Raw genomic sequence first — 236,655 nt, 5'->3', positions numbered from 1 at the left:
GTAAATACAGTTTGGAGACTCATTCAATTCAACTATACATTCAGTTACTAATAAAACATTTTTTCCCAACTTATGAGCAACTAGGTTGTCCTCTCTGTGTATATGTCTAAAGTAACATAAATTGAATTGAAACATCAACAATTTCATGTCTGAGATAATCATTCCAAAATAATTGTTTTGTTGATGCCTTTATTGAATTGCCTTGACCACCAACTATGAGTCACCTTCTATTACAACATTCGACATACCCAGTTTAAGGTAAAAAATGACTTAAAGAACAACTATTGCTTCTGCTATTAGAGGGTCTGGGATGGAAGTATGCTTCTTCGTCATTGTTGCCAAAAAGTTCCATTGGTCATCTCTACCAGCCACCCCTATTCCTATTTTATACAATTTTAAGTCATCAGCCACATCCCAATTAATCTTGCAAAATCTTTATGGAGGACATTCCCAATTAAGTTTTCTTATAGTAGCAGATGTGTTGATGTTGAGGTCTCTAGAATTTGCAGCAGCTAAGTCAGTCTTAATTTAATTAACTCTGTTTATCATTTTTTTTAATTCGAATTTTAAATTTTAAAATTTTCACATGCTTGTATGGTTGGTTATATACAATAAAATTGTAAGTATAGATACCATTTTCCTTTAATAAATATCGAAATGTGAAAAAAAAAATATTTTTTTTTTAAATGAAAAGATTCTCTCTTTATCACTAAACAGCACAATAATCTCCTCCAAGCTCCATGGTCACTTTAGTTAGCTTCTTACCACATTCAATCCCGAGGAAATTATGTAGGATCTTCGCCCCCATTCATTTCGTCTCTCTTCGTTTCCGGTTCCTATCCGGTCTCCAGATACACTGCAGTCTCTCGGCGCTTCGTTTTTCAATCCAAATACACTGATGGCGTCTTCTCGCTGGAATAGAGGATAAGAAACTTCGTGGAGTTTTGGACCGTCCGCTTGTATTGTGTCTCGAAGAAGCTCTTGCTGTCCATGGTATATCCACGTTTGCTGCAGCCTTCAGGCTTTTTACTTTCTTGGTAAATAAATAAATTATGTTACTTAACCAGAAAATAAAAGAAGATGAAGAAAGCCGAATCATCGAATGAACTGGAACCATAATACATGTAACATCGAAAAATTATAATCATGGAGCGTGGTAGCTTTACAATTTACGTTCAATGTCTTACAGTTACAAAGTTACTGCAGGTAATCAGACCAGCTCCCACCATTTCCCTCTACTTCCAACCAAGGGACAGTAAAATTCTCCTTATTAAACAGGCAACTGACCCCGGGCATCTCATTGCGTGAGCAGCCTTGAATCACACGCCACAATTTTCACCTGGCCAACATTCTCCTGGCATTCCTCACTCTTAAACGTGGCACCCTGTAAGATGAAGGTCCAAACGTTGTCACAAAATCTGTAAGTGTGCAGATGCCCCTGTAGCAGACGCGCGGAAACAGAGATCAGAATTCAGAAACGTCCATATATCATATCAAAATGCTGATATAGTTCATTGAAATGTATTAAGTAGAAAAAAATGAAAGGAAAAATTGCTATAATGCGTTTGACCTGTCAGCTGAAGAACCAATGAAATTTTAACACAGTGCACAGATTAAGAAGTCTAATTACCTCGACTTGTTTTTCATAAAACAAGAAACTTGCCAGGGTTAGTATAGAATGAATTATTCCGTCTCAAATCTCAACTGAGTGCCAATACTGCTTTGTGTGTGTGTGTGTGTGTGTGTGTGTGTGTGCGCGCGCGCGTGGGCATATGGTTGTGAATATATGCAAATTCAAAATGAAACTTCTAATCCCCAGAAATATTCATTACTCATTATACCCTTCTATGGGGTACACTCAGTGCTACCATTTTAAGCATGAAATATGATAGCATCCATTGCTCCTATATCATATGAACATAAATAGTAGAAATATTATTTTTTTTATAGGTGAAATAGTAGAAATATTAGTAAAAAAAGAAGCAATGCCCATTTACAAGAGAACCATTGAAAGAAGACTGCACTGTTCTCTCATCATACATTCTTCCTATAAAGATGAGTATTGGAGGTAGTCACCATGATATTCTTACAGCAAAGAACTTCAACAGGATTTCATCCATTTAATTAATTTCTTATTCTTAGCCTAGCTTGCAGACCGCCTCTTCCCTCAATTCTACTTCACTTTGACCACTTAAAAGCCTTTTCTTTGTTTAATTAGTGATCAGGATTTGTAGTTTTGAGGTTTGAGGAAATAAACTTGAAATTTTCCATTTCATTTGTGGAAGAGCAAGTATTCTTTGAACCTGTCTGGCAACAGCTCCAAAATTGAATTGATGATGCATTTAAAGGTTATCTGGAGATGAATATTCCAAGCACTTCCATTTTCTTAAACTAAAATAAATCATCAAAAGATGATATATTCCCTGAGGTAGTTTCAAGACAGCATTATTGCCTGGGTCGAATGGCTTTCAAATTACGTTCCAAATTAGCTGACAAATAGAGTGGTGATGCATGAAATAGAAACCGACACACAATAGTAAACTCCTGGCAAAAGAAAACGAAGTTATAAAGGTCATATATAGAAGAACTTACAATGCATGCCAACTATCACTTCCTACTCAGGGACATGTGACGTGCATCTATGGTAATCTAACAAATTAATCAATCGAAATTATGAGGATGTCAAGAAGAAAGCCAGCCACTACATTTAGCTTTGATCACCATAAGTACAGTTTGCCCCACTGACAAGCGAAGCCCAAGGTTCCTTCTTCTTCCATGATATTAACATTACAGCAATAGACCAAGTCTTTTTAAATAATAAGGATCAGTCCAGTAAGAAAGCAGTGATACGTTTCTTCTACAAAATTGTGTCCATAATTTTGGGCAAATTCAGGGTACAACATAAATCATATTTTATTTATTTTACAAGTAGCATAGAAACATTTTTGATAACGTGGAACCTCACTAAGGCAAGGTCTTTTAGACCCACCCTTGAGGATTCAGGACTAAACTCAGATACACAACCTTACCCGTCAGAACCTCGTATTAGGTTATCCAAGGGAACTCCTAGTGTAGAATTAAAAAAATTCAGGATGTCTGAGTTTACAGCTCATCCCAAACCCGTCCTCTGACCACTAGGTTGCGCTGGATGGGTTAGTGACATAAAACTTAGAAGACTTAACGGAAAACAATGGTAATTATGCAGATACCATATAAGACCGCAATGAACTTTCATACTTCTACTCCTTTACCACTCAATATCTGCAATAAATATGGTTTCTTAATCTCAAAGCGTCAACGATGTGATTTCTCATCATTTAGCATGAAAAACGTCAAATTTCCACTAAAAAGAGCACGTAACTCTGAAAATCAATAACTAGAAAATTGCAAACTATTTAACTCACTCCTCTTAACCTTAATAAAAAACAAGAAAGCAATAAAACAAGCTTTGATTCAGATAAAAGGGGTAAAAGAACATTAAAAAGAAAGAAAACTAAAATAAAAAACTTACCTTAATGTTGACCTTACTTTTCACTTGAGCTTCCAAAGCTTCAGTCATAGACTAGACATGATAATGCATTAAAAAATCATCAATTAAGAGCAAACGCCTCCCCCCAATACTGAAATCTAAAAGTCAGAAACAGTAACAAAAGACAAACCGGGCCTAACCGTACCTTGTCGAACTGGACAAGAACCTGAATTGCCAGTTCAGGACTGAGAGTGCCGTTCTGAACCATCTCGTCCAAAGTCTCGGTCAGGCACATCCCGATCGTCGACCTCCGGTAAAGTTCGAACGTGGCCATTATCCGTCACCACACGAGATCTGAACATTTACACACGTGAATTGAGAATTTAGACACCTAAAGAAATCGAAGCATATGCAATCGAAAACGAAAACGAAAACATATAGTATGGATCGTGGACAAAACCTAGCAGGATGTAGAGACTAGAGAGAGATTAACAATAAAAGAAACCATGAAACGAAAGAAATTATAGAAATGGCGGAGAAATCGAAGGTTACGAGAGGATCGGTTGGCTAGAATGTAGAGGAGCTTTTGGTCTGAGCCTTGTCTTGTTTAACGTTTGCTCTCGAAGAATTTATGGCGGAGTGATTTGGGGCTTTTTATACCCTAGCTTTTGTAGCTGAGGGGTATATATAGCCGCGACTGATCTGGAAAGCTGAAATGTCGAGTTTACCCACAAGCTTTTTTTCTTTTTAGTTCTTCACTTCTCACGTTAATGGTAGGAGGACTCTTAACCCTCGTTTGGTTTTGCAAGTTTAGATAAAAATTAAAAATTAAATAAAATAATATTATAATTTATTTTTATTTTAAAATTTGAAAAAATTAAATTTTTTATTTTATTTTGTATGAGAATTTGAGAAAGTTGTAATAATTATATGAGATGAGATGAAAAGTTTTGTGAAAGTAAATAAGGCCTGAACCAGTCTGTTCAATAGCCCGTTCGATACTCGCCCGATTAAATTCGAGTCGAACTCGACTCATGAAAAAAAAAAAAGAAAAACTCACTCATAAAAGTAGATACCCGCTTGATTAGTAAATGACACATACCTAACAAAATTCGACTCGACTAAGGTTTGTTAAGGCCCACTCGTTTATGTTCTAGTTGACTCGTTAGTTCGACTTGATTAAAGTTCATTCATATATTGATAAATATATAGATACACCTATATATATGTATTAGCTAATAATATAAACATAACACTTTTATAATTAAATATATAATATATAAGCTAATTACTTTTGTCTATATATTGAATATACTTCATAGATATATTTTATAATTTATACAATAATTAGTCGATAAGATTTAATAATTTCATATACTAGTATGTGTGAACCATATATAAAATCAATATATGTTATCATATTATGTGTATGTATTAATAATTTATGCAAACATATAATATATTTTTATTATGGATAAATATCAACTAGGTAGAAGTAGATCTTAATTATTTATAAATTTTTAAAATCTTACAATTGAATAGAGGTTCTATTTGTTAGTTATAAAAATTAAATATTAGAAATTTTATTTTCGAGCTCGAGTAAAAAATTTAGCTTAGCGAGTCGAATTTGAATAAATAATAAATAAAAACTTCGAGTTTGGGCTCAAGCTCGAGCTCGATTAAAACCCTAATCGTAGGCAGTTATCAATTATTCGTTGCACATGATAACTGATAACGGTAAGGATGCAAATTACAATTTTCTTAAAAAAATATATATAGACGTACAATATTTTACATAATTATATTTTAAAATAAGAGATATTTTTGTAAAATACTTTATAAAAATAATATCACTTAATAAAAATACTCTCATTTCAAAACACAATGTTATGAGGATATTATTAATCCTTTCTTAATACTACATTGTTTACTAACTCTTTGATGTTAACATTCTTGATACTACGTGATTACCATCTTTTAACAATCTTATTCTGTTTGGTCAAATTGCTTCCGCCCATCATAAAAGCCCTAGTATTTTGTTTCAGAACATGAAAATTGCTCGTAGACCTTGTGTAATTGTGAAAAAAGAGGTGGATTGGGTCGTATCATTTTACGGATCTCTGGGCTGATCTGATAGATTTTTTTTTTTTAGTCAGGCCCATTTTAATTATATTTTGATGAGCAAATGTAAGAAAGAGAAGAGGAACAAGACAAAAAAGTTCAAGCCTCGATAGGTTTAAGGATAAAATCTGGGCACAACAACTTTAGGGAGATGGAGAGGATTGACATTACCATATATCATTTTTAAAATTTGATGTAAAACACATTTTTTTCATAAATTCAAAATTTTGCTAGTTATAACTAATAAGGGTTATTTCTATATAATTTTTATTAGTCTTTTATTTATAAAAAATGTTATTTTCCTTTCAATACTATTGATTTTATTTTATTTTATTTTTATATATTTTTATTTATTTATTTTATTTGAAAGAATGAAAAGATTTAGTACAAAATGAGAGCATTTTGGTACAAAAAAAGAGACTACGAATTCAGACTGATGAGAGGCAACGAGATCTGAAGAGAGTCGATGATATTTGGGCAATGAGCCTTGTCCTGTGGGCATAAAGAGATTTATCTTGCCTAAAGGCCAGAAAACTTACCTCTCGGTGAGTGAGAAGACTCGCAACTAGAAGGCGCGACCAGAAGGCGAGAATACATGGCGACAAGGCTCTAGGCGGTTGATTGAGTGACTAGTCTAAACGACCAACTTAAAAGACCAACCTAAACAACATCGTGAGCAATAACTAGAAAAGACGATATGAGTCTTTCATCTCGGTCGTGAGTCTTTCCACTCGGTAGGAGGAGAGACGCATTCTTTTGTGACCTTCACACCCGCCAGTTATATTCAGTGCATACGGCATCTACTCGCCTCTACCCTTCATAGTTCTACATTGGATTAGTCATTAGATTTATCAAAATAAGAATATAATATCATTTTTTTAATAATATTTTTTTCATATTTTGTAATCACACTAACCATATGTACATTAATAATTTAATTTGATAATTAAATTATTATTTCCCAACTGTTTTTTTCTCAACCTAATTATCCACATCATACTTTTGTGGCCTCATAATCTATTACTCATTCCATCACTATATGCCAAGTACTTGCTTACTTGTATTGGTACATGCACACGAAAAATAAAAAAGACGGTTGTGGGATTAAACCGGAATAAAAAACACATTTGGTTGTGAACAGTAATACTTCAAATATAAAGAAAAATAATGTTTTACTGTAGTTCAAAATTTTCAATTTATCTTTTAACTAATCCAATTCAGTTCTGTTTGGAAGAAATAAGTTATATTTTACATTTGGTTAAGTTTTTGATAAAGCCAATGACTAAGCATTGGCATAATCTTTAAAATTTGATGAAGTTATGTTTAAAATCACTGCATTATATTCACCAAATACTAAAATCTAAAACTTTGAACTACATTGTATTCCAATTTATCTTTAAATTTGATGACTCATTATTCACACTCTATAACCATTATTGTATTTACTTAAATTATTATTTTCCAATTTTGAACCACAATATATTTAAGTTGGGAACAATAATTTAAGTATCAAATTAAATTATTAATTAATATATAGTTAGTGTAGTTGTAAGATATAAAAAAATAAATTAAAAATATTATTATTAAAATAATAATATTATGTTATTATTTTGACTAATCTAATGGTTAATCTAATGTGGAGTTATGGCTAAAGGAGTTTTGGATTTATGAAAAATATGTATTTATCATCAAATTTTAGAAATAAATTTAATGAAACTAATGTCAATACTCTTAATAAGAATGCTTCTAGAGACTTCGTTTGAGACGGTCTATTTGGCATATAAATATAGATAGTTGCGCAAACATGTAATCTCAGTTGTTTTTAGTAAAATACTATAGCCACAAAAAGATTACATAAAATAATATTACAAATTGATATAATTTGATGTGTTTTGTCAGATTATAAAATTAATTTTATTATAAAATAAATCTAATAAATCAAATAAAGTTATATCAGTCTATAAAATTACTTTTATATAATCCATTAATAATTCTAACACCCCTATTCACTTTATTGAGATGTACATTTAAAAGTCACCAAAGACTAATTTTGTATAAATTTAAATAAAAATAAAATTTATAAAGTGAATTGATATGACAAGTTAAAATATATTTTGTAATAAAAATAATTTTATAATTTCACATATTACACGAAATGACTATACTTTAAAGAGCCGTTTTTATAATTATATTTTTACACTTTAAACCTCGCTAAACAAAATATCTACAAATAAAGTTGGATGGCATACAAATGTTACTAATTCATAAGTGATTTCTTTAAAACTTGGTCTCTTCAGTTTCGCAGCCAAAATGAATAGAAAGCAGTAATACCATCTGCTATGTATGCATATTGGTGAAGTTAGATTATTTTCTCGGGACCTTCTAAACGAATGTAGTCATACATGACTCCCTGGAAAGGGGTAGTGCCTTGAGTTTGTGTAAGAAAAATAGTATTATCTCCTTCAAGTAGCTGAGTGCCTGGTACATCGACATTGTACAGCCGATAAAGTCCATGAATCCCATGCCTCGCAATGGTATTGTCCTTCCCAATAACTCCACTGGAAAATAGAGGAGGATCTGCCTTCGGATCATTAATCCTAACCTTTTTAAGATTACCAACACAAAAAAAAAAAAAAAAAAACTCAATTAGTTAAATAATTAGGCTAATTAATCTATTTGAAAAATGTGGTTATCGAATAGAGTTATTCTATTATCAAGTCAGTGTTTAGAACACACTATCCACGTCACTTAAATGATAAGATTTGATTTATAAGATTTAAATTTTAGAATGTATTTTTCAAATTAAATTATATCATATAAATATTTTAATTATTATGTTTGGGAGAATAGAATAATGAAATTACATACTTGCAACTCGGAAGCATGTGCAGTTGCAAGAGCTAATCGTAATTTACAGGTTCCACTCTCATCGGCCACGTCGAGTTTGAACCTAATTTGCCAAGTAGTTCCTTCATATGTGTTATTAACTGTCTTCCTGCATTGCGAAAATAAAATTATTTTTTGTTCATGCAAACCAAAATAGTTATTAATTTAATCTCTTGATATTGGGGGAAAAAAGGGAACCTGGTCACTTGAGCAAAGAACCAATCTTTTCCATAGTCGCATGTCCCAATTGTGTATACCAAGTCTCCATCAGGATACAGTTCTGAATATCTTTCCCATAATCCATATTGCCTAAATCTGTCAATTAATAGATAAAAGATTAAAAAAATAAAATGATTAACCCATTATTTCGTAATTAAATTTATGGGCCTTAAAAGTTCTTGAGCAGGATATATGGCAGTTGGCACTGATACATTATAGAAATAAAATTTTAACAATTTAATTAACAAAATACAAAAATATATATAATTGCAATTCATACATCTAACACAACACTGATGTGAAAATCTTCTATATCAACTAGCATAAAAAATATTTATATTTATATTTTTCTTAAATATTAGAGAAATGATATTTGTATTTGTGGAATACGCAAGCGCCGTGCAATCATTTTGAAAAAGTAAGTAAATATAGTTTTTAATAGTGGACCCACTATTTTTTTCAAAAGAATTGCGCGACAATTGCATACTCTACGACTGCATGTAACATTACTTTAAATATTATGCGTTTTACAATGAGTGGCATAAACGTGTTTATATATTCACGTGTAAATAACAAGACTTAAACATAACATACCCTGCATTAAAGATCCAATTTTTTTTGTAACGATTGCAAAAATAGCATCTAAGCAAAGCATTTTTACCTATCAGGATGGTTGACATAAAGTTTATTGATCAACTTTGGATCAGGATCGGGGACATAGAATTCAGCTGCGGAGCGATCTGGGATGCCTATTTCCCACAATGTTGGCCCGTCTCTTGGAGGCTCATATACAACATCGCTCACATCAATCTCACAACCTGCTTCATGTGCTATTGAAATACACTACAAGATAATAAAACATGAGGAATAGGGAAAGGTTTGGACATAAGACCTGAGTTTATGGTAATGACAACATTGTATTGGTAATCGCCAATGACGCCGGGAACCCATGCATAAAGATTGTAGTCCCCAGTGCGTATATTGTTAATAGAGAAATACCCATCCTCATCAGCTCTGGTCCAAAATTGGTAACCCTGATTAGAAATAACATGTCTATAAGGTTGCAACCTTTGTAGTTACCCAATTGTTTATGGCAAAAATGAGATGTTCGTTCTCAATTTGCTATTCGGAATCATACCCGTTAATGTAATATAGAATAAGCGGCTTATAGGCATCGTTTGAATACAGAAACACTCTTAACCTATCTCATATCATCATTATAATTTTTTCAAATTTTCATACAAAATATAATAAACAATTTAATTTTTTCAAATCTTTAAATAATAATAATATTAAAAAATAATATTATAATAATATTTTATTCAACTCATCTAAAACTATCTCATCTCATTATCCAAAGCAGCCTAATGTAAATTGCTTAAATGACAAACCAATCAAAATATTTCATGTAAACTTATATGACTATATATATATATGCACTCATGACATCTTATGTAGCTCCAATGATTTGAAATTACCTTGCATTCTCTTTGCCAGGACCCAACATTCCCGGGGAGTGCCAATCCAACAAAAGCACCATTTCCTGGCACGTTCTCTTCACTAATATACCTAGACAACAAAAGTTCAAATTTCTAAAACCTTAACTAAATTCAGATGAGAAACAGTAAAGAAAGATGAAAAAAGGGGCCAGATATATAATATCTGGAAAATTTTTAGACATAAGTCACACTCATACACATTACTTAAAAATATATGATTTTACTCATTTAACCTCTTATAATACCTGTCTTGGATTAGGAGTCTGCCGCAAACACTACCCCGTTGATCTGCTGATTGAAAATCCTCTGAAGCTGGAAAACTATAGGGCCATGTTTGAACTTCATAGATCATCTGAAAAAAAAGGGACTGTTCTAATTAAATAATTGTTTAAGATTAAGATTGTAGAATTATTACATTTTTTACTGACAAGAATTGCAGTTCAATTGGGATGTAAAAAGACCTGTTGCTTGGCATCCTCCCAGAGCAAAAGCGGGTCATCTCCATCAGTCAGAGAATTAAGATAAATAAAAACGGGGCCAAAAACCTTCTTCCACGGCTCGTTAGGTCCAAATTTCAGTACCAGATCCTCTCCTGAATAGTGTACGCTGTGAAATATCTGAGATTGTGCCGTTTTAATTAAAGTTAACGCTGTTAAAAGACCTTAATCACATCCTTTCCTCTCTCTGTGTAAACCAAGTTTTTCTCTGGTAGTATTTAATATTTATATTACTTACAGCAAGGGTGGTGGGACCGACGTGGGAGGTAAGGCATTGTTTGAGGGGTCCACCGGATCGGAACTCATCGCTGGCCGTGATTTGCCAGAATCCCATGCTTGGATTGTTGGATATCCACCCGTGAACCCTGTTGTCTTTGTTCTCACAAGAGTATTGGTACTTGTCGTCCACCTTTACATGAGTAGTAACCCATCAAATCAAAACGCAATACAACTTGTTAGGCAAGGAAAAAAAAAAAAAAATAGGGTGGTAAAGATTGTCATTCATTATTTCAGAGCAAATGAAAGGGTTTTAAGAATTTATTTATTTATTTTTATCGACAACAGGATTAGTAGATGGCAACACCTCTCCTTTGAAATCTGGCTCCACGGGATTAACAAGTAGGACTGCCTCTGGGTAGGCCAGGGCCTGGCCTCTGTCAGCTAGGCGGTCTTCAGGCAAGGGCATGAATCTTTGCCTGTTGTCTGCTATAGCCATGTAACGAAACCTATATGAATTCAAAACACATCCTGTTTATCCACTTTCAAGCCTTGTTTATCCTGAAATACTGCAAGCAATCTGAAATTCAATAAAGAAGACAGGGTCAAGATTTATTTACATGTCTTCCCTAAGCTTGAATGCTATTCTGGTATTATCAATGTTGAAAGCAGGCCATTCCTCTAAGTGCTCATAAATGGCATAGGAGTAGAAGCCCGAGGAACCACGAAGCATTATGTACCTACCAAAGAAAAGAACAAAACAAAAACAAAACCGAAAGAGACCGACTCCAATGAAATGTCAATAAAACAACATCAATTTGAACAAGCATGTACCTTTTGTCTATATTCAAGGGAATGAGCTTCCCCTGATCTATGGAGGGATCCCACATTCTGGTAAATGAGAGCTCTACTTGTTCTTCGTTTTCCACTATTACCTTCAAACTGGTCCCTTCCATCCTGCAAAGAAATCGGCCGGTTCATCCACAGGTTTCATACTACCTTAAAATTTATTCCCAAACAACATGTAAATCTTACAAAGAAAGTCAGAATTAATTGCAATTATAATAGTGGACAAGAACATGTTCCTAAGTAGGAAGTTGTAGGTAACATACCTGTCAAATATGCCCTTCGTTCCCGTACTTCCGGCAACATTCCACACAAGGTCCCAGTATCTACATAGTTAATTAATAAAGAAGAAAAATCAGCTTCTGCTATTTAGTTAGGAATTGCATCTCTAGGTGGCAGCCATGTTTTATTGGTCCCCATACAACTTGATTGTTACACATTAAAGTTATCAGGGGTGGGGTGGGGTGTGAGGATGAATAGTGGCTGATGTATAGCAAATATCATATATAAAATCCTCTAAAAAAACATATAGATTTCTTTAAAGCACATTTAACATCTGGTTTATTCTCTTTTATCTTTACAAAATATATACACACACACACACACGAGGAAGTAAAATCTGGGGCATATCAGAGCAGAGCTCTCCTACAAATAGGAGATATTTCTGTGGAAAAGAAAACAGAGAGAAATTGAAGAGCTTAGACGACATTGTACCCTCTGTTAGATTCCTCGTTAAGAATTTCGAGCAAATTGTCAATGCCATTATACTCAATTCCCGTGACCATTCCTTCTGGATTTGAGATGGTGACCTGCAGTATGCCGTTGTCCATCACCACCTGCACAAATTATTTTCTCATCAACATCCCAATGGCGTGCTGCACTTAAAAGTACTTACCTCTATATGCATTTTCCATGTACTAGCTCATGCCCAAAAAAAAAAAAAAAAAAAAGAAAAAGAAAAAAGAAAAGAAAAGGAAAAACCAAACTGCTTTACATGTTGATCTTTGATATGTAATTGCACCCCTGGGAATGACATGCTCATGAGGTTTGCCTTAATATCTCCGGGAACTTCTACAGGAGGATGAAAATTTGAATTTGGTACTTGTGTTTGTGTTGAGAGTTTCAGTAGAACACAAAGCATAATATTGCTGAAAGCCAAATGCCAAATCCATGAGGATTCTGAGAAGTAAAGACTGCACATCCTTTAACTTTTTGACACTCCAATCTGAGGCTGTAGACATGTGAAGGCTGATAAGGATCTTTCAGGCCGATCGAGTTTCCTTGAACTAGAGACAAAGCATTCGTTTTGTTTGTTTCGTATAATCATTTATCTTTTCTTTGTCGCCACCGGTTTTTGGTGCATGGGACGGTGCTATGCACGGGATGATCGTGCGTCTCGATAAAATACGAGAAAAAATAAATAAAGAGAAGATCATAAGGAGGAATAAGAAGAGGAAGGATCAGATGATTCGATTTTAGCTAGAAGTCCACAGCTATAATCTACAAAGGTCAAAGGATTAAAATAGTAAAAGAATGAGTTGAGAAATATATCAAGAATAAGGAAAAACTCCGTTCAGGGGCAAATTTTTCCTAGAACTTGGCTTGAGTGATCGAGGTTTGCAAGGAGCTTGCGTGCTATATTTTCTCATTTATTCATGGAAAAGAGTGTGAGAAAGGATACTGGTGTCGAGTTATGCATTTCTAATTGCCGTCTCCGATGAGATTAATGCTCATTTGACATATATATTTGAAAAAAAAAATGTTTGGAGATGATCATAGAGGGAAAGATATCGTCAGATTCTTGCCAACTTGAGGGGATCTTGATGTATGTAACTGATCCCAAACAGAAATAAATGAGAGCTCAATCTTTATAAATGTAACAGTAAATGTTGGTGCATTTTAATATTAAAAAGAATAAAGATTGGAGGAATAAATGTTAAATCATAAATATTTAGTAAGAGAAATAATAGTTACAGTCGTGAGTGCGCAAGCGCTGTGCAATCACTTTGAAAAAAATAAGTAAATATGAGACCCATATGAAAAAATAATAATTTTTTAATAGTGAACTTCACTCTTTTTCAAAGCGGCTGCTGCACGACGCTTACGCATTCCATGACTATATGTAACATTAAAAAAATTTCTTTTTTAATAATGGACTCTATTTTTTTTAAAAAGAAGTACTCAAAACTTGCAAATCTTGAGACTGAAACTAGCAACGCCCTTTCTTAAGCCAAGGCTTTAGCGATGGAATTGTAAGGCCCTTAATTAAAAGGCTTTGATTTTTACAGATTGTAATTGTGTTTGAGCTGTACATTAATACAAAAATAGAAAACAAACGGTAGGAGTAATGGAGAGGCTACAATCATGGTCAAGAATTGATTTTATTTGCTGTTAAGCTGTAATCAGGCAAATATTTAGTCCCTTTTCAAAAAGGCTCGAATCTGTTTACAGAAAACAAGATTTTGAACATTTCAATCGGTGCCAACGCCCATGTGACAGCATGATCATCCATGTCACATGCATAATAGACAGTGGATTTATAAAGACTTTCTCTGACGTGGTCTTCAAAAAGTGATTCTCCATGAATAAGAAGTTGGTATTCAACTTGATCTCTGTCTCGATTATATTGATCATAAGTCAAAAGTAGGTCTTAATATGTGTCAGTTGGGTGCAATATTTGTGCTAAAAATATAATAAGTTCCATTAGATTAAGCTCTTGAAATAAGTGGTGACTTAAACAAAACGAGGTTAATTTCAAACTCAGCTACAAACCCAGTTGCTCAAAAACTGCCTCGTTATACTTAATGCTATGAATGTCTTCTTTTCAACAACAAATTTAACTCAGAAACTGCGGGTGTAGCATCGATCGCATGCACCAAATCTATGCAAAATATTGAACAGTCTTGCTAATTTGTAAACTGTGCAAGGAACTCATTACTTGTTTCTGGGAAGTAGAAGATGGGGGGCCCTCTAAACGGATATAATCATACATAATCCCTTGGAAAGGGCTGGAGCTTCTTGGTTGTGTCAAAAAAATGGTATTATCCCCTTGGACAAGCCGACCACCTGGTACGTCCACATTGTAAAGCCAATACAGCCCGTGTATTCCATGTCTAGCAATTGAGTTGTCCCTTCCTATCAATCCACTTGAAAACAGAGGAGGATTTGCCTTTGGATCGTTCACCCGAACCTTCGAATACAAATTCATGTAGAATAATGAAAATCTATATGCACCTAAGTTCACAAAAAGGTGTTTTAACAAATAGTAGTAAATGTTTTATATATACCTGCAGTTCAGAGAGAGTGGAAGAAGCCAGTGCCAGCCGCAGCTTATAGTTACCATTGGGATCCAAATTGTCAAGAGTAAATTTAATTTGCCACGTAGTTCCTTGATATGTATTACTGTCTTTCTTCTTCCTGAGATGCAATGAATATAGCACAAAGTGCTTAATTATCTTACTTTGAGACTTTTAAGTGGAGAAATGATATTTGCAGTCTTAGGGTGTGTACTGTACAAGTCTTTCTTTTGAAAAAAATAGATAAATTTGAGATTCACATAAAAAAAATTAACTTTTTAATAGTAGATCTCACTTCTTTTTAAAGGCAGTGTGCGAGACTTGTACATCCTCGTACTGTATCTAGCATTATTTTTTTTCAGTATCACAAAGTGTTTTTCTCCCCCAACAGCAGGAAAAAAAAAGACGGTTTCTCTTTGTTTGCTGAAAACTAAAAAGGAAAATAATCCAAAGTAAACTCAGGAAGTTCATGGGTAAATAAAAAATTCAGTGAAAGCCTGATCAAGCACTTGAAGAACGAAAGACAAAAGTACTGCACCTGGTAACCTGAGCATAGAACCAATCTTTAGTGTAGTCGTTGACACCAATAGTGAAAACCAAGTCATTATCAGGATACAATTCTGCATATCTTTCCCACAAGCCATACTGCCTAAACCTGCCAATTAAATATGATCATATGGCTTCAAATTACCTGATTAACCACTGGTCCTAGATTGAAATCATGTTAATCAAAGCAATATACAGGAGAAAGAAAAATGGATCAACCTGTCAGGATGATTGACATAGAGTTTATTGATGTACTTGGGATTAGGATCGGGAACATAGAACTCTGCGGCAGAACGATCAGGTATGCCTATTTCCCACAGTGTAGGGCCATCTCTGGGAGGCTTATAAACAAGATCGCCCATCTCAATTTCACAACCTGCATTTTATATTGCATATCACTTAAAGTACCATTACCGTTCGTTTTTTCTATTGGATGACCAGAATGAAGAAATGGTCAATACAGTCGAAACTGAGGAAGAAATTGTACCTGCGGTTATGCTAACAACAACATCGTATTTGTAGTCCCCGATATACCCCGGGATCCATGCATAAAGATTATAGTCCCCAATGCGTATATCGTTGATGAAAAAATAGCCTTCCTCGTCTGCGTTGGTCCAAAATTGATAGTCCTGTATAATGTGGAGTTAACAATTAATTAGATCGAGCAAATTAGGCATTGGTTTATGGGTAGTTTACAAGCCCCAAACCTCGTACTCATGATTTAGAAAAATAAGTGTCGGTTTGGATTCAGAGACAGATGAGATGGTTTTAGATAAAAGATGAAAGTTAAAAAAAATATTGTTAGAATATTATTTTTTAATATTATTATTATTTTGTGATTTGAAAAAATTGAATTGTTTATTATATTTTATGTAAAAATTTAAAAAATTATAATGATGAGATGAGATGAGATGAAACACTCATAAACCATGTAATCACCTTGCACTCTCTTTGCCAAGATCCAGCGTCTCCAGGAGGCGCCAAGCCCACATAAGCGCCAGTTGCAGATATATAGTCACTGCTTAGGTAACTACGTACACAATATTATTAATGTAGTTACATTAACGATCGATATTCAATATTGAAGTTGAAAGCCAAGTAAAGCAGCAAGCTGGCCTCCTACCTGTCTCGGACAAGAAGCCGACCGCTAACGTTACCCCGTTGGTCGGACTTGGGAAAATCCTCGGAAACAGGGAAGGTATATGGCCAACTTTGAACTTCAATCATCATCTATAACGTCGATTTGTATTCGCGTTTGATCGTTCAGATCATCAAAAGGTTGTTAAAATATTTATTTTAAATAGAAATTAATGCCGTGGTAATTGAATTAAACCTGCGTTTTGGCATCCTCCCATAGCTGAAGTGGGTCGTCTCCAACGTATGCAGAGTTAACGTACATAAAAACCGGACCGAAAACCTTTTTCCATCGTTCGCCGGCTCCAAATTTTGGCACCAGATCCTCTCCGGAGTAATGTGCACTTAGAAACATCTAGCAACAATATTTTAAATTAAGAATAATAATATAGTCAAAAACCTTACGAATAATACTACTCCGGTTAGAACTTTCAAAATGACACATGTATATAGTAATATGTTTTATATGTTGAGTAGACAAGTCTTTTAATAAATTTTTAAATGAATTTTGGAAGAAGTCACGAGAGAATGAAGAGTAAACATATATGAATGCTTGCACTCGACGAACTATGCAGACATTTATGCGCTTAGGTGTAAGACCAGACACCATACGCTACCAAACATATGTGATTGAAATGACAAAATTTAAAATAACAATAGCAATATTTCTTATTATAATATCTAAGAACAACATGGTCATAAATATTTGTATTTATATGCTAAAGAGTTAAAATTTATGTTATAAATTAAATTATATCATATAAATATTTTAATGGATGTGTTCTAGAATCTAAATACCAATTTGAGAATATAATTTTTTTTATAGGCGGTATTAAGGTGCAGTTTGGATAGTGAGATGTGAGATTTTTTTAGATAGAAGTTGAAATTTAAATAAAATATTATTATTATTTTAAGATTTGAAGAAATTAAATTATTTATTATATTTTGTATAAAAATTTAAAAAAATTGTAATGATAAGATAAGATGACTTTCACTATCTAAACGAGGTCTAAGAGCTGGTTTGGATCACTCATTTTACTACTATTCATAAATTTTAGTTCATAAATTTCACTATTATTTATAAACTATCTTATCTCATTTCTAAATTTAAACGGGACGAATCTATTATACCATCGAGGCATCACTGCCTTAAGTTAAAGAAGAAAGAGAGCTTACAGCGAGCGTGGTGGGGCCCACATGTGAGGTCAGGTTCTGCTTGAGTGGACCACCAGATCGGAACTCGTTGCTGGGTGTAATTTGCCAGAATCCCATAGGCGGGTCAGTATTGGTGGAGATCCACCCATGAACCCGAATGTTTTCGTTATTACTCGAGTATTGGTACTTGTCATCCACCTATCAACCAAACCAAACACCCAATTAAACTCTCTTTTTGATGTGATAGTCGTGTGCCATTCTACTGAATGGTGTAAGGTGTTGTGTAAACAAATGATGAATGTAGAGGGTTGTTGAGAGTGAACAAACAACAAACAATACCACCCAAAAAGAAAAAGAAAAAGTACCTCTCCCTTGAGTTCGGGCTCCACTGGGTTAACAAGTAGGACTGCCTCTGGGTAGGCCAGGGTCTGACCTCTCTTGGGCAATCGGTCATCTGGGAGGGGCATGAATCTTTGCCTGTTGTTGGCCATTGCCATATAATGGAACCTATCAAATTTAAAACCTTGCATTAGTTTAATGAAGAATGATAAACACACGTAACTTTTTACGACACATTACATAATCATGTTTTAAAATAAATAGTAATTTAATAAAATATTTTATAAAAATAATATCACTTTATAAAAATACCCTCATTTTAAAACATGTATTAGAAAATATATTATAAAATATGTTTTGTAGACATCATTGCTATAGTTTAATTGGTTATTCTTTTCCCTTAATAGATAATAGTCATTTTTATTTGTAAAAAATAAGTTATAGGGATTGGGGATGTATTTTTTTTAAAGATAATCTCGAGAATTATTATTTTTAGTCAATAAGTATATTTGAAATATATATTTAGTGCCAAATAGGAGGAGTACTAGGCTAGCTATCAGATTCCCAATCCTTTTTTAAGGCTCCATTTAGATAGTGAAACACTCTCAACTTATCTCATCTCATCATTATAATTTTTTTAAATTTCCATACAATATATAATAAACAATTTAATTCTTTTAAATTTTAAAAAAATAATAATATTTTATTCAACTCATCTTATCTTATTATACAAATCAGCCCAAATGTAAAATTATTAGAATAAATTATTAATAAGGCATTATGAATATGACAACAACTAGAGAGAGGAAAAGGAGTTTGTGATCTACTTGTCCTTTCTGAGCTTGAAAGCAATCCTGGTTTCGTCGAGGTTGAAAGCAGGCCATTCCTCTAAGTGCTCGTAAATGGCATAAGAGTAAAATCCCGATGAACCACGAAGCATTATAAACCTAGTTGATGAATTGGCCGGCACGACAAATATTTAAATATCAGTTTCACCTTCAATAGTATAATTAAATGAATATTTGTTTTTTTTTTTTTCGCCTAAAAAAAAGATGAATATGATTGAAACTTGAAACAGACAGGTTATAACATTTGTTTATTTGAAACAAAGATGCATGGACCTTTTGTCTATATTTAATGGGACGAGTTTGCCCTCCATGGAAGGATCCCACGTCCTTGTGAAAGAGATCTCAACCTGTTCCTCATTTTCGACGATAACCTCGAACCTCGTTCCTTCGATTCTGCATATGTGGTAGCTGTAACTAGTAAATAATATAAATATATGCACCATGAATAAAGAAAAATGGCTTATAAATGATATAATTTTGAGTAATTTTATGCACAGTCAGAGTACTTAGGTATTGTGAAATCGTTTTGAAAAAAATTATAATTTATTATTAAAAAGTTGATTTTTTTTTTTAATGTGGATTTCATATTTATTTATTTTTTTTAAAAAAAATTGTGTGATATTTACGTATTTTACGACTGTAAATATCATTTTTCTATAATTTTGTAGCTGAAGGGAATGAGAGAGAGATAACAAGACAAAGGGATGAATTAGAACATACAAATCAAATATACCAGTTGTTCCAGTACTTCCTGCTGGTGAGCTCCAAACAAGGTCCCAGTACCTGAACATTCAACATTCCATTTCCAAAATAGGGTAAGTTTCTAGACCAAGTTTCAGCTAATACTTCAAAGTTCATAATCCAACATCAGAGGAAGAAACAAATTTTCTTGAGTCATTATTTTGTAAGTGATCTCCTATATATCAACGTTGTAGTACGTAATACCCTCTATTAGATTCCTCGTTAAGGACTTCAAGCAAGTTGTCGATGTCATTGTATCGAATCCTAGTTACAAATCCCTGCGGATTGGACAATGTAACTTGGAGTATGCCATTATCCAGTACTACCTGCACATGAGCAAGAAGTTGAAAGGAGCCTAAAAACATAACGTGATGGTGTTTATATCTGTAGAGAGTAATGATACATACACAACTATTTTTATAGTTTTTTTTTTCAATTATGTTTTAGATAGAAGACATTTATATAAAATTTGAAATTCAAATAAAATACAAAGCTCAAAAAGGATAATATTTTTATTTTTTTATTTTTTATTTTTTTATATAAAGTAGCGCGCACCACGGTCCACACCATCATGTTTGTTGATTCTAAATGAGTAATAAAATAGTAAATATTTAAAATAGACGAGAGGCTTGTTTGGGAAAAAAGAAATTAACAAGCAATATGCTACTATGAAGAGAAATCAAAAGGGAAGAAATAGGAGTTACATGATGATCTCCATAATGTAATTGCACTCCTAGAGGCGACTGCATTTTGGTGACCCCTTATAACCTCTTGCTAGCCTTTGGAACTTCTTAAGCACAAGGAAGATGTCAATATTCCAGTGTGAGAGCTAGGAGCCAATGATTTCTGAGAAATATAAGGAATGGCATTAACAAAAAGAGTATTTTGCTCGCAAGTACCCACTATGATTTTGTGAAGAAAAATTCTGTTTAAATCTTACCTTTCGGCTATGATGTGCAGAAAAAAAAAGTTGAAGTTAAAGGGGCTTATAAGAACATGTTGGGATAACTTTCCTTGAACTAAAGATAAAGCATTCATCTCCAGCCTTTTCTTTACATAATCTCTTTACTTAGTCGACACCACTGTCTGGTGCATTAGATAAATTAGACGTACAAGAGTCGCTACGTACAAGTAGCCAAAGTGTCAAACCACAATCGCGCGATATGAAAAAACATGTAGATTAATAATGAGTGATATATATGGGCATGTTTCTTTCATAAACTTCCTTTAAATTTAGAAAGCTGAATTATGACCTGGCCTAGATCAAACTCCCTCCGATCGTTGTTTGCCACGTCATGGAGTCGTTAGTGGAAGAGGCTTTAAAACTTGAAAGCAACGGAAGACGTTGGATGGGCCGCCATTTCAATCAGGAGGTTACGCGTAAGATTGTCATTTAAGACTGCTTCAAAATTTATAATAAAGCATGCAATATTACTGATTTGCTCGTTGTTTCCTAGAAAACGAATATCTATATTAGGGAGGTGTATGATGCATGGGCTGATCATTGTCCACTTGAGAAATGTTTTAATGAAATTTTTTTTTGCTAAAGTAAACTTACAAATTGACTTAGATTGATTCATACGCCAAATTATCAAGTTACAATTTGTAAAAGTAGATATGAGTTTCTAACTTATCACATGAACTCACGTCAGTTTGTGAGTATACTTTTATGAAATATTTTTGAAACTGTATCATTACATACATTGGTACAATAGATCAACATTCAAGTTACAATGCTTCACCCTCACATCACCTTGTCTATGCACGAGAAATCAAATAACATGACCTAAACAGAAATTGGTTATTTCCTTTTTCAGACCAAGTTGTAACTCAGAGTCAGACAGATGATTGTCTGCGGCTAGGGCATTTCGTTTCTTGATGAATGAATCTTGAAATTCGAAACAATAACCAATCCTAATGTTTGCTCTGAAGTTTGTCATCAGTTAATTGCCTTCTCTTTCGTCTATTCTTTCATAAATGTTGAAGAAACCACTTGTAAATTCCCACATATAGATACGAGCTAGGCCAAACTATCATCTTTAGAAAGGTGGCTGGCCGCTCTTAATTGTTAGTGATGCTTCTGCCGATAAAACATGTTCGCGTTTGCATGATTGGGGAGCATATAAGAGTGAACGTTAGGATGAAGTATGACGGACTATTTTCTAAAGAGGAAATAATATATCATCCGTAGTGTCATTCTCTGTCAAGTTCTTCGATTAGACAGATTGATATAGGGGAAAGAAATGGTATTTACACTAACGATTTAATTCATACCAATCAAACATTTCAAAACGTGGTAATTACAACGACATCTTCCACTACAAATCTACAATGAGGTAGCTCAAAGTTCATCTTTGACATCACATGATGGTGGACCTTCAAGACGAATGTAATCATACATAATTCCCTGGAAAGGGCTGGTGTTTCTTGGCTGTGTGAAAAAGATGGTATTGTTGCCTTCAACAAGCTGAGCACCAGGTACATTCACATTGAATAGCCAGTAGAGCCCGTGAATTCCATGTCTAGCGATTGAGTTGTCCCTCCCTATTAATCCACTTGTAAATAGAGGGCGCCTTGCATTTGGATCGTTAACGCGCACCTTCAGGAAAAACTCATTCGAGTTAAGTTTGTTGTCAGCAAATTTAGTCTATCTAGTCTACATATAATACCTGCAATTCAGCCAGAGTTGCAGATGCAATAGCCACTCGCAGTTTGTAGGTGCTTCTCTGATCCACATTATCAAGTACGAACTTGATTTGCCAAGTTGTTCCCTGATGTGTATTATCGTCCTTCTTCCTGCAATGCAAGGAAGCTTGACTTGCTACGTTTGGGTACCAAGAGTACCTTAAGTACTCTCACTACTATTCCTTACTTTATTATTACTTTTCACCTACTTTTTTACTATTCATTACTTTTTACCTACTATTCATTATTCTATTATTACTTTTTCACTACTTTTTCACTACTATTCACAAACATTCTCAACACTTCTCAGGTATTCTCACTACCCAAACGTAGCCTTAAATATGAAGGATTCATCTCTCATATTGCCTAATAGGTTAATGGAAACAACCAATAACCAACCAAAAAAGCGAAATAAAACTAATGATAAAAGAATCACACCTGGGAACCTGAGCAAAGAACCAATCTTTACAATAATCACTAACACCAACTGTGTAAACCAAGTCTGTATCAGGATAGAGTTCTGTATACCTATCCCACAATCCATAATGCCTGAACCTGGAATACAAAAGGATACGACCACGATTGCACATATAAATGAAAAGGCACCCATTTTTAAATGTAAGCTTATTTGTATAATAATCAACACAGACTTAGTTAGCAACTTCCCTCTTCAGGGGCGTATTGTATGGAGATTCTAGGATAGCAGACAATTAACTTCTGGGTGCAATAAAGTGAGCTAACCTGTCAGGATGATCGATAAAAAGTTTATTGATGTACTTCGGATCCGGATCAGGAACATAGAACTCTGCAGCAGAACGATCAGGGATGCCTATTTCCCATAATGTGGGTCCATCTCTAGGAGGTTCATAGACAAGATCACCCATTTCAATATAAGAACCTGCATATCAAGGTTATTCAAACAGTGTATTCTCTACAGTACAATGGAAGATCCAAGTGTTCATAGAATTTAAGTAATACCTGAGGTTATGGTAATGGCAGCATCATACCGGTAATCTCCTATAAAGCCTGGGACCCAGGCATAGAGGTTATAGTCACCAGTACGTATATTATTGATGGAAAAATAACCTTCCTCATCCGCTCTAGTCCAAAATTGGTAGTCCTAAAAGAAACCAAAAACATTTGTCATGTCTTCAATGAAACTAACTTCCTCGAGAACATTATGTTAGTGCTGAGCAATTTCACTCTAAAGAACATACATATGTATCCCAAGGGCATCCTAAACAGTATTAGACCTCTCAGAAATGTTGCTGAGAATCAACTTGATAAATTTTGAAAATTCGAGAGATCTCTTAATAGTCTCTCCATTCATATTAAGGAATTCTTGATTCAACACAAATGTGAGACAAAGCTCTGGAGCTGTATCATTATATCCTTAGACGAGTATTATCTTACTAATGCCTAAAAACTCTTGACTTTCACCTGTTCTTGCCATGCACAATTTGGCAGCCAAAAGAAGTGGCCTGGAGAAAGATTAAAAAACTTACATCTACCATATTTTTTGTTATTTCTAATATGACTGCCAGACAGAAAATGAAATTCCATGTTACCTAAATCTTAATTATAGGCCAATTCTAAATTAAAAATAGATAACAAATACACCTTTAATGCTAAGTTAAAGCCCAGAGCTTACACCTCAGCAACACCTTAGCAACCGTGTCATAGTCATTGGTGTTCACCATTCTCATGGAAATCAATCAGAAATAACGAACTTCAACAGAAAATTCAAATCTTTTGGACCGGTAAAAATAATGCTCTTAAACATACTTTGTTCCTAACATCAACAGAAGTACCAATTTGATGTCAAACCTTGTTTTGATTCTGTAAAAGAATATAAATTTAAATAGCTGGTTACAGTAAATTTCACTTCATATATAGTTGTCAACTCTAACATGGTCATTTTCACAAACATTTGAAGGCATCCTATATTCAAATAACAAGAAGATAAACCAGAGTCTAAAAACTGAAGAAGGAATGAGGAAGAATAACATTTTTGGGGTCATAGGACAAATATTATCAGTCATCTTGTCATGTAGCCCAAAATGATACCAGAAAAGAAAGGTCAGGATAATCACCTTGCATTCTCTTTGCCATGATCCAGCATCTCCAGGTGGAGCCATGCCCACATAAGCACCATTTGCTGGTATATAATCTTTGCTACTATACCTAGACATTATAATTGCAAAATGTATGATATGCACCTATGCTCAGGAGGAAAAAAAAAATAGCCGGAAAGGTTATGGAGAAACTTCTATTTCAATCTTCAGAATTGACTTGCATTATTTCATGATCAACGGTTTTTTTTTGTTACATTCTTTCATAAAAACAATATCATCAAGAACTGACTATTTTACACTTGAACCTTGCAAAATGCTACAAATATAAAACGATGAAACCAGGTTACAAAATTAAACCGTAGGCGTGAATGTTTGTAGATCAACCATGACAGTAACAATAAAATGGTTCTAATGATCACTGGTACAATGGAAAACATAAACAAGTTGTGTTACAACACACTGATTGGTGTTGCACGCCTACCTATCTAAGACGAGTAGTCTACCACCAACATTACCACGCTGATCTGACTTCTGGAACTCCTCGGAAGCTGGAAAACTATAAGGCCAGCTTTGGACTTCAGTCATCATCTGAAAATTAAACTGTATCAGTCTTTCTCTACCAAAAGCTCGCAGTCCAATAAGACTATTAATTTACAACAAGAGGATGCTGGTTTTCTAAGTCAAACCTGTATTTTAGCATCCTCCCATAGCCAAAGCGGATCATCTCCGGGAGATGCAGAATTAAGATAGATAAATACTGGGCCAAAAACCTTCTTCCATGGCTCGCCATTTCTGAATTGAGGCACCAGGTATTGTCCCGCATAATGACCGCTAATAAACATCTGGACATGCCAATTTGATTATCTAGAGATTATAACGAAAGCCAATGATACAAATGTAGGTCAACATTCACAAAACACAAGCATGAATACTGCAAAAATGTTCACAATGACCATTAATTATTACCGCAAGGGTGGTGGGCCCCACATGTGAGGTCAGGCTTTGCTTGAGGGGTCCACCAGATCGAAACTCATCACTAGGTGTGATTTGCCAGAATCCAACAGGTGGGTTACTAGATATCCACCCATGAACCTTAATATCTTTGTTATCACGGGAGTACTGGTATTTGTCATCGACCTGCACATCAACAGATCATCTCAAAACACAATATATGGTTGCATGTACACCTAAGTACCTAACTAGGAAACATCTCTAACTCTGTCTCCAGCAATCTAGATGCTGAGTTTGTTTCAGGAGCCGCAAGGCACTCCAACACTGCGAAGTAAACTTGAGAAGGCTGAAGCCAGTGAATGCCAGATCTCAATAAATAAAATATGAATTGCTTATTTCCAGCAACAGAGAAAATAATATACCTTTACAAAATAAAAAATTAAGGAAAAAAAAAAAAGAAATGAGTCTGGAAGAATTACCTCTCCCTTATGCTCTGGGTTGCTGGGATTGACAAGCAGAACAGCTTCAGGGTAGGCCAGGATTTGGGCTCTTCCAGAGGACCGGTCTTCAGGCAGAGGCATGTATCTTTGCCTATCATCTGCTACAGCCATGTAGTGAAACCTAAATACCCCATTGTCAAAAAGTTATTTATTTTGCTAATGATAAAAAAATTGCCTATTGCCTTCTACGGATCTCTACATGCTTTGGTGCATCCCTGTTGGGAAAAAACTAGCAATAGATGATTAACTAATGTATCAAATGTATACCTGTCTTTTCTGAGCTTGAAAGTGATCCTTGTTTCACCAAGGTCAAAGTCAGGCCAATCCTTCAAGTGCTCATAAATGGCATACGAGTAAAAGCCCGAGGAACTACGAAGCATTATAAACCTGGAGAAAATAAGCATGAACATTTTTATATAGAAATCCATTCTAGAAACAAAATTCTTTCATAATTTGGGCAATGACCTTTTGTCTATATTCAGGGGAACAAACTTGCCCTCAAGGGAGGGATCCCACATTCTTGTAAATGAGAGCTCAACCTGGTTCTCATTGTGCACTATGACCCTAAAACTTGTTCCACTGATCCTGCATGTCAACAAGTTCGTGTTCAACATATTGGCCTGGGAATAGCAATGAAGCTCATTGATCCTAAAAACTTGGGGAGACTAATAGTGGACACAGTTTGATCACTGGATACAAGAAAGAGGTCTCTTTAGTTATAAAGTCCTTTCGATGATACTATTTTGGAAGGTATATGCTGTTCACTGAAGACAAGTGAGAAGAGAGGCATACACATCGAATATTCCCTTGCTTCCTGGTGCACTCCATACAAGGTCCCAATACCTACATATCCGATTGAAAATTTTAGGTATATCGCAAGTCTTAAGCCAAAGAAAGTACCATTACTTGTCCACCTAAATCATTTTAAAGAGAAGAAATATAGAGAACAATACTTGAGTTAGTACTCATAAAGGCTTTTCCATACAAGACGTATTAAAATTGACACTTCTAAACCAGATTTACCCTCAATCTCCATGTTCTTATTTACTATCTGGAAAAAAAGGGGAAAAACACCCCAAATAATAGTTTTAGAGATACCCATCAGGCAAGATCAAGAACATGTAAAGTTTCTTTTTGGGCTACGTTAAACTCCAACAAATAAAGCCTTTTTCTTTTTTACAAAAATAAAGAAAAAAGGTAAAGCAGTTGTAACACCATGTACCCTCTATTTGATTCCTTGTTAAGAACTTCAAGCAAATTGTCGACGCCATTATATCTTATTCCGGTAACAATTCCATCTGGGTTGGATAACGTGACTTGGACTATGCCATTATCCATCACCACCTGCACGTAGCGTGAAGTAAATAAAAACTGGAACAAGAAACATATGGCTTAGCCCAAAATTCGTAAAAACTCAAAGATCTATCGCAGCATATGAAACATTGAAAACGCCACAATATAGAAGAATTTTGAAACCTGACTTACGTATCGATCTCGAATATGCAATTGCACCCCCCGAGTAGACATGGTGAAGCCCCTTGTCGTCTTCTGAAACTCGCTGCGCACAATAAAAATCTAAATGCATGAAAAGGTCCTGAATAATTTAAGAGTTGCTCGCTAGAAGAGCCAAAGCACACGTAATGAAAACATGAAAAGAAAAGACGGTAAGAAATAAATGATAAGATCTTTGAATAATTATGACAAATTACCACACAAGTGTCTACAAGAAGATTAAAGAATAAAATTAATTAGCCACTAAGAAAACCCAAGCGATGTTGCAGATTAATCAGGAGAAATGCTGATATTTTTGCTAGCTAACTGTTCGTGTCAGATGTGACAGTGACACTACTGAGGAGAGACCCACCACCAATTTGTATGTGGGACTAGTGTATCGCAATAATCATTAAACATAAGACAGCGTATGAATTCATTTTAGTTGATCAGACAGTAATTAAAATCTGAATTATGATGCATGGGCTCGATGCCCTCCATAAACAAAATGATATTTATTATGAATAGCATGTATAAGGGTCTCGTTCATGGATTGAAACAACGAACAAATTATAGTTGATCTATATTTAGACTTTTCCATAAAAGAAACTAACCTCGAAATTGTTTTTGCAGATAGGAGAGTAGCCAAGGTCAGGCGTAAGAAATTACGTCGACGTTCCTCTTAATCGCTGCTTCCTCTTCCTTCAGTGATCGTCGCCGTCGGCGTCCTTCTCGAGCACTCTCCTAGAAATATAAGGGTATAGGGGTGGGGGGGGGGATAAGGAGAAGGTGGCAGATGGGTCCATCAACAAGCAGTGGGTATTTTGTCGTTGATATGGTCGCGAGCGGTTGCAAGTTTTGCCACTTTCCCCACCCCTTAAAATGCAAGTTTGCAACTGCTCGTTGCCGTGTTAGGTTGCGTTTAACTAGTCAGATATTTTGTAAATAATAATAAAAAATAATAATAATAAAATAATAGTAAATACTCCATTAATCAAATTAACACTTAAGACTATAGCAAGAGAAGAGAGGGGCTCTTCGATTTTGCAACTCAGAATATTTTTATTTTTATTTTTGGAATTAAACATCCCATTCGGTTCGGCACCGCTCAACAGCAGGATTATTTTATTTGTTTCTAAAGAGAATTTACATTAATTAAGGCTCGAATCCAGTCCGTCCCAGTGGAATGTAGCTGATAATATTATTGGGCCCAGAGACCAAAGGTTGAAGAGGGCGTGAACAGCAGCGGTTCATGCTACGTTGGACATTTTCCTAGACTACATTAAAAATAAAACCTGAATAATTTAGGTTTCTGCTTTCTGCCCTGATGGTTTTGATACAGATAAAGCTGGATAAATAGAAAAACTAATTTATGAAAAATAAATAGAGAGCAACAATTGCCAACTTTAGTACTAAGAAACATAACATATATACTCACCACCAAAAAAAACAATCGGATGAAGATTATAATCAGATCAGTTGACTCACCTCGATTCTTGAGTCTGTGTTAAATACCACCGTCAACTTCTCTTTATAAGAATTATTTTATTCTCAATCCGGTATATAAAACACACCATTCACATCACTTAAATGGTAAGAATTGATTTATCAAATTCAAATTTTAAAATTTATCTTACAAATCATGTCGTGTTAAGAACTTTATTATGTATACTTTACACATTAGCTTAAGAATAGAATTTTTCTCTTTACAATTCATGCAATCGCAAATTGTGAAGGTAACCTTCAAATAGAATAGAGGAATTAACAGTAGAATCTGACAAAATACAGCCTCTCAGTTTCATGTATATATATATATATATATATATGTAGCCTATGTTTATTACGACCAAATTGTGAAGCAGAACTAAAAAGCAAGTAGCAGTCCAGTAAGTATATTATCACAATCCCAATGAGCTTAATAAGGTAATAACAGTACGTTCTCAGATGGTTTCAGGTACAGATAAAATAATATAGCTCTCGAGCACATTTACATTACTCAATGCGTATCCCTCTCTGCCGCTAATGCACTTGGTTGGTGTCCGTCTTTCTCTGGAAAAAAAGAGATCCTAATAGAACAGCAATGCCTGTTATTGCTATCGTGAATAGAAGACGCTTCCGTGAGAAGTCCTGCGGCTGTCTTCCTTGAGGAGGACCTTGCTCTCTTTCAGCTGGCCTCACATCCCTTCAGATAAATACCATAAGATTTTATTTTATTTTTGATATGTAATAAATACCATAAGAAATTACTCATAGAAATTGGAAAAAATAAAGATGCTAAGAATTTCCAGTAAAATTATAAAGAGCAAGGCAGAATACGTAATGCAAAAGCCCAAGTAGTGAACCAGGACACCCTAGACAGGTGCACTTAAAACAGCTTTTTCTAAAGCAGACAATCGAGAAAGGTTCACAGAGAAGTGCCCCCTTCTCAATGTTCATTATCAAACAGTTGTAAGCGCATTGCTTTGAAAACCACCCATTAAAGTTAATGGCGTAATTGTTTTCCATCACCGGAAGAAGTTATTGATATTTATGCAAGCAGTATTTTATCAAAGACTTAAAAGTTACTACTCTACAAAAATGAATGCACAAGGTTAACTTTTTTTATAGTCGAAATAAAGTTATTTATAATTTTATCTGTTCGATCACTTCTTTCTTGATTTACTTTATTATTGCAGAAGATTTATCAATATTTTTTGTTAATTTGTTCATTGATTCCAAAGTAAAAAAGTGGTTAGAATAAATGCCAAAGCCATATTCCAAGATTGGGATCAAAATAATAAATGAAAAAGGAAAACTAAACACGCTTAACGTTCACATTTCTAGCAAAATGGTATAAAGCAGCTGGCCTCACAGGCTATCCATAAGCACTCACTCAATTTGCAAATATATTCACATTTACCAAGCCATAAGCCTCAGATATATAGAAATCCACCACAAGTTCACTTTCAACCAAGGATGCTAATTGATTTAGTGCTACAGGTGCGTAGCTAAAAGCAAGTGCATGTAGAACAACAATGTTCAACCAATGCATGCCCTCACTAATTTATCACGTGCAACACGCTACAGCTACAATGGTTATCTTACGGAATGAAGGAAAGCTAATCCTTAGCACATAAGAACTTTTATACAGAACTCACAAGTCACATCTAGTCAAGGCGACAATGAGAAAATTTTCTAAAAGGTCGGTCATTCTAATGACACTAAAAATAAGATAAAATACGTGACCACAACATTCCTGACTCACTAGTTACTATAAGTAGGACAAACGCCTTAAAAGAGAAATGAAAGGCATTTTTCCACTTATCCAAGGAATCTCTTTCTTGGCATCTGTATTTGGGAGAGAGAGCTATGCTTAGGTCAATTCCTTCAGTAAACTTATTTGGCAAGTCAGAAGTGAACTTTAGGTAAGTACGTAGTGTAACGCTCCAATGGAAGGCCCAAACTACATGACCTATACTCTAAAAGGACTAGTCAATGATACAATTGGAGCCCCATTGGAACCTTATAAAGAGCAAGAACTTCTCATTCCCAAGCAATGTGAGATCCTATACACCACCTACCCTTATCCATATCTTATGGGAGTATCACACGTAGTCTTGTATGAAATTCATAAAACATTCATATCTGGACTTGAGGAGGTCAATCTTAAGTGTTGGAAGCTACTGCTACGGTACTCCCCCTTATCTATAAAAGATAAGCAACTGAGAGAGAATAGGACGATAGCCTGGTTTTTTATTGAATATCTTTTCCTTCGTTTGTCTTGTATTGAGGTATACCGAAGATACGAGTCAAAGTAGGTAACAGATGGGACGTATGCAGTGGCTACTAAACGAGCTTCTCTCCTACATTTGATCGGAACCAGATACGTCTGGTCATTTTATTAATAGTAAAGGGCAGAGGGGTACCATTTCTTTTCTTTGTCCCGCTATACAGGGCTTGATGTACAGTTTCCTCTTTTTCTTGCATTTATGTTGATTTGTCTATTGTCACTTTCAGGTGCTGTGACTTCTGTAAGCCCTTCTCCAGATGAAGCAGCTAAAGCGTGAGTCTTTACTGCTCCGAAAACTAAGGATTCAGAGAGGCCGACAGGAAATGGGGTCTCACAGAGTCCTCTAGTTCCAGCCCAACTTCCTACTTAGTTCCTATGGACGTTAGAAGCATGGTGACGTACATAATACAACATGTAGTTATATGTATACAATTTAATATGAGATTGATGTAGCGTATAATTCTCTTAAAAAAATGTGGGTCACTCTAATGACATTAAAAATAAGATAAAATTCGTGACCATAATGTACACCTTGGTGCCAAGAAAACAAACTCCATTTTTCTTGGCACCAAGGTGTACACCTTGGTCACCTGACCATAATGTGGCTTAAAGTGGAGGGTTTCGTTGATAAGGTAAGACACTGGTGGTTTTCTCATCATTTTGAGGGGACCCCTAGTTTTGTTTTGGCAAGTAAACTTAAGAGTTTTGAAAGCTAATTTGAAGAAATGGAATAAAGAAGTTTTGGGGAATGTAGAGCAGCAGAAAAAATCCCTTTGGGATGAGCTTCAATCCTTGGAGGCTAAAGGGGAAAGTGAGGTGACTTAAACTAGGAAAAAATAAGTGAGGGCAGAAATTGAGAGGGTGCTTTTGAGGGAAGAAATATCATGGAGGCAAAAATCGAGAGTTCTATGGCTTAAAGAGGAGGACAAGTGTACTAGTTTTTTCCATAAAATGGCTAATTCTCACAGGCATAACAATGCCATTGAATTGTTAAAAACTGAGAACGAGTAGCTATCCACACCTGACGAGATTCAAGAGCATGTTGTGCAGTTTTATAGTTCTCTCCTAAGTGAGACGGAAGCTTGGAGACCCAAAATTGATGGCTTGAACTTCAAAGCTGTGGATGCCTTTTCAGCAAACTGGCTAAAGAGGCCTTTCGAAGAGCTTGAGGTGTATGGGGTGGTTTGTGGGATGAGGAGAGACAAAGCTCCGGTCCGGATGGGTTTTCTATGGCATTTTTCCAAGATTGTTGGGAGATTGTGCGGGAGGAGGTGATGAAGGTACTTCATGAATTTTATGAGTTTCAAAAGTTTGAGAAGTCGTTGAATGCCACTTTTATTGCCTTAATCCCAAAGAGAGTGAGTGTTTCGGAGTTGAAGGATTTCTGTTTTATTAGTTTGATGAATAGTGTTTATAAGATTATCTTGGAGGTGTTAGCAAATCGAATGAACAAAGTGATGAAGAAGATCATTTCTAAACCTCAAAATGCTTTTGTTAGAGGTCGACAAATTTTAGATTTTGTGCTGATTGCAAATGAGTGTTTAGATAGTCGTATGCGGGAAAGTGTTCCGGGGATTCTTTGTAAGCTTGACATGAAAAAGGCATACAATCATATAAACTGGGATTTTCTTTTATACATGCTTAGAAGATGTGGTTTTGGTGATAAGTCGTGTGGCCGGATAAGACATTGTATCTCAACTGTTCGGTTTTCTGTTTTAGTTAATGCGCAGCCTTGTGGTTATTTACAGAGTTCAAGAGGCTGGAGGTAGGGGGATCCATTATCTCCCTTTTTATTTGTTCTTGTTATGGAGGTTTTGAGCCGTATGGTGGAAGCAATGGTAGGAGGAGGTTTTATTTCAAGTTTTTCGGTGGGATCTAATTCTAATGGCTTCATTTCTATATCACACTTGTTTTTTGCTGATGATACTCTTATTTTCTGTGATGCTGGTGGGAAACAGATTCAAGCGTTGAGGGTTGTCCTGTTATGTTTTCAAGCCATCTCCGGACTAAGAGTAAACTTAAGTACGTCGGAGATGGTCCCGGTGGAAGTTGTGCATAATATTCATAACTTGGCAGAATTACTGGGGTGTAAAGTTGCTAATCTGCCCATGAAATATTTGGGACAACCATTGGGGGCGTGATTCAAGGCTAAGCATATTTGGGATGGGGTGGTTGAGAAGATAGAGAAGAGGTTGGCAGCGTGGAAAATAGCTTATTTATCTAAAAGGGGTAGAATCACCATTATAAAGAGCACTCTTTCTAATATCCCAACTTACTTCCTCTCTCTATTCCCTTTACCAGCCGGAAAGGCTAACCATATTAAAAAGTTGTATAGAGCTTTTTTGTGGGGTGGTTTGGGAGAGGAGTCTAAGACTCCCTTAGTGAGCTGGAAAAAAGTTTGTTGCCTGATTGTTGATGGAGGATTGGGGGTTCACAACTTGTGTAGTTTTAATAAGGCGTTGTTGGGGAAGTGGTTATGGATATATCATGGGGAAGAGGAAGCATTATGGAGGGGGGTGATCACTCGGAAATATGGAAGTGATTGGGGGGTTGGTGCACCAAGGAGTGTAGGGGTTCTTATGGAGTGAGCTTATGGAAGTGTATAAGGAAAGGATGAGGTTTTTTCTTGAAACAAGTCAGCTTTGTGGTTGGTGATGGTTCAAAAGTTAGATTCTGGTTTGATGTTTGGTGTAGAGAAATTGAACTGTTTAGAGCCTACCCGGTTGCTTTCAGATTGGCTGTTAATCAACAGGCTTCAATTTCAGAGATGATGCGCTATTCTAATGGAGCTTTGGGATGTTAGCTTTTCCAGACCTGTTCAGGATTGGGAAATTGAGGAGGTTACTGATTTTTTCAGATTGTTTACACAATGGATACTAGGAGACATGGCAGGGATCAATTTTGCTGGAGACATACAACTTCAAACAAGTTTACAGTTAGCTCATATGTTATTGATCAATCAGCAACACAATTGTTTCCCTTGGAAGAGTATATGGAAGGTTCATGTTTCGTCAAAGGTGGCTTTCTTTGCATGGATAGCTGCAATAGGGAATATTTAGACAATAGATAACTTGAGAAAGCGTGGAATGATTGTTTTGGATTGGTGCTTTATGTGTAGAAAACACACGGAATCAGTTAAGGCTCGTTTGTTTTCGGAGATGAGATGAGATGAGATGAGTTAAGATTAAAGTTAAAGAGTTGAATAAAATATTATTAGAATATATTTTTTAATAGCATTTTTGTTGTGAGATTTGAAAAAGTTGAATTGTTTATTTTATTTTGTATTGGAAGTTGGGAAAATTGTAATGATTATATGAGTGAGATGAGATGTTTTCCGAAAGCAAACGGGGCCTTAATCATTTACTTCTATACTGTGATGTGGCTAAAGTGTTGTGGGATGGTGTGTTTAGAAGAGCTGGACTGATCTGGGTAATGCCAAAAGCAGTGGTCGACTTACTAGCAAGCTGGACCAGTCTTCATACTTGCTCCAAGTGGCAGCTGCATGGAAGATGATTCATTTGTGTATTATGTGGTGTATTTGGTTGGAAATGAATGAGAGGTGTTTTAATAACAGGGAACGCAATGCAGATGAACTCTGGAAATTCTTTACAAGTTTGTTACTTGGTTGGTTTTCTGCTATTATACTCAATGGAGGGGATGTCAATGAGTTTTTGTGATCGCTTTTTTAGTTTTAGAATGTAACTAGGTGTTTCTTTTGTATACTTCCTGTGTAATGGGCTTCACCTATTACTTTTATGATGAATAAAATTTTTACTTATAAAAAAAAATATCTAACGACCCCTTTTAAATACAGATCAATGGTATAAAGTCAATTAATCCTTACTAATCCAAATGCATAAAAGCTCAGTTTATGGAACATGTTATTGAAATTTGAAAAGCACATAATCGTTAGGCATACCTTAACTTTAAATCACACACAATGTTTAAGGTTTATGCATTCATAAACGTAATGGGATCAAAGAGTGAATGATACTATATTTACCTGGAAGATCCCACAGTATTATCGGAGATGCCATTGCACCAACTTTCATGATTATATCTTTCTCGCAGTCTAATATATTTGTTGCACAGAAGACAAAGCTCTGTTCGATTTCCACATACTTCCTAGAAGTATGAAGCAACAAATATGTTATATTAAAATTGTTGCTAAAGTATAACACCAGATGTCAGATTTGATAATTAACAGATGTCAGATTTTATAATTAACAACAAGTACCTGATGCTCAGCTAGATCAATAGCAGGCAATGGAAACTCGCAGAACTCACAGGTGACAATCCGCTGTGGGCAATTTTCACCTTTGTGGATTGGTAAAATTTCACGTTCCATTGTCTCACTGCACAGTGAACAGGATACCTGCTCTGACACGGATATGTCAATAAAACTGCAATAATATACAAATACATCATCATATACACTCAAAACTCAAGAAAATCCTAGCCAAATAAATCAGGCTGGATTCAACAGCTTAAGAGATAAAATAGGGAATCTCCTTTTCTTAAAAAAAATTGAACAACCTATATTGAAAACTGTTATCGCAAAAGAAGCTTCTTGAATATATTCACATACCGGAGCATGGGTATTTAAGAAGTGTTCCTCTGAAAATTTCCTTGGAATCATGTCACCACAAACTTTACATCTTTCTAGTTTACGGGAGCAATGGGCATAATGCAAATCAATATTCGAAGAAGGGATAGCTCTGTCACTAGAAACATAAAATGAAATTAGTCAACAGCATAGGAGCATAATAGACATCAGAACATGTCTTGAGAAGAAAACAGCACGCTCTGAGCATTATAAGTATTTTATGTTAAACATTGAGGAACATCTAAACTAGTGTAGTAAATGTGCACAAACAGAAGGTTCACATTCAAATGAGAATTCATTACTCAAGCACATGCACGTCACTTGTGGGCGTAACCTAAGAATATGGTTCAAATTATGGTATAAAAAAGAAGTGACAGAATCAAGATATACTGATAACCAGCATCACAGATTGAAACATAATTCAGCTAATCTCTTTAGGGAATGCTTGGGGAATGAGATGAGAATTTTGTGAATAGTAGTAAGATAGTTTTTGAATAGTAGTGAGATAATTTGAGTTAAGTATTTTTTAGATTTTGGGAAAGGAGAAAGAAAAAGTTGAATAAAACATATTACAAAAAATATTGTTAGAATATTATTATTTTTGTTTTGGGATATGAAAAAGTTGATTTTTTTTTTAAGTTTGAGAAAATTGTAATGATTAGTTTGAAAGTGTTTGTGTTTGAGTGATGTTTGGGAAAGAAATGAGATGGGATGAAATGACATATGATGAGAATTATTACCAAACATCTCCTAGTCTACCTAAGAGAAAGTTTCAACTACAGATATAATTAAAGGAAAAATTTTACCAACTAAAAAAAAAAGTTTTGATTGGTAAATATAACTTCATAGATCATCAGATTTATCTTGGTGGATAGATAAATGGATAAATCTGAAGAAAAGTACATATGTGACGCCACCACACCCAAGTCCCCATCTTTTAGCTCAGGTGCCCATCGGATTGATAATTATGTTGGAATTGAATCTAATCCTATGAACCTTTTTTTTTTTTTTTATAAGTAAACGGTAGTATTAATAAAGATAGGCATAGTCTAAGTACACAAGATGGTATAAAAGACCTATCTAGGTCGCTATAGAAGAAAATCCTATGAACTTAAATGCCTTGGAATGCAGTACACCGGAATTCCTCAAGGAGGAAAAAAATAGAACAAATTTAAAGCTTGTGTGGCCCAATAAAAGGTAAATGGGAGAAGAAGAAACAATTAAAAAATGATAGACAACCCCCGTATATAAAACTTTCAGATATAATCTTCATAGGAAACAAGAGCTGGTTATAGACCTAACAACCACACCCTTGCATTGCCAAACCAGAGGAACAAGGCGCGGGCTAAAACGAACATAAATCGGCAAATCACCCATATAAGAACGAAATAAATCACAAAACGTATCGCATTAAAGCGGTGACGCACAGACAAAACCCTTCAAAAGCAGCAACATATTAAGCAACAAAGTGGACGTTAATAATCTATGAAAATAAATATTATAGACTTTCCAGAGTCTATGCAACTTCTACACCAAACCTCACAAAAGCAATCTCAAACAGATCCAATTACACCTAAATCAAAGATTAAAAAAGCTAAAAAATTGATACAGGCCATCTCTAAAAATTGGGGGGGGGGGGGGGGGGGGGGGGGTGGTTGAAGAGGGGATGAAAAGGATCATATACAAATCATAAATTTCCAAGAGAGTAACAAATAATCAACCAGTGACTGCATATTCTGGTGGATTCATCGGACGCAATTGCCATGGCGATGCAGAGAAACAAAGCACGCGACGTCGTTGTGAGATTAAAAAATAAATCTGCGAAAAGCGGAACGAATCGTAAAAATCTCCTAAAGATCAGTGATGAATAAACGAAAAGGATAACGAAACCCGAAAATGAAAAACGCAACCTCGGATTGTGGTTTTTCTTTGGATGCTCTTTGATTTTTCGGAGCGAAGAGTAGAGATCTATCGATTACTATGGTTGAACGACTTTATTAGGTGAAAGACTCCACTCTCAGAACTCCGGAGTCCACGTTTATCATATTTGGCACCGAGGTTGTAAGCCACGCGCGCCATTCAAGCGATGGAGAGACACGCTCCTCGCTAAGACTTGGGCAACAAGAAGTGGGCCTTTATTTCTTTTCTCTGGGCCGAATCATAAAGGTGACATGTGGTTTGAATGACTCACTTTCACGTTCATCATAAAATAGAAAAACAGAGTGTCGCATCCAATCACGCAGACATTTTAAAAAGGAAGTGTTGAGTGCTCGGAGGGTGGAAGGAATGTTTTATTAGAAATTAGAATAATAATTAGTTGATTATACTTTGCTATCAATTTCTATCATACTAGCTAGACTGACCGCAAGAGAAAAATTAAATGACTAAACATGCATGCATCTTGCAGTATCAAAAACTCTATATACAGTCAATTTTTACGTTTTTTTGCACACTCTACTAATTGATTGCATCACATTTTTTTAATATAAAATAATTATTTTAACCAATCACATCAGTAGAATACGCAAGGAGTACGTAAGCAAAAATGACTGTATAGAGCAGAACTCTTTTGGTATAGTTTCAACTTTTTAATTAGTCATCCCATCCCAATTCCAAATTAATGAAACATTGCATTCATCATCCATACATCACACATATACTTTTATTTATTTTTTCTTAACAAGTATGTGATATAAGGATGATGAGTAGAAGAACTTATTGCAAATCACTATCCAGTACTATATATGATCAAGATGGTGCATGCATGGTTCAAGTAGTAGTACTGCAGCTAGCTTGTAAACATGATACTTAATTTTTATTTCTAGTTTTTTTCCTGGGCAGTTTGAGGGGCCAGTAAGGGGATCCGCGCGAACTCCCTCTAAGAGCCCCTTGGTCGACCATATATAGGGACGTCCATTACATATATGGAGCAGCTAGCTAGGTATAAGGGGATCGGAGTGGCCGGGGAGATGCGAATCGGCCAGCTTGAAAATGGTTGACGCAGAATCATCCTTCTTTAATTAATTATATATGTCATTTCTAGAAATTTGGATGATAATTTATTAAGATGCATGGATTAAGAATGGTTGCTAGCTCTAGCTAGTTGAATATGATGGCACACGCAACGTGCATGGTCCGATGTTTTTTCGGTGCACAATCAAAGAATGTTATGTAAACATATTATATATATTTCTTAATTTATCCCATAAAAGTAACAGCTTGGTTCATAAATTAAAAGGCTGGTGTAGTTGGACCTAGCCACCAAAAAGGCCATATCTTTCCTCTTTGCGCGCAGTACGTACCCACCTCCACCAGATCAACAAATAAATTTTCTAAAGCGAATTAAAAAGAAAACGACGTCACTTACGCGCGGCCTCTAGCTAGCCAGATTATTATTTAATTTATACCACAAAGGCAGGCATGTTTAACACAATAACCCAAGATCAAGTGAACTTTTAAATTGATGTACAATGACTCAATTGAATAGACAGTTCCACTATTTGGATTCTAAATATATAATGCAAGTTATAAACATGGAAAACCAACTTTTTTTTATTTTATCCATTTCTTGGACTATGTAATCATATCATTTGGCTGATGATTGACACTTGTCCATACTTTTCAAGTTGGAGACACAACGGCATATTATATTACTATGTGCCCTTCTTTTTCGGCTTGTTAAACTCAAAAAGCTTTAACATTGGTTGATTCTCTAATAAGATCGAATCTTATTGGTCCACTCAATTCATATCACGTGGGTTCAGCCAATGAAAAGCCGAGCTCCGGAACAGGCCCCAAACCCTAGATAATGTGTTTTATTGTGTTGACCCAGCTAGCTGGCCTTCAAGCACTAGATTAATGATTCTTAACTTAGTACAAGAACTAATTTACAAGCAGATAGATAGCAATGGTAACGATCGAGATGTTAAGGTAAAGTTGTGAGTGCCGATCGAATATAAATAATTACTTTCCTAAAAGCATGCATATATAAAAATATTATAAGATTATTAATTTTTAATTATATTGAGATCGAGGTTCACTACTGGTCCATCATCTATATATATATATATATGGTGCTAAATTTAAAGTAGGCGTGCGATCGAAGGGCTAGTCTCGATTGGCTAACTTTGACGACGTTGCTCACGTGTATAATGTCAGTGCATCAGCTATATATATTGACATTTATCAATGTTGTGCTCCCATGCGTTCGAAGGCTCGGTTTAAATCTTAGTCGCAACAAGTTATAACATATATACATATATATATATATATATCGTGTGTGTGTGTGTGTATATGTATGTATGCAAGTCATATATGCACGTCTAGCTTTTGAAAGTTGAACATCAATTAATCAAGTACCTCGGGCAATTACATTACATGCATGGAGTGCTAACTTACATATATATAGAAAGATTTATGTAAAGGGATTAATCCTTATTGCAAGGATATTCATTCAAGATCAGTTGTGTCCTGGAAGTTACTTCTCTCTCTCTCTCTCTCTCTCTCTCTCTATCTCTCTCTATATTTATATATATAAACGTGTACATGATGATTTTAATTAAAAGCTTGCACGAGCCATGGGAGTGGGTACTTTACGTAGTACTGCTTATGAATTAGTGTGACGTTAAATGCTTATAAATTAAAGAACAATATGATCAAGCGTTTTAATTAACATGAATCTTTTCAATTGTTTGTACATATATTTTTGTAAGAAATTAAAGATTGGGAAACGAATTAGAAGGTGAGAAATATCAAGAATTAAGAACATTTATTGAGTGAATTTTTGTACATGATCGGATCCTATCAATTAATGATATATATGCATGAGCAAGGAACGAACCTTGTCGTCATGATCTCATTGCTAATATTAAAAGTTGATCGATGATATTGTCAATGTCTCACATGCATAGCAAGATATATACCGTTTCGGTCTGTTCATGCTCATTAGTTGGTGAGATCTTTCCTTACTATACACGCTATATTAATTTGCTTAAATGAGGTGTGGTTCCCTCTTCAAGAATATGGTGCATTTAATCATATAAATTTACCTTGCATATGATCATGAATAGTCTAGCTCATTGCCACTTAATTGCATGTATAAGTTTTATATACCTGCATGCTAGGAAAAGGATCCATGTTGGTGATGATAGTCATTAGTCGTCTTCATTAATGTTGAGAAGTTTATTTCAAAAGACATAATTGATGTACAAAACTAATTTATATATGTAGTTTTGATTCACAATTAAACCTATTATTATATTTATTTCTTAAAAAAAAATTGAACTTAAACTTGCTGCGCGCATATATAAGGTCATATATATATATGTGAGTTATGCTATATACATTCACTTTTACATATTTCTTACGCACTTCACTGATGTAGTTGGCCAAATGAGTTATTTTATATTAAAAAAAATGATGTAGCTAATTATATCAATGAAGTGCGCAAAAAATATGTAAAAATAACTACACATAGAGTTTTTAATATATATATATATATAATATATTGTACATATATAGCTCCTAGAAGTACTGTACTGGCCGGACTAATTAGTAGTTGAAATATGGCGTTAAATTTAGAGTGATGATATATATATAACCATTTTTATAATTGTTTTTTTCACAACTTTATTTTAAATAAAAAGAATTTATATAATATATAAAAATCAAATCAATTGAAAAACAATAAAAGGTTGATTAATGTTTTTTACGATGTATTACCATATATCACATTGATGGTTGTGAAATGGGTCGCAAAATTGGGTAACTATATCATTATTCTTAATTTAACCTCCTCTTCTGTTCAAGTTAAGTTAATTAATTTCATGATCTCCTGTCGATTATTTTTAGTTTAACTAAAAAATTCATAAAAATTAACACAGGTTGTTGTTCTTTGGGATTAAATATTTGTGAGAACAATTAATTAATAATTAGTTCGTTATATATCCACATATTTTAATTTGTTGATAAAATTAATTAGAATATATATTGTATTAACTTATTATGATCATGAGGATATATGATAATAATGCTGTTGGCCATTTCGCCACTTTAATGCACCAAAATGACGCCCATCTAACTCCCTCATCATGACGTGTATTAATTAACTTAAACTTCAATAATTTCATTCCCAAATTTTTTAATATATCAATCATGTGATCCACGAACCCCTTCGGCTTTCATAGTATAGATCGCACGCACCCTGTTCACGTTTACTTACTCTTGGAAGGACCTTCCTTTCCATCTTAAGCATATATATATATATGATCATCATCATCCAAAATATTATCTCTTTTTATTTTAATTTCCCATTTAATGCAAAAATTGGTAGAATAACTGATCAATATTTGATCAGATTGAAAATTTATGTTATCAAGTTGGTGTGTAAAGCACATTTAGTAAAATATTACATGACATAATTTAATTTAAAAATAAAATTATAAAATTTGATTTATAAATAATTATTGATCTATTCTCAAGCCGGTGTGTAGATCAAACACACAATTCATATTAGTTAATTTACCAAATCTATATATATATATATATATACTACTTATATTAATTACAACAATCAGTGAACCTTTTCATCTAGTACTTCATGTGAGTACTGTTCTCACCAATAAGGTTTCATTTTCATTTAATAATCTTAGATAACTGAGCAGAAGATATCATATGATTTATACTTTTTCGCTAAATAGTACAGGACCAATATCTGCAAGATTAATGCCTCTGCAGATTTATTTTCATATCAAAAGAATAGATAAAGTAGTCCATGGGATTGTACTCCTGAAAGAATTAAGTATTGTGAGTCGGTTCTACTATAATCATTTAATTCCGTCCTTAATTGATTTAATTTCAAGTCGATATTCGAGCCCTCGTTTTTCAACATTCGCAGTACTGGCCCTCCTTCCAATATATTCATTATTTCAATGAATTATAAAATCCATGCAGCATTAACGTATGGTTTAGTTAATATCATAAGTTAAAAGTCAATTACCGCGCACTACAAAAGAAGGAGCTTTTCATGAACAAGTTGTTCAATGGCTTGTGAGGTGTAACTTGCCATCACGTGCAGGTTACGTACGTGCAACTCAAGTTGCAGTTAAAATACTCATCATGAAGATATATGGTAATGGTAAAATGTAACGACATAAGGAAGCTTGTCTAAGGTACTTCTGAGTCTATAGACGTCATTGTTAGGCCGCTCGTTATAGGTGATATAATTCAAGTCTCACATTTTTAATTAGAATATTAAACTTTAATACTATTTGTAATATTATAAGTACTGAAGTTCAAGCCACATCTTAGATGTACTATACTCTAAAAAATATAGTTAATAATATATAGTCAAGCACGTAGGATCAGACATATCGTATACCCTTATTACTCAGTATGGAATATCACATAAAGCTTTGTAAATCTAAAAAAATATTTGAACGAATAAGGATCATAAAATATTTATTAATCAAACATTAAGTACCCTTTAGGAATCAATCCCCTTAATTGAATGGTCGGTGGTTAAAATTGATTGTCAATAATTACTGGGGAGTGGGGAGGACCAAAATGATAATGTTATCTATTGGAACCTCTGTGGATAATATTGTCATTTTGCACTATCACATTTACTAATAATTAAAACTTGATTATTAATATTAGTACGAAATTAAATATTTTTTAGAGTGCATTGCATAATTGATCTTAGGGTAAAAATATACCAAATCATCTATTGTCTAAAAACTTTCATACATTAAAAACGATAAATTTAGGGATTATTTCCTGTTTTATTTTTTCCACTCAATAAATATATTTTCGAAACAACCGAGGGCATAATATATAGAAACATTAACACCTCTACCTACATTTAAATACATTTTTTTAAAAGTGGGTTTGAAACATAAAAATCATGTCAACCATTTCCCAAGTTTGAGGATGGTACTACCTTAACGCACTCGAACTATACCATTCGACAGTGCTAACTTCACCTGTCTTGTCAGAAGAGGGACAGAAGTGACAGAGAATCAGGTACTTCATAGTTATTGCCAAACACAAAATAAAAACATTAAACGAAGATCAACACCTTGTGGTTGAGGATATTTTGCAGGCACGATCGCCAATTTCCTAATTTGGTAACCTTAAGCAAACGAAAACCCCAGCCTTTTATTTCCCCCAGCTGTCATTTTCCGTTCTCTACGTCTGGACTGACACGTGGTCCACCGAGCTTAGCAGGATCGGATCGGATCGGATCGGATCGGCAGCACAGAACCATGGTACCTTATTATCATCATCGTCAAAATGACCAGATTATCCTCCTCAAAACGTTATTTTATTTTAATCATATAAGTCGGATGTGACATCATCCGCATCCTGCTTGGTGAAAGTCCGTGACATATTCTACCAATGGCATTCTACGATATTTCACAATAATATGATGTGATTTGGCTAAACGAGATGAGGACAAAATTGTGAATCCACTTGTATTTATTTATTTCCTTATCTATTTCATATAGAATGTTTTTTTCCCTCGATCTAGTCTTTATCATTGAAACTTTATTTCCTTTATTAGGTAGGAAACATGAACGTTTTATATATTTAATTTGGGTGCAAGTTGTAACACTTTTGTTTTTTTCTTAAACTATTCTAGAGACCTGTTAATAAGACGTTGCATTATAAAATTCTCGTAAATGATTACTGAAATAAGTCAGAGTATAGAAGTATTAATATATATTGCAAAATTATTAATATATCCATGCATATATAGATTTTTCACTATTTAATAATGTACCATTTTTGTCCGCTTTTCCCTCACTATTGTTAAGATTATACTTTAGTTCTGGCAGAAGATCATTCATACATTATATATATAAGTTTTATATATTATGTACAATTATAAAATTTTATGTGAAATTTTTATATATAATATATAATTATATATATTCATATGTGAAATAATTTCTTATTATAATTTATAAATTATTACATAAAATGTTAATACTAAATCACTAAAAGTTTATAACTAATACTAATAGTCTAATATACACTAATGACTATAATTATACTTATAATTAATACTACATATTTTTACTAAATGTTTATAACTAATACTAATATTAAATATATAGTTTATAACTAATACTAATATATAACTTATAACTATACCAATAGTCTAATATTAATACACTATTATATAGTCTAATATATTAATAAAAGTATAAAACATATTTTTTAAAATCAATTTTTTTTTTATAAACAAATTTTTAATGAAAAATTATTACATTTTAAAAAAATTGAAAAACTGGACCGGACCGGAAACCGGTAAAACCAGAAGTACCGGTTTAGGTGGGTAACCGGTGTGTAATCGGTTTTAGAAAATACAAACTGATACATATCGGTTCGGTCCTAGATTTTGTTCAAAACCGGACCGAACTGAACCAGTTACACTTCTATTTATACTTAGCTAAAGAAATGCAAGAGATATATATGGTATAATAAAATTATCAATATTCAAGATGTTGGATGCATGGTTTCACTCTTTTGTAATTTAATGGAATGAGGAACATAAATTATTTTAAAGTTTGCAGTGGGCACATGTACGTGATTAATGCCGGAGCAAAAACGGTGAAAGGTTATAAAGAAAGAGTAATGCTAGATATAAGTCTTAAATACACAAGCTTTGTACAATTTTTTGTAAAAAAATTAGGTATTACTAAGAAAAAGTGAGTTTCTCACACATTTTCATAATAGATTTATACACTTTTTTTTTAAAAAAAAAATTTACTTATCATCCTCATACCACACACTACACACCACACATAATTTTTTTCTCTTATCAAATATGTGATTTATAGATGATGAGTAGATAAAATCAATTAGTTTATGAAGAATACAAAAAAAAAAAAATTAAAAAATAAAAATAAGTGTGATGTGTAGTGTATGAGGATAATAAGTAGCAAAACTCTTCTGTAAATGGTATGTGCGAAGTTTGTGTATTTGGAATTTGTATATATAATTAGTCTAAAGAAAAAGAGAGAAATAGAAACTAATTAAAAACTATGCATAGATGAATAGTTTCAATCTACATGTAGAGTGACAACCTTCTATATTTAATTTATCATAATCGGATGAAGAGTAATTTTCAAAGATTATCAAAGTAGTTTAGATTAGGTATATTTTACACAATTCGTAGATAAATGCTCTAACGGTTAATGACCCATAAACGGAACGCAAATCCATCATGACCAGAATTTCTTTTCGAAAAGTTACTCAAATCGGGAATTGATTTGGTCGTCTTTTGTGACAATGACAATCTCCTGTCACGTTAGCCCCACTTCCCACTAAACCGGTTCGAGGACTCATTGGCCATTCGACAGAAACAAAAGGGTATTCTCGTCTCCCCAAATCTTTTGGATAAAAGCGAAATTCCCAAAAATAGGAACTACGGTCTACGTATGCGAAGACCCCACGCGTCGGTGATCTATAAGGTGGACGGCCCAGTTGCCAAAAATCATAAAACAATTCTAGTGTCCAAGCATCTATTGGTCCACGTGTCAAAACAGTGAAACCAGAGCGGTTTTCTAAGCCCAAAACAACTGGTTTTTCAGTCCCCAGCATTTACTTTCCTTATATAGTAGCTTTCTGCTGATGTTCATCAGTACGACCAAAGCCAAAACGATTTGGAAACCTCGGTTTGTCTTCACTACTTCAAACCACCACCATGTAAGACCGCTTTTTTTCTTTTTCTCTTTCTGTTCTCGTAACTTTTTATTTTTTTTCTCGAAAAATATCTTGTTTTTCTTTCTTTCCAGATTCATATATTCATCCTTTGTCGGAAAAGTTGTGTTTGTTTCTACTTTTTCTATATTTTCCGATCAATGATTTCCCTACCAGCCGATCTGGAACGGCGACCCCCTTTGTTAGTCGCACACTATAATTTATCTTGCAAATATACATATCTTTACTGATTTGTCATTTTTTTCTTTAGAAAATAAGAAAAATCTAGGAAGGCCGGCCGGGATGGGGAGGGGGAAGATTGTGATAAGGAGGATCGACAATTCGACGAGCAGGCAAGTGACTTTCTCGAAGCGGAGGAACGGCTTGCTGAAGAAGGCGAAGGAGCTGGCGATACTTTGCGACGCCGAGGTCGGAGTAGTGATCTTCTCCAGCACTGGCAAGCTTTATGATTTCGCCAGCACGAGGTCCTAACTTTCTCTCTCTAACATCTTCTCCCTCTTGATCTTCCCCTCCTGAATCTCCGTTTAATTACTTTATCGTCATATGTATATATGTATATTGTTCCTTATTGATATCTTGATGCTATTACTGTTGAGAATGGCATTATGCAGTCGATCTGTAGCTTGAGATTCGCGTACTCTAATTTTTCCTCTAGTGTGATACTTCTTGTTGATGACTGACAATTATAATAATTTTATGTTAAAAGACGGGAAATCTGATCGGTATTAAGGTATGGTAAATGTTAATGTGCTGTAATGAGCTAACAGTACTTGTCTAACTTATTATAGAAGAAATTAGTTTTGGAGGATAAACTTAGGGTTGGAGAACTGGCGCCGCATGATCATATATGCATGTACCACAAATGCTTGAAATTATTTTAGGACTAAGGTAGCAATGTTATGTAGTCTTTTGTTTATGAGATATGTATAGTTTCGTTTGTTTTATCTGTTCACGTAAAAATGTGCTTGATTTAATATTATTATTTAGCGTAAATGTAACACGGTTGTTCACCTTTTTCTGGTTGATTAATGCGATGGGAGGCATGGCATGGGATTCTATGTATATATCTATCAATCGATTTATAAGGAGCCTAGGAGTTATATATGCTATAGATGATCAATAGCTTTATAAGCTAAACTAGGGAAATGTTTTGGGCTATAGTAATGTATAGGAGAATACTGTTGCAGTGTCAAAATGTACTACTTTTTAGTTGGCCATGAGCTAGATCGAGTTGGTTAGAACAACAGGCAGCATCAGGCTTTGGTAATATAAGCTTGGAATGCAACAGTATTTTGGGATTTACAATTGGAAAAGGAGCTAATTCATTGGAAGTGTTATATCCGGTGTTGGCACATTTAATTATCAGTAAAAGTACTGGAAAAAAAGTTATGGCTGAGGTCGATCTGACAGTAATTTCCAGTATAAGCTTCATTGCAGTTCATGAATCGAAGTTGCTCTTAAGTTTCAAGTATAAGCTCAAGCTTGACTGTAGAGGATTAATGCGGCTTCTCTCTTCAGAAGATATATATCAGAATATATATATATATTTGCAATTTGCTTTGCAAGTCCTACATTAATTTTAATTCTATATAATATATTGGTATTGTTGCTTTCACCTAATTCTTGTACTTGAATCTGCCATGATGTTCGAATTTTCTCAAGACAATATTGGAAAAGATCCACACATAGCCTAAAAAGATTGAGTTTTTGGTTTCTAACGTTTTTAATGATTTCTAAAGCATCATGAATAATGACTAGCTAGCCACATGCAGATTCCAATTGCGGCTTAACTTTTTAAGAGATTTTGTAGCATATTAGGTGCCGATCATTTTGTAAGTGGTAAGAAAAGGATGGTCATGTTGATGATAGAGTTACACTTGCAAAGATAGAAGAACGTTTGAGAAATGGTGGAGGTAGTGGCATTGATATGTCAGTAAGGGTAGTAATATGTGGCATGACCCGTTAACCCAACATGAATACGATACGATAAAAGCTAGCTATGATTTAACCTTAATGAGTTCAGGTCAAAACGAGTTGACCCGTTAAGACATAAGTGCTTAACGGGTTGATAACATGTCAACATATTATAACCCGTTAAGAAAGCTAAGTTACAATTATACCCTTATACCTAAAAATAAAATTGTTAGGATTTTAATTTCGATATTTTTATTGTTTGGATTGTAATTTTAGACTAGTAGTTAGTTTTATATATATATATATATTATAGATATTGTGATTTTAACATTTATATAAAATTATGCTAAACTTAATTAGATCAAACGAGTTAATTTCAGATTTGTTCAACCTATTTACATAAACGGGTTAAAAAGATTGACATGACACGACCCGTTATATTAATGAGTCATGTTAGAGTTTGAGATTTTGACATAATAAACTTAACAGGTCGGGTTAGGATTGACCTATATAGTATAATATACATGTCTTTACACGATACGAACATTACCAGTTAACATGATTTGACACTCCTAGATATATGGATATATTATTTTGGTCAATTAAACGCGGGCAATGGTGTACGTTACCTACATATAAATAAATATATAAATAAATATATATATAAATAAATATATATATATATATATATATATATATATATATAATATAGGACGTTTCTCGAAGAACGATCGTTGGCGGATAACGATAAAGGCAGCTAGCAGTAGTGGAAGAATATTACACTCCTGTACAAATTCTTATGATTGAAGTTAGCAGCTTTGAATACATGCATGATATGATAATTAGTCCCTTGCATGCACATGCTCTTTTTTCCTTAATTTGTAATTAGGTAATGAGGTTGAAAAATTGGGAAAAAAATGAGAGCAAATTAGCTAGGTTGGCAACTTGGCATTCATGACTTCCGGCGGCCTGAAATCGGCAGTACTGATCACGATGATTATTGTTTTGGTGGTAATGATCCACTAGTACTTGATCTATATATGCATGATCATTGGAGTTGTCAGAAGTTGGCCGAGATGATTCCTTGAACAAATCACAATTTTTGGCCATTTGAACCAATCTGACACGTACTCATGATATTCGTTCGGTTAGTTAAACTTTATCTTTCCACATTTCTCGATAGCGCGTATATATTAGCGTTACTATATATAAACCATAGCTTTAAAGAAGACTAGAACCCTCATTGAAAATTATCAGACCAAGAACTACATATCCCACATATAACGACGTAACTGAACATTATTAACCGTAGCATATATATAATATATATATATATATTTTTGATAAGTATATTATTAAAGAATGGGCAAAGCCATGTTCAGTACAACCGTAGCATATATTTAAACGCGCGTACGTGTAGTAATGAAGGAATTGAGGAAGATGAGACATGATTGAAATACTACTAGGTAGTAACTATCGAACATGTCGAACTTGCATGTTAGACTTCAGGAAATCCATGCATCGGCCATGTGGATATATGGAGATCGAAGATCATCACAAAGAGGGACAGGCCTGCTGTCTCTCTCTTTGCCTCTCCCTTTCTCTATGTCGCACTCTGATCTCTTTACTATATATGTATATATATGAGATTGGAAGAAAGAGATCAGTGACGAGGAATGAGAAGATAGAGCGTGCAAAAGGCTAAAAGGATGCAGAGTTATTGACTTCAGAAACTCTAAGTTAAGGATCATTAGGGGTTTGTGTACATCCTACATGGTTGGTTGTGTTGGGGGCTGTTGATTTTCCAACATCTTATTATCCCAACAATTCACTCAACTCTCATTCGAAAGTAGATTTCATTACAAAGTTTGCCTAATCAACTTTAACTGCTTCGATATATTAAGATCTACTTCTATATTATACTTGGTCTTGTGTATTATTATACTTGGTAATAATGTAGCTTTTAGATCGTTGCCTCTAGCTTTTATATTATGTAGCTGTGTTTTAGGGATATATGGTTCTTTGATTAAATTCTAGCTGGTTAATTAGGGCATGAGTTTGTAAAAAACATGAATTATATGTTATGTTAAATGGGTTTGCAGAAATTAATACATCGTAATTTGGGACGCTGAGCCTGGTAAGTACTTCTTCCAGTTCTCCCGAAAAAAACCCAAATTAAAAAAAATAATTTCTTTTTGATTAACCGTTAAAAAGTTAATTAGGTGGTATTCTTTTCTTTTCTTTTTTTTTTTTTTTCCTAAAGAGTTTAGGTGGTGTTCTGTCTTACTTTAATTCTTTTTTACCAACGAACATGATCACCATCGCTTGCTAAATTTAGAATCATTCCTTCACTGCCATTAACGGCAAAAGCCATTAGAATCATCTATTTGCAAGTGTCCGAAAAATAAAAGGGCGAAGTTCAGAGTTGCAAACAGACACCAACAAACCAACTACACACAAGACAATGATTTAATCACAACAAATCATACAAAACAAAACAAAACACGATAATTACTTGGAATATCTTTCTACTAGAAGGAAAAAATAACAAGACCATGATTCCTCAATAGCCTCAAGGTCTTCCTTATGGTTCTTTTATTACTAGAAAGGAGGATCACCACCCAACAAATTAAATGCACACCTGTCTAGGGCCCTCTTGACCAAGACATTCTTTTAATAAAAAATAAAAAAATTTGAAGAGTAATTTTAGAGTATAGATGATGCAGAGCTCTCATCCTATATATATTAATTACAAAGTATCATGCAATTAGAATTGCTGTGTACGTAAGCACTAATTTTCAACGATATAACATCCTATAATAGGATAGCTAGGTATATTTTAACTCAGGGCTCATAACCATTAGTCAAGTTAGTGGACCATAAAATAGGAGACTGTTTAGTATGATTTAGGACCTGTTTGGAGTTGCGGTAGGAGCCTTAAAAAATACTTAAAATAGTCTTAAAAACTATTTAATAAAAAAATTAGATTGTTTGAGTGTTACATGATATATGTAATCTCGAATAAACTAAAAAGTACGTTTGAAGAAAAACATCATCAAACTTGCTTTTCAGAATAATGTGAAACATAACTTGAATTTTAAAAAGTTTGTCAATAGACGAAAATACTCATACAACTTTAAGATACTTACAACTTTCAAACTCTTAAATATATGATTATATACTTTTTAAAAATTCAAATAATTGTCATTTTTACCTCTCAGGTCACTTTTTTAATTTGTTTTCAAACAATTAACATAACATGTAATTAGAAAGTGTTTTAAACATATAGTTACCAAAGAGTACATAAATTTTTAACAATATAACTTACTACTTTAGTTATAAACAATAGAGCGGTGCTATAGTCACCTAAAACATGTCCCGAATAGTTCATTTTGTTTTTTCATTTTTCTTTTCTCTTTTTTTCATGTATTTTTTTAATCATCATAAACATTTTTAAAAAAAATAAAAAATTCACAACATCATTAAAAAAACATTTCCTTAATCATTAAGTTAAAAAAAAAAATAAAAAAAAAAGGTTTTGGGAGAAATGTTCAGGACCCATTTTCGAGATCCCAATCATTTTTCTAAACAATAAGCCTTAGTTATATTTCCCACTGCAATCCCAAATATTCACTCAATGGACAATTGAATCAACCGTAAGCGCCCGACCATGTGTAGATTTCTATCTAATTTTGGGCCGATTCCTCCTTTGTAGTTCCCACCAGTACCAAAACCTGTGATTTTCACCAAATTCAAGTTTGTTGATTCAACCGTTACCAAACTAATACTTACTATGTTTAGTGCTTCTATTCCGTATGATATAAATCTTGTAGTGGATCAAATCGAACAAGCCTTTCAAACTAGTACTTTAGTAATCGACTTTATAGATTCTTCAATAATCGTTGGTTATTTGATCAAACTTTAAATGAATTTCGAACTAGGTGAGTCTTGAATTTTGAATTTGAGTCTCATGATTCAAAGCGAATAAGTCAACATCAAAATGGATTTGTTGTGAAGAATGGCAAAAACTCCTTGATTTGGTATTTTGTTGGCCAAAAATTGTATCTTTCTATGGCAAACTCAATTGCTTATAGAATTTGGAGCAAACAGGGAGCAGATGAAGTCCTTTCCTCTAAAACTAACTATATTTTCTTCAATTGGATTGCATGAAAGCTTAAATTAAATTTTGGAGAGACTCATGCAAATGGCCAATAGGCCACAGTCCTTAAAAAATGGCATGCTAGTTTGCCTTTCCTCAAAGAGGATTTATGGTATGTCCCTCTTTGGGTTCAACTTCATAGAGAGCCTCTCGATTATTGGATTGTGGTAGGCTTAAGTAACCACAAACAAGCTTACAACTCCCAAAAAGGAAAAGAAAAGAAAAAAGAAACAGCCTTGCTCACATTGTGTAGTAGTTAAGGTCTCCAAGGAATTGCCTAAATACTATTGTAATCAATGTGAAAATGGTGACTGATCAATATTCTTTTGGAGTAAAACTAAAAGCCTCTAGCGTACTCTCTCTACAAAGTCCTCGGACATACCAATGTCTAATGTATGCTTAAATCAAGCTCAAGCAGAAGATTTTATAATATGTTCCTTAGCATGTAAGGTATTTTCCTATTTAATATAATTGTATAGATTAGAAATTAGACTCCAAAGAAAACTTATATTTATAAGTTGGTGTGGAGAAAACATGCTCCACAACCGACATGGCATAACTAATTTGCAAAAGTTTAAATTTCTACCATGTCAATATTGTGGAGTGTTCTCCACAACATCTTGCAAGTAGAAGTACTCAACTCGAAATCATTGACAATTATAATGAGGAAGTAAATTACCATTACCATATGAGTTGTATCAATGATGTTATTTGCAAAATTTCAATTCATGCCCCCATCCAAAAGGGCTTGCTAGAGCTATAGACAATAATCTCTACGTTGGATTGAAATAAGTCTTCACTATTGAACCTACTCAACCAATCCTTACTTTACGTTTTTGTTACGCCAAGTGCTTTGCCTGGTTTTACCTAGCCTTAGCCTACAATGTTTGAAAAGAGCTAGACAACATTTTCTGCGTATAAAATTTAACACCACTTCTACTTCCAATTAATAAGGGAACTGTGCCAATAAATAAATAAATAAATAATGTCCTTGTAATGCGGAGGTCTAAGTCATATCAAGATTATATTCCACAAGGCCTAGTCAATTGTACAGTTGAAAATGATTTAAATCATTATAAAGAACAAAAACTTCTATGTTCACTATAAATGTGAAAACCAACTGTAGCTGATCAATATGGATGTTTTTGAGAGGAAGACCAACCGAACTGGCTGATGGGTAGGAGGAATACCGGTTGTATCAATTTTGGCAGTTTCTCAATTCGTTCTCGGTCGGCGGCAAAGCGTGAATGTGGTTTTGAGAGAGGGGAGAGAGAGTGCCTCTGGAGAAGAAGGGGGGGGGGGGGGGGAGGTTGAAGACGACTGGCTAAAGCGAAACGACACCGCTTGGTCGTCGTTTCACTTATATATTTTTTTTTGTACACGTTCAGGCCAGTTCCTGACTCTGACGACCGGTTCCCATCAGTTCTTGTACACCCCTAACTCACTCAATAATATGAGGTAATATAATCCCATTGGAGTTCTACACTAAAATTTAGTCAACGTCTACGAGGTGTCAAATTCGTTTTGTAGAGGAAGGGTGTTTTCACAAGGAAAATGTGATAGGACTCAAATTGCTTAGAAACTTCTATGTTCACTCTAGGGGTGAAAACTGACTGTAACGGTTCAATTTTGTCAAAAACTGAAACCGATCAATATAGATTTTTTTGAGAGGAAGACCGACCGAACTGGCTGATGGATAGGAGGAATACCGGTTGTATCAATTCTAGAAGTTTCTTAGTTCGTTCTTGGTCGACGGTAGAGCATGAATGTGGATTTGAGAGAGGAGAGAGAGTGCCTTTGGAGAAGAAAGGGGGGAGGTTGAAGACGACAGGGTAAAGCGAAACGACACCGCTTGGTTCGTCGTTTCACTTACATATTTTTTTTGTATACGTTCCGACCAGTTCCTGACTCCGGCGACTGGTTCCCATCGATTCTTGTACACCCCTAACTCACTCAATATGAGGTAATATAATCCCATTGGAGTTCTGCACTAAAATTTAGTCAACGTCTACAAGGTGTCAACTTCGTTTTGTAGAGGAAGGGTGTTTTTACAAGGAAAAGGTGATAGGACTCGAATTGCTTGGAAACCTTTTGGGCGCCTATCACTTGCTTGTTTGAGTTAATAGGAAAAAGTGTTTTGAGTTAATAGAAACCTTTTGGGCGTCTTCACATGGTTCAATGTTTTACTAACACCAACAACATAGACTACATCCAATACGCCTAAACTTCTCCCCACCAAACTAGGAGTGAACTTCAAGTGGAGGGCTCACCAACTTTGTCTTGCTTAGGTTTTATCATTTCTAATACCTTCTCAATGGCCAGTTTTGGAAATAACCAAAGCTCTAGATTTTGCACATCACGAGACATCTTCAAAAAACTTTGGTGGTCCCAATTCTTTCATGGAAATACCTAAACAATTATCAAACTTCTTGTACAAATACATAATGATCCGAGCTGTTTTCTTGTACTTGTGATGCTATTGCTTGTTTCAACCCATATAATATTTTGTTTGTAATCAAGATGCAGCTAACTGATATCTTCCTGGTTGCTCCGTATGAATCTTTTCATTATCTTCACCACCTAAGAAGTGATTCTTGATTCACTGTGTTCGACTCCCGAACTCACATGCTAGGAGTCAGAAAAAACCTTAGTTGAATGAGAATGGCTACCATTCTTTTCGGTCTTCAATCTTCACACCAATGTGCTCTTCAATACTCACATGCTCTTGGATAATCCTACTGAGTTATAAGTATGGTTCTCAATTGAAAACCCGCTCCTCTTGCATAGCTTCCAAACATTCTCTCTGGTGTGTACATCAGTGAGTATATTATGTACTCATTGGGTGGATATCTAGTGGAAGGCTAAGATCTCTAGCATTGATGGATCTAGAGAGACCTGTTCAACTTGCTCTTCGTTCCACATTATTACTAATGGGAGCGGCATCATCAACATCTTTGTATAATCTGCACGCATCTTACAAGGAACTGAGCCCAAGCTTTCAGAATAAATGGATCAGGGTACTTTGGTTTCTCTGCCCTCCTAAACTCTTCAATGTTTTGACCTTCAAGAATTTGCTTCTTCTTCTTGTTCAGAACAGTTCTGTACATAAAAATCAGTGTAGTCAAGGAAGATACACAGCTGTGCCTTGCCGATATGAAGAATTGTTCGATACTCAGAACCCTTCAGAATGCCGACACAAAAAATCTTTTCCGGTCAAAACACCCATCCATCAAGAGGAACCAAAAGAAAGGGAGATATCAGATTAACTGCATTCCTCATTACCACACCCTGAAGAAGATAGGCAATTTAGTATGAGAGAGCATGTAATGTGATTTTTCAGAAAATGAGTCAATTCATTCATGCACTCTAACCATCCATCAACCTAACTGCACTCACAGCTTACTCAGTATTTTTTCTTCTTCGAGGAAATGAATAAATCCATGTTTCCCTGTTAGTTTCCTCAGTATTGAACTACATTTTTAGACCCCTACATTTTGCATTAAACAGCATTTACATCCAATTCATTGATCAATACAAATGATTCTTTTAAAGCATTTAATTCAGAATGCGTATATAAAGTAATGGGGCGGCCAAATTTAAGATACCCGGGGGGGTAGAAACAATGAATTTTAAGCGAAAATACTTGCAAGTAAAAACTAACATCATGCATATCAAGATTGTTTCAAGATTCAATTGAGTCTCAAAAATAAAATAAAAAAAGTAAAGAAGTATAACATGGAACGTGAAAACATATCTCCAGGTTTGTCTTTAGTGATATGTCCAATTGCAGCCGGATTTGCTCATACTGTTGTCCTGCCACTTGACCTAAGCTAACACACTTAAGAGCAAGTACAGTTTAATTTTGTCTACGAGATTGGGTGGCCTAGATGGAAAATTTCTTCACAAGTTTCTAGACTAAAGATATATGCTTATAGTACATGTTCACCGCATAGTGATTCTTGAAAACATGTGATAACCATTTTTTGTAAAATATGTGATAAACAGCAAAGAGTGCATCTCTGATACAATTTGAATGCTTTTACCAGCATGAAATCAGTAATTGAACGGTACCATAAATCAAAAGAGGAACATCACCAACTTGGGAACCCAACCTCAGAAGTCAAGGTATTCCTCAGTACGCAGAACTCAATACTTTTTTTCTGTGAATTTATATTCAAGGCATGAGATCCCTTAATGGTGAAGTCAAGGTATTCTTCAGTCCCAGACCTCATATTTTTTTCAAATTCACTACTCTTCGAAGTGTTGCTGATTCTAAAAGCATAGACATATATATCATTCTATATTCATGCCTACCCATAGAGCAACAAGACATCATGCTTTTTGGTCGTGCCTAGCATGTACTCTATATGCCAATCAACTTAGAACTAGAAACAGCATCAGCATTTTACATAAATGAATACTGTCAACATCTAATGACAGCATAAAAATTTTGAAACAAAAACATGCTAAAACAGTTGATGGACGACCACCGTATTTTGTCTCCTCACATTTTTCTCCAAAAAACATAAGCTAATCGTACTTAATGTCAACATCCCAAGGAAGGAAAATAAGAACAAGCAAGCTTAAAAATTGAAGACAAACCGATCAAAATAATTGAAGACAATAACTTAGCTTGGTAAGCTCTAATATACCCATGTTATTCGCACCAATAAGCTAAGCCACTTCTAGGACCAAGCCTTTCTTGGTAAAAAGAATGTCCTGTCAAACATAACAAACTGTAGATAAAGATGTTGGAAAACAGGAGTGAAATAACCAGGCATGATGTAATCAGCAAAATGCTGTCACTTGCCTTAGGATAACACCTTGGTCTCTGGCACTTGGAATTAACAGAAATATTCTAAAATAAATTTCATCCTTTCCAAACTGAGGTTAATAAAAATAAAAGAACTGGAAGATACAGATATTAAAATAATCAGAAATATGCACTCCAGAAACGCAAGCTTTATTCTCACTGGAAATAAATAAAATACCATAACATAAATGTGCAGCACATCAACTCATGCCATTTAGTTATGAGTCTTCTGACATAGATTTGATTTCAAACATAGTCACATATATTCCAAGAGAAAGAACATGGAGAAGGATTCATTGCTGACCTTAGAATCAGGAACCCAAGAGTGAGTGAGAGAAAAAGAAATCCCCAGTCGAGAATAAACATACTGCATGAATAATAGCAAAGAGAAACCAGATATTAGCTTCTGAAGTGTTAGGCAGAAAGCTCGACTCTTATGAATGATGCTAATTTCAGGAACCTACTGTCAAAATTTTCTTAATGATATGTAGCATCAAATTCAATCTAGCCGCATCTAAAAGTCTATAGAACAAAAGCTTCACAAATACACCACTGAGCTGTACAAACACATAAAGGCAAAGCACTACGATACCACTTTGGCTACCCACACATCTTGTCAGCACAATGAAAGAAGCTGTTTTAATATAAAACTCAACAGAGCCTTATCCGGCATTGTGGTCAGCGTGATAAGGTATGATAAGATACTTTGGTTGACATTCTACCTACCATAATCCTCCTTTATCTGGGCTTGGGAGTGGCATTGCAAGGATATAGACTGCCTCAAGCCTTTGGCATTGAAGATTGAAAAAGACTGCAGATAAGTTATCTCTGCATCTGGTAAGGAAAACCACATCCAGTATGCAGTATGCAGGAAAGATGTGCAACGTATATTCAACCCAACCATACAAAATTCACACAATACTAATGAGAACACGTTGTCACAAAGGATGAGTAGTGCAAGGATGCGGTATGCAGGAAAGATGTGCAACGTATATTCAACCCAACCATACAAAATTCACACAATACTAATGAGAACACGTTGTCACAAAGGATGAGTAGTGCAATAGACAATATAAGAAACAAAAGAGAAAATAGGATTTACGGAAGCAGACTCTTGCACAAGTTTAAGGAACAGGTTCCTAACAGGAGATTACCGTCATTACCTTCTCACAATAGAATTCAACAAGCAGAGTTGCATAAATATTGAACTGTCAGTGATTTCAGCCACTTCTACAATGAGTGATAGCTTCTTTTGACCTACCAATTTCTGACTGTACGCATTAAATGCCCCATCCTCAAAAAAGAAGTCAATAAACTAGATTGTTAAAAAAGCAAAAATAAAGAAAAAACATACTGCTCATGACGTCACTTTTGATGTTCTAATACGAGCAATTTTGATGCATTCCACTTAATTAGTTCAGTCACTGTCATACCAGTTCTCCATTAAGGCACATCACAGTGTACCTTGATACCTTACCCTGAAATTAAATGAACGTGCATCCTTGGCCAAAATATGATGAAAAACACAGAAGTGCAGGGTAAACATGAAAGATTGATGGAATAAAATTCTATAAAAATGGGCAGTGCTACACAAAACATATAATGTAAATCTATCAAAGGTTGCACAATGAGGGCGAGCTTCAATACTGAACAGTAAAAATAAAATACATTCATACAAACTCCATTTTTGTAACATAAGGTCAGACTATAATCTGATCCGCTGTAGTCAAGACCATGGTGCTTAGTTCACAATTGCAGAAGGTAAAGCAGCCAAAAAAACCACTTCGTGTGCCTTGAAGAAGCTCCTGATAGCTGCCCAATTATTTCAAAATAAATCCATTAAAAGATAGTTCGTTTGCCTTGACAGATCAGTAGGGAAAGAATATCAGCATAAATTCAAAAAATGAATTATTGAAGTGCAGTGGGAAGATATATGGATTTCCTCCCAAGTTCAAAACAAAGGGAGTAGAATATACTTCTGAAATAAGCAATCAAATATTTCAGTTTCCCATATGCATAGAAGCCAATTCCAAAATGTTGAAAGCTGCTTCCTGTTGCAATTGCTTCTGAAACCGAGTTCCTCTTGATGAAGAAAAGGAGAAAAAGAGGTGTTTCAATTGAAGCACGGACCTATGAACAGGGCTTAACCGTAGTCACTGGTAAGACTCATCCTAGAAGTAATACTGAAACTTTCCTGGAAGGATCATCATAATGTTTTCTAAAATTATATTCCTCCGGTTTTAAGCAGTGCATATAGAGAAGCTTAGAATTCCAGAAGAACGTGAGACTAGGGACTGGCAAGAACATGAATTTCCACACTTCGGTCATTGCCTACCAATGTTCCAGTTGCATGTGTGCTAGAATGCTTCATTAGTTCTTTTCTCTATTACATGGGGGAGCCGATCATTTGTCCTGACACCCATAACTGGATATTCATCATTGGCAATATGCCTCAAGTTTAAGTATATACCTTGAACTGACACAACATATCATGATGTCACTATAGTTTTTCAGCAATTTGCATCTAGTAACAACTAACGAGCAACATTAAAGAAGTCCATGTAGGCATAAAATGATTCCAAAAAAAAATCAGTATAATCATAAAGAGAGGGTTGAAGATTGTGAGAGCACCTTGCTCGAGTTAAGTACCTTATTGCTCAAATCTTTGTATCATTGTATGATTAGACAACAGTCCATAACAACACCAGTTTCTCATCCTTTGTAGATGATATGAATTCTTGTTCTCCTTCCTCATCTTAGTAAGTGTTTTCCTTTGTATACTTCCTATGTATTTGGGCTTCTCCCCTAGCACTCTTTTTTTCTCCCTAAATGAAATTTTGGTATCTTTGCTCATAAGAAAAGAAAAAGAGTTGAAAATTATGTAGACTATGGGTTTAGAGGTACAATCCACATAAATATATTGTCAAGAGTCAATATTTGTTCTCGCAACCAAGAAACTATTGCCTTTCAATGCCCCCCTCCTGGCCCTCCAAATTAAAACATTATATACTTCCATTATTTCCAATTAGAAACTTGAAAAGCCAAAAAACGTAGGCCATACTCAGAGACATAGGCACACCCACACACAAGTGATCAGCTAAATCCACTTAACAACACTAACATATCCATTATTAGACATTACAGGCCAATTAATCACATCACAACAATATAAGTCTAATCCAGCACACGTATCCACTTCACCCCTATCTCTCCAAACCTCTACCTAACGAGGTCAACAATATCACATAATTATTAATGCCTAAACAGTTGCATATTTGACATCACAACCAAAGGGTACACACTGCAAAAAAAATAGTAAATATAGTTCTGGAAATCTAGAACGAGCCCAAGCAAAACATTTCCAATCCGAGTGAAGTTAGTCACCCAGAAACTATCAAAGGATAGGTGATCATTCCTTTGATATCTGCATATCCAAAACACCATGAGCACCGAAAGAACTCTCTTGAAACTAACAAAAGAGCTTTTACCACAAATCATTCCTGAACATAACCACAAAAGCGTATCCTACCTAGAGAATAAAACATGACCAACTCCTTTTTTTGATTGGCACCGGATGTCCAAGAACAGCGTCCTGTCTAATCCCGGGGGGTGCACAGGATAAAACATGACCAACTCACAAGTGCAAAATTCCAACTCAACTCCTCAAAGCAAGAATGTCACAACAAATTGACAATATAAATCCATTCTGCTACCGATAATTGACTACTTTAATCCATTCTATTATTCAAAATCTATTTAATCTATTTAACGCCATAGATTTTGTAAGTTCCTAATCATGATCTTTCTTTGGTGGCCCACAACTACATTATTTTCAGGCTTATTTTGTGCTTTCAATCTGTTTTAACAGCCTAAATTCTCCAAAAAAGGCATTTTAGCTACATCATTTTGTTTTCCTTCCCAACCCGTGACATATTTTAGCCTCTCTTTTGTTAAAAATGTTGTTAAGCTTTTTTAAGAGGAGGAGATTTTTGGGGGTGGGGGGCATCAAGCTTTTGTCCTACTCTTCCAACAAGTGGTCCCAAGCCCCGAGAAAAGAGGGCTACCACTACAGTATGCAAAAATAGATCCTTTACAAATATGAGTCAGGACGTCTACTATGCGTAAGGATCCAGTTATTATTATTATTTTTTTCTGTAAGAACCCAATTAATACAAAAAGAATTCAGTTGGTTTAGGACTTAGTTGAGTAGAGAAAAACATAGGGCAAGAGACATGCACCAATAATGATACTAAATAGATTTCATCAAATCCTATCAACTAGAACCTATGACAAATGATTGAAAAAATAAAACTTATATCATCTGTTCTTACAGTCAGTTTCAATATCACGCTGTTAAATGTTTTGTAGAATAAACCTTATTGTCGAAAGAAATGGGTTGTTTAAGGAATATACCAGAAGAGTTCATCTGCTCACAAAGAAAAAGGGAAAAGACAATCCGCAGAAAAAGGACAACAAAAATATTTTTCATGTTGATTAAAAATTAGAGAAGAGTGGTTCTTTTACACTTATCTTTGAAGAAAGGATAGCTGTAACTACTACAAGCATTTTCCTTCTTGTTACTAATTCAATGACATAACAACCACTCGAAAGGCTATGTCTAAGTATTTACAAAGTGACAAACAAATCAAAGACCTAAAAGTCTATGTACGATCTAGCAGCAACACCTCCTTCCAACACCATGTTGAGGGTTTTTTTAAAACATAACACTCTATTAAGAAAGTCAAGTAACCATTTCCAAGACCCCAAAAGTTTATCAACCAAGGATCCTTTAACCTCTAGATACATGCATTAAAAATCAGAATTTATGCTATTATGCTAGTAGTAGAAGCATGCACATACATAAAAAAAAAAAAATATATATATATATATATATATATATATATATAAGCACATAGTCCATACAAACAAATATAGCTGCATACATATAGACAAGCATAATTCACAAACACAAATACACAGACAGACATATATGTATCACATACTTCTAACTGGAGTTGCTACAATTGTGTGCCGGTTGGTTCTTAGCATGTTAATTAAAATATTTTCCTTATATAGATTTGCTCCTTCTATGTATTGCCTATGCAACTATATATAGAAGGGGAATCTCTCCAAGGCAAGGCCCTTCGGACCCACCCCTGCAAAGTAAACCCCGGTTCCGTACACCACACCCTTGAAAAGTTCTCTCACGGAACTGGTTAAATCGTTGGCTTTTTATCAGGAGGTGTGGCCCCAAATGATTGTTTGCATCCATGAAGTGTTGAACCTTGGACCTTGAAAGGAGTGATACCCCAAGACCAAGGCCTTCACCACTTGGGTCAACCCCTTGGGGTTTGCAACAATATGCTTCTTGGGTTATTAAAAAGATTTGATCATTTATTAATTTCAAATATGTTCATGCTAGTATTTGAACAGATAACTATTTGCTTTAGTATACTTGTGTTGATCAATTATGCTTTTTTTACTTGCTAGTTTTGGCAAAGGGAGGCAGCAATGTTAAGGCAACAATTGCAAAACTTGCAAGAAAATCATCGGTACAGTCCTTTTCCTGTAAGATGGAATCTATCATAATACATACTAATCAAGAAAAAATGGCATAATAGAAATTAAGAAGTCCACTATAGGTAGGAAATTAATGGATCAGACACTAGTAAACATGAAGTCCACGTGTTCGACACCATTTAGACACAAAAAAGTCCTCCGTTTTCAGTTGAATATGTGAAGAACATTTGTATTCGCATATTGTTTGTGCAACATATCACAAAGCTCTTTCCTTGTCCCTCTTATAACTCATATCTCTTTGATGCCCAAGGACAGAAGTCATAATCTACAAATTTCAGCTAAAGTATTTTAACTTGAAAATATGCCGTCTCTATTTTTCTCCTTATGTACACACATATATAAGTATTACATGGGCAAAGGTTTGTTACCTTTCAATTTATATTTTTGTCATTAATCTGGCCTTGAGATATGTAGATTCTCCTTTATATAGCTAAATGACATTTTTTGTTTAAGTTCAAAATGGAAAAGCCACCTATAAACTCAAAAGGCAGAGACATGTTATATATTCAACGTCTTGCAGTTTTTATGACCCAACTTTTGTCACATTTTATAAACAAGGAGAAAAGGAAAAGGATATAATATCATTTCTACCTAGCATTATTTGTAGAAAGACAACCTTCAGAACAATAAGTTTAAACATTTGTAGCATCCAAGCTTTGCTAGAAATGACACCAACATTTTCTCTTGCCTTGAGACTAGCTCAAAACAAAAGCCCAAAATACTTTTCCCAGACCATGAGTATACGTTTGACACCTTGGTAATTGCCTCTAGTAATTTTAGAGACATATTACTCTTCAGTAGATAAACCATGCAAGAAACTCAAGTTAAAACATGGAGCTCAAGTTTAGCAAGCAATACCAAGAAGTACAACAGAAAATTCTCAAAATAGATATTAGATCACATCATGATATAAAGTCAAGAAAGAGTGCAGAAACTTCTTGATCTTTTTACTTTCATCTACTTGGATAGTGCATTTTTAATCATTAATAAAATTTACCTTATCAAAAAAACAGTGCATCAACTTTTTGTACATCCTAGCTAAAGAATTTCAATTGCAGAGACAAGGAATTGGGCAGTTAGAAGCTCATAGTAGGAAACAGAGTATTATCTCAAGCATAAACGTAGGATCATTCTCAAAGCATAGCATTCAGCGAAGGCAGCATTAAAAATGTTAAGGGTGCCAATAATGATATAGTATGAAGATATGGTCTCCTACATTTTCCATGTGTATCTCACAAAGGAATATAATATGTTCATGATGCAAATTTAAATGCTTTTAAACAATATCTATAAACATAACAGGCAAATGATGGGTGAAGAACTTTCTGGTTTGAATGTCAAAGAATTGCAGAATTTGGAGAACCAATTGGAAATGAGTCTACGGGGTGTTCGTATAAAAAAGGTTTGAAAGCCTCTTCCCATAACAAACACTCTTTCTATAGAATTGCAAATGCTTCAATATAAAAGGAAATGCATCTTACCATAACATTTGACTTTTGTAGGACCAAATTTTAATGGACGAAATAGAAGAATTAACCAGAAAGGTTAACCCTGGAAACAGTGGCTGCTTATGCTCATCTTCATTTATGTTACTAAATGCGAAGCTAAATTTGATTATCCTCGTTGCAGGGAAACCAAATTCACCAGGAAAATGTTGAACTGTATAAGAAGGTAAACCTAATTCATCAAGAAAACATGGAATTATATAAGAAGGTATTAATTGAAGAAACTAATACAAAGTTCAGTTACTTTTCTAAGGGTATTCTATTCAATCTTGAACTTATGCAAACTTGAGATGTTTATAGTCACCCTCAACAGAAAGTTTCGGATACCAGGTTTATGGACCAAGGGCTGTGAATGGAGCAAACCGAACTTCCCTTCTCTTAGATGGTCTTGGCATTGGAGAGGACTCACATGCACCTGTCCATCTCCAGCTTAGCCAGCCACAGCAACAAAACTATGAGACACCAACAAGAGCCACAAAATTGGGGTATATTATTCTCTGGAACTAAATATTTCAATCATGAATGCCAATTTACTTTCCTAAAGCATGATCCAAAACTGGTTTCCTTGATGTCTGCAGCAGACTACAACTGCATTAGCAAAGAAGATACAACTGGGGATGGATAATACTTCGTCTCTATCAATAAAATGGCCTATGGTTATAGATTTATGCTTTTATCAGTGAGGTATGCTTTAAGAGCAATAGACAATTCAGCAAAAAGATACTTGTTTGAAATGATCAATGAAACCAAAATCAGCATGAGTGATGGCAATGAGCAATGAGCGATGAAACCAGATACTTATGTAGCTTTATAAGATTAACTGTACTAAGACTAATTGAAATGGATTGCATGTGAACTGTCTTTTAGCAGACTTTAAGTCTTATCCTCGAAAGAAGCAAACTGACTAAAAGGTTGATAATAGTAATCTTTTTGGTAAATAGGACAGGTGAAAAAATATAACTAAAAACCAACACCAACATGTACTTCCAAGTAAGATTAGAACTTATAGACAAGCATAACAACATAAGCATCTCAAACAAAATACTCTGGGAACAAAACTGCACATTTCAGTTCAATGAAGAACATCAAAAAACAAAGTAATGCTGTACCTTCCTTCTTGTTCTAATCTGCACCATGTTATGCACGCAACTTCAAGAAGTGATTTAATGATCTCTGTTGCAATAATAAAGCTCACAGTAGACCAACCAGGGGCATTAAAACATAGAAACAGTCTTCCTACATAAAGAGACAAAAGAAACACGGCATCGCGGACTATAATAAAAAAATGGTGAAAAAGAAACAAAGCATGTCATTTTCACAAAGGTACAATCAGCACACAACTAGGCTCCGCAATCAAGGCTAACTTGAAATGATGAATTATAAAACGGAAAGAGACTCAGACAATATGCACCACTGCTCTGTCTAACAATACAAATGCAGCTGTAGAACATGACTAAACTAATAAACTCAATCGAGATTTATTAAGCTATCTGGAAGCAAACATTTGTTAAATTTAAAATTAGCAATATTCAATATTAACGACTATCAAAATCAATTTGCAAGGACCAGTTGTCATAGTTTAAGAATACGATGTTTCAATTATCAGGCAGAACTTCAAGGGCACTGCGACCTAGAAATTGGAGAGAAGATCCAGAGCCTTTTTGGTTCAACAAGGGTCACTGCTGGTCTACTTCAAATAACAGAGCTAAATTGATCATTCTGGGCCACTATTTTGATATGTATGTATCCAGATTATAGCTTTGCATCAAGGTGCAAGACAAGATCCATAATTAAGATGAACACACCCACCCAACAAGGATAAGGACCAAGGCATCCAGCCCAGTGTCACGAGTATCTTGCACAGAAAAACAGTTTCCCTTTCAACAAATGCAAGGTCATGTAACATCACGTATGGGATTTGGAAATGATTTGGGAACAGAGAGAATACGGTATAAACATAAACCAATAACAACTAAAAAAAGATAAACCAATTACCAGACTTTAACTACCGGGCCTTCCACAGAGACAGCTTGCAAAAAGAGTCCCAAAAGCTCTGTACCAAAAATACATCCATAAAGAAATATTAAAATGCTTCAAAACCATTTCAAATTGAACTCCTTAAAAAAGAAGTGTATTTGCATAAATTGCATAAATTGTTCAGATGATAAAAAAACCCTCCACTTCAGTTTGATCATTAATAATCTCCATATTTAAGATCAAAGCGCCCACTTGTCAAGGACAAAGAATAAGGCATGCAGTCCAGTGTCATTCGTATCTTGCAACAGAAAAATGGTTTCCATTTCAACAAATGCAAGGTCATGTTTTTTTCTATTGGCACCGGGTGTTCGGAAACAGCGTCCCGACTAATCACGAGAGTGCATAGGCCCTCGGAAATGAGTTTTCCGCAAGTGCACCTCAGGTAATTCAAGGGAAAAATCTCTCAATCCGATGGCCCCTTGAGATTATTTACACCCAAGGAGATTTGAACCTTAGACCTAAAGGGAGCATACCCCCAAGCCCAAGGCCTTTACCACTTGAGCCAATCCTTAGGGCTTATAAATGCAAGGTCATGTAACATCATATTTGGGACCCTGGACTTATTTGGGATCAGTGAGAACACAATTTGGTCATTATAACCTCCAACAAGAAAACTTATCATGGGTTGGGTCAAATACCTGTACGCCTATGTAACAAATCTAGTTGCAGTGCTCAGGATGATTAAAAAAATGTTGGAGTTTTATGCTCGAACAATAATGCATCACACCAAGAGATAAAGCCAACGCTAGTGGCAAAGAAAATCTCCAGAAGGACACTAATAGCTCACATATTCCTAAATTATATGTATTTGCGGAATTGGTATGGAAAAACTAGATATATGCAAGGGGAATCTATTATTATTAGAAACAATCGTCTGAAATTTATATCAAAATGCATAACTTAACAAAAATTAAGTTATTTTTCGTAACGGACTTAATGTCCATGACTTTCTACTGTTGTAAACTATATTTAGGTACTTCTCATGTATACTCCCTGTGTACTTGGGCTTTGCCTATTATTATGAATAAAACTTCTTGATTACCAATAAAAAAAAAAATATTAGAAACATTCCTCTGGAATTTATATCAAAATGCATGACTAACAAAAATTAAATACGACGAAGATTCAATTTTCCCATTGAAAATAAAACTTCAAAAAAAACTTATAAAGTAGTTTTTGGTGAAGAGATACACCATCATGCATCATGGTAGTTACTTTGAAACAATTTAAAACATGGCAATAACTTCAAAACTTATAATGGAGTGTATTAATGAGCCACAAGATCACCATCCATTTACCACTTTCTATTTAAGGCTACAACGATCCATTTTACGCTGTAAATAGATCTAAGCATTTGAGAGACTCATCTATCCAATGAAATTAGGCATTGCTAATGTATGCAGAATGATGGTAAATAATTCCAAATCATCGAATGTTTTCTGGTTTATCTAGCCTCTTGCAATGAAGATACTAATGTCAACAAACTTATCAAAGAAAATGGATGTTTCATTTATTATGCAACCTTGAAAGTGAACCGAACATAGTTAGCTATGGAAAGACTTCAACCAACTAAGACATACTGAATTTCACCTATTCAAATTAGGAGACCCATTAAGGATTTGCCCTATTGTACTAAGGAGGTAGTGGAAACAAGCTACCCTCATCCAGAAATTTATGAAAAAAGAAATGTGCATGTGCCTAGGGCCTCATTTGTTTTCGCAGATGAAATGAGTTGAGATTAAAATTAAAAGTTGAATAAAATATCAATAGAAAATATTTTTTTAATATTATTTTTTTTTAAATTTGAAAAAGTTGAATTATTTATTTTATTTTGTGTGAAAATTTTGGAAAATTGTAATGATGAGATGAGTTGAGAGGAGTTGTGAAAACAAACGAGGCCTAAAACAATCCTTGTCCAAAATATAATCGTATAAGGACAAGAACCATATAAAGACTCATAATTACTAGAAAGTATTCTCTACACAAATTTCAAGTTCTTCCAAGTTTGAGATCTCATGATTCACAAGAATTTTTACTCATTAGATGGCTCTTTGAGTTCCACCTGAGTCACAATCACAACTCAACCACTGGCATGCACCTGCACCGTGCATCCACACCAATTCAAGGTATGTGGCATGAGAGAGGCATATCATGGGCTAAATGGATACATTAAGTTGGGGTTCAAGGGCAATTAGCAAGAAGTTTAACCTTGGTGTGGATCAATCGTGGCTTCACACTCACGGGCTTCTAGAGTGAAGCCTTAGTAGGCTGTGAGCTTGCTTGTGTAGCATGGTGTGGTTGGAAGCTCACAGCCTACTAAGGCTGATAGTATAAGTAGTGATGATGCATCTAGGTTGACAAGCTAAGGAGATGGCGTGGGCAAGGGTTGTATAGTTGAGTATAGGAGGGTGGTGAATGTGATTCCACGTTGTAATGATTCTAAGAGTCATCAATTTTAATATCAACTAGTCTTTTTGGATTATAGCGCATGCGACTAACACTTCCTTGGATAGTTACAAAAGGTATAAGAGGCAATCTAACCAAAATTTTGTGTCTAGACCCATGTTAACTATATGGAATGGTCTAATGAGGACATGAGAGAATTAACAAAGGAGATTATAATACCCTATATTCAATATTAAAGGATGTTAGATAAGATTCCACATTCGGACCCCTACCATTGCCACAGACAAGACCGACGGGCTCCGACAACTCCTCTGAGGGCACTCCGGCATCGGTCCTCCCTCTGGCAACCGGGATTTTCTTTGGAAGCCTTTCTTTTGGTTTACGGTGCAAATCTAGTGTAAGCCTTAAAAACAACAACTCTGCAATTTATTCCCATATAACAATGCGAGCTGCAAAATCATCTCAGATGGAAGGTGAAAGGTGGTTGAAGGTGGAATAAAAAACTTTCGTTTTTACAAAAGATAGAGGAAATAGCTTTCGCATATCTGAAAGTAGTAAAAGGATGGCTAAGTTCATGTATCTATGTGGGCCATCGACTACATGGGTTGCTAAGGGGATAGAGGATTGCTTAGAACTCCTTTGTCATGATGGATTCTTCAGGGAGCTAAGGAAGGGCAATGGAGTTCTCATCATTCAACACCATATTAACGCAAGCAGCAGGTTTTTGCAAGTCTCAGAATTCCCGAATGGAAGGAGGAATGGTTTGTTGAAGATCCCTGGAGGTGCAAATGGCATCGAATGGAAAGGTTTTGTGCATTCCATTCGAAGTGTCACTGAGTCCAAAGTCCCTGATGCAAATAGAGGGGTGTTCGTTGATAGGAAGATAGTGGGAAGGCCTTTCTCGATCAAAAGTGTCTCGTACACCTCGGTGTTAAGATCACCAGCATATATTCCAATCGAGAGTAGCCCCGCGGCGGAAGGAAATGGTAAGGCACTTGTAGGAGACAAAGACTATCAGGTGACATTGGGAGAAGTGGAGGGTAAGCATGCTCCTCATGTGTTGCATGGTGAATAGATGCCTCTACTGGATGTTTGAGGGTGGGAGAAGTGGAGAGGGTCTTGTGGGCTGTCAAAGCTCAATTGACGGAAGTTATGGAGTATGTGAGATTTGATGAATAAAGTGGATACGAGACTAGAGCTAGTCATGGGTTTGGGTGGTGGGCCAAAAACGGACGAGGGGGGTTTGAAGGCTTCAAGTTTGCCAGCACAGGGCACCTCGACACCGTCACAAATAAGGTCATCGGAACATTTCTGTCTGACTGCCCTTAGACACCAGATGCAAATGGGGTTGGTACTTTTTTCCAGGGTTCACATTCAGTTGAAGATGGGGGGTCCTTCTAGGATTTTGAGTACTTTGAAAGAAGCGGACAAGTCTCTCTCAAAAGATGAAAATGGTTACATAAGGTAGTGCTTCACCACTAACGGGAGGCGGGGATGAGCCTAGCCCTATCTGTTCTATGCTTCTTGAGGTTGCAATAGGGTCTAACAAAGTGACAAAGATAAGAGTCGTCGGGGGGTGGCGCACCTACAAGCAATGTTCTCGTCAATGGAACGACGGCATAGAAGGTGAAGGAACTTTCAATGGTGACAACAACAATGGACATCAACAATATAGTTGTTGAGGAGATTCGGGATTTGAATGCAAGAGATGGTGGAGAGGAAATTATGGGTTTTTCGTTGGTGCCTTGTGAGGAGAAATGTTTAGGGTCGGGAGTGCAGTTGGGAGTTGTCTGGGGAAAATATTGTTCCCCTGGTATCTCTTCCTCCGATAAACAATATAGCAGGTTCATCATCGGATTGGGTTCTGCATAAGGTTAACGAGATTCAGTAATGTGAGGGGCTTTCATATGAGGGATGCGATGACCAATTTCAGCACTACTCACTGCAATTGAGGCGGGCCACTTGTTTTAAACCAAATCAAGATTTAAGAAAAGCAAGGAGTTAAAGAGTCTTTCTTGGGCAATCAACTACGACGCTAAGGGAGGTAGTTCGCGTTGAGGGAAGACTAAAGGGAGGGCATTATGAAGCTATCCTCGTAGAGGGAGTTTCAGGTTGGGATTGGGGAGGTGTGTCTTGTTCCCATTCGGGTTTAGTGTATTTTGGATAGATTTCTAATTTTCAAGGGCTTATTGGTCATTAGGGACTCTCTAGTATGGGCTAGGTGTTTCTTGTATACACCTAATGTACTTGTTTACTCCTATTAATATTAATATATATAATATTTTTACTTATAAAAACAAAATGATTCCAAGGAGCCTCTATTGTAATATTTTTCTTTTCGCGCTATCCTTGGGTTTCACAGTTGATATCGGGGCAAAGGTTTTAGATTCTGTAGACACTACGAAAAAATTCTCAAGTAAATAGGATTTAGTCAAGATTGGGTAGGACCAAGAAGATTAGGATGTTTAATTAATGGTTATTTGTCTAACTTTTGTTGGCCTAGTATCTTGGTGGTGAACCTTAACCTTAACCTTGGTCATTTCAAGATGGTCTCTCATTGTAATTCCATTAATTTAGATGTGTTAGGTGTTAGAGGACATGGTTGTAATTAGTGTAACTTGTGAGGGTATAATTGTCAATTGTATGTAATATATATTGTTGAACATCAATGAATAATACTAAGTATTCTCTCTATGTTTGACTACATGGTATCAGAGAGTTGAGTAGTCGGTTGGTGGTAGTTGTGCGACGGCGTTAGTGGTGGTTAGTGGTGCAGAGGTGGTTAGTGATGGTTAGTACAATGCTTCGACTGCCAGATCAGAGTTCACCATCATTGTCTGTGCACTCCAGCGGATTTTCTCTGTTGTCAACGGCTGGTAGGATATTCAAGGTGTCTTCGGTGCTTTTCCGATGTAATCTCCGGTACTAGGCACTAGAGAGTCGGGCTCGCCGTCATTCTCTATGCAACTCGGTGAGTTTCCCATCATCATCGGCTGCTAGAAGGCTTGTTTGTTTCTGGCAACAACGAAGTCTTGGGAGTGTTTGGTTGCATGACTAAACTATCCAATCCTTGAGTGCGAATGCCCCCAACCTGGAGGCTGGAGTAAGAGCTTATTCCTATCCGGAATAACACCTGTTTGGTAGCGAGTACACGGTAAATCCAGTTTCACTTATCCACGTTTAGGATAACCTACTCCATGTTTAAGGTTAGTTTGAAGTTGGTACCACTAATACCCAATTCAGACTCGATATAGGCCAGCCAATACGTGCCTGTTTCAACCGATACAAGCTGAATCCGACCAATACAGGGCCGAAATTTGGTACTTAAGCTGGGTTTCTATTTTTCCAGATTATGTTTCTCGGTTTTTCATCCATATTTCATATTCTGTGTGAATTTTCTGGCTCCAAGTTGAATTGTGATATTTTCTGCATCCATGGCAACTAAATTTGAGTCACAGTCTCTTGCACCAAACTTTAATATGCCTATGACTTCGGTGAAGTTAAATGGAAAGAACTATATGCTGTGATCAAAATCTGTTGAAATGTTTTCGAAAGGTAAGGGTCTTCATACTCGCTTGGTTGGTCCAATGCCTGACTCAACTAGTTCTACATTTGCACAATGGGAACAAGAAAATGCTCAAATCTTGTCATTGAAGTTGACCAGTATTGAGTCTAATATTTGCACTAGTTTGATACATTTTGACACCGCTCAAGAGGTGTAGAGGCATCTCAAACAAATGTATAAGGGTGTTGGGAAAATAACCTGTATTTATGAGTTGTGTAAGCAATTTTTGAGTTGGAATAGGGTACTTTGGGCCTGGAAAAGTATCATTCTCAAGTGATGAACAAACGTGAAGAACTAAAAATGTATCAACCTATCATTTTTTATGTTTCACGTATGCAACAGCTTCCCTCACTTCTTGATGTGTTCTCCCGACTTCAACGTGCCATGTTATCTAGACAAGGATCTCAGTTGCCTTCTAATCAGATTAATGAGAGATCTACTTTGGTTGCCTCCTATGTTGCTCTTGGTAGCCATAGAGGCCGAGGTGGTAGAGATGCACATGGGAGCGTGATGCCAAAGGTAATCACACTCAAGATCATGAATCTCATAAGTGCACCCATTGTGGTCGCACTAACCACTTGGTAGACTATTGTTGAGATCTACATGGTAAACCATCCGGGTCTTGCCTCAACGAGCTCCAACTTGACTCAAGATATGATTAGCATATCGAAGGATGAGTATGATCAGCTCTTGCCCATTTAGGTACAACGTCCGCATGTCTTGTCTCATCTACTCAAGATCTATGGATCATCGATTCAAGAGTTAATGAACATCTAATCGGTTTGTCATATTCCTTATCTAAATTAGATACTATGACATCTCCAAAGAGTTTCTCTTGCTAAAGTTACAAGCATTGGATCCACTAAGCTCAATAATTCTATATCCTTGTCATATGTTCTATATGCTCCCTCCTAATTTTCCCTTTAGTTTGTTGTCCATTAGTAAAATTACTCAAAATCTTCAAGATCTCAAGACATGGAAGAAGATTGGTACGAGGCATGAAGCTGGTGGTCTATATTATTTTGATGTCAAACAGTCACCCACCCAAGCCCTCACATCCTCATCATCATCTGCTTTTGAATGGCATTGCTACCTTGGACACCCCATTCTTTCTCTTTTGAAACGTCAAGTTAGGAATCTTGAAAATATGTCTTTCTTTCCTTGTGAAGCATGTCAACTTAGCAAATACCATCATGTCTTTTGTACCATTGAGCATCCAGTCCTTTTGAATTAGTTCACTCTGATATATTGGGGGATCAATCAACATTGTATCAAACAAGTTTCAGTATTTTGTTACATTTGTTGATGACTACTCATGTATGACACGGTTGTTTCTGATGAAGGCACAATCTGAATTTTTTTCTATATTCAAAGTCTTTCGAGAAGAAATTAAAACTCAATTTAGGCCCAATTTGGATACAGAAACACTATCAACTCATCTCATCATTACAATTTTCCCAAATTTTCATTCAAAATATAATAAACAATTCAATTTTTTCAAATCCTAAAATAATAATAATATTAAAAAATAATATTCTAACAATATTTTATTCAACTCATCTAAAATCATCTCACTATTCAAACAAGCCCTTAGACAAAAAGTTCAAGTTTTGTGTTCTAACAATGCTAAAGAATATCAATCTAGTGTCTTTGCTACTTAAGTAATAAAGGAATTGTTATTCAAAGTTCATGTCATTATACACCCAACATAATGGGGGGCTGAATCAATGTTTTGAATACCGTACCGGTCAAGACACTGGAACGAAATATTTCGGTACCGGTACCGTTTCGTGTACCATTTCGGGATAGTCGATATATGAATAAATTATATATATATAAATTAAATTCTAAAATAATAGTCTATATATGAATAAATTATATATAAATACATATATATATATATAAATTATAAATAGGCTAGTCTGAATTGAAGGTCAAAAAATAAGCTTGTAGTTTGAAAAAATGAAAAAAAAAAAGTTGTAGGTCGAAATATCGGCCGGTATGGGCCGAAATTTAGACCGAAACGACCGGTTCTGGCCGGTACGAAACATATAGGATACCTGTACCGGCCTAGCGGCCAGTACCGAAAATTTCGGCCATACCGGCCAGTACGGTACAAAATTCAAAACACTGGGCTGAATGCAAAAATCACTATTTATTAGATATAACCCGAGCAATTTTACTGCACATACATGTTCCTAAACGTTTTTGGAGTGATGGTGTTCTTACTACGTGTCATCTCATTAACCGTATACCTTCGTCAGTTCTTGATGGTTCCTCTCCCTTCTCCATCTTGTGCCCTTCCTCTTCCTTCTCCATCGTGTTCCTTTCATCTCCCTTCTCTATCTTGTTCCCTTCCTCTCCCTTTAAAAATCTTTAGATGTGTTTGCTATGTTCATAACCTCAGTCCAGGCTTTGATAAATTTGATCCACATGCTATCAAATGTTTCTTTGTTAATTATTCCTGGACTCAAAAAGGAGATCCCTGCTATAGTCATATTTTCATACGCTTTACGAGTGCTGATGTCACATTCTTTAAGTACATACCCTATTTCTCGGACACATTTTTTATTGTTGAATGACTTCCCTTGTTCCTTTACAGGTGTACTCGTGTTGCTTCTGGCCCCCGACTCCTATGCCTCCACCAACCTTGTCTCCATCTTCAGATCTTGAGTTACCTAGTGTTTCAAACTCTCCACCTATTACTCTCCAAAAAGGTACTCATTCTGGGGTTACTCAACAACTGATTAACCAGTATGTCTCTTGTCATGCCTTATCTCCATCATTCTCATGTTTTATTTCTCAACTTTCAAAATTTTTTGTTCCTAAGACAATTCAGGATGCTTTATCTGATTCAGGATGGATGACAACTATAAAAAGTGAAATGGATGCTCTTCACCATAATGGGACATGGGATCTTGTTCCCCTACCACCTAGTAACCAACTTTTTGGTTGTAGATGGGTATCTACAATCAAATTCCATCATGGTGGTTCTGTGGAACGTCTAAAAGCCCCCTTGGTTGCTAAGGGTTACATTCAAACTTATGGCATTGATTACGACGATATATTCTCCCCGGTTGCCAAAATTTCTTCTGTTCGAGTATTGATCTCTCTTGCTGCTAATTTGGCTTGGCCCTTATTTAAGTTGGATGTTAAAAATACTTTCCTACATGGAAACTTAAATGAGGAAGTTTATATGGAGCAACCGCCTGGGTTTATTGCTCGAGGGGAGTGTCGTGGTACTGTCTGCAAGTTAAAAAATGCATTATATGATTTGAAACAATCTCCTCAAACATGGTTTGGGAGGTTCTCTAATGTTGTATTGGCATTTGGTCTTCATAGATGCCAAATAGACCATTCGATATTTCACCTACATAGTGATACAGGTCATATCTTGTTGGTTGCATATGTGGATGACATTGTAATTACTAGAAGTGACTCAACTGGAATTGCTAGGCTGAAAACTTTTTTACATGATCAGTTTCAGACAAAAGACTTGGGCAAGCTTAGATACTTTCTTGGAATTGAAGTCAGTATTAACCTATCTCAAAGAAAATATGAATTTGACCTTCTAGAAGAAACTGGCATGTTGGGTACAACCTATTGACACTCTTATGGACCCAAATCATAAACTCTTGAAAGAGGAAGGAGAGTTGTTTGGAGATCCAGGTAGATATCAAAAACTTGTTGGGAAATTGAGTTATCTTACTATCACTAGACCTGATATCTTTTACGCAATGAATGTAGTGAGTCTATTTCTACAAATGCTCAAGGTCTCACATTGGGATGTTGTAATCCATATTCTTCGTTATCTTAAGCGAACTCTTAGTTTTGGATTGTTGTATAGACCAAATGGACATATTAGAGTTGAAGCTTTTTCAGATGCTGGTAGGGGCAAGATCTCCTTTAGATAGAAGATCTACTACTGGATATTATACCTTTGTGGGAGGTAACTTGGTTACTTGGAAGAGTAAGAAGCAAACCGTAGTAGCTTGGTCTGAGTGAGCTAACATGGTTGCAACACTTTCTTCAAAAGATTGGGTTTTCAGCTCCTGTCCCTCTTCAATTATTTTGTGATAAGCAAGCTACAGTGCATATTGCTTCTAATCATGTGTTCCATGAGAGAACTAAATACATTGAGATTGATTGTCACTTCATTCGAGATAAAATACTAAGTTGTGACATTTCTACACCCTTTGTGAAGGCTGCTGATCAACTTGCAGATATGTTTACTAAATCATTGTGTTATAGTCGGTTAAAGATTTATTTGTACCAAGCTGGGTGTAAGTCCTAGCTTGAGGAGTGTTAGAGGACATGGTTGTAATTAGTGTAACTTGTGAGGGTATAACTATCAATTGTATGTAATATATATATATATATATAAATATTGTTGAACATCAATGAATAATAGCAAGTATTCTCTCTGTGTTTGACTACAAAATGAAACATACAATGGTGAGACCCCTGTTGGACCAGGTTCCAATGGTTTCGAGGTGTTATGTGAGGTGGCACAAGAAGTTATGGAAGAAAAAGGTCATAACACTACAGCTCGAAACGAACAAAGTTGTATAAGGTTGTATTATTGAGCATTTTAACCACATACGTCCGCCAAATTTGCTGAAGAAGCTTACTCCACCAATTAGGAGGACTAAATACAATATATTGAGGGGATACTCAGAGTCCTTCGTCACACTTCTCTAACCTCCTCAACTAATGTGGCAATATGGTGTTACATCCGACTACTATAAAGCAACGTACGAAACTTTCTAAAGTAAAAGTAGCATGATGAGGACACCATGATAAAGTGTGAACAACATATTTTATACAATGTTCATATCTGAATTATCACGAATCGAGTATAAGAATTATATGGTAAATAAGATCCCACATTGCTTAGGAGGGAGAAGTTATTGCACTTTAAAATAATTCCAAGGGCCTCTAGTTGTAAACTTGACTAGCCCTTTTGGAGTATAAGCTGAGGGGTGGCTTTGGCTTTCCTTAGGTTGCTACAAAATTTGTAATGTAAGAATGAATCCCTAGGAGAAGAGATGTGATCATCTTAGTACTTCTACGAGCTTATAAAAAAGTACATTGATATCATTTGAAGACATTACCAACTCAAATCTAAACTCTAAAAAGTAAAAACACATTTTTTAAAATTAGACCAAATGAAAATTGTACACATAATATTTCAAGTAAAACTAAAGGCAAGAAAGACCTCAACACTCTTGCCTGAATCAAACGAGCAAGCACAACCCTCAATAAAGGATTAGTATTTAATCACATGACACAATAAACGTATAGCTAGGGGAAAATACCAAGCATTACATTAGTAATACAAGGATTTAGCACTATTCCTCAGAAAAAAAAAAACAAAAAAATAATAATAAGCTCACACTACACACCCAGAAGTAATCGTGTTTAATTTGTATCTTGAGGTCTCTAGATGATTGGAAAGCAAATACTTTGATACTTTTGTTTTAACTTCTTAACCTTGTGAATATTTTATGTTAGATTTGCCTTCGAGAGTTTATCTTGTATTCAACCCATTTACTAGGGTTTCCTTGGCTGCAGCTTATTGATGAAATTTATTTACTTTTAACAAAAAAATATATCATTCTTGAAGAGCAATGAACATCACAAGTTCACAGAATGTGTACATGTTAACGAAAGCAATTATGTGTTGTTCATCAAAACTTGTTAAAATAGAACATAAACATCAATAACTATAATCTCAGCAACCAATCTTATAGAATGAAATGGATTTGATTTAGATTAAAAACCAAAAAATATAGATTTCATATACTGTTACAGATCCCAAAGAATTCAATTTGATCTTCAATGGAGATACCTTCTTTTAAAAAAAAAAAAAAAAATTAAAACAATATTTCGATATTTTTTGTTCATAATTGGAAAACATAAGAACAGCAACATATGTTCAATGGTTTTACCTGGCGCTGTTTTAATTTCTTTGTTTTTACATTCAACATGTATGCTAGGATCATGTGGGATGACTTTTGTGCAAGAGTGGGAATATCATGGGTCATGCCTAGAAAGCTGGTGCACTTTCTAACAAGTTGGAGAGGCCTCCAAGGAAACCCACAAGTGACAACAATCTGGAAGATGGCTCCAATACATGTGTTGCTGCATTTGGAGAGAGAGAAATGATAGAAGTTTTGAAGACCGCAAGAGGACAATAGATGAGCTGAAAGCTTTCTTTCTAAAACCTTGTTCCTTAGGGCAAGGACGACATATTTTAACTGGCAAAATGTCCATGAATTTCATATTTCAGTTGAAAATCCTACTTGCGTATTCCTCATGCATACGTCGTCTTGGGCTATGTCTATTATCTTATGAATAAAATTTCTTGATTACCCATAAAAAATATTCAATATGTACAAAAACAGCCCACACATTAAAATTCCTCGTCCAGTGGCTTTCTTGACGTTATTTATATTTTTAAAAAAATATATGTATCGTTCCAGAACAACCCCAATCAGCAACCCAATACATACCATATCCTAGGTAAGCTTCCCATACAATATATATGCTCACTTGCCCCTCCACCTACCAAAAAAGTCTTCAAAGAAATAACTACTTACCCCTAGTTCATCAACTAATAAACAAACACAGAAAAAAAATGGAGATATATAGTACTACTATCATGATTATTTACTGCCGTGGGCGTTTTGGGTAGAAACTGTGGAATTTTGTTGGCGTTCGCACAAATAAGATTATAGAGACTATGGTACCACAATCATCATGACAAGTATAATCATCATGACAAGTATTGCCATGGGCACTTTGTGTGGCAAGTGTGCAAGTTATTTCCATCTAATCGTGTACGTAGATGTAGGATAAAAAAAGACTACCAAATGATGCAACCAATCAAATCGAGTAATCAAGTATCTTTCGTTTTCAATCAAACGTAAGGGGGCCAAAAAAGTTTGGTTCACAATATTTTATGTGGTTTTCCCTCATAAACTTATCTGAAAGACCCATAATTATTCATACTGAACTTCTAACCTGCAAGTATGATGTTCTCCGGGAATAAAATCCATAAATCATAGCAATGGTACAAATCCTTTTTCCTCTAAGTAATAGCAATGATAGAATCGTGTAGAATACAGTCTAATAAAACTTGTTAACTGGCAGCAAGCCGTATAGCCCGTGAAATAGGATTCTACATATCGGTGAAAGAAAATTTCAATTTTCAAAATAAGTTAAAGCTATAAAGGGAATGACCCAGCAAGTTAAAAAGCTAACTACACCATCCACCATACATACACCGGAAAAAGAAGATACAAAAACTACCTCAACCGAACAAGAGAGAGCAAGAATCGTAATTCGCACCTGATGGCTGGAGACCGTCTGTGCTTTGAATCAAAATCCGCTTTCTTTTAACTATTATCTGAAAAGATTCCAAATCGTAAATAATTAAACACGGTTGTTTAAAGATATCTGCTGCCCAGTCTATCTAGACAATAACATTTTTTAGTGAAAGTTTTGCAGCTATAAAAGTCAAAAACAGAAAGTAGAATGGGAAATTTATTAAACAGCTAAGTTAGCTAGGGCTAGCAACGTGTCTGTGATAAGATTCTCAGGTTTTAATTGCCGTTATCATCCCGCGATTTCTCGGCAGCAAAGCGCGTCCTAAATAGAAACTATCTCAACTCTCATAGCCATCTTGTTCCCGCGAAAATACACTGCAACATAGAAAAAAGAATAAAACCAAAATCGAGACTTTGTAAAACCTTCTAGGAGCAAATTACGACTAGAGAACCCTCGTCCCTCGTTAAGCGAGAACATTCGCTGCAAAGAGAAGCCGTGCAAACCCAATGACAAAAAAAGTCGCAATCTCAGGCCGAAAAATAGGATAGCAATCGGTGGAAGAAACGGAGAGAAAAATAAACGAAACACGGAGGGGAATACGGAATCCGGTCAGAGACGAAACAGAAGGAAATTCTACCCGAGAGAGTGAAAAATATCCCAGCATGGGAGGGATTCCAACAAGTAAAGCGATTTAAAAAGCTGGGGATGCCCCCACTAGATCTAACACGTAATCATCACTCCGGGCAGCTTTTTCGGTTTTTAAACTCTTTGGTTTGCTTTCCCTTGCTTTGATTATTATTTAATTATAATAATAAATATATAATTAAAAAAAAAAAACCAAGCTCTACAGCACCGCTGGAGCTCCGTCGATTCCGTTAATTTTTTTAAATATTTTTTAATATTTACAATATTATTAAAAAAATATTTATTTAATCATTAAACAAAATATAAAATAAAAATAAATTAAAAACCAATGATAGCCGAGAGCTACCAACCGGAAAAGTAACATTTTTCTTTTTTAATGCTCGTATTTCATTAGATTGTATTTTTTTAGTTTAGGGAGTTGTTATAGCCACTGCTTCATCGAAGCAAACAGGCCATTTACTAATGAATAAAACTACTCTATCCTCCACTTTTGACCGTTCCCCTTTACCGCTGATCAAAAAAGTGTTTTTTTTTTTTTTTTTCACTTAGTGGTTAAGAAAATAATTTTAAATATATTGATATATTTTTTTATTTTTTAAAAATATTTAAATATATTAAAATAAAATAGCCGTAGGCGGCAGAGTAGCCCCCTCTTTACTAATATCACCAAGAGAGAAATGGCCAAAGTAACATTCGTTCAGTCAAATTGGCTTCAAGTCAGCTTCACGTGCCTTGAGTTGTAAATAGTCTGAGAGATTCAAGCATTGAAATGCTGACAATTGTCTTTCTTTTCTTTTTTTCGTGTTCCATTGCATAGAACTCAACTCACTGTACAGAAAGATGTACAACGTCCTACTATTTTTATTTTTTTGTGATGAATATGTAACTTTAAAAATATCTTGAAAACTGTAGATCTGTGTAATTTTATTTTTTTTATTGATAAGGGTGTTCGGGAACAAAATCTTACTAATTTTAAGGGCTTGTTTGAAAATAGATCTCATTCTAAAAATTTTATCTTATCTCATCTCATCTCAAATATAATTTAAATACAAAATTCTCAATCTAATTATTACAACTTTTTCAAACTAATCATTACAATTTTCCTAAACTTTTAAATAAAAAATAATTCAACTTTTTTAAATTTTCAAACAAAAATAATATTATAAAACTATATTTTTAACAATATTTTAACTTTAAGATATTTTTTATTCAACTTTTTTTCTCTTTTTCCAAAACTCAAAAAATACTCGACGCAAATTATCTCACTACTATTCACAAACTATCTTACTACTATTTACAAAATTCTTATCTATTATACTCCCCAAACGAGCCCTAAGAGTGTACAAGCTCCCCACAAAGAATTTTTCACAAGTCCACCCAAAGTAATTCAAGAGAAAAATCCATCATCCCTAATGGCTCCTAAAAATTATTTACATCCAATAGGATTTAAATCTTAATCCTGGAGGGAATATACCGCCAAGCTCAAAGTCTTTCCCACTTGAGCGGTTGAGCCAACCCCTAAGGATTGTGACGGAAAACGCCACTCCACGGCAGAGTCCTTAAGACTCACCTATACAACCTAAACCCGAGTTTTACAACATACAAACTGATTTCTAGTTCCTCTTTTTTTTTTTTTCATTTAGATATCAGATTTTCTTTCCTTTCACTTTTTAATTCCAAGTTTTTTCTAAGGCCTCATTTGTTTTCACAACTCTTCTCATCTGAACTCATCTCATATAATCATTACAAATTTTTCAAATTTCTATGCAAAATAAAATAAACAACTCAACTTTTTTAAATCTCAAAATAAAAATAATATTAAAAAATATATCATAACAATATTTTATTCAACTTTTAGTTTTAATCTCATATGTAAAAACAAACGAGGTCTTAATAACGCATTAAAGACTTCATAAACTCACTGTAAGAAATTAGTTTGTTCATGGTCAGATATTTACAACAAAAAAAATAATTTAATACGAGAATATAGATAATTTATTCGTCTTAAATATCTTACTACAAATAAACATTTTTTATAGTATAAAATATATTATTTCTCATTAATAAAATGCATAATAACAAAATCATCACAAATTTGACTAATCAATTTCATGATTTAATAAAATAAAATTAAGAAAAAAAAAGGATTAACGAGAGAGAAGACTACCTTATTTTATGGCTGATACCAGCCCAATTCTGGCAAATTTTCTATCCCTCGCCCTTTTCCCAGCTTGCAGTGGGCGGACGTTGTGTGGCCTTGCCCATCCATATTCAAAGGAGGGCACCATATTTCCTTGGAAGTTTTCGATCCTAATCCTCATCTGACTCAATCGTTGAGCTGTTAGATAAATAAGAGAGGGAAAATATTACATATGAAATTGCATTCAACAAAATTTATAATCTTATACAAACAAGCAAATCAATTCCAATATGGATTGAAATCTATATATATATATATATATATATATATATATATATATAGACACACACACGGAGTCCCATAAATCACATGAAAAATGAAAAAAAAAAAAATCAGAAGAATACACCTAACCATGGCCTTAATCGAAGGAATCTCGAAAATTTGTTTCACTGGGAGCAATGGAGCTCTAATTGGCAATAATGATATCCATTGTTCAGAAGAAAGACGCGCAAGTGGTAGTTGAAAAAAAGGAGAGAACAGAACATCGAGTGATATACAGAAATCTTATAAAAAAATAAAGAAAAGTGAGATACGGAGATACAGAGATAGTACGGTTGGTGGGTGTAGAGTAGAAGCACAACGAGAATAAGAAAATGAAAGTTTACTTTTTTTCCAAATCTTAAAACATTTTGATCTTATTTAACCTGGAATTTCCAGTCTCAAACCCAAAAAAACCAATGTTTCACCGTACTTCGATATAACAGATAATATTTGTGTATATACAGACAAATCGGTGTTTAACCAGCGGGTTTATATCCAGTCCGTTGCCTGCATGTTAGCGATAACGAGGAGAAAATTTCATCCACCATTATGTAGACAGAAACCGTCATGAGAACTCCAGAGCGCTTACTCGAAATTTTTTAACAAGATATCGCATACCAGCATGCCCCATCTTGTGCAACAAAAAAGCGTGGACAAAAACGACATAGGACCGCTATGCCAAATGGGCAAAAAGCCCTTGCCGCGCTACGGCTCCCTGAGCGGCTGAGCCGATATGAAAGGCGTGGTTGGAGAACCAACCGCACCACGCGAGGACTACATTGGCAAAAACGATGTAATACGTGTCGATCCAGAGAGTGACCACGTAGAATAACCTAAATCCACCCAATAATAAGATTTAATAATGTGGCTCAATGAACGAGAACAGACCTGAAAAACGTGGTCAATTCTTATCCTAGGGTTTTTGTTTTAGGTTCTTTTTTTCTATTCTCATCCGGAGGCATCTCGGAAACAAAGTCCGATTTACAATCACAATAAACTATAAAGAAACAAAACATTAGGAATTTAGGAAGTACAAAAGTAAAAGGTGTTCAAGGACCGGTGATTACCTCGTGTCGAAACTTGGAGTTGGGACTACGTACTGTTGAGTATTTGAAATCTGGTTCACGCCGCTCGAGCGAATACAAGTCAGAGAGCTTCACTCGAAGAGAGCTCGACAGACCGCTCGAGCAAAAGCAAGTCAGAGAAGTTTGCTCGATGACCGCTCGACTCATAGCTCGAGCGGAGGAAAGTCAGAGAGTTTCGCTTAAGGAGCCGCTCGACTCACGGCTCGAGCGATTGGGGGAAACAGGTTCGCTCGACGCGGGCTCGACACGCCGCTCGAATGAACATCATTAATTCTACTGAATTTAGGGTTTCCGCCGTACAACATATATATTGATTTGTTTTTTGACTTGTACTGCATTAGAGTAAACAGTAGCCGTCCTACACTATTGTATTGTGATTCCTCAAGAAATAAAATCATCTGCAGCTCCTGTGGACGTATGCAATTTGCCGAACCACGTAAATACTGTATCGTGTGTGATTGCTTATTTTTCTGTGTCAATATTCACTTTATTGTCATCGTTTTTCATAACAATTGGTATCAAGAGCCAAGATTAGGGTCTGAGAAATACGATGGCTGGAGAAGAAGTGAAGGTATCGGGGATCGAGAAGTTTGATGGCACGGATTATGGGTATTGGAGGATGCAGATAGAGGACTACCTCTATGGGAAGAAACTTCATCTTCTATTGTTGGGGAAAAAGCCGAACAGCATGTCAGTTGTTGATTGGACTCTGTTGGATCGACAGGTCCTGGGGTTATTCGTCTAACCCTGTCGAGATCCGTTGCACACAACGTCATCAAGGAGAAGACGACTGCGGATCTCATAGCGGCTTTATCAAGTATGTATGAAAAGCCGTCAGCAAATAATAAGGTACATCTGATGAAAAAGTTATTTAACTTAAAGATGTCGGATAGTACGTCTGTTGTACAACATCTGAATGATTTCAATACTATCACAAATCAATTGTCTGTTGAAATTAAATTTGATGATGAGATACGTGCACTGATACTATTGGCATCACTGCCAAATAGTTGGGAAGCCATGAGGATGGCTGTTAGCAATTCTGCTGGTAAGTTAAAGTTGAAATATGATGACATCCGTGATTTGATTTTGAGTGAGGAGGTGCGCAGGAGAGATTCAGGCGAGACCTCAGGTTCAAGTTCAGCTCTGAATGTCGACTCTCGGGGGAGAGCACAAGACAGGAACTCAAACAGAGGCAGATCAAAATCAAAGAATAGGGGCAAGAGCAATTCAAGACCTGGTCAGCAGGCAATTTGTTGGAATTGTGGCAAAGCTGGCCACATAAAGAAGAATTGCAGAAATCCCAAGAAGACAGAGAATGATGGTGCTAATGTGGTAACTGAAGAATTACAGGATGCACTATTGCTTGCAGTTCATAGTCCAGTTGATGACTGGATACTTGATTCAGGGGCATCATTCCATACATCTTCCCATCGGGAGATAATGCAAAACTTTGTTGCAGGTAACTTTGGAAATGTGTATTTGGCTGATGGAGAAGCTTTGAATGTAATTGGAATGGGAGACATCGACATTGTACTCCTTAACAAGAACAAATGGACCTTGCAAAAGGTCAGACACATTCCTGAGTTAAAGAAGAACCTCATCTCTGTTGGGCAACTTGATGATTGTGGTCACTCAGTGGTGTTCTCAGATAGCACCTGGAAGGTCACCAAAAGGGCATAGGTACTGGCTTGGGGTAAGAAAACTGGTATACTCTATATGACTACTGGTTTAAATAACACTATTGCCACTACCGTTGCAGAGAGCACAGCAGACTTGCAGCATTGCAGGCTTGGCCATATGAGTCAGAGGGTATGAAAGAACTTCTGTCTAGAGGCAAGCTACCAGAACTGAAGTCAGTTGATCTCAGTATGTGTGAGAGCTGTATTATGGGGAAACAGAAGGTCAGTTTCTTGAAGAGTGGTAGAACACTGAAGTCAGAGAGACTAGATCTTGTGCACACTGATGCGTGGAGACCTTCCCCAGTGGCATCCCTTGGAGGTTCTCGCTACAATGTTACATTTATTGATGATCACAGCAAGAAGGTATGGGTCTATTTTTTGAAACATAAATCTGATGTATTTAGTGTGTTCAAAAATTGGAAAACCATGGTTGAGACTGAAACAGATTTTAAGTTGAATTGCTTGAGGTTTGATAATGGTGGTGAGTATATTGGTGGTGGGTTCAAGGAGTACTGTGCAACTCAGGGTATCAGAATGGAGAAGATTATTCCTGGGACACCACAGCAAAATGGAGTTGTTGAACGTATGAACAGAACCATAAATGAGCGTGCTAGAAGCATGAGGCTGCACGCTGGGCTACCACTTACTTTCTGGGCAGATGCAGTTAGCACTGCAGTATACTTGATAAACAGAGGGTCATCAGTTCCTTTGGATTGTGGATTGCCTGAGGAGACTTGGAGCGGGAAAGAGGTCAAATTTTATCATCTTAAAATATTTGGCTGTCTTTCTTATGTTCTTATTGATTCTGATGCTCGTAATAAGCTTGAGGCTAAGTCAAGGAAATGTTATTCCATTGGCTATGAAGACGAGGCATTTGGCTATCGTTTCTGGGATGATCAGGGTCGGAAGATTATAAGAAGCAGAAATGTGATCTTCAATGAGAAAATTGTGTACAAAGACAAGTCTAGTACAGTTGCTGAAGCAGCTCTTCAGGAGTTTGAGTTTGTGAGTTTGGATGATCTACCAGAGGTCACAGTGCAGTGCAGAGATGTGAGTGACGGGGAGAGTGGGTCCAGCACACCCATTCCCATTATTCCGCAGTCAGATCCAGAGCCGTCCACTCCAATAGCTGCAGTTCGCAAGTCAGTTAGGACTATTCGTCCTCCACAGCATTTTTCACCTTCTTTGAATTACATTTTGTTGACAGATGGTGGAGAACCACAGAGTTACCAAGAAACCTTACAAGATGAAAATTCTAGCAAGTGGAAGTTGGCCATGAAGGATGAGATGGATTCCTTGTTAGGGAATCAGATATGGGAGTTGACAAAACTTCCATCAGGGAAGAAGGCATTACACAAGTGGGTATACCGGGTGAAAACTGAGCATGATGGCAGTAAGAGGTACAAGGCCAGACTTGTTGTAAAAGGCTTTCAACAGAAACAGGGCATTGACTATTCTGAGATCTTTTCTCCTGTGGTAAAGATCACAATCATCAGGCTAGTTTTGGCTATAGTTGCTACTGAAGATCTATTTCTTGAGCAGTTAGATGTGAAGACAACTTTTCTTCATAAAGATCTTGAAGAAGACATCTACATGCACAACCTGAGGGGTTCGTGGTACAGGGAAAGGAAGGTTCAGTTTGCAGACTAAAGAAGAGCTTGTATGGCCTGAAACAAGCTCCCAGACAGTGGTACAAGAAATTTGATAGTTTCATGTGTAGGGGTACAGCAGATGTCAGGCAGATCCTTGTTGCTATGTCAGACAGTTTGACAATTCTTACATTATTTTGCTGCTATATGTGGATGACATGCTCATTGCAGGGGCTAGTATTGATGAGATCAACAGTCTGAAGAAGCAGATGTCAGAGCATTTTGCAATGAAGGATTTGGGAGCTGCAAAGCAAATCCTTGGCATGAGAATTGTTAGAGTCAGAGTCAGAGGCACTTTGAGACTCTCACAGGCTGAGTATGTGAAAAAGGTACTCAACCGGTTCAGTATGGACAAGGCCAAGTCAGTTGGCACACTCTTAGGAAGTCACTTCAGACTCCGCAAGGATCAGGCACCAAAGTCAGAAGAGGAACAAGACTATATGAGTAAGGTTCCTTATGCCTCAACTATTGGGTCACTTATGTACGCTATGGTCTGCACTAGACTAGATATTGCCCATGCAGTGGGAGTTGTGAGTAGATATATGAGTAATCCTGAAAAACAACATTGGGAAGCAGTGAAGTGGATTTTGAGGTACTTAAAAGGCTCCTCAGAAACGTGCTTGTGTTTCTCAGGAGTGGGCTTAGAGGTGCAAGGCTATGTTGATGCTGATTTAGCTGGAGACATTGATAGCAGAAAAAGTACCACAGGGTTTGTTTACACTCTGGGTGGTACTGCAGTTTCATGGGGTTCTAATCTACAGAAGACAGTTTCTTTGTCTACTACAGAAGCTGAATATATTGCAGTTTCAGAAGCTGCAAAAGAGATGGTTTAGATACAGGGCTTCTTGGAGGAATTGGGTAAAAAGAATCAGAATAGCACTCTCTACAGTGACAGTCAGAGTGCCATATTCCTTGCCAAGAACCCAACATTTCATTCCAGGACTAAACACATTCAGATCAGGTATCACTTTATACGATCATTGTTCGATGATGGACAGTTGCTACTTGAGAAAATTTGTGGAAGTAAGAACCCTGCTGATATGTTGACAAAGGGTGTTACACTTGAGAAACTGAAGTTGTGCGCAACTTCAGTTTGTCTTCTAGCATGAAGACAGGAGCTGTGACTTGCAGAGGTGGAGGATATCATGTTTGCGGCAGGGGCGACAATGTGGGTGTACCAGTCTCCAAGTAGGAGAATTGTTGAGTATTTGGAGTCTGGTTCACGCCGCTCGAGCGATTGCGGGAAACAGGTTCGCTCGACGCGGGCTCGACACGCCGCTCGAGAGAACATCATTAATTCTACTGAATTTAGGGTTTCCGCCGTACAACATATATATTGATTTGTTTTTTGACTTGTACTGCATTAGAGTGAACAGTAGCCGTCCTACACTATTGTATTGTGATTCCTCAAGAAATAAAATTCTCTGCAGCTCCCGTGGACGTAGGCAATTTGCCGAACTATGTAAATACTGTGTCGTGTGTGATTGCTTGTTTTTCTGTATCAATATTCACTTTATTGTCATCGTTTTTCACAACACGTACGGTACTGGTAATGTACAGCTTTAATACTTTATATATCTCACGACTCACTAAAATTTAAAATAATCTCCCGGCATGACAGTTGCAACCAAGATGTTTTCTGAATTACTTCACATGAAAAATTTATCAAGTTAGTGAGGTCAGATCGACCATAGTAGACGAACACTGATTTAAAGGAAAAAATTGTTACAAGCATCTTTTAATTAAGTAGAGTTTTTACAAGCATGTATTTGATAATCTGTACACATATTATATATTCTGGAATCCACTGAAATCATATGTATAGGAAGATAAAGATACAATTATAAATAATAATAAAAACACGGATCTAATGAATTCAAATTACAACTCCTAAAATAATAAAGTAAAAACCATTATACCCTCAGATCCAAATTAAGCAAGGGTTTTTGGACTTAAATATTTCTCCTCACCACACTTGATATATTCTCGTCTACCAACAAAGCATCTAAAGTGTGCCCAATTTCACTAATGGAGTGAAATAATACCAGCTGTGTGTATAACTCTGAACGTCTATAGACTATAATGTATATATTTTCCACGGTTAAGAGTCATGTAACCATGATGTTAAAAATTAAGCTGCATTTAGATATTGAGGTGATCTCAAATGATTTGAGTTGATATCATGTAAATAGTAATATTTTATGAGTTCTATTGAGATGTATTTCAATGTAAATAAATTAAGATATATATTTGAATGTATAACGGTACAGGTGTGTTGATGCCATATTCTGGAACTATAAGTAAATTTAATTCAATTCGTGCCCATTGCCTCAACTAAATTAGCTAGATGTTGGACATTTCAACAAGATCTAGATTTTTCAAACAGTTTAAGTCAGGCCTTGAACACTAGTTACTTATCTTTTCTTGTCCTAATGCTATTTAGGAAGATTTATCCATAGATTTTATTTTAGGTCTTCCTCGTACATAAGGGTAGTAGACTATGTTTTTGGTTATCGTTGACAGGTTTTTCAAGATGACACAATATTTATTATGTAAAGACCTCATGATATATATATATATATATATATACCTGTTATATATACGTATATATAACTATGAATATATGCCAACAAATTTATATAACCATGATTTATATGTTTGTCTATAATATGTATGGTGTGTGTGTGTGTGTACTATATACATATCTATTTATATTATATTGTGATTATTCTTTCTTGAGATCAGGCTGCGTGGAGTCTATGTTGATGGCAATTCTAATTTCTAAATCTGCATAGTTGATTCTAGAAAACTTTATTCGTAGCATATGTGGAGATAAGCCAAAACAATGTGATCATGCATTAACTCAAGCCTAGTTCGCATATGACAATGTTGTTCATAGTGGTACTTGGAGGTCACATTTCGCGGTATAGTGGTAGTCATGTACATGAAAATACCAAGATTCGCACTGAAGCGGATGTCACATTTCGCGGTATAGCGGATGTACCTAGCTAGGATATCTGACTTGAGTACTGCAACACAAATATGGCAGAGCAAGTACAAACGATACGAGTAGAAGCAAAGGTTGGATGATATAAATGCAAAGTAGAACGCAAAAGTATAAATTGGCAACCATATTCAACCACACGAACTCCAAGAATGTGACATGGTGATGTTGTGACTTTTTTTCCTTCCAAAGTGACGACGTGTGTTGTTTGTTTTTATAGATGAGATGAGATGAGTTGAAATTAAAATTAGAAATTGAATAAAATATTATTAAAATATATTTTTTTAATATAAATTTTATTTTGAAATTTGAAAAAGTTAAATTATTTATTTTATTTTGTGTGAAAATTTGAAAAAGTTGTAATGATTAGATGAGATGAATTAAGAGGGATTGTGAAAACAAACGATAAGATGAGATAAAATGAATTGAGAGGAGTTGTTAAAATTAGAGAATTACTGTCTAAACAGGAATCCTATAAACATGGTTTTACATTGTCAATGGACAGCTTTGCTGTCCATATTTGTTTCCATACTTGTTTCTATATTTGTTTGCTTGATTTACTCTTCAAAATAATTAGCTTAATATTTGACAGATTGTATAGGGATAGAATTAGCATATCCATCATTCTTTCCATGTATAGAATCCTTTGTACAATTTATATATTAGAGAGAAACCACAAGGCCGAAAATTGAGCTATTTTCACACAATATTTCGACTTATCTTGACATGGTATCAAGAGCCGTCTCCTAGTTTCTTGCCGCCTTCAATTTTTTTTTTTGACACTTTCGGCAATCTCGTTTCGGGTTTGGTGGTTTCGGCACTTTCTGTCGTTGGGTGGCTGTCGATGCAGCCTTCTCTACGTCTTTCAAAAATTTCTGTGGTTGGGTGACTGTCGGAGCAGCCCTCTGGTGGTGCTTCCGGCGTCTCTGTCTTCATAGTTGACGTCACAGCTCTCTGGTGACTTTCGGCTCTGGTTTTCTCGTAGTTGTGACTTTCAGCACGTCTGGTTTTCCCGTGGGCTTCTCGACTTGGTTTGGGTGCAACAACCCTCATGTGGGATTTTTTTTTTCTCACGGCTTGGTCAGTATTTTTTTTTGTGGCTTTCGGCTTCTTTGTTGATTTTTTGGTGACTTCCGAAACTTCCAGTTTATTTTTTGGTTTCAATTGATTTCCATTGCTATTTCTGTTTTTTGCTTTGTCTTGGATTCATTTATTTGTGATGGACTCTGCACCTGTATGTGTCAAGTTTACGGGCACAAACTACTCTACTTGGGCATTTCAGTTTGAACTTTTCCTCAAGGGAAAAGATCTTTGGGGTCATATTGATGGCATGGATGTCGCCCAAACATCCAATCCTGACAAATCCAAAGATCTCACGGCTTCTCCTTCATGGGTTGTACTTGATGCTCGGATTATGTCTTGGCTTCTTGGTTCGGTGGAACCACATATTGTTACCAACTTACGGGCTCATTGCTCCGCTCAATCCATGTGGAATTACTTGAAAAAAGTTTATCATCAAGCTAATGATGCTCGTCGCTTTTAGTTAGAACATGCGATTGCCAAGTTTCAACATGGTAGTCTTTCCATCCAAGACTACTACTCGGCATTTCTAACTCTTTGGCATGAATATACTGACTTGGTTACAGCAGATGTTCCTGTTGCCGCTCTTTCGACTATTCAGACTTTTCACGAGACTAGCCGGCGTGATCAGTTTCTTATGAAACTACGGCCGAAATATGAATATGTTCGCTCCTCTCTACTGAACAGATCACCTGTTCCTTCTCTTGATATTTGTTTTGATGAGTTACTTCACGAAGAACGTCTTAGTACTCAAGCTATTCTGGAGCAATCTCATAGCAGTTCTGGGATGGCAACTGTGGCTTATGCTGCCCAAGGACGAGGATCACCTATGACTTCCAAAAATTTGCAGTATTTCTGTTGCAAGGAATATGGGCATATTGCTGCCAATTGTCCTAAGAAATATTTTTCTTATTGCAAGAAAAAGGATCATATTATCAAAGAATATCGCATCCGCCCACAGAATCGTCAGGCTCAAGCATTCCAGACTTCTGTTACTGTTCCTCCCATAGCGACTTCTATAGCACATGGCTCTTCCTCTGATCTTGCACCTCTTGCAGCAAATTACTGCACACCAGAAATGGTGCAACAAATGCTAATTTCGGCATTATCTGCAATGGGATTTCAAGGTAAAAATTCTACTAGACTCTGGTACATAGACTCGGGTGCTTCTAATCACATGACGAATACTCCCACAACTCTATGTCATGTTCGACCCTATGCTGGTCAATCTACCATTCAGACTACCAACGGCAGTTCTATGCCAATAGTTGCTGTCGGAGATGTCTCTTCTACATTTACTGATGTGTTTCTTGCTCCTCAACTTTCCACGAATCTTATTTCTGTTGATCAATTAGTTGATAACAATTGTGCTGTTAATTTTTCTGGTGATGGTTGTGTTGTGCAGGACCAGGTCATGGGGGAGCCGATCGCGAAGGGACCTAAAGTGGAGCGCTTGTTTCCACTATTTTTACCTATTCCAGCACTTTCTCCAGTTTCTTCTATTAAGTCTTTTACTTGTAATAATGTTCCTGATCTGAGTATGGTGTGGCATCGTCTTTTAGGCCATCCCAATACTCAGATCTTATCTCATGTACTACACTCTGGCTTTATTGGTAATAAAGAACGTTCTTCTTCTTTATCTCTTGAGTGTGATTCTTGTAAACTTGGTAAAAGCAAAACTCTTCCATTTCCTTTGCATGCTAGTAGAGCTTTTCACTGCTTTGATCTTATTCATAGTGATGTTTGGGGACCTTCCCTGGTTAGTTCACATGAAAAATTTAAATACTATGTGACTTTCATTGATGATCATAGCAGATTCACTTGGGTTTATTTTCTTCGCTCTAAATCTGAGGTTTTTCGTACTTTCACCAAGTTTTTAGCGTATGTCGACAATCAATTTTCTGCGACTATTAAGACATTACGCACAGATTCTGGTGGTGAATATTTGTCTATTGAGTTTCAAGTATTCTTGGAGTAGCTGAATGCAAAAATCGCCATCTTCTTGATGTGGTAAGTACTCTCTTGTTAGAATCATCTGTTCCATCCATGTTCTGGGTCGAGGCTCTGAAAACTGCTACTCACTTGATTAATCGTTTACCTTCCCAAGTCTTACACATGGAGTCTCCCTATTTCCGCTTGTTTGCTAAGCAACCTAGTTACGATAATCTCCGTATCTTTGGTTGTGTATGTTTTGTTCATTTACCTCCTCATGAGCGACATAAATTATCTGCTCAATCTGTTAGATGTGCATTCTTGGGATATAATGTGTGTCAAAAGGGATTTGTTTGCTATGATCTTACATTACATCGCACACGCATTTCTAGGAATGTTATTTTTTTTTTAAATCAACATTTCTTTCCTGTGTCTTTTGTGCCCTCTTCTTCTACTGTGGTCCTTCCCTCCTTTGAGCAGCAGTTCTCAGATCTTCATCAAGTCAGTTCTCGCTTTAAACCAGGTATGGTGTATACGAGATGCTCCCGCCCATAGTCTCTTCCGATGGCTCACCCGTTATCTGATCCTAACATGCACCGGAATCAGTCAGTTGCAGCGCCTCCAGAGCCTTTGGTACGTCGCTCTCCTCGAGTGTCTGTACCCCCGGATAGGTATGGGTTCTCTTCTGGCAATTCTATTTCAGCTCTTACTGCTGCATTGTCCAATTTTGATATTCTCACATGCTACTCACATGCTGTCAAGCATGACTGTTGACGACAAGCTATGCAAGAAGAGATTACCGCTCTAGAGGCCAATCACACCTGGGACATTGAGCCTTGTCCTTCCATTATAGTTCCGCTGGGTTGCAAATGGGTTTACTCAATCAAGGTTCGCTCTGATGGCAGTTTGGATCGTTATAAAGCTCGACTTGTTGCCCTTGGGAATAATCAGGAATATGGTGTCAATTATGAGGAGACCTTTGCTCCTGTAGCTAAGATGACCATTGTTCGTACGATCCTAGATCTTGCTACTTCCAATGATTGGTCACTACATTAGATGGATGTCAAGAATGCTTTTCTTCAAGGGGACCTTAAAGAGTGTATTTATATGAAGCCACCCCCGGGATTGTTTCCCTCTCCGACCTCCAATGTGTGTAAACTTCGTCACTCTCTTTATGGTCTCAAACAAGTTCCGAGGGCCTGGTTTGATAAATTTCAAACCACTTTATTACAATTTTCCTTCAAGCAGAACAAGTATGACACTTCATTATTTCTTCGAAAATCAGACATGGGTATTGTTGTTCTTTTGGTTTATGTTTGATGATATTGTGATCACTGGTTCCGATTCTGCTTTACTTGTCCAGCTCAATACTCATCTCTCAAAATCATTTCATATGAAAGATCTAGGGTGTGTCTCACGTATTTTCTTGGTCTTGAGGTGCATCCTAGTCCCTCTGGTATTTCACTCAATCAACATAAATATGCTAGTGATTTGGTGGCTACAGCTGGACTATAGGAAGCTACCTCTGTCGATACTCCCATGGAATTAAATGTCAAGCTTCGCAAAGAGGAGGGTGACTTACTTGCTGATCCCAGTTTATATCGAAAGTTGGTGGGTAGCCTTGTGTATCTCACTATCACTAGACCAGATATTTCTTTTGCTATACAGCAAGTCCGCCAGTTTCTTCAGACTCCTCGTCATCTTCATTTAACTACTGTCCGTAGGATCATACGCTATGTTCAAGGCACTTCTGCCCGTGGCTTATTCTTTCCTGCAGGCAATTCTCCTCGTCTTGCTGCTTATAGCGATGCTGATTGGACTGGTTGTGCTGATACACGTCACTCCATCTCTGGTTGGTGTGTTCTTAGGTGATGTGTTGATCTCCTGGAAGAGTAAGAAGCAAGACAGAGTTTCTAAGCCATCTACCGAATCTAAATACCGAGCGATGTCTCTTGCTTGTTCCGAAATTATTTGGCTTCGAGGTTTGCTTGCTGAGTTAGACTTCTCTGAGACCAATCCTACACCTTTACACACCGATAATACAAGTGCTATGCAGATCACGGCCAATCCTGTCTATCATGAGCGCACAAAGTATATTGAAGTAGATTGTCACTCTATCCGTGAAGCCTTTGAAGCTCGTGTTATCACTCTTCTGCACATTTCTACTGAACTACAAATTGCTGATATCTTTACCAAGGCTCTCACTCGTCATCGACATTGCTTCCTAAGTAGCAAATTGATGCTGGTTGATCAACCCGCATCAATTTGAGGGGGCTGTCAATGGACAGCTTTGCTGTCCGTATTTGTTTCCATACTTGTTTCCATATTTGTTTCCTTGATTTACTCTTCAGAATAATTAGCTTAATATTTGACAGATTGTATAAGGATAGAATTAGCATATCCATCATTCTATCCATGTAGAGAATCGTTTGTACAGTTTATATATTAGAGAGAAACCACAAGGCCGACAATTGGGCTATTTTCACACAATATTTCGACTTATCTTGACATACATGCCAACCTGTCAGTAAATTTTATTTTAGTTAATTTTTTTGTTGTATCAAGACTTGTCAACGTATAACTTACTTTTTGTAAAAACTTTGTATAGACACACTACAAGAATATTGGCTTTTTCCGGCGACTATAATTGCCGAAAATTCAAATAATAGGTAAAGTCGCCAGAAATAAGTAGTTTTTTGAATCTTATAGCAAGCTCAAACTAAATAAGTATGGGTCATTTAGTAGTGCATGAACATGATTGATTCACTAGAGAACATGAAAAACCTTTTTATATGGCTGACTTATTCAGGTTTGGCAAGTGGGATGAGACACAAAATTCTTATTTTATCTCATCTCATCATTACAACTTTTTCAAATTCCAAAGTAACAATAATATTAAAAAATAATATTTTAAACTTTCATCTAAAATAATTTTTATGAATGGGACTAACATGAAAACAAGCCCCAAAGACCACATGGAGTGACTCAAATAAAACGATACCTAGAAAGGACAAGGTAATTAGATAGATAAATGCTCGATAAGCTTCCAGATCATAGAGTTAATCCATAAAGTTCCAAGCTCAAACGAAATGATTCATTGAAGTGCAGTTAAACCACATTAGAGTATAAGTCACATAGAAAGTCTTGTTTGAAGTGCATTAAAACCATCATCTACTACCAAATATTATATAATTAAAGGACTCGTAAAAGTTGAAGTTAATTGAAGTTGATGGTCATGATTATTTTGACACACTATATAAAAAGTTCTTAATATTTTTCTACTTAAAGTTTGTGAGATTCTCAAAATTAACATGGAAAAGAGTAAGGAGGTAGAAATTAAGCCCGAACTTAATTTTTGTTATGAATTACTAAGTGCGTTAGTACTCTAATTTTAAGGCTGCGTTTAGATGTTTAGCTGAATTGTGTGCTTTATGAATAATAGTAAATTGAGATTATAAAGTGAGTTTTGTGGAGTCCATCTAAAATGAATTTAAATGTATTTGAATATTAAAATGAGTTTAGATATATTTATGGAAAGTTGAAAAAGGTTGTAGGTCCCACGTGTAAAGAAGTGTTGAATTGAAAAATGTTGTAAGTCCTACATGTAAAGAGGTTTTGAGTTGAGATGAGTCTAGTAATTTGAGAGTTGAGTGTTTGGATGTTAGACTTAACTTAAAATTAGACTGAACTGAGTTGAACTCAGATGAGTTTAACAACCAAATGAGGCCTAAAAAGTCCGATCCCTTGAATAATGGCTCAATAAATGCTAACTTATGGCTAGTTTGTAAGCGTAATCTCAAGTATGCTCAGATATTTCTTTCCCAAACATTGATCACTCAAATACAAAACATTTCTTAATTTCAAATTTTTAACTTTTTCATCTAATCATTTATCTAATCATTATCCAAATAAAAACCCAATACAAATTTTTCAAACTTCCAATCAAAATACAAGAAAATACAAAATTTTCACATTTCAAAACAAAAAGTTATATTCAAACAAATTTTTAATTTTATAACATTTTTATTCAACTTTCTTCTCTTCCTTCACAAAATCTAATAAAACATCTTAACTCAAACTATTTTACTACTATTCATAGATATTCTAAGTGTCCAAATGAGCCTTTAGTTATTGTGAAATTACCGTTTGTACAAAAATTTAAACTAGTATAAATAAATATATTTTTGTACAACTTAATTAACAAGGTAAAATGTTGTAGAGTCAAAACTCGAACTCAGAAGCTTTACTCTATTACCATATTAAATTACCACATGTTTCAAAAGTTAAAACAGAAGAAGTAGATTTTTATTATTTATGTCCATAACAGTTACATATAATATTTTTTTTCATTTAGAAAATTTAAATATTCCTAAAAATCACATCTCCAATTAGTTTCAATAACATGTTAAGACTTTTGGTTTCGTTTCCCTAGAAAATCATTTGTCTTCCCTAAGGTGGTTCACTTCATTTATCAATCATAAGTAATTGCCCTTAATAAATAAAGTGGTTAACCCTTGCTATTTTTTTATGAATGATATAATGAGCGTAACCCAAAAGTTGTAAGAATAATAAGTAAGGGTCTATAGTCTTGCCTATATAAAGGGCTTGTATTTTTCATTAGACTCACCTAAAAAGTTTTTAAGGCAAAAGACTAGAAGTCCCTTCCCTACGGAAAATCTCTACTCTCTTTTGTAAGTTTTTCAATTCTCAAACCCAAATAGATGGAGGTAAAAGATCTTATAGATCTCTTTATTCTTTTAAGAAGTTTTACAGTTGACATTAGAGCCATACCTTTCAGCTTTGTGTTTGAATTATTAGCCTTTAAATTTTTTTCATATAGTGAGCTTTTGCAATCCAGTTTTGTTCCTTGTTTTATTCTCTTGTTGTTTTATTCTCTTGGCATGATTAATGAATTTTGTCATAATCTATGTCGTAAGAGAGTAGCCGGGTCATGATTTAGAGTACTGCATTTTTCAAAAAAATAAATTTTTGATAACAAAAGTCTTGTCTCGTGTACTGGAACAATGTTATCCATTTAGTCCATGATTTGTGATCCTTTGTTCAAACATTTGTGGACTTGATGAATGAGTCTTTAATAATTTGGAGATGAGCTTGACTTTTGGCTTTTAAGTTTTTGTCTTTGAATTCATATCCGGATGGTTATGTACTCATAAATATATTTAATAGATTTTAAAGGCATGTTTTGACTTTGGACTTAATTTCAAGCTTTATACATATTGATGAGCCTTTGGGCTAGTTTACAGTTAATAGATTTTTACTTATTTTAGTAGATGCCCAATTGTATTTCTTTTGAATAATGAAAGTAATGCTACAACATCCTTATTATTTAAAAGAATACATAAATAAATTTGGAATCTCAATGTAACTAAAACATAAGTTTTAAGGATTTATCCCTACAGGAAAATCTTTAATTTTTGTGATTTAATTAGTATAAGAAAATGATTTTTGGTATTGACGGTAAAATTAATCTTCTGCCTACAGGTGTGCATAGTTTTGTTTGTTAATATTTAAAATATTTTGTCTCGTAAATAAAGATAAGTAAATTTATGTTGTTATGCAGCCTTTTCCCGTTAAAATTTACTTGAATTCATAGCATTAAAATTTTTCTTGGATTTGCAGCTGTTGTTCCACAATCTTAGCTGATGGTGTCTATTTTATTCCAATGCTTGACGGCATTAGTTATTCTGACTGGAAAGATTTGGTTCATTTTACCTTAGGATATATGGACCTTGACTATGCACTCTGTGTGGAGCAACCAACTGCTGCCACGGATAAGGATACACAGGAAGTCATCGCAAATCACCAATGGTGGGAGCGATCTAATCACCTAAGTCTAATGCTCATGAAATCTCGTATGAATAAGAGCATTAGAGGTTCTATTGGTGACTGCGCTACAATTAAGGAATTAATGCAGGCAATTGAGGAACAATTTGTTCGCTCTGACAAGACTTTAGCTAGCACTCTTATCAGACAATTCACTACTAGAGCCTTTGACAGTTCTAAGGGTATGCGTGCATACATTATGAAAATTAAAGACATTATTTCTCAACTTACGGGCTTAAAGATAGACATATCTGAATCGTTCTTGGTCTATTTCATCATTGACTCACTGCCATATGAGTATGGGCCTTTCAAGATCTCTTATAACACATAAGGAAAATTGGTCAGTTACGGATCTTTTGATCATGTGTGTGCAAGAAGAGGAAAGAATGAATCATGATGACCTGAAAATGCAAATATGATCGTGAATGATAAAATTAAGACCGAGAAAGGCCAAGGTGGACCTCAAAAGAAAATGATGCATAATGTGCCATCAAAATCCAATGGATCTAATGGCAAAAAGGTGACCTACTTCCTTTGCAAGAAAGAGGACCATGTAAAGAAGAGCTACATCAAGAATAAACAGTGGCTTAAAAAGAAAGGTAGCACTATCTCTCTTATGTGTCATGAAACTTTTTTCATTGATACTCATAAAAATTCATGGTGGATTGACTCCGGTTCCTCAATTCATATTGTGAATACATTGCAGGGTCTACTATGGCATAAGAGATTGGGACGGGGACGCATCTCTATAGAGAGAATTGAACGGTTAGTAAAATAAGGGATCCTATTTTACTGACTTCAAGAATTGTGTAGACTGTATAAAAGACAAGCAAACCAACAAAAATTCTAAAGGTTCAAGAAGGAGCTCAAGTGATCCACAGATATCTATGGATCATTTCCTACCCCTTGCCTGAATGGTCAAAGATATTTTTATCTTATTTATTGATGACTATTCTAGGTATATGTATATCTATCTTCTGAATGAGAAGGCTCAAGCATTAGATGCTTTCAAAGCCTATAATACAGAAGCAAAGAATCAAAATGAAAAGAAAACAAGATCATAAGATCTGATAGAGGAGGAAAATATTATGGTGAGTACACAGAACAGGGACAAATGAAGGGTCAATTTGCAAATTTCCTTTAGGAGGAAGGCATTGTTACCTAATATTTAATGTCTGGCACACCACAACAAAATGGTGTTGCAAAAAGAATGAATCGTACGCTAATGGATATGATAAGGAGCATGATTAATAAATCTAACATGAAACTTTCCTTGTGAAGTGAAACTCTTAAAACCGCAGTGTATATATTGAATAGGGTTCCATCTAAGTCTGTCTCTAAGACACGTTTCGACTTGTGAAAAGGGTGGAAACCTAACTTAAATCATATATACATATGGGGTTGTCCTGCTGAAGTTTGGATTTATAATCCTAACATAACGAAGTTAGACCCAAGGACAACTAGCAGTTTCTTTATTGGGTATCCAAGTAACTCCAAATGATATATATTTTATTGTCTCAGTCATAGTCCTAAAATTGTCGAATCTAAAAATGCAAGATTTCTTGAGGATGTTGAACCTAGTAGGAGTGTCAATCCTCAAGAGGTCACTTTTGAGAAAACACCTGAACATGCTACTTTGCCTTCTTTTGGAGGAAGAATGGTTGTCTTAAGGCAAAATAAATCACAAGATCATGCGGTGACACCAATTCAAGAACAACATGTCCCTCTAAATGAGGTTCAACCTGAAGTTATTCCTCATTTACAATCTGAGCCAATTGAGTCATCCCCAAATGATGAAGTAGTGGCTCTAAGAAGATCCTCAAGAATATTTAGGCCTGCTATTCCAGATGATTACAGTGTATACCTAACTGAGTCCGATTTTGACGTTGGACTTCCAGAGGACCCAATTACGTTTTCACAAGCCATGAGTGGAGATAAATCTACATTTTAGTTTAATGCCATGAGGAATAAGTTAGAATCCATTTGTAGGAACCAAGTTTGGGATCTCGTCGAATTACTAGAAGGGGCAGCAACAGTTGGTTGCAAATGGGTTTGTAAAACCAAACGAGATTATTCTGATAATGTCAAACGATATAGGGCTAGACTTGTCGCTAAAAGATTCACTCAGAAGAAAGGCATAGATTATCATGAAACCTTCTATCCGGTCTCTAAGAAGAATTCATTAAGGATAATCATGGCCTTAGTAGCTCATTTTGATTTAGAACTCCATCAAATGGATGTGAAAACGGCTTTTCTTAATGGGGAACTTGATGAAGTGGTATACATGAAACAACCTGAGGGTTTTAGTGATGATAGTCAGAAAGTATGCAAGTTGAAGAAGTCTCTTTATAAATTAAAACAAGATTCCCGTCAATGATATTTAAAGTTTCACAAGATTGTTATCTCATACAGTTTTATCGAGAATCTTGTTGATCAATGTATATACCTTAAGGTCAGTGGGAGCAAATACATTTTCCTAGTCCTATATTAGACGATATTCTTCTTGCAAGTAGTGATTTGGGCTTACTTCATGAGACTAAACAATTTATCTCCCAAAACTTTAAAATGAAAGATATGGGTGAAGCCTCTTATGTCATTGACATAGAGATTTACAGAGACAGGAAACAAAGAGTCTTAGGATTGTCTTGAAAGGCCTACATTGAAAAGGTTTTACAGAGATTCGGTATGAAAGATTATAAAGCCTCTGTAGCTCCCATAATCAAAGGTGATAAATTTCATAGAAGTCAATAACCTGAAAATGCATTGGAACAAGAGCAGATGAAAAGTGTGCCTTATGCATCTGCAATGGGTTGCTTGATGTATGCTCAAGTTTGAACCCGTCCAAACATGTCTAGCAGTTGGATTATTGGGATGCTATTAAAGTAACCCAGGCCTCAATATTGGATAGCTGCAAAGAAGGTGATACGATATTTGCAAGGAACCAACGACTACATGCTAACCTGGAGGCATACAGAAAATTTGCAAGTGGTTGGCTATTCAGATTCAGATTTTGCCGGTTGTGTAGACACTAGAAATTCTATTTATGAGTATATCTTTCTTCTTGCTAAAAGAGCTATATCTTGGAAAAGTACGAAACAATCTATAGTTGTGACGCCTACCATGAAGGCTGAATTCATTGTGTGCTATGAAGCAACGACACAAGCCATGTGGTTAAAAAATTTTATTTCTAGTCTTAAAGTTGTCGATTTCATTTAGAGACCAATAAAGATTCTTTGTGATAACACCGCAGCAGTGTTCTTCTCAAAGAACAATAAGAGCGGAAGCGAAGCAGAAGCAAGCATATCGACATAAGTATTTAAATGTGAGAGAGAGCATAAAAAATAATGTGGTGTATATTGAGCACACTAGTACAGATTTGATGGTAGCTGATCCAATAACCAAAGGTTTAGCAGTAAAACAGTTTCAGGGTCATGTGGATCGTATGAGCCTATTTAAAGTGTAATTTCTCTCATATTGCTATATATTCCACAAAAAATAAAGTTCCAAACAAGCATATCGACATAGGTTTTTCAGTTCTCAAACACAAATGGCTAGAGATAAAAAATTCTATAGATCTCTTTATTCTTTATTTTTTATTCTTTTAAGAAGTTTAACATTATAGTGATACAAAAAATTATGTTCCAACTGATGTTCAATGGACTTTTGAATGCACGAGGAATTTTAAAATGATGGCCATAATAATTTTTTAGTAAACCTTCTGACCGGTTGGCCTGCTAAGCCCCTAAAACAGCCACCAATTAGAAGCGGACGCGTACGCATTTCATCTTTATTTTCATGGGACCGCACCTCACCCGATTCTTTATTTTCCCTTCATCTTTGTTCTCTCTTTCATCCAGGAGAACTCCCGCGAATCAGAACCCCCCCTCGCCCCCCCTCGCGACGGTGCTGTGAATACCACCCCTCTCGCGACCGTGGCAAGGAGACGAACAACCCCAGCCCCCTGCAATCGTGGCTTTAGAGACGGACAGCCCCAGTCCCCTCTCGCGACAGATCCAGAAACTCTAGAATGGTTCGATTTTTCTCTCCCTCAAGACTCTTCTTCTTCGATTCTCTCTTCACATCATTCACTACTTTGGGCTAGAACATTCTCCAGATGAAATTGCTACTTACAATTTCAGTAATTATTCTCTAGTTCATTTTACAATTTCAAATATGTTTTACATGAGCAGGGTCTCGGCAGAGATTCCAACGGAAGAGGTGGCTGGGGGTCCGGCGAGATGAGTTGCAGCAGTGGTGCAAACGGACAGAAAAGTCTCGGTGAGATGAATTTCGAAAGGGGCAGTGCAGTGAAAGTGTGAGGTACACGGCAGGGACGAAGAGGAAGAAATTACAATTGTGGCAGGGCTAATCGTGTGTGGCTGCAACTATTTTGCTTTTTGTGTAAATTGTGATGTGGCTGCTTTTGATTTGAGGGAACAGCCAGACCGCTTAGAAGCGGTTCTGATAATTTTTATATAGTTTTAATGTGCTTCTTTCCTTATTTTTAAGTGACTTAGAACTTACGATTCAGACTATATACTAATACAAATGGCCAAAGAGAGTACTACTGATCCTTAACATGCTTCAAGTAACAGAACTTTTTTCCAATTGGTTTTCTGCCCGTGACTTAATAATTTCAAAAGAAGATGTGTTCTCTTTTGTACAACGTATTTTCGTACTAATTTAAAAAAAAAAACGTATATTCGACGTACTACATTCTTCTAAGTAACCTTGCAACATTCAATCTGATCTCTTCCTAGCTCCCTTCCCAACCCCTCCAAAAACCCATAGATCACCTAAAGAGACAAAATGATTATGGTAGGGACTATAGGGCACTACGATCATGATTACGCGCTAGGGGCCAGGAAAAGCATAGCAAGTAGGATTATATATTGTCAATTACTTACGTGGACAAATTATGTCTGGTACTACCACATCTTATGCGCTAGTAAGTTAGTAACACATCATCACGCGAGGAAAAAAAAAAGAAGCGAGGTACTCGCATTAATATTTTATGCTGTTTCCTTTATAAACTTGCGTGAAAGAACCATGAATATTCGTACGGAACTCGTTAGTTGAAATTATGATGACTCTCCGGCTAAAAAAATTGTAAATTATAGTAAAGGACCGATTCTTACAGAGTACCAGTGCATAAAAACTTATATCCCGTCATATAAAATTCGTACATTACCGATCCAAAAAATCCATACATCAATGAAACAAGAAAGGCGAATGCATCGATTAAGATAGAGTTTAAATTCAAGTTAAAGCCATAAAAGAAATGATCTAGCAAGTTAAAAAGCCAACCGTACGTACTAACCACCATACATAAACCGGCAAAAAAATCTCAAAAGATTCGAAGAGAAAGTGCTTTAAAACAGAAAGATTGAGAGAAAGAGTCGAATTACTAACCTGATGGCTGAAGACAACTCTTGCTTTGAAACAAACCCGGTTTTCCTGGATTGTTATCTGAAATATTCAAAAACGAAATAAACAAGACGTAGCACTCTGTAGGACCCGTACACACACAGTACGGAGCTTTTTCAGTGCTCTATTTGCCCGCTAGAAATGTCAGAAATAGAGAGTAGAGTGAGAAACCTTATGAGCAGCCGAGCTAGCTATGGCTAGCAACGTGTCTGGGATAAGATTCTCGGCAGCCAAGCGGATCCAAAATGAAATCGACTCAAGTTCATTCATGTGCTCCAAAGAAAAGGTTCTGCAACGGAGAAAAGATAAGAACAATAGCAATATCGAGATCTTGTAAAACATTCGACAAAGGAATTAATTGCGACGAGCGAAACCTTGCAGTGCGAAAATATACGCTTGGAAAAAACAGGGATGCAAACCCAAGGTCAAGAAAATACAATCTCAGGCGGACAATATAATAGTAATCGGTGGCTGAAGAAACAGAGAAAGAGAAGAACCGAAACGCGAAGGAAAAGAGAGGATCTGCTTCATGAGAAAAAGACAACGAAATTGGACTGAGAGAAAGCTGGCGAAAGAGAGAGCTAAGAGCCTAGAGCCATGAAAAATATCTGGAGATATGAAAGAAGGTTCAGAACTACAGACAAGTAAAGGTATTTAAATAGCTGGGGATGCCCCCACTAGATCTAACACGTAGACAATGAATCGGGTCCTTTTTCGGCTTTTTCTCCTTCGCTTTCTCTTTGATTATTATTTTTTTTCTCTTTTCACTTTTCAATATTACAGGTGGTAATTTGTTTCTCCCATATCGAGTTTGTAATGTTCGGGAAGCGGGACAGTTGCTACTTCATCATACCAAACAGATACTTTATTATTCATCATACAAGATATGAAAGATTTTTTGTTAAGAGAATGATATATATATAATATATTGTATAACATATTGTATAATAATATTATAAAATAAAAATATTTTTATAAAATAATATTATTTTTATAAGATATTGTATAAAAATATTATTCATTTAAAATATAGATATGTAAAGTGTTGTGAATAATGTTGTGTGTAAATTATTTTTTTTTTAAATATTGAGGTTTTAATTAGAAAAATAATTTAAACAAATTTTAAAAATTAATGAATTAAATGTAGAGTAAAAAAATATCAGAATTTATAGTGTAAATAATTCGAGATTGAAACAATTTTTTGTTATACCAACTATCGCATGACCGCAAATTAATTATTGTTAATATCTTTAATCTTATAATCAGATAACTCCAGTAAAAAATAATCGCAGAGCTCCTAGTAGTAGCATGGGCATGTCCAAACTCCAAACCATCATCATTGGGATTTTCAAATAAGATACAAATGAACACTGAAGTCTAAACAATACCTATTTTACTCGTTAAAACCGCGGCTATCCCTGCGCCGATCAGAACTTCCGTGGCCTGACGCGGTTAGCGAACCAACTAAAGCAGTGAAGATTCAAGAAGTAGGTTTTATAACGTGGCTCAATGGCCGAACGCAAACTCGACGCGTGGTCTATGTACCTAACTAGCCTTTTTCAAGAAGTAGGTTTTAGGCCCTTTTTCAAATTTTCTATTCGCATCCAGAGCCAAGAGGCATCGCGGAAAGAAAGTTCCAAAATGAAAAACAAAAATAAAGAAACAAAAAGAAATAAAAAGAACAAAAGTAAAAGTACCCTAACGACAGGTGATAGAAGCTTGTAGAACATTATAGAGATCGAAGATAATTTTTTTATCCAAAACGTACCGCATTCTGTACGTTGTTAATTATCCCATTAAAATAACTTAAAAGTGGGGGATATTTTGTTCTCTGTAGTGACACTTGTAGCCTATATATTTTCTACTTGAAGTTGAACGATCCAAAGTAGTAAACCCTTTATCTCGACTCAAGGTCTACCTAAAATTTGGTGTATTTTTTATAAACTAATTGATTTTATCTACTCATCAATCATAGATCACATATTTAATAAAAATAAAAAATAAAAAATAAAATATTTATATGTGATGTGTAGTATAAAAATGATAATCTTACTTTATTTTTAAATTATACTTACCGTCACGTGAAAAAAAAAAATAGTGATGTCAAAAAAGATGGTTTTGTCTAATGGGCCAATGGCATCAAGCTAGATAAGATAATATAGCAATATATATTGTTGGTGGATTTACAGGAACTAAACCCCTAAGCCCAATAGATAATAAGATAGAAAGATTGGAATAAATAAGGGCCTAAAATCACATGCCTACCATCCTCAAATCAGGTAACTGTCCAAAACTCTCTAACATACGTTTTATGATCTGCATGAAATGTTGCTAATTGATTACAAAGAAACTTATAAAGGGAGAAGAGAAATGCCCTTGTTAATCTTTTGTTTTTGTTTTTTTAACGATTATATAAACTATGCAGTATATTTTAAGTGATTGATATATGAAATTAGTATAAATAAGGATTATGAACTCTAATATAAATACTGGCATTCCGCAAAGGAGCAAATCCCATTAATAAAATGACTTTTAGCAAATTCACTCAGTCCCTCTACTGATAAAAGTTGTTTGTAAGAACTAACTTGGATGTTAGAAAGTCTCCCGGCTCCGGCAATAATTGTTTTCATCACAGATTGTGGTTGTAGGAATACAAGATTGGTGATGTGGCACTCCAAGAGTTGGACTGCATCAACATGAAGGTTAATTGTAATAATTTTTTTTTTTTTTTAAGTTGATAATGGTTTTATTCATCCCTGAGTGTTTTTTTTTTTTTTTTTTTAAGGTATTCATCCCTGAGTTGGTTTCTTTTACTTCTCTTTTATCATTTAACAATGTTTATTAGTGCTCTTCCTCTTGCATGTGAGCACATACAATTCTTAACTCACTCCTTAGAGATGTGATATATTTCAACCAAATATTTATTAAGGTTTCTTTTCCAAACGTTACTAAAATATTTATTAAGGTTTCTTTTCCGGATATTAACTCATCTCATCTCATTTTCTTCTCAAACGTTATTCAAATATAAATATTTTTTAATTTTAAATCTTTAAATTTTTCATCTAATCATTACAATTTTCCAAACATTCAAACAGAATAAAAAATAATAATTAAATTTTTTCAATATCTTAACTTTATAATATTTTATTCAACTTTTCCTTTATCATTTTTTAAAACCCAATAAAAATATTTTAACTCAAACTATTTCACTATTATTCACAGATTTATGATCTCTTGTCATTTCCCAAAAATGTCATCTCTCTATTTTATAAATTAGATACTCCATTACTTATGAAGTAACATTATTGATTATTCCTTTATCCTTACTATCCAAGGAGAGAGAGACATCCTTGATTATTATTTTTTTTATTTATGATAATGTGATATCAACGTATAAATAATTTGCACAAGTTTATAAATTTATTTTCCATTATATGCGAACCATTAAAGAAGACTACGTACAAAAGTACTTGGTGTTATCTACTTGAGTTGTGGACATATATGAGTTTTTGAAGGGATATTTGTCCATTGTAATATTAAATTATAAAGAGATATGTAGTAATTCCAAAATTGCTTGCGGGGTCACAATTTCATAAATACATAAAAGAGGTTTAGGTGTGGAGATGTTAACTCAAATGATTATAATTCTCGTATATAAATACATAAAAATATGCTTGTATATAAATTTGAAAACAATATTTCTTTTGTGAATTAGTCATAAGATATCTATAGAGATTCATTGCAAGTGCTGATTCCCACCTCTCTAATTCATTATCTGCGGAAACCAGGGAAAAAGATAAAAGACAGATAACCAACCCGCCGACAACCCCACCTCCTCACAACCATTCTCCCAGTAAGCTTTATCTTCCTCTTCCCAAAGCCCATTTGGAGAGCTATCAGTAATATAGTACTTCCCTAGAGTCCACACTCTATCCTGAGAACCATTAGGGAAAACGTTCTCAATGTTTGTTTTACTCTATCTAATCTATTCGAATCATGTTTTTTGATTGTTGAGTTTTGGTTCTACGCAAGGAGGTAAAAATAATGTAATGGACCCAATTCTGACTAATTCGAGATAGTCAATTTCGAGAAAGAATCAAGAAGTAGAGAGAGAGAAGTAGAGAGAAGATTATGTTGCATGAATCAGAGTTGAGGAATGTTCCCTTGGGCATCGTATTACAATTACATTGAATCAATTAGTGAAACGACTGCGTTAGTACTTATCTATTCAGTTTTCTATTACACAAAACGACAACGTATTGATTTACTAACACCTTCTTATTACCACACTACACCGTTTCTACTCTGGCCAGTAACTAACGAAACTGTCACTTCTTACTTCAACCATCTTCACTTCTTCTGGAATCTACACGATCCTTCACCATACCAGCCACACGCGTGCCTCACAACCCTTACCAAAATGTGGTTGTTATGGTTCTGGGAATATACGTAAAGAAACAAACAAACAAAGCACGGCACGATATATGCGTTTCGGCAATATTTTTTTCTGAAATTAAAAGGGACAGGTTGAATACACGTACGTACGAAACTCCCATGTCCCACTTGAAATTGAACTGATCTCAGAAGTGGTACTGTGGTAGTCAAGTTCTCGAATTAGTATTTTTTAATAGGTTAAATTTTGCATTGTTAATGGGGGAGAAACTGAAAGTGCTTGTTCTTTCTCACAATGAATGTTTTTTAGAGTGACCTTTTTGCCTTTTTTTTCAAGAAAATAAAATTATTTCACTTGTCAGCTCAATTGGTGACGAACAAACCACAGTACATATTTACTTTACCCAACTTCCGGCAGATGGATTATGCGATTCATTTTGATGCGAAAGAATCAATGATCATTATAAATAATAAATATACAAAATTATATTTAAAACATGTATTTAGCATTGTTCTTATTATAAATAATAATTAAAAGAAAGATAAAAATTTATATGTGCTATCACTTTTACTTAATCTTTATAGATTTTATTAATGTGATTGATTGCGTCATTTTTTTTTAATATAAAATAATTATTTTAATCAATTATATTAGTGAAATGCGTAAAAACTACTTAAAAAAAAACTGTAGCAAAATTCATAAATTATAAACCACAAACAGTATCACTCGCGCGCGGTCTCTCAAACGTACTTCCAAAGAATGATTCGTGTTGTCCATTTGTTAGGTAGGCATGAAACGAAAGGTAAAATGATGATCCTACCTACTTACACTAATGTTATGCCTTATGGTCCTTTTCCTTATAAAAAGAAAAGAAAAGAAAATAATACTTAAAAAAGTGGTGGCCTTGGCAGCCATGACGGATGACGACACAATTGCCCTCTCTACCTAAGTTAACTCAAGGAGGAATAATATTATTATATTATGAATTATTATATTTTTAAATAGGTGAGTAAAATATATTATTTTTATTATTTAAATAATAAAATTTGATTTAAATTTTAAAATTTATCTTTAAATCAAATTATATTATGTAAATATTTTATTAAATGTATTCTACACACCAAATTGGTAATATAAATTTTCTTATATTTTGAAAATCTATTATAATAATAATTTCTGTATTTTACACTGTATGTGATCCATTTTAAGTAAAAGTAATTAGAAAACTAAATACGTTGATCGCATTATTATAGCTTAGAAAGAGATCTAATTTGTTACAGCCATGTTAGCGCAAACGGAGCAGATGACATAGTGGTGACATACGACCAAAGCCAAGAGAGCCACTACTACATATGAGATGGTCATGGTTAGGCTAATGACGAGCCTTCTGAACCGCACAAGGGTTGGCACAGGAATGAAGAATCAACGTACACGACGTGTAAATTGACAGGAGCAATAGGACGATACAATATTCCACGAATTGACGAATATTCTTTTTCTAGCACCTCCAAAGTCTTTCAAACGCTAGTCCACAGGTCTCTTTCGTGAGCAAAACCGGGAATCACTCTCCTCAAACAAAGCACTGCAAACTGGAAGGAAAGAACACGGGAAGTAGAATGTGACTATTGTATACTGCCCACTTTGGATGTTTAAAAAAAAACTAAAACAATGTGCGTAATGAAATAAAGCCACACACAGTTATATAAAATTAAGTGATGCGTTAGGTGGCAAGATTCTAACCTAAGTACCTAACTACCAGAAATATCGCTTTTTGCCATGAATTTAATTTTTTCCATGATATACATTTGTGGCAAATAATTAGCAAATAATAGCCGCAAATAAATTTACCTAAATATTTTTGTCAGTGATCATCCAAAACTTGAAAGGGGGAAAACTACCACAAGTTATTTTTTTTCCCTGGTATTAGACTATTTCTTTTGAGTATTTTTGTCTAAGTATCATTTACATGCCTTTTCAAAAAGCAAGAAGAACCTGCATGCATGTAGGTAAGAAGAGATTGGTCAGTTTCTTGTATATATTTTTTGTACTTGGTTACTTCTATTAAAAAAGCAAGAAGAACCTGCATGTATTGTGAGTTTTCTGTTTCTTCATATCAGTTCTATCTCTATTTTGATTTGTGATTTTATTATGATTTTTGGTTAGCACTTGTGGGTATTTTTGTGATGGAAGAACTGAGGTAAATAGTTCTGGAAATAGAAATCTGAAATAGTTATTTTCCACATGAATATTCTTATTAGTGCCAAAGCACTAAACTCTTTATTACTCTTAGGTTTTCATTAGAAGTTTTTCTTTAAAACAAGTTAGCACAATTTTAATTCTTTTTTTGAAATTGTTATTAGTGTCAATTTGAATCTCCAATGTTTGTATATAATTTTTTAGCTTATGTTAGACAATTTTTTATGATAATTTTTTGCCCATTCTCATCTTTTTTTGCTTTTACAATTTTTTTTTCTTTCTTTTAGCATTTGCCGCAAACAAAACTCGTGGCAAATGCATTTTTTTTTGTTTGGAATAAGTTTTTTCCACCAAATGTTCTGGTGAGTAATACTAATACCCACCAATACCTCTCGTAGTAATTGTTCCTATTCCATGAGCATAAACAAAAATGGACGTGCTTTGGCGGTGAACTTCATCGCCTCTCGCCGCGAGAAGTGTCGTGGAAAAAGATACATATTAGTCACGATTTAAACCTTTCGTGAGTTATAATACTTTTCCGGCAAGTTTTATCCAACCAGCTTCCCACAATAAAATTTTGTGGAAATATGATTTTTCCCACAAAAAATTTACTTTTCTCCACAAAACTTGTTTATGAGAAAAATCTGTATTTCTTGTAGTGAGCCTTTATTCAATCCTATTAATGATGGGATGGATGATCGAGATTTTGCAAAGAGTCTTAACTAGGGCGTACTCATTTATTAATTGTGAAGAGGCTTGAGATTTGATCTTCTATTTTGTCTAAATTTTTTTAAATAAATAAAAATTCTACTCATCAATGAGTACTATTCACACTCACACTTCACATATGTGAGGGTGTTTTTTATAAGATGTAGGGATATTTTTTATAGAGTGTGAAGTGTGGGGTAGTCAACAGTAACTGATGAGAACAATTTTTCAATAAAAAGCTACCAAAAAAAAATCTCATTTCTAAGTAAATCCTTGCATTAAGAAATAACATTTCAAAAATATTACTTTATAGCAAGGATCATTTGATTTCAATGAAAATATGTATGTTCACTAATCTCACTGAAATATAAATGGTAAATTTATAACATTAGCTTCTAAAGTTATGCTTCTAAAGGAGCATTCACAATGACTGATATAAAATATATTTTTCTATAAAATATAAAGAAAATAGATCAAAAGAACCTTCCAACGAATTTTGTATATTCGTTTTTATTTTACATTTTGCTACAATATCTTTTAGATTTAGAGAATACTATTCATAAATCTAAAATATTTTTAATTATTTTTTCTCTCCTTTGAAACCCAGAAAGCTACAGTAGTCCACTAGAAAGCCAGGAGGCTTCTGCAAAGCCTGCAGGGTCCGGCTAGTGCAATTAGTGGCATCCCTGCTAGTGCATACAATCCACTGTTGAGGACATTCTATAATTTTGAAGTGCCCAAAACATCCTCTGCTTCGCCTCTTCAAACAAATGGCCATTTCAAACTAATTATATAACATTGTACATAAAGATATATTGCAAATATAAAAAATATGAAAATATTATAAATTTATTAATAGTTAGAAGAAATATTTGAAATGAATAAAAAATATAAAAAAATAATATTTAAACAATATTAAAAATAAACAAAATAAGTTAATATATGACTTATTGTAAAAATCAATATGTGAAATAAGAAAAATAGATTTTGATGATATATTTTAAAAAATAGAATAAAAGAACTATTGGAAATGCTGTAACACAAATTATATTACGAGTTAAATAACCGATATTTTCCAATTATTTGGATAAGAATATCTGAAATATTTGTGCACCAAAGATTCTCTTGTCAAGCCCATATTAACCCAAAACGACAAATCGTGGCCTTCACTCCCTATACCGTCCATTCTTCCTTTCTCCCTTCCACCTTCGTCATTTTCTTAAAAAACAAAGAACTAATTCGATTTCGCCATATATCATCTTCTCAACCGACAACCACACACTACAAACCCTCGAACAAATAGAAAAGGGGGAGAGAAGAAAAGTCCCCCACAACTTTTCGAAATGATAACCCATCTGCGTTTCCAAGCTTGAGAGTTTCTTATAAAAAAAAAAAAAAAAAAAGCTCTCAAGTCATGGAGAAAGAAGGGTTGCTTTCATGCTGGGGACGTCTCAAGTTGAAGCTTCCATGGACACAACAAAGAGTAAGAAGTCCTAATACGAAGTCAAGAGATGTGGGTAAACTTGGTGGCAGATTTAAGTATGATCCTTTAAGTTATGCTCAGAACTTCGATGAAGGTTGGGATGATGATGATGATCAAGAAGTTTACCAACGTGGATTCTCCGCTAGGTATGCAGCACCTTCTTCAAAGCCGCCTGGCGCCTGGAGATAAGTAAGCAGTTTCATGAGAGCTACTTAATTAATTAATATATTGGCTGGGGGTCTTTAAATCATGTGGTACTTGTTAATAATTATCTTTCTGCGAAGAGAATGAAAAGGCAATACAGACATATTTATGGTAGTTATTGGTGTTGTCATTTTCGTTTTCTTGGAAATCATGTTATGAGTGGTATTATCTGCGAACGATCCGAACGATCTTTCGTTGATATATATGTTGGACGAATATGGTACTGCCTGTCAAAAAACAAAAGGGAGAAGGAGGAAGAGGATGATATGGTAGTGAGATACTTTATTTTTTGGGAATATACCTAGTACCCATATTTGTAGCGGTATGTGTCACAATTCACGAAGCTTTTTTAGTTTTCGTTTTGAGATATTAATATATTGGATAAAGGCTATTAATTTGGGTATATATGTTCATTTTCTTCCTGAATTTGATTGTGAGTTCTGTGGCGTGAACGGAAGTTTTACCAATATACTATTAGCTAGTTTTTTTTCTTTTCATTTGTGACGAGTAATGAAACGGTCGCCAGACTTTACATATTTTTGTTTTGTTCTTTTGTTTAATTTTTTTTTTAATTCTTCGAACTTAACAATTTTATAAATCAGATGCCTACTGAAAAAAATTGTACCCCCTCTTAACTGAAAATTACTTTGCCAGTATTGCCTAGGCGAATGAGTTTTTTATTTTTTTTAATGAAAAAAAACTTCATTCATTTATGAAAGTGAAATTATAACTATGAATATATATAGAGAAAATCTCAAATTATAAGACATGGAAAATTATGATTGCATAGCTTTAATTCAGAAGAGAGATTTTTAAGATTCAGATTTCTTCTCTTTTTCTTCCACGATACACTTTGAAATAGAAGTTGCGAAATATGGCCACCCAAATTAGAGTGGCACTACAGCCACCGGCTACCGTGAGTGATTTTGAGATTTTTTTTTTTTTTTTTGTAATTTTTTACATGCATTTTTTTACACATTTAAATATTTTTTAAAAACTAAAATAATTCGTAATATTATTAAAAAGTACTTGCTTAATTATTAAATAAAAAAATAAAAAATAAAAAAAATCACAACGATTAACAATCTGACGAAATTTACCTGACGAAATTTAATGCAATGATTAACAATCTGTCAGGTAGTGAACCTGCTTTTGACAAAATGGTGAAAAGCGATTGAATTAGGTGATTACGAGTGCCCGTCCACCCGTGACCCCGATTGATGAGATTGCGATTAGAATTTAGACCCAGCAAATGAAAAATACGCCACCTTTGATTTGATTTTAAAATAACAACATATTAATACTAGATACAAATTTTAAACGTATAAATTTTAAATAAGTCTTTTATAAAAATATAGATCACATTAAGAAAAATTAAAATTTTTACATTTTTTATAGTTGGATCTACTTTTTTATAAATAACTTGTATAAGATTTGTACATTAAAAACTTGTATATATCATTTTTCTAGTAAGAAAATGAAATAAATGACGATGAGTTTGCACTCAGCCTAATGAATTTGCTTTGAGTGTCTTCATAGCACTGCCACCAGCATTGCACTGTATCTTCAAATTTTACCTAATTATGATTGAAATGATTTGTATTGGAATAGTTAAAATTTTTCAGCTCTACTTTTGAGTTACAGAATTTCAAACTCTTTTCTAAATTTGGTGAATTACTGTTCATAGACAAAATGATTTTTTTTTTTTTTTAATTTCAAAATTGTTTTTACTCTACCACTCTCCTCTCTCTCTTTCACCCTCCCTATTCGGTATTTGATTATATATATATTGACTAATTTATGATTAATTTGTGATGATTTGACTCTAGAAACCTAGGAATACGTGGTTGAATTTTGTTATATTATATAGGCTTTACGCTTGCATTTCTCCCGCAAGAGGAAATAAAAAAAAAAAAAAAAAGATCTTTCCAAATTATTATGATACAGATTTTTCATATTTGCAGTGAGTTTTATTGGACATGATGAATGTGCATGAATTGCTATTAGAAGACAAAGACATTCCTCACAAGAATTGTAGATGTGGTTTGTCTTGAATAATTAGGTTGAAAAAGAAAAATAGTTGAAAAGCAATAAATTAATTAAAAGTTAAATTATTAATTAATATATAGTTAGTATAATTGTAAAAGATGAAAAAAAAATAAAAAAAAATATTATTAAAAATAATATTATATAATTATTTTAGTTAGTCTAACGTGAGATTATATTTTGAATAATTTTAGTTTTATACAAAACATGTACTTTTAGCTAAATTTTGAAGATAGCTTTGGCTAGACCAATGTCAATGCTCTCCGTCGTGAAGTTCTCCGACATGAAGTCTAGACAAAGTACAAGGCTAGCTCCATCTACTTGAATATGAGATTGTGTGGGCCGAACACAAGTTAGAACAGACTACTTTTGCTTAAAGGCCACTTAAGTTTGGATGTTGATGTAATCTTAAATGATCTGTGAATAATAGTGAAAAAATAATGAATAATTTATGAATAGTAATGAATTGTTTATAAATGATAGTGAAGTAGTATGAGACTACCTTACTTACGAAACACAACCTAGGATGCTTAGAAAATGAGATGGGATGAAAATTTTGTAAATAGAAGTAAGATAGTTTGTGAATAGTAGTGAGATAGTTTGAGATATTTTATGATATTTTGAGAAATGAGAGAGAAAAAATTGAATAAAAAATATTATAAAGTTAAATTATTGTTAGAATATAAATTTTTAATATAATTTTTCTTTTGAGATTTAAAAAAATTTAAATTTTTGTTTTGTTTTTTGTTTGAAAGTTTGGAAAGTTGTAATGATTAATTTGAAAAAGTTGTAATGGTTACTTTGAAAATCTACCAATTTAGTGTTCAATTCAGTTGGCATAAAAGATTCCAGAATCTCCTAACGATGAAAAAAGACTAAATTATTTTATGAAAAATGCTATAAGTAGTTATAGAGTGAGTAGTAATGTGCACTCTTATGAAAAAAAAATGGATAAATATAAGGCTCACATAAAAAAATTTTCTTTTAATAGTAGATCTAGCAATGGATGGCCTCGATGGCTGCAAAGTAATGACATTCCTATACTAATTAGAGATTTTGTACACAAACATTCCTTAATTAAGATTATTAGTTAAGCATAATAAAGCATGCATTGAGACCCATGTGAGTTCATATCTTTTTAAAAAGAATCAACACGAAAAGGACTATACAACAAGGTTAATGGTCTCCTATCTATCGACCTCCCTCAACCTCACTATAAACGAGAGGATGAGATAGGATTTTTTTGGAATGTATCCCACCCACTCATCCAGACACCGAAAGATATCAAGGAAGACCACTGAAGTCTCCACATGAACAGCGTCCATTAACAAATTTGTGAAGCCGCTTGCTATCTCGAATGATGATTTCCCTATCAGTCAGTAATGAAATGTACTTCGCAAAATTATGGCAGTCCCTGCACATAAAGACACTCTTGATTACCCGTATTGGCGTAGCATTTGGCGTGTTCAACAGTCCAAATGCAACGGCCAACTTTTCACTGTGATAAGCGGTAGAAGAGGATGTATTTTCCTCCTCATCCTCATCAGTTACCTCCATAGTTTCTAGGGACTCGTATCCAAGACTACTTGCTTGTTGAAGCAAATTCTCCAGTGATGTGTAAAGATCAGCACTGTGAAAATGTGACTTGTCATTCGGTTTAAATGAATATACCTTCTCCTTGATGTTAATCCAGCTCCAATCCTGCAATTTCCCAAGTTTCTCCTCTTTCATCATTTTTCTCACCCTAGAAGCATCCTTCCATCTGCCTGCAGAGATATACATATTTAACAACAAGACATAAGTTTCAGTATCTTTTGGTTTGAGCTTGAGCAGTTGTTCAGCAGCATAAAACCCCAATTCTAAGTTCCCGTGACTTCGACACCCGGCGATTAAGAGCGACCAAATAAACTCAGTGGGCTCAAAATCCATTTTTTCAATAAAATCGAAAGCTTCTTTTAACCGACCCAACCTCACAAACATATCAATCAGGCAAGCAAAATGGTCCATTACAGGCTTAATCTTATATTCCTTTTGCATCATCTCGAAGTAACTGAGTGCTTCATTGACCATTCCAGCCTGGCTACAGGCTGATAAGACACCCACAAAAGTAATCTGGTTTGGCCGAACTCCAGCTAATCTCATATCCTCGAAGAGCTGAAGCGCTTGCTGAGACCAGCCTTGCTGAGAAAAACCTGTAATCATAGAAGTCCACGATATCATAGTCCTTGTATCCATCTCCACAAAAGCTTTACTCGCTTTTTCGATGCTTCCACATTTACTATACATATTTATTAGTGCAGTGCCTACTACCACATCTGTCAAAAACCCAGTTTTAATGGTCTGAGCATGGATTTGTCCCCCCTGTTCTAGGGCCACCAATCTACTACATACAGTTAAGATACTCGAGAAGGTGAATAGATCAGGTTTCAACCCCGACCGGTTCAATTTAAGGAAAATGTTAAGTGCCTCACATCCGCTTTTATATGCTGAAATATCATCCTCTACAAAATCCATCACCTGGGCATGGCCTGCAATCATTGCATTCCATGTAACCAAGCTAACAGTTTCCATTCCATCAAACAACTTCTGAGCCTCTCTAATCCATCCACATTTAAGGTACAAATACATGATAGAATTTTTAATGGGTAGATATGATTCATAGCCAAGTTTACTGCTTAATGAGTGAATTTGAGCTCCTAGACCCAAACACAGCGTTGTACAACACAAGCTCAAGATGCTAGTCAAGGTAAACTCATTAGGTTTGATATCCTTACTTAGCATTTCCGTGAAAAACTTTAAACCCCTCGCAGCTTCACCATTATCACCACAGGCAGATATAACTGCAGTCCATGAGATCACATTCTTTTCGCTAATCCTCTGAAAGGCTTTAATAGCAGATCCCAAATTGCAAAATTTGGAGTAAAAGCTACACAGGGCATTGCCGACACTTGTGTCAAAGTCAATCTGGTACTTGATAATATAAGCATGAAATTGCTTCCCCAACCTAACTGAGTGCAAGGAAGAACAAGCATTTAAAGCAGTTCCGAGAGTATAATTCGTGGGATAAACCCCAGCCTCCAACATTTCTTGGAAAACCTGGATGGCAAGCTCTGGCTGTGAATTGTGAACATATCCCGTCATCAGGGTTGTCCATGAAACGACATTTCTTCTAGGCAAATTGTCAAAGACCTTACGAGCATAGTCCATGGTTCCACATTTTGCATAAACATTAATCAGGAAGGTCATGATGAACAAATCTCCATGCGTACCTGTCTTCATGATGTGATCATGAACAATTTGTGCTTTTGATACCGAATTTTTTTCAATGCATTCTTGCAAGAGGGGAACATAATAAGACGATTCAATCTCTGTCCCCTCTTTTATCAATAAAAGCGCTTCTCGGAAGTCCAGAGACCTAAGTTCTGAACTCCCATCCAAATGGGTGTGCGCCTGATTTTTTTGATATGAGATGCTTGGACTCTGAATACAATATGCAGCTTTAGGATCACTCTCATGATTGGTAATACGTATTATAAAAGGATGATATAAGCGAATGCAAATGTTGAAACTCAAGTTTTCAGCTAATATACAGCAAGCCTATATTTTGGCATCATGCACCAGTCAACGTTTATCAAAGTAATTCAGCTAGTAAAAGCAAGTACTTGCTTTGTGACTCCTAAACTGATAATCATTTAATAGCTTTAATATTTTGTATATATTATCCAACACTAAAAAAAATTGGAATTAAAAACACCGATAAGTCTCTATATAAACGTAATACTTTGGAAAAAAAAAAAGAAAAAAAGAGTCTTACGGGGATTCTTATAACAAATCATGTATAGCCAACATAGATAAGGTTCCCCAAAGGGAAAAATCCATATATTCTTTTGTAACTTCCAAAAGTTAGTTGGATCAATTCAGAATTTCATTACGTATTCAATGAAGAAGTAGAAGTACCTTTTCAGGGACAGAATAACTGGCGGTATGCTTCCTGAAGTCTGGGTCGAGCTTCGGAGTGCGAGTTACAGCTACTGAAGGCAAAGAAGCCATGAAGGATTTCTGGGATAGCATGTAGCAGAACAATAAGGAAATTACTACAGTGGAGTCTACTTATCCTCTCCTATCTATATGTCCAGATAAAATTGTGGAGGAAAGAGAAAGGTCGCCTTTTTAACTCGCCTGGCACCTAGCCACCACCCGCTGGCTGGAATCCTGGAAGTAGTAATTCCATTCCGAGTTTTGCTACCCAATTTCTTCCACACTCCACGTTTCACTTTTTTTTTTTAATTTTTTAATTTTTTAATATTTTTTTTAAAATTTTTTTGAGTTTATATTTTTAAATTTATTTTAAATTTTCTATTCATTATTAATATAATAAATATTTGATAAAAGAAAAAAATAATAAAAATTTAAAAAAATATAAAGTATAGAGTAATAGAAAGTTGTAAAGATTTATTAATTCCATAATAATAATAATAATAAACGCTCTTAGAGTTTTTTTTATTTATTTTATTTTTTTTTGTATGAAAAATAAAAACGCTCATATGCGCTTTTATTATCCTATTTTCGTCGATGTGGAAAATACATTTAGATTTGTTTGGGGGTTAAATGAGATGAAAATATTTTAATTAGTAGTAAGATAATTTGTGAATAATAGTAAGATAGTTTTAGTTGAGTATTTTTTAAGTTTTGAAAAAATGTGAGAGAAAAAATTGAATAAAAAATATTATAAAATTAAAATATTATAATAATATAGTTTTATAATATTATTTTTATTTAAAATTTTGAAAAAGTTGTAATTATTTTATATTTTTTATTTGAAAGTTTGAAAAAATTGCAATGAGTAGTTTGAAAATTTTGTATTTGAATTATGTTTAGAAATAAGATGGGATGAAATGAAAATTTTGTGTCTCATCTAAAGCCCTAACAATAAAAAAGTTGTATACATCTTCTTTTTAAAATCTAGTGGCCAAGAATTGAGTTATTTATTTATGAAAAATTATATTCATCATCCGATTCATTCCCACACACCACACATCATACTTTATTTTATTTTATTTTTATTTTTTTCTCTTACCAAATGTGTGTTATCTGGATGATGCGTAAAATAATTCAATAAATTTGAGAAGAATAAAACCAAAAAAATAATTTTTAAAAATTTTAAAAAAAATGTAGTATGTAAGGATGATGAGTGACAAATTCTATCTATTTTAATAGATCCAAGATGTAATGTGTTAGCACTAGTAATTTGGGGTGTAGCATATAATGTTTTATTAGTTGGAGGGTGAAAAGTGTATTTTTTTTTTTCTCCTTTCTTTTCGTCCTATATCTTTTTTTTACCGCAAAAAAAAAAAAATAATAGTAATAATAAATAAATAAATAAATAAAGAAAAGAAAGATTTGTTAGACAGGGTGAAATGAAAAGGTTAAAATAAAATATAAGACAAGCCTCTGTAATTCTCGTACTATTTTTTTTTTTCTATTCAAGTATTCCCCGTCTAAATCCTATGGTTTAAAATGTCATGCTATTAAAATTATTTATGTAAATGTTAATTTTTAATAAAATGACATAATGTGATAAGGTGAGAATATCACTTATTCATATTCTAAAACTATCTAATAATTACTGATTTAGAGCGTTTGAACAGTGAGATAATCTCAGATATTCTATGAATAATAGTAAAAAAATAATGATAAAATATTGAATAGTAATAAATAATAATCAACAATAAGTAAAAAGTAATGATAAAATAATAAATAGTAATTACCCAAACAGAGCCTTAAAGAATCCGAAAAATGCTAATTGCAAGCGCATGATATAAACGGCATGCAATTGGCCGCTGGCGTTTTGTCATTTTTCCTTCTTTCTCTTAATTTCGTTCTCTCTATCTCTTTCGAAATTTTCAATTATAATCTCTCCAACCAATCTTTCTCATTTCTCCTCCAACCGACCTTTCTCCCTTTCTCTCTCTCTCTATTTCGTTTCTCTTTCTCTTTCCGTATAAGCAGACAACCGCCATTCTAAACAAATTTTAATTACTATTTTTTTTTTTGAGTGTTTCTTTGTTTGCATTTGCGCACAGAGTAACTAAAAGACTGGATTTTGTTTTGATTTCTAACGTTTTGGTATTTTGCATCAGATTTAAGGGAGTGAAGGCGAACTCAAGGTTGAAAGAGCTCTTGATTTGAGCCTATGAAGTTTCTCTAACTTTTCATGATTCTGGGTTTAGGTTTTTGGACTAGTTCTATGAGTGTAAGTGTCTGAAATGGAACAATCTGCAAAGTCTGGCCTCCGTGAGAAGAAAAAAGAGAGAGAGAAAGAGAGAGGTCTTATTTTTTTTTTTTTACTTTTTTTTTTCTCTCTATTTTATTTATTTTCTTATTCCACGTAAGACTAATAAACAGTCTGTTACCTGCCGCTCTTAACTAACCAATCGACATTTCTTTCTTGGTCGGAAGTGTAGGTCGAACTGATCATAATACTTGGCCATTTGTAGGATCGTAAACTTTTCTATCGTTCGACACTTCCGAGTAAGAGATCCTCTATTGTAGAGTAGGCTTCAACCTCAAATCATTCCGTTGGAATTGGAACATGGGGCAGAGTTTCTTGCTGCTTACCGAATGACGCTCTATTCCGATCCAGAAGAAAAAGATATACACCAGCCCGTTGGAGTTGAAACATAGGTCAAAGTTTAGAGATGATATAAACACCAAGACTCCGTTTAGATATTGAAAATATTTTATCTTATCTTATTTTATTATTACAATTTTTTTAAATTTTTATATAAAATATAATAAACAATTCAACCTTTTCAAATTTCAAAACAATAATAATATTAAAAAATAATATTACAATAATATTTTATTCAACTTTAAATTTTTATCTAAAATATCTTATCTCACCTTCCTATCCAAACCGCACCTAAAACTATTTTATAACTTTTACACAATTTTTAAAATATTAATATTTTACTTTCTCTCGGCTTAAAAGTAGAATGTGTGAATTCGCAAAACTACTAATAATTCCATGTAAACATAACTTCAAGAATCAATGTTTATTATTTGCAGAGCATCAGCTAATAGAATTTTAATCTACATTTGCATAAAAGTTCATTTTGTAAATTATATAGATGAAAGCTCAACTCGCTCCAATGCTTTTCTCTCTTCACTAAATATTGAGGATATTTTGATGTAGACACTGATGGCCCGTCCAGCACCGAGTAAATCTGCAGAAACAAATTGGAAGTGTGAATGATCAAGATTTGTAATCTTATGCTTACAACATTGAAAAAGTATATTCCCTGGTGTTTCAACTTTTGCCACTAATGTTTCTACTCGAGAACTAACATCGTACTCCTCGTAAGCAGAACTCAAATTCATGCCTGTCATGCCATTTCTAGAACCATACTAATTTCGCAAGTTCCTTTAGTTGTTTCTTCAAGCACTTCCAGACACCAAGTACAACCATGTATACACAAAATACTGCTCCACATATCTAAAACTATGTTCCAACATTGAAGTTTTCGACTGCTTCCGTCCAATAAAGAAATGACAATATCAGCACTTGGCTCAAAGAGCAAGCAAAATATGACAAACCTTGCGCAGGAAACATCCTTTTCTTCAGTCCTTGTATCTCATTGTTTCTTTCTCAAAACCAATAGTTGGGAATTTCTTAGCATACTCCTCGACCTCATGCCGGAGCTTTGCAATCTCAGATTGAATGTGCGCATCTGATTGCATGGTCGTCACAAAATCCTTCAACCTTGTTCCTGGAATAATAGTATCAGAGACACACATGAGTATACAGTGTTGGCAGCTAGAATTTTACACTCGACAATATAACATTACAAAAATAACAATGGATAACTAGAGATAATTAACAAGTCAACCTTTAGAATCAGCCTTGATTTTCAAGGCCAACTTCACGGCTGCATCAAAGAAGTCAGCTACTTTTGCAAAATCCTCCTCAACAAACCCTCTAGATGTGAGAGCTGGGGTTCCTGATGCACCAGTGAATAGGTCTGCATCAATATAAAGTACATATCCAATAATCAGGCTGGTACAAGATGATCAAAGGAGGGAGGCTGTACCCATGCGAATGCCGCCAGGAACCATGGCAGAAATGTCCCCAGGAACAGTATTTTTATTGGCTGCAATATGAACTGATTCCAAAACCTTTTCTACTCTTGACCCATCAATGCCCTATCAAATCAAATTTCAAAGAAAAAAATTAGCAGCTTCCTTTCATATATAGCTGTTTGTAGCCCAGCTGACACAAATATCATCCATCCACTACGCATTGAAGTTTATGATTTTCCTTGATGCATTTCTAAAGTAGTTGGATTATTTCATTAAATCCAACTATAAACTTATCTGGTCACTTTTTTGCTTTCAATACCCGATTGTCTAGTTGTTCCATAAAAAGTTCTCTTCAATAAATTAAGGGAAAGTTGTTCTTAAAGCATTTATCCAACATGCAAACACGCCTGGCCATATTCCCAATAAATTCCTGCAAGGGAAAAAAATAATTGGATAAAACAGTTACCAAAGGAAGGAAAACTTCCTCTACCTGGTTTCTCAAATTCACCAACACTAAATGGTTGTCAGTTCCACCAGAGACAAGCTCATAGCCCTTCTCTAACAAACTCTGCATCTCGGAGAAAGTATAATAGTAGGCTGTTAGAGTAAAATAATGAGACAGGTGACACAATAAAACACGACTATACTACTTAATGATGGAAACCACAAGAGGGGGTGAGTGTGTAAAATCCTAACAGTCCACCTGCCCAAAAGAAGAACACGTAGATAACTTGCTAGATGTTAGAATAAGTACCCATTCTTTATACCTGTGAAAATTGTGAGCAATTACAAAGAACTTGCTCTTGATAAGCCTTGAACTCTGCAGTTGTGGCCTATAATGAGAAAACAGTCCAAGAATCAATACATGAGCTTTGGCTACGATTAATAAAAGAAAAATCACTATCTAGTATTCTATTAAAAATAATCACAGTTTCTTTTGCATAAACTCGCAATAACCTGCTTCAATGCAACTGCTAAACCAGCTATGGTATGATTGTGTGGACCACCTTGAAGTCCAGGAAAGACAGCCTGATTGATTTTGTCTTCATAATCATACAACACCTGTTAGATTAAACTAAACATTTGAAAAGTTCATTCTAGCCTTGGGAACCAAACGAAACAACAAGCCACTAAAAGAGACCACACACAAGTAGCAAAACCAGGGTGGCAAATGCATGAATATTGTAACTGGAACACGAGACTTTTTTCACTTCCCTATTTATTTTCTTCTCACAAGAAAAAAAAAAAAAATGGGGACTTACTTCTTTCCCTTGTTTGTTAATCTCTTTCAACCCCTTCCTAAAGAATATCATAGCACCACGTGGGCCACGAAGGGACTTGTGCGTTGTTGTTGTCACAACATCTGCATAGTCAAAAGGAGATGGAATGACACCGGCTGCAACCAATCCACTGATATGTGCAATATCAGCTAGCAGAACTGCTTTCTGCTTGTCGCATACCTGTCAAAACCAGCAGGGCAAAAAATATGATCTAAGATTGAGTGCACGTAGACTAATCCATGATCATTATCATAGCAATTGCAAAGGTCAAACAAAACTTTTACCTTGCGGATGCGTCCATAATCGTAAAGGCGTGCATAAGCACTCGCACCAGCAACTATTAGTTTTGGTCTAAAAAGTGTTGCACTTTTCTCCAACTGCAGATATTTTCATTCACATATCTCAACCCTTCATTAACAAAAGATTAAAAAGAAGGAAAAGAAGTTTCCAATAGCAATCTAAAAGAAAAGAAAATATATAAACCAAAATTAGCCCTTTGGAAAATTCAGAGGGTGAAACCTACCTCATGAGCAATAACGGGAAAACAAATTTTCAGTACTTATTCAAACTGTACATTTGCTTGATGCTGATAAATCAGATACATTCCCCTCATATAGGGAAATAGATGATGCAATGGTGAATGCATCACCACTAAGATCATTGGAAAGCCATGACATTTTGACACTAAAGCTCCTAAACACTGAGAATTTTTCAGTGAGTTACTGCTAAATCGCACATGAAATTCTTTAGCTCCGGGAAACGCAAAAGGTTTACATTCTGATTTTGAAAGAAAATTAACTTTTGATGTGTTAAAATTGATAATATGTGGAACTTCACAGAACTGAGGGTATCACCAGAAAGCAACATTGACACACTGTTTGCAACAACTATCCCAAGTCAAGTTTTAGACCATAAAGATGCAACGAACAAAATTACATAATGAAGTTACAATTCCCATTTTATAGGGCATTTGCCAATATTATCCGCAAGATGTACAACAGATAACCCTCTCCATATATTCTATTTCTGAGCATGAAGCTAAGCAACATTGATCTTACAGCCATCATAAACGCTGTAATTGACCCAAAAAAATATTACAAGTACGATAATTTCTGGAAAAATAAGATGGATGAGCATGATACAAGCATTCCAAAGTGTACACTTTTGTAATGAATCTAATGATTAGTATGAAAATTTCAGTTCTTATGAAAATATGTATGATAAGGTACCTGGTCATAGTCAATATAACCAGTGCTCTCATTCAATCTGTATGGCATTGTCTCAAAGAATATAGACACAGCAGATATCTTCTTTGTGTCAGTCTGCACAATAGACAACTAATGAGGACTTGTGTATCATAAGTATCATTGCCTTTAAAAGTAAAGACAAGGTATGCATTCCTTGTAACTGAAACTAGAAACAGGTATGCATTCCTCGATCACCAAGAGTGAAAAATTACAAACTAATTCATCAGGCAAAATTTCAACAGAAGGTATAGGCACCTGATATCCATGGGAAAGATGCCCACCATGAGGTAGATCAAGAGCCATGATTCTCTCATGAGGTTTCAACAATGCAGTATAAACTTGAAAGTTAGAAGGGGATCCGGATAGTGATTGCACATTGACTACAGAAAATAAAGCATACAGTAAGTTCAGTCTAGGTTCTAGAGCAAGTATTCATCATACGGTTCTCTTTATATGGCAAAAATGAAAAGATGAATGATAAAACAAATAAATAAATAATCACAATTCAATTAAAGCAATATAACAAGTTCCTGACAAAACAAATGCTCATTAACTGCCATACAAATACAACGATTTATATTACTACACAAAATCACGGAAAGACTAAAAGGTTTAGGAACATGGAAAGACGAAAAAGGCTTAGGATAATTTTAAACTGGTAAAACAACTTCAGTCATGAGAAGGAAACCAAAATATTAGCTTAACTAAGCTTTCAAACCAACAAAACCAGAAATATAGAGCCTTTGGGCATAGCTATATAGAGCATAGGAGACAACTAAACTCCAAATTGAAGGGCAGTCTTATGTCAGTAACTCGGATCATTGTATCAGTAAAGCTCTCTGGAATCATTTGTCCTAATCTATGAAAGGCAAACACTTGAAACGCTAATCTGTGAGGGCCTTCAATAAGGCTCTTCTTGGGAAATGGTTGTGGAGATGTAATTATGAGAGGGAAGCATTATGGAAGGTGGTGATTGATACTAAGTATGGGAGTACAAGGGTGGGGTTGGCATTCTAATGAAGTTTGGGGGGCATATGGAGTGGGGTTATGAAAGCATATCCAGAAAAGGTTGGTGGTCTTTTTTAGCAACACTAGGCCGTGTATGGGGGATGGCAGTAGAATCAGTTTTTGGCATGAGGTTTGGGTTGGCGATATGGCTCTTAAGGATGTCTATCCCTCTATTTTTCAGAATTGCATGGGAACAAGATGCTGTGGTGGCTAACTTGCGGGCACTTACAAATGGTTCACAACAATGGAATGTTAGCTTCATTAGGGAGGCACATGATTGGGAAGTAGGTGTCCTGGTGGAGTTCTTTAACTTGCTATACAACATTAGTCCTGCTGTTACAGTGGTGGATAAGATGGAATAGAGACCTTCTAGCAAAGGAAATTTTTCTGAACGATCTTTCTATGAGAAACTTGCAGCTCAAGCTAGGAATAATTTTCATTGGAAGAACATATGGAGGAGTAAAGCACCTCCTAAGGCTACTTTCTTTGTTTGGACAGCAGACTTAGGGGAGATCTTGACCATTGATAATCTAAGAAAACGTGGACTTATCATCATTGACCGGTGTTGCATGTGCAGAAATAGTGGTGAAACAGTAGATCATCTACTCTTACATTGTGAGTTTGCTCGGGGCATATGGAATTACTTTTTCAGCAAAGTGGGATTAGCAAGGGTTATGCCGGAGAGGGTGGTTGAACTACTAGCAAGTTGGAGAAGGATCATGGGGACACCACAAATTGCAATTGCAGTTGTGTGGAATATGGCTCCCATTTGTAAATTTTGGTGCATCTAGAGTGAAAGAAATGATAGACATTTCAAGGATCGTGAGCGCTCCTTGGAAGAGTTTAAGTGCTTTTCTAGAAGATTTATTTATGTGGGGCATTGCTATAGATTTAAATGGTCTAGGCTTCCATGATTTCCTTGTAACCGTTTCTAATTCCTAAGTAGGTGTAATCACATGTATACCTCCTATGTACTTAGGCTATGCCTATTTTTATATCAATAAAATATCTCCTTATAAAAAAAAAAAAAAAAATGGAGATCGAACTAAGACAAAACAGATGGCGTGATTAAATTGTATTATTAATGTTTGCCTAGCATTGTATACAAATAAAATGTTTAGTTCAATACCTCCCCATTTTGCAGGATCCAGATGAAAAGCTTCTAGCGCACGTTTTTGACATAAGGACTCAGCCATGTCAATATACCTGAATGGATAAATATTCAGAGAATAAATAAATGTCTAGATCCAGAAAATAAAGTGGAGTAAAAAATGGACATGAACAAAAATAAAAAAGGATAAGCCGGCCAAGAAATGTCAAACAAAGATAAGTTTCATACTATATAAAGAAGCCATTGGTATTGTTCATTGGAATATGATCTTATCCAGAAACGTGCAGGATTGGGAAGTGGATGAAATAACAAGTTTTTACAGCTTTCTTTATTCCAAGAAGATAGGAGGAAATGGGAGAGATAGAATGATGTGGAAACATTTAGGGAGCAAAAAATTCTCCGTTAAATCTTTTTTTTTTTTTATAAGTAAACAAGTATTATTGATCAAAGAATGGGCAAAAACTGCCAATTACAAAAGTCATATGCCCTATCTACGTAGGCACATTAGAAACTAAGAAATCATGAAGGTCCATGCCATTAAAGTCTGCAGCAATGGCCTAAGTACAAAGAGTTCTAGAAAAGAAAACTTTTAGCTCCGCCATAGATCTCTCTTTTTCCTCAAACATCAGCCCCTGTTAAATCTTTCTACAAAGTGCTGGCAGCTCATCAGCCCATTTGGTTTCCTTGGAAGGGTATTTGGAGAGTCCCCGTACCCCCTAAAGTTGCATTTTTTACTTGGACTACAGCTTTAGGAAAGATTTTGACGACTGATAATCTTAGGAAACGAGGGATGATCGTGATGGAGTGGTGTTACATGTGTAAAAACAACGGTGAATCGATTGAGCACCTTTTTTTGCATTATGAGGTGGCAAGGGAGTTATGGGCTGACATTTTCAGTCGAGCTGGATTGTCTTGGGTCATGCCTAAGAGTGTGGTGGAACTTCTAGCATGTTGGAATAGGCATCATCATTGCTCCCAAACTGGCAGCGACGAGGAGGATGATTCCTTTGTGCCTATTGTGGTGTACATGGATGGAACGTAATGAGAGGTGCTTCAACAACAAAGAGAGAAGTGTGGGGGAATTATGGAAATTTTTTGTATTTTCTTTAGTTCAATGGTTTGCTGCTATTGTATTAAAGGGAGGGAATGATCATGAGTTCTTGCTTTTTTTCAGCTTTCTAGAATATAATTAGGTGTCTCTTTTGTATACTTCTTGTGTACATGGACTGTGCCTAGTTTCATTCAATCAATAAACTTTCTTACTTATCAAAAAAAAAAAAAAAAAGGAGAGAGATTTCTCTTCATTTCCAAAACAAGACTATTTCCATAACGATCTCATTAATTTAAACAAATGTTCTCATTGCATCAGATTGAACGGGTTTTGTTTTCTTCACTAAAAAAAATAACCAACAAAACGCAGAGAAATACAAATATATTCTCTATTTACGTTCACATAAACATCGGGAAGAAAAACATAATTTACACATACAAACATACTCGTTTCCTCCGTAGTATCTAGCTCCAGGATACCCTTCGCTGTATTTGTTGGTCATTACAGATCCAACAGCTTGCATCACTGACAACGACGTGAAATTCTCCGAAGGTATGAGCTCAAGCCCCTATACATAAAAAATGATTTAAAACATACGACATACCCGGATTCCCAAATTAACCGACACAAAAGCTTCAATTTTCAGTTTTATAGAAACTCATAAGTTCTGATTGAAATGTCCAAAACAATGATTCTATTCCACCCATTCTAAAGATTTGAAGTCTAGTAATATGATAAGATGAAAATGAACTGAAAGAAACAGAGAGGATTTTGGAACGATTTATATATGGCACCTTCCATTGCCGAGCTTTCTCGTGCTCGATGATGTCAGCAATTTCCGGATCGATGGCCTCCAACGGATCATTCAATTGTTTGATCCACTACAACCAAAATTTCTTAGCATGAATTTCCTTACAATACAAGGCAAACTGAATCAGATCCCGCTAAAGCCCAGGAAATAAACCCTTTTTCAAAACCAGAGATCTCAAAACGAGAACAAATGCGTAGAGTAGTATACGAGGCGCAGTGAGAAAGAATTGGCTTACAGTAGCACGACCCTTTTCCTTTTCCTGTACTGCCTCATTGGGCAAAGAGGACTGCGATCGGAAGGAGCACAAAAAAGGGGGAAAACGAAAAATCAATCAGTAACAAAAAAACTGAACGCTGAGAAAATGGCGGGCAAAAGAAAAAGGAGAGGGAAGATCTCGCAGGGTATAAGGAAAATATCGAGAAAAGCACCATGTGATTGACGAACGGTCGAATAGGGTGTTTAATGGAGAAGGAGACTCTTCGAAGAGCCATTGCCGCCGCCATTGCCATCCTCCAAGAGAGAGATTTCTGGTGTTCAGTGTTCTGATTCGGTTTAGAAGTGGCCTGGGTTGGTGGTGAGGACTGGACAGCATATCTTTCAATTTATTTTATAAATTATGCGGGCCCCGAGATCGGAAAGTGGGCCTTGTTCTCGTGACATCACAACTCTGAATCTGGTAGCTGATGTGATGTCGTTCTCTTTTTTGGTGTTGACTCTGACACTGCTGTACCGAATTGGTTGGAGATGCCGCTCTCTGTTATTGGTTGAGTCTAGCCGGCTCTCAATTTTGGGCCGAGCCAGAATTAGATGGCTCTCAGCCAATTTTTGAAATGAATTTTGTTATTCATTATTTCATATATTATATATTATATTTATTTTTAAATTATTTTTTTATTTATATTAAATTAATTAAATTTTTCTGCTCATCATTGTTACTTATCTATAAAAAAAAAAATCATATATATTATATAAATGATGAATATAATTTTTCTTTTGAAGTTATTTTATGCCTTGAATTCTTTTGTTCATAATTATATTATAACGTACTATCCACACTAATTTATAATTATAATTTTTCTTAAATTAATTTTGCCTTTAGTCGTACCAGTTTCTTTATTTACTAGTCGAAAAAATTTTATTTACCGAACGATATATCTATAATTTTTTTATAATTTATTTTAAATCAATAATTGCACCATCTATTAAAAATAATTTTAATTTTACATAACTACCATTCATTTTAAAATAGATTATAGAGTAGTTACAGGTTTTTTTCATTTTATAAATATGAACTTATACAATACAGTTTGACATATCTTTTTTAGAAAGATATTTGTAATTCAAGAAACTTAAAAAAAAAAAAAGTAAAAGAAATTAGGAGTGAAAACCGATGGTATCGGCATAGTTTTTGGACAAAATCGACGTCGACCGTCGTTTGACAAAATGGGAGAGCCACCGACCTGAACCAGTCGATGGGGAGGAGGAAACCGATCGAGACAGTTCTCGGTCGGCATCGGTTCCCCTAGCAGCAATTATCTACTAAGAGAATAATCAGAAAGATTGAGAGAGAGAGAGCTGCAAGAGAGAGAGAGAGAGAGAGAGAGAGAGAGAGTTGCAAAGTAAATCGAGTTCGAGAAGAAGAGACTGGAGAAGAAGAAGACGTCATTTGATTCAATGAAATGTTTTATTATATCGGTTGGTTCAGTAGTCCGGTCCAGCTTCAAATTGGGACCGAACCACTAAATGTCGGTTTCTTCAAATTGCCACCGCACGCCGACCGGCTCTCCATCAGTTCCGGCCAATTCCTGACACGGCCAGTCGATTCGCATCAGTGGCGGCCGGTGGTGCCGGTTTCTGTACAGCCCTAAAAGAAATCTGAAATATTTGTATTTCATTTTTTCTACGGAGCATACTAGTAAATAGCAGACACCCACAAAAATGAACAGCTAGCGTTTAATCATAAAAGCGTCAAAACTTAAACGTACAAGTTCTGAACTCACCACCATGTTCGGCAATTAAAGAACTACAACATTACACTCGTTAATTTTCATCAACAAATCGACTGAGATAATTACTACACTTAATCCTCTTTGTAATTCCTCTCTTTTTCAATCTACCCGGCCTTTTTTTTTTTTTTTTTTTTTCGTGGGGGGGGATGGAGGATTGAGGTGCATATGAGCAAGCTGTAATCCTAATGTGTTCTTATAGGAACAACATCATCTTTCTCAACCCCCAGATTACACTGCGTAACATCATCTTTGTTACACTCACAGGAACGACATCAACGCTTCTTGCCCTTTGCCTTGGTGATCCTTGATTTGCTTGAATCAATAGGTGGTTTCCAAATGATATCCTCAAGATTGCTACGAAAGTTCTTGTAGAACTGTAACAAGAGAAAACTTTCTTATCATGACCAAGAATATCAAGATTGGTCTATGTGACAATCTGATGCGTAAATTAGATTTCACTTACCTGGAGATATTCAACAGCATCTCCAGCTGCTTTCTGAATATCAACCATTAAAAATGTCGGAGCAACCTCAAAAATCTTCAGCCAAAACAGTTAAAAAGTTTAATTTACTACAGCAGAGATGAGCAGATGAGAAAGTAAGGTGCAGGTTAAAATATTGAAGGTCCAGGATGGAAAGATTACTTCCAGAATAACTGAGAAATGACTCTGGTGCTTTGACGACAAACCTTCCACTCTCATCTGAAATTTGATGCAAATTTAGAATGAGTTTGGGGGGTACCATAGGCAGGATTATATCATCCTTCATAATGAACTATATATATCTATAGAGCAGAAGAAACGGGACTACAAGACAAAATCATTGGTAGCTACATCAGTTCAAATATATATATATATATATATATTAACCAAAGTAGAAAATACTCAAATAAAAATACTATTTATAATAACAAATGCTGAGAGGTCTACCTTAAAGTTGCGTATGTGAGTCTTAAACCCCATTGATTGTGCAACAACTTCCATACTCGATAAAACGACCTTTGCGGGCTTCTGTGAAAGAAAGCGTGTCTGATGCTTTGTAGAGTCCTGTCAAGGAGAGCAAGAAATTCAAACATCTTGATGGAAGTAGGAAAAGTTTGTCAAACTATTCCATGAGAACATAAACTTCTTGTATGATATTGAGATTTTTTATATTATTGATGAAAGGCAAAATTGAAGCATTGAAAGATAAAAAGTAAAGAATATATTCGCGGCTCCAAGTTTGCATGGGATTCATTGTCTGTGATGCGGGACGTATCCCTAAGGATGATAGGCAATATTATAGTATGGACTTTGTGTTTGATACCTATTTTAGAACTCATAGTATTTTCCACTTTTGCTTACCTAAGAAATGTGTATTAAAGGTTTTTTTTTTTTCGCCTTTGTTAATGAAGTTACTGCCAAGTATAATTATTATCATTGTCTCAGTAATATGGGTCTCTGACATGCTAAAAAGCACTATTACAATGATCAAAGCATCTGCATATTTTAATTTCACGATTAAACATAGCTATCCATGTCCCATAGTCTGGGTTTCAAGAAGTTGCCTGACCAACAGCCCATGTCATATTTGTGTCTATACATGATACCCTCATGTGCGTCCTCAAATGACCCCTCAACAGGTAAACGATGATCTATATACTATTTTATTTTTCACACCAGAGGTGGAATTGCTTGAGCAGAAATTAGATAAAAATGAATCCTAACAGTAAAGAAGCAATAATCCATACCTGGTCACGATCAAACAGCGATGCAAGGTTTAATCCTTGAGATAGAATTATCAAGTCAAATGCATTAAGAATCAAAGGACTCATGTCCTCATTCCTGCATTGCTCATTATCCCTTTGTTCCTAAAGTAAACCATGATTTCAAGAGTGTTAAAAGAATAAAGCAGATGAATACCAAACTACATGGACACCTGATTTGGATAACATATCTAATCTAGTGTGTATATCAGTATCTTCAATGCGAATGATATCTATAGATGTATTAAAAGCATAATCCATTCACAACTGAAGATAAAGATAAAATGTAACAACATAAACAATTGTATATTGACAGTTGGTCATCTAAGCTATAATATAGTGACTGAATAAGGTTCCCGATATATACAACTTCAACTATGTGTATAGAGAGGGCATATGCTCTCACAGAACACAGTTGATGGGAGGAAGTGTTGGATCTAAAGAGCCATTTCTTAATTTTTGAGCCCCAATTATTTTGAGCACTTAATGGATAAGATAGCTCCTTAAAAAGTCAACTTGATATTTGGTAAGCTCAATAGACATAACAGCATTCATATTCAAAATAGTGCTTGGGAAAATATTTAAATCATAGCAAATTATGGTGTGAGAAAAACTACTTTTACAACTGGTGCAATCTGATTTTTGTATGTGTATATAACTCCAAAAATAAGGGGAAAAACAAAAGGCAGGACAGGAGGATGCCATCCAGAAAAAAAATATAATTACAACATTGGATTGAATGGGTGAATGGTAGAGATCAGGAATGATTTGCTACCATTTGTGGTTCAAGCCTGGGAACAATACCTATAGTAGGAGAATTTGGCAACTGCTGACAACAAACTTTTCCAATTACAACATTAACAAAATAGATCTTTATAGCAGCAGTAAAATAAAATGAATGTTAAAATCTCAACTGAAGTAGACATATAAGGGAAGAATATGTAGCTTTTAAAAGCCTTACCAACCTCGCAATCATCAAAAACAGCATTTAGATCATCAAGGTTTACATCTTCATACTCAAGAAGTCTGACAGGAACATAGCACTTCTTAAACCATTCATCATTCCTGATCTGTTCAATAGTAATACGCTGTACAGAACAGAAAGGAACTTCTCAGAAACAACCAGAACCGACATAACTAGAGATCAAATACATCAGCTGCACTGGGACACTTGCACTAGAATTACAAAGATCAGATAGAAGGAACTTTTTTTTGTAGGCAGATAAAAGGAACTTGATAGTGAAACAAACAGACAAGGGAATGACATCCTTCTAGAAACATCCTTCTAGAAGGAATATATACCAAAGCATTCTATAATTGTTTTATTTCTAATAAGAGAGGTTAACAGGTTGAACATGATCTGTTTCAATTTGCACCCCAGAAATTAATCTAAAACTGAAGTCCATGTAGGATGTCCTTACATACCAGGAATTTTAAGTAATTGGATATTAAAAGTAAAAATCTTGACATTTATGGTCCAGGCACATACTAGCTTACTTGTTATACTTTCACAAGAAAGAAAGTATTTCAACGAATTGTTTTCTTGTATTAGCCATTAGACATAAAACTCTTAGCATAGGCAGAAAATCGTACAGGTTGTTAAATGAAAGAGCCATGATGGCTCCAGCCACTTTATTTGTTTATGCCTTTTTTCCAAACTTGATTGAACAGTATCAAACATTACAACCCTTTCCTTGACGCAGTGAATTTTACTTCCTAGGAAAAGAATTAAAATAATATAAGTGGAAAATAATATATAGCCACTTTATTTGTTTGCGCATTTTTTTCCAAACTTGATTGAACAGTATCAAACATTCAACCCCTTCCCTCGCCGCATTGAATTTTACTTCCTAGGAAAAGGCAATGCTGCAGTCAACAATGGACTTTTCTCAGTGCAGGCTTAGCATTTGGACCACGTAGACCAAGTCAATTTTCTAATTACCAAAAGCATTGGTGCTCTTAAAACACTATATGGGGGGAGAAATAATAACAAGAACCATACTCTTGTAGCCTTTCTATTGCCCCAACAACTCAATACTACCCATTGCATGCTTTTTATGTTATTCATCAACTTGATTCCAAATCATATACCAGCTATCGTGTTTCTTTGTAACAAATGCTAACTGTCTGATGCAACCAGAAAAAGCGCATATAGTACAGATGAAAATAAATGTTTTGTCAAAGAAACAATACTTACAGTTTGAGGATTTGGGTCTAAAATTCTATGAATCAAGGATTTTGCTCCAACAGGAAACCAAGATGGACATGAAAACTCTGCTTTCTCAATCTGCAGAAAACAATTTTAAAAAAGATACCTATATGAAAGTCTAACATCTCTGACAAAAAGCACATAAGAGAAAATGGGATATCTTCAGTATGGACAGGCAAACAAGAGTTAAATGATGATCGACACCAGCATTCACAGGGAAGTGCACCTATAAAAGAATTTCAGAGAAACTAATACATTGACCAGAGATAAAATCTTCACCTTCCTTCCAACAAATATAGCAGTACACAGGACTGCTTGATCTCTATTTCCACATAGAAACTAAGCAATGGTAAATGGGCTACTGTCACCATAAAAAAATGTTCACAGTTTGTGCCACTAAATATTATTTGAAGCCTTTCGCACCCATCAAGAAAGGGGAAAAAAATTGCTCATTTGCAACATGCAAAGTGCTTATCTGCAAGATAATCCTTAAAAGAGTACCCATGATAATTGCTCATGCCTTACTATATAGCGTGGTGAGATCAAGCTCATCAAAGGGAAGGTATCCTGCCATCAGAACATAAAGGATGACCCCACAGGACCAAACATCCGCCACAGCACCATCATAACCCTTGTGACTGAGAACCTAGAGAAAATAAAATGAAATTATTCAATACACAGGCATGCATTTTAAAATGTATTCTTTTACATCAGAGTGTTCAACTGAATTTAGAAGCTACCACCCTAATAAATTAATAATTACCTCAGGTGCTACATAGTTGGGAGTCCCGCATGTTGTCCGAAGGAGGCTAACTCCCTATGTGCAAATTACCAAGTAACAATAATTCATATGATTTCTCACAGATATGCTATTGTTAAACACACACACACACACACTTACTGAGACAGTGATAACTTCAACAAAAATCTTACTTGTTCAGGCAACGCACTCAGACCAAAGTCTGATATCTTTATATTTTCTTGGGAATCTAGTAAAAGATTTTCAGGCTGTAAAATGGAAGGAAATAATTGTAAGAATTTTTTGAAATTAAAAAAAAAAAAAAACTAGAATTGCTTTCCAAATGCCAGCCAAGGAAAACCTTCAAGTCTCTATGGTAGACTCCCTTGCTGTGGCAAAAATCCACGCCATCGATGAGCTGCTGAAAGTACCTACGGGATTCGGCTTCACTAAGACGTCCATGACGAACCTGCATAATCATTACCACATCACCATTCCATTCAAAAGTGAAAGAAGACAAGAAGATACTCACAAAAAAGGTCCATCTATTGCGGTTGTATCTTAGATTAGACTACTCACTATTTTATCAAACAATTCACCACCTGTAATGTACTCCAAGATTATATAAATCTTAGTACGGCTTGCTAGAACCTGCACAAAAGAACATTACACGTAAGAGGATGCATAAACTCGTAAAGCAATAGAATGCCTATAAATGCCCAAAAAAGAACTTCAGAAACAAATAGCATACCTCATGAAGACGAACAACATAAGGATGCCTGACGAGCTTCATTATAGATATCTCCCTCTTAATCTGCAAGATAATAGTAAAATACTATGAGACAGAAAATTTGGAAAACGAAAAGTTGGTCGGATAGGCAGCAGATAGAAATCGAATTACGCTACGCTGCGATCACAATTACCCGATGTTTACATCATAAGGACAGAAAACATGTCAAAACTAATACTCCAAGTTTCTTATGGAGAGAGGAGAATAAGACAGCAAAAACGTATGCCTACACCGAGCGGCATGCACGGCAAAACAATCAAATCAAAGCGTTGCTCAGGAAAGGCAAAAAATCTAAGGGAATGACTGTTGAATATAGAAAGGCTCTACAAGATCTGCTCCTACTGTTGAGGTGTTGCTAAACTATAACGTCTCGGCGAAAAAACTCCAAAGAAGATCATCCACACCGTCCAATTCCATGATTATTATCAATTCTCGTTTTCTTTTTCGAAAACCAAAGTATCAGGGAATTTCAGTTAGCTTGGTCGGTAAAGAAGAGCAACCTGGTCGACCATCTTGTGCTTGATAATGGTATTGCGATCGAGAACTTTCATGGCGACGCTCTCACCAGTCTCCGTGTTCTGGGCGAACTTAACCTTGGCAAAAGTTCCTTCGCCAATGGTCCTCCCCACCTCATACTTCCCTACTTTCCTCACCACCATCTCTCTTGCAACTAAACTTTTCCCCCCGAACTCAATCTCAGCATTCGCACCAGAAGAGCGACGATCTTTCCGCAAAGCGGCACAAACGACGCTCCACTAATAAGCAGCTTTTCCGCCTTGCAATATTCTAATTTGATCAAATTCTGCTACTCCGGCTTGTACTGAACAAAATTTTAAAGATATTCTACAGCTCGAAAGCAGCAGCTGGAAAAATGGGGATCGATTGTTAGGCGAGAAAGCGAAAGCGAAAGCTAAAAGCAAGTCGTAGAAAATTAAATTCCAAGTGGGTGGAAGGAGAGCGAGAGGAACAAGAAAAGGAAGACAAGCCCAGACTATCTAGTTGGGGATTTCTCATCTTGTCTCAACATTATATATATATATATATATTTATACATATAATTTCCGGTGCAGTAAGATATAATACAAACCCTCATAAGAGTATTAAAATATAATTGAGTAGAATTAAGATATGCATCAGAGATAGGATAAGTATCTCCACGACTTCAAAGTAAATTATTGCGGGAGGGAGAGGGTGGGTTAGGAGAATTACCGGAGCCATGTTAGAGACAATTTTAGAGGATAAGACTGTTATTAAAAATTAGTTTTTTTTAGGTGAATTTTAAATTTGTCTAATTTCTTTTTTTAAAGAAAGTAAGCCGGATTTGTTACCTTAAAACTATGGGTGGCACTATAGCCACCAAGATCCTCCCGATAAGTGTATTCTTTTCTTATGTATTTTTTAATTCTCTTAAATATTTTCTTAAAAACAAAAAAAAAAATTCAATATTATTAAAAAATACTTTTTTAATCATTAAATAAAAAAATATATATATATATTTTCCGAATTACATGCTAGGAGATTTTACTCAATTAATATATATATATAAGATTATTTATCTATCTATTAAAATGTTGATATACTAAACACTGTTTAGCTCAAAACTTCAAAAATAATAAAATCGAAGATATTGATGTGATTCCGTAAAAAAGGTATTGGAGGCAAATTGGGATTTGTATTCGAGTAATTAAATTAGGTGGCAAAGATGAAATCAGAGCCAGACCGGCGCCTCATTATTGACGTTTACTCAGAAAATCAGATTTCATGTCTCAATTTTCAAAAGACAGCGGGGACATTTGTAATTATTTTAGGCGAGAAAAATGCGTCCCTATCTACAAACCACTCTTCAAAACGAAAACTGGAGCTGGCCCGTTTCGGTATTTCCACCATCTTTTGTTCCTTTTTTTTTTTTTTTTAATCATTTATTGCTTTCTTTATTAATCTTTCTTTCGGGGCCAGAGAAGACACACTGGTAGATGAGCTGGAAATGTTGTCAATACAATGATTATTGTTATAGTGTATAATATAAGTTAATGAATGCGTCAACTAAAGATATGATATTGCACACTTGAAATGAGGGATGCCGATGGCTCTTGTCCATCACGTCACTTGTGACTCTCTTAATTTCAACGTCTATCCGGAGTTGTACTCCGAGGAAGGAAGATAAGTTGTGCAGCAGAAACGAAAACGTGCTAGGGATGGAAATTACGTTTGGCATCCTTTTCAACTTAAAGATGACATGCATTTTATGTTCAAAACTACCAAAATTTATATAATATATTAAAACTAAGTAATACTATCGACTTCTAATTTTGGCCATTACGTTTGATTAAATTTAAATGACGCGACACAATTCTAATGATAGTAAAACATGTCATTTTTTAATAATGTTTGGTGGTGCCATGGATAAATTAGAGCAAAAAATTATTAATCATTTGGTTCTAATAGACATTTTCTTGGGGTTGGGAAACAAGATTCTACTCTCTTTTTTCTATGCATGCTTAATATTGAATATACTTTTTAAGAAATACATAATATCTCAAGGTAGGATCTTTATCGTTATCAATATATAAAATGCATACAGGAAGATTATCTAGGAGTATACAATAAAAAAAATTAAGTTGGTTGACGTCCATTGCACCATTTATCAATGCATATATTGATTTTGTGATCAATGGATTTTGGTTATTCTCCAATCTTTTCAAAGTTGAGCTGGCGATAATATTTGGAAAATGTTATTATTCATCTTTTGCATTTTATCATCTTTAATTACAACGTTGTATTTTAAGTATTTAACATAACAGGCTACTTAGATAAGGAGTGACATTGCTCATAATCTTTGTTAGCAAGATCATATGTATTCAAACTCGCCGTATTATACCACTGAAAGTCTTTTATTTATCAATTGATGAGTAAACCCATCATGCTATTAATGGAGATTCGAATGTCCTAACTGAATTGACGCATGAATAAGATATGCAGTTCAAATACAACAATTTGACTTATTTGTGTGTGCTAAGCGTTGTTTACACCTTGCTATCAATTTGCACTTGGTGTGCAATGCGAGAGGTCCCTAAATTTCTAGCTCTGAGACTCGCATACAAACTATGGCAACCAACAATGCCTGCACGGAACAACTTCTTATTTGCTTGCCACGGGCTCCCACTAAACCCGTCGACTTGTTGGAAAGTACCAAAGACATGACAAATAAATACACAATTCATGAATACGTTGAAACGAAAGCTGCCCAGTTTCAAGGGGTGCTCTTGTCACGCTGAAGGGAGGGTTGTTTTGGTCTCCTCGTTGGAACTTTTGGGCTCTATATTTAGAACTATAAATACCAACCGGCCTAGGAAACAAATTAGACATTAGCCTAGGAAGAGAGAGAGACGATGGCAGCATTTGATCCGCAAAACCCAAATCTACATTGTTGTTAGCATTTTCCTCCGCTTGAGCTTTCAACTTAAATGTCACACCAACACACACTCCCTTCAACATTTTCGACCCTATGACTTTTTTTACGAGCAAGTGATATCGTGAATTACATCCGCATTGAATTCTTAAGTTTGGGCCGTTACAAAATCGGATTCAAAAGGAATTTTTGTTATTCTTTTGTGGGGAAGCTTTCGAAGCGAGAATGGAGAAGGAGCAAGAATTGGAGTGGGACGAGGCGCAGAAGATTGTCATAAGCGAAGACCTCGTGGCTGCAGCAAAGCAACAACTAAAGTTTCTTGCAGAGGTCGACAAGAACCGCTACCTCTATGATGGTCCAGTTTTAGACCGAGCCATTTTGAGGTAAGCACTCGAACAAGGTGTTCCTTAGTAGTTTTGGTCGGTTGAAAATGGCGTTGAAATTTATGAATTTTTAGTGTCTTCCATTAATCATGCTTTCATTGCCAGGTATAAGCACTGTTGGCTTCCCTTACTTGCGAAACATACCAAATTCGATGTAACAGAAGGCCCTTTGGTCGTGCCACTTGATTGTGAATGGATATGGCATTGTCATAGGCTTAACCCGGTAGTCTTCTGTATCAAACTCATAACATGCTTTGAAAGTGTCTGCATTTAGAGGTTGGTTGGTATTGAATTAAGACGTTTATTGGTTTTTCAGGTGCGCTACATGAACGACTGCGAAGAACTTTATGGGAGAGTTCTTGACAACTGGAACGTCGCATCCTCTGTTCAGGGAACTTGCAAAAAGCAAACTAAAGAAATTTGGAATATCATGTATCCAACAGAACCATACGAACTCGATCCAAGGAGCCAGTTAACAGAGAATTTTGGTGCAATTGTTATGGGTGCTGACTATGATTTACATTCAGCTGTCAAAAGGCAATGTCCTTTCTTCTACCAGGTAATGAAGAAAATCCTAGGCTGTCAAAGGAAATTCGTTTAAAAAATCTGTACTGGGGTATTATTATTTACGTTCATTTCGAAATGATTCAAGTTCTTAAATTATTTAAGATGATTGATTAACTACTGCCAAAAATAGCTGGTGTGCTACAATTCATGGCATAACATTCGAAAACATATCATACAGCTGATTTCAGTCTTTTGTATCTATCAAGAAAGGTGAACTGTATATTGAAACTTCAAGATTGTGTATCTCTCTAGCTTTCCCATTCCATAATAGACCAGTGAAGGTTGGCATCCTATTTTGTTTGCCAACATATGCATGTTGCAGGTATCCCGTCCTGCCATGAATGGTGACCACTTTCTTGAGGGAGCGGTGGCCAGATATAAGGGGTTTCTGCATTTGATAAAGAGAAACAAAGAGAGGTCAATTAATCGCTTCTGTGTCCCAACTTATGACATTGACCTCATATGGCACTCACACCAACTGCATCCTGATTCTTACTGCAAAGATCTGGTGGCAATAATGGACAAGGTATTAGAGCATGATGACACAGATTCTGACAGAACCAAGGGTAAAAAGCTGGATGTTGGGTTTTCCAGAACCACCAAGCAGTGGGAAGAGGCATTTGGTTCAAGGTACTGGAGGGCGGGAGCAATGTATAGAGGGCGTGCTCCATCTCCTCTTGCTATTAATCTGCACAAAGTGAATACTATGAGCATGAAATTAACTCCATCCAATGATTATCAGAATGTGATTCGGCTTCCCAAGAAGACACTTGTAGAGGTAGCCTCCAGTATCATCTTCTACCAATTCTCACGACCAAGGCAGAATTCTTATATTAGCCTACTATTTACACGTTTTCCTAATTCTAATTCAGGTTATGCTGGAGATTGTGGGGATCAAATACTTACAAGTCGGGTTTAGGAGCAACCTTTTCGTCTCCTTTGGAAAGGAACAGCCAGATCTAGTCTTCAACACCAGGAAACGAACAAGCATATACTCCGAGTCTGGAAAGAAACAGATCACCGTTTTCCAGTGTGAACCTACTGGAGAGCTTTTCTTTGAACTCATGACCTCTTCATCCCTCAACTTCACAGAGAGGGCGGTTAAAGTATTGGGAACTACTTCAATCTCTCTAGAGCACCTTATTCATCCAATCTCTAAACTGCCCATAGAGAAATGGTTTGACCTGATGCCAAATCATGGAGTCACGGTTTCGAAGCCATTTAGTTTACGGATTGCTCTCTCCTTGACTGCTCCCACCCCAGCACCATACGTGGTGCAAATGGTTCGAACAGGTCCATTCTCAAAAAGTCCATGTTTCATTCCACTTCCTGGAAGGCCTTTGCATCTTGATACCAAGACATTTATTCTGGATGAGGCTGATAATGAGATCATCAGTCTCCTCATGAGGTGCGTGAAACTAAAATATAAAATTTTCAATTTGCAATGAGCTTTCTAAATATCCTTGCCGTTAAGCCTAGAGAGGTATTTCACTACAGTTTGCTACATGATCACGTATCAGAGTTTCCAAGACAATCAGTTTTATATATCCTCGAGTCACGATTTTAAGACAGAACACGACCATCTTGATATCCTTTGTTTTCCAAATCTAGAATTTTTAGGCATCAACCACGATCACCTAGTCATTCTATCTCTGCTAGTATGTGCTCGTGCATGCAGCACAGAAGCATGAATCGAGCAAGACAGCATTAAGTGCCCGGGATGGGTACCAAAGATATTGTTCGCCACTTTTTTTCTGATTAAGGATAAAAGAAGCGAAGAATATTGTTTGATATTATTTAAAAGTTGAATAACTCTATTACAAGACCTATACACCTCACTTTCGGCAATTCCAACACTAATTTTATCCTCCTTTATTGCACATGACAGCGAATCAACAATAAAAGATGCAAGCAGTTCTCTTTCCAAGAAAGAAGTGACAGGCATGGCTGCATCCGGAGAAACCCATGTGCTTGCAGAATTTGATGGGAAAAGGTGGTCTTTAATTAACGCTAACTGGTTGCTTCAGCTTCAAAAGGAATTGAATGAAGATGGCCATATTTTTGAGCTCACAGGTATTCAGAAGGTGAGTATCATTACCATGCCTCGCTAGATTTAGATGGTTGGACCATATGCTGATCAATTGCAGCAGATGATCCTCCTTGAAAGTTCAAATTGAAATGGAACAAGACTTAATTCACTCTAATCAGGGCCATAACATTCAGCTTGCAGCTTACCCAAACTTCCGATCTTCTTCCTGTAGGTAATTATTTTTCCTGGTAGAAAACTGGAGTACGAATCCGACTGCTGTGAGAAGCTAAAAGACGAACAGAACTTCATGACAGCTGTCGAATTCTCATCAGAAAATCCTTATGGAAAAGCCGTGGCTTTATTCAATTTAAAATCTGGCTTTCTAAAGGTACATTTCTTTAATGAAATACAAAGACTCTCAGAATAATAATTATGACAACGAGTCGCATAATTACAATATTTGATGAACAGAGCAAGGAAGAGTGGCTAGTATTGCCCGGGATCTTATCAGCTTTCATTATCTCTGATATTTTGAGGAAGGAGGGCTATAGTGGTATCAGCACAGACAACATACAGGATCAAAAAGAAATAGTTAATGTTTTGACGGAAGATGTCAAGAGGTGCAACAAAGAAACCAGAACAACCAACTCCTTCATTGCCTTAGAGAAAGCAATGGGTGCTGATGAGGCAGTTGAGAAAGGTACAAAAGTGATCCTAAAAGAGAACTGTACATGCAGCAGAAAACATGGGTACAAGAGGAAAGCTCCGCGCAAGAGTGTGGCATGTGAAAAATTTGCTGATTGTAGAACTTGTAGAGGGTGTGCTGATGGTGGTGCGGAGGATGGCAGAGACTGTAGAGAGCGCTATGGTGGCAAGAGTGAAGCTTCGATGAAAGGCATCCCATATGGAAGGTGTGATGATGGTTACGACCACAAAGATTTGGTGAGAAGTGGTGGGTGTCATGCGGGAGGGGGCTGTAGTGGTGGGTGTGGAGGTGGCGGTGGTGGGGGCAGTTGTGGAGGAGGTTGCGGAGGTGGTGGTGGTGGTGGTTGTGGGAAATGAGACGCCTGCAGCTTAAGATTATGCCACATTAAGTTCTGAATTATGCCAATTCTACCTAAATAACAGCTCACGTAGCCGTGTAGATTACACATGGCCCCCCGAATTATGATTAATGAACCATTTCGGTCAATAAAATTAGATTAGAAGTGAATATGCTGCTTGCGTCTCTCCTTTATGTTTTGGCCATTTTTCCCACTAATTCCGCATTTGAGTGCAAATTACGGTGCCCTAAAATTATAGGAAACCATTTGAATACAAAAGACCTCCGACCAATCTCAATTTATCTCATCTAATCATTATAATTTTTTTAAATTTTTATACAAAATATAATAAACAATTTAATTCTTTCAAATTCTAAAATAATAATAATATTAAAAATAATATTTTAATAATATTTTATTCAACTTTCAAGGTCATCTCAATTCACTGTCCAAATCTCTAATTTAAGTAACCATTGCAACTTCCGGGAGAGAGAGAAAAGGGTCCAGCCGGAAACAGTTGTCTTCTTCTCTGTTCCATTTTATATTTTCAATATTATTATAACCAGTAAGCAGATGAATTGGTTGGGAGGCATAGAAAACTGGCATTGATGAGACCAACACAATCTACGCTCTTTAAAACAATCAATGTCTTTCATTTACAATTAATAAAAAACACATAGCATCACACAAACCAACACCGCTGCACCACCAAAAAGGCCTTCCCAAAACCAAATTAATAAACATTCCACACAACCTATAAAGTTCCCTTCGGCGTTTTATTTAATCTGCGGTAATGAAATAGAAAATAATAGTAAATTTAGGTAATATTTGTGAACCAACTTGAAGAATTCACACGGCAGAGTTCTTGGCAACAACCTTACCCTCTTGATTCAAAACGGCACCACCGCCACCTTGTCTTGCATCCACCACCACAGTCTGATAGCTCGGCAGCACACCTCCCTGCGCTGTGTAGTACACCTGCCTCCCCGCACTATCAAACCCTACTTGCGCGTACCCAGTCTCCGCTTGCTGCTGCTGCTGCTGCACCACTTGAATACTTCCTTCAGCACCATAAGGACCCCCAACCGTCATCGGCTGCTGTTGAGTTGCCGCATTGTATACTGGTTGTTCCCGGTACGCCTCCGATACTACTCTCTGAACCCCGTAGTAAGCGTGACCAACCGGTTGTACGGCCTGGTATACTCCCGTTGGCGTGGGAATCAGATATACTGGCTGATGATGGTCCGGCCCAGTGGCTCCTACAGGATGATAGCCTCCGGTGGTCATGTGCCTTTCCGGCATGTATGTAGCCGAAATCGGGACTTGTACGGGAACCGGAAGCGCCGTCGCTGCGGGTGCCATTTTTTCCGGGGCTTTCTGTGGGTAGTACTCTCTAGCGTAGGCCCTAGGGTTTCCATCGTCGCTTTGAATTTGAAATATATTTTGCTCGTGGTTGGCAGCAATCTGCAACCTCTGCATGTCTTGGTATTGCCTTTGGATCGCCGTCGGAGACACCGCCGATTCTCCAATCTGATGTCGGCCCTCCGATCCACAGTCCGATCCGGCCGATACATCCTTCGTCAGAGCGTCAGGAACCGTCGGCACAGGAGCCGAATCCTGCAACTTCGTCGCAGGGAACAACCCCTTGTCCAATCCAAACTGCAAATCCGGATTCGCCGGGGGTGAGGAACCGTCGATCTGCACGGAATTCAAAGCGTCAACGAACCACTGCCGCTCCGATTTGGTCTGCTCCTGTTGCTGGAGGTTCGCAGAGCCGAAACTTGTCGGATCCGGAGCCGGTGTGAGAACAGAATTGTTTATATTAAAGAGAAACAACCTTAGCCTGGCGGGCTTAGCGGATGCCCCGTACAAGCGGTCGTATTCCAGCATCATGTGCTCGAGATCTTCATCGTTGGTGACTGAGATCAAAGCGTCGAGATCTTCACCAGGAAGCTGATACTTGAAGCAAACAGCATCGGCGTCAGGTATCAGGGAGGAGAGCTTGGACTCGATGGTAGAGAATTTGACGTTACGATCGACGGCTAGGATCTTGGTCTCGCCACCAACATAGGCGAGCTGGTTGTCGTAGGGCCTGGGCTGGATCTTGCCGCCGTAGCTGCACATGAATTTCACTTTGTAGTGCACAGAAGCAGGCGTTGACGTCTCATCCCACGACGGGGTTTCGCACTCGATTTCGCGGGACCGAGGAGAAGAATTACCCGAATCAGGGTAAGACGAGTAGGAGTAATTTTCCATCTCCCTGGCTCGAAACGGGATACGGTATGGAATTTTGGGGAGGGGGAGGGGGAGGGGGAGGGGGGGGGGGGGTGGGGGTGTTGGTTTAGAGGGAAACTGAGCCTAGGGTATGAAGTAGTTGGGGCTCGGAAGCCATTTTTGGGATAGTCTAGGGGCTATAGGAGAAAAGGACAAGGGAAAAGGAAAACGGCGCAGGCCGGGGGAGAAGATCCTTTTTCACGAGCTAGAATGGTGGTAATTGGGGGCGATGGGGGAGCGGACCCATCTTTTCGGGTCTCTCTGTTTATCGATGACGATTGGGTCGCCACTTATAGTACATTCGAGCCACGTGTATGGTCGTCAAATACATTTTTTTAAGGCCTGTTTGGCAATCAAATATTTTTTTAAAACTTTCAACACTTTTTAATTTTTTATATTTTAATTAACAGAAATGAATTTTATATATGAAATTCATCATATAAATATTAGAATAATTCTATTTAAATTTTTTATAATTTAATTTAAAATATATATTTTAAAATTGAAATCTTATAAGAGAAAATCTTCTAGTGGACACATCTATTTTTGGGCTGAGACTAACCTCCAATAAGAGCCGGCTATGTAGCAGTCCCATTTCACTAATAATGGGACTCAATGCACTGAATGAAAAAAAATTCCCCACCCCTCGTCTTCCTCTCGCGGAAGCCCTTCTCAGTTCTCTAAAAGCGTCGAACTCAGGCTCCTCTCTCTCTCTTGTTGTCGTTTGTCTGTCTGTCTCTCTCACTCGTCTCTCTCTTCGCCCTCATCTCTCTCCTCACTCTTGTCAAATCCGCAGCCATTGAAGCGCCGTGAAGGAAGTCGACGTCGACCGTATGTGGGCAAAAATAGAGCAAAACAAATTGCAAAAATACCATGGAGGTCGAGGTGGTGCCACGTCAGATTGCGTGGTGGCTGTCGGACTTCGTGGTGGCTGCGGGTTCCGACGAAATGGTTGTGGGTTGCGTCAAGCTGCCTGCTGTTGGCGTCGAAATGGCTATGAGTGGCGTTGAAATGACTGGTTGGCGTCGGCCTGCCTGCTGTTGGAGTTGAAATGGTTGTAGGTAGCTGCTGCCGGCGTCAAAATGGCTGTAGGTGGTGGTGGTTGTGGCGTGGGCGGCTGGGCGTGTAGAAGGAGAGCGGCCAATGCGATTGCTGTGCAACGGGTATGGCAAACAGATACATTTGACGTAGGGTATTAGAAGTTGTTCTAATGTAGTGAGACGCATTATCTTATTGTGTATGATGTGATGTGTCAAAATATCATTGGTGACTAATCTAAAACGGACGGTACCATTCCAAAACGGAACTCATCTTATAAATATATAAATATTGTGTATTATAGAACCCTTTAAATAGTCCTTACGATATCTTTTGACAGAGTAATCGTTCCTGTATATGTATTTTCTTGCAGCAAAATAAGTCATGGCCAACCGGCCAACTGTAAAAGGAAAGACGGACAGAAAGAAAGAAAAAGGAAGATTTATCGCACAGCGTTTCGCTTAGGTCTCAAGGAGCAAACGAAGAAAAATTCAGCCTGTCAAAATGGTGAAAGCGGTGGTTGGAGAAGAAACCCAACTCAAATTGATTGAGGATCGTCTCAGCCAATCCGGTCTCCCCGTTCAGGTATTCTCTCTCTCTCTCTCTCTCTTTCTGAATTTGTATGCATGCATGGATGGATGTATGCAGCAGATCGTTTGAAATGGATGAGTTTCAGTATGTGTTTCGTATATCGCAGTTGGGTCTCGTAGTTGGCAAGCTGAGCTCGCCTTTAGACCGGGGTTTCGTCTTCGATTTGGTTCCAACACCACCCAACGACGCCGGAGAGCCCGCGTGTTCACTCCTCGAGTCCGTCAAGGACGACAAGAAAAAGGGAACTAAGTCCAGATCCCAGGCTACTGAAGTCTCCTCTCTGTTTATCGATCGCGATTGGGTCGCCGAACACGCTCGCCAGGTTTAACATTCGAGGAACGTGTATAGACTGTATAGATATATATAAATCTGAACCACATTGCTCTAAATGTTTGAATTTATTAATATTTAGCATTTTGTTAATCGAATACGATTTTTCTAAGCTTTGCTTTTGGCTCTTATTTCGGTTTCTTAGGTAGCTAGAATGCTAGTGGGTGGAGTGAGGGTGGTTGGCATCTATATATGGGTGAGCAGTGATGCTTTTAAAAATTCAACCATAATGCTTTCTCAGGTATTTCTTTACCTCTTTCATTTTTTTTTTCTCGTTCAACTAGATTTAGCTATTGTTTGAGGAGCTGCTGTTCTGCTTGGTCTTATGGTACAGGTGTCGCCGTGTTATACTGATGATCGTTGCATGGCATTTATGTAAATGTGTACGATGAGAATTGGGTTATAATATAAACAAGAAAGTTGTCATGATGTGGTCTTATTATTTGCGAGCCTTGTTTTCTCGTAGAACTAGATACGTGATAAACTTTTTTTTTATGCTTGTTATTTGTCTTTTAAATAGAAGTTTATAATATTTGTGGCTGTGTGCTCCCATCAGATTGCAGGGATTGTCTAATCACCACATTTAAATTTTATAGTATTTGTAGTACCCCGTCTCAGTAGTGATGTTTCCTAGCTTAATAACATTTAATGAAACAGCTCTTGCAGACTATAAAGGGAGTTGCGGAAGCAACACCCCTACAGGAAACTGATCGGGAGGAAAGACTGCTCATTCACATTTGTTACAGTCCAATGAGGTATATAACTCATCTAACTTAATATTTTCTTTCCTCTTCCTAATTGTACCATCTTAATTAGTTTTTCAAGTGGTTTTCATGCTGACTAAAGAGTTTATATGTGTAGATGGACATGTCGAAATTGCACATGGACTTCAAATATTACATCAAGCAGCCTACGACCCTGTGATTTCAAAATGGGAAGGGTCCTAACTTCCCTTCAGACTTTCAAGTGCACCTATAATTTTAACCTTAGGTAGCATTTGCATAGTCAGTGGTCTTCCATATCTAACTGATTGGTTAATGATATTTCGTATTTGATTGCTCATATTGTCTTTCAAAACTTTGAAAATCGATGTTTGCTGTTTGTATATTCATATATTGTTACATTGTTTACCATAATGCGAAACAGTGTAAAGAGACTATTGCATCCAAAAATGAGATGATGTGCTATGTCAGGGAGAATGATGAGGAAACAAATATTGTTAATATTGAAGTCAGTTGTGAACAGATAAATCACCCCAAAACTAAGCCAATATCTAATCAAGGTTTGATTATAATCCATCTTGGACATTTTATCTTCTTCTTGAACCTTCAAAAACATGTCATCAAGTTGGCTATATACGAGTCATGTCTGACCAATTTCTTTCTGCATGTAAGCTATGCTGACTGCTAGACTGGTCATATAAGCATCTCTGTGCTCCTCTTGGTATAAAATACCAGGCAATCATACTGTCATATCATCGTCCACTTATAATTTTTCAACATTATTTTTGGTGCTTTGTAGTGAAATTATAAAAAAAAAAACTTTTTTTATGCGAGTCATGCCAGTAACCAAATATTTTATCAAGTCATCTCTAATGGTGAAGCTTTCTTTTCCCAGATTGCCCATATGTCATGAAAGTGCATCAAATGTGCAAACATTGAGTGATGTTCTTCGACAAGGAATTTCTCATCATGCTAAAGAACTGAAAGATGCAAAGGCGATCATTGATGGTAATTTGGTAAGAGAGACTATGATATACCATATCTGTCTATCCAACCATCTATCTCTTTGTCTGTTTGCCTGTATCTATACACACGCACTCAGTATATTGACATCTGTGCACTACAATGGATTGCCATTATATCTCATATAGATGAATAGTGCCCTCATCAAAGTTCTCAGTTGCATAAAACCACGGCTTTGGCTTCATTTGTTAAAAATAATTGTCAATAAGTGGTCCAGTATATGAAATAGAAAGATTTATCAGATCTTATAGTGGTAAATATTTTTTTTAAAAAAAACATGGCTCTTTTTAACTTTTCTATAGTTTCCCAAAGTTTTATGAGGAACTCATTTTGTTAGTGGATTCCAGCGATATCGGTTTTTTATTTTTATTTTATGTTTTGTATGTGGGTCTTTCATACAATTCTAGGTGGTTAGTGACGAACCTTGCAAGTTGGATGGTGTACATGAAGTTGAATTGCTTCTACCATTCATGAAAGACTCAATTGCAGAAGGTGTGTTGGCACTTCCTTTTCTTTCTTTCTATTTTTCAACTGTTGACCAGGTTATTTTTTGAGATATTTCCATTGTTCTGTATTATAAAGTCTTATATTTAATTATTTGTTTACATGTTGTAAAGAGTGCAGCAGAAAAGATGCTCTCGGTGTTCTTGTCCTCAATGGATCAGTGTGTTCTTTTGCATACTTGAACTCAAAAGAACCAATTTCACAAGCTGTGTCTGATATAAAGGTATTCAATTATCAAGTTCAGGCTCTACATCTTATTTTACAGTGATATTCTGTTTTTTTATTCATCAGGTGATTTTGTAGTGCCAATGAAATGTCAATGCTTGAGCTTTTGTTTTGTTTTGTTATTCTTTTCCTTCTGTATTTTCCTGCTGGAGTCTTTACTAGTCTTGCTCTCATGAGTAACTTATTGGTTCCTCACTGTCCTGTGCTATCTTTGGTTGCTTTTTTGTATGTAGATGGATATCATCATGAGTCTGCAAAGTAGATTAGATATCATCTGTGATGAGGCATATGGAGATGTGGGACCAAAAGATGATGCTAGCTCAGAAGCAAGTGATGGGATATCAACTGATAAACCTGTTTCGCAGCTTGTCCTGCACTTCTTAAGGTTTGTTAGTTCTATATTTGTGTTTATTTGTTTCTTCATCATTGGTGAATCAATGCTTGTGTACTCTGAGTTTCATCAATTTTTGTGAGTTGTGTTGCTCAATGCAACACCCTAGTACCTCGGTAGGAAAACTAATAACTTACTAAAGTAAACAAGTTATAAAGGTAGTCATGAGTGCTAAGTCCCACATTGGCCAGTAGGTGAAACTGAGCTTCATAATTGATTCTAGGAAAACTTCAAATTCATTAGTCTTTTTACGGTTATGGTGCAGCTGTGGCTAATCCTTTCTATGGGTTGATACATAAGGTAGTTGATCCACCTAGTAAGGCCAGTCATGTGATGTTGGAGCATTGAATGACAGTCCTATCGAGGACGTGAGGAATTAAAGAGGGAATTTTTAAACACCGTAGTCCCACATTAGGAAAAGGAATAACTCAAATATAGTTGGTAAGTTAGAAAGGTAGTTATGATTAATTAAAACTTCTTATTTCCCTCGAATATTAGTTGGCTTTTAGCGGTTAATCTATCTTTTGTGAAGCACAAGCTTGAAGTTTTATCGTTGTATTTGAGGCGTCATTCTTCAGTTGTACTTATTTCCATGTTTTCTGGAACATGATCTATCCACCTACTATATCTTATATGATATGGTCAAGAGCAGAAAAGAATGCAGTCTTCCATTTCCTCGAAGAGTATTTGTTCCTTGGTTGGGAGGCACCTACATATGTGACTACCTACAGCCATCTGAGACTCTTGAGGTGCGCACATCTGACTCAATGACTAAAATATCTGGTTACGTGCTTTCTTGCAATGGAAAGAAAATAATTTTTTTTTTTTGTTGGGAAGGGGGTGGGAACCTTTAAGGGCTGAATAATGAGATTCTTCCTTGGATCTGTTTCCACAAGTCACCTTGGTTTTATTAAATGACTAGTATAGATCACCTCCTAATCATGCACATCTGCGATAAAACTTTTTACATTGAACCAGATAATTGTTTTTTTCATGTTCTCATGGCCTTGAAAAGTGTACCTTCTTGCAAAATGGACTGCTCTTTCTGAGGAGACACGAATTATATGTTCTTCTCATAATTTGGTCCTCCCTGCCCCCAAAGTTTATTTATTCTTACTCCTGCTTTATTTTTTCACCTAGGTTCTAAAAGATCATTGTGTTGAGTTGATGTCCATGGAAGGTCCAACTGATGCCTCAACGATATTAAAACCTGAAATAGAAGCCCCATCTCTGGTCACTAAGTCCTTCTGGGATGTGGCAGCTCCATTTTATTCAGCATCTAGCTCTCCTTTGGGGAGAAGTGGAGGTGACATGGAGGAGGGAAGTAGAACGGAAACTTCTAATTCGGATAATGTCCGCATCATGGGTGCTGTTCTCTGCATTCTACTTTTTATGTTACTCGGGTTTGTGATTTATGCTCTTGGGGGATCTGGATAACAGTCAATCAAGTAAAGCCTCAGTTAAAATGTCAAATGGGTTAGCTTTTGTTGGCTGAAAATCAATCGCTAAGGATTTATTCGTTAACAAGCAGTGGGAAAGGTATTTGGGGGGGGGGGGGGGGGGGGGGGGGGGGGGGGGGGGGGGGGGGGGGGGGGGTGAACAGTGTGGGAAAAGTGTCGTGGAAAACGCGGTTTATTCATTGATTAATGATTAATTATTTGTCCCCATTCCATCTTTGTTGAATTACATATTTTGCTCACTGCATTTAGGAAAAACTGAGTTTACATTTACTATCCATTTACTACTTATAGTGTATTTGGAAGTTTTTATTTTTTTATCATTTTCTTTTAAGTATTTTTTTTAACATCCTTAATTATTAAGAAAAAATTAAAAAAATATAATTTTACCAATAGTCATTTCTTTAACTATTAAGTAAAATAAACAAATAAACAAATATAAAAAGAGTAGTAAATGTGTAATAGGAGAATAGTAATCTTATCATTATCCATTTCTTTTTTAATCTTGTTTAGTTTTGTCTTACCAATACTTTTAGCGACATGGGCTCTATGGGCTTCTATAAAGGGCCTTTCCCCAAGTCTAAAGCCCCTTAACTTGCGGGGGCCCTTGGACCGAAGAACATCCCATCTTGAATTTTACCAGCTTGGGTTGCGTGGTTTTGCAACTTCAGCCTTAGAAAACCCTAAGGGTTAAGACGGGAAGATTTGGATAGTGAGTTAAGTTGAGTTGAGTTGTGTTAAAACACTAGCTGCTGCAATACCAGATCAAAAGAATAAGGAGCATCTCGCATATAGTCTAGAAGATATTTTGAGACAGTTTGTATAAATAGGGTTTAAAGGGTCCTTGTAGTGTAAGAGAGGAAAACTAATACACGAAAATTCTTTCATAGTAAAATACTCAAAGAGGCATTTTCTCAAACACCTTGTTTGCATCCTTTCTATTTTCCTCATTATGGTATCAGAGTTACCATAAAGCTCACGCTTTCTTTACATCTCAGCAAATCAAATGGATTCCTTTGTAAAATCCCAGAAACAACCCCATCAACTCCACCACCACCCCTCAACTCCTTCATCCTCAGCTCTGCTTCTCACTTTGTCACTCTCAAACTTATTATCGATAATTACCTCTTATGGAAAGCTCAGATTGTACCCTTTCTTAAAGGCCATCGGTTTTATGGCTATGTCAATGTATCTATTCCCATGCCATCACCCACCTTTGATGATCATCCGAATCCTGAATACACTCATTGGCTTTTACAGGACCAACTCATAATCTTAGCCATCAACTCCTCCTTGTCCGATATAGTGCTAGCTCAAGTACTTGATTGTGCTACTTCACATGAAGTTTGGACTACATTGCAAAATCTCTATACTGCCTAGTCCTTAGCTCATGTTATCCAAACACAGTTTCAACTACCTACCCTCAAAAAGGGTTCTGAGTCCATTTCGGAATACTACCACAAAGCAACCTCTCTAGCAGTGTCTCTTGGAGCTACTGGACATCCTCTATCTCCTTTCCAATTTTCCATTTATTTGTTGGCTGACGTTGGCTTAAATTATGAGTCTATTGTCACTATTATTACCACACGCCTAGATCCTCTTTCTTCTCATCAGATTTACAGTTATTTGCTTAATCACGAATCATGCTTAACTCATCAAACTCAGTCATTACTTTCAGGTATTAGCCTCCCAGCTCATGCAACTAGCCTTAGAGCACCATCAGCTCTTGGTTATTCAAACAGAGGATGCCACTCAACCCAGCGAGGTGGAAGGCGTGGTCGTGGGCATGGAGGGCAATCTTCCAATTTTTTTTTCTAATCGGCCAGACGCACGACCGTTATGCCAAGTCTATCAAAAACAGGCCACATTGCCCTCTCATATTACCATCGCTTCAACCAATCCTATCAAGCTCCTGCCCCTAACTCACAACCAACTTCACTACTCTACCCCTTGTTATTTCGTCACCAAATCAATGGTTCCCCGACATGGCAGCCACCAACCACTTTAACTCAGATTTCTCAAACCTCAATTTGGATTCTACACCATATTGTGGCATTGATCAAGTCAGCATTGGAGATGACTCCACTCTTCCCATACAAAATATTGGTTCAAGTCATCTCAACACTTCATCTGGCAAATATCTTCTCCATAAAGTTCTTCATGTTCCTTCAATTACTAAGAACTTACTCTTTGTGCATCAATTTTGTTTAGATAATTCAATGTATTTTGAATTTCAGTCCTCTTTTTTTTCTTGTGAATGATTTACGCACTCAAAAGGCACTTCTTCTGGGACATGTTAAAGATGGTCTGTATATTCTTCCAGTGACTTCGACTACTTTGGAAGCCTTCAATTCTCGCAATTCTACTACTCCTCAAGCCTTCCTTGGTGAAAGGACCACCCCACAAATCTGGCATGCTCGTCTTGGGCATCCCTCCTTACGAGTCACCTCACTTACACTTGGTTGATTTAAACTTCCTGTTACTAGTAAAATGGCATTGTCATCTTGTCCTGCTTGTTCACAAGCCAAATCTCATGCCCTCCCACACCCCTCTTCCCTATCTAGATCTCATAAGCCATTTCAACTTCTTTTTCTTGATGTATGGGAACCAGTGCCTGTGCTATCCTCTTTAGGATGTTGGTTTTATTTTTCTATAGTAGATGATTTTTCTAAATACATTTGGATGTTACCTATACAATTTAAGTCTAATGTTACTTCTATTTTCTTGCCTTCCTTGCATTATATTAGTAACATATTCTCTACTAATGTCATTTAAGTGTAATCGAATTGGGGTGGAGAATTTCGTCCACTTCACTCCTTACTTGAATCTCTTGGTATTACTTATCGTGTTACTTGTCCATACTCTCATGCTCAAAATGGTAGTGTCGAAAAACGCCATTGTCACATCATTGAGACCAGATTGACTTTTTTAGCCCATGCTTTTGTTCTTCATAAATAGTGGGTCAAAGCCTTTCAAACCGCAATGTTTCTCATTAACCGCATACCCATACCAATTCTTCGAAATTTCTCTTCTTTTCAAACTTTATTCAACCATCCACCAAATTACAAGTTCTTACGAACCTTCGGCACGGCCTGTTGGCCTAATCTAAGGCCTTTTAATTGTCACAAAATTAACTTCCAATCAAAACATTGTGTCTTTATGGGCTATAGCCCAGATCACAAAGGCTACTTATGTTTGCACTTACCCACTGGCTGCACATATGTTTCTAGGGATGTTAAATTTGTTGAAACTGAATTTCATTTTGCCTCCCAGCCCATTCCATCTTCTTTGCCTACCCATTCTCTTCCTTGACCCTCCTTTTCATGTGTCCCCGTGTCTAGCCCAATTTCTCACAATCTTCCGGACCCATCTATCCCAAATACCCTAAGCCCATCACCCAAACCACCTCATTTACCTTTCTCCTATTTGCCATTGACTCCAAACCCTAACTCTCTCAAATCCTCTTTGCCTCCAACCTCTTCAACTCATAATTCCTTCTTGATCCCACAATTTCCTTCACCCGAATCCCTCTCACATTCTACTTCCTCTTCTAACTCCCACTTGGCATCATCTTCTTCTACGTTCTCACAACCTCTTTCACCCGAATTCCTTCCACATCCTATTTCCTCCTTTGACTTCAACTCAGCACCGTCTTCCTCTGCTCTTCCATCAGCCAACATTCACCCCATGGTCACCAGATCGAAATCCAATGTTCACCGCCCCTTCCACAGATCTCATGGTACCATACCGTGACCACCTCCCAAGCCTTCTCTTTCCCTTATCACTTATTCAAATCCCATACCCGAGGAACCCTCCTTTTATACAGAGGCTTCTAAGTACTCTGAGTGGCAAGCAGCAATGGTTGCCAAGTTCCAAGCCTTACTTCAAAATCACACTTGGGTTCTCATTCCTTTTTTTTCAAATTTGAACATACTTGGTTCTAAGTGGGTCCTAAAGACCAAGCGTAGGGCTGATGGAACCCTTGAGCGACTCAAGGCTCGTCTTGTGGCCAAGGGCTTCCATCAGCAACCTGGCCTTGACTACACAGAGACCTTCAGTCTTGTAGTCAAACCCGTAACCATCCATCTTATTCTTTCTTTTGCAGTTGCTTCCAAATGGCCGTTGCATCTATTGGACATCCAGAATGCTTTCTTACACAGCGACCTTGAAGAAGATGTCTACATGCAGCAACTGCTCAGGTTCGTAAACCCTGATCTTCCCTCTCACATCTGTAAGTTGAAGAAATCTATCTACGCTTTGAAACAAGCCTTTAGGGCATGGTTCTCAAAACTAACTGATAGATTAATTTCTCTAGGTTTTCATAGTTCAAAATCTGACTTGTCATTATTTATTCTGCGAAATGCTTCTGGTTGTCTCTATGTTTTAGTGTATGTCAATGATATTGTAGTTACTGATTCAAATCAATTGCTCATTTCTGATTTCATCACTGCACTTGGAAAGTATTTTCCTGTCAAGGATCTTGGTTCCTTACGCTACTTTTTGGGTATTGAAGTCACTCAAAATTCTACTGGTTTATTTCTCTCTCAGTCTAAGTATATCTCAGATTTGTTAATTCGCACTAATATGCATAAATCCAAATCTGTCTTGACACCTATGTCCTCCACTGTTAAACTCACTGCACTTGAAGGTCCCTCTTTAGAGGACCCTAAACTCTATCGTAGTGTAGTTGCCAGTCAATACCTGGCCTTTACTCGGCCAGACATTTCATTTGCTAAGTATGCAATTCATGCATTATCCACAGCTTCCCCATTGGTAGGCTGTAAAAATAATCATTCGTTATCTAAACTTTACACAGAATTTTGGTCTAAGTTTTCATTCCCCTTCCTCATTAACATTGTCTGCTTTCTCTAATACTGATTGGGTCGGTTGCCTGGATGATCGTAAGTCCACTAGAGGTTTTTGTATTTATTTTGGCTCTCATCTTATCTCTTGGGGTTCTTAGAAACAACCCACAATTGCTCAGTCTTCTACTGAAGCCAAATACAAGGCAGTAGTTAACACTGCTTGTGAGCTTCTTTGGCTACAATCTCTCTTAAAAGAATTAGGCATCTTTCCTAAAGATCTATCAATTTTGTAGTGTGACAATTTGGGTGCTACTTACTTAACTGTCAATCTTATTTTGCATTCCTACACTAAGCATGTTGAGTTGGATTATCATTTTGTTAGAGATCGCATGACAGCTAAATCTCTTCAAGTTTCATTTGTCTCTAGTAAGGATCAACTTGCAGATATCTTCACCAAACCTTTAACTTTAGCTCGGTTTATTCAACTACGATCAAGTCTCACAATCTGTTATGTGGTGCTTGAATCGCAGGGGACTGTTAAGGCACTAGCTGCTGCAATACCAAATTAGAAGAATAAGGAGCAGCTCGCATATAGCTAGAAGATTCTGGACTGATTCTGAAATAACAGAATCTGTTCTAGTGGTCCAAAGTTTGTTTATAAATTCCAAATGAAATTTATGTAAATGTAATTTCAAATGCTTTGAGACAGTTTGTATAAATAGGGCTTAAAGGGTTCTTGTATTGTAAGAGAGGAAAACTAATACACAAAAATTCTTTCAATGTAAAATACTCAAAGAGGCCTTTTCTCAAACACCTTGTATGCATCCTTTCAATTTTCCTTATTAAGTTAAGTTGAGTTGAGATGAGATAAAATGAGATGAAAGTTGAAAGTTGAATAAAATATTGTTAGAATATTATTTTTAATATTATTTTTGTTCCTAAATTTGAAAAAATTGAATTGTTTATTGTATTTCGTTTGAAAATTTAGAAAAATTGTAATTATTAGAAGAGATGGGATGAGTGGAGATGCTTTCTGAATCAATACAAGGCCTAAGATCCCATTTAGATGTTGAGATGAGATAAAACTTTTCATATCATCTCGACGTCCAAACAGCACTCAAATACAAATAATTTTTAATTTCAATTGTTAAACTCTCAATCAAAACATAAAAAATATACAGTTTTTTCAAATTTCAAAACAACAATTATATTAAAAAAATTATATTTAAACAAAATTTTAACTTTAAAATATTTTATTCAATTTTTTTTTCTTTCATTTCCCAAAATCCAATAAAACATTTTAATTCAAAATATTTCACTACTATTTACAAATCATATCACTATTATTCATATATATTCTGAAATATTCTGAGTGTCCAAACGAGCCTTAAAGGTTGCTTGCCCCAAACACGACATAACATGCCATCCATACAAGTGGAAACCAAGGAAGAAGAACGTCACTTGGAAAAAACAAAAAGTCAGCAAATAAAGGAGGGAGAGGCCCAATGTTTAACGATAAAAGACTACATAACAAATAAATGATATTGAAACAGAAACCTCACTGTATGTTCATGTTCCAAAGTAAAAAACAGCAATCTTCCATGGCCCCCATAGAAAGCTAAATAAAGTATGATAAACCCAATGTGTTCACATCTTCATCTGAAAAAGAATCGGCATGACAACTCTGGTATAGGCTTTAGATCTACCTATTCCAAGAAAAAAGAATTATGAAATCATCCAAGAGAGCCATCGAAGTTGCTAAAAATGGATACCTTGTCTTCTGTAGAAATATATTAACTACGGAAGTGCCTCAATAAACACTTGAATCATATATCACATGTATTGTGTCTATTCCTTCTTGGTCATTGTTCTTATACGCTATAGTTAGTTTGCAAGTCCTTCCTCTCCTGAAAAAGAAGTAGCCGCAAACCTCCCACGGCAGTCTTCATCCCCACAAGCCCAACACCTCACTCACACAACTCGTAGCCCCTCGGCTCAGCACTCGTCAACGTTGCACCCATAGCCAACCACCAGTGTGCATGAAGAAAACCTAGGAATAGCACTGCCGTCACCTTCCCCATCCCTCTCGTGCGCGAAAGCCCTCCACAACCTAAGCCCAAACCGACGTAACTCTCAACCGTGGAGGGAGCTCTTTGCAGAAACCAATAGCCAGCAACTCCTTTAAATAGCGCACCACCCTCCAGCCCGTACTCATCACCACGGAAAGCCAACCACCGTGGTAGCTGCTGCTCTGCCCTGCACCTCCATGCTCAGACGCTGATACACTTAGGACGTGAAAGGCTCTGTTTTTGCACGCCGAAACAGGGGAAGCATCCCCACCGTGAGCCACGTCGTTAGCCCCCCTCCACTTTGATGCCACTGCCATCAGAGGACGCCGAAGGTCGAGCCTTCACCTTTGAACATTGTCCTGATCGACGCCCACCCCCAGACCGTCGCACACCTCGCTGCATCACGGTGAGTTTCCGTTCTCTCTCTCTCTCTCGCTCACCACTCTCTCTCGTTTGCTCGTGTTCAGCCCAGCTCGATGGAGTCTCCGCCGCACTCCCGCTCTTCTGTTGCGCCACCTCGGTCCCTCCAGCCAGCCCCGTCAAGCCTCACTCCTCCACGCGTGCCTCGGTTTCCCTTGGGTAAGCTACTACCGTCGCATACTGGGTGTTAATCCCGTATGTGTGTTTGTCTGGTTTATTCTCATAAGTTAAATATACGTACATAATATATATATATATATATATATATAAATATATATAGAAAGTTCTCAGGTTTATGTTTTCGGGGTAAGAGGGGTTTTTTTTTTTTGGTTATGTTTAAATGGGTTATGTTTTTAAAAATGGTCTTGGTTTAATTTTACTTAAGAAAATACATTATTTTTATATCAATAATAATAAAGATTTGGAATATGGTATTAGTACTATTATATTTTTTAATATATGTCTAGAAGTATAATGTAGTGCAAGACTTTTATTTTGAACTTTTTAAAGAGAGACTAATTAAGTCTATTTTAATTAAATGGTATTTTTGGTTTGTATACTTTAATAGTTTTTTTGATATAATTATGTCATACAATTTTATTATTTTATAATTTGATCTCATTAGTAAATGAGTTAGATTTTGTGTTTTGTTTGGACTGATTATTGGGGCATTGATGAATTTAGAAAATATGATGATATTTTAAGATTATGTGAAATTATGTTTTTGAAAAATTAAAATAGGTCATTTTAGCATATTAGGCTTAAATATTGAAATATGTATTGGATTGAAAATTTATGAAAATTGCTTTATTATGTATAGGTGGTAATTAATTATTGTTCGACATTTTTGAGGAAAATTCTGAAAAAGCTAAGAAGTCCAGGTAAACGGGGTTCCTATACTAAACTTTGCATTAAAATAAAATGAGCTGAGGTTGACTTTTTGAAAAATATACGTATTTGGTTAGGAAAAGAAATTTGAACTACCTCAGTTATTTGTTCTGCATTACTCATGAGATTCTATTTCTATTTAAGAAGAAAGTATTTTCTGTCATGACTGGTGTAGACATGAGTTTATTTTTGACATTTTATTTCTGAACTTTGCAAAAGAGAACGAATATGAAATTTTGTGCATAAATTATGTTTTTGTAGTATGATTTTCTTATATCTGAAGATGTTTTATACTCTGATATGATATGATGTGATTTCTGAAAACCTCTGGCATAACATTCTGTTTCTATTTCTGTTCCGTTCTAACTTAACCAGGGGTGTAAAACTGTAGCATCTGTTCGGGTTGGTACCAACTTTTCTGCTTCTGGTGCACCCATATTGGAAACAAATTGATTTTCTGCGTGATCTTTCCTATGTGCACACTCGGGGATCCGAAAATGAATAAAGAGAATATTCACATTCTGTTTGTGCTCGGTTAGCTACCGGGATTTGCACAACCCTACCACGGAGGTTAAACATAGTATTTGTTCTGATATGATAAGATAAGATGTGATGTTTTAATTTATGCTTTGTCAAAGAGATTTTGATTATGAATATTTTCGAACTTTCGCTCTGATATTTTTGATAACATGTTCTGACGCTGTATTTTGAAAACAATATTCTGATTCTGCATTCTGAAAGAAAATATTTTGTTCTGCATTCTGAACTCTGTAAATGCTCATGTTTACACACTAGTATATGTCCTCTGCTTATTGAGTTGTTGATAACTCACCTCTTATCTCCAATTATTTTTCAGATAATTTTGATGGTTCTGGAGAACAAGAGTAAGAAGTTGTAGCAAGGTGTAACGTCCGTAGTGGAATAAATACCCAAGGGTACAAGTGCTTATTTAAGAGTCATAGTTAGTAAACTGATTTATTTTTGATTATTTTGATTTGATGAGTTAAGAATAATTTCAAATTTTGGAGAGTTTTTAATTTATATTAGCGAGAATTTCTTTGTTGTCCTCATGAAGGAACATAAATATTTGTGTGGATTATATGTATTAACATTTTATAGAGTTTTCTGAATTTTATAGTTGTTTAATATTGAAGTTGATATTAAGTATTAAGAGCTAACTCACCGGACATACAGGATTGGGGCGTTACAGCCTCAACAAACACTTGAATCATATATCACATGTATTGTGTATATTCCTTCTTGGTCATTGTTCTTATACGCTATTGTTAGTTTGCAAGTCCTTCCTTTGGAAGCTTCTCAGTGGAAACATCACTGGGAAGATCAAGTGCATGAGGTATTTTTCCAGGATAGTTAGTCGTTGAGGAAGCTGACCCCATCATACTGCAGAAACAAAGAGTCAGAAGATGATAAAGCTAGAATATGGATGCTACATTTTGAAAATGAATATGCTCACCTCCTATCTATGAAGACCATTGAACGGAGCTCACAATTGGCCAAACTGCACAATCACATTGTATTTTATGTAATTAGTCACGGTACTAGGTTTGTATTAGTAAAAAATCTTTATAACCATCAAGTATGAAGGGAGTTCGAGGGTCAAAGTAACCCCTATGAGAGACTGAGACGTGAAGTATGAACATGATATCACCTAAACCCTATCTCGAGAAATAGGGGAAAATCATTGCTCTAGAAAATATGATCTACTTTGAATGATCATAGAATTCACAATCCAAGTCATACAAGTAGAACCATACAACTGAAGGGACAAGAACGCCTGCCATGACATTGTCTCATCAGAATAGAGAATCTAACCAAGAAATTTAAGTGAACAAATAGATAAATAAAAGTTTCTCATACTCAAGAAATGACTCAAGATTAGATTTTTTTTTTTTTTTTTAACTCGAAGAGATTAGCAATAAAATGTTAGAAAGAAAGCATCTCTAATTCTGAAATGTAATAAAAAAAAATACAAAATGAATTGATGTAAATGCTGTCAAGTGAATAGAGAAAAAATATAGAGAGAGAACCCGGGGGGAGGGGGGGCGGCGGCTAGATAGCAAATTCAGCAGAAGGCATAGTGCGTTATATTTTAAACCCGAGAAATGTGTCTACTAAAATGTTTTATATGTGTGTGCGCGTGTGTGAATGCAGTACTTACTTCGCGCATATTTCACTCTTAACAATCGGATGACAATCGTTTCCAAAAGAGCTTAGGGTTTGAAACAAGAATGCACTGTGGGTGACAATTGCAATCTCCTTCTCTTCACGAGTCCACAACCTGGAACAATTGAGAAAAAGAAATAATTTTGGGGTATGTTCATGGCCATACTTGCAACCAGACGATAGCGAAAGTGATCAAAATGTCTACAGAAATCCCACTCAACCAGGATAAAAGGTGGAAATTGGAAAGGATATGCCCATGTGGAAAAATTGATCTCATAAGCAATAACCAAGCGTTTATTTGCCATTGTAAGGGAATCATCCCAAATATTGATCCATACATCTGAAAACACTAGCATATTTTAAGTGAAAAAAAGAAGGAAAGATAATATTACACAAGTGACTTCATATGTATGTAAGACACTAACATGCATGAATTACGTATTGGGACTCATTGCAGAACACAAACAATATCTCTTTTTTTTTTTTTTTTCCTTTTAAAAGAAGGTGAGCTTGGATCCATGAAAGATCAAGATCCCATTGACATGGGACGACCATGCTAGCTAATAAGAAGAAACGGAATATTCCTTTTAATAAACCAATTTTGTCGAAAGATATAGCATGTTTAAAAACCCATGGCCGATCTCAAACACGATAAAGTAATTTGTAAGGTGAATGAGCACAAATTAGTGCTTCTTTAGTTTTAAAAGACGGGCAATTCCAAAGTTTGGAACTTTTTTGGCCAGGCAAAATCTCAACAAGCATTGCTTGTTGATTGTTACTTTGGTTAACAGAACTTCAATTTTCTGGGAAATGGAAGAAAAAGGCAGTTACCATTTCAAAAACTTCTGTCCCCTATCAGCAACTTCCTCATCCGTCTCTCTAATGTCAGGCTTCCACAAAATGTCATCATCATTTTCCACCTGAACAAGAATTACAACATGAATAAATAATAAACATGATTGAATTGAAGACCAGGTAAACGAGTCAATAGCATTTGGAAATGACCGTCAAAAGCCACCCGTTGGCATTATAAAGCCCCAATTCTGGTAATTTACTTACCAGTGAAAAATCAATCGCAGGAAAAAGTGGGTGATATTCCCTAATGCTTCGCCTCTTATCACATGGATTAACTCCCTGTAGTGAAAAGAAAACACACGTAAGTACGAATTGAGATGACAACTAATAACCAATTAATGGGAAAAAAGGGGAGGGACTATCATTTGCCACAATTTTGATTCACTTCTTGTTAATGATTGGATAAGTACTGAGATGTATATTACAAATGCGATAACTTTGTACACATTCATGCCAATATACATGCAGAAAAGGGCCCTACATATCTTTGCGCTTGGGGCAATGATGCAGCTAGTGAGGTTCTAACCGAGGTGCGTCTATTGCTGGTTGAAAACTATTTCCAAACCCCCTCTTAGGCCTGGGTTCGTCCCTGGCCTTTGAGAATTTCTGGAAGGGCTCCCCTCTGGGGTAAAGCCCTACCAAAAAAAAAAAAAATATCCATTATATGTAATGTGGCATACCAAACGTTCACGGCAAAGTTCTACGGCTACAAACGGTGGGCAATTTAGACTTGAAATTGCAGGATGGCCACTGTTCCCTGTATTTGCAACCATTAGAGGAGGTACATTTACCCCATCTGTGTATGCTTCACCACCAAAGACTCCAGCTGCTGTTTGCATGGTCCTGCAGTGAACCATTGTTACTCATGAATTATAATTAAGAATTAAAGCAATTTAAACATGTAGACCCAATTTGTTTGGTGAGGAACATGACAAGTCATCTATGTTAACGTATACAATTTAGGACTTCTATATTAATATTAGCTGTATAGATATATTATCATGTATATAGCCTAAAAATCAGGGATCAGTTAGGGGCTTCCCGTGTATAGCATTTGACCTACTTTCCTTTGTAAAGAGATATAACATATTGATAAGAAAGGTGGCTGAACACACTGAGTGTCAGTTTTTCCAAAAGTTCTCTTGGTTTTGACATGGTATCAAGAGCAGGTTCTTAAGTCTCTGGCTCTTCGATTTTTTTTTTTCTCTTTCGGGGGTCTGAGTTTATGGCTTTCGGCACATCCTGTTGGTGCATTTGTGGCTTTTGGTGATTTCTGTGGGTGATTTTGTGGGTTTTGATCACTTCCGTTGCTGCGTTTGTGGGTATCGGCGCCATTTGTCTCTGTTTCTGGTATTTCTAGTATTTCTACACTTCGGCGTCCTCTCTAGCATTGCTGAGGAGAGGTTTCTATTGCACTTCTATTGCTGTTTCTGGCCTATTGTCTCGGCGCCTCTATTCCAAGTTCTAGTTTGTGCTTGTTTCAGTGCATTTTTTTTTTCCTGTTTCTTGCGTGGCTATCCTTTTCGGCAATTTCAATTTGTCTTTTCTGGTTAGCGTGTTCTCGGCACTATATATAATTTTCTCTGGATTGATCATGTCATCCGATAAGTTAGAATCGTTTCACATTTGATTTACTGGCAAAAACTATTTTTCTTGGGAGTTTCAATTTCAATTATTTGTGAAAGGGTAAGAATTGTGAGGTCATATTGATGGGAGTGTTCTCGCACCAAAAGATGTAGAGGCTTTGTCTAAATAGGAAATCAAAGATGCTCGGGTTATGACCTGGATCCTTAGCTCGGTTGAGCCTCACATTGTTCTCAACTTGAGGCCTTATAAAACTGCCGCTGATATGTGGAATTATCTAAACAAGGTTTACAATCAAGACAACACGGCTCGACGTTTTCAATTAGAGTATGAGATGACTAATTTCATATAGGGAAGTCTCTCTATTGAGGAATATTTTTCTAGTTTTTAAAATCTTTGGGCTAATTATTCATATATTGTTTATGCTAATGTTCCTGCTGCAGCTCTCCCTACTGTTCAAGCAGTGCATGAAACAAGCAAGAGAGATCAATTATTGATGAAGCTCCGTTCTGATTTTGAAATTGCACGTTCTAATCTGATGAATCGGCATCCTGTACCATCTCTGAATGCTTGTTTGAGTGAACTTCTTCGTTAGGAGCAACGTATCGTAACTCAGGCTGTCATGGAACATCGGGCTAATGTTGGTGCACCTATTTCTATGGCTTATGCAGCACAGGGCAGGAATAAGGGTAGAGACATGTGTGTTGTCCAGTGCTTTAGTTGTAAAACTTTTGGCCATATTGCTCGGGATTGCCCAAGAAGTTCTGTAACTACTGCAAGAAATAGGGCCATATCATCTCTGATTGTCCCATTCGACTTGAAAGGAAGCAAGGTACTGCTTATCATGTCTCCGCTAGTGCCTCTAGTTCTGCTGCATTGCCTGCTGCCTCACCGGTTGTTCCTATTCCTGCTCCTACAGCCTTAGCAAACCCAAACACACTCACTCCTGAAATGGTACAACAGATGATCATTTTTGCTTTTTCTGCTTTTGGGTTCTCAGGTAATCATAAAGTTTCTTCTAAGCCATGGTATTTTGACTCTGGAGCCTCTAACCATATGACCAATACTATTGTTACTCTTTCCAATGTCAGAAATTATGATGGAAATATGAAAATTCACACCGTTGATGGCAGTTCTCTGCCTATCAGTGCTGTTGGTGATCTTTCCTCTTCCTTAACTAATGTTTTTGTATCTCCTGACCTCTCCACAAACCTTATTTCTGTCGGTCAATTGGTTGATAATAATTGTAATGTCCATTTCTCTCGTTCTGGTTGTGTTGTGCAGGATCAAGTGTCAAGGAAAATGATCGCGAAGGGGCCTAAAGTGGGACGACTCTTTTCTCTTCACGTTTTTCCTTCTGCTATTATTCCTAAATTTTCTTTGCTTTCCTTTGCATGTAATGTTGTTAGTTCTGGAAATAAGATGTGGCATAGACGTCTAGGCCACCCAAACTCTGATGTACTTCGTACTTTGTTTAATTCTGGTTTATTGGAAAATAAAGCATGTTCTTCTCTTGATCTTTCTTTTGATTGTACATTATGCAAACTTGGCAAAAGTAAAGTTCTACCTTTTCTCATCATGCATCTCGTACCTCACAGTGTTTCGACATTATTCATAGTGATGTTTGGAGGATTGCACCTGTTGTTTCTCATGCGCATTACAAGCACTTTGTTACTTTCATTGATTACTATAGTTGCTTTACTTGGGTTTACTTCCTACTGGCTAAAGCTGAAGTTTTTCCAGTATTTAAGCATTTTCTTGCACTTATTGAGACTCAATTCTTTGCCAGTATCAAGGTCTTACGCTCTTATTCTGGCGGCGAATACATGTCTAATGAGTTTCAGGACTTTCTTCAAAGCAAAGGGATCATCTCTCAGCGTTCTTGTCCTTCGACACCGCAACAAAATGGTGTTGCTGAGAGGAAAAATCGTCACCTTCTTGATGTGGTAAGAACCTTTTACTTGAATCATCTGTTCCTCCTCGGTTTTGGTGTGAGGCGCTTTCTACTTCGGTTCATTTGATCAATCGCTTACCCTCTCCTACGTTACATCATATTTCTCCTTTCTTTAAGCTGTTTGGCCATTCACCTCCATATTTTGATCTTCGGACATTTGGTTGTGTTTGTTTTGTACATCTTCCTGCTCATGAACGACATAAACTTACTGCTCAATCTGTTAAGTGTGCGTTTCTTGGTTATGCTATACCTCAAAAGGGTTATGTTTGTTATGATCCCCATGCTCGTCGTATACGTGTTTCTAGGAATGTGGTTTTCTTTGAAAATCAATATTTCTTTCCATCTCATGTTGAGCTGTCATCTGCATCTTTATCTCTCCTACCTAGCTTTTATGATTCCTTGACAATTGTGGAAAGGTTCAAACCTGGTTTTGTGTATGGAAGACGTAGTCGACACGAGTCTGGTTCCACTTCCTATGTGCCCCCTCACGATCTTGACCCGGCACCTGATCCTGCTTTTGCTCCTACTCTTGTTCCTGCTCCTGCTTCCACCACTCTTCGTCGGTCTACTTGCCCTTCTCGAATCCCTGATTGGTATGGTTTCTCTTCCAATGTCTCTCTTGTGGCTACTTTATCCTCTATTTCCATTCCCTCTTGCTACAAACAGGCCATGGAACATGAGTGTTAGCAAAATGCAATGCAAATAGAACTTCAAGCACTTGAGGAAAATCACACTTGGGATATTGTTCCTTGCCCCTACAGTCAAGCCTATTTGGAATAAATGGGTTTTCTCTGTAAAGCTTCGTTCTGATAGCTCTTTGGATCGGTACAAAGCTCGTCTAGTAGCTTTGGGAAACAAACAGGAATATGGGATTGATTATGAGAAGACATTTGCTCCTGTTGCTAAAATGACCACGGTTCGAACCATCTTAGCTATTGCCGCTTCACAGTCATGACAATTGCATCAGATGGATGTGAAGAACGCCTTTCATCGTGGTGATCTCCAAGAAGAGATCTACATGAAGCTTCCCTCTGGTATGACTACTTCTTCTCCTCATAATGTCTATAAGTTAAGGCGTTCTCTGTATGGGCTCAAGCAAGCTCCCCGGGCTTGGTTTGAGAAGTTTCGCAGTACACTTCTTACATTCAGTTTTACACAAAGTCAGTATGATTCTTCTCTCTTCTTCCACAAGTTTGCATCGGGTATAGTCTTTCTCTTAGTTTATGTGGATGATATTATCATTACTGGCACTGATTGTGGTTTGATTACTAAGCTTCAACAGCTGTTGCATGCGACTTTCCATATGAAAGATCTTGGCCAGCTCACATACTTCTTAGGACTGGAAGTACATCATCGGGCCAAAGGTATTTTCTTAAACCAGCATAAGTATATTCAAGATCTTATTACCTTGGCTGGTTTGGAGGATACTTCTGCTGTTGATACTCCTATGGAGGTAAATGTCAAATAAAGGAAAGATGAAGGGGAGCTTTTGGATGATCCTACTCTCTATCGGCGCCTGGTTGGGAGTCTCATCTACTTGACCACTACTCGCCCTGATATCTCCTATGTCATTCATCAGGTCAGTTAGTTTATGTCCTCTGCTCGGCATCTCCATCTTGCCGTAGTTCGATGCATCATCCACTATCTTCGAGGTTCTCCTACTCGTGGGTTATTCTTTTCTACATGCTCATCTCTTCAACTTGTTGCCTATAGTGATGCTGATTGGGCTAGGTGTCGGGATACACGTCGATCTACTACGGATTGGTGTATGTTTTTAGCTGATGCCTTAATTTCTTGGAGATGTAAGAAACAAGATCGTGTTTCTAAATCCTCTACTAAGGCCTAGTATCGTGCCATGTCTACTACTTGTTCTGAAATTGTATGGCTACGCAGTCTTCTTGAGGAGCTTGGGTTTCCTCAGACTACTTCTACCCCCTTCATGCTGATAACACTAGTGTTATTCAGATTGTCACCAATCCCCTTTTTCATGAACGCACAAAACACATTGAAGTTGATTGTAATTCTATCCGAGATACCTTGGAGAGTCGGTTGATATCTCTTCCTTACATTTCTTCGGATCTCCAAGTGGCCGATGTCTTCACCAAAGTAATGACTCGAGAACGACATCAATTTTTGGTTGGCAAATTGTTGCTGGTTGACTTACCAGCATCAATTTGAGAGGGGATCTTAACGTATACAATTTAGGACTTCTATATTAATTATAACTGTAGAGATATATTACCATGTATATAGCCTAAAAATCAGGGATCAGTTAGAGGCTTCCCGTGTATAGCATTTGACCTACTTTCCTTTATAAAGAGATATAACATATTTGATAAGAAAGGTGGCTGAACACACTAGGGCAGGTTTGGGGGGTGAGATGAGAATTTTGTGTTTTATTTGAGAGTTTAAAATATTGTGTTTTAATATTATTATTGTATTGGGATTTGAAAAAGGTGAATTGGTATTTGAAAAAGTTGAATTGTTTATTATATTTTATATGGAGATTTAAAAAAGATGTAATGATGAGATGAGATGAGATGAGAATTTTGTGTCTCATCCCATCCCTCAAACCTGCCCTAAAGTGTCAGTTTTTCCAAAAGTTCTATTGGTTTTGACAATCTAAACCAAAAGCCCCTCAGGGAATAGAGATTCAGAAAACGATTAAAAATAATAAATGACCTTTGGCCTTTTACATATCATTTCTTCGTGCGTCTTAGAAGTTATGAAGCATGAATACCTAAAAGACCTTGGAGATGGACTTAGAAATGGCTGGATACATGCTTGTACACTAAATAAATATTTTTAGTTTTAGATTGGGGGAATATAGCTGTTGGCAGAACTTTTAAATACATAGTATTCAAGTTAGAAGCCAGACAAGCATCTTAATGGTTTACATATCACATAGAAATTTGATTAGCGATAGGGCTGGAAATGTACAACAAGATATGTTACATATGTATATATCTCAGGGGTTTGAGTCATGAACCTGAGGCAATGGGTTTTTACTTGAAAATATTTCTTAGAATCTGCCTACTGGTGCTAGAATGACCTTGATTTCTTTTTTTAGCACAACCTGGACCTAATAATGGCAGGTTAAACAGCTCTCATAAACAAATAACCCTAGAGAAGCTGATCACTGAAACCGCCCTAATTCTTCACCACTTGATTCTAGCGGTAATAATAATGCTTATACATTGCGTCAGAATCCAGTGGTGAGCTTAGTGGAGGTGGTCTGCACCATTTGCACGGCATTAAGCAGATAGGAAAAGATATAAAAAAAAAATTAAAAATAGGAGGCAGCAAAATTGCGGTGACTTTTACCTTAACAATGGGGAAACAATGACTAGGTCGATGCTTTTGGATATCCCACATGCTTGAACATGCTTGCGCAGGTTATGAACCTGTCATGGCACCACGAAATCATTCCTTGACATCACTTTTATTATTATATGGGAGAATATGATATCTAATACAAGATATAAGCAGGACAAGAAAGTTTAAAAATCAAGCCTATGTGCAACAAACCTTACAAGTTTTATCCAGTTTCCTATCAGAGTAATTCTTATTTTATTTGACCGTTGCACATAAAGTTAATACAAGATGACCATGGCTTTCTACCTAAAAATTAGTTATATAAAAGTTTCCATAGCAGAATACTTCATCAACTACCTGCTTCCAGCCAAGAGGAGTTAGTTGTGCATCAAAAAAATCATTAGATAAGTATGCATCATGGTTTTTCTCCCCTTCCACGTTGTGAATCCCTTGGGCATGCCTTACCTGTAGACATGGCTTGATAAGACTAATATGCTTTTTAAAGAACAAATAAGACAATAAATAATCTCCAAAAATAATGCATACAAGTGTCAAGCGTACAACCATAAATCTTCTCCACTAATAATAACGAATAGGATGGAAAATTTTCCACAAACCAGGTGAAGAGTCTTGCAACGATGCAACGGGTAGAGACTTTGACCGCCAGTGGAATCCATGTCTGTGGCCATAAAAGAAAACAACCAACATAAAATCATAAGATCATCCCCATTAAAAAAATGTGGCCTCCGCTAAAGGTGATAACCATGTGACAAATTTGTGCCTACTAGGTTTGTCCTGAAGACGCTAATCAAGAATATTGTTCAAAGACAAGTGCTCAAGTACTACATAACACAATGTTTTAACAAAGGCGAGAATATTAGAGACCAAAAGCAATGGCAACATTGGAATCGATGCTTTGGTATGTGATAAAGCTAACAAAAGATATCCATGTGATGCCCCTAAAGCATACGCAACAAGTGATCCATATAAGATTCCAACGCAACGAGTTTGGCATCAAAAGCATATATGCCAGAATAATCCCTAGAAAGGTTCTAATAAAAAAGCATATATGCCAGAATAATCCCTAGAAAGGTTCTAATAGAAAAGCATATATGCCAGAATAATCCCTAGAAAGGTTCTAATAAAAAAGCATATACCAAAATAATCTCCAAAAGCGTGCGTTCACAATTTGACCACAAAGAAAAAGGAGGACAAATAAAACAATAACAATAACGTCAAGATTAACGATGTAAAAAGTAAAAATAGATAAATATTTTGATCTTATCAAGCTTAAAAAAAACAGGGGGCGGGTCGAGCACTTCGAGGGGAACTTGCCTCCACAACTTGCTCATAGCAATCGAGTGAAAAATAATCTTCAGGATGAATATTTGACATACGGCATCTACAGGAAATTTATAGAAGCTAAACTATGTCAGTATGGAAACAAGATCAAGACTGAGCCTAGCAATCCAGGAAACTTTAAAATCAAGGTAGAATCAAGCTAAACAAGGAAGGGAATCGAGGTTATTCGCGAGGATCATATATATCATAGTTGGATAAACTAATCGGTTTGAACAAAAGCATGGATAATTATCAATTACTACCAGCAACCACGAACTTAATGAAATCCAGCACCACCGACTCCGAATATAAATCCAAACAACGTAATCAAATTAATAAATGATATTAAAAGAAAAATATTTGCTAAACCTTCAGACAAATCTTAGCACAAGAATCGTCACGCATATAACAAGCCAAAACGGTAAATTCCCTAATCACAAACACATTTCAACCACCAAATAATCGGAAAACAAATCAGAACTGAGTCGATAGCCAAAGAAGCGAATCGGCGCTAACAATCCAAACATAGAGAGATTTGCGAATCAGACCTGAGAGAGCAGAGAAGCAAGTTCGAAAGTGTCGGTGAAATATACGTTAATATAACTCAGGTACGGAAATATAGCTCTCTTTAAGAAAATTCAAGTCATTTATAATGTATAAAATCTTCACTTTACATCTTGACTTAACTCTTTCATCTTGACTTAACTCATTCAGAATACAGTAACTCTTTTCAGAATACAACAGAATTCATTTTCAAAAAAGCTATTTACAACCGGTTGGGGAACCGGGGCGTAACCGAGGCCTACGTGGCACGGTTTCGAAATGTCGCCGTCCCAATTTGAAATGAAGACGCGCAAATACAGCTTATTTGCCTCATTTTTTTCAGAGCAAAAATTTCATTTCCTCCCACTTGGTCTGAAAGCTGCGAACCACGAACCACGAAACAGGGGAACCCTGTCATCTTCACGGAACCACTTGGTCTTCTAGGGCGAAGCACGAACCAACGTCTTCTCGTCTTCATCGAAACACGGAGGTCTCCTACAGCGAACCACAAACGGCGGAGCCCTCTCGTCTTCACCGAACCACGGAGGTGAGCTGGATTCGAACCACGGAACCCTGTCAAATGTGAAGCCCTAGCTCCTCGTCTTCACCGAACCACGGAGGTGAGCTGGATTCGAACCACGGAACCCTGTCAAATGTGAAGCCCTAGCCCGAAAACTTGAATCCGAACCCTAACCCTAACCCTAACCTTAACCCCCTCTCGTCTTCACCGAACCACGGAGGTGAGCTGGTTCGAACCACGGAACCCTGTCAAATGTGAAGCCCTAGGTCGAAAACTCGAACCCGAACCCTAACCCTAACCCTAACCTTAACCCCCCTCTCGTCTTCACCGAACCACGGAGGTGAGCTGGTTCGAACCACGGAACCCTGTCAAATGTGAAGCCTTAGCCCGAAAACTCGAACCCGAACCCTAACCCGAACCCTAACCCGAACCCGAACCCGAACCCTAACATCAAAAATTTTCCCTAATTCAAAATCGGACCGAGTTTGAAAATCAGGTTAGTTCTCTGATTGTTATATTTTCTTATATATTGTTGAGCTCCGATTAATAACTTGGCTTTGAATCCCTGCATGGAATCATAAGAAAATTGTAAATGTTAGTGGAATGAATTTCTATTTGATAAGCAATGGATTCTAAGGAATGTGTATCGAAATTGTAGAATTCACAGAAAAATCAATTTATATTGTCAAACTTTGTATTTGTCAAACAAATAGAATTATTTGAAAAATCATTGATTTGTCCCTTGAGTTAAGATTAATGATATATACAAAGTGTTGCGATTATGCTTATGGCTGATATTTTATTTGTTTTGGCTGTAAAGCATATTGGCTAATAATCATACTTGATTACAATAGTAGTACTTATTTAATTACTCTTGATTTTATTTATTACTAGAAAAAACTTGAGGAAATCATTGAATGCCATCTGCAATATCCAAGTACTGAGGTGTGACCTTTTTTTTTTTTTTTTTATCAAATTTTCTTTCCACTAATGCTGAGATCTCTAATTCTTTTCTCCATTATAGTTTATTAGTTTACATTGACCAATATCTCCAATTATCCAAGAAGAAATTCTCATTAGTTTTATATATATAATAGTCTGTCCAAGTTTTTGAAGGGGATCTATGAGCTTGCTTGTTTCATATCCATTCTAAGAGCAACGACAAATATGTGAATAAACCCTTCCTCTTTCTTCTCCATGCATTGATAATTACTTCTTCTTCCAAATATGTTTTTTACATGACAGAGTGCAATGTTAGAAATCTGTTCAAGTTTTATATCCTGCTGATTATCTGATATTATCGTTAATCATGCTTAACAATAATATCAATGTGCCTATTTTAGAAATATGCTAGAGATCATGCATTTTGTTGGCTTAAATGGGTAATAGCACGAAAAATTTAACAAACTCATTAATAAAGTATTGATTAGTGGGCTTTCTATTAATACTGAAAGTTAATAGTGTGAGGGTGGGAATATATGAAGCTTTACACAGCAGTTGCCATTGCTTATCTCAGCAGCTTGATTTGGATAGTATTGATTCATTGTGGTTAGTATCAACAATTATAAAATCACTTCAATTTATCTCTTATTAATTCAAGGATAACAATAGTATGTGATGTTTTTGACATTAATTATGCAAATTTTAGCCAACCTTCTCATTTGGCCAAGCTAATTAGGATGCTTTAAGGAGATATTGTAATATTTACAGATTATTATTTAGAGATCTTGTATTTATTTATAGGAGATCTTGTATTTATTTATTTCATTAACAGATTATTATTCAATCATAGAACTCTCGTTCAAATTATATTATACTTATTTCTGTACTATTTATAGAAATCATATTATTTAGAGATAAAGTTTGCCATGGGGTTGGCCATGCGGCGCCCCACCAACAATTGCATTTTTTTATGTTAACTGCCTTAAGAACCTGCTACAATGTCCTAGTGCTGACCAATTTGGATCCCAAGGTCTCGGCGCATTGAGAAAAATGTTTTTCTCCTCTAATTCATTATCTCTTTTTACTTTCTGGTTTTGAAAAGAAAAATCTTGTTTCTTCCTCCTACATTTCTATAATCTCTAATAACACCTATCTCATATCAACTAATATAATTAGTTGGATTAAGTATGAAATGAAAAACATTACGCACAAATATCGTAGTATACATTTCTTTGTAAAATCAGAGTGTTTGGTTCACTTTATTATATTAGAGTGTCTTACTTATTGGTTGAGAACCTTTATTTTTTTTCTTCTTTTTCCTTGACTTAGCTTAACAATTTTAAATATGCATGGTTTGACTAATACAAGGGATCCATGGCTTGGTTTTTCAGAATCACACATGGCATCATCTCAATCATCAGATTTAGTTAATGATGATGTCATAGAATCACCAACTTGTTGGTGTGGTTTGAAAACACCAATAAAGACGTCCTACACTAAGAAAAATCCTGGAAGGAGATTCTTTGCCTGCCCAAAATATAATACGGTAAATAAACTTTATAGTTGTTAGATTTGCATATCGATTTGTTGGTGGTGGGGTGTACATAGATCCATGTTAATTGGGTGTTTTTACTGTGTGCAGGGAGATGCAATGTGTGAATTCTTTGTATGGACGGATATATTTAAGTTGATAGAGGAGAACATTTTATCAAGAGAGAATAAGGCTCGGAAGACGTTGGATGATGTATTAAAGCGCGAGTATGCCGTTCGCAAAAGGGAAGATAAAGTGAGAGAGATGGCGAAGAAGTTGAAAAAGGAAAAACGAAAGTTATTGTGTTTGTATTGGATTGTCGCCTTTGTAATATTGTTAGCTTGGTTCGGATAATTTTTATGTAAAAAGTCCTTTTGTGCAATTTTATCCTGTTTCGCTTTCACTTTATTGTGAAAAATCAGACTTCCCTTGGGAACTTGTTTTGTAAATCATTCCTGAAACTTGTGTAAAAATGGGACGTTGCTTTTATGTTTTGTAATAAACTAGTGTACTGCTTTTATTGCTTAATTGGGAATGTTGGTGGAGATATTGGAACACATACTGGTTTTATGGCTTGAATGCATGAGAATACCTATGACTTTTTGCATACTCAACAGCGGCTTTTATTATTACTTGACTGCTTTATAAAAAGATTGATAGCATTTTAATGCACATTTTTGTGTGGCTTCAGGATGACAGTTTGCAATTTTATATTTGTTAGTGCGGCTTCAGGATGACATTTTAATGCACATTTACAACTTGTTTTTTCACAAACTCTTGACTATCTTTTCACTCTCACCAGCTACTACATTTATACCAGCTATGATCTAATAGATATATATATATATATATATGAAAAAAGCTATTTAGTCCAATCTACACGAGAACTATACTGCACATTACTTAGTCCAAAAACGGGAGGCTTAAATAATCATCTGGACACAATCACACAATCTGCACCTAATAAGAGTATGAAGCCGAAAATGACAAAAATAGCTCCTGTTACATCCTCAATGCCCAGAAGCAAAATACACAATAAATTGGGCAGATTACACAATCACATTAAATACCCCGTGCATACAGCACAACTCATGAACCCACCAAAATATTGAACTAAAATCAATCGAACTCTGGAATAGCAACCAGCTTATACATATGCATGGTTTCCGATATACAATAAATCAATCCAGCTCATCAAAAAACTTGCCTATTGGAACTTGCCTGCTTACGATGTTCATTCTCAGGTTTTACCTGCCTTCTATGAAGATGATACTTGTGGAACCTGCAAAAGGCATAGCACATGAAACTTATATTAACATTTGGTGAGCTATAAATTTGCATCCCATTGAGCCCACTCTTTACGGGGGTGTGAAGAGAACTGACCTACCCCAAGGATCATCATGTATTAACCTTTTCTTAACAAGTCCCAAGAATCATTATTTATCAACTACATGCAAGAAATCTCCAAATCCGTCTCCAAAAGCATGCACCAAAAAAATTTCCCAGCAACCAGACCCTTAAAAGCTGGCATCTTTATAACCGACTTCAGCCATGAACTCCATCAGCATCACTAAATATTTCATTTTAAAATGAAACTGCCAGGAAGCCAATGCAACTGCCAAATAGAACTTTTAAAAAATCATGAATTTCGGTAGTACAGCCACACACATCATTGGAGCTGAAAGATAAACACTATTGGGTGCACACCTGATCCTATCCTTTAAACAGATGTCTCCATAATCACCAACCCATGCCTAGCTAATAATGTTGCCGCAACTTCAGTAAAATATTCTGCCGTACTATCATTAGTCAATGCTGTTGTCAAGCAGTTCCACTAGATCAGAGACATAGACAATCATTAAAATGAACACCAGATAGACACAGCTTACTACTTTCAATCAGACTCATCATAGCTAAAGTTTCACAGATACAGATGGATATCACAACTACGAGATTATAAAGCTGAATATAGCAGGGTATGTTGGTATCTTCTTTTAGATGGGGCACAAGGATAAATATCAATCCTGAAATTGAGAAAACATGAGAGCTCCTGCTACATTCCAGCATAATCAGTTTGGTTTCAGAAGATAAGACTCTTTTTTATTTTTTATGTTTCAGAAGATCAACACAATTCCAGTAAAGTTAAAAGAACAACAAAAGATCAGACTACACATAGCTGAGAAATATCATGTAAACAAATTCAACACTGATACAACAACTAGAGGCTGGGAGCAACAAGGTTTTCAGTTGACCGAAATGTGAACTGGAAAATAAAAACAGAAAACGGCAATCCGGATATATAGGAAAAATATATCCTTATACATATGCATATTATGTAAGCATTAATGAGTCTTGGGCACATGAAGAAGATAGAAATATTAATTGCATTAAGAATAAGTGTTGGGCAATTAAGCATGAACATAAAATCAACGGCACATGAACAAACCCATCCTTCTTGGCAAGTGTCCGCTTGTTGGCAAGTGAAAAAAAACAAAAAACCAACTCCATACGCTAATATGGAGTGTGTTCTAGTCAAAGGCTGAATGACAAAATGACTAAAAAAAACCATAACAGAACCCGAAAATGACAAAATGAAAGAAAGAATATATCAATCCTCAAAAGTCTCATTTCCAAAGACCTTTCATATTCAAACTACCTAGATGCTTCTAAACCGACATAGATTGACATAAAGGAAAAATAATAATCAAGAATAATAGTCAAATATACATACCCACAATAATCATATCATTGTTGTGGTTGTGATTCATCAAACCGAAATTGCATCTGTAAAAAATATTAACTCAATTTAATATGCTATCGACTAATATCATTACAATATCGTTATAGTTTGGATCTACTTACGCTTTCTTGACTTTCAAGTACTGTTTCTCGAGGCTGGGTTTGACTAAACTCAACAGCTGGTATGCTTTTTGCATTAGCCTCCTGATAAATACTTGTTAAAAAGTTAGCAATAAATCAGTACATAACCATTATAAATATATACTTACTATATTATCTGCAGGTGTCCAACATTGGAGACGTCCAAATCGGAAGGGCCAAATAGCTTCCTGCAAGTGTACACTACTGGATTCTCTTCCCCATCTCGCTAATAAAATAGTAACCAATGAGGTTCTTGACAGCATTTGTATGAAAATTTAGCAATAAACAATATAATATAACAAATCTGCACCTGTTTGTGTTTTCCCTTCCCCTGCACTTTCTTCATCTTCTCCTTAACTTTTCGCAGTTCTCTCTCCATCCTGGATACTCTCCTCAGAGATGGGGGTCTGCCTTTTCCTCGCACAACAAGTGGACTGAGTACTTTTGTTGAACTACCATATGTCGATGTGTCATTTGTCGCGGCATCAACATTTCCACACTTCTCATTCATCGATGGAGGTTCTTGGTTCCCTTCATACTCTGCAATCATCGCATGTAACTTAGTCTTTGCATCCTCAGTATGCTTTTTCGAACTCGCCGCACAATAATTATCTTATAACAGATATTCAACAGACTTGAATATCTATTAGCATCTTCCCGTTGATCACATGCGTCATATCTACTGTTGATCAACGTGTATCTTCTTTTGATATCTTTCCTCCATCGATCCAGCACGTACCTATCTGGTATTGTCTTAATCCCGTTACATTTGAAGACGGCGAAGATGTGCCTGCATACTATCCCCCTCATTTCAAATAAACCACAAGAACACTTGGCGACTGCATCGTCATCACTAAAATCCACTGAATGTGTAACCAGCTTAGTGAAATCTTCGAGATGAACTTCATCCTCTACCAGATAGGTCTTCACTGTACCGCCTCTTTAAGTAAAACTGGGTCCAAGTCAATAATGCCGGTAAGTTGTATTTGAACTTCCCTGAATTTAACATTTGTGTACAGCTGTTGATATCTCTTTTCAATTAGAGATCTCGAGATGCAGGGAATTGTGACGTTAAATGACTGGAAGTCCGCGCAATTTTCGTTCTCAATCTTCTTTTTCAACGCATTATCATACTGATCAACAAACTCTTTCAAATTTGTCTTAGCATGAACATAACCATCAAAGAAGGCATTCATGCTCTCGCTCCTCTGTGTTGTACTCATTCCAGCCCAAAATACATTTTTCAAGAAGGCCGGTATCCAATGCTCACGCTCAGTGTATAAACTCTGCAACCAGACATTATCATGTAAGTTGTACATACTAATCATCTCATCCCAACATTTTTCAAACTCTTCGGGCGTTTGTGTGTCATACACACATTTCATCAGTGTAGTTTTCATTCCACCTTTGTAAGAACCATAACAGCCAAGCTTTTCAGGGACTTTCTTAAGGATATGCCACAGGCAAAATCTATGTCGGCTTTCTGGGAAAACAATTGCAATTGCATTCTTCATGGCTCTGTCTTGGTCAGTGATAATAGCCTTCGGTGCTATACCATCCATACACTGCAACCAAGTTTGGAATAACCAAACGAAGGTCTCAGTGTCCTCAGAGGAAATCAATCCAGCTCCCAACAAAATTGACTGCCCATGGTGGTTTACACCAACAAATGGCGCAAATGGCATCCCATATCGGTTCGTCAAGTAGGTGGTGTCGAAGGTTACGACATCCCCGAAATATTGGTAGGCTGCTCTACTACGGGGGTCTGCCCAAAAAATATTTTTTAACCTCCCTTCATCATCCAAATCCATTAGTGCAAAGAACCCCGGATTTTTGTACTGCATTTGTAGAAAGTAGTCTCGAAGCGCTCCAGCACCACCTGCGCCCAATCGTAGAAATGGATAACTAGCATTCTGTTAAAAAGAAAAAAATGCAATTAAACTCTTCAAAATAACCAACTGCAATTCAACTATTCAAAAAAAACCAACAAGATTAACATATAAGGGAACATGACAGAACCACCTGTATATTGCTTGGATATTGGTTGACAGCGGGAAATGGGAGAAAACCCGGTGACCACACAGGCACTACTCCATAGAAATCGTGCATTGGGATGTTTGGAGAAGTTGATGGTATATCCTAAAATGTTATTAGAACAAATATTGATATGATATCCACACAAAAAATCAACATAAATCAGATCTATTGATATATTAAATTAAATTACATACCGCGAATGAGGGTCGATAGTAACCGTGCATTGGGATGTTTGGAGAAGTTGATGGTATGTCCTGAAATGTTATTGGATAAATTATTACTCTGTTTAGAAAATAAAAATCAACTAATCTGGTATTGTCTAATGTGGTGGAGATATTGCACCATATAATAACATATCACAGATGGAGGATTTGAGGTAGATGGTCTTATGGTAGATGAATGTTCTTTTCCTTTTTCCATGCTGAGAGGTAGACAAATGCATATTGTCAATAGCAATATTGTATAACTCCAATCACAATGGATCTCATTTCAAATAAATGAGATTCCTATTTATTTCATTTATGAGCATGTGGCAATGGAAATATGGTTGCCAAATGGGGGGCCAAATGCACTTACTTGTGACTTCACCTTTTGTATAAGTTCTGTTTTTTTCTTCTCCAACTGCCTGCCGTAGCTATTGAGTTTCACTATCTTTTCCTTCAAATCTTGTATTTCTGAATCTTTCTCTCTGCAAGCAACTACTTTATCTCGTACCAAGCACCTTGGAAAGGAAGGGACAAAAAAGGCTTAGCTATATTGTTAAAAAAAAAAACCAACCTTAAACTCTAACTAAGAAATTGAAAACATTTGACTCCAACTAAAGAGTTGCACCTAGAGGAAGGTTTAGCTAAATTTAGAGGTATATATAGCTAAACCTTAAGGATTTTCATTGTTAAAAAAAAAACCAACAGTAAACTCTAACTAAGAAATTGAAAACATTTGACTCCAACTAAAGAGTTGCACCTAGAGGAAGGTTTAGCTAAATTTAGAGGTATATATAGCTAAACCTTAAGGATTTTTATTGTTAAAAAAAAACCAACCTTAAACTCTAACTAAGAAATTTTATTGTTAAAAAAAAAAAACCAACCTTAAACTCTAACTAAGAAATTGAAAACATTTGACTCCAACTAAAGAGTTGCACCTAGAGGAAGGTTTAGCTAAATTTAGAGGTATAGCTAAACCTTAAGGATTTTTATTGTTAAAAAAAACCAACCTTAAACTCTAACTAAGAAATGTTTAACTTTTGACTCCAACTAAAGAGTTACTACCTAGAGGAGGATGCTGAAAACAGAGTTCTTGGTTCAAGAAGCTAGTCGTTATGAAGCCATTGGCCTCTTTTTGTTATTGTAAAGTTGTGAATCTATATGTGATTCTCAAGGAACACTTATGATCTCTGTGACCACAATCCGGATTCAGGGAGTTCTTCTATGAGTGATTCGGATGCCGATAATGCACAATCTTGAGGCCATCTAATTAAAAGGGCTTTCCAAGAGTAGACACAAGAGCCATTTCAGTGCAAATAGGGGATAAATATGAATTTATTTAATACCAATATTTAACTACATAAACCTACGTGCTTCACATTAGAATTATGATGAATTTTAATCATTTAGCTTATGGCCACCGAAGTTTGAACTTATGGCCACCTGATTTGATTCCATGTTCAATTACTACTTATTCTAAACTTCTAATCTAAAGGGAAATAGTGAATTGATACACTAGTTTCTGAACTCAAATAGAAGTTTAGAGCTTTCTTTCTGTTAAAAGTTATATTAAAAAAGGCTAAAGTCATAACAGAGTAGTAAAACCAAACCAAGTAAACATCAATCTGTACCTTCCATTTCCATGATCCTGTGAAAGCAACATAATTTGGGATACTAACATCACCAAGGTATAATGAATCATTAGCACTTCCAGAACTTATATAGTGAACAATTGCTTTAATATCAAACATGTCAAGAAGGATTTGCACAGTTATACAAGTGAACAATTCTTTAGATTCTTCTCTAATTTGTTCACACAAGAAGCTTGTTGGGTTATCTCTACAATTTTCACATTCCCATTTGCTCTTGCTTCAGTGTTTGTTGCTAATATTTCTTTCACGCATTTTATCAAACAGGTAAAATGCAACAGCTCGAGTAAACAGGTAAAATGCAACAGCTCGGGTACAAGCTCCACCATCACAACAAGAAAGTATACAAGGGGGTTCAAAATCAGGTTGGATGAGATTTGGACCCGATATTCAGTCCAAATCGCAGCAAAACCGTGGCCAAATCTAAAATAAAATGCGAAGTATAGGAAGCGGAGGAGAGAAGAAATCCACAAAAACAAAGCTCACCTCCTCGCTCAGTGACCAGTGTGCTTTCGGACCCGTAAAGAAGGCGACGACGGTGACCACAGACCAAGATACAATCAGAGGAAACGTTTCGGGGGTTCTTCGAAAGATTGTTTCTGGTTTGGGTTTCAGTTTGAGTTTGGGTTTCACTCGGTTTGGGTTTCACTCGGTTTGGGTTTCAGTTTGAGTTTTTTTTTTTTTTTTTTAATTATTTAATTATCGGCTGACGTCAGCACTGGTTTCGCACCGGTTCCGCGCCGGCGGTTGCAAGCAGAAGAACTGTTTAACTTAACTCTATTAGAATACAACAACTCAATTGACCCGAATTAATTCTACACAAATAATTGAATCTAAAGTCCACTCAAATAACACCTTTATGTCAATCAACAATATATATACACCCTTATCTTTCTCTTGTTCAAAAGAAGAATATACTAGCTTTGTACTTACCGAAAAGAAAAAGTACTACCCTTGAATCACACCCACTCACTGCCAACCTCCATTCAGTGTAAAACAATTCAAAATACACTCGTAATTGGTTCTCTATATAGTATTGTCCAGCAGGACCGGCACAAAGATGCATGAAATTGATGGCCTCTCCCTTCACCATTCTAGCAATCTCTTGCGTTTATACAAGGCGATAGCAAAGACATATAAGAATATGCTTCCAGCAGTGCTTCCCACAATAGTCCACATAAACTTTTTTGGCCCTAATACCTGATCCTTGAACAACTCTATTCTGATGTTCATTCCCATAATGCCAGCCACAACAACAAAGGAACTCAGCACAAGAGTTGCTGTTGATAACATGCCCCCCATTTGCAGGAGATGGTTCTGTTTGTCGTCCAGCATTATGTTGATGTAGTCCTCTGTGTCGTCTACGTACTCCCTCAGCTTCCAAGAGACAACCACCAGAAAAGAATGAGGTATGCTAACAATGGAAAAGTCAATCGAATGCATGCTTGAAATAAAAGAAACCACAACAGAGATTTGATTTTAGAGAAATACCAAATTCTTTTGCCACGAGAACAATTGTTTTTGAACTATGTTGGTGCCTATGTTTATAAGAAAGAGAAAGAGAAAACCCCTAAGAGAAAATTGAGTGGTAAAATGGGTTTGCATACCGTGGTTAATTTGTTTAGTGTACCGTCAATTTGCACAAAATATGACTCCAAGACCATTTCAAGCTCCTTTACATCAAGGTTCTTGTTCGCACCACTGTGACTAGTGCTAGTGCGGTTCCCACCAGCGTTGTCAGGGTTATGCCCACCTTTGTAAACATTTGAACACCCACCAGTTTGCAAAGATATTTCGGGAGGCATCATCATCCTGATAAAATACAATGGGATATTCTAGATGCGACAGAAGCCAATAGAAGGTTGTAATTTATAAGATAAAAATAAGACTTATTTAGTTACGTGCCTATCATGCATATCTGATTGAGAGGCTTCATCAACCATTTCATCTATCTCATTCATTGAGGAATCAGAAGAATCTTCTAGGTTTTGATGAACCAACTTTTCTGTCAAATACATTTCAGCCATATCTTCTTCATCATCTAGCAAGTTTTCTAATTCATCCCTTACCTGAACAGCATGAGCATGAGTACCACAATTAAAAGCAAATATGCAAATATGGAATACAACAGTGTGGTTCAATTGTTCTGTCATCCAAACTATATACGAACAACCATGTACAAGGCGTTATCATCTTAACTGATTGATAAAATGCATATTGGTTCTCAATCCTAACACAACAAAACCTTTTGAACACGTCCGGTTATAGCAACCAAGCGGCTTTTAATATGGCGAACACGGTCCAAATTGAGAGTACTAATCGTTGAAGTCGGCTTTTAATATAGCCGAAAAGAAAAAGTACTACCCTTGAATCACACCCACTCACTGCCAACCTCCATTCAGTGTAAAACAATTCAAAATACACTCGTAATTGTGCAAAGAAATGGTGAATAAAGTAAGGTATTTCCAAGAAACGGCACGATGAACAATCAGCCACTACCAAATTAAAAAGAAAAAACCAACGGCTGAAACTTACGGACCATTAACTAAGAGCCGGTAAGAAATTAACTGATAAAATTAAAGTTCAAACGGCTTGATTGTAAAACGGACGATAATGAGCATTTAAAAAACAATTGAGCAACTGAAACATTAAATTCAACCAATTTAAAGAGATAAACGTTAGCGATAAAAACTATTTATTAAAAAATATCAACGTTCTCCTACTATTTTTTTAATAAAATCAAAATAAATAAATAAGAGAGATTATGTATGTATTATGTATTATATATTATGAAGGTGTGCTCTGCATTGAACACTTACTTAGTAAAATAATAACCTTTATTCTAGAGTCAATAATAGTCTCAGACTTAAATTATGACTGCTTAAGAGAAATAAAGAATTATTACTTACACATAGTAACTCAAGTATTAACATGAGCTTTATTAGCAAGCACATTACAGTCTTGTGCTAATTCTAGTTTCATGAGTGTATTTGAGAATGAACCTAAATTTCATAAAAAGCGACTCCACTCCCATACTCACATAGGTGAAATCTGTCAATAGTACTCTTGTAATTTTTTACACCCTACTCATAAGAGTTACAGAATTTCTAAGAGTTTCTCCAAAAACTCATCCTCCAAAATATTATAGGATAAATACACTCATATCATAGAATTGAGAAATAAAATAAATAGTGTATTTCTTATGACCATCATATGATTCATTTTTCCAATTGAACCTAGTTCTCAGGATTTCTGGTCTTCAGGTTGGATATCCTCATATATGGCTCTTGAATAATGGGTTTTAATCTCATTTCCCTCGATATATTTCAGACCATTTCTCTTGTCAAAATTTTGTTTAATGGATCTATATTAACAACACCATCAGTAAAAAAAATCTCACAATATTGTATTTTTCTTCTAAAGGATCTGAATTTATCAATATAATAACAGTTTTTTTTTTTTTGAATTAGTAGTAGTACTATCACAATAAATAAATTAATTTTTTCCGCAATGGAATAAATCTCTCATCAAATTTGCTTTTCAATTGAGGCCAAGGCAGTTCAACTTCAAAGTTAGGCTTAAGAAAAAAAAAAAAAAGACTCAGCTTAAAGCGATAATCAATAAAATCTTAAAACGGCTAATATTTATACATGCATCCAAACTTATCTCAGGATAATGAAACCAAATGTCAATTTTTGAGAAAAACTTCAAACAGGTCGAGTGTTATTTTTTACTTTACATCAGCCAATCAAATTTTAACAGATATAAGACTTATGTATCTTATAGTATATGCGAGTTTATTGAATTACACTGCAGTTCTCTTCTTTAATTTTGAATATCTTCTTCTCTCTTACTGCAGCTATCTTCTCCAACGCCCTCTCTTCTCTCTCCAATGCCCTTTCTTGAAACTTTGTTTTTTGGGTTTTTGAAACTTTGTTTTTCTTTATTGCTGGATTTTTTTTTTTTTTTTTGCACTTGCAGACTTTTTTTTGCTATAAATTAGTGTTGTTTTTTTGCATTGGGTTGTATTTTTTTCCTGGGAACAGGTGGGAGAGGACTTGTGGGAAGTGTTTTTCATAAACCTTGAACACTTCACCACAAAGGAGAGAGAGCGTACCACATTGTTCTCTTCACTAATGTTAAGAATGACATCTATAACTAGATACTTTTCTCAACTGCAGATGTTCGCTAATCATTTGGTTAAAGATGTCTATTAACTTACCAAAGTGAACCGCTGTGAGATGCCTTATGCCTTGTAAATCGATCTTCCTAAGCAGAGGACAAATTTTATGAGTTGTAGAAATTTGAGCAGGACGATGGGTGGGAAAGAGAGAGAGAGAGAGAGAGAGAGAGAAAGAGAGCAATGGATGAGGGGGAGAGAGAGGAAAAGTGATGGAAAAAAATAAAATATTGTGATCATCTGTATGTGATTTATTGTTTATTTTGGTGCAACCTATATGTGGCAGTGTCTTATTCGTGGGTGTAAAAGAAATTATGCCACCCGACCGGCTGAGAGCGTCTCTCCAACGTTAAAAACTTTCGGTTATGGCACTATTAAACAAAGAAAAATCTAATTGTAAGCGATTCTGCATATTAATATGCACATCTATTCAATATGATTGGTCAGAAAGTAAATTTTATTAAAAACAGTGCTAATTTAAATTTAGAATATAAAGATAACAATATTAATATATAAATTAATACATAAATTAGTACGCAAAGCTTGTACATAACAAAACTGATTAAACAAACCAAATGGCAACTAATAAATTAGACGCATCTCATGTAATATTGGAAAAGTTTTTCCGTAAAGGTATATCTGTTACCAAGGAGTTAACCAATTATAACTTCACTTCCAAAAACTCAAAGAATTGAAAAAACGTTGGAGCCAAATATTTTTTTAAAAAAAATATTATTTTCTAAAAACTTGACCCCCACTAATTTTTAGAATTAAAAAGAAATTTTCTTTTTCATATAAAAAAAAAAAAAAAAAAACCTTACTCAAAAAACACTTTATTCCAATATGAAAAAAAAAATGGACTGCTATTTTTTTATTCCATATCTATGAAAGACATAAGCATGTGTACCAAAATATTTAAAATAATGCACATAAAAAGAAACATACTATATTTTATTCTCAATATTCAATTTAAACATCCAAACACAAGCATAGCTCTTGCCCACAAAAACTCCATTTTTTGTAATTACATATTGATTGGATTTCATAGTTTGTTTGAAACCCACTTTATTAAGTAAAAAACTCGACATCAAATTCTTTCTTATAGACGGTATATAGAGCACATCTTTGAGCATCAATATATGTCCAGAGGTGAATTTTTCAGCTCAACCTTACCACTCCCAAGAAACTCGATTTTATTTAAATCACCAAGCATAATAGTCTTCTCTTCTTCAAAGGGAGCAAAATTTTTGAACCAATCTTTATCATAGCAGACATGCCTATTGGCATCGGAATCTACCCACCACCCTTCAACAAATTAAACCATGTTAATATCTGTGATCATTGCTATAAATGGATTCTCAATTATATTAACTTGAGGATTATTTTCTCGCTTCTGGAACTTACAAATTCGAGCAAAGTGCTCAATTTTGCCACAGACAAAACAAGTTTGATTTTGTGAATGGGGTCCTTGGTTCTTATCATTTTGGCTTTGAAAGCACTTTTTGTGAAGTCTACTAAATTTTTTAAAATCTTTTCTTTGCGGCTTTAAAAAACCATTTATTGTATTTTGACCTTTGGGCAAGGTACCATTTTTAGAAATTAAGTTTACCTTTATCATGGTATCCTCATTACCATTTTGAAACTCCCTCCCCCAAAATGGTAGCTTGTCGATGATGCCACAGACAGCTAGATTGTCTCCAATCTTGATGTCTTTGGATCTAACTTCAGCTACAACCATTTGAAAATCTTGTGCTTGCTCCGCAACGAATTTTTCATCTACCATTTGATATCAAAAGAAGCAACTTGCTACATATTTCTTCGCTCTGGCTTCTTCCGTATCATATATACTCTGTAAAACTTTCTAAATTTTCTATACAGAGGTGTAAGTAGTATTGTGATATCATAAAAATTGATCAGCAAGACAATTTAAAAGATAACATCGATAGTTATACTCATCTTTCATATATTTTTCAATCTTTTTTTCATGAGCTTTCACTTGTGCTTCAGTCATGTTCTCGGTAGTGATCTTGTTCGGATTCTTTACTGTGAGAACAAAAGAAACGTTGAGAAGACTTAGATAGAAGAGCACCTTACACTTCCATCTCTTGAAATAAGTTCATTTGAATCGGAATGGCTTGTTGAGATCTTCAATATTTTCCGTAGATTTTTCAGTTGTAGGCTCTATATATGAATCTCCTTAAAATTGTTGATGAAATACATAATAATATAATAAAAATTACAGTAAAATTAAAATTAAAATGAAGCCAGTTTGGACTGAAGTACGGAAATATCGCTCTCTTGAATGAGATTCAAGCCCTCTGCGACGTACAAAGTCTCAAATTAACCGGTGTAACAGAACTCATCTTGACTTAACTCTTCCAGGATACAACAGTCCAACTGATCATTGTATAACTTGAACTAACTCTGTACAAGTGATTGAGCCTAAACATCAACTCAAAGAACACTTTTCTATTATCTGAAAGATATCTCAAAAAAATATATACAGTTTATCTTTCTCTTTTTCAAAAGAAAAATATACTAACTTCGTACGTACCGAAAAGAAAAAGTACTACCCTTGAATCACAGCCACTCACTGGATGCCAACCTCCATTCAATTTAAAACAATTCAAAATACACTCGTAATTGTGCAAAGAAATGGTGAATAAAGTAACGTATTTCCAAGAAACGGCATAATGAACTATCAGCCACTACCAAATTAAAAAGAAAAAACCAACGGCTGAAACTTATGGACCATTAACTAAGAGCCGGTAAGAAATTAACTGATAAAATTAAAGTTCAAACAGCTTGATTGTAAAACGGACAATAATGAGCATTTAAAAAACAATTGAGCAACTTAAACATTAAATTCAACCAATTTAAAGAGATAAACGTTATTGATAAAAACTATTTATTAAAAAATACCAACAGAAAGCGAGAATGACGCTGGGGAAGTTAAGGTGGAGGCAAAGTACCGTAGAGCTTTGAATTGGGAGTGGGGACAAAGGAGGTGGGAGGTGGGAGGTGTGAAGGGAGAAAATCCCTTATGCCAAAGAATAGGCCCAGGTCACAACCCGGATATATGATCTGGGTTGGATTGGGCTGGAGTCATATCACATGGTCTAGGTCAAACAAGTAACACCTGGATCAACGCTCTAGCAGGAGACCCGGGTCGGGTCATTCCTACAGGATAGAAGACGTAGAGTGTAGGCAAGGCTTGAGAAGGAAGGAACATAGTATACAACCGCCTGGCGAGAGTGTCAGTAAGATGGAAGGGACTTGGGACAGAAAGCATGCCACATTCAATGTGGCCCAGTACAGAAAACACGCCGCATTCAATGCGATCCAAAGCCTGAGCAATGCACAGCAAGCCTGAGCCCTTCATAGCTCGACAATGTGACGACCCAGGAGCAGCTCGATAAATAAACAACACAAGCATTTTATGCCCTACTATGCAACACCCCACTATGGTGGGGACCTGGTCAGTAACTATAAATAGGACACTACCAGCAAGGAACAAGATAATCAGTCAATCAATCATTATCACCTTACACTCTCATCTACATTTATGTTTATCATCTCCTTCACGATTATTGACTTAAGCATCGGAGGATCAACAGACCTCGAGGTCTCCCCTTTAGTTACTGTGCAGGTGATCGTTCGAATATCGATAGCATGAAATTGTTCAAGCTTGCAAAACACAACATCAACATGAGAAATTGAGGTAAAGAGTAGGGTTACAAATATGAATAACGGTCTGAATAGGCATGACTATCATTTTCCAATTTAATTTAATCTAAGCCCCCAAGTTAGTGTGGTGCTGCTGATTCGGTCTAGGATTGGAGGATGGGAAGGATGCTATGTACCAAACTATTCCACGTATTACATGCCAAAGAAGGGCCACCAGGCAGGCTGCGCCTTGGCTTGCCAGTTGCGCGTTGAAGAGCGTGAAGGGGCCTAACTCTTTTTGCCTCTAAAGTTGTGCACGCACATGGCGTACTTGAAGCCGGAGTCATCGCCTTGCCCTTGGACCTTGGACCGCACCCACGACCGCACGCAAGCCACTTGGCGGTTGGCCACAGGCTTTCCATTGAAATAATTATACCTTTTGCGATGAGCTTTTTGAAGGACACGTGGTCCTATGATGGACAACATTTTATGATTAGTTGGTGGTGTGGGCTTTCAGCTATTTAATATGTCTTTTCAAAGGCAAACGGGCCAATCTCTTCTTATTTTTGAAGATACGTAAAAGGAGGATGTTATCTATTTTTAGAATTTTTATTTGAGGAAAGTTAGAGATATAAAGAGATCTTATAAAAGAGATTTTATAAATTGCTGTGGCAGATTATCAATGTGCTATATATTTTTTCTTTTTCTTTTTTCTTTCTCCCCTCTCCCTTCCTCCCCTTTTCCTTTTCTTTTCACAACTCTTTACTGATGTTGCCATCGCAACCCTACGTCGCAGCCGAACCTTCCTTACCCTTTGCCGACGTCACCTTTCACCGCAACCCAATCATCTTCTCCTCTCTCTAGCACCTCTCACCTTCCTTGCCCCTTGTCAACATTGCCCTTCACCCCGTCAAAGCACTGTCATCGCTGCTACCGCACTTCACTAACAGGTATGAGATCTCTCTCTCTCTCTCTCTCCTCTCGATCGGGCTGAAGGGTTGGGGAACCGGGGCGGGGGAAGTAAGATGAAAAAAAAAATTTTAACTGGCATGGCACACTGGTCAGTTTGTGGGATCCCTTTATATCTATATTGTTTTTCTTTTTAATAATACATGTTTATAACTCAGTATTGATAGATGGAAGATTATAAAATTTAAAATCTGAATTAAAGAAATTGATAAAATAAATATTTTATTTAATGATATAATATTATGCGTAAAATTATAAATATATGTAAAACTACTCTTTAAAAAATAATTGACATGATAGTTTTTATTTAACTTTGAAGTCTTTCTTTTCTAGGCATGTTAAATGGGACAAATGAATGTTTTATTATCAAATAAGAATTATTCGTGAAAAAGAGAATGATGTATATGCACCACGCAAGGTGGCCAAACAAGAAAGGATCCCCATTGGACCAACCCTTTTTACCCTTATCAATTTCATCATAAATAAATATTTGTTAAATTCATAGAGGTCGTGTTAAAGCTTGTTTTGTAACTATAAGTCTCGAATAACTCTAAATGCCTATAAAAGAGAAGAATGCGGTGGTCGGGTGCGTTCGTGACACCCTTAATGCCAAAGTCAGAAGATATCAAGCATTGAAAAGAAGAAAACAATAGTAGTTAGTGAGTTTAGAATAACTAACCTTCTTCTTTTTATGTTTCCTTTGTTAGGGTATTGTCTGCTCAAACTGCCACACTATCGCATTTAATGCGGCAATCTCTTGTCAGCAATAGTATTTTCTGCGGGAATCCCCTACTCACGTTCTATGCCTACATTTAATGTGGCATGGGTCTTGTGCATCACTTGGGCCAAGACCTTCTCTCCATAGATATTAAGCTGGACTAGATGTGCTCGGTTTGAGGCCCAGACTCCTACAGACAGAGGCTCGATTCTGTAGAGGAAAATATATCTTCCAGATTATTTTTATTAAAAAAAAATGTCTTTCAATCTCATCGGTATATTTGATAGAAGTTTAAAAACATATATTGATGAGTGGGGTGATTGGTTTGATACTTTGATCTCAAAATGCAATCCCATGCTCGTGTTCTATGCCTACATTTAATGTGGCATGGCTCTTGTACATCACTTGGGCCAAGGCCTTCTCTTCATGATGTCAAGCTGGACTAGGTGTGCCCGGTTTCAAGCCCAGACTCCTACAAACGAGGTCCGATTCTATAGAGGAAAATATCCCTTCCAGATTATTTTTATTAAAAAAAAAAATTCTTTCAATCCCGTCGATATATTTGATAGAAGTTTAAAAACATATATTGATGGTAGTGTGGTGATTGGTTTGATACTTTGATCTCAAAATGCAATCTCATGCTCACATTCTATGCCTACATTTAATGTGGCATGGTTCTTGTGTGTCACTTGGGCTAGGGCCTTCTCTTCATGATATCAAACTGGACTAGATGTGCCCGGTTTGAGGCCCAGACTCCTACAGACAGAGGTCCGATTCTATAGAGGAAAATATCCCTTCCAGATTATTTTTATTAAAAAAAATTTCTTTCAATCCCGTCGATATATTTGATAGAAGTTTAAAAACATATATTGATGGTAGTGGGGCGATTTGTTTGATACTTTGATCTCAAAATGCAATCCCCTACTTGCATTCTATGCCTACATTTAATGTGACTTGGTTCTTGTGTGTCACTTGGGCTAGGGCCTTCTCTTCATGATATAAAGTCGGACTAGATGTGCCCGGTTTGAGGCCCAGATTCCTACAGACAGAGGCCCGATTCTGTAGAGGAAAATATCCCTTCCATATTGTTTTTATTAAAAAATACTTGTCTTTCAATTTCAATCAGTCGGTATATTTGATAGAAGTTTAAAAACATATATTGATGGTAGTGGGCTGATTGGTTTGATACTTTTTTCTCAAAATGCAATCTTTATTATATTTTATTTGCATTCTTTTTATTCGATAAATATAAAATTTTTAAAACGATTTAGCGAAAGTGAAATTAATATATTGGTGTGACTATATATGTTACATTAATTTATAATTAAAATAAATTATGATATTATACACCACAACAAACCAAATGTGACACTCCATATAATAATGATAAGGGTAGATGGTGTATGATATTCCACATTGTTTAAGAAGTAGAAGTTCTTACTCTTTATAAGGTTCCAATAGGCTTCAATTTATTATTGACTAGTCATTTTAGAGTATAGGTCATGATGCTGATTGGGTCGGTTGCCCGAATGATCGTAAGTCCACTAGAGGTTTTTGTATTTATTTTGGCTCTCATCTTATCTCATGGGGTTCTTAGAAACAACCCACAATTGCTCGGTCTTCTACTGAAGCCAAATACAAGACAGTAGCTAACACTGCTTGTGACCTTCTTTGGCTACAATCTCTCTTAAAAAAACTAGGCATCTTTCTTAGAGATCTACCAATTTTGTGGTGTGACAATTTGGGTGCTACTTACTTAACTGTTAATCCTATTTTGCATTCCTGCACTAATCATGTTGAGTTGGATTATCATTTTGTTAGAGACCGTGTGGCAGCTAAATCTCTTCAAGTTTCATTTGTCTCTAGTAAGGATTAACTTGCATATATTTTCACCAAGCCTTTAACTTTAGCTTGGTTTATTCAACTACGATCAAGTCTCACAATCTGTCATGTGGTGCTTGAATCGCAGGGGACTGTTAAGGCAATAGCTGCTGCAATACCAAATTAGAAGAATAAGGAGTAGCTCGCATATAGTCTAGAAGATTATGGACTGATTCTGAAATAATAGAATCTGTTCTAGTGGTCCAAAGTTTGTTTGTAAATTTCAAATGAAATTTATGTAAATGTAATTTCAAATGCTTTGAGACAGTTTGTATAAATAGGGCTTAAAGGGTCCTTGTATTGTAAGAGAGGAAAACTAATACACGAAAATTCTTTCCGAGTAAAATACTCAAAGAGGCCTTTTCTTAAACACCCTGTCTGCATCCTTTCAATTTTATTTCCTTATTAAATTGAGTTAAGTTGAGTTAAGATAAAATGAAATAAAAATTAAAAGTTAAATAAAATATTGTTAAAATATTACTTTTAATATTATTTTTGTTCCTAAATTTAAAAAAGTTAAATTGTTTATTGTATTTTATTTGAAAATTTATAAAAGTTATAATTAATAGATAATATGAGATGGGATAAGTGGAGATACTTTCTAAATCAATACAAGACCTAAGACCCCATTTGGATGTTGAGATGAGATAAAACTTTTCATCTCCTCTCGACATCCAAACAGAACTCAAATACAAAATAATCTTCAATTTCAGTTGTTAAACTCCCAATCAAAACATAAAATATATATAACTTTTTTAAATTTCAAAACAACAATTATATTAAAAAAATATATATATTCAAACAATTTTTTAACTTTAAAATATTTTTATTCAATTTTTTTTTCTCTTATTTCTCAAAATCCAATAAAACATTTTAACTCAAAATATTTCACTACTATTTACAAATCATATCACTATTATTCATATATATTGTGAAATATTCGAAGTGTCCAAACGAGCAAGGTTGCTTGCCCCAAACACGACATAACATGCCATCCATACAAGTGGAAACCAAGGAAGAACAGCGTCACTTTGAAAAAACAAAAAATCAGCAAATGAGGGAGGGAGAGGCCCAATGTTTAATGATAAAAGACTACATAACAAATAAATGATATTGAAACAGAAATCTCACTGTATGTTCATGTTCCAAAGTAAAAAACAGCAATCTTCCATGGCCCCCATAGAAAGCTAAATAAAGTATAATAAACCCAATGTGTTCACATCTTCATCTGAAAAAGAATCGGCATGACAACTCTGGTATAGGCTTTAGATCTACCTATTCCAAGAAAAAAGAATCATGAAATCATCCAAGAGAGCCATCGAAGTTGCTAAAAATGGATACCTTGTCTTCTGTAGAAATATATTAACTACGGAAGTGCCTCAATAAACACTTGAATCATATATCACATGTATTGTGTCTATTCCTTCTTGGTCATTGTTCTTATACGCTATAGTTAGTTTGCAAGTCCTTCCTCTGGAAGCTTCTCAGTGGCAACATCACTGGGAAGATCAAGTCCATGAGGTATTTTTCCAGGATAGTTAGTCGTCGAGGAAGCTGACCCTATCATACTGCAGAAACAAAGAGTCAGAAGATGAAAAAGCTAGAATATGGATGCTACATTTTGAAAATGAATATGCTCACCTCCTATCTATGAAGACCATTGAACGGAGCTCACAATTGGCAAAACTGCACAATCACATTGTATTTTTTTTATGTAATTAGTCACGGTACTAGGTTTGTATTAGTAAAAAATCTTTATAACCATTAAGTATGAAGGGAGTTCGAAGGTCAAAGTAATCCGTGAGAGACTGAGACATGAAGTATGAACATGATATCACCTAAACCCTATCTCGATAACAAGGGGAAAATCATTGCTCTAGAAAATATGATCTACTTTGAATGATCATAGAACTCACAATCCAGTAAAACCATACTACTTTTTTTTTTTTTTTTTTTTTTTTATAAGTAGTAAAACCATACTACTTTTTTTTTTTTTTTTTTTTTTATAAGTAGTAAAACCATACTACTGAAGGGAAAAGAATGCCTGCGATAAGGATGTCTCACCAGAATAGAGAATTTAACCAAGAAATTTAAGTAGGTGAACAAATAGATAAATAGAAGTTTCGCATACTCAAGAAATGACTCAAACTTTTAGATTTTTTTTTTTTTTTTTACTCAAAGAGATTAGCAATAAAATGTTAGAAAGAAAGCATCTCTAATTCTGAAATGTAATAAAAAAATTCAAAATGAATTGATGTAAATTCCGTCAAGCGAATAGAGAAAAAATAGAGAAAGAGAGATAGCAAATTCAAAATCAAGAAATGATAGCAAATTCAGCAGGAGGCATGGTGCGTTATATTTTAAACCCGAGAAATACATCTGCTAAAATGTTTTATATATGTGTGTGCGTGTGTGAATGAAGTGCTTACTGTGCGCATATTTCACTCTTAACAATTGGATGACAATCATTTCCAAAAGAGCTTAGGGTATGAAACAAGAATCCACTGTGGGTGACAATTGCAATCTCCTTCTCTTCGCGTGTCCACAACCTGGGCCAATTGAGAAACAATGAAAAGAAAAGAAATAATTTTGGGGTATGTTCATGGCCATACTTGCACCAGATGATAGCGAAAGCAATCAAAATGTCTACAGAAATCCCACTCAACCAGGATAAAAGGTGGAAACTGGAAAGGATATACAAGAACCATGTGGAAAATTTGAACTCATAAGCAATAACCAAGCGTTTATTTGCCATTGTAAGGGAATCATCCCAAATATTGATCCATACATCTGAAAACACTAATAGAATATTTTAAGTGAAAAAAAAAAAGAAAGATAATATTACACAAGTGACTTCATATGTATGTAACACACTAACATGCATGTATTACATATTGGGACTCATTGCAGAACACAAACAATATCGCATTTTTTTTTCCTTTTAAAAGAAGGTGAGCTTGGATCCATGAAAGATCAAGATCCCATTGACATGGGACGACCATGCCAGCTAATAACAAAAAAGGGAATATTCCTTTTAATAAACCAATTTTGTTGAAAGATAGAGCATGTTTGAAAACCCATGGCCGATCTCCAAGACGATAAAGTAATTTGTAACGTGCATGAGCACAAATTAGTGCTTCTTTAGTTTTAAAAGACGGGCAATTCCAAAGCTTGGAACTTTTTTTGCCATACAAAATCTCAACAAGCATTGCTTGTTGATTGTTACTTTGGTTAACAGAACTTCAATTTTCTGGGAAACGAATGAAAAAGGCCGTTACCATTTCAAAAACTTCTGTCCCCTATCAGCAACTTCCTCATTCGTCTCTCTAATGTCAGGCTTCCACAAAATGTCATCATCATTTTCCACCTGAACAAGAATTACAACATGAAAAAATAATAAACATGATTGAATTGAAGACCAGGCAAACAAGTCACTAGCATTAGGAAATGACTGTCAAAGCCACACGTTGGCATTATAAAGCCCCAATTCTGGTAATTTACTCACCAGTGAAAAATCAATCGCAGGAAAAAGTGGGCGATATTCCCTAATGCTTCGCCTCTTATCACATGGATGAACTCCCTGTAGTGAAAAGAAAACACACGCAAGTACAAATTGAGATGACAACTAATAACCAATTGATGGGAAAAAAGGGGAGGGACTATCATTTGCCACAATTTTGATTCACTTCTTGTTAATAATTGGATAAGTACTAAGATGTATATTACAAATGCAATAACTTTGTATACATTCATGCCAATATACAAGCAGAAAAAGGCCCTACAATATCCAAAAGGGCCCTACAATATCCATTATATGTAATGTGGCATACCAAATGTTCACGGCAAAGCTCTACGGCTACAAACGGTGGGCAATTTAGACTTGAAATTGCAGGATGGCCACTGTTCCCTGTATTTGCAACCATTAGAGGAGGTACATTTACCCCATCTGTGTATGCTTCACCACCAAAGACTCCAACTGCTGTTTGCATGGTCCTGCAGTGAACCATTGTTACTCATGAATTGTAATTAAGAATTAACGCAATTTAAACATGTAGACCCAATTTGTTTGGTGAGGAACATGCCAAGTCATCTAAACCAAAAGCCCTCTGGGAATAGAGATTCAGAAAACGATTAAAAATAATTAATGACCTTTGGCCTTCTATATATCATTTCGTCGTGCGTCTTATAAGTTATGAAGCATGAATACCTAAAAGACCTTGGAGATGGACTTAGAAATGGCTGGATACATGCTTGTACGCTAAATAAATATTTTTAGTTTCAGATTGGGGGAATATGGCTGTTGGCAGAACTTTTAAATACATAGTATTCAAGTTAGAAGCCAGACAACCATCTTAATGGTTTACATATCACATAGAAATTTGATTAGCCATAGGGCTGGAAATGTACAACAAGATATGTTACATATGTATTTATCTCAGGGGTTTGAGTCATGAACCTGTGGCATGGGTTTTTACTCGAAAATATTTCTTAGAATCTGCCTACTGGTGCTAGAATGACCTTGATTTCTTTTTTTAGCACAACCTGGACCTAATAATGGCAGGTTAAACAGCTCTCATAAACAAATAACCCAAGAGAAGCTGATCACTGAAACCGCACTAATTCTTCACCACTTGGTTCTAGCGGTAATAATAATGCTTATTACATTGTGTCAGAATCCAGTGGTGAGCTTAGTGGAGGTGGTCTGAACCATTTGCACGGCATTAAGCAGATAGGAGAAGATATAAAAAAAAAAATCAAAAATCAAAAATAGGAGGCAACAAAATTGCAGTGACTTTTACCTTAACAATGGGGAAACAATGACTAGGTCGATGCTTTTGGAAATCCCACATGCTTGAACATGCTTGCGCAGATTATGAACCTGTCATGGCACCACGAAATCATTCCATGACATCACTTTTATTATTATATGGGAGAATATGATATCTAATACAAGATATAAGCAGGACAAGAAAGTTTAAAAATCAAGCCTATGTGAGACAAAACTTAAAAGTTTTATCCAGTTTCCTATCTGAGTAATTCTTATTTTATTTGCCCGTTGCACATAAAGTTAATACAAGATGACCATGGCTTTCTACCTAAAAATTAGTTATATAAAAGTTTCCATAGCAGAATACTTCATCGACAACATAGATGCAATGAACTAACATGAATTAGAACATAATTAATCAGCAACTACCTGCTTCCAGCCAAGAGCAGTTAGTTGTGCATCAAAAAGATCATAAGATAAGTATGCATCATGGTTTTTCTCCCCTTCCACGTTGTGAATCCCTTGGGCATGCCTTACCTGTAGACATGGCTTGATAAGACTAATATGCTTTTTAAAGAACAAATAAGACAATAAATAATCTCCAGAAATAATGCATACAAGTGTCAAGCGTACAACCATAAATCTTCTCCACTAATAATAACGAATAGAATGGAAAATTTTCCACAAACCAGGTGAAGAGTCTTGCAACGATGCAACGGGTAGACACTTTGACCGCCAGTGGAATCCATGTCTGTGGCCATAAAAGAAAACAACCAACATAAAATCATAAGATCATCCCCATTAAAAAAATGTATAAAAAAAATGTGGCCTCCACTAAAGGTGATAACCATGTGACAAATTTGTGCCTACTTGGTTTGTCCTGAAGAAGCTAATCAAGAATATTGTTCATAGACAAGTGCTCAAGTACTAAGTAACACAATGTTTTAACAAAGGCGAGAATAGAGGCCAAAAGCAATGGCAAATTGGAATCGATGCTTTGGTATGTGATAAAGCTAACAAAAGATATTCATGTGATGCCCCTAAAGCATACGCAACAAGTGATCCATATAAGATTCCCACGGAACGATTTTGGCATCAAAAGTATATATGCCAGAATAATCCCTAGAAAGGTTCTAATAAAAAAGCATATACCCAAATAATATCCAAAAGCGTTCACAATTTGACCACGTTGAGGTAGAAACCACAAAGAAAAAGGAGGACAAATAAAACAATAACAATAACGTCAAGATTAACGATGTACAAAGTAAAAATAGATAAATATTTTGATCTTATCAAGCTTAAAAAAAACAGGAGGCGGGTCGAGCACTTCGAGGGGAACTTGCCTCCACAACTTGCTCATAGCAATCGAGTGAAAAATAATCTTCAGGATGAATATTTGACATACGGCATCTACAGGGAATTTATAGAAGCTAAACTATATCAGTATGGAAACAAGATCAAGACTGAGCCTAGCAATCCAGGAAACTTTAAAATCAAGGCAGAATCAAGATAAACAAGGAAGGGAATCGAGGTTATTCGCGGGGATCATATCATAGTTGGATAAACTAATCGGTTTGAACAAAGCATTGATAATTATCAATAACTACCAGCAACCACGAACTTAATGAAATCCAGAACCACCGACTCCGAATATAAATCCAAGCAACGTAATCAAATTAATAAATGATATTCAAAGAAAAATATTTGCTAAACCTTCAGGCAAATCTTAGCACAAGCATCGTCACGCATATAACAAGCCAAAACGGTAAATTCCCTAATCACAAACACATTTCAAGCACCAAATAATCGGAAAACAAATCAGAACTGAGTCGATAGCCAAAGAAGCGAATCGGCGCTAACAATCCAAACATAGAGAGATTTGCGAATCAGACCTGAGAGAGCAGAGAAGCAAGTTCGAAAGCGAGAAGGACGCTGGGGAAGTGGAGGTGGAGGCGGAGTACCGTAGAGCTTTGAAATGGGAGTGGAGACAAAGGAGGAATTGAGGTAGAGAGTAGGGTTACAAATATGAATAACGGTCTGAATAGGCATGGCTATCATTTTCCAACTTAATTTAATTTAAGCCCCCAAGTCAGTGTGGTGCTGCTGATTCGGTCTGGGCAGCGTCTAGGATTGGAGGATGGGAAGGATGCTATGTACCAGACTATTCCACGTATTACATGCCGAAGAAGGGCCACCAGGCAAGCTGCGTCTTGGCTTGCCAGTTGCTCGTTGAAGAGCGTGAAGGGGCCTAACTCTTTTTGCCTCTAAAGCTGCGCACGCACGTGGCGTACTTGAAGCCGGAGTCGTCGCCTTGGCCTTAGACCTTGGACCGCACCCACGGCCGCACGCAAGCCACTTGGCGGTTGGGCGCAGGCTAATTAAAATATCAATTCTTCTATATACAATCAATAGATATAATTGATATATAGTCGTTTGTATCATATCAGATTTAAAATAAATTTTTCATTTCTCATCAGCTCAGTCTCTCTCTCATTATCTTGATCTTTTTTTCTCATCAACTCCATCATATCGATCTCTCTTTCTCTCCTTAACTCTTCTCATTTCTCTCTCATTAGTTTAACTTCTTTCTCGTTAAGTATCTTTATATCAATCACGTTTACATACCGTTTATATCAAGCGTATATAACGAGCGTTTTTCTTGAAATATATACCTTTTGCGATGAATTTTTTGAAGGACACGTGGTCCTATAATGGACAACGTTTTATGATCAGTTGGTGGTGTCGGCTTTCAGCAATTAAGATTTGTCTTTTCAAAGGCAAACGGGCCAACCGAGTACTTCTATTCATCTTCCTCTTTCTCTCCTACACCGCACGAAGCGTGATGTGCCTTTCTTTCTTCTTTTTTTTTTTTTTTTTTTTTTTTTTTTTTTTTTTTTTTTTTTTTTTTTTTTTGGAGTTTAACGTGCCTTTAGATAAACCTAAATAGTGTAAAATTATACCCAAATCATCCGTTTCGAATTTTTTTCTTCACCTCCACGTTCAACCTCACACCCAGTACAGCTCGCATCCATGAATATGCGCCTCCAATTATCACCTGCGACCACAAAATTGCTCTTGAAATCTTGACTTCTTCCCATTTTGCCAACCGTCCTATTAAGCAATCTGCAAAATCCTTGATGTTCAACCGGGCCATAGGATTTGCACCAAACGGAGAATACTGGTGGCTCCTGAGGAGGATTTCTTCAGCCCACCTCTTTTCATCAAAGAGGATTGACTCCAGCAAGCTATCTAATAACTCAGATTTTCTTCATGTTCTACTCTCTTTGGAAGGAGATGAGAAACTTGAAGAAGATGACATGATTGCAGTCTTAGGGTGTGTTTAGATATTGAAGTGAGTTAAATTGAGTTGAATTGTGATAATAAAATATTATTAGAATATTATTTTTTAATATTATTATTATTTTGAAATTTAAAAAAGTTGAATTATTTATTATATTTTGTGTTGAGATTTAAAAAAGTTGTAATGATAAGTTGAAATGAGTTGAGGTGAGTTTGGTAACCAAACGCACCCTTATGAGTTTGTAATGGAGATTTTTATCTTCTTGTGAATTTCATCTTATTTCTTAAGGGAGGTTGTGGTAGTATCGAGATTCAGGGAGGGAGAGGCTTGAGAGAAGAAGAAATTGATTTCTATGTGAGTTGATTTAGAGAGGAAGAGGCGAGAGAGGGAGTGTTGGGGAGGGAAAGTCGAGATTCAGGATATGAGAGAGAGAAATCTGTTTCGAGGAGGGAGAGAGAGGAATTGGACTGGAGGAAAAAGGTGAATCGGTTTGTCACGTAAGTTTCGTGTGACGTGTGATCAGTAGACCGGACTATGAATAGATTTATTCCTTAAGTTTACCGCTGAAGTGTATCGCTTATTACTTTAATTTTTTTTTTACTTAATAATTTAAAATATATTGGTATATTTTTTTAAAAATATTTAAATATATTAAAAAATTCTAAAAAAATTGAAAATAAACTAGCAATATAATTGAGTATCTGACGGCAGAGTAGCACCACTCTTTTGAAGATATGTAAAAAGAGAATGTTATCTGTTTTTAGAATTTTTATTCGAGGGAGGTTAGAGATATGAGTAATGCTACATACAGTCATGGAGTACATAAATTCGTACAGTTATTTTGAAAAAGAATTAAGTTCACTATTAAAAAATTAATTTTTTTTATGTGAGTCTCATATTTATTCACTTTTTTTAAAGTGATTGCTCGACATTTTCGTATTCAGGACTGCAACTATCATTTCTTTAGAGATATCAAGGGATCTTATAAAAAAGATTTTATAAATTGATGTGACACATTGTTAGTGTGCCAAGTGTCTTGTTCTTTCCCTTTCTTTCTCCTCTCTCTCTTCTTTCCCTTTCTCTCTCCCTCTCCCTTTCACAACCTTTTACTGATGTCGTTGTCGCAGCCGAACCTTCCCTGCCCCTCGCTGACGTCACCTTTCACCACAGTCCAGTCATCTTCCTCTCTTTCTGTCTCTCTCTCTCTCTCTCTCTCTCTCTCTCTCTAGCACCCCTCACCTTCCTCGCCCCTCGCCAAAGTCGCCCTTCACCCCATCAGAACACCATCATTGCTATTGTCACCTTTCACCGACAGGTATGATCTCTCTCTCTCTCTCTCTCGGGCTGAAGGGGTGGGGAAAAAGGGCGAGGGAAGTAAGATGAAAAAATAAAATTAACTAGTGTGGCACATTGGTCAGTCTATAAGATCTCTTTGTATCTATAGTGTTTTTCTTTTTATTTAAGTAATAATACGTGTATATATCTCAGTATTGATAGATGGAAGATTATAAAATTTAAAATCTGAATTAAAAAAATTGATAAAATAAATATTTTATTTAGTTGTATAATATTATGCATAAAATTATAAATATATGTAAAACTACTCTTTAAAAAATAATTGACATGATAGTTTTTATTTAACTTTGAAGTCTTTCTTTTATAGGCGTATTAAATGGGACAAATGAATGTTTTATTATCAAAGAAAATTATTCGTGAAAAAGAGAATGATGTATATGCACCACGCAAGGTGGCCAAACAGGAAGGGATCCCCATTGGACCAACCCTTTTTACCCTTATCAATTTCATCATAAAGAAATACTTGTTAAATTCATAGAGGTTGTGTTAAAGCTTGTTTTGTAACTATAAGTCTCAAATAACTCTAAATGCCTGTAAAAGAGAAGAATACAGTGGTTGAGTGCATTCGTGACACCTCTAATACTAAAGTCAGAAGATATCAAGCATTGAAAAGAATAAAACAATAGCAGTGAATGAGTTTAGAATAACTAACCTTCTTCCTTTTATGTTTCCTTTGTTAGGATATTGTCTGCTCAGACTACCACACTGTCGCATTTAATACGGCAATTTCTTGTCAACAATAGTGTTTTTTGCAGACATCCCCTGCTCGTATTCTATGCCTACATTTAATGCGGCATGGTTCTTGTGCGCAACTTGGGCCCGGGCCTTCTCTGATATAAAGCCGGACTAGATGTGCCCGGTTTAAGGCCCAGACTCCTACAGACGGAGGCCCGATTCTGCCGATTCTGCAGAGGATAATATCCCTTTCAGATTGTTTTTATTAAAAAAAAAACTTATCTTTCAATTCCATCAGTATATTTGATAGAAGTTTAAAAACATAGATCGATGGTAGTGGAGCGATTGGTTTGATACATTTATCTCAAAATGCAATCGTTATTGTATTTTATTTGCATTCTTTTTATTCGATAAATATAAAAATTTTAAAATGATTTAGCGAAAGTGAAATTAATATATTAGTGTGACTTAATATGTTACGTTAATTTACAATTAAAATAAATTATGATACTTTATACCATAACAAACCAGATGTGACACCATATATGATAATGATAATGATAGGTGGCGTATGAGATTCTATATTATTTGGAAAGTAGAAGTTCTTGCTCTTTATAAGATTCTAATAGGATTTTAATTTATCATTAACTAGTCTTTTTGGAGTATAAGTTATTTGGTTTGGGCCTTCTATTGAGGCATTATAAATGATATTAGAGTCCATCCCAATAAAAAATGTGAGATTTGAGCCGTACTACCTGTGATAGATTGACCCGACAAGGACATCGAGAATTTAAGGGTGGTAGATTATGATACCCTATATGATAAGGCTCAGGGTAAGGGTTGTATGAGATTCTACATTCCTTAGAAATGAGAAGTTCTTGCTCTTTATGAGGTTCTAATGAGATTCCAATTGTATTATTGATTAGTTCTTTTGGAGTATAGGTCATGTGGTTAGAGATTTCCATTGGGGCGTTACATCACATTGATTAATAAATTTTATTTTAATAAGATCTATTTATGATAAGCTAATTTTTAAAGTAATACTAGATACAATCATGAGTTGTGCAAGGATCGTGCACTACTTTTAAAAAAAATGAGTCCAATATTAAAATTTTCACATAGATTCCATATTTACCCACTATTTTTAAAAGGAATGCTCTACTTACACACTCTATAATTACAAATATTATTTCTCTAATTTTTATGTTTTATCTTATCCTCTTGTTATACTTCTATTTTGTTTTTATTTTCTTCCGTCAAAAACTCAAAACCCAGTAGCGGTATTTGCTACTGGGCTAAGCTAAGCACGCAAGATGCCCGCTTACTTAGCCCAAGATATTGAAGCGCTGCTAAAATTAACGAGCCTAGCTGATCATTGCAGCACCTTGAGGCCCATTTTCCGCAAATGAGCGCACCTGGACTCCTTTTTTTGTATTACTTGGATTATGAGAAAACGAGCGTAAATTATTCATCTGCATGAGAAGCCTGCAGAGTCATCTCTACATGTATAGAAACACGGCAAAATGTATGCTACAATATCAACTAGAGATCGTTAGTCATGCGCCCTTTATATAAACGTACGACTGCATTAATATATTGAATGGTAAGGTGTGGATCAACGTTCTAATTCTAGTCTTTCTCAAACGTTTTCAATCCCCCGCTCCTTCCCTCTTTTCCTTTTCTGAACACTAAACCAAGAGCACATGTTTCTGACTGCTATATGATTGATCAGGTGGAAACTCCAAATACATGATATACTTTGAGTTGGAACTGGCGCTACAGTCCCCCGCCCCCCCCCCCCCCCCCCTTCTTTCCACAAGAGCAGTAAACCTAGAGCACATGTGCATGTACTGACTGCTCTATATAATTGAGATGGAACTTTTACGAAACTATTTTATTTACTTATGTTGTGGCTTAAAGCTGCTAGCTAGTGGGCTTCTCGCTTTTGGTGATAATGGGTGCTGCGAAACTTCTCAAGACAGGTAGATTACCTATATATATTAATGATAATCACGTAACAAAAATAGCGTATATATTGACTTCAGCAAATAATTAAATATATTCAATGGGGAATATGAATATAATGTAAATGAAGGAGTTTCAATCAGTTTACTGCAGCCTACATGGAATTTTTTTTTTCTTTTTTTTTTTTTGGGTGTTATTCAGAGCTTCCTTAAAAAATTCTTTTTTTTTTTTTTTTTTGTTTTGTTATGTTCTTCAGTGATATGGCCCAGAATTCAGGAGCAAATTATTTAAAGAGCGTACATTGTATAATAGGTTCATAATAATAATTTTAAAAAAAATCTAGTAAATTAGGGCCGAAAAATTACATGATGAACAGTAAAACAGAGTAAGATCATCGAGCTGACTCTTTAGCATGATTATCAGGTGACCACCTTCCTTATAGCTTGTAAGCAGATCATGAGACTCATGTATATATATACAGCCCATGAACTCGCACGAAATAAAAAAGGAAAAAAATAAAAAGAAATTAAGACTGTAATAAAAGCTATTAAAAAAAAATTAGAACTAGGCCGGCCAGTAGAATATTTTCCAGCTTGATCCAAAGATTTGATTTGTCTGTTTCCATCTAGCTAGCTAGGCTTTAATTAATTTTGATCTATCTTCAAATCTTTAGTTTGAATTGGTGTATATATATGAATTAATTGGAAAAATGAGTTCTAGATCACTTCTAGCCCCATATATGCATGCACCATGCATCTACACTACTGTTGAAGTCCTCGATCCATTGCTCCTCGTCGATCGATCTCGTCTATAAATTACTTATACAGATAATAATTAATTTAATTGTCCCCAACTACAAGTAGTTTATAACCACTTCTAAAATTTTCAGACGTACAGCTAGCTAGCTAATCAGTGTATATTAGCCACAAGAAATTATGAGATGGGTGCTGATGAGCAGGCGATTGATCAAAGTATACTCATAGTCATATGTAAACACGAAGCACGTTTTTGTCCACAAATTAATTAGTTTGGTTGACAAAATGATGAACAAGTTGGATTTCAAATATCACACACACACACACACACACACACACACACATATATATATATATATATATATATATATATATATAATCTAGCTAACAAGCATTAAATTGGATCCTCAATCAACCTATAATTAATCTAGCTACAACAGTTTTTGGTGTTTTGTTTTTCTTGGAATTAAGCGGCGCCCCTACCTCATTTGACTGGCAACTAGTTTGACATTAGATGCTTTCTTTGTGAGACAACAAATTAATTTAGTGAATAAGAAAAAGATGAATCAGTACTACTGGATGCCAGAATATTTCCTAACTTTTATTTTTTTTGGTAGCTAGGGCATGTCTTTTCAAACACAAATCACCATGTAATTAATATATCTTCGTCCTAATCATGATAGACCCTAAAGAAATAACATGTTTATAGATCAAGCTAATTAGTAATTTTCTAAATAGTGATGATCATCTGTATGAAATTAGTAATTTCCTGACATGAAAAGCATGCTCTAATATTGAAATTACCGCCTTATATTCTATATATATATAATTGTACAAGAAGTACGCGTATATATATATATAATATTATATATATATATATAGATATCTGTGAGATGCTTAAAAGTCCATAATCTATAAGTAATCGGTCCAGCTTTTCAACGTAATTAGTTGCATTATTCTGATCAATCTTCAAAAAGACAAAGGAGAGATTTGATTGTAGTCTGACTACCCAGCAAAAAACGCTTCAATTGGAATAGTTTTTCATGGAATTAGAGACTGGATAGATTGTACGTCTTAGAACTAATGAAAGTAGTAGTGGTAGGTACTCATATTAATCGATCTCTGGGGAGACCATATATATATATATGAACGATCTTTGAGAGAGAATCTTAGCTAATGAAATAGATTGTTAATTTTATTTAATTATAATTAATTAATTATTTCCTATCATGTTTTTGTAAGGATCGGTCGATCGCGCGCATTAGGTGATTGAATTAATGTATATATAATCTGTTTTATTGTAGCGTGAAAGAGTATCGAAGAGTTCTTAATTTGTCACATAATTAGAAGCTAGCCAGATAAAATCATAACACACTGTTCCCACGATACTGCCCGAAATTATATATAAATAATATTACTGCACATTCGGCTACAAATTAGCAATGCTGTATGCGTGCTAGTTAATTAAGAAGTGTGATTCGATGGCGTTCAACAATATTAGGGCAACATCTGCATTGAGGTCAATAATCCATCATGCATGCAATACACATGATGACGGAGAAAAGGGCCCCTCTGGCCTCGAACTATTATAGCTGCCCTCTACAGGCAGACTCTAATTCCACCGGTCAAAAATGTTTTCTGTGTATTGTACGTGAGATCTGGAATAGTCGAACAAAATTGAATTGTGATCTCCAATAAAATTAAAAAATAAATAAATAAATAAACGTTCTGTTATATATTAACACCGATTATAGCTAAAATTCATGTTGAAGCGTTCGATCGACATTAACCCGATATATATGCAATTGAAGGTCGACACGTACGTCTAGTTAACCTTCCATTCTCGACTCCAGAATGATTGGGAAGTTAGGGTACGGAAGAGGTAAAGTGTGTTAGGCAGTCGTCTCCCCCGGCCCCGATCCATAATTCCGATCGACCTTCACTCATGATTATATATGGACCATATAATATAGGTCAAAAGTGAAATGCTGGATGGCGTTTCAAATATGTACGTAGTGTCGTACTACACAAGAAAGCTAGCTGCAATATCACACATGAAAAAGAAACGCAAAACAAAAGTACTATAAATCTGATTGGCCATTACCTTGTTCTTTGGACATCTATGATTCTATATATAAAACAAAGCATTTTCTTGGGTCGAAATGAAAATGCATTAATGTTCCCTGGCCACTAGACTTCTTGCCCAATCACATGACTTACAATTTGCACATCTTATGCTACCTGATCAAGTGGGATTTGATTTATCTTACATACTATCCTACGATTTAGTGGTTGGAACATCATCTCTTATTACAAGCTGTCTTTTGATCTCTTACATCAAATAAAGCGAGATATTCTATAATTCCTATCCAAGACTCGTTGCTCATAGTTGCTTGTAGTTTTAATTATTCTGTCAAATATTGATGGAAGTTTCTACATTACTGTGTCCACTTTAATTTTAATTAGAATTTGAACATATTGTACGTGTCTTTCTTCATCTATATATATATATATATATATATATATATATATCTGATCCCCCCCCCCCCCCCAAAAGAAAAACTGCAATTTTTACGTACGTTGATCAGCACAAGTTTTAACCTTATAAGAAAAGTACTATTAATATATTTTATATGACAAGTACGACTAATTTTAACAATAATAGGCCATTTATCATACGTGTTGAAGCTTTTCAATTGATTATTCCAGCTACCCACTGAAATTAACTTATATTGCTTTCCATATATGAAGCCTCGATGTTAGCTAGCTAGTCGCCCAAGAGTATTCACCAGCATATATACAGATTTATGAGAGCTTATTTTGAGATCAATCGTATTAACGATTTGAATTTTTTTAATCTTGTATAAAAGAAACTTTCTTTAAGATGACAAGATCAACATGAATGAGTTCTCCTGTTCTGCATTTGTTAACAACTTGTTGTATGCCAGCTTTTAGCAAGAGAAAGTAATTGGCCGGCCAAGTGTGAATTCAGATAATGAGTCATGCCGCGGCATTTAGTTCATTGTTTAATACAAAACCTTACCCCCCCAATTAAGCGGTTTACTGCTACAAAGCTTAGCTCAATGTCAAACCTAGCTACTATTATATAATTAATTATTCAGCAATTAGCAGCTACTAAAAAATACGGGCGAACAGTAAAGACCCACGAAGCTACAGTTAGTGATAATTGCACCATCAATGTTATAATGTTGCATTATTATTTTTAGGAACTTTCTCTTATTATTGGGGGTGCTATATTGGAGCTTTTACACATCTTTTCATGGATGAAAGTGTGTGGGGTTGCCATCCCGTTTTAGTGCTGATTAGGAAAAGACTTGTGACGGGCTGCATGTGTCCCTTTGGGCATGCCTCACATTTTCCTTTCTTCCAAGCAAAAGAGTACGTACGGGATAGGCCAATACCAGCAGCGACTTTAGCGCAGGGAGAAGAAGGAGAAGGTAGAAAGAAGAGGAGGACATCAGAAAAAGTATACTCGATCTCTCACATGGGTCACTGATAAAATATTACATACATACACGTCGTACGACACGAGCGAGGTGATCTGTCTTAAAAAGGCAAAAATGAAGACCTACTCTTCCACGAAGAAGAAAAGGCTGTTTTCAGCAGTACTGTTGCTTACTGTGTATTTTGGACCCCCTACTTTTAATGGTGATAGCTATCAAACAAAGCATTAGCAGACAAATTTGAAGAGAGAGAGAGAGAGAGAGAGAACAGTGGTTTTGAAGATAACCGTAATACCTCATATTTATATATTGTGGGCTGGCAAGCTGTATTACGCGCGTTCGAGAGAGAGACAGAGACAGAAGGGGAAGAAAACTGCTTTTGAGAAACCGCTGTGTGTCGGGAGGGTAGGGAGAACCCACCGCGGTTTTCTCACACCACCGATTCTCCCAACTAGCCTGTGATTCTCGTGGTCTGTCACGTCGTTTGTCTTTAATTAGCTTCTGATTTCTCTCTTTCATGCTAATCGCCATCGATTGCCAATATCTGACCTAGCTTCGCATCCACACATATATAGTACTGGCTATAAAATGAGATCGACGTACAAGTATGCCGATGTCGTGTACGTTTATGTGTATACAAACACACATATATATATATATATTAGGTATATATACTTCTACGTGATACTCATATATATATATATATGTGTGTGTGTGTGCATATATATGAAGATAACGAATCATTGATCCTGAAAGTTGTTACATTTCTTTTGCTTATAATTAACATTTATAGTCATATGGGAGCTCCATTTTTTATGCTCCCAGGCATTTATTGAGCCGAGAGTTGTAACTGTCGCTAAAGTATATTGAATGATCAGTTAGGGTTCTTTCCACCATATGTATTTGTCTGCTTAAACGAGATAAAGATACCCTAATATAAACTCAAGTTGCAGGTCGTTAATATTTAATTGATGTCGAGAGTGTAGAATATTTATTTCATATTGAGGAAAAAATATATATATATATATGTTGAGAAAAACATATTGGAAAATAGAGAAATTGAGACAAGTTGTAGGATGTTAATACTAAACTAATATTGTGATCAATATATAATAGAATTAAGAGAAATAATAAATGCAGTCTTGAGTGTGCAAGCACCGTGTAATCATTTTGAAAAAAGTGAATAAATACGGGATCCACATAAAACAAAAATTAATTTTTTAATAGTAGATCCCACTCTTTTTCAAAGCGACTGCACGACGTTTGCAAACTCAACGACTGTATGTAACATTACTCTAGAATTAATCTATTCATCAGTCACTATTCTCTACCCCACACTCCACACTCTATAAAAAAAAAAAAAAAAACTATCAGATGTAGAGGTGAATAATAGTTGATATATAACAAAACACATATAGAATATTGAGTTTCAAATCAAGGAAAAATATAAAAAATGAGTCTAGTTGGAGGAAAAGAAAACAAAATAGGTTGTTGATATATACAAGGGATCAAATAAAACAAGAATACAAAAGTACCATATATCTAGGTTCTAGCATATAACACATGCACCGTGTAGGTTTTGAATTTAATCGCCCATATAAATGCAAAAATAAATTTAAAAATTATAAAAAAAAAAAGCCAACAAATTTTGTTATATATATATATATATATATGTTTATGATCAGACATATTCTTTTTCCATCATTTATGAAAATTAATCAGAAACTTACCACCATCATCATGAAGCGGAAGAAGTTTTTTAGGAGAGCAAACAAGAACGAAGTTCTTCTGGGCAATTGAACAAGGAAAAAGGCTAATAAAGTTGACCCACAGTACTAACATTGACAGAGTTACAGCTATCATTATCTGAGAGAGAGAGATTATAATCTGTGCAATATATGTATGTATCTTTGTTGTTTTTTTTTTTTTAAAAAAAAAAAAAAAAAAAGAAAGAAAGACAGAGATGTCCGTAGCTAATTTTTATAAGTAACTCGATCGCTAAAAATTATATAAAATAAATAAATAAATGATCACAAAAAAAAAATTACGCGGCATGTTGGTTGATGCAAAATATAGATTGTAAACATGCAAGTTGTGTTGGGTAGCGTGTGGTTCTCAGTTTATGTTAAAGCAAGGTTGGCATTCGGGTCTGACGTTTCCGTAGCTCGCCGTTTAGTAATTTTTGTTTTGTTTTTGTTTTGTTTTTCGAAAAAAAAAACGTTTTGGTCCACGTACGAACCCAACACAATCCCGAAATTAACGAGGAGCACGCGTTTCGGAATTATTCATCCTCGCGATTTTACGAGGAGATTCCAGTCCGCCCTAAGATCGACACGTACGTTGTGAAGAAAATTCACGTGCTTTATCTATGTCGCTTAAAGGAAAACAGATAACAAGAAAAGTTATACCACATAGCTTTCACGTTCTTTTGTTTTTAATACTTTTTTTCTTTTTTTTTAAAGAAAAAAAAATGTTGTTAAAAGTCTCCTCATTTATGAACCAAGCGGCAATCCCAACACATGAGTAGAACGTTACCTTAATTAACTCAACAAAAGTGAAAACAAAAACAATTACGATCGATGGAGTCATGATCAACAACTAGCTGTTTGGTACGAGAGATCATTCTACGGTTCGTATATATGCGTCTTAAATATTCATGTCCTGTCGAGACACGTAAAAACTGGACAACTTCTTTTTATATTTTATATTTTATTTTATATATATAGGTACACGTAAGATTCGACGAATTCCAGTGCAGTCACACCGAAGACCTTTAAAATTTATAAAGACGTACATGTCTGGAAAGAAATGGTAAATTGGACGAGATCGATCGATCTGAATCCAAACATTGAGTGAGGGAGAAAGGATATATTTACCATTGATTAATTTACTATATGCGATGATAAACTGGTAATTTCCAACACGTACAATATTATAATAATTAATTAATTATTCTATGGTCATACCCTTAAAAATTCTATGAGAGCTCATTATGGCGAGCGAGACACATGAATTAGTGGGTGTTCCTCGTATATAGATTAGTAGCTTTTTAAATAATCTAATGATTATCATCAACTTCCATGCTTAATCATTTCGTCCATAGAATTTGCCGGTGGCTGCTGAGGAAAAATGCAAGACAGCCAGTTCAGTCACACCACCTTTATATCCCCACAGTATATCCAAGTAGTTAATTCCAAATCAATCCCTACGTATATCAAGTTCACCAAAAAAATAAATAAATCCATGATACCAAATTAATTAACTATATAACTTCTCTATTTTTTTTCAATTCATTAGCACATTTTCTGTCCGGATAGCTTTTTGCATAAAGCAATTATCACAGTTAAATTCTTTTTGGAACTCTGTTGACCGAATTAATATTTCCCGGTTTTTAATTATGTGGTTTGCTAGCTTAAATTCAGTTCCTTTCTTGATCATGATCTATATTATTTTCTTTAAGTTTAGTAGTTTATATATGCAAACAACACGTAGCAGCTTCTGATCAATGGAAAGGACACATGTGTCGCCAGACAACACCATGTTCATTCATGATGTGAGCCTTTGACGCTCAGACACAAGGTAAGTAGATTCAATCCCACGTGTGTGAGGAGTTTTCTTCCTTATATTGCTAATTGCTTATATATATATATAGATTGCATATATATACGCGCGCGTGTATATATATACACATTTACTCGATGGTATAGCATGCATGTGGGTTAGATTCGTAATAGGGCTTGCGTTCACAGTTATTTATAAAGGAGTTTTGCTATGTACAAATAAGTTTACGTATCAATATACGTATTAATGTTGTTACTTTCATATTTTAAATTCAAATTAGTATTGTTTTTAATAAAATTTATTTTCTGACCAATTATATTGAATAGGTACACGTGTTAGTATGTAGAATCACTTATAATTAGATTTTTCTTTTATAATGTTCTAGATACAAATATTTAACCTATATATATATATATTTCGAGACTCACGTTCAAGTTGATCCAAAAGCTAACAAGCTCCTGGTTTAAGCACTGAAACAGCTTTCAAATCTATTCCCGTACGTATATAACATATATATATATATATACACACGCGTTACCACGAATCATATTTTACTACAAGATTCAGGAACCAAAAATAGCAGTTGTCATTGGCTAGTGTGCATGTATATATCTATCACTCTTATAGATCAGTCCCAAAAGGAACAGTAACTAGCACATGATTTCGGATCGAGGTGGACAATGTCAGATCAACAGCTAGGGTTATTAATTGTGGTTAATAGAATAACACAAATTTAATTAGTAATACGATAAATATTTGAGAGTTGTATATACAGTATGAAATTAGATAAGAAAAGGTTGCATTCCATTATATATTTTATAATGTAAAATTAAGACAGCTTCCTTCTCTCCTTTATATATAAATTTATATAAATTCTCAATCACTAGCCTTCGAAATTTTGATTTTTTTTCGTATGAAAAAGAAGATATATATTCTTCTGTGAATGTTTTTCTTTTTTCCTGTGTCACGGCCTAGACTTGTGCGTACGGACAAACATATATATATGATCATACAATTATTAGAGACATACATTATAACTTATAAGGGCTGAGGAGTCAAACCTGTACCTCCATTTGGTTGGGGCTCCATGTCGCGACCTTAAAAAACATAGCTTTTATTCGATTCGACCTTACCTACCGGCAAAAATACATACACAAATATGGTATGAAATTATAATTAAGTATATAGATATATATATATATATATATCATGGTAATGACAAAAGCATATATATGCATTAAAAATAAGGTCATCTAATTGGTATTTACAGGAAATGGAGACTGTATTAACTCATGATATACATGATGGACGTACAAATTCTCCTGATCGAACGTGGTTAAGCTGCCTGCATATATATTCAGCCAAACAGTCGTACTTAGAGATTAATGTAGTACGTACGCCTCTCTGACCACACCAAATTGATTCTACGTTAACAGATAGTTTTAAGTGTACTGTGTATGTTGTTCTGGAATGAGATATATATATATATATATATATATATATATATATATATATGCTAATATTCCTAGCTAGACTCAAGTATAGTTCATTGTTATATATAAGTGGCCGCGCGCGCGAGGTGAGGGGGCGAAAACTTAAATTAAAATAGGCGCCGTATGATCATCATGTCCTCTTGATCCCGGAATAGAATATGAAAGAAAAATTGCAGCTGGTATAAATCTGTATATAGATATATTAAATATATAGTAAAAAAAAAAAATCAAAGACAAAACTAGTACTGTTCCCTTTTTTTCTTTTGTCAAAAAATTGAGGAAAACGTAGAAGGAACAAAAGAGGCCCGCACCAACTCATTTGAACTCGTGAGCTAAGCTCAATTTTGGAGGCATTAAGGAATGGGACCCAACTCAGCAATTTTTCTTACAGAGAGAGAGAGAGAGAGAGAGGGTAATTTGTTTGTTTGCTTTTTATTTATTTATTTTTTCCCTTTCTGTTCATGGCCAATTAATATTACAGAGCTTAAGCATACAAAGAACCTGACAGTGTCTAACTGGATCTCTATGATGCTAACTGGATCCTTTTCGGTTCAGACAGATGCTTGGGTCAAAGTTTTCTGAATATATATGCAATTAAATATCAAGCTTGTACGATTTCAGAGATTTCGGTGAAAAAGACATGAAATCACTCTCCATCCCCCACATATAGATCAGAGAGAGAGAGAGAGAGGAAAAAGCAGATTCCATTTCAATCTTAGGTTTTAGGTGCAAATAGATACAACATAACTCATACTATAATGCAATATTATATAATGGTCAAGTATAAGCATGTTGTTTTGTGCTCCTATATATTCTTCCACTCGGTGCAACATCATATTATCAAGGTATTAACGCTCCCAAGAGAGGCGCGCACACGCACAAACACACAGACACAGAGAGCAAGAGATCGAAGGGATATGGAGCTCAATGAGCATGGTTTCTTAGAGGAATTACTTGCTCTAAGAGTAGACACTTCGGGAACCATTCCAACACCAATGAACGAGTTCGTCTCTAATGGCTGGACTTTTGATTGCTTTGAGCAAAACCCAGCCATGGTTTTTCCAAACTCTTGCTGCGAAGGATTCTCTCCGCAGCTTGAACAAAACGTTGATACCTCCTCCTACACTCTCAATGAAGTCTATTGCCCATTTGGCAATGCATTCTCAGCTTCACAGCTTACTGATTCTTCACTTAACACGCTGGACACACCGCCTTTTCCTATGCAAGAAGACTATCCATTTTCCATGATGGAAGAAGAGCTGGGTATACTTGGGGACGAAATTCACAATCTTGAGGTGCAAGCTTCTTGCAAAGCTGAGCCAATCCAGTCCCCAGAAGTCCCGGTTATCAACATCGGTAATTGCCAAGAAGTAAAGAATCCAGCTAAGAAGCTGCAGGGCCAGCCATCAAAGAATCTTATGGCTGAGAGAAGAAGAAGAAAGCGATTGAATGATCGCCTCTCAATGTTAAGATCCATTGTCCCTAAGATAAGCAAGGTAAAGCAGCGAGACTCGTTTCTAATTACTTGGATTACAACATTCTAAGAATGAGTGGTTCATATTTATATGGAATCTGATGTGCTTTGTTTGGATTTTGAATTGAAAGATGGACAGGACGTCTATACTTGGAGATACTATAGAGTACATGAAAGAACTCCTAGAGAAAATCAACAGTTTGCAGCTAGAAATTGATCAAGGGAGTTCAAACATTACGGGCATTTTCAAGAATGTAAAACCAAATGAAGTCTTGGTTAGAAATTCACCGAAGGTAAGAACTCTGCTCGCTCTACTCAGCAAGATCCTCAAAATTGAAGTCAAACATGAATTACTTACCAAAATTCTGAATGTGGTAATTCCACGCGTCGCCTTGGCAGTTTGATGTGGAGAGGGGAAATGTGGATACAAGGATTGAGATTTGCTGTGCAGGGAAGCCAGGGCTGCTGCTATCAACAGTGAATACCTTAGAAGCATTAGGCCTTGAGATTCAACAATGTGTCATTAGCTGTTTCAATGACTTTGCAATGCAAGCTTCTTGCTCAGAGGTACAAAATTTAATTATCTGGAAATTTCCCTGTGGTGGAAGTTTTTGGCTTTTTTGTTAAATCAATTTGTTGAACAAGTGATCTTATATACTGTCTTCACTCCTGAAATTATAGGATATGGACCAGGGAACCCTACCAAGTTCTGAAGACATAAAACAAACGTTGTTCAGAAATGCTGGATATGGGGGAAGATGTCTTTAAGGATCAAAGACAGGAAGAGAAAAAGGAATTGGGGTTCAAATTTTTTGGAGATTGGTTTTCAAATCTCTGTATTTTCAATGAGGTTTGCCAAGTGAGATGTTCAAGTTTTCATCTGTTTTTTTTTCCGATCAACGTTTGAATAAGAGATTTCTATTCCTTGAGAGCTATCATGATCTATGTAATTTTACCTAAAAAGTGAAGATGTCTATTAATTAATGAAACTGCTTTTTCTACATTCAATTGCCATAATGAAGGTGAGAATGTTTTGAGATCATCTGGGACATGACTTCACACCTATGCCTTTTTTTAAGCTGTCTCAATAGTGATTAGTGCTTTGGCTCCACCACGAACCAAGTTCCATCCTGTGGTTCTTAAATTTCCTAGTAATCATATATAGTTTGCTAAAATATGTCGAAAGGAAAAAAATATAACTGTCGCCTTTAAATCTTCTCTAATTATAACATCAGTACAAGGAGCTGGAATATATACGGCAAGTTATTATGGTTGTTGTCATTATTTTCTTTTATATATTAGAGAAAAGGGAAGCAGGGGCCCCCGGGTTTTGGCTTTTGGCCTGGGAGTCGGTCTTGGTTTTTCCTTTGTACATTTGGCTAAAGCCTAAAGCTATAATCCATGATTTTCAGCCACTATATGGTAATTAAAGCAAAATGATTAAGGTTGGCACTTTGGAGTTCAGGAATTTGAACCAGAAAGCGCACTCAGAAATGATATGATGGCACAGAATTTCAAGGTTTCTCCAAGAAGCTTCACTGCTTCAGAAGCATTCAGATCAGTAAACAGCAGGCTGGTTGGACCAAAAGTGGCTTATTTTGCTTTAGGGTAAAAATGGTTCTTGTAGACTAGACAGGTGGAACTGCCAAAAGGCTAGTTTTGAATTCATATTCAGAGCATGTATCTATATATATATATATATATATATATATATATATATATAAACAACTTTCACAACATTAATGTTGGAACCCTCCATCTTGTAGTACAAGAAGATGTTTGATCAATACATGAGTACCATAGATAGATAGTCATATTTTATTTTTTTATAGGGAGTCATGAGTACTACACATAATATGCAATGAATGATCAGTAACTAGGGGCTCGTTTGTTTTCAGAGATGAGATGAAATGAGATGAGATTAAAGTTAAAAAGTTGAATAAAATATTGTCAGAATATATTTTTTAATATTATTTTTGTTTTGAAATTTAAAAAAGTTGAATTGTTTATTTTATTTTGTGTGGGGATTTGAGAAAGTTGTAATGATGAACTGAGATGAGATGAGATAAGATGAGATGTTTCTTGAAAACAAACGAGGCCGAACAATGAGCTTCACAATCCTGATCACTAACATTAACATCGTTGTATTAATTTCTAATTAATGGCTTTGCCAAGCGCGTTAAGTCTAATATTTCTTCACATCTTGCTGATCCACTATACATTTATTCCCTTCCCCCTTTATCCTCTGAAGAAGATTTAAAAAATTATATATATTCAAGCCCAAAAACAAATTGACATAACCCTCCAAAGATAAAGATTAAAAAAAAAAAAAAAAACAGATAAAGATTTTCATATGTCGAATTACATCACAATATTTAATATTAGCAAAATATCTATTTGCATAAAGAAAATAATTATTTACTAAATTATTAGGTCCACCTCCAAAGATAGTTGAGTTCCTGCCTCCACTACACCCCTGATTGCATTTACAGACTGTTTGACAAACAAATACTTGACAGCTCAAAACTCCAATGTGTTCCACTACAATAATATGATGATCCACTCTATTTTTTTTTTTTTAGAAGTGCTTGTGAAATCACCATTCATCATCCACTCTATATGATGAGAAGATGTAAATTTTAATTTGTATTATATTCTTAACAATTCTCCTCACGTGTAGACTAGTTTCTTTCTCAATGAGTAAGTCCAATACGTGGATATTTAATTGAATGGGTAGAATGTAGAGTCAAGGTTTGAGCTCAGAACACCTCTATTCTGATATTATGTAAACTCATTACTTATCCCAAAAGCTTAAACCGATGATTATATAAAAGTAAATTCTGCATAAACGTGAAGTGTGTAAACGTTGCATAATCTCTTTGAAAAATAGTAGGGTTCACTATTAAAAAATTAATTTTTTTCATATGAGTCTAATGTTTTATTCATTTTTTTAAAGCGATTACACGACAATTATACAATTCACAATTGTAAATTTTTTTTTTTTTTTGCTTTTTCTTTAATTCCAACATTTTGTAAAGATCATTAAATATTTATTTTTAAAAAAATTAATATATTAATAGTCACTTCCTTAATTATTAAATAAAAAATAAAATAAAATACGTAAATGATCAGATTGTAAACATCTTTTTTATTTTTCCACGTATTTGCATTGAAAAGGTTTACTTTTCTCATAAAAGCACAGTGGAAGAATTTGCCAACCAGAAACTTAACTTCAATGAGTGATGAGTTGTAACGCGTTCTGAAATCGAGATCACACTGTCATGTATTTTCTGCTGCTTGAAAAAGCATCCTCATTAATTTTGTCAAATTTATTTTTAAAATTTAATCAATATCACACTTTTTTTATATTTATCTATTCTATTTAAATTCAATCTCCATATTAAATTAACCATTTACTCTCTATATAATAATAAAATATTATTAATTTAATAATTTTTTTATTTAATTTATTTGTATCATATTTTATAATTCTTCCAATTTAATATTAATAATAATTATATTCTAATTAAATTAATATTAATATTTATCACATTTATTAAATATTAATATTAATAATAATTATATTATAATTAACTTATCATTATAATTAACTTAATAATTAATATTCTAATTAATATTAACTAATTAAATTATTTTTTATCACATTTTATATTTAATAATAATAAATCGAACTAAATTTCTTAATTACAAAAAATACCTATATATTTTGTGAGATGAGTGAGAATTGAATATTTTAATGTTTGGCTAACCTACTATTCACCTACAAATTTGAAGAATTACTGTAGCAGAAGTCTAAAATTTTATAGAGATGTCCAATCCAATGTGGTAGTTTTTTGGCACATATTAGCTAAAATTTAGCTATCATTGGACTTTAACCAAGCCAATGAGGATGCTCTAATAATGATGTTTTTTAAGTAGAAAAACCTTGAGGTCGGTCGGCGGCCAATTATCAAGTGCCACGTAAGCATTCTAAAAGTAAGTGAACTAGACCCGCATATACCCAAATTATCTCTCCCTCTCATTCTTTTTCTCCCTTTCCCTTCCTCATTTGCACCCAATCGACAAAGCCCAAAAAAAAAGGTCTCCCTCTCCTTATTTGGCATCCACAGAGGCATTCACAAAAGCATTCGTCAATTGAATGAGAGATAATATTACATCATATTTATGATGTTCTAAACCCATGTTTTGAGATAATATTAGCAGTTATTAGCTAACTCTCTAATGAATTCTTAATTTTTTTACAGAGGAATCAACAGTAATGGTAGACTCTCAAGGTGGAAGTTAGTCAAGAGGTGTAACACTGGAGGAGGCCACGAATGCAATACTTCGCTACAGCTCCATTGTCCACGATCTAGCCTACCAAGCTGCAAACCTGGCAATTGAGAAGGAAAACTCAATCCCATTGGAAGGTTTATGGCCAAAAGTTACAATATTGGAGAAATCGAATTCTGATATAAAAACTGCACCGGCAGAATCGCTAGCAAACCATTTGCTTGGAAAGCCCACAAAGCCAGGCAAAGGTAGGTGGAAACAGATGCAAAAGCCTGCATCCAATAAGACTGAGAACGATAAAAACGTCGATGACTGGATTGAGTGCAGATGGGGGAGGGAGAGAGAGAACTTTTTTTTGGGACTTTTGTCAATTGAGTGCAGATGGGGGAGGGGGAGGCAGAGAGAAGGAGAGGAAGAGGTTGATCGAGTGCATGCGAGTCCAGTTCTTTTGCTTTTGGAATGCTTAAGTGGCATTTGATGATTGGCCGGTGTGAAAACTAATTTCACACCCGACCGGCCTTGAGTGCCTCTCTTTTAAGTAACAAAATACCATAAATCATTAGGAAAATTATCTCATGCCTTTGAGTTTGTACCTTCAACGCACGACCATTAATGTATTTTATTTTATTTTTTAATATTACTTTTATTGAATAGTTAAGAGAGTGACTATTAGTATATTAATATTTTTTTATTTTTTAAAAATGTTCAAAAAATGTTTGAATTTTATTTTTTTAAAAAAATACAATTTCCACATGGGTACACAAACTTGGGTGGCATAGTAGTACTATCTTTGCTAGATTATAGTTTTTAATATTATTTTTATTTTAGAGTTTGAAAAAATTGAATTATTTATTATATTTTATTTAAAAATTTTAAAAACCGTAATGAATAGATGAGATGAGATGAGTTATATCATGTCATTGTCCAAACAAGACTTAAATCTCTGGCGGAGGCAATTCCCAAAAAGGATAAATACATCATTAAGGCTGCGTTTAGTTCTTAAATCCAGTTAAGTTCAGTCTAATTTTTAACTGAATCTAATATATAAACATCCAACTCTCAAATTACTAAACTCATCCCAACTTAAAATCTTCTTACACATGGGACCTACAACATTTTTCAACTTAAAACATCTTTATATGTGAGACTCCCAATCTTTTTCAAATTTTCATGAAAAATATTAAACTTATCTTAACATTCAAATACATTTTAAACTCAGTTTAGATGGGCTCCACATAACTTTCTCTACTATTCAACTCACTATTATTTATAAAGAATTCAGTTCAACTCAGCACAACATATAGACCAGCCTAAATCTTATGTCTATTCACTCTGTCCTTGGCAACGAACACATTAGTTCATGCAAACAGACTGCCACTCAAGCTGCTATCCGGATAGTATGCCATATGCACGCATAGTTCAGAACTTCAAATTACATAATGTCATCCTGAAGTGTTCAGAACCAGCAGGCCAACCACCTTAAAGGCAGTACTACTTAAATTAGTATGTATCGTAGTGCTAAGGAAAAAAAAGTAATAATATACCGATTCTGAGGATATTGTAATATGCTTGGCTTTCTTTTGTGGGTGTAATGTCACAATCTTGTCCCACAAAACTTTTCTTCTGATGTTATTTTTGTTCTCAAGGGATCGGGTCTCATTTATATAACAGCTGGGATCCTTTTTAATTGGTGGGAATCTTTTGATATGACCAACAATTATCCTACTTTTTGGGAAAAAAGGAGCGCCATTTATGCTACAATAAAAATTAAAAAGCCCCCAGCAAAAGGAAGAAGCTGATCACGCATCTCCAAAAATGAAGGAACCGGGAAAATGCTAAGATATTTAATTCCTTTCAACTGCATTTACCTGACTACTAACGCAGAAGAGCCTTATTTTGGATATGGCTGATCTATTGCACTGTATATAGACGAATTAAGTAGTGGATAGATAGCAATAGCATTAAATACTGGAAATTTAAAAATTTTGTTGTTTCATTTGTTCAAACTTTTTTTGGAAATTGAGTTATATAGTCAGCTAGGTGATTCGTCATATCACATTAGTATAGTGCATATGAAAAATACGCAAAAGTGCAATACATAGAACTTTTAGGTTTTTTATATCATTATGTTTGTTTGCTATGAACTTCGGTTTTCCACTCTTAAGTTCATATGGTGATTGTTCTAAATGTACTCCTACTGGCATGGGCCTCCCAAAAAATCAAAGAGGCCTGTCTAAATTCGTCCTGAATGTACTGTTATTGGGCCTTGAATTCTACAGTAAGCCAAACCCAAGTTCAATCCTAACACTCTTATGTTTCTTTCCCCTCTTCCAAATTAATTCGTAGATCTATTTAATTATTTATTTTACCAGTAGTGTCAGAATTTCCAATCAGGGGTATAGAACTGCAGGCACCTAATTAGTAATTAGTGGAGCCCCACATATCTTTGAGGAAATTAAAATCCGTTTTCAGATTCTTAAATTAATTCCAATTTTAATCGTTTTTTTTTTCCTTTTTTTTTTTTTTTTTTTATCAAGATTAGAGTGTAAACTGAGCTAATTAAAATCACAACGACATGTACGAGATCATAAGGAACCTTCCCCACCCATACGTCTTTTCTTAATTTTCACGGCCGGGATTGATTGCTTTTAAAACAAAATAAGCAAAACGTTTAAATGAAATAAAATGAGATCACGCCTTTTTTCCAAATTATAAAGCCTGAAGTGAAAGACTAGTCATCATACAGATAACGTGATCATTATATCATTTTTTAATGCGCATTATATATAATATTGATTAAATATTGTAAGACACACTTTAATACATTTTTTTTTTTTAGAAAAATATTTTTATTCAAAAATTTATCTTTTCTTTTCCAAAACCTAATCTCAAACTAGTTCTCGAATTTCTCAAAATATTAATTTTCCAACATTTTTTTTGTTACCTAACCTGCTCTTAGAGTTGGAACAGAAATTTTAAAGAAACGCAAATCTGAAAGAATGATTGTCATGATGACCTCATTATAATCACTATAGTTGTGTGGGCGCCATGGCGCGCATTATTATGATTAATCTTGATATGAAATCCGCAAAAATAATAGTCATAATTAGCCTCATTATTGTCAATATATATATATATATATATATATATGTGTGTGTGGAGGATCTTGATATTAGCTCGTTTATTTTTAGAGATGAGTTGAGATTAAAGTTAAAAAGTTGAATAAAATATTGTTAGAATATATTCTTTAATATTATTTTTATTTTGAGATTTAAAAAAGTTGAATTGTTTATTTTATTTTGTGTAGAGATTTGAAAAAATTGTAATGATAAGGTGAGATGAAATGAAATGTTTCTTGAAAACAAATGACGCCTAAGTTAAGTCTAACTCGAGATTTGCTAACCATCATTCCACACCGTTCATATATTTATTTATTTGTATTTTTTTAATGGATGTATTGTATATAATATTTTCTATGTTAAATACAGATAAAGAAGCCCTTTTGTTTTCTGAGGAGAAAATCAAAAATAGAAGCTGTTACATGCATGCGTACGTGTTCCTGCATTTCACTTTTGCATAAAGAGCAAGGGTTCTTTCGCTATAATTTAATAATCATCATGTCCATAAATTCAGTCCATTGGTTTTAAATGAAATTTTTTTTTTAAAGAGTATTGCTACTTATTATCTTAATTTTTATTATTTTTTAATTATTTTATAATATGTCATTAGATAATTTAAGATAATTTATTATATTTTACTTATAAATTTATCAATATTTAATATCACATATGATAATAAAAATAAACGATAAATAAATTTCTTCTTTCTGAAAATTCCTACCTGAATAGATTGATCGTGGATCGAGGTCACAGGTAGCGTTTAGGCTACGTTTGGGTACCAAGAGTATCTCAAGTACTCTCACTACTATTCTTTACTTTATTATTACTTTTTACCTATTTTTTTACTATTCATTACTTTTTACCTACTATTTATTATTTTATTATTACTTTTTTACTACTTTTTTACTACTATTCACAAACATTCTCAACACTTATCAGGTATTCTCGTTACCCAAACTTAGCCTTAGTCCTTTGCTTCACCTTCCAATTTTATATATATATATATATATATATATCTATCTAAGCGTGAAGAGCTGGCTGGCTCTTGTTACATACGTCTTTTCAGTCAGTTTCTGGTGTTACATACGTAAGGAAGTGTTCTTGACTTTTGCTCAAAAGTAATTATTCAATCAAGAACTCTTTAGCGGCAAATTGCAGGCCGGGATCGTGCTCTACATTGAAAAAAACTAGAGTGCTCTAAGCAGCTGTGGGGTTGCCTTTTACCCTGTGAGAAAAAAGCATGTCTTTACCCCGTAAGAAGTTAGAACCAGCAACCATCTATTCTTCTTTATAATTTCAAAGGGATTCATTCAGAACTATTGCTGAAAACTCAAACCGAACTTTCTATTGGCTCTTCCCACTTGGCCAGTTTTCCTGATCTATCTTAGAGCCATGTTAGGTTATAAATTATAATGCTCTCCACTTTGTGTAGTAAGTGGAATCATGAAGAGATTGAAAACGACCTAGACCTAATATTTGGAATATTGACATCTCAGGATCACTTTAATTAATATAGACATTGTAGCTTGTCACATCATTATGCATCCATCTGTTTTGAGATAAGCGTAATAGAAACTGCCATACTATGCCCCATTAAAGACTTCTTGCATTCATACATACGTATATATATGTTGTGGGGGACCTTGCACTATGGGATGACGTTTTTCGTGACTGTACGTCTTTCTGGTAGCGATAAGAATAATTAGTACTGTCATGTATATTGTATAAGTACCCGAGGTTTTGGCGTTTGCGACCCTCCATTATAGAAATCTCTATTACAGCGGTTTTTTCAATAACATCGCTGCTAAAAAGTTACGTATACATTTTATTTTTCTGATCATACTTATCGCGTCGAAGCTGCGGGCTCAATATTCTTAATTTTCTTTGCCCATCGTGGGGCTTAAATTAAGTACTTCACTTCCGGCCCCCTTATCCTACTTTATTTTTGGACTGTACTGGTTGTTTTTTATGGGCTTTGAGAGCTGATCTGCAAAATCTGCTCAACACAACATGACCTGAATCTCATTCTGTCTATGCTATCACTCTCTTTCTAGAACTCTTACCTACATAGATCTTGCGATGACCACGTACCATTGAATTATTTCGTCTTCGAAAATCTTTATTATAGCAGTGGTCAACAAATCCCTACAAAACTTTGGACATTATATACAGCAGCGGTTTAGCTTTGAGTCTTGACCAATTCAAAGTTTTTGTACATAAGCAAGCATGATACGATGCAACGGTTTTGAAGCCTATAATGTAAAAGTTTAAGGCTGTCAAATCTTGTTAATGGGTCATGTTCATGTCGTGTCAAGACATGTATATTATATTATATGAGTAAACCCGAACATGACCCGTTATGCTTATTTTGTCAAAATCTCAAATCCTAACACGATCCGTTTTGACCCGTTAGTGGATACTACGAAATATGTTAACACAACACTACTCAATCCATTTCAACCCGTTTATGTACAGGGTTGAACAAACTCGAAATTAAGCTGTTTGAGCTGATTAAGATTAGCATGATTTTATATAAATGTTAAAATCACAATATTTATAAAAAAAATATATAAAACTAACTACAGGTCCAAAATTAAAATTCAAACAATAAAAGTATCAAAATTAAAATTATAACAATTTTATTTTTAGGTATAAAGATATAAATTGTAAATCTAACTTTCTTAACGGTTTATAACGGGTCAAAACAGATTGATTCGTTATCAACCCGTTAAGCGATTGTGTCTTAACGAGTCAATCCGTTTTGACCAGAAATCATTAAGACTAATTAATTCAAACTTATTATTATCGTATCGTATTTGTATTGGATTCGTCATCTCTACCTATAATAATAGCTACGTAATATTAAAGTTAAAACGAAGATCTTGCCACGTGTGGCTCTGTGCAGACGTACTGTACTCGTCTTAATGCATGCATGTCTGGACATGGGGTTCGGACATTCCTTGAAATTACCCTTTATAAGCACTCGTGCTTAACAGCCTCATGATTATTGAGGAAGAAAAACTTCCCGAAAACTGACGAGGGTACTTGAAGATGGCGTCTGTGAGTGTCATAACATCATAAGATGGGAGACTTTTGTTTAGAGGGTTGGCGAGGTGAATGGTGGGGGCAATTGAACATCGAGATACAACAGTAAAGTTAGGACAGAATGATAGATGTTGCGTAAATCTAGCTAGCCATGTGGATCGATGAGAAAGATTTTGGGTGGTTTGGGTGTGGGTTTTCAAACATTTCAAGCATAAGGCCGATTCTTGATGATTAGTCCGATCATGATCATGAGCTGATGATCAGGGCTAGATAATGGGACTTGAATTGATTTGTGTTTTGGTGAGATTTTCGCACAGCATTGCATTGTATAAAAGAAAGCTTAATTTTGGGTGGCTATAGCTCATCCCAAGTACATTCCCTCATTGGGTTTTCTTTTAAATTGTATTAAAGTTTGTCACAACTGATCTGTTGCTTATTGTTTGATTCTGATATCTTCTGACCAATCTCCTGTATTTGGCGCGCTGTCTCTACTTTTAATTAACACGTACGTGTGTAGAAGTTTTCTAACAAATAAGACCGTCCTAGTCATCATTCTTCGATCAAATTTGAAGTAAAAGAGTCGAGAACAGATGGCATAAAGGTCTGGTTTTCAAATAGAAGAATCGGATTTGTAGATTTTTTAACATTTTTAAATATTAGATAAATAATATTTTTATCTTAAATTTATCATCTTCAATTATGCTATATTAACAAATTATATGATAAAATGATCTGTACGCGCGTACCCAATTTCGAAAACGTCTTAAAAGGTAGTGGCAGGTTTTTAAATTATTTTGGGGAGGGCGACCTCCACCTCAAGCACTTGCAATTAGTAAGACACTATCTTTTTATTATATATTATTCTGGTTTTGGTAATTAAGTTAGTAAGACATTAATTAATTGTTCGTAGATTAGTTGAATTGGTGGTGCCACCATACAAAAAGAAGCAGCCGCTCTCCGTACCAAACGTAGTGTACGTCCGACTTGTACCCAACCCAACCACTCAGTAGTAGTACTAGTCCAATCTCTATAGAGATGCCACCTCCTCCACTCACCATCATATATACTAGGTGCATTACCACCAACGACCTAGCTAATTTGTCCACTTTCTATACTCAAGTTTAAATACGTTCAGCCTAGCACAAATTAAGGAGAAGAGCTATCTAGTTAAGCAATAGTAATGGAGGATGAGGAAAGCAGCTCGAATCGGCCATCCATAGGGTTTCCTTTGGGTTTAGGTCTTCTTTTGATCATGTTATTCTGCATGGTTGCCTTCTACGCTGCTTGCCTCCATTGGGACAAACTCAGATCCCTCCTTCAATCTTCTCCGGATGTCACCTCCGATTTAGAAACGAATAGCCCCAACTCCCCACGTAAACCTGCATCTCCACACAAGGTACGCAGATGTTTACTTTTCCTCTCCTTATCCAAGCTTTTGCATGTTCCGTATTGGATCTAGCACGTAGTTTTCTTTGGGTACTTAAGATCAATGATCGTGCTTAATATTGTACGTTTTACATACGTAAGAACTAGGAAAAAGAAGAAGAAGAAGAAGAATAAAAATCCAGATTTCTTCGGATTTAGATTTTTGCTTTATCTAACTAGCTCTTATTAATTTTGTCGTAACAGATGCCGAAAAAGGGTGAAAACCGAAGCCTCTCAGTGTTGATGCCCGGAGATCAGGTTCCAAAGTTCATAGCAATTGCCTGTCCATGTCGGCCTCCACTGCACACAAAAGGCTCAAATTGGAGTGCACAAGCTGCCTCGCAAATATCCGGTCTTCCCCTGACACAACTGCATGTATGAAATTATAGGCAGGACGCCTTCAGGTTTTTGTATGGTTCTGACTTCAGAGTCGAGTTTTATGGCTTTTAATTCAAGGATATCCATGTCGACATGGCATTTCTTGGGCCATGATCCTACTCGCACGGCAAGCCCACACAACATGAGTACTAGTGTGTTTATTTGAAAGCAAATCATATCATGCCACTAGATGACGATTATCCATGTACGTTCATCATTTAGTATCTATGTCCTTGATGGTTTTGAGGCCGGATTATCATGATTCATGACTCAATTCTGTCTTTGGAGATCAGTGATCAGTGGTTGCATGCAGTTCCCCCCGGCCGCATCGATCCCTCTTTGTTGGCTCTCCATAATTTGTTTATTAAGAGAGACCATTCAGATGTTATTTTGATCACGTCTAGATAGAAAGTATTCGCTTCCGTTGTCTCTCCCTCCCCTTCTCCTAAGAAAACAAATATTGCCACTATAATTAAGATCCTGTAAAGTTGTTACTGAAGAAAATTGAATCACAGGTGTTTGAAGAAATGTCTCACACACCGTGAGAGCATATCGACAGCCATCTACTATTTATATAGAACATGAATAATTACAGAAAATGAAGTAACATTGCAAGTTGTAAAATATTCTAGAATCTGTGCTTATTTGTGTGATTGCCGTCTTCGGACTTGATTCATGTGTAGTCGCCTTTTGTGTTCTTTGTAGCCGTTAGGTCCTCAACAGGCTGTGTGCTTTCCTTATTGGAATTTGTAGCCGTTGAGTCCCTTACTTGGTTGATTTTGTTGCTTTGCATGCTTTTCTTGGAGCCGTTGCTTGATTGTTGTGGTTGCTCGATGGTGAGGTGTCAATAGTTACGACATTATATCATGTCATTTTTTCAAATCCCCATTATTGTTATCGAAATTACAAGAATGAGAATTCATTTGCCCGCAATCATATTTGGGAATTTTAACAACCCATCCTTTACCATTGGAAGGGGCTTAATCCTCTTCCAAGGGCCTGATGGGTATTATCATGGGTTCGGACCATTGCATGGTTCAATAAGTTAATGAATACAAGGCCTAACCTCATACGAGCCTAATCTAGATGGAGCCAGACCACTAATTGCCCGAGTATTTCGGGATAAAAGGGTTATCGACTCATTTGAAGATAAGTTCTAATATCCTTAAGACTTGAATTTCAAATAACAGGTGTGACATTAATCGAATATTATCCGAGGAAGTCACAAAACTCTATTTGTAGGGTTTATGTACAATTATAATTTCATTTGAATATTTGACTGCAGAAATCATATTACTCTTCACTAACTTAGGCATCGAAGGTGTCTCATCAAACCCCCCAAGCTGCTTACTCCTTGATTGCAAGTGATCGCTTGTGAAAAGCTGTGAAACACGTTCTTAACAACCATCGTGTAATTTTCCAAATTTCAATACATATGCGATAAATAACAAGCTAGGACTTTAAAGAATTAGCACCATGGAAATACTCTGACCGTTCTAAAGAATCCTAACCTCTAATACCACCTATATATATATATATATATATATATATATATATATATATTGAGCTAGATTCATTTCGAACGCATTTACCGATTTTGATCATATTGAATGCATATTTTTCTTATAGTGCATGTCTGTATGTATTCGTTGCATAAGTTTTTAATTTATTTGATTATTTATCACATTTTCAGGAAAAACAGTACATGAAATGGAAAACAAATATAAAAGATGCCAAAGTCACAGTACTACTCGTAATTGCTTACTAATTTAAACTTCAAAATTCGATGATCTAAAATGCATTCATCTTGCTACCTCTGATCAAGAGAGCAAGTACCACAAATGAAAGTCACCAATAAGTTGTTTGTAAAATGCACTAGTAGTAGTGCATGCGCACGCATGCTTGCATTTTTAGTTTATGGTGCGACGTTTGTTGTTGGCTTCGTGAATCACGCTGCACATGAATAGAAACGTTTCACCAACGTCGGCTAGTATTTTTTTTGTTTGTTCAAAGCAGGCCGTAAAACTTGGTGTGAGGAGCAGTGTTTGGGCTTAAGCTAGCTCAGCCCATTATATTTAAGAAGGTGATGAGAGGAAAATTTTAGAATGAGGTCTATTTTCAAACAAATCTTAAAGTTTATCGTTATTTAAAATTTTAAAAAATATTATTTTTTATTGTAATTTTTTTTTTTATTGTCAATCACACTTATTCATTTTAAATAATTATCATAAAACTATCTAAAATATATTACATCAACTGATATAATTGAGAATAACGAAAATAAAAATAAAAAGCATAATTATTCTAAAGACTTTGGACGAGTGCCTTCTGATCACCTTGTTTGCAAAATTAATAAAAAGAAAGCATTTGTGCTAAACTATGCGTGCATGCATAGCATCTTCAACTCCTGAAGGGCGGCCTATGTCCACTTAAAATGTTTATTCTCCATTTGGAAAATGATGACTTTTAATTGATCCCACACTTTCCGTGCATGAGTGCATCTGCTACATTGCCCAACATTAAAGAACATGATAGACCAACAATTTAATTGATAACTATTCTTCACAAGTGTGTTTTATCAAAATTTTTTTATTTTTTATTTTTTATAATTTATTTATGTTTGCAGTTAGTAGGGCGTAGCTTTCACTAAGTCATATTCCACACGTGGGCTTGCTAGGATGGGCCCGTGACAAAGGCCGTGATCCTTGAGCTAATCGGCCTGCATGTCGCCTGGCCGACACAGGGGTCTATAATAATTTGCTTTTGTCGGGCTTTATACATGACGCGGCATTCTATTATTGGACGAAAGAAGGAAGTGAAAAACTATGCAGCAGGAGTTGACCATTTTCTGGTGCTAAGGCCCACAAGTCTTGCTTATTGGGCCCTATCCCCCGCGTTTTGTCATTTGCCATTGACTGTAGGGCCACACCTTAGCCTAGGCTTTCCGCCAGGTTTGGACCCACTACGGTGGCAAATCCCACAATATCAGTCTATTACCCTGTTTTGACCTAGTTAGAACTCAGAGGAGTGTAGAACATAATTTTTATTCAAGAGTAAAATTAAAGATACATATACCATATTAGTGACGTGGAATTAATTCACAAGATCTATCAATTTATAATTTTCTTAAAAACATAAAACTCATAATATGTCTCGTCTTTTATATTTATTTAATTAAAACTGGTTAATAAAAATTTAAAATTTAAGTTAACACGAGACATCACTCATTTAGATCTCGATTGTTTGAATGGCTAATCTTGTTTCTCATTGTCGAAGTCCAAGATGATAGGGTGTTAAGGATGCATGCGAATATGAAACAAGACGGTGATGACAATGCCTAATAAAAGCATGGATAAGATGTCGTGCATATGTCAATGTATGGTTTTTTAGGGCAAAGCGTGTGAAGGTGGTGACAATTAATGATGGTTTTAGTCAATCTCCTCCTCGAGGAAAAAAATGTCATAAGACCATTCATTTGCTTTCATGTTCTCGCGCGTGCCTCGTACTTTTGCACTATAAGATCTCGTTTAGTTATATAGATAAAATACATTAAATTAAAAATTAAAAAATATTATTTTTATTTTAAAACTTGAAAATTTTGAATTGTTGACTAGATTTTGTGTAAAAATTTGAACAAATTATAATGATTATATAAAATAAGATGAGATGAGATAATTTTATTTATATAACCAAACCAGACCTAAGTCATCATTTATTGATTTTTGAAAATCGAACTAAATTGCAAATCACTTTCGTCCAATCACGGATGATGGTCCATGGGTGAGCAATTACAAGACAACTGTTAAAAATAATAATTTTATTTTAAGGTCTTTAGACTATATATTTATATATTATAATTTGATTTAAAAGCTAAAATTATGTCATGTATATGATTTGCGATGTATGTGCCAATATTAAACGAAGTTATCTGGTGGAGATCCAACAACTCAAAAATTAAAATCCATTTCTTGTCCCACCACATCGACTGAGATCACCAATAAGAAGACATTAAAAAAATCATATAAAGTTGTTGTATTCTATATATCTAACCAATGTTCAAAATACACGTTTCAATCGTTTTTATTTGAATATTTTATTTTCAATGGAAGATATGACTTCTACAAATACAAACACAAAATAAACATCAATAAATTTTACCACAAGTTTATAGTTGCGAACACGCACATCGTTTAACTTCCCCATGTTTTTCCTTGTCCCCTCTAAGCTGAAATACACCGCCCCCAAACTCGTGCTCGGGGCTCATTTAATCCTAATTTCCCAGCGATAACTCAACCTATAATATATATATATATATATATATATATATATATATATGCAATTCTTTAACAACCTTCCCTAGGCCATTAAACAGAGTAAATCCACACTCTTCTTTTTTGTTGAGGGGGGTTTAAAGAGGGAATATAGGGGTGGGGGTGCCCTACAGCATGTGAAAAATACTAGGTGGGATCCATGTTTAAGGACTGCACATGTGACTGTAGGGGGTATTTGTGGCATTAGATTAGGTATCTTGCATGTAACATGGGGCAACGAAGAGGGAATCTCGCCCAGAAAAATAGAAATGCAATGAGTGGAGTTGTTGAATTTGATACATTTGGCTAAACAATACCTGATTTCTTTGTTCCTCATAATCACATTGCTCCTATATTTCTTTGATATTGTCCTCTGGTGCTGGTGCCACGTCTAAGATAGAGATAGAGATCTTCTTCTTTTTTTCTTTTTTTTTTTCCTTTTTTTTTCCTTCTTTATGTAAAAGTGATAAAAAAAATTACTTAAATTATATTTTTATTAAGATAAAATAAAGTATCCCATCAGATAAAATTACTCAGATCCCATTTTTTCTTTTAAAAAACTAGTTAAAAGAATTTCTGCCTATAATGAAATAATACAAAGGTGATAAAATAAAAATATCTATATAAAAAATGAATTTCATAGGTGCAAACAATCATTTGAGACTACAAGTACGATACACGAGACCAGAGTTTATTCTGTAGAAATAGGTCCGAAAGATCCTACAAGAAAATGAATTTTATAGGTACAAACAATCATTTGGAGTCAGAGGAGCGGTACACGGAACCAAAGTTTACTCTGCAGATGTGGGTCCGAAAGGCCCTAATTTTGAGATGTTCCCGACATCAAAATTAAAAAAAAAAAATCTATATAAAAAATGAACATTAAGAAATATAAATCATCAACGTTTTAATAAAAAGAAGATAACAAGTTATTAATATATATATATATAATTTATGAATATTACTTAAAAATTAAAAACAAAAATCCTAAAAGATACTCTCACGCATGAACTTACTACTTATGCTGGAGAAAGCACCATGATTGCATCCAAGGAATGCGCAATATGAGTAAAAGAAGGTAAAATGGGGGCAATATGGTCTTTAGGGTGAGGGGCTTCCTTCCACGTCTTGTACGACAGAATACAGGAATCACTGCCCAAAAAGATTAGGACACGATATGATTCTCTATATTGCCTTATCTTGAACTAAGTTGGAAAAAAACGACAGGGAAGGGGGAAGTGATTTGGACACGTCCTAGTTTTTGATTGATGGGATGTTGGGCTGAAACGACAAGCTTCCCACCATGATTCCTGTTACAGTGAATGCGCAATCCCATCAAACACTTGAACACTGGAGCATGTGCTTGTGTAATGGCTTCCCTTGAGAAATCGGATTGTCTCCTGCTCGCTCAGCACTTTGATTTTCGTAATGAGTTCTTCTATATATTTCATTCATATTATTCTCTGCACACAGCGTTCTGCTGTGAAATTAATCTATCCGTTTTAAAGTTGTCCACTTTTGTGATAATTTGTTGAGGGATATGATCATGGGACTATGAGTTGATGCCATTTCAAACTTAAAAACGTTGGCACACTTTATAGAGTAGGAATTACACAACGCAATCAAAATATTTAGATAGAAAAAATATTTCTAAGCGATTTTGAACATAAAAATAATATGCAAATACAATGACGTTTAAAATAAGAAGATAGATTAAGATAAAAATATAAATCAAATGTAAATTGATCGACTATCATAGATTTTGTTCCTATGTTAGACATTATTATCTTATCCATTTTTTTAATTAAAAAGAAAAAAGAAAGACCTCTTGTATCCCAGCAAATCCAATGAACCCATCGTTTGAATAAAGTAAAAATAAAAAACCAAGCCTATAGAACAGAGAAATAGATACATGATTGAAGGCTTCTACCGTCGTCTCTTTGCATGGGATTGTTTAAATTGCCTGCAATTTTGTCCAAAACAAGATTTAAGCTAATTCCAATTGCACACTAATTTCATATACCCTCTATTTGCATGATAATAGTAGTAATAGAGAATTGCTAGATCTAAATTTGTAAATTAACATAGTTTGTTGTGATATGTTAGATCTATTCTAAAATAAGAATAATTTGACTATCTGACGTATTCGTTAATTTCTAATTTTTTTTATAAAATTTATTTATGGATAAAACATTTTTTATGGTAATATTATCAGGAGATTATGAAATAAAAAATAAGAAAAATGTTATACCTACAAAGAGATCCTACAAAAATAAAATCATAAATTAATATAACTTTTTATTATACAT

General features: G+C 35.5%; 16 protein-coding genes, 2 long non-coding RNA genes and 1 other non-coding gene across 43 annotated transcripts; 6 read left to right on the top strand and 13 right to left on the bottom strand.

The window, feature by feature from the left end:
* Nucleotides 1–1,103: 1,103 nt before the first annotated feature.
* On the bottom strand, nucleotides 1,104–4,182 carry LOC121259643 (transcription initiation factor IIA subunit 2). Of its 3 annotated transcripts, none has more exons than XM_041161294.1 (4): nucleotides 4,022–4,182; nucleotides 3,675–3,823; nucleotides 3,512–3,562; nucleotides 1,104–1,438 (listed from the first exon to the last, which is right to left on the bottom strand). In XM_041161294.1, exons 2-4 carry the CDS (start codon nucleotides 3,801–3,803, stop codon nucleotides 1,298–1,300), a joined length of 321 nt encoding a protein of 106 aa, XP_041017228.1. In that variant the 5' UTR covers nucleotides 3,804–3,823; nucleotides 4,022–4,182; the 3' UTR covers nucleotides 1,104–1,297. The 3 variants fall into 3 exon arrangements, with proteins under 3 accessions (XP_041017228.1, XP_041017230.1, XP_041017229.1); XM_041161296.1 differs by having other exon boundaries at nucleotides 1,104–1,384; XM_041161295.1 differs by having other exon boundaries at nucleotides 3,930–4,103.
* A 3,525-nt stretch (nucleotides 4,183–7,707) lies between these two features.
* LOC121259642 (probable rhamnogalacturonate lyase B) lies at nucleotides 7,708–13,241 on the bottom strand. Of its 2 annotated transcripts, XM_041161292.1 has the most exons (15): nucleotides 12,748–13,179; nucleotides 12,468–12,589; nucleotides 12,020–12,079; nucleotides 11,742–11,864; nucleotides 11,528–11,647; nucleotides 11,275–11,416; nucleotides 10,930–11,100; nucleotides 10,656–10,811; nucleotides 10,440–10,546; nucleotides 10,174–10,264; nucleotides 9,588–9,729; nucleotides 9,357–9,513; nucleotides 8,675–8,791; nucleotides 8,459–8,585; nucleotides 7,708–8,192 (listed from the first exon to the last, which is right to left on the bottom strand). In XM_041161292.1, exons 1-15 carry the CDS (start codon nucleotides 12,952–12,954, stop codon nucleotides 7,950–7,952), a joined length of 2,085 nt encoding a protein of 694 aa, XP_041017226.1. In that variant the 5' UTR covers nucleotides 12,955–13,179; the 3' UTR covers nucleotides 7,708–7,949. The 2 variants fall into 2 exon arrangements, with proteins under 2 accessions (XP_041017226.1, XP_041017227.1); XM_041161293.1 differs by lacking the exon at nucleotides 9,588–9,729 and having other exon boundaries at nucleotides 9,357–9,538; nucleotides 12,748–13,241.
* Nucleotides 13,242–14,442: 1,201 nt separating this feature from the next.
* LOC121260579 (probable rhamnogalacturonate lyase B) lies at nucleotides 14,443–20,701 on the bottom strand. The gene is made up of 15 exons (XM_041162522.1): nucleotides 20,517–20,701; nucleotides 20,017–20,138; nucleotides 19,792–19,854; nucleotides 19,345–19,464; nucleotides 19,051–19,170; nucleotides 18,250–18,391; nucleotides 17,906–18,082; nucleotides 16,929–17,084; nucleotides 16,719–16,825; nucleotides 16,535–16,625; nucleotides 16,083–16,224; nucleotides 15,815–15,971; nucleotides 15,588–15,704; nucleotides 15,041–15,170; nucleotides 14,443–14,943 (listed from the first exon to the last, which is right to left on the bottom strand). The coding sequence occupies exons 1-15, from the start codon at nucleotides 20,559–20,561 to the stop codon at nucleotides 14,635–14,637; spliced, it is 1,998 nt and encodes a 665-aa protein (XP_041018456.1). The 5' UTR covers nucleotides 20,562–20,701; the 3' UTR covers nucleotides 14,443–14,634.
* Nucleotides 20,702–22,064: 1,363 nt separating this feature from the next.
* On the bottom strand, nucleotides 22,065–28,416 carry LOC121260581 (probable rhamnogalacturonate lyase B). The gene is made up of 16 exons (XM_041162523.1): nucleotides 28,129–28,416; nucleotides 27,509–27,581; nucleotides 27,246–27,367; nucleotides 26,816–26,866; nucleotides 26,489–26,608; nucleotides 26,291–26,410; nucleotides 26,003–26,144; nucleotides 25,539–25,709; nucleotides 25,259–25,414; nucleotides 25,054–25,160; nucleotides 24,591–24,681; nucleotides 23,476–23,617; nucleotides 23,239–23,395; nucleotides 22,936–23,052; nucleotides 22,482–22,608; nucleotides 22,065–22,411 (listed from the first exon to the last, which is right to left on the bottom strand). Exons 2-16 carry the CDS (start codon nucleotides 27,548–27,550, stop codon nucleotides 22,154–22,156), a joined length of 1,923 nt encoding a protein of 640 aa, XP_041018457.1. The 5' UTR covers nucleotides 27,551–27,581; nucleotides 28,129–28,416; the 3' UTR covers nucleotides 22,065–22,153.
* A 963-nt stretch (nucleotides 28,417–29,379) lies between these two features.
* On the bottom strand, nucleotides 29,380–37,930 carry LOC121260864 (XIAP-associated factor 1). Its single transcript, XM_041162919.1, has 6 exons — nucleotides 37,800–37,930; nucleotides 37,611–37,707; nucleotides 35,872–36,007; nucleotides 35,521–35,658; nucleotides 35,287–35,408; nucleotides 29,380–29,696 (listed from the first exon to the last, which is right to left on the bottom strand). Exons 2-6 carry the CDS (start codon nucleotides 37,652–37,654, stop codon nucleotides 29,534–29,536), a joined length of 603 nt encoding a protein of 200 aa, XP_041018853.1. The 5' UTR covers nucleotides 37,655–37,707; nucleotides 37,800–37,930; the 3' UTR covers nucleotides 29,380–29,533.
* Nucleotides 37,931–46,899: 8,969 nt separating this feature from the next.
* LOC121260272 (MADS-box transcription factor 23-like) lies at nucleotides 46,900–65,369 on the top strand. Its single transcript, XM_041162097.1, has 8 exons — nucleotides 46,900–47,081; nucleotides 56,719–56,815; nucleotides 62,994–63,055; nucleotides 64,386–64,485; nucleotides 64,586–64,627; nucleotides 64,713–64,796; nucleotides 64,919–65,073; nucleotides 65,252–65,369. The coding sequence occupies exons 1-8, from the start codon at nucleotides 46,900–46,902 to the stop codon at nucleotides 65,367–65,369; spliced, it is 840 nt and encodes a 279-aa protein (XP_041018031.1).
* A 10-nt stretch (nucleotides 65,370–65,379) lies between these two features.
* Nucleotides 65,380–105,356, bottom strand: LOC121260865. 2 transcript variants are annotated; one of them, XR_005939800.1, is made up of 6 exons: nucleotides 105,112–105,356; nucleotides 104,909–105,026; nucleotides 104,723–104,779; nucleotides 82,741–82,894; nucleotides 79,950–80,007; nucleotides 65,380–65,761 (listed from the first exon to the last, which is right to left on the bottom strand). It is a non-coding gene; the product is annotated as an uncharacterized LOC121260865 (long non-coding RNA). The 2 variants fall into 2 exon arrangements; XR_005939801.1 differs by lacking the exons at nucleotides 65,380–65,761; nucleotides 79,950–80,007 and adding an exon at nucleotides 81,959–82,152.
* Nucleotides 105,357–116,826: 11,470 nt separating this feature from the next.
* Nucleotides 116,827–119,985, bottom strand: LOC121260829 (pentatricopeptide repeat-containing protein At4g14850-like). The gene is made up of 2 exons (XM_041162864.1): nucleotides 119,725–119,985; nucleotides 116,827–119,247 (listed from the first exon to the last, which is right to left on the bottom strand). The coding sequence occupies exons 1-2, from the start codon at nucleotides 119,836–119,838 to the stop codon at nucleotides 117,052–117,054; spliced, it is 2,310 nt and encodes a 769-aa protein (XP_041018798.1). The 5' UTR covers nucleotides 119,839–119,985; the 3' UTR covers nucleotides 116,827–117,051.
* A 2,812-nt stretch (nucleotides 119,986–122,797) lies between these two features.
* LOC121259663 (serine hydroxymethyltransferase, mitochondrial-like) lies at nucleotides 122,798–130,972 on the bottom strand. Its single transcript, XM_041161329.1, has 16 exons — nucleotides 130,783–130,972; nucleotides 130,590–130,640; nucleotides 130,338–130,424; nucleotides 129,990–130,111; nucleotides 128,511–128,587; nucleotides 126,629–126,753; nucleotides 126,356–126,448; nucleotides 125,411–125,503; nucleotides 125,109–125,306; nucleotides 124,804–124,908; nucleotides 124,614–124,679; nucleotides 124,337–124,414; nucleotides 123,858–123,969; nucleotides 123,657–123,767; nucleotides 123,364–123,536; nucleotides 122,798–122,993 (listed from the first exon to the last, which is right to left on the bottom strand). The coding sequence occupies exons 1-15, from the start codon at nucleotides 130,861–130,863 to the stop codon at nucleotides 123,388–123,390; spliced, it is 1,548 nt and encodes a 515-aa protein (XP_041017263.1). The 5' UTR covers nucleotides 130,864–130,972; the 3' UTR covers nucleotides 122,798–122,993; nucleotides 123,364–123,387.
* A 1,317-nt stretch (nucleotides 130,973–132,289) lies between these two features.
* Nucleotides 132,290–138,846, bottom strand: LOC121259667 (CBL-interacting serine/threonine-protein kinase 8). Of its 2 annotated transcripts, none has more exons than XM_041161335.1 (14): nucleotides 138,345–138,846; nucleotides 137,806–137,868; nucleotides 137,634–137,705; nucleotides 137,416–137,523; nucleotides 137,249–137,323; nucleotides 137,079–137,132; nucleotides 136,836–136,961; nucleotides 136,304–136,393; nucleotides 135,072–135,194; nucleotides 134,092–134,211; nucleotides 133,292–133,408; nucleotides 133,007–133,063; nucleotides 132,827–132,901; nucleotides 132,290–132,737 (listed from the first exon to the last, which is right to left on the bottom strand). In XM_041161335.1, exons 1-14 carry the CDS (start codon nucleotides 138,501–138,503, stop codon nucleotides 132,636–132,638), a joined length of 1,341 nt encoding a protein of 446 aa, XP_041017269.1. In that variant the 5' UTR covers nucleotides 138,504–138,846; the 3' UTR covers nucleotides 132,290–132,635. The 2 variants fall into 2 exon arrangements, with proteins under 2 accessions (XP_041017269.1, XP_041017270.1); XM_041161336.1 differs by lacking the exon at nucleotides 138,345–138,846 and adding an exon at nucleotides 138,187–138,278.
* Nucleotides 138,847–141,193: 2,347 nt separating this feature from the next.
* LOC121259662 (glycine-rich domain-containing protein 2-like) lies at nucleotides 141,194–145,464 on the top strand. Its single transcript, XM_041161328.1, has 8 exons — nucleotides 141,194–141,636; nucleotides 141,742–141,859; nucleotides 141,953–142,195; nucleotides 142,526–142,981; nucleotides 143,076–143,611; nucleotides 144,092–144,287; nucleotides 144,465–144,620; nucleotides 144,704–145,464. The coding sequence occupies exons 1-8, from the start codon at nucleotides 141,479–141,481 to the stop codon at nucleotides 145,292–145,294; spliced, it is 2,454 nt and encodes an 817-aa protein (XP_041017262.1). The 5' UTR covers nucleotides 141,194–141,478; the 3' UTR covers nucleotides 145,295–145,464.
* A 447-nt stretch (nucleotides 145,465–145,911) lies between these two features.
* Nucleotides 145,912–147,818, bottom strand: LOC121259665. The gene has a single exon (XM_041161334.1). The coding sequence runs from the start codon at nucleotides 147,529–147,531 to the stop codon at nucleotides 146,125–146,127; it is 1,407 nt and encodes a 468-aa protein (XP_041017268.1). The 5' UTR covers nucleotides 147,532–147,818; the 3' UTR covers nucleotides 145,912–146,124.
* A 1,099-nt stretch (nucleotides 147,819–148,917) lies between these two features.
* On the top strand, nucleotides 148,918–153,916 carry LOC121259664 (protein odr-4 homolog). Of its 4 annotated transcripts, none has more exons than XM_041161331.1 (11): nucleotides 148,918–149,172; nucleotides 149,264–149,500; nucleotides 149,654–149,749; nucleotides 150,175–150,263; nucleotides 150,370–150,498; nucleotides 151,126–151,246; nucleotides 151,661–151,745; nucleotides 151,871–151,980; nucleotides 152,216–152,367; nucleotides 153,026–153,122; nucleotides 153,514–153,916. In XM_041161331.1, the coding sequence occupies exons 1-11, from the start codon at nucleotides 149,092–149,094 to the stop codon at nucleotides 153,808–153,810; spliced, it is 1,494 nt and encodes a 497-aa protein (XP_041017265.1). In that variant the 5' UTR covers nucleotides 148,918–149,091; the 3' UTR covers nucleotides 153,811–153,916. The 4 variants fall into 4 exon arrangements, with proteins under 4 accessions (XP_041017265.1, XP_041017267.1, XP_041017264.1 ...); XM_041161333.1 differs by having other exon boundaries at nucleotides 148,919–149,172; nucleotides 149,285–149,500; XM_041161330.1 differs by having other exon boundaries at nucleotides 148,919–149,172; nucleotides 150,166–150,263.
* A 4,900-nt stretch (nucleotides 153,917–158,816) lies between these two features.
* On the bottom strand, nucleotides 158,817–202,098 carry LOC121259668 (phosphoglycerate mutase-like protein 1). 16 transcript variants are annotated; one of them, XR_005939611.1, is made up of 13 exons: nucleotides 173,794–173,809; nucleotides 173,615–173,675; nucleotides 173,240–173,306; nucleotides 172,522–172,583; nucleotides 172,262–172,369; nucleotides 171,914–171,993; nucleotides 165,732–165,894; nucleotides 165,256–165,330; nucleotides 165,028–165,116; nucleotides 164,192–164,311; nucleotides 163,487–163,531; nucleotides 163,224–163,413; nucleotides 160,144–160,444 (listed from the first exon to the last, which is right to left on the bottom strand). XR_005939611.1 is itself a non-coding variant. In XM_041161339.1 (12 exons), exons 1-11 carry the CDS (start codon nucleotides 201,788–201,790, stop codon nucleotides 195,014–195,016), a joined length of 1,011 nt encoding a protein of 336 aa, XP_041017273.1. In that variant the 5' UTR covers nucleotides 201,791–202,081; the 3' UTR covers nucleotides 158,929–159,114; nucleotides 194,994–195,013. The 16 variants fall into 16 exon arrangements, 8 of the variants coding, with proteins under 8 accessions (XP_041017274.1, XP_041017273.1, XP_041017275.1 ...); XM_041161339.1 differs by lacking the exons at nucleotides 160,144–160,444; nucleotides 163,224–163,413; nucleotides 163,487–163,531; ... (8 more) ...; nucleotides 173,615–173,675; nucleotides 173,794–173,809 and adding exons at nucleotides 158,929–159,114; nucleotides 194,994–195,018; nucleotides 196,435–196,532; ... (7 more) ...; nucleotides 200,422–200,483; nucleotides 201,625–202,081; XR_005939609.1 differs by lacking the exon at nucleotides 173,615–173,675 and having other exon boundaries at nucleotides 173,794–173,844.
* LOC121261747 lies at nucleotides 165,535–165,686 on the top strand. Its single transcript, XR_005939971.1, has one exon. It is a non-coding gene; the product is annotated as a U4 spliceosomal RNA (small nuclear RNA).
* On the bottom strand, nucleotides 179,168–179,733 carry LOC121259670. Its single transcript, XR_005939616.1, has 3 exons — nucleotides 179,644–179,733; nucleotides 179,513–179,565; nucleotides 179,168–179,336 (listed from the first exon to the last, which is right to left on the bottom strand). It is a non-coding gene; the product is annotated as an uncharacterized LOC121259670 (long non-coding RNA).
* On the bottom strand, nucleotides 184,572–185,874 carry LOC121259669 (magnesium transporter MRS2-3-like). Of its 2 annotated transcripts, XM_041161348.1 has the most exons (4): nucleotides 185,750–185,874; nucleotides 185,456–185,619; nucleotides 185,158–185,359; nucleotides 184,572–184,927 (listed from the first exon to the last, which is right to left on the bottom strand). In XM_041161348.1, the coding sequence occupies exons 2-4, from the start codon at nucleotides 185,575–185,577 to the stop codon at nucleotides 184,637–184,639; spliced, it is 615 nt and encodes a 204-aa protein (XP_041017282.1). In that variant the 5' UTR covers nucleotides 185,578–185,619; nucleotides 185,750–185,874; the 3' UTR covers nucleotides 184,572–184,636. The 2 variants fall into 2 exon arrangements, with proteins under 2 accessions (XP_041017282.1, XP_041017281.1); XM_041161347.1 differs by having other exon boundaries at nucleotides 185,456–185,874.
* A 14,923-nt stretch (nucleotides 202,099–217,021) lies between the features above and the next one.
* On the top strand, nucleotides 217,022–218,707 carry LOC121259145 (transcription factor bHLH61-like). The gene is made up of 4 exons (XM_041160640.1): nucleotides 217,022–217,798; nucleotides 217,908–218,069; nucleotides 218,176–218,343; nucleotides 218,458–218,707. Exons 1-4 carry the CDS (start codon nucleotides 217,061–217,063, stop codon nucleotides 218,542–218,544), a joined length of 1,155 nt encoding a protein of 384 aa, XP_041016574.1. The 5' UTR covers nucleotides 217,022–217,060; the 3' UTR covers nucleotides 218,545–218,707.
* A 10,585-nt stretch (nucleotides 218,708–229,292) lies between these two features.
* On the top strand, nucleotides 229,293–230,560 carry LOC121259032 (uncharacterized protein At5g65660-like). Its single transcript, XM_041160511.1, has 2 exons — nucleotides 229,293–229,629; nucleotides 229,863–230,560. Exons 1-2 carry the CDS (start codon nucleotides 229,414–229,416, stop codon nucleotides 230,037–230,039), a joined length of 393 nt encoding a protein of 130 aa, XP_041016445.1. The 5' UTR covers nucleotides 229,293–229,413; the 3' UTR covers nucleotides 230,040–230,560.
* The last annotated feature ends 6,095 nt before the right edge of the window (nucleotides 230,561–236,655 follow it).

This window comes from Juglans microcarpa x Juglans regia, chromosome 4D (genome assembly GCF_004785595.1).
Source record: "Juglans microcarpa x Juglans regia isolate MS1-56 chromosome 4D, Jm3101_v1.0, whole genome shotgun sequence".
NCBI lineage: Eukaryota > Viridiplantae > Streptophyta > Magnoliopsida > Fagales > Juglandaceae > Juglans > Juglans microcarpa x Juglans regia.
Note: the sequence above shows the minus strand (reverse complement) of the source record. Positions and strands in the feature narration are given on the sequence as shown.

What these genes read in the sequence shown, in the direction of transcription:
- LOC121259664 (XM_041161330.1), top strand. Translation starts at nt 149,092, where the DNA reads ATGGTGAAAGCGGTGGTTGGAGAAGAAACCCAACTCAAATTGATTGAG. An exon ending in TCGCCGAACACGCTCGCCAG is followed by an intron (nt 149,501 to 149,653) that starts GTTTAACATTCG and finishes TCGGTTTCTTAG; the next exon opens with GTAGCTAGAATGCTAGTGGG. An exon ending in AGCCATCTGAGACTCTTGAG is followed by an intron (nt 153,123 to 153,513) that starts GTGCGCACATCT and finishes TTTTTCACCTAG; the next exon opens with GTTCTAAAAGATCATTGTGT.
- LOC121259668 (XM_041161337.1), bottom strand. Translation starts at nt 201,790, where the DNA reads ATGATAGCCATGCCTATTCAGACCGTTATTCATATTTGTAACCCTACT. An exon ending in AGCTTTGCCGTGAACATTTG is followed by an intron (nt 198,545 to 198,794) that starts GTATGCCACATT and finishes TTTTCACTACAG; the next exon opens with GGAGTTCATCCATGTGATAA. An exon ending in CTGCGATTGATTTTTCACTG is followed by an intron (nt 198,332 to 198,469) that starts GTGAGTAAATTA and finishes ATTCTTGTTCAG; the next exon opens with GTGGAAAATGATGATGACAT.
- LOC121260272 (XM_041162097.1), top strand. Translation starts at nt 46,900, where the DNA reads ATGGGGAGGGGGAAGATTGTGATAAGGAGGATCGACAATTCGACGAGC. An exon ending in ACCCAACCTCAGAAGTCAAG is followed by an intron (nt 56,816 to 62,993) that starts GTATTCCTCAGT and finishes TTTACTTGCTAG; the next exon opens with TTTTGGCAAAGGGAGGCAGC. An exon ending in TAGAAGAATTAACCAGAAAG is followed by an intron (nt 64,628 to 64,712) that starts GTTAACCCTGGA and finishes TCCTCGTTGCAG; the next exon opens with GGAAACCAAATTCACCAGGA.
- LOC121259032 (XM_041160511.1), top strand. Translation starts at nt 229,414, where the DNA reads ATGGAGGATGAGGAAAGCAGCTCGAATCGGCCATCCATAGGGTTTCCT. An exon ending in AACCTGCATCTCCACACAAG is followed by an intron (nt 229,630 to 229,862) that starts GTACGCAGATGT and finishes TTGTCGTAACAG; the next exon opens with ATGCCGAAAAAGGGTGAAAA.
- LOC121259145 (XM_041160640.1), top strand. Translation starts at nt 217,061, where the DNA reads ATGCAATATTATATAATGGTCAAGTATAAGCATGTTGTTTTGTGCTCC. An exon ending in TTGTCCCTAAGATAAGCAAG is followed by an intron (nt 217,799 to 217,907) that starts GTAAAGCAGCGA and finishes TTGAATTGAAAG; the next exon opens with ATGGACAGGACGTCTATACT. An exon ending in TGCAAGCTTCTTGCTCAGAG is followed by an intron (nt 218,344 to 218,457) that starts GTACAAAATTTA and finishes CTGAAATTATAG; the next exon opens with GATATGGACCAGGGAACCCT.
- LOC121259667 (XM_041161335.1), bottom strand. Translation starts at nt 138,503, where the DNA reads ATGGTGGTGAGGAAAGTAGGGAAGTATGAGGTGGGGAGGACCATTGGC. An exon ending in TCTACCATAGAGACTTGAAG is followed by an intron (nt 137,324 to 137,415) that starts GTTTTCCTTGGC and finishes TCCATTTTACAG; the next exon opens with CCTGAAAATCTTTTACTAGA. An exon ending in TGAGTGCGTTGCCTGAACAA is followed by an intron (nt 137,133 to 137,248) that starts GTAAGATTTTTG and finishes ATTTGCACATAG; the next exon opens with GGAGTTAGCCTCCTTCGGAC.
- LOC121260581 (XM_041162523.1), bottom strand. Translation starts at nt 27,550, where the DNA reads ATGTCTACTCGGGGGGTGCAATTGCATATTCGAGATCGATAC. An exon ending in TTCAAGCTCAGAAAAGACAG is followed by an intron (nt 26,145 to 26,290) that starts GTATACATTTGA and finishes TGGGGTATTTAG; the next exon opens with GTTTCACTACATGGCTGTAG. An exon ending in CAACTCTGGCTGAATTGCAG is followed by an intron (nt 22,412 to 22,481) that starts GTATTATATGTA and finishes TTTTTCCTGAAG; the next exon opens with GTGCGCGTTAACGATCCAAA.
- LOC121259643 (XM_041161294.1), bottom strand. Translation starts at nt 3,803, where the DNA reads ATGGCCACGTTCGAACTTTACCGGAGGTCGACGATCGGGATGTGCCTG. An exon ending in TTCTTGTCCAGTTCGACAAG is followed by an intron (nt 3,563 to 3,674) that starts GTACGGTTAGGC and finishes TATCATGTCTAG; the next exon opens with TCTATGACTGAAGCTTTGGA. An exon ending in AAAGTAAGGTCAACATTAAG is followed by an intron (nt 1,439 to 3,511) that starts GTAAGTTTTTTA and finishes CGTCTGCTACAG; the next exon opens with GGGCATCTGCACACTTACAG.
- LOC121260579 (XM_041162522.1), bottom strand. Translation starts at nt 20,561, where the DNA reads ATGCAGTCGCCTCTAGGAGTGCAATTACATTATGGAGATCATCAT. An exon ending in GGGAGGATGCCAAAACGCAG is followed by an intron (nt 16,826 to 16,928) that starts GTTTAATTCAAT and finishes TCGACGTTATAG; the next exon opens with ATGATGATTGAAGTTCAAAG. An exon ending in CGGCTTCTTGTCCGAGACAG is followed by an intron (nt 16,626 to 16,718) that starts GTAGGAGGCCAG and finishes TTGTGTACGTAG; the next exon opens with TTACCTAAGCAGTGACTATA.
- LOC121259665 (XM_041161334.1), bottom strand. Translation starts at nt 147,531, where the DNA reads ATGGAAAATTACTCCTACTCGTCTTACCCTGATTCGGGTAATTCTTCT.
- LOC121260864 (XM_041162919.1), bottom strand. Translation starts at nt 37,654, where the DNA reads ATGGCAATTGCGTCCGATGAATCCACCAGAATATGCAGTCACTG. An exon ending in ACCAGAATATGCAGTCACTG is followed by an intron (nt 36,008 to 37,610) that starts GTTGATTATTTG and finishes TTATGTTTCTAG; the next exon opens with TGACAGAGCTATCCCTTCTT. An exon ending in AATACTGTGGGATCTTCCAG is followed by an intron (nt 29,697 to 35,286) that starts GTAAATATAGTA and finishes ATTTATCTGAAG; the next exon opens with GGATGTGAGGCCAGCTGAAA.
- LOC121259669 (XM_041161347.1), bottom strand. Translation starts at nt 185,703, where the DNA reads ATGACAGAACAATTGAACCACACTGTTGTATTCCATATTTGCATATTT. An exon ending in CAATCAGATATGCATGATAG is followed by an intron (nt 185,360 to 185,455) that starts GCACGTAACTAA and finishes TTTTATCAGGAT; the next exon opens with GATGATGCCTCCCGAAATAT. An exon ending in CACTAAACAAATTAACCACG is followed by an intron (nt 184,928 to 185,157) that starts GTATGCAAACCC and finishes GTCTCTTGGAAG; the next exon opens with CTGAGGGAGTACGTAGACGA.
- LOC121259642 (XM_041161292.1), bottom strand. Translation starts at nt 12,954, where the DNA reads ATGTGCAGTCTTTACTTCTCAGAATCCTCATGGATTTGGCATTTGGCT. An exon ending in AGCCAGATTTCAAAGGAGAG is followed by an intron (nt 11,101 to 11,274) that starts GTGTTGCCATCT and finishes ACTCATGTAAAG; the next exon opens with GTGGACGACAAGTACCAATA. An exon ending in CCTGGCAAAGAGAATGCAAG is followed by an intron (nt 9,730 to 10,173) that starts GTAATTTCAAAT and finishes ATTTCTAATCAG; the next exon opens with GGTTACCAATTTTGGACCAG.
- LOC121259663 (XM_041161329.1), bottom strand. Translation starts at nt 130,863, where the DNA reads ATGGCAATGGCGGCGGCAATGGCTCTTCGAAGAGTCTCCTTCTCCATT. An exon ending in ATCTTTCCCATGGATATCAG is followed by an intron (nt 126,449 to 126,628) that starts GTGCCTATACCT and finishes TCTATTGTGCAG; the next exon opens with ACTGACACAAAGAAGATATC. An exon ending in TGGTGAATTTGAGAAACCAG is followed by an intron (nt 123,970 to 124,336) that starts GTAGAGGAAGTT and finishes TTGATTTGATAG; the next exon opens with GGCATTGATGGGTCAAGAGT.
- LOC121260829 (XM_041162864.1), bottom strand. Translation starts at nt 119,838, where the DNA reads ATGCTATCCCAGAAATCCTTCATGGCTTCTTTGCCTTCAGTAGCTGTA. An exon ending in GTTATTCTGTCCCTGAAAAG is followed by an intron (nt 119,248 to 119,724) that starts GTACTTCTACTT and finishes TATTGTATTCAG; the next exon opens with AGTCCAAGCATCTCATATCA.
- LOC121259662 (XM_041161328.1), top strand. Translation starts at nt 141,479, where the DNA reads ATGGAGAAGGAGCAAGAATTGGAGTGGGACGAGGCGCAGAAGATTGTC. An exon ending in ATTGTCATAGGCTTAACCCG is followed by an intron (nt 141,860 to 141,952) that starts GTAGTCTTCTGT and finishes TTGGTTTTTCAG; the next exon opens with GTGCGCTACATGAACGACTG. An exon ending in TAAAATCTGGCTTTCTAAAG is followed by an intron (nt 144,621 to 144,703) that starts GTACATTTCTTT and finishes TTTGATGAACAG; the next exon opens with AGCAAGGAAGAGTGGCTAGT.